The sequence below is a fragment of the Folsomia candida genome, unplaced genomic scaffold, assembly GCF_002217175.1.
Source record: "Folsomia candida strain VU population unplaced genomic scaffold, ASM221717v1 Fcan01_Sc017, whole genome shotgun sequence".
In the NCBI taxonomy this organism is placed as follows: domain Eukaryota; kingdom Metazoa; phylum Arthropoda; class Collembola; order Entomobryomorpha; family Isotomidae; genus Folsomia; species Folsomia candida.
Genome location: NW_019091209.1, coordinates 2,706,656 through 2,980,549, shown reverse-complemented (window position 1 = coordinate 2,980,549; position 273,894 = coordinate 2,706,656). Strand labels below are relative to the sequence as shown.

At 39.9% G+C, this 273,894-nt stretch overlaps 36 protein-coding genes and 5 long non-coding RNA genes across 78 annotated transcripts in view; 21 read left to right on the top strand and 20 right to left on the bottom strand.

Annotated features, from left to right (window-relative positions):
* Positions 1–2,436, bottom strand: part of LOC110856693 (coatomer subunit alpha) — a 5,786-nt gene extending 3,350 nt beyond the window's left edge. The window contains exons 1-9 of the mRNA XM_022105197.2: positions 2,092–2,436; positions 1,847–1,994; positions 1,496–1,763; positions 1,200–1,426; positions 829–1,068; positions 557–702; positions 293–491; positions 74–213; positions 1–12 (exon numbers count right to left, since the gene is read on the bottom strand). The exon at positions 1–12 is cut by the window's left edge and continues 213 nt beyond it. Of these exons, the coding sequence (XP_021960889.1) occupies positions 1–12; positions 74–213; positions 293–491; positions 557–702; positions 829–1,068; positions 1,200–1,426; positions 1,496–1,763; positions 1,847–1,994; positions 2,092–2,171 (1,460 nt within the window). The 5' untranslated portion in view covers positions 2,172–2,436. The remainder of the gene's footprint in view (positions 13–73; positions 214–292; positions 492–556; positions 703–828; positions 1,069–1,199; positions 1,427–1,495; positions 1,764–1,846; positions 1,995–2,091) is intronic.
* Positions 2,437–2,479: 43 nt separating this feature from the next.
* On the top strand, positions 2,480–4,628 carry LOC110856769 (ubiquitin carboxyl-terminal hydrolase BAP1). 2 transcript variants are annotated; one of them, XM_022105313.2, is made up of 7 exons: positions 2,480–2,648; positions 2,753–2,967; positions 3,047–3,386; positions 3,458–3,650; positions 3,738–4,005; positions 4,098–4,240; positions 4,347–4,628. In XM_022105313.2, the coding sequence occupies exons 1-7, from the start codon at positions 2,591–2,593 to the stop codon at positions 4,501–4,503; spliced, it is 1,374 nt and encodes a 457-aa protein (XP_021961005.1). In that variant the 5' UTR covers positions 2,480–2,590; the 3' UTR covers positions 4,504–4,628. The 2 variants fall into 2 exon arrangements, with proteins under 2 accessions (XP_021961005.1, XP_021961006.1); XM_022105314.2 differs by having other exon boundaries at positions 2,484–2,648; positions 4,330–4,554.
* Positions 4,629–4,711: 83 nt separating this feature from the next.
* Positions 4,712–9,590, top strand: LOC110856842 (YTH domain-containing protein 1). Of its 3 annotated transcripts, none has more exons than XM_022105415.2 (13): positions 4,712–4,899; positions 5,610–5,754; positions 5,818–6,114; positions 6,173–6,208; positions 6,298–6,330; positions 6,401–6,722; positions 6,799–6,883; positions 6,979–7,244; positions 8,269–8,330; positions 8,420–8,526; positions 8,593–8,670; positions 8,748–8,849; positions 8,942–9,590. In XM_022105415.2, exons 2-13 carry the CDS (start codon positions 5,727–5,729, stop codon positions 9,062–9,064), a joined length of 1,539 nt encoding a protein of 512 aa, XP_021961107.1. In that variant the 5' UTR covers positions 4,712–4,899; positions 5,610–5,726; the 3' UTR covers positions 9,065–9,590. The 3 variants fall into 3 exon arrangements, with proteins under 3 accessions (XP_021961107.1, XP_021961105.1, XP_021961106.1); XM_022105413.2 differs by having other exon boundaries at positions 4,713–4,899; positions 8,417–8,526; positions 8,942–9,466; XM_022105414.2 differs by having other exon boundaries at positions 4,713–4,904; positions 8,417–8,526; positions 8,942–9,466.
* Positions 9,408–10,633, bottom strand: LOC110856844. 2 transcript variants are annotated; one of them, XR_002548608.2, is made up of 3 exons: positions 10,484–10,633; positions 9,992–10,237; positions 9,408–9,909 (listed from the first exon to the last, which is right to left on the bottom strand). XR_002548608.2 is itself a non-coding variant. In XM_022105416.2 (2 exons), exons 1-2 carry the CDS (start codon positions 10,231–10,233, stop codon positions 9,744–9,746), a joined length of 408 nt encoding a protein of 135 aa, XP_021961108.1. In that variant the 5' UTR covers positions 10,234–10,439; the 3' UTR covers positions 9,408–9,743. The 2 variants fall into 2 exon arrangements, 1 of the variants encoding a protein (XP_021961108.1); XM_022105416.2 differs by lacking the exon at positions 10,484–10,633 and having other exon boundaries at positions 9,992–10,439.
* A 79-nt stretch (positions 10,634–10,712) lies between these two features.
* LOC110856979 (endosome/lysosome-associated apoptosis and autophagy regulator family member 2) lies at positions 10,713–16,029 on the top strand. Its single transcript, XM_035857281.1, has 20 exons — positions 10,713–11,134; positions 11,217–11,343; positions 11,410–11,611; positions 11,688–11,731; positions 11,790–11,893; positions 11,967–12,159; positions 12,233–12,268; positions 12,338–12,540; positions 12,605–12,887; positions 12,961–13,059; positions 13,126–13,244; positions 13,327–13,433; positions 13,530–13,790; positions 13,863–14,090; positions 14,194–14,296; positions 14,390–14,925; positions 15,009–15,147; positions 15,242–15,488; positions 15,558–15,682; positions 15,757–16,029. The coding sequence occupies exons 1-20, from the start codon at positions 11,036–11,038 to the stop codon at positions 15,814–15,816; spliced, it is 3,315 nt and encodes a 1,104-aa protein (XP_035713174.1). The 5' UTR covers positions 10,713–11,035; the 3' UTR covers positions 15,817–16,029.
* On the bottom strand, positions 15,852–18,358 carry LOC110856719 (U4/U6 small nuclear ribonucleoprotein Prp4). Its single transcript, XM_022105244.2, has 9 exons — positions 18,145–18,358; positions 17,860–18,064; positions 17,623–17,753; positions 17,337–17,541; positions 17,072–17,257; positions 16,760–16,972; positions 16,579–16,686; positions 16,314–16,482; positions 15,852–16,249 (listed from the first exon to the last, which is right to left on the bottom strand). Exons 1-9 carry the CDS (start codon positions 18,209–18,211, stop codon positions 16,103–16,105), a joined length of 1,431 nt encoding a protein of 476 aa, XP_021960936.1. The 5' UTR covers positions 18,212–18,358; the 3' UTR covers positions 15,852–16,102.
* Positions 18,349–19,800, top strand: LOC110856816 (UDP-N-acetylglucosamine transferase subunit ALG14 homolog). 2 transcript variants are annotated; one of them, XM_022105375.2, is made up of 5 exons: positions 18,349–18,485; positions 18,564–18,747; positions 18,840–19,102; positions 19,183–19,242; positions 19,322–19,800. In XM_022105375.2, exons 1-5 carry the CDS (start codon positions 18,372–18,374, stop codon positions 19,487–19,489), a joined length of 789 nt encoding a protein of 262 aa, XP_021961067.2. In that variant the 5' UTR covers positions 18,349–18,371; the 3' UTR covers positions 19,490–19,800. The 2 variants fall into 2 exon arrangements, with proteins under 2 accessions (XP_021961067.2, XP_021961066.1); XM_022105374.2 differs by having other exon boundaries at positions 18,426–18,747.
* Positions 19,801–19,928: 128 nt separating this feature from the next.
* On the top strand, positions 19,929–31,679 carry LOC110856659 (phosphatidylinositol 4-kinase alpha). 2 transcript variants are annotated; one of them, XM_035857280.1, is made up of 29 exons: positions 19,929–20,977; positions 21,880–21,968; positions 22,035–22,242; positions 22,336–22,515; positions 22,594–22,852; positions 22,933–23,172; positions 23,244–23,412; positions 23,510–23,621; positions 24,086–24,186; positions 24,265–24,394; positions 24,458–24,632; positions 24,707–24,926; positions 25,015–25,272; positions 25,352–25,657; positions 25,770–26,002; positions 26,082–26,255; positions 26,315–26,480; positions 26,539–26,742; positions 26,834–27,089; positions 27,187–27,881; positions 28,052–28,240; positions 28,328–28,639; positions 28,755–28,934; positions 29,004–29,124; positions 29,910–30,183; positions 30,247–30,523; positions 30,613–30,859; positions 30,932–31,091; positions 31,181–31,679. In XM_035857280.1, the coding sequence occupies exons 2-29, from the start codon at positions 21,882–21,884 to the stop codon at positions 31,404–31,406; spliced, it is 6,159 nt and encodes a 2,052-aa protein (XP_035713173.1). In that variant the 5' UTR covers positions 19,929–20,977; positions 21,880–21,881; the 3' UTR covers positions 31,407–31,679. The 2 variants fall into 2 exon arrangements, with proteins under 2 accessions (XP_035713173.1, XP_021960845.1); XM_022105153.2 differs by lacking the exon at positions 19,929–20,977 and adding an exon at positions 21,391–21,545.
* A 3-nt stretch (positions 31,680–31,682) lies between these two features.
* On the bottom strand, positions 31,683–39,016 carry LOC110856978. The gene is made up of 14 exons (XM_022105566.2): positions 38,724–39,016; positions 38,481–38,633; positions 38,097–38,382; positions 37,563–38,032; positions 37,285–37,489; positions 36,542–37,218; positions 36,060–36,442; positions 35,682–35,993; positions 35,148–35,583; positions 34,674–35,065; positions 33,628–34,605; positions 33,027–33,560; positions 32,245–32,937; positions 31,683–32,137 (listed from the first exon to the last, which is right to left on the bottom strand). Exons 1-14 carry the CDS (start codon positions 38,977–38,979, stop codon positions 31,778–31,780), a joined length of 6,135 nt encoding a protein of 2,044 aa, XP_021961258.1. The 5' UTR covers positions 38,980–39,016; the 3' UTR covers positions 31,683–31,777.
* On the top strand, positions 38,273–39,354 carry LOC118437874. Of its 2 annotated transcripts, none has more exons than XR_004836440.1 (3): positions 38,273–38,389; positions 38,539–38,621; positions 38,745–39,354. It is a non-coding gene; the product is annotated as an uncharacterized LOC118437874 (long non-coding RNA). The 2 variants fall into 2 exon arrangements; XR_004836439.1 differs by having other exon boundaries at positions 38,322–38,450.
* LOC110856768 (transcription initiation factor TFIID subunit 12) lies at positions 39,273–40,545 on the bottom strand. Its single transcript, XM_022105311.2, has 3 exons — positions 40,255–40,545; positions 39,874–40,066; positions 39,273–39,795 (listed from the first exon to the last, which is right to left on the bottom strand). The coding sequence occupies exons 1-3, from the start codon at positions 40,330–40,332 to the stop codon at positions 39,668–39,670; spliced, it is 399 nt and encodes a 132-aa protein (XP_021961003.1). The 5' UTR covers positions 40,333–40,545; the 3' UTR covers positions 39,273–39,667.
* A 199-nt stretch (positions 40,546–40,744) lies between these two features.
* On the bottom strand, positions 40,745–50,409 carry LOC110856694 (protein draper). 5 transcript variants are annotated; one of them, XM_035857285.1, is made up of 23 exons: positions 49,423–50,405; positions 47,653–47,905; positions 47,452–47,578; positions 47,222–47,387; positions 47,016–47,096; positions 46,763–46,928; positions 46,568–46,688; positions 46,338–46,475; positions 46,055–46,266; positions 45,957–45,979; positions 45,701–45,844; positions 45,513–45,620; positions 45,401–45,421; positions 45,017–45,289; positions 44,582–44,938; positions 44,330–44,506; positions 43,934–44,041; positions 43,775–43,864; positions 43,468–43,638; positions 43,199–43,336; positions 43,005–43,034; positions 42,625–42,801; positions 40,745–42,537 (listed from the first exon to the last, which is right to left on the bottom strand). In XM_035857285.1, the coding sequence occupies exons 2-23, from the start codon at positions 47,772–47,774 to the stop codon at positions 42,239–42,241; spliced, it is 3,249 nt and encodes a 1,082-aa protein (XP_035713178.1). In that variant the 5' UTR covers positions 47,775–47,905; positions 49,423–50,405; the 3' UTR covers positions 40,745–42,238. The 5 variants fall into 5 exon arrangements, with proteins under 5 accessions (XP_035713178.1, XP_035713175.1, XP_035713177.1 ...); XM_035857282.1 differs by having other exon boundaries at positions 43,423–43,638; positions 49,423–50,403; XM_035857284.1 differs by having other exon boundaries at positions 43,199–43,378; positions 49,423–50,396.
* LOC118437875 lies at positions 47,814–48,092 on the top strand. Its single transcript, XR_004836441.1, has 2 exons — positions 47,814–47,915; positions 47,976–48,092. It is a non-coding gene; the product is annotated as an uncharacterized LOC118437875 (long non-coding RNA).
* Positions 50,410–53,889: 3,480 nt separating the features above from the next.
* Positions 53,890–57,002, top strand: LOC110856846 (tRNA-specific adenosine deaminase 2). Of its 2 annotated transcripts, XM_022105421.2 has the most exons (6): positions 53,890–54,368; positions 54,458–54,818; positions 54,903–55,497; positions 55,599–55,693; positions 55,780–56,152; positions 56,263–57,002. In XM_022105421.2, the coding sequence occupies exons 2-3, from the start codon at positions 54,521–54,523 to the stop codon at positions 55,124–55,126; spliced, it is 522 nt and encodes a 173-aa protein (XP_021961113.1). In that variant the 5' UTR covers positions 53,890–54,368; positions 54,458–54,520; the 3' UTR covers positions 55,127–55,497; positions 55,599–55,693; positions 55,780–56,152; positions 56,263–57,002. The 2 variants fall into 2 exon arrangements, with proteins under 2 accessions (XP_021961113.1, XP_021961112.1); XM_022105420.2 differs by lacking the exons at positions 53,890–54,368; positions 54,458–54,818 and having other exon boundaries at positions 55,124–55,497; positions 56,263–56,996.
* Positions 56,956–58,181, bottom strand: LOC110856847 (nuclear pore glycoprotein p62). Of its 2 annotated transcripts, none has more exons than XM_022105422.2 (5): positions 58,050–58,181; positions 57,760–57,958; positions 57,523–57,689; positions 57,327–57,438; positions 56,956–57,240 (listed from the first exon to the last, which is right to left on the bottom strand). In XM_022105422.2, exons 2-5 carry the CDS (start codon positions 57,895–57,897, stop codon positions 57,079–57,081), a joined length of 579 nt encoding a protein of 192 aa, XP_021961114.1. In that variant the 5' UTR covers positions 57,898–57,958; positions 58,050–58,181; the 3' UTR covers positions 56,956–57,078. The 2 variants fall into 2 exon arrangements, with proteins under 2 accessions (XP_021961114.1, XP_021961115.1); XM_022105423.2 differs by having other exon boundaries at positions 57,760–57,953; positions 58,050–58,158.
* Positions 58,182–58,521: 340 nt separating this feature from the next.
* Positions 58,522–63,494, bottom strand: LOC110856745. The gene is made up of 6 exons (XM_022105278.2): positions 63,335–63,494; positions 60,689–60,795; positions 60,358–60,621; positions 59,969–60,161; positions 59,520–59,682; positions 58,522–59,328 (listed from the first exon to the last, which is right to left on the bottom strand). The coding sequence occupies exons 2-6, from the start codon at positions 60,782–60,784 to the stop codon at positions 59,208–59,210; spliced, it is 837 nt and encodes a 278-aa protein (XP_021960970.1). The 5' UTR covers positions 60,785–60,795; positions 63,335–63,494; the 3' UTR covers positions 58,522–59,207.
* A 1,204-nt stretch (positions 63,495–64,698) lies between these two features.
* LOC110856854 lies at positions 64,699–67,750 on the top strand. The gene is made up of 3 exons (XM_022105433.2): positions 64,699–64,842; positions 65,892–66,133; positions 66,624–67,750. The coding sequence occupies exons 2-3, from the start codon at positions 65,900–65,902 to the stop codon at positions 66,924–66,926; spliced, it is 537 nt and encodes a 178-aa protein (XP_021961125.1). The 5' UTR covers positions 64,699–64,842; positions 65,892–65,899; the 3' UTR covers positions 66,927–67,750.
* LOC110856977 lies at positions 67,083–71,138 on the bottom strand. Its single transcript, XM_022105565.2, has 3 exons — positions 70,155–71,138; positions 69,935–70,068; positions 67,083–67,810 (listed from the first exon to the last, which is right to left on the bottom strand). The coding sequence occupies exons 1-3, from the start codon at positions 70,980–70,982 to the stop codon at positions 67,699–67,701; spliced, it is 1,074 nt and encodes a 357-aa protein (XP_021961257.1). The 5' UTR covers positions 70,983–71,138; the 3' UTR covers positions 67,083–67,698.
* On the top strand, positions 67,820–72,003 carry LOC118437928. The gene is made up of 3 exons (XR_004836483.1): positions 67,820–68,855; positions 71,120–71,252; positions 71,338–72,003. It is a non-coding gene; the product is annotated as an uncharacterized LOC118437928 (long non-coding RNA).
* A 2,426-nt stretch (positions 72,004–74,429) lies between these two features.
* LOC110856869 (alkaline phosphatase) lies at positions 74,430–89,341 on the top strand. Of its 3 annotated transcripts, none has more exons than XM_022105453.2 (14): positions 74,430–74,736; positions 78,097–78,197; positions 78,442–78,662; positions 79,064–79,256; positions 84,652–84,791; positions 85,755–85,784; positions 86,156–86,351; positions 87,422–87,546; positions 87,623–87,631; positions 87,868–87,881; positions 88,108–88,292; positions 88,374–88,585; positions 88,670–88,709; positions 88,816–89,341. In XM_022105453.2, exons 2-14 carry the CDS (start codon positions 78,122–78,124, stop codon positions 89,076–89,078), a joined length of 1,704 nt encoding a protein of 567 aa, XP_021961145.1. In that variant the 5' UTR covers positions 74,430–74,736; positions 78,097–78,121; the 3' UTR covers positions 89,079–89,341. The 3 variants fall into 3 exon arrangements, with proteins under 3 accessions (XP_021961145.1, XP_035713309.1, XP_021961144.1); XM_035857416.1 differs by having other exon boundaries at positions 74,430–75,737; positions 78,100–78,197; XM_022105452.2 differs by having other exon boundaries at positions 74,430–75,737.
* On the bottom strand, positions 75,769–77,018 carry LOC118437904. The gene is made up of 3 exons (XR_004836475.1): positions 76,337–77,018; positions 76,012–76,069; positions 75,769–75,920 (listed from the first exon to the last, which is right to left on the bottom strand). It is a non-coding gene; the product is annotated as an uncharacterized LOC118437904 (long non-coding RNA).
* On the bottom strand, positions 81,744–83,640 carry LOC118437903 (interferon-induced, double-stranded RNA-activated protein kinase-like). Its single transcript, XM_035857418.1, has 5 exons — positions 83,289–83,640; positions 82,893–83,214; positions 82,572–82,828; positions 82,296–82,509; positions 81,744–82,234 (listed from the first exon to the last, which is right to left on the bottom strand). The coding sequence occupies exons 1-5, from the start codon at positions 83,560–83,562 to the stop codon at positions 81,937–81,939; spliced, it is 1,365 nt and encodes a 454-aa protein (XP_035713311.1). The 5' UTR covers positions 83,563–83,640; the 3' UTR covers positions 81,744–81,936.
* LOC118437905 lies at positions 86,358–87,122 on the top strand. The gene is made up of 2 exons (XR_004836476.1): positions 86,358–86,709; positions 86,797–87,122. It is a non-coding gene; the product is annotated as an uncharacterized LOC118437905 (long non-coding RNA).
* Positions 89,342–95,716: 6,375 nt separating the features above from the next.
* LOC110856890 (synaptotagmin-7) lies at positions 95,717–149,581 on the top strand. Of its 6 annotated transcripts, none has more exons than XM_035857352.1 (12): positions 95,717–97,652; positions 108,007–108,245; positions 130,962–131,091; positions 131,327–131,467; positions 132,431–132,578; positions 133,375–133,484; positions 141,161–141,329; positions 141,544–141,630; positions 142,294–142,419; positions 142,951–143,082; positions 143,360–143,534; positions 145,512–149,581. In XM_035857352.1, the coding sequence occupies exons 2-10, from the start codon at positions 108,013–108,015 to the stop codon at positions 143,052–143,054; spliced, it is 1,248 nt and encodes a 415-aa protein (XP_035713245.1). In that variant the 5' UTR covers positions 95,717–97,652; positions 108,007–108,012; the 3' UTR covers positions 143,055–143,082; positions 143,360–143,534; positions 145,512–149,581. The 6 variants fall into 6 exon arrangements, with proteins under 6 accessions (XP_035713245.1, XP_035713244.1, XP_035713246.1 ...); XM_035857351.1 differs by lacking the exon at positions 95,717–97,652 and adding an exon at positions 100,110–100,363; XM_035857353.1 differs by lacking the exons at positions 95,717–97,652; positions 108,007–108,245 and adding exons at positions 119,587–120,489; positions 123,662–123,673.
* A 997-nt stretch (positions 149,582–150,578) lies between these two features.
* Positions 150,579–154,139, top strand: LOC110856699 (arfaptin-2). Of its 3 annotated transcripts, XM_022105209.2 has the most exons (8): positions 151,374–151,784; positions 151,870–152,139; positions 152,220–152,411; positions 152,525–152,634; positions 152,741–152,952; positions 153,037–153,211; positions 153,296–153,403; positions 153,490–154,139. In XM_022105209.2, exons 1-8 carry the CDS (start codon positions 151,715–151,717, stop codon positions 153,502–153,504), a joined length of 1,152 nt encoding a protein of 383 aa, XP_021960901.1. In that variant the 5' UTR covers positions 151,374–151,714; the 3' UTR covers positions 153,505–154,139. The 3 variants fall into 3 exon arrangements, with proteins under 3 accessions (XP_021960902.1, XP_021960901.1, XP_021960899.1); XM_022105210.2 differs by lacking the exon at positions 151,374–151,784 and adding an exon at positions 150,579–150,952 and having other exon boundaries at positions 153,296–154,139; XM_022105207.2 differs by having other exon boundaries at positions 151,375–151,784; positions 153,296–154,139.
* Positions 154,140–154,141: 2 nt separating this feature from the next.
* On the bottom strand, positions 154,142–155,469 carry LOC110856698 (peroxisomal biogenesis factor 3-like). Its single transcript, XM_022105206.2, has one exon. It carries the CDS (start codon positions 155,432–155,434, stop codon positions 154,184–154,186), a length of 1,251 nt encoding a protein of 416 aa, XP_021960898.1. The 5' UTR covers positions 155,435–155,469; the 3' UTR covers positions 154,142–154,183.
* On the bottom strand, positions 155,466–156,495 carry LOC110856700 (mitochondrial import inner membrane translocase subunit Tim8 A-like). Its single transcript, XM_022105211.2, has 4 exons — positions 156,336–156,495; positions 155,966–156,089; positions 155,773–155,879; positions 155,466–155,695 (listed from the first exon to the last, which is right to left on the bottom strand). Exons 2-4 carry the CDS (start codon positions 156,041–156,043, stop codon positions 155,602–155,604), a joined length of 279 nt encoding a protein of 92 aa, XP_021960903.1. The 5' UTR covers positions 156,044–156,089; positions 156,336–156,495; the 3' UTR covers positions 155,466–155,601.
* A 123-nt stretch (positions 156,496–156,618) lies between these two features.
* LOC110856848 (major facilitator superfamily domain-containing protein 1) lies at positions 156,619–161,435 on the bottom strand. 4 transcript variants are annotated; one of them, XM_022105424.2, is made up of 12 exons: positions 160,998–161,434; positions 160,779–160,904; positions 160,232–160,497; positions 159,997–160,147; positions 159,797–159,922; positions 159,490–159,695; positions 159,195–159,405; positions 158,823–159,134; positions 158,600–158,712; positions 158,095–158,200; positions 157,589–157,712; positions 156,628–156,980 (listed from the first exon to the last, which is right to left on the bottom strand). In XM_022105424.2, the coding sequence occupies exons 3-12, from the start codon at positions 160,425–160,427 to the stop codon at positions 156,921–156,923; spliced, it is 1,605 nt and encodes a 534-aa protein (XP_021961116.1). In that variant the 5' UTR covers positions 160,428–160,497; positions 160,779–160,904; positions 160,998–161,434; the 3' UTR covers positions 156,628–156,920. The 4 variants fall into 4 exon arrangements, with proteins under 4 accessions (XP_021961118.1, XP_021961116.1, XP_021961117.1 ...); XM_022105426.2 differs by lacking the exons at positions 157,589–157,712; positions 158,095–158,200 and adding an exon at positions 158,243–158,415 and having other exon boundaries at positions 156,619–156,980; XM_022105425.2 differs by lacking the exon at positions 157,589–157,712 and having other exon boundaries at positions 160,998–161,435.
* A 627-nt stretch (positions 161,436–162,062) lies between these two features.
* LOC110856845 (AP-1 complex subunit beta-1) lies at positions 162,063–167,374 on the top strand. Its single transcript, XM_022105417.2, has 14 exons — positions 162,063–162,386; positions 162,469–162,639; positions 162,700–162,945; positions 163,030–163,223; positions 164,228–164,399; positions 164,488–164,802; positions 164,890–165,017; positions 165,100–165,301; positions 165,381–165,821; positions 165,916–166,100; positions 166,186–166,402; positions 166,504–166,675; positions 166,752–166,906; positions 167,001–167,374. Exons 1-14 carry the CDS (start codon positions 162,279–162,281, stop codon positions 167,073–167,075), a joined length of 2,781 nt encoding a protein of 926 aa, XP_021961109.1. The 5' UTR covers positions 162,063–162,278; the 3' UTR covers positions 167,076–167,374.
* A 333-nt stretch (positions 167,375–167,707) lies between these two features.
* On the top strand, positions 167,708–171,601 carry LOC110857039 (phosphatidylinositol transfer protein alpha isoform). Its single transcript, XM_022105652.2, has 7 exons — positions 167,708–168,407; positions 168,567–168,761; positions 168,852–168,951; positions 169,036–169,278; positions 169,397–169,518; positions 169,600–169,690; positions 169,810–171,601. Exons 1-7 carry the CDS (start codon positions 168,391–168,393, stop codon positions 169,855–169,857), a joined length of 816 nt encoding a protein of 271 aa, XP_021961344.1. The 5' UTR covers positions 167,708–168,390; the 3' UTR covers positions 169,858–171,601.
* Positions 171,602–171,719: 118 nt separating this feature from the next.
* Positions 171,720–175,101, top strand: LOC110857038 (heparan-sulfate 6-O-sulfotransferase 2). The gene is made up of 8 exons (XM_022105651.2): positions 171,720–171,854; positions 171,948–172,713; positions 172,796–172,882; positions 173,011–173,080; positions 173,149–173,275; positions 173,372–173,508; positions 173,585–173,684; positions 173,755–175,101. The coding sequence occupies exons 2-8, from the start codon at positions 172,281–172,283 to the stop codon at positions 174,046–174,048; spliced, it is 1,248 nt and encodes a 415-aa protein (XP_021961343.1). The 5' UTR covers positions 171,720–171,854; positions 171,948–172,280; the 3' UTR covers positions 174,049–175,101.
* Positions 175,050–179,740, bottom strand: LOC110857037 (RNA exonuclease 1 homolog). Of its 2 annotated transcripts, none has more exons than XM_022105649.2 (13): positions 179,237–179,740; positions 178,979–179,044; positions 178,666–178,901; positions 177,749–178,593; positions 177,391–177,634; positions 177,036–177,309; positions 176,925–176,963; positions 176,523–176,639; positions 176,281–176,448; positions 175,994–176,182; positions 175,823–175,898; positions 175,545–175,759; positions 175,050–175,462 (listed from the first exon to the last, which is right to left on the bottom strand). In XM_022105649.2, exons 1-13 carry the CDS (start codon positions 179,334–179,336, stop codon positions 175,281–175,283), a joined length of 2,751 nt encoding a protein of 916 aa, XP_021961341.1. In that variant the 5' UTR covers positions 179,337–179,740; the 3' UTR covers positions 175,050–175,280. The 2 variants fall into 2 exon arrangements, with proteins under 2 accessions (XP_021961341.1, XP_021961342.1); XM_022105650.2 differs by having other exon boundaries at positions 178,666–178,898.
* A 139-nt stretch (positions 179,741–179,879) lies between these two features.
* Positions 179,880–191,716, bottom strand: LOC110856644 (rho-related BTB domain-containing protein 1). Of its 7 annotated transcripts, none has more exons than XM_035857390.1 (16): positions 190,765–191,716; positions 190,301–190,576; positions 184,968–185,032; positions 184,798–184,882; positions 184,641–184,724; positions 184,424–184,557; positions 184,085–184,345; positions 183,559–183,634; positions 183,367–183,487; positions 183,189–183,304; positions 182,801–183,112; positions 182,598–182,711; positions 182,290–182,457; positions 181,975–182,217; positions 181,753–181,901; positions 179,880–181,680 (listed from the first exon to the last, which is right to left on the bottom strand). In XM_035857390.1, exons 3-16 carry the CDS (start codon positions 185,015–185,017, stop codon positions 181,476–181,478), a joined length of 2,118 nt encoding a protein of 705 aa, XP_035713283.1. In that variant the 5' UTR covers positions 185,018–185,032; positions 190,301–190,576; positions 190,765–191,716; the 3' UTR covers positions 179,880–181,475. The 7 variants fall into 7 exon arrangements, with proteins under 7 accessions (XP_035713283.1, XP_035713284.1, XP_035713285.1 ...); XM_035857391.1 differs by having other exon boundaries at positions 190,301–191,036; positions 191,250–191,716; XM_035857392.1 differs by having other exon boundaries at positions 190,301–190,918; positions 191,250–191,716.
* A 508-nt stretch (positions 191,717–192,224) lies between these two features.
* Positions 192,225–197,773, bottom strand: LOC110856645 (uncharacterized protein T19C3.4). 3 transcript variants are annotated; one of them, XM_035857406.1, is made up of 11 exons: positions 197,235–197,773; positions 196,228–196,450; positions 196,089–196,158; positions 195,921–196,003; positions 195,722–195,842; positions 195,521–195,634; positions 195,275–195,407; positions 195,131–195,191; positions 194,892–195,051; positions 193,846–194,659; positions 192,225–193,389 (listed from the first exon to the last, which is right to left on the bottom strand). In XM_035857406.1, exons 2-10 carry the CDS (start codon positions 196,257–196,259, stop codon positions 193,919–193,921), a joined length of 1,515 nt encoding a protein of 504 aa, XP_035713299.1. In that variant the 5' UTR covers positions 196,260–196,450; positions 197,235–197,773; the 3' UTR covers positions 192,225–193,389; positions 193,846–193,918. The 3 variants fall into 3 exon arrangements, with proteins under 3 accessions (XP_035713299.1, XP_035713300.1, XP_021960823.1); XM_035857407.1 differs by lacking the exon at positions 197,235–197,773 and adding an exon at positions 196,866–197,199; XM_022105131.2 differs by lacking the exon at positions 193,846–194,659 and having other exon boundaries at positions 197,235–197,732.
* Positions 197,774–198,949: 1,176 nt separating this feature from the next.
* Positions 198,950–203,325, top strand: LOC110857011. 2 transcript variants are annotated; one of them, XM_022105610.2, is made up of 10 exons: positions 198,950–199,229; positions 199,957–200,111; positions 200,175–200,276; positions 200,343–200,467; positions 200,646–200,802; positions 200,889–200,992; positions 201,224–201,337; positions 201,427–201,545; positions 201,655–202,395; positions 202,460–203,325. In XM_022105610.2, the coding sequence occupies exons 1-10, from the start codon at positions 199,166–199,168 to the stop codon at positions 202,579–202,581; spliced, it is 1,803 nt and encodes a 600-aa protein (XP_021961302.1). In that variant the 5' UTR covers positions 198,950–199,165; the 3' UTR covers positions 202,582–203,325. The 2 variants fall into 2 exon arrangements, with proteins under 2 accessions (XP_021961302.1, XP_021961301.1); XM_022105609.2 differs by having other exon boundaries at positions 198,951–199,229; positions 201,652–202,395.
* A 267-nt stretch (positions 203,326–203,592) lies between these two features.
* LOC110856770 (RAD50-interacting protein 1) lies at positions 203,593–208,997 on the bottom strand. Of its 3 annotated transcripts, none has more exons than XR_004836453.1 (10): positions 208,729–208,997; positions 208,149–208,419; positions 207,916–208,063; positions 207,632–207,827; positions 207,461–207,556; positions 207,049–207,379; positions 206,614–206,945; positions 206,083–206,538; positions 205,487–206,008; positions 203,593–203,814 (listed from the first exon to the last, which is right to left on the bottom strand). XR_004836453.1 is itself a non-coding variant. In XM_022105315.2 (9 exons), the coding sequence occupies exons 1-9, from the start codon at positions 208,858–208,860 to the stop codon at positions 205,697–205,699; spliced, it is 2,274 nt and encodes a 757-aa protein (XP_021961007.1). In that variant the 5' UTR covers positions 208,861–208,997; the 3' UTR covers positions 205,484–205,696. The 3 variants fall into 3 exon arrangements, 1 of the variants encoding a protein (XP_021961007.1); XR_004836454.1 differs by having other exon boundaries at positions 203,593–203,808; XM_022105315.2 differs by lacking the exon at positions 203,593–203,814 and having other exon boundaries at positions 205,484–206,008.
* Positions 208,998–209,025: 28 nt separating this feature from the next.
* LOC110856771 (O-phosphoseryl-tRNA(Sec) selenium transferase) lies at positions 209,026–211,730 on the top strand. The gene is made up of 10 exons (XM_022105316.2): positions 209,026–209,182; positions 209,284–209,408; positions 209,480–209,609; positions 209,687–209,830; positions 209,927–210,085; positions 210,166–210,430; positions 210,546–210,667; positions 210,749–210,934; positions 211,020–211,181; positions 211,268–211,730. Exons 2-10 carry the CDS (start codon positions 209,286–209,288, stop codon positions 211,408–211,410), a joined length of 1,434 nt encoding a protein of 477 aa, XP_021961008.1. The 5' UTR covers positions 209,026–209,182; positions 209,284–209,285; the 3' UTR covers positions 211,411–211,730.
* Positions 211,731–215,913: 4,183 nt separating this feature from the next.
* On the top strand, positions 215,914–228,659 carry LOC110856901 (spondin-2). Its single transcript, XM_022105490.2, has 9 exons — positions 215,914–216,500; positions 222,441–222,554; positions 222,825–222,922; positions 224,443–224,547; positions 225,272–225,302; positions 225,628–225,776; positions 226,781–227,036; positions 227,305–227,447; positions 227,751–228,659. Exons 1-9 carry the CDS (start codon positions 216,305–216,307, stop codon positions 227,817–227,819), a joined length of 1,161 nt encoding a protein of 386 aa, XP_021961182.1. The 5' UTR covers positions 215,914–216,304; the 3' UTR covers positions 227,820–228,659.
* A 1,174-nt stretch (positions 228,660–229,833) lies between these two features.
* On the bottom strand, positions 229,834–234,679 carry LOC110856976 (spondin-2). The gene is made up of 9 exons (XM_022105564.2): positions 232,457–234,679; positions 232,233–232,289; positions 232,021–232,169; positions 231,768–231,872; positions 231,660–231,691; positions 231,572–231,596; positions 231,243–231,365; positions 230,934–231,156; positions 229,834–230,745 (listed from the first exon to the last, which is right to left on the bottom strand). Exons 1-9 carry the CDS (start codon positions 232,665–232,667, stop codon positions 230,546–230,548), a joined length of 1,125 nt encoding a protein of 374 aa, XP_021961256.1. The 5' UTR covers positions 232,668–234,679; the 3' UTR covers positions 229,834–230,545.
* Positions 234,680–234,810: 131 nt separating this feature from the next.
* On the bottom strand, positions 234,811–238,073 carry LOC110856790. Its single transcript, XM_022105341.2, has 3 exons — positions 237,661–238,073; positions 235,489–236,271; positions 234,811–235,237 (listed from the first exon to the last, which is right to left on the bottom strand). Exons 1-3 carry the CDS (start codon positions 237,911–237,913, stop codon positions 235,140–235,142), a joined length of 1,134 nt encoding a protein of 377 aa, XP_021961033.1. The 5' UTR covers positions 237,914–238,073; the 3' UTR covers positions 234,811–235,139.
* Positions 238,074–239,540: 1,467 nt separating this feature from the next.
* LOC110856872 lies at positions 239,541–246,964 on the top strand. Its single transcript, XM_022105456.2, has 3 exons — positions 239,541–239,814; positions 243,124–243,273; positions 244,600–246,964. The coding sequence occupies exons 2-3, from the start codon at positions 243,241–243,243 to the stop codon at positions 245,473–245,475; spliced, it is 909 nt and encodes a 302-aa protein (XP_021961148.1). The 5' UTR covers positions 239,541–239,814; positions 243,124–243,240; the 3' UTR covers positions 245,476–246,964.
* Positions 246,965–273,894: the final 26,930 nt, after the last annotated feature.

Genomic DNA, 273,894 nt, shown 5'->3' with positions numbered 1-273,894 from the left:
TCAGCTAAAACCCTGCAAATATGGACAGTTGTAAAACAAGCACTCTAATTTATTGATCAAGTTATGTGCATACCGTTTCTGCTGAACATCAAATAGGGTCAATGATTCAGGTTCTCTCAAGAGTAGCATTCCTGTTCCGGCGAAAAATATTTCGTCACAGTTGGGAGCCTGAATTTTCTTGCTCACTTCATTTTTCAAATTTTTGATTGCCAACTACAATAATAAATTTACACAATATGAACTGAGCCCTTTAAACTGTTATATGTTTTGGAATAAAAACTTCAGAACCAACCGTTTGATTACGATCTAAAACAGCAAACCGATTTCTTGCCACCCAAATTGCCGTCATACCGGAAGACTTTTTACAGTCGGGAGCATCTGGATTTTGCGGATCAGTCTCAGTTGGGACCATGTAAAGTTCATAAGTACTGTTGTCCATCGTTGTTCGAGTAGTCAAAAGCACAGAATTCTCCGCAGGATTGTAAGACATGCTATTTATACATGAAATTCTTATTAGTTTTCTCGTACACCTCTTTTTTGTAATTAGTTCTTATACCTGTACACTGGTGCACGAGTACCACCTCTCAACTGCATAATTGCACAATCCTTAGCTGTAGTAAGATCTAAACGTCGCAAGTACCGCTCCTTGACGTAGTAAATCAGATTTCCATGAACTGCGTATGCAGGCCGTTCCCTTTCCAACTGAAAAATGATGACGCAAGTTGGTAAAGTATTAAGTCACAGATTGAACATTCAACAATCACAACAGGTAAGCAACAAATTAAAGTAAGACGAGCAAATTAGTAATAATTCGTTGTGCGCGAATACCTTGAAAATTATCATCCCGGAATCGTGGCCAGCAGCAAATAAATTCAATGAGGGGTGAGCACAGAGGACCCAAAATCTGTCGTGCTCTCGGCGGAATGTATGTAAACAGGTTCGCTTCGACATGTCCCACACTCGAATGGATTTATCTTCCGAGTTGGACAGGATATACTCCTGACGTGGATGAAAGAGTACGCAAGACACATTGTTGTAGTGGCCTCTGCAAGTGTCTACTTCCCAGGCCTGCAAAGTAAAGATGTCTACTGTTTAAATCCAAGTTGCGTATTAGCAACACAATCATCACTTATTATTACATCATCTAACATATAAACAAATACATACAAGTACACGTCAGCATATTAAAATCTGGTTACCTTCGACTCATTCATTCTCCACAACTTTACAAGACGATCATCAGCCCCAGAAACGATGAGGGGGAGGGCTGGATGGAAATATGCCCAATTCACACCTCGATCATGCCCCTCTAAAACATGACGAACAACTGCGTCCGCCTGACCAAACAAATCAGCACTTCCGGGATGTCGCATGTGATCATCCATACTACTCGCCGAGCTGGGAGCAGAATGCTTCTTGCGCAACCCTGCAGATACAACATTTTTTTGTTATCAACATTGTCAATAAAATAATTACAAATGTTCCTCCTACATACCAGAAATGTCCCAAACTCGCACAGTCTGATCCAGAGATGCAGAAACGACCAGATCTTCCGAGAGGTGAAATTGAGCAGACATCACGTAATGATTGTGCCCAGTCAGAATGCAAATACAGTTTCGGCTCTGCCAATTCCATATTCGAATAGTTTGATCATCCGACGCACTCAGGATCCAAGGGTACTTGTTGTGGAAGAAGGTGGATCGAATGTAATCCAGATGACCCAGCAGGGTGAATAGACATCGACGCTGCTTGTAGTTCCAAACCTGCATCAAATAAAATATGATATTTAAGCACTTATTCTCTCACTTTATCCCCCACTAGTTAACTACTATTGCTAACCACTCACCTTAATTTTGTAATCATCCCCACCCGAAACAAAAATGGGTTGCTGGCTATGAAAGCAAATCCCTCTCACAGGACCGTCATGCTCGTCAAACTTGTCCAACAAAGTACACATCCTATAATCCCACAGCTGGACCACGCCATTGTGCAAGCTGCAAAGTTAATAGAAAATTTAATTTCAACTATTACTCACGGCATCATTATCATCATCATCACACATCATGATTTTTTCCCTATTATTTGACATACCTCGCCAAAATCCAAGGTCTCTTCGGATGGAATGAGAGACCCTTGACACGGGCCGACTTGCTCTCAAACTTGGTCAACATTTCGACCCACTCGTCGCCTAATTTTGACAGCCGGTCGAAGAAATGACACCTGTCAAGTCAACGTGTCACACACAATCAACCCAAAACTTTGTCAAGGATTTATTATCCAACTTTTTCCAAAATATTCCTCCTTTTCCACTTGATGGGTGGGGACGTTCGTAAAACAACTAATCTGTTGGCAATATTTCTGAAAAAAAACTACAATTTTTTAAACTGCCAGAGACGAGAAGAGTGCTGAGCAAGTTGGATGACTGAGCAACTTTATGACGTGGTGGACGGGGTTTTGTGGAAAGTGGACCCGCAAAATCCAAATCTCCAGCCCTACAAGTTTTACTATTGGGTTATTTTTTAACTATTTCCTGATTGTCCTGAATCAGGAAATTAATTTTTTGCTAGCATCTAAGGACAAAGGGTTAAGGATGCCAGCCGATATTAAGGCCTTGACCGAAGGGTGGTTGGAATTGGAAAGTGATCCAGGTAAAATATTTCCATTCAAGTTGTAATTAATATTTATATTTGTTTGTAGAAATCTTTGTTTAAAGTATTTTTTATAATTTTCGTGTGATTAATTATGCCAACAGGTCTGTTCACCCTTCTCCTGGAAGACTTTGGTGCAGTGGGGGTGCAAGTTAAAGAAATTTATGAAGTCCAAAAACCAATAGAAGGTCCCGTTTATGGATTTATTTTTCTATTCCGTTGGAGCGAGGAGAGACGTTCGAGACGAAAGATAATCGAGGATAGTGATTCCTGTGTGCGAGATGATAATGTAGTCAATAGTATGTTCTTTGCACAGCAGGTGAGTAAATGAGCTCATTTAAATAGTTTATGCAGGTTGGACTAATATTGAAGTGGTATTGTTTTAAAAATGTTTTAAGATGGTGCCCAATAGTTGCGCGACCCATGCATTGGTTTCCGTTCTTTTAAATCTCAACTGTCCTGATCTCAACCTTGGAGAAACATTAACCCGTTTGAAGGAGTATACGCAGGGAATGAGCCCAGAAAATAAGGGGTGGGCCATTGGTAACACTCCTCGTCTCGCGTTGGCACATAATTCTCACGCAACGCCAGAAGCAGCAAAGCCAAAGAATGAAAATAAGTCGGCCGGAATTCCTACTGGAAGATTTACTGGGGAAGCGTATCATTTCGTCAGTTATGTGCCTATTAATGGGAGACTGATTGAATTGGATGGATTAAAACCGTATCCTATTGATCATGGTAAATAAATATTGTTTGTTTTAGTTACGTATGTTTAATTAGGAACTAACTAAATTGAGAACATTTTAAAGGTCCATGGGGTGAAAAGGAGGAATGGACGGAACAGTTTCGAAGAGTAATTACTGAGCGTCTTGGTAGTGCTACGGGTGGGAATTCAAATGCACCTCAAGACATCATGTTTAATCTGATGGCAGTTGTTCCAGACAAGATAAAAACTGGGAAGCATCCTTTATATGGAAAAATTAAATTGTTAACACTTAATAGGTATTTAAGTATTGTGGATTGAATTACATTCATATATTCATGACTGTACGCTCAATGAAATAACTAATTGCATATTTCGTCTTACAGAAACTGTGTTCTCCAGTCCTTAACTAACTTTATAGAACAATGCAAAGACAAGCCAGAAATGTCAAACGCAACTTGTGACATTGATTCAGACAACAAAGATTTGGACGATAGTTGGCTTGAAAAATATCCAGAAATATATAAAAACCGGGCCCTACTTCCAAAAGACATGCTCGCATTGTTGAGAAATGTTGATGTTGAACGTGCCCAAGTCGAAGCTAATCTCCAAAGCCAGTCTAATGAAGAAAAAGAGAAGCTGAGACAATACAAAGTAATAATCGTAACATTGCCTATGCTTCTTTTTAATGATAATTTAATTATAACGTTATTAAATTACTACCCATGCTATCATTTCCTACGTAGGTCGAGGACTGTCGAAGAACGCATGACTACAACGACTTTATATGCAAATTCCTCACCATGCTTGCCGAGACAGGAAAACTGGCAGAACTAGTAGAGCAAAACATGGCCTCGGAAAAACGCTTAACCTCTGGAAAAACGGCAAGGTAGTCTTCTAACCTTGATATTTAATGCTCAAATTAAATACGATTATAAACTATTAACCCATAATATCTAACATATTTCTCTAATTCAGAGTCTCACTCCCTTCAGAATCTTCTGCCCCTGCAAAGAAACCACGAATGCGTCCAGGACGAAAGAAAAAGAATGCTTGACATTTCGATATTGCACCCTTCTTGTATTATGTACATTCATCTTAATGTATGTAGTAGTAGTAGGTAATTCAAGTAATAATTTTAGCTATTTTTGATAAAACTCGTGATATTTTGATACTAATAAGTATATGCACTACACAACTCGAGAGCGATGATCCCATGAATTTGTTGACATAATATGTTAAAAAGCAATAAAAAAGGTATACTTATGCATATTAAATGATCACATCAATCATGTAATCCAGTCCACGGTGAAGAAGTAACACACACCGGCGCACTCAAAAAGCCACCACCAAACCATCATCATTTTATGTTGTGGAGAGTCTTCACTCTTCACTCGCACTTCATTCTGCAACACAACATTTTTTTTGTTCGGAAAATAAGCAATTTCTTATCTTGAAGACAGACTTATGGTAACGACTTATCTCAAATGACAGGTTTTGGTGTACCTGCTGTACTGCTGCTGTTGGCTGGGACTGCTCAAAGTTAAAGTACGGTTAGTTTTAATAATTGTAATTTGATATTTTAGAATATTTCTTTCATCTAATCTAGAAGAATTTCAATTTCCACATTAAAATCAATGGCTACCCTGGCCATTCTCTAGTAGAATGGTTTATAGTCTAGGTTTAATTTGTTGATGAATTGGTCGGTTTATTGCTTATGTTCGTCGGACATTGGGGATAAGTAAAAAAGTAAGAAATTAAGTTATCTTATTTAGTTAATCCCTACTATTCCCTACGACGAGATAATCTAACACTACTGAATTACTGATTTGTTAGTCTAGTCCAAATCTAAATGTCTTCAAGAAAGAACTATCTTGCTCTCCATCAATTTTGCCACTTTATTATTGCTAATTTAGTTTTCATTGTTCATTTGGTTCTGTTATCATTCTAATGGTGAATCACTTCCATCATCATCCATCATCATGCCTCAACAGTGTTCGCATTATTTAAATGTTGGATTTTTCATGTGCATTGTTGTTTTATATCTTCTTTCAGTATTTCAGTCGAAAATTGAACTTGAATTTTTACGTTCAAAGTGTACCCTTGAATCACGACATCAATACATCAATAATAATAACGATGTTGAATTTTTGGTCAAACTAACTATAGTTCTTGCTGTATGTATGGGTTCGGCGATTGTGCGTCGCCGTAGATTGGGACATTAGGAATAAAAAAAGTTTCTATTTTTATATTATCAGAAATACTCCACAATTGAAGAAAGTGCGGGACCAAAGAAGTGAATACAAATATTAACTTGACGCTCCTATATCATCCCGACTCCCGAGTCGTCAACGCCATCGGAAATTAGATACAGAATGAGTAGTAATACGGAGTCAGGAAAGGGTAAGCTTTCATTTTTTGGTTTTACGAGTTGACTTGGATTCATTGGTTATGAAATGTCGACAGACTCCGTGGTTAACATCCTTGACGAAATATTGCAAGAAAATTTGGAAGACATAGGAGGAATCGGCAATAAGGCTCAAGACAAGAGTAGAAGTAAGCAACCGAATAAAATCGAGGGGTCATCAGGTGAACGCAATATGGCAGGCAATGGTGGAGAGGATGAAGACATGTCTTCCTCCTTATCGAAAGATAAGGAGGAGGATCACTACGATACGAGGAGTGAAGTTAGTTCCTCCGATGACGATCAGGAACAGATATCCAACCCATCGCTTAGCTCTGCAAGTTTCAGGACCGACAGTGGTAGGAGACGAATATAGTAATGAAATATGTTCTAAATTAAATTCGTAAAATTTTTAAGATCTAGATACCGATGACGAGAAGAAAAAGACTTCTGGTAAAAGGATGTTATTTAAATCGATTGAAATTAGTTGCGAGTAATGATTTAAACAAAAAGATAAGACACATTATTTTGTAATTTTTTAGGCGACGAGGCTCTTCAAAGGCAGCAAAAGAAAGGTACGTATCAAGTGTAATGAGCACAACATATCTGTGCTTGATATATTTATCTTTGAATTTTATTTTGCAGAGTATGCATCAAAACTGAGTTACATTCTGAGAGATGCCCGATTTTATCTGATGAAGAGCAATAATTTGGAAAATGTTGCACTATCCAAAATGAAAGGGGTTTGGTCAACACTTCCAGCAAATGAGAATAAAATTAATCAGGCGTTTCGAGAATCGCGAAATGTTGTTCTCATATTTTCTGTCAAAGAAAGTGGAAAATTCTCCGGTTTTGCTAGACTTTCAACTGAATCGCAGCGTAATGGTACACAAATTAATTGGATTCTGCCGGCCGGATTAAGCCAGCGAGCCTTAGGTGGAGTCTTCAACATTGAATGGATTGCAAAGTGAGGTTCACATTTGTATTTGCTTTGTAATATCATGATTGTCACAAGTAACATATCTTACTGTATTGTGCAATAGGAACGAACTGTCCTTCACCAAAACTCAACATCTTTTCAATCCATGGAATGAAGGAAAACCTGTCAAGATTGGACGCGATGGACAGGTCAGGGTTATTTTCAGTTTATTACCACTTAATTAGTAATGTTTTGAGTCGTTTTATAAATGCAAAATGTCGAAATATCTATTATCTGTACACAGGAAGTTGAACCTCACGTGGCTTCTGAACTCTGTCGCTTGTTTCCTTCGGACACTAAAGTGAATTGGAGCTCGATTTTGAAGAATAGCAAGGAGGCAGCTAAGCGAGTTGGACCAGTGAAGGTTAACGGTCCGATCGGAGCCCCTGGAGGAATGGCAATGGGGCGAGGAGGAGGAGGTGGAATGCGTGATCGAAGAGATATGATGAGAGGAAGACCCAACAACAACAACACATCCTTTCGTAATACAAGACCCTTCGACTATGGGAGGTATTATAACAGTGGACTATTATTTCAAATGGGTTCAGCAGTGAGTGTTGTTGTTAATGAACTATGTGGACTTGCACTTACTTTTCTTATTTCTTTCGTACCAAATTCAACCTCCATGAGTAATCCACACACAAAAATAGTTACATTGTGATAAATGTGAACTCTCTCTCTCTCTCGCCTTATACTACCAAACACATTTGATGTCAAATACATCCACTGTGTTGCACCCGACAGGATGGGACATTGCTAATAATTACAAATTGAAATGTGCACCCGTTGCAACGGCAAGATATGAACTCACTCGTCCATCAGTGTGCTCTATCTATCAGGACGGTATTCAATTTCCAAGCCATCCATATAGGTTCACAAAAAAGTGCATGAGCGTCCTCCACCTTTGTCCTCAACTATATAGTGATGTGTTTTTGTTCTTAGGATTTCATCATGCAAGAATGTTGTGTTTATAGGCGGTGTGTAATGGTGAGGGCATTCAAAAAGAAAGAACATTTTGTATCTGTTATTAAGAACATATCTAGTGACACTCCTCAACAAAGGTTTTCATCCGTTAGTGCTATTATAAACAAAGAATCACACACAGGCACGTGATGGGTGGGTGGCATGAAAATTACGCCAAGTACGTAGTACCACAAAGAAGTTTGTTGTGCAATACAATAGGTTAGTGGCTTCACGTATTTTTTTTTACTCCGCACGCGAAATCTGACCAAAGGGAGTGAATTAATTATTTTCCACATACATATTATTGTTTATATCTACCATTCACCTTTAATTACCTTAATATTTTGTTATGATAAGATTTTTTTACCTATCCTAAATTATTATTACAAATTATGTAAATCGTAAGCTGAGAGATGACGGTAAGTACAATAACTGCGATATGATATCGGCATTTTCTTCGATCCTGTACTTTACAATGTAAAACTTCAAACATTTAGAAGACACCGGTTCAGTGGAACAGACACACTTTTATAGTTTGGTTTTAAATGTTTGCTTTAACTATGCCATTTAGAGCCCCAATGCGACGACGATTCCCAATGGAAGATGAATATTCTCGTCCAAAGCGACCCCGAGGTACCTACATTAATCCTAATAGCTAGCTAAGAAAGCTAAAAATGCTAGTTTGCAATGAATATATCAATTTATTTAATTTTCTGCAGCAGGACCTTACGAATACTATAATAAGGGACCCATGGGTGGTGGGATGTCCTACATGAGTCGGGATGTGGATCTCCCTCCTGCTGCCCGCTATGCTCGTGAAAGAAGCTACGTAAGATCGAATTGAATATCGAAATAAATATAAATACACGCCAATCTTTAAATTTTGGACTGATAGGGCTCACCTCATGGATATGAAGACTATCGGGATTACCACCGACCACCACCAATGGCACCATTACCATATCCTCCACCGGTACATATACAAATATCCATACTTTTATGAATGCGTGCAAAATTACATCACCCAATTTTGAATTCGTTAATTCATAGCCTCCATTCGATGCATTGCCACCACCACCGCGGTATTATGACGGTCCACCATTACCAGAATTTCCGTCGTCGTCTAGGTCCGCTGTTCGTGCATCTAGCCCGGTAAGTGTATGCATAATATATGCGTATCATTAAATTTACAAGATTCTTGCCAAGTATTTTAGTTTATTTATGAACAATTTTCACTATTTCAGTACGAGAAATCTGTCTCTGACTTTCTGAGGCGTACTGGTGATGGTCGTCGAGATCGAGAAAGGGAGCGAGATCGTGAGAGGGACCTGCGTGATCGCGAAAGGAAGTATAGAGATAGGAGATAAATTATTACTACAAGTTAGACAAGTCCGTTTTCACATGACTGCTGCGTGCAATCTTTTCGTCGGTATTATTAATACTTTTTTTTGTTCAAGTAATTGAAATTGGAATTAATTCAATTCTTCCTAGAGTCTCAGCAATGTCTAATTATTATTATTTTTTGTATAAGCAGTCCGCTAGGGATGAATCCCATTTACTATTTGATAGAATAACCCCTATTTATACTGACGTCCCGCATAATACCAGCCACAAAAGTGCATTTATAAGACCCAATGTATGACGTTAAGTAATAATCCAATTTTGATCTACAAATTCGATTTAGTTTGTCATTAATGAAATAAGTATGCATTACAAATACTACAATGTAATATTAATTGTAGTGAGTTTTTTTTGCCTAGCTATAGTATCCAACCCATAAAATAATATTTAAATCTTTAGTCTTTTCTTGAATTGTAAACCATTCTTTGTTCTTTATGTATTGCATACCTTGCAAGAAATAATACAAACGAATAAAATTTATTACATGAACTATACACACACGATAAATATTATGCCTTGGGCATTATTAAGAAGTGTCATCAGGAATAGAATACAAAAGTACACAAAATGTAGGGTGCAATATTTTTCTAAACTGTACATATACTTTCTACGAGAGCGATACATGTGTCAATCTCAACATCATCATCAATTTCCCCTCCGCCCATATCCTCTCTGCGTGGACGGCAAGTGATGCGAGGTCAAGCTGACTGCGGCATGGTTGATATTATTTCGAAATCTTTCTTGGTAAATGATGGGTGGAATGAGGATGACGGTGGGCTGTTCTTCCTCCTTGTCCTCTCCCAGCTTCCTCCTTACAGAAAAATGTATCAAATTTACCCCTTTGAAGTTAATCCACCCCACAAAATCATCCTGCGTGCACAGACTCAACTCACCATTTGCACCAAGGTCTTGATCTGACCTCGTCTGCCGGTTGTCTAATCATGTCTGGCCTGTCAACCAGCCAACACGTGTGGTGGTCATATTTGGAAGAAAGCACTAAATCCAAGTGATTCACGGGAAGCGTTGTCTTTCCAAATCTCAAAGCAGAACTCACCGTGGGTTTGGATGCCAAAGTTATGCAAGGGTCGGAAGGAAGATGTGGACGAGGTTTAGGCTTCATTACCACCTTTGACATTTAGCTGGATGGAAATATGAAAAGTTTGAAAACTCTCTTTCAACTTTGTTCGACAGGGTCGATAAGTTGGCCGAATTGCAATCAAATGCGAAACATTTGTGTTCAAAGACAAAATCAGAGGAGCAGAAAATGATGAAAGTGAAACCAGCTCCCAATCTCTTCATACAGCCGATTAGTGGGGAAAGTGGTTGGTGAAAATGATGATGTTTGATCAAACAAAAACGGGGAAAGTACATAAGTCCATACATACCTACGTAGTGGAACTGCATGCAGCACTATGCAGCCAAACCGAGAGAAGTAACAGGTATGAAATTATGTTCTCTGTTCTTTTGTTGGCGCAGGACAACGAGACCCCATGCTTTTACCAGGTCTACTACTACTGCTGCTACCCGGTCGATAAAACTTGGTGGAGGACATAATATTCCTAAAACTGGGGAATCACCATATGCTATTTTCCATTCGTGCTATGTCACTGATGGAGATAGGATAGGATAGCCGTGACCAAAAGGAAGTATGGTTTTCCGGTGGTCGAAATAAGGTGCTATTATGTAATACTCGAGTAAAAAAAAGTGCACGCAACTAAACCACTAAGCACGACGTCTCGATCAGAGACGCACCATCAGTCAGTCAACATGGAACAAGTATTATCAGCTTTATTGTAGTTCAATGGATACAAATTGAGTGGAGATTATTCCTAAAAAAAGTTAGAGCAGTGAGAAATGAGAGTACTTATCGACACGTTTTTGGTCTAGATTTTAGAGCAGATTTCAAAGAGAGATATTCGACAAGAAAAAAAAACAGAATGAAAATTTTTCTACGTCTCGTAGTTCTACTGAGCTTTTGGTGCTTTGTTCATTCCAAACGGAGTCGAAAGTTGGAAACTCTCAGTAGTTGTTCTCCAGTGAGTTTTGCAATCTATTTAATCGTTACATGGTTTTTACGAATTTTCATATATATGAAATTAATATGATTTTGAACTGTAGGATGATTATCGTTACGAGTTTACGGACTGTGACGCTGCTGGGGGTCGATGGAGAGTGGCCGTTCCGGAGAACCAGCTTTGTGAAGATGTCCTTCCCCCCATTCCTCCCCGACGGCTGAACGAGTGCTGTAAGGATAACTCTCAATTTATCCGATTAATGCCTTAAAAATTCGACATTTTTTTTAATCCTCCAGATAAATCATGTGACGCTGGCCAGTTTTTGAACTTGACGTCCTTGGAGTGTGAGGACTGTTCCGCTGGGACGTACTCGTTGGGAGGAGGGATCGTTTTCGACGAGTATGAACATCTCCCCCCAGGGTTTAAAGTCCAAGTGGAAAAGTTCAGGAGCATGTTCTCATCCATTGGGAGGCAATACTCGAACGTGAATTGTAGCAAGTGAGTGGCCAATGATAAAGTACGGATAAGTTAACAAATTAGGAATATGTACATGTACATAAAATAATATTTGCAGGTATGGTTGGAAGACGCGCAAGGACATGGTTGTGAGCCAAGGAGGTGATCAATTTACACGTTGAAATTGCAGACTGGAATTTTAAAACTTTGCTCTTTTTAGGTCCATGTGTCGCAATTTTAGTCTACACTGCACAATTAGTCAAACCAGGCAGACTCAAGTTCACGTATCAATATGCTGATGACAGTGTGCTCTTTCAGTTCCAAGTTAGTCAGCCAACTCCTGTGCATATTTTTTGAAGTGATGCAAATTTATTGACCACTAATTCATCCTTTTTAGGCGAATAGCGATCAATGCGAGAGTCTGAGAGAGGCTGAGGGCAGCAGGTGGCCCGTTTTAACGGGCGATGGGGTTTGGCGAACTGAGGAAATCATGCTGCACACCGGTCTCAATATTTTCCAGTGGAAAACGATGGGAATCGAGGCGTCCCATCGACCGAAACCCGTAATGATTAAGAGGATTGAGATTGAAGGTGAGACGAAATTAAAACACAACAATGATCTCAAATTAACATCTAAATATGTATGGATACCATTAAATTTTAGGCGTTGGATACACCAGCTCATGCAACCCTTGTCCCGGTAAGTATTGGACATTGAACTTTACACTACCAGAAAGTTCATACACTAAAGTTTCGATTTACATTTCAGCTGGCACGTACAATAATCAAGAAGCTTCGAAGATGTGCCTGCCTTGTGCAAAGGATACATTTTCCCTCCACCAATCCACTAATTGCATCCCCTGCGACAGGTCGACCTACTACTCGGAGCCGGGGTCTGACTCATGCACGCCCAGACCCGCCTGCTCAGAGACAGATTACTACCAAATCCACCAACCTTGCAGAAATAATCGGGTATGCGAAAATATATTAATTTGCATGCCAAGTAGTCATTTGACTTTTCTGTTTTGCTCCACAGACTCAGATAACGTATGAGTGGGTGCGCCCCAAGATTTGCTTGGAGACGAAACTTGGAGCCGTGAGTCTTCCCCCACCTGGAGAATACATAAAGTGTCCCCCGTGCAATGCGGGGACCGAGTATCGCGATGGGAGTTGCAAACCGTGTAAAAGTAGGGAATTCTCGGACGGGGTGACACCCTGCATGACCTGTCCTCGTGACACGGAACCCAGTCGAGGTCACCACTTGACGCAGTGGTACTCCTGGCCAGAGAGCCTTCACATTACCTGCATCAGCCCCGAAGGTGAGCAGCTTATCGAACTAATTATTAAGGTTTTGGAAAATTTCTAATCGTTCCGTAATTGTGAAATGTGCAGATACCGGGTGCAGCAATTCGCCATCGTGGGAACTGCATGGCAATTACACTCAGACTGGGAAAGGCCATGCGAAATGGGTGTACCTCGTCATGACTTTGAGTAAATTGCACATATTTACTTTATAATTGTTTCAAGTTATCAGGGAGAATAATATTTACGTTCTAGGCGTGGGAGGTTTTCGAGGAATTGGACGAATAATAAATGGAGAACTGCATGAAGTTGGCCGTGTCACTTTTCAGTTCGAAATGAGCTGTGCAAACGACTGTGAACTCTTATTTATGCAGGTTTGCTTATTTTCAACGAATTAATATTTGTGGTTTCGTCAAGTTCTAAAATGATGCATTTTTTAAACTTTTTTTTATGTAGGGCACCAGCAGCAAAAATGCAACCGTCATTCAACGCTGGATTGGATCGCATGCTTTTGAAGAGTTTTCTCATCCAATATATCGCAACAGTACCTACGACTTTAGCTGGTAAGTAATACCCATAAATAAATAAAAGTACTGACGAAGCACATTGTATGATAAGCTGACCCTCTGTATTTTGTACCATGATAATTTCGTATGCAGGGCATTTCAAAAACTGGCTTGGGATTCCGCAATTCTTCCTGAAGATGGAATGAACACAAATTCAATCAATTACCAACCAGTCGTTGATCGAGATGAGGAAAACTATGTCAAAATTTATCAAATTAATGTAAAAAACAGTATCGATGGAGGAGCATCTTCATGCATTCCATGCCACGAGGCAGCTACGTTAGGACATAATATTGACACTTGTACCGTTTGCGATCCAAAAATAACGCCTCCAAGTAATGATAACGATGCTGGGTAAGCTCCATTCTTGCTTGAAATTTTCTCCCATTCAAGGAATATAAATATTGCTTATTTTGTGACCTGCAGATCTCATCCTCCCACCGGAAGTGAAAGTGAGTCCACCTCGTCTTCTTGGCCTTCCAGTCCTTGCCTCCCCTGTCCCATCGGTCATGTCAGAGTAGACCCTTTTTCTACAGACTCTAAAAGCTGTCGACCCTGTGGTCCAGGGTTGATCACCATGAACGGAGTTGACTGCGTCACTGATTGCACCATCAAAAGGGACAGTTTCATCTTTGACCTTCGGCCTTTGAAAGGGTAACTACCTACATGTACCTACCAGCACTCTGAATGAGTATACAGTGTGATATTCACACGTATAATATGTAAAATACATTCAGCAACTAATTTTTCAATTTAGAACGTACACTGTGCGAGGAAGCAGTTTATTCACAGCGAGTGGAACTCAATACTTCCACGTCTTTAACATTAGTTTATGCTCGGATAGCTATGCGACTTGCGAGGTAAACAACATTTTTCGAAATGGAAACAAATTGTTATAAAAATTCTCAATAATTAAATATTTACTTATTTACATGTGAAATAACAATACTCAGAAAAATGTATCTGCCCAACATGGCATCGACCCCTCGTCCCGAGTGGAAGCTCTGATATGCCAAAGCACCATTTTTCCTCCGGCCTTGTCCAGTGGCTCGTCGATGGAGCCAGATTCTAGCAGCTCGGGCTATTCGGACGGATATTCTGAAATGATTATGAAACCCTTGTCGACACACGCGTCTTCGCTAGGTGACCACTTAATGGGGATCAGTCCGGCTCCTTCTATTCTCGGAATCCCAATTGCAGACGATATTCGAAACCAAATCCTCAACACGAGTCGCCACCAGCTTCACTTTTTCTACTCAACCCCTGAAAGAACGATCGCGTGTCCGACGGGGAGAAGCACGACAATCACGTTTCGGTGCAAAGTACCCACCGCCACGTGGAATTTCCTCATCAATAGCACCTCAATTTCGGACCTTGGCGTTCTAAAAACTTTAGAGGGCTGTTCGGATGGGACGTGCGATGGGTGTAACTTCCACTTCATTTGGGAGACGCCCTTTGCATGTCATGTGTGCTCGGAAGATGAGCTTACGTAAGTTTCGGCTTACAATCCTAAAAAAAAAACTATAAACTTTTATATATATCTTGATTTTTACGATTCTATGAAATGATTAGGATTGTCAAAGGCGAGTGCAAGAGTGGAATGCAGGACGTGCACTATCTCCCCTCCACAAACTCGGAATGCCTCCCCAGAATCAATTCGACTTGGCCAACGCTGCAGAAGTGTGTGACTCATCTGCCATTCTTATGGGAGGTGAGTAATCATTGACCAAATTCCTCAAATTTTCAATCGCTCCAATTTACCTTCTTTACATAGATATTCACAATATCAAAAAACGTTTTTTTAGGTAGCAGTCCAGATAGCTGGTGGCATGGCTGGCGTCCTGCTCATCGTCATCATCTGCTTTTGGCGACGACATCGGAAGCTTGAATACAAATACATGAAATTAGTCGCATCCGGAAGCTCGAGAGGAAATCATTCACCGAACACGGAACGAGTGAAGGATGTCCTGATTTCGGAGCGTGATATGATGCCCGTTGCAGAGAGTTGTGCACTCGACCCAAATGATGACGACGACGATGAGGAAATTTATGGCGAGTTTATAATATTTATAAATTAGTAGGAGATATTGAGTTTCAATTTACTTATGTTACTTAATTCAGACCGGGGACATACCTCCTCTGGGCACAGGCAGTTGGAGGAAGTGAGTTTTCACTCGGATGGTGCCATACGAAATTTGGTTTCTAAAATTTCTATTTTAGATAAACTCAAGTCGTTAACGAGAAAGGTGATAAGAAGATTATTTTATTTACAATATGTATATACATTTATATTTATTATTAAATATTATTTAATTTATAGGGAGAAACTGGATCGAGTTTGGAAATTATGAACTTAACTGACAAAGAAGCCTGCTCATAGGCGGAGAAACTTTACCAACATACATATATTATCTACTCGGTGTCAAAAAAGCTATTTATTTAGTTCCACAATGTATGTCGTCATTTTATGTACACTCCTAGTGGTCGAATCGTATATTTTTTGATTAATTAAATGTTGAAATATTATGTAACAGAAGAAGAAAGAACACGTGCATAAACTCAGAAATTAATGTATGAACTATGAACATAAAAATATTTGTGTAACTTAAAAGATGCAATTTTCGTGATACAAATTATTTACATATTAACAATGAAAAATTATTACTTTACAAATCCGGAGACCATAATTTAAACGTCCGGTCAAACGACGAAGTCGCAATATATTGAGAATCCGGTGAAATATCGACGCACATTACTCGACCGTCATGTCCACTTAATGTCTTCAAGGGCTGCCAGGTAGAACTCAGCCATAACTATAGAACAAGACGATTTATTATTATCAGATGGTTATTATTAGGATCCTAATTTTGATAATACCTTAGCAGTTTTGTCATACGACGAAGTTACGATAAAATTTCCGTCGACTGGCTGAAATTTGCATGTCGACACTAAATTCGTATGGGCTGGAATGGTGTATAAGGACAAGCGTTGCCGAATGTCCCAAATTCTAGTAGAGTGATCTTCACTGGCAGTAGCAATATGAAATCTGAGAAAAATGGAAATATAATACGTAATATTAGGATGGGGCACAAAAAAGTTAACTTATACACACGTATTATAACATGCAATTATGTGAGCATACCCATTAGGGGAGAAATCAATCCCGTATATTGATTTCAGATGACCATCTAGAAACATTACGCATCTCCCAGTCCTTAAATCCCAGAGTCGTCCAAATGAGTCCAACCCTCTGCAAAAACAAAACTCAAAATGTTATGATACAAGTTTCGATCAGATTTTACTAATTAATGCCAGTCGCTTACCCCGTGACTGCGAGTGACCCATCAACTTGGAAGGACATACAATGCACTGCCTTGCTGTGACCCTCCTGATGCAAAACTTCCTCTTCTTGCTCCAAATCCCACAATCTCCATGAAGAATCGTAGCAGCAGGTGCCCAGAAAGCGTCCCGAGGGATGATAGGCTATCCTCGATACTCGATGATTGTGTCCAGGAACATCCGCCTTTGGCTCATCACTAGAATAATTAGTTCGATTAGCTACAATCACAGTAATGAAACCAAAATAAGGATAAAAGGCGAAAGCAACGTATAAGTATTTCGTTTTTTTTCAATACCTCACCAAATTCCACAACTTTACTGAACCATCCGCACCACACGACGCCAAGCAGCAAGCCTCGTCTTCCATGAGTGACGTTGTAGCGTGAGGATGGAACACTACAGCGCCAACGTTATTCATATGACCTTTCAGAGTCCTTATTAATGTGCAATCCGGAACAGACCACAACTTGATAAGGCTGCTCCTGCAAATTTATAAATGAAATCAGACTCAGATTACAGCATATTTGTACGAAGGCATTAATTAATTGTTATTTATCTTACCATGAAGCAGTTGCCAACATTTGAGAGTTTGGACTAAATTGAATATAAGAAATCGGTCGAGAATCCCCTACCTGGCTGCACTGATTCGTAAGCACTTGCATTTTCTTTTGTAAATCTTGCCGTTGTGCTATTTTTATCTTATCAGGAATATTTCGTTTTTGTCTAGCTTCATCCAATCTAGCTCTACATCGTGGGATTGAATATCCTAAAATAAATAAGAATATCTCATTGATATCGTATAGGTTGGATAATCTGCATCAAAATCAAAACTATATTATTCACCAACCTGCGATCCATTCTCTCGCTATTCTTAAACTCTCAGGGCCTTCATGGTACCACGTAACGCCTTGATATTTGTCCTGTGACGGCTTCTCCACCGCCTCGTAGACATCCCTTCGTAAAACCTCTGGCCCTAACCTGTCCCCCAAAAAAGCAACACACGCAAAAACAATTCAGTGAAAACACTCAACTCAAATTTCAATTCTAGAACGCATTATAAAAACTACTTCCTTATCCTCATTACCTCGAGAGCAACTCCTTCAAACGCTGTCGCCTGTCTGCCGGACCTTCGCCAAAGTAACAAATGGGCTCGCCTAGTGTTCTTAAATCTTTTTTTACTTCTGCATCGTCAGTACTTACATTCATTAACCGGACACGTTTTCTCCTTTCAAGTTCGTCTAAACTTGCTTGTTTCTCTTTATCGAGGTGGTCCTCTATAGACATGTATTCTATAAAAAAAATAAATATAAAAATTCGTTATAAATAATTTCACAATCAACATTTTACAAGATAAGTCAACTTAACTTACCCGTAGAAATATTAATGTTTCCGGACTTAATGGCCGTCGCAATGGCTGTATTATCGTCGAAATTCATTTTGATTTATTTGACTAAAATTTTATCTTAATTTTGAAACTATTTTACGTAAAATTTTGAAATTATAGTCCAATTCAGGGCCCAAGCCGGTCAGTAATTCTGACTAAAAATTAACAAAGTGTGACGAGTGTGACGTGAGAGAGCCGACGTTGGGCTGGGAATGCGGACAATTTTTGGCGGCAATGAGGGCAGCTCGCATGGAAGTGAAGTGAAAAAACAGAAAAAATCACATCTGTCTGTCACCTCGCAAGGAAAACCGGTCATCAGAAGAATAGTTAATATTTTTTGGAGTAATTAATTGCCCAATTAAAACTTTAATTGCTTTACCTCTTCGTCTTCATCGTCAATTTAGGAAAGCTGCTATAAAATGGGTTATCACCTTGCTATCGGAGGGTTCGAATTGGATGTTGGAATCCTTGAGGTCATCGGAGGTATTTTTGGTTTGACTGTCCTTGTTTTCTGGATTCGGGCACTGACGAGCAGAAGGGAGGTCCGATGTAATCTACCCTTCGGGACGCTGATAGTGCTCGGTTCTGGTGAGTATTAAAAAATATTAAAAAATTGAATTGGTATGTTTATGTTAAAAATGTGCAAGGGGTCGTTAAACTTGACTTGTTATACGTTGCAGGAGGCCATACTATGGAAATGATGACAATCGTGAAAAGTCTGAATAGGAAACTGTACTCCCCAAGGACCTACGTGATAGCAGAGTCGGACACCCTGAGCTTTCAGAAGGTGCAAGAGTACGAACAAGGTCGCGAAGATTGTCATATTGATTATGTTCATCGGGTCAGGGAAGTGGGGCAAGACTGGGTCACAACGTTACTATGGTCAATGCCCATTGCCCTCTTCCAGTGCCACGACATCATGAAGTATAATAAGCCGGCTTTGGTGAGTGTTCAATTAAATGTGTATGTATGAATATATGGCGCATGCAATATATAGCTTTATTTATTTTATTCATTTTATAGATCTTATGTAATGGTCCCGGAATCTGTGTCCCCATCTGCTTAATGGCTAAGTTATATCAGGTTCGATTTGCTGTCTGTTTAATTGTTGAGGGAGAGAGATAGATTGCATTACATTGACAATTTTTCGTCTCTTTTACAGTACCTCTTCCGATGCAAGTGCACCATCGTCTACATCGAAAGTGTGTGTCGTGTGACAAGTTTGTCCTTCACGGGAAAAATCCTACAATATTGTGTAGATCACTTCGTGGTCCAGTGGCGTGAAGTTCAACGCAGAAACGGATTTTTGTTTTTTGGACGTCTCAGTTAGATTCGTTATAGTACATCTGCTCAATAGAGAGATAAGGCTGAGTCGTATCCACTAAACTTATTTTATACCAAATCAAGACAATCATTGTTATTTATTTTGTTACTATCTCCTATCCTGTTATAATGTATGCTTCCAAAGAAGCTCAAACCTATCTTTTATTATGAATGTACATTTTTAATCAAAATCCCAAATTCTAGTGATAACCAACAGTTCTAGTAATTGTCTAAGATAACATAAGTCAAACAATTATTTTATAATGAGTCAAAGCAATCCTCACCAAATAAAGTGTGGTTTATGTTACTTTTTAAAAACCATGTGCCTTTACTCTGAGACCAAATCATCATTTTACATCATGAATGCAGCTAGAAAAAACCCAAACTCTGCTTTCAAAGCATGGGAAAGTGAGACTATGTATATCGTCTCACTTACTTTCTTCCTTTTACATTGCAAGCAAAAACCTAAAAACAGGGAATTTCTATCTATGTTGTACGTGTCCAGTCCACTCCTCTAAAAGGAGCAGGTTTACGAATGCATTCAGTATGAGAGTAGTGTGTGTTTATGTGTGTATTAAAAAAAGGGTTGAAAACAATAAAACGGACTTCCCGTCAAAATACGAAACACAATTAAATACTTAGTTTGTGAATGTATTTTTCATTTAGTATGTACAATAACTGATATAAGCATACAGTTAAGGAAGGTTACTTCTGTTGAAGCAATTGGCATTGATAACATAACGAACGACTGAATATAATAATACGGCGCAAAAAGAGCATAGACATTAAGTGGGCAAATCATCAGCGAATGAGTTCTGTAATAAAACTTGACGGACGGGCGGATTGCTCCCATTATTAAATAAACTGGTTCATATTTTAATATGCCTATTGCCTCCTGATGATGATCGTCGGTCGACTATCCATCACCTCATCTCATAAATAACTAACTCGGCTGCCCTGCTAACGATAAGTCGTCGTACCGGGTTGATATTTATGGCTATTATTAAAATACAATACAATACAATTCCAAAAGTCATTAATGAAAAGGTTTGACATGTTTAACACACTTAATGATAATATGTTAACGTATCAATGGATAACATGTCAGTAATTGTGTTACTACTAAATAAAACTACTTTAAATAACAGTGCTGCTGATGGGAATCAAAGTGCAAAGTGGAGAAAGTCCATATGCAGTAATAATATTTGACTCGTGATTGATGGTTAACGAACAACGTGTACATAACTCATTTGTTGACTTAATTTTGCACCAGATGAAATTTAACAAGAAGAAATTTGCACTTTCAAGTATAAATTTACACAAATCTGTGTACTAAACTACCATTTGTTGTGCAAAATAGTTCATATTCTGTCTAACTAAATGACGACGATGTGATGGTGAATAACTGAATTTGAAATTGGTTTTTGACGAAAGTATGACGAATTTCTTCAATTTGACGAAATCTGAAGATTCATCTTCCACCGGAAATTGACAGGTATGTCGAAATCACTAGTTCAGTACTAAACTAATAGCAAGATTACTACATAGCTGGTTAACCAATCTAAATACTCATCATCTGTTCAGTTTATCCATCCATGATCTATCTATCCCATAATATATTCCATCCATCTCTAATATCCGTCCGGAGACGAGAGCTTAACTTGATTTTCTCTCGACGGGAATGAATTCTAGGCAGGGTGTTGCATATGCTAATTAGGAAATTTAAATACAATCGATTAATATGACTTGATGATTACAGCAGCGGTCTTGAGCTCTCTTCCTTGAGCTCCTTGTTTTTATGGGGCATGATTTACTCATAATATTTTAATTTGCTGCACACAGCATGCTTCTCAACCATGGCATTATTATATCGGCTCCTCAGTTCGGTCTTGGTTCCTCTTCTGCAAATATGTCGGTTAATAGGATCTCGTTATCTTTACTGAGGATAAGGTCAAGTTATTGACGACTGTAGAATGTTTTTAGAAATTTGTCTACGTTTCTTAAAATTCAAGCAATGGATTCCCATCACACTTTCAGTTTTCATAAATATGCAATTTACCATGGTAATCAAAAATAAATTGAGTCATGTACCAGTCCAGATGATATTATTTCTTTTTGCAATTCACATTTCACACAAATACAAAACAGGCTATTTTATATTCGAAAAAACACTCAAAATTTTCAAAATGAAAGACGTTATCTATAAAAAACCAAACTCTGTTCTAAGACTTGCAAGAGATTTCTCAGATATTCTTAGAAAGAAGACTGCTAAACGCTACTTGCAGCGAACTGTGTTCACACCTGGTTATCTTGCCCTCATGCGATTTATAGACCTCTCCATTCTCCCTTGTACTACTAAAAAGGTTGAAATGACTACACTTTTTGACTTAATTCTAGACATGTTGGACAAGCGGAGCTTTTTCGCCAAAACGGTGGAACACTTGGCAAGATGTCTGGCAGCCCTCAAGCCAACCCCGTGGGAAAAGGTATGTATGCCAAAAATCTTGAATGGATGAACAATTTCTGAAATGTTAATAATGCTTGTTCAACAGGTCCAGCGATTGTTTGACCTTTGTCCTCATCAAAGTGCGAATGGGGTGTTCCGTTTGGACGATCGGGCTCAACATGCAGTTGTAGCGCTTGGGATATATTTCCTGGAATCTGGTGTCCAACACAAGAATCAGATTTTGCCATATTTGATCCTTCTCTTCAAGTCGCTCACAAAGTCACAGTGGGTTTATCCTGGAAATAATCATGAGCGTACGTTATAGTTAATTATACTGATTAACAACATAAGAAAAATTATAAGGCTTCAGTGAGTTAAAGATAAATGAAATGGGACAATTATTGTAGGAATGCCGATGCCCGAGAAACTTTCCTTCCTCTTGACAACGCTCCTTTGCGACGTTGCAGTACTTTTGGATGAAAATGACAGAACTCAAATTATCACTGTACAGCTGGAAGTCCTTCAACGGTTATCTGAAAGTGTTACGGAAGCCATTAAAATTTCTCATGTGGAACAGCACAAGAAAGGTGGGCTTTATTTACGGGTCGTAAATTACGACATGTTATAATAAGATTTTGTTTCATTGTGGAAAATTATTATTTTAGAATTCATTACTGATATTCACCTTCCTATACTTTTGGGAATTGGGAGAGCTTTTGGACGATTTGTCGACACTGAGAGTGGGAATCCTTCCCTGTTTTCTCTAATATTTCCAAAACCTTCGCCCCCGTTGTTGGAAAAAGATTTCAATCGAAAGCAGCACATGCGATCCATTCCCAATTTTCGATCCGTTATTCCACGTTCATTATCGTCAAACTTTGGAGTTCCTGTCATTCCCGAGTACGACCCGGATGACCCTGCAAAGTAATTAATTATGAAATGATTGATTTAATGGCTAAAATTATGCATATTTTTATGTAACTTTTTGATCGCGACTTTGACAGGTTTGCAGTTTTAGCTTTACCAAAGTCGATGGTGGACTATTCTACAATTTTCTTCCGAAAAGCTGGTTCCTCCTATGCATCTTATAAAGGGGAACGTCCGCTCGTGAAATTCACTGTGGCTCAACTTCAAATAATATTATCTTCTGCCAAAATCCTGCTGAATCAAACTGTTTTAAGCTCACTGGACGCTTGGACGATGGAAGTTCGATCTTTGCAAGGAGAAAAAGGGCTTTTATACAAGTATGTATTAATTGTATTATTGCAAAGATATCAACGTGACATTTATACCACTATTTATATTTACTTTGTAGGAGTGTCAGTGAAATTCTAAACCTTGTTATGGTTTCGCTGCTCAAGGAATGCTTGTACAGACATCAAGAGCTCCCCATACCGTTTACAAAAGAAGTTCAAGAATTTGTGAAAGGTTTATTTCTCTCAGGACAAACTGAACTGATGCGATATTCAAAGAGAACGACGGAGGTGATGGACGGAACTAATAAATACCTTTAGTTTCAATTAAGCGAAGGACTTGTAGATTGGGATTACTAAAAAGTATCGCTTTTTTATTTCCTGCTAGGAATTGGATGCTGCCGATCATAACAATAAACGGTGTGGAAAGTTTCGCATGAACGTACAAACCAACGCCAACTGTGTCGAACTCTTGGTGTGGGCTATCGGAGATGAAACAGGTAACTGCAAATATGCGTGCATCTATTAATCGATAATAATAATAAATATTACCCACTATTTACATACATATTTATAGACAATACAAAGTAAATGTAGTTGAAACACAAATATTTAGTTGAAACTTGAAAGTATCTCTGTTATTTAAATCATCGTCATTATTATAAATAGTTGCAATTGAACATTCCTTTATCAACGATATTTTGGTCGGATTCTGTGGAGGATTGGAAATCCAGTCGAATGTTGCAAGTAAATAAAAAGTCGTGTTTGGAGTGATATGTAATATAGTGATCATATAGATGATGTTGCTGTATTTCTGTGAAAAGTATTGGCTAACTTTTGACTTTTAACTCACTTTCTAACGAATATGTTAAGGCGTGACATTATATTAATGATTTGTTATTAATGTGAAGTAATTATCGCGTAAAGTTAAAATACTAAGTTATAATTTGGTACTGTTTTACAGGTGCTGACAGCTTGTGTAGCAGACTCAATGAGAAGATTAATGATTATCATGCCAATAAAATGGCCCTGGCGCACATGCCCCTACTCGTAGTTTGTCTCCAGGTATGCAATATAATTTTACAACAGAAATAATTAAGGTAAATTGTAAATCTGGTTAAATTGTTTAACGCATTTTCACAGGGCTTAGGAGATCTCGCCATAAAGTTCCCAGCTATTGCATCCTCCAGTATTCAATATCTTAAAGAGTTTTTAGTCAACCCTTCACCCATCCTGTCACGACTTTATAATAGAGAAGCTGCCAAAGCGAACAGTAAATTTTTAGAAAATGTTATACTGTTGTATTACATAAAATAAACGTACTTTTTTTGCACAGAATTATCCGAAGTCTTCAAAAAGGAGGACGCAGCAATGGACGCATTTCAAAGGTTACGTGACGTGGCCATTGAGAATCTATGCAGTTCCTTGAAGGCTGGATTGACAATGGATCCAAATTCCGTACAAGCATTTCTGGCATCAGTTTCTAACCGAGTGTTCATGGCTGAAAAAGAGTAAGTGGTTTTTGTTCCTGTCCAAGTTATTTGCCCAAAATTGCACAGTAAATTTATTATCAAACTATATTTAGAATGGGAGGAAAGATCGAAGAAGTGACGAACGTAAATTCCATTTTGGTCTTGACCAACGCAATCGTAATGTTGGGCCATGTAGCGATTGAATTGAAAGAAACTCACAAAACAACTGAATCAATTCTCCACTTTTTACAACAACGTGTCGGAAAAATGCCTCCTGTGTTGGACATTTTAATCGTTGATCAGCTATCCTGTATTGTCATTGCTAAATGCGAAGTAAGCCCTTAGTGGTCGATTTATTCTCATACTTATTATCGCATAGGCACGATTATACTAGTGATGACTTTTTATTTTAATATTATAGACGCAAGTTTACGAAGAAGTGATGAAAATGTTCACCATGTTCACTATCGAAGCAAGTTCGACAGCCTACTCTCAAGTTGTGGAGGACAGAAAATATCGTCATATTAGTGGCGCAGCAATGAACGCGTTGGCAAATGTGGCATTAAATCTTGAAGGCGAAGCTCGTATGACTGACTTGCTCGGTCGTTTACTGGAATTGTTCGTCCAGTTGGGACTGGAAGGGAAGCGAGCGGCTGACAAATCTCCAGCAACTATTAAAGTATGACCTACATTATAGTTATATTTTCATTGCAAGTCCATCTAATTATTATATTATTCACGTATTTGCTTCCTTACAGGCGTCAACTTCTGCTGGAAATTTAGGAACGTTAATCCCCGTGATCGCCCTTCTGCTTCGTAGAATGCCTCCAATAGTGGACGTGAAACCGAGATTGCACAAGTTATTTCGCGATTTTTGGCTGTACTGCATTCTTATGGGATTCGTAACACCAGTGGAGCAGGCCGGTTTGTGGCCGCATGAATGGTACGACGGTGTCAAAGACATTGCGTTCAAAAGCCCACTGCTCGTATGTAAAACCAGCTTAAGATCAGAATTAAGGGAATTACAATACACCTCAGCTCTCCGTTCCGACGCTGTTTCAAGTGTAAGGAGGAGATTATTTTAATTTTTGGATTAGAGTTTAAGATGACAATACATTAATATACATAATATTAACTTTTGCTCTTAATAATATATTTAATTGTTCAAAATTTAAGACCGAACTGCAAGATTTTAAGACAAAGATTTCCGCAATGCTGGAGAATCCTGATGTCACAGCTATAATCAAGAACTTACCATTCCCGCAATGTGCTTACGTCCTGTCCGTATACTGGTTAGAAATCTTGAGGATTCAAACCGTACCTCACCCAAGTTTCAAAGACGTGTTTGAATATATTTGTGAACCTTCAATCATGAAAGACAAATTGGGATTGTGGCAGTGTATCAACTGGTAATGAGGCTACTTTGAAGATTTAAATTTACAAAAATTAACTAAACGAATTCACTAATTTGATATCTTATTTTTATAGCGTCGCCGAAAAAGTATTTGCAAAGTTTTTAGAAGTTATGACCCAACGAGACAAAGTTCTTCAGAGGGAGATTGAATTGGAAGAACACGCGCAGTTCCTCTTCGTCCGATTTAATCATACACATCGTCAAGTACGAAAAGTCGCGGATAAATTCTTGTCTGGCCTTGTGGAAAAGTACGTTTTATACAAGACCGTGCTAACAATTATGCAGCTTCATCTTTTAACTCTTTTAGATTTCCTCACTTGCTGTGGAGCCGAGCTGTATTGCACACCATGTTGGATGTCTTGGAAGTCTTGTCGTACAGCTTGACTACGAATCCAATTGTTGATAATCCTCCACTTTCGATTCCCAACACTCCGTACGAACTTCAATGCATGGACACTATGGATGCACGAGAGGTATTGTACTTAATGTCATGGATTTATGATAGGAATTAACCTTTGATACATAATTAAGGCAACCGTCCGGGATTATGCGGAACGTTGTATTGGATTCCTTCAAGAAGCAATGAAGTGGGCTCCACAAACCACCCGATCTCACTTAGAAGAGTATTTAAACATTCATAGTTTCGATGGACTCAAACACCACTCCGGACTTGCCATGGCCGCCGAAAGTTTACTAAAATACTCGGGATTGAATGTTACTGCGGAAACATTGCCAGTTAGTTTGCCATAACATAAGATACAAGAGCGGTTAATTATGTATGTATGTATTATACTCATTTATTCCGATTATTTCTACCGTATTGCAGCATGTCGCATTGTCGAGAAGACCGGATTGTACTAAATCATCACTGCCCAAATTCTTATCTTCCTTATCTCTCCGGAGCAAATATTTGGGTCTAGTGAAAGGAATGCTAATGATGGAAAGTGTAGAAACTGTGTCGCTTCAACTGCTTAGAGTTGTGTCTGCTCAAACCGAGGACGAACCTGATTATACTCCTCCCACCAAAGAAGAATTCGTTGATGCTCTTTGGACACTGGCAGCCCTATTGATTAGCACAGAAGGTAGTTAACCCCCACCCTACAAAAAATGAGGAATTTTTTGACATAAATGATAAGGTAATATAGTCTGACGTCGTTGTTTGTTCTTATCAACTTCCAGGATTAAATCGAACCCTGGTGCACGCCGTGTGTTGGGGACCCATTGAAATGTTCACTGAGGATATGATCCGAAGTGCCATCGAGTTGTGGCAGTGGATCCTCTCTGCCAGGCGAGACCTGACATTACCATTCATCCAAGAAATGTTGGGCTCTTGGCAGTGCACCGTCGAACGTCGGATGGGAATGTTCACTCCGGATGAAGAACCGACAAGTCCACTTGCTGCACATGAAGGATGTCAACTGGACATTCCAGCTCCACTCATCGCCCCGCACGACCTCTGGATAACCTTCATTTGTGAACTAGTCGAGAACAGCAAGAGTTGTAATGACGACGTGATTGAAATGTTCATTTACATGATTCATCGCACTTTACCAATGGAGGTGGGTGACCGTACCTACATGACGAGAAATGTCGCAGCACTCCGGCCAAGATTCAGACTCCTCAGTTGTGCTCTCACCCTTCTCCAAGATGACACATCGAGACATTCAATGTTGAAGAAGGCCGTCATCCGGGAAAGAGTTTATTGCGCGTGCTTTGACTATTTTTGTCAAGGGTATGCCTGGCCAACGGAAGGGGCATCAGCGTTGAGGAAGGATCTTCTCGTAGTGCTTAAATTTTGGCAGATTCTACATAACGATAAAAAGTATATTCGACCCATTGCGGAGAGGCAGGTCAAACCTGGTAAAGCATTGCCAGTGAGTCTTACTCCTTTCTTTTTTGGCATTAATTGGCATTAACATCTGCAGTTGTTTCTCACGGTATCTCCTGATATTAGATGTAGATGTTTTACAAAGCTGGCAGGGTCGTCATTATGTTTTCAATGTTTTTATAGCTCCATAAATCGTCAATATTTTTAATTTTACAGGAAAAAGAGAGCTGGACAACCATGTCGGGCGGAGATATACGGTTCGGAGATGGCTGGCTAAACACGATGTACCGACACAAGGACAACCCTCTCCCATTGTTTAAGAAGCGGAAAGATAACTTTGACAAGGACAACGTCAAGGAGTACATTCGTAAACGGAATTTGATTTTAGAATTGTTGGCACAAGAGGTGAATATCAATTAATATTTCATGATAATTAAATATTGGGCTCAATTCTATAAACGTGGACTGTAATTATTCCTTAATTTATCCCAGGTCGATGTCCTCATGACGTGGAATAATCCGTTAAACTCGACTGAACTAGTCCTCTCGGGAGAAGCCACCATCAACACGTGGAGGTTGATGAAGTCATCTGACAAGATGTGGAGAGAATCGGTCCGACTGGCTTGGGAAATTAGTCCACTGCTCGCTATTCATCTTCCATGCCGCTTAAAGTCAACCGAGAAGAGTGTTGTTTCAGAAGAAGTTGCACGGTTAGCAAGATACTGGCCTGAAACTATTATGCACATTCCAGAAGGGCTGACCTACCTCGTCACATCCGACATGGTCCTCAATGATGCTCCAGAGGTATGCACTAACAGCAACGAGCATCACAGTTTAAAATTAAATGCTGTGCAATTCAGCATGCAAATTTTCCATGTATTTATAATTCCATGTTTCATGTGTGCTATTTTACTCGCAGCTCTCCTGTATCTTGACCTGGGCGCCTTGTACTCCGATCAGAGCATTGGCATTCTTCAGCCGACAGTTTCCTCCTCATCCCTTGACGGCGCAGTATGCTGTTCGAACTTTAAACACGTATCCGGCCGATGCAGTGTTGTTCTATATTCCTCAACTTGTTCAAGCTTTGCGTCATGACACCGTAAGATAACGATTATTTGCCCAATAAAAGTAAATGACGAGTGGAATAATTGGTGAATGGATGTTTTAGATGGGCTATACCGCGGAACTCGTGAAAACTTTGGCGAAAAAGTCACAACTCGTAGCTCACCAACTGATTTGGAACATGCAAACCAATATATTTTTGGATGAAGAAGGCCACAATCGAGATCGTACGTCTCCTAAATGGTTTTGTTATTACTATGCAGTATTTGGCGGATATAATATAAACTTACATCCCTCACGATATGAACTTAAATATGTACTTAAAAAAGTCCAATATATGCTCACAAATCCAACATATGCTTATAAAAGGATCCAAAAGATGTTCATAAAAAATGATTTTTAAAAAGACGTTCCCTGCTGCATTTATGTTCTTTTTAGTAATATTCAAAATCTTAACACCTTTATAAATTAATTATATCACCATTACATTTTAATCTTCATTTAATGACTTATAGTGCGACACTAGTTTGAGATTTTCTGGAGTAATTTCTTTCTTGGCCTGGGGAACTTATAAAATGGGTCAAGCTGAATTTGTCATTCGTTCACACGAATTGAACAAGAGTATCATGCAAACACAATTTTGAGAGAACGTTCAATTATGAATGAAGAAAGATATTTCTATATAAAAATCTCGAAATATGTATTAAAATATTTATATATTTTAAAAAACCTCTAAATATATAGCAAAATATTTAATATCTACAAAAAAGCTTCAAAATATGTATGAAAATATGTTTATGTACAAAAACCCCAAAATATGCAAAATATTGGAGATTATGTTTGAATTTTTGAGATCATGGTTACATGGGATTTTAGTGTACGAAGTTTTAGTGCGATCTGGTTTGGTTTGTAAAAGTTATAAATACATACATATCCGACGTCTGATAATTACCATACAATTTACAAAATTATATTTAATTATATTTATTAAAACGTGTGATTTATTATACAGCCGCCATTGCGGATACCCTCGAAGCCCTTATCTCATCGATTGTATCATCCTTATCTGGAAATGCGAAAGAATTTTACGAAAAGGAATTTTCATTCTTTGACAAAGTTACGGCAATTTCTGGAGAAATTAGAAAATACCCCAAGGGACCGGAGAGAAAGGACGCTTGTTTGGAAGAATTAGCCAAGATTGAAGTTGAACAAGGCTGCTATTTGCCCTCCAATCCAGAAGCACTTGTCTTAGATATTGATGCCAAAAGTGGAACTCCGATGCAAAGGTGATATCAATATACGTAAAGGTCATGAGAGTATGTACTTACATAACAATCCTATATTACTAGTGCTGCTAAGGCCCCCTTCTTAGCAAGATTCAGAGTTCGTCGAACGGGCATTGCTCTCGTTGAAACGTCTGGTCTAGGACATAATTCTGGTCAAGAAGGGCAAAAATCTCTAAGCATGCATCCTGAGGTTTGGCAAGCTGCAATATTCAAAGTTGGAGATGACGTCCGACAAGACATGCTAGCATTGCAAGTGATCTCCCTTTTCAAAAATATCTTCCAACAAGTAAACCTGGATTTATACTTGTTTCCGTATCGGGTTGTTGCTACTGCACCCGGCGTAAGTCTCTTACATATTTCAAGACTATATAAAAACAATATGCACATTTGCATCAATATATTATATTAAAATTTATTATCTGTTTGCAGTGTGGAGTTATTGAATGTGTTCCCAATGCGAAATCTCGAGATCAGCTAGGACGTCAGACGGACGTGACGTTGTACGACTATTTCAAAAAGCAATTTGGAGATGAAGAAACTCCAGGGTTTCAAGAAGCAAGGAAGAATTTTATCAAGTCTATGGCAGCCTACAGCGTGGTCGGCTTCTTACTCCAAATCAAGGATCGACACAATGGAAACATCATGTTGGACCAAGAAGGGAATCTTATTCATATCGGTAAGCATATTATATGTCAACTTATTGTTCACTTAACACTAATATTGATCAAGTGTGATTACTCCTCCTCAGATTTCGGATTCATGTTTGAGAGCTCACCAGGTGGAAATTTGGGATTTGAACCTGATATTAAATTAACGGAAGAGATGGTGATGATTATGGGTGGAAAAATGGAGGCACCCCCATTCCGTTGGTTTGTTCATCTCTGTGTGCACGCCTTCTTGGCCGTGAGGTAAAAATCCAACTCATTTCAACCACAGAAAAAAACGCATTAAAAAATAGTGACTAATTAAAAACAAACATGTTAACTTTGTATTTCAGACCGTACTGCGAGTCTGTCATTTCGCTGGTGACTCTCATGCTTGATACTGGGCTTCCATGTTTTAGAGGACAAACTATTAAATTACTACGGGAAAGATTTTCAACGACAAAGAGTGAAAGAGATGCCGCCTTGTTTATGATTGACGTTATAAACAAGTCGTTCTTGTCGATTCGAACAAAAACTTATGACATTCTACAATTTTACCAGAATCAGATTCCATACTAGTTCAAACTCATACTACAACACTCCCAGAATCCCTGAGTTATCAATACATTGACAGAGAGAATGACATTTTAGACAATTATAATGTATGAAAACTGTATATCTGATGGTGCTGATGGAAACCTCACGTGATGGCGCTGTAATAAGTGAACGTGTATTATTATTATTGTCTCAAAATATGATTAATCTTGTCATCAGTAGTAGTACATGAAAAATAGCTCAAAATATTAAGTGCATTATTATACAAAAAAAGAAGTAAACTTCAATTAAGCATAACGATTTTTGCAGTTCGTTGTCTTTTTATTGTACTTTAAAGTGAGTATATATGTACTCTCAACAACACACTAATCAACAATTAATTATTTATTTACCTATTATTTTATCCTACACATATTTTGAGATGTATAATCTAATGAATCACCGTACACATTGCTGTGAAATATTTCCACCGTCGTTCTCGTGAGGATAGCAATAAAGGGCCGGGGTGCACTAAAGTCCCAGGCTTGCACATCAAAATTAGCAATTGCGATACCATTAAAAATTTTGATAGGATTTGCATTCAGACGCTGGAGACCAGCGAGTGCTGCGAACTTGTAGATGTTCAGCCCAAACGTTTTGGACAGGATGGCGAGGAAGGTTTGGTGCGAAAAGGTGATGGCCGTCGTGAGGTACGAGTCACCCAGTGGGAGTGGTTGCAGCTTGGAAAGATGCCCACCTTCAACTAGACTGAACAGCTAGACAAAAACAAAGTCGTTAGAAATTAGCCGTTTCACAGTAAGAATATTTAGTAGAGAAGAGACATTGTATATGTGTGTGTAGTTAGTTAGAACGTCGTAATTACCTGAATTGTAGAAAACGTAGACGTTGAGAACGGTGAACTTTTTCCCAAAACTAGAGCATAGAGCGAACCAAAATTGTCAAAGAGGATTGGACTCTTGTTGCTAGCGTCAAAGTTAGTCTTGGCAAGAAACGACAAGTCATGATGTTTCCAGTTAAAGTGTAAAATTGCGATTTCGGACGGAGCAGTGAGCAGAATTGAGACTCCGGAGAGATGTAGTGCTACGTCCATCCCGTCGTGGTGGGTCACCCCAAGCTTTTTTGATACATGGAAGAATTTCCCGTTGTAGCTGTTCCACGTAAATATTTCAAGGGTGTCATTTTTAATGGCAAAAACTGCAGTATGTTGATTCGTCAGGTCGCTTATCACGCGGAAAGTTTTGATATGTCCATGATCGAGGGTGTGGACGGGGGAGAATGTCCCAGTAGCATCCATAACAGTGTAATGCAGCCCTCTAGCCAGGCCAGAACATGGAGATGGTTCTGTTGTGAAAATCATGAGTCCGTCGCTCTCGTGCATGGTAGACTGCCAATCTCTCACTTTTCCGAAATTCGACATATTGTAGGCCAAAGTAGCGAGTACATCTTGGTGAAATAATTCTGTTCTATTGTTCCAGTCATATCTGATAATTCCACATCCAAGAGCTGTCAACATGACCAATTTTCCAGAGGACTGGACAATTATCATTTTTTCGGCCTGTGTGTATTTTAAAAAATGAAAGAAATAATCGTTTAGTATTCATAGCATTTTTAAACATCATTACTTATTAAATGTCGCTTAATTACCTGTTGGGTCAGAGGAATAGTTTGATGTTTATCAAATGCATCCAGTTTCATCGGATTGTACACAAGATCGTAAGTCATGTCATGCACGGCCTGACATTCTTGTCTGAAGGTGTGTTTCTGACTTTCGATTTTCTCTTCGGCAGCCCTTACTTTGTACTCGGTTTCTGTGATGAGACTCTGAAGATCGAAATTCTTCAGTTCACCAGGTCCGACGACATCTGCGGTGAAGGTGAGTCCATTGGTGAACTCCCATTCACCACTTATAACTTGTTCCTCTCCACTTTCTCCGTTGGTGAGAGCATCAGCCATGATTTCGTCTATGGTCGTATTTTGCACGGTCTGTGACACACTGAGACCATTCTCTATAACAATCGGGTTAGCAAACTCCACAGAGTTGGAAATGGTGAATGGTTGCGTAATATCAATCACGTTGTCTTGGAAGGTGGGTCCGAAGCAGGTCACGTCTCCTTCTACAGTCAGAGTTCCAAGGAAGGTCTTGTTCCCAGTGAATTCAAACTTGTCCGCATCCCCAGCCTGTTGCGCATATATAAATTAATTTTATAAATTAATACATGTACGGAACAGAAAATATGCGACATACCATTATCGTCCGATCAAATTCATCCTCAAGTTTCACCCCATTAATCAATCCTCCCACTTGAACATTTGGTCCTATAATTTTAATTTTGCGAACCGTAACATCTCCTAGATTTTGATCCGTAGAATCGAGCCGGATAAAATCTTCGAATCTGTGACCTTGAAATGTTTTCGTGGTCAGGTTGCCACCCACAACGACACTGTCAAAGACCAGGTACCTCAAGTGGTGCGGGTCAATATTCTCCCCAAGTGGGATCGAGTTAGTCAGAATGTCATCCCATTTAAAACCATTTACAATTTCTGCAATGATATCTCCATCGTTTGATTGCACGATTTTAGAATTCACATTCCCATGAAACATGCACGGACTCGTGACAACAATGTCGTCGTCTAGCGTTTGAAACTGTAATGATTCAACTGCCAAACCGTTGTAGGACGTTACTGTGGAGTCCTTTGCAATGGTGACGAGAGATGTAAATGTTTTGACTCCGGTGAATCTCAGACCAGCATCGCTAACTTTGATGAGATGTTGGGTGTGGGCCGTGTTGGAAAAGTCCTTCCCTTGAATTGTTCCTCGAACTATGAGTTTCTCCATGGTTAAATTGTGGTTGAATTTGTACTCTTCAGCGGAAATCGTGTGAACATTGTTAGGTCCGTGGGAATACGTTTTGGAAAGTACTTCTGTCGAAACACCGTTGATGTGACCGTCCGTAATAAGATTTCCGGTAACTTTGACATTCTTCTTGGCCTCAAAGTTACAATCGATTGTTTGATTTGTATTCGTGGTCATGAGATCTTCAGTATCCTTCCCGTTGATACTTCTAACTTTCAGGAGTTTCTCTACTGTCACATCACGGAAATTGGTTGGCGACGAGATTTGGATATCTAGAGCATCTTTTCTAACCGTAGTGGACGCTAACTCTTTCAAGTCTACGCCACACGTTTCTCCTTCCACGTCCAATTTGTTAGTCACCACGATACTCTGCAATGTAGTTGTAATTTAAAACAAGTTCCGTTAAATAACATTAATGAACAAAATATCAATTAAACCTCGAAGTGCCATAGACCATGCAGTTCCAAGACTTCTCTAGAATTGAGAGGGAAAGCATTTTCGTGAATGTGTTTCAGATCGTAGCCGGAGACGGTACTGTCAAAATCGACATTTCCGTACGAGACCTCGAGACCATTTTGAAACGTGACATGTTTGGAGAAAGTCTGATTCAAAACGTTTGTACGGAAAGCGGAATGAGAAAGTGTTTCTACCGAGACGTTGTTGATTGTGGGAGTGTAAATGTCGTGTAGCCCTGTCACTGATCCATCAATTAATACGGGTGACGTGATGAATTCTCGTCCTGACAGACTCAACCTTCTCGAAAACCATTGTCTAATGTCCAGCGTTCCAACTTTCTGGCCATCCGTAATATTGAAATCACGCTCGATAACTGTTATGCATCAAACAAAAAAATTATTCGAAACTTTAATTATCTTGTCATTATTTGCGGGTTGAGATAATCAATGGATCACCTGCGGAATTGAAATCGACAGCTTCAAACTCAATTGGGCTAATAAACTTTTGCGAAGGTCGCCCACTCGTAACGGCAACATTGCTGCCAAAGTCAGAGAAGCCATTTATTGTGCCTCCAATCACCATGCCCTCACCGCCACAAATTATATGTTCAAATTCAGCTTTCCAACCAATTTTATTGGTGCCTGTGAGTCGCACCGCATCATCCAAGAGGGTAGCCAAGCTCACGCCGTCGTAAGTTTTAAGGGCGGTGAGTGAGGCAAAGTTGCTGTCTTCTGAAATGGTGATATCCTCTGTGATGTTTTGATTTCCATTGACGAGGAGGAATTTGGACAATGGTTGACCGTTAATGTTGTCATCGTCTACTTGTACGCTGTCAAGGACTATGTCGGAGAGCACGGTGGTCACTCCAGGGATATGACAATTAGTTCCATTCTGAAATAAATAACCGTTGTTATATAATTATGCATACCAATACAAACCAGTTCAATTTGTTGGATAGTAAAGATTATTATATATACATTTCTACTTACAAATTGTAGAAAATCGTTAAATATATCCTCTAAATTTTTCCCATTCACATCATTCTTCACTTGCAGTGTGTCCACGATAATGTCGCGTTCGAAAACGACGTCAGCATAGATGTGAACATCCTTCAAGTCGTTCAAAGTGGCCTTGTTTCCCAGTTCGCGCATGTCGACGCCATCCACAAGACCTGAAACAGCGATGTCCCTGTTTACAGTGACTGGGCCGATGAACGTCCAACTGGTGGATAAATCTTGTCTGGTATTCCGAGTCACTAAATCGTTGATGTTAACGTTATTGATGGTTCCTCCCAAAATTACCTAAGCAAAAAATGTATCACGATTACAAATATAATTTCAATCAGCTTATTGCAGTTAAAGATCAACCTTTTTGACAGTGAGAAAGTTGAGACTTGTTGGCAAATTGAGGACGACTCGGTTTTGATTATTGCGAACAAAGCCATTCGGAAACGAGACATTATTCCAAGTCGAGCCAATATTTAGAGATTTTGCATGAACCGAGTCTATCACAGATTTCTTGCCGGCTATCAACCCTGAATAATCACTCGTAACGACTGATGAGAGAAAGCTATTGACATCATAGTTGTCGATATTTGTCACATTCAATGGTGAAGTTATGACGAGGTGGTCAAAGTGAATTTGAGACTCTACGATTTGACTTGTCGATTTTAGCAAGACTTTCTCAACGCTGTACTCCCCTTTGGAATTGGTGTTGTTCGAGATTACAAAACCGTCGATAAAGTTCACTCCTAAAAAACAATAATTGCCAAAAATTAGTCATTGATGCAAAATTTACTAATCAAAACTAATAGGAAGGTATTTTTAGGTTAGTTCAATTGTCCTCGTACCAGAAATACTTGAAACTAGCATCAATTCATCTGGAACTGAAACTCCATTAATTGTTGGGGATAAAACATTTCCATTTGCATGAATCCCATTCGTAAATTGGACCGGACACTCGAAAACGTTGTCTTGAGAATATCGAGCAATATGTGAGACAGGAACACCATTAATTGTAGACGCGTTCAAAGTTGAAACCTTGACCGGATTAAGAAAAACTAATCCCCCAGAAACACGAACATCGTTAGATTTTAAGACAAAGGAATTTAAAAATTCGGCTGGTTCAATGTCTCCACGCAAACTTGCAGTAACAATTTTTTGAGTTGTAAGAGTTTGGGTGTTAAATTTTCCTGTGACTTGTTGAGCTGCCGTGACATGTTGGACAGTGCCGTTGTCGGCCATGATGGCATATGCTAATTCGGACTGTGCAATAGATACGTTTCTCCGCAGATAATTAAGTTCATCATAAATTTGCTTCATGTCTGTTTCGAAATCTTCATCAGTCCATGGAGATCCGACGAATTGAAGATTTTTCACTGCCCCCAGTTGAGATTTCTTGCCGTCTCCTAATAAATTCGTGGCGTTTATTCTGTCCACATCCCACGACCCTGTTACAACGTTGGGCTGATCAACTTTGATACTGCTGTTGAGTACTTTTCCAATTCCAGCGATAGCCTGTTCCCATCTAGCATATGCAATTTGAATTATGGATTTTTGTTATAATTAATATGAATCTTAGTTTATATATTACATTTGGAATCGTTTGGAGAGTTCATTATAATTGTTGTAAAGCTGACGGGATTCGTCCAACAAAGGAGATCGAGTATCCAGAATTTCTTTAGTGATCAGCCACACGATGGAATTCCCTCCTTGATCTCCACTCGGAAAGATAAATGCAGAGTAGTCCCTGTTTCGAAACCCGACTCCTTTGGAAAGATCCGAGACACTTGGGCATGCTGAAAATGTATAAATTAATATATGTTCATAATCAACAAAATAAAAAATGAAATGATTATTACGCAGACTTACTACTGTTAGTACAATTATACTCCATTTCAAATCCAGCCTCTCGTCCATGGTAAACCATAATTCGCGTATCGCCATCCACATTCCGAATCAGAATGAAATACTGGTCAGTGTAGTCAGGTACTGCGACGGGGTACACACTGGTAGTCTTGGTGTCCTTGAAATTGTTATCCTCATCCTCCAAAACGTACTCGTTTGAATTATAATTGAAAGACACAAATCTAACGGTGAGGTCAGGATCCAAGGGAACACATCCAATGTAATGTTGATATGCGACGGTGAATGAAAACAAGGTACTACATGCGTTCGGTAAGGAAACGTCTTGTGAAACGGCAAACATTCCAGCTTTGGGGTCAAAGGTGTGAATAAACAGATGAGTTCCGCCCGATACGGCGATAACTGATTCTAACATGTCGGAATCATAAACCACGACGTTGGTGTTGTCATCTCTAGCAGATATCCGTTGGAAAAACCTATTACAAATTAATTAACTTGAGCATTGCAACATTTTATTAATTGCTTTTTTCAGATTCTTACCAAACTTGTGTACTATTGTGAACTTCAACATTGTAAATGTCAATATCTGTTTTGGCATCCTTTGGGATTAAAACAACTTTTGATGAATGTCCAACATGACAAAACTCAATCGCCTTGACGGGATAATGCAACGGAAACGATGTTATCGATATGATGTTATCATTCTCAAATAAATGAAGATACAGTCGTGGTTCTGAAGATACTGTGAGGATAACCATTTCTGCATGGTTTTTAGCCTCGTTCCATTTCGTAAAAACAGTAATAGCGTCCAAATCTTGTGCCACATCTGCAAGGTAAAAAACAATTACAGCACTTCGTTAGTGATCCATTCTTTTTAAATCGCTTATACGCAAGGTAAAAATAATTAAACTGATTTACACCTACCCATTGAATCAACTGGTTGAAAATCTAATCCTCGAACAGTTATCTGTCTTTGTTTCAGTCCAATCAGATAATGTTTCAGTCCCAATCTGGCGTATTTCCATTGAATATAGTCCCCCTCAACCTCAACCTGTTCCACATTTCGTACGTGCAATACTAGAAATATTTAAAACAGATAAATTACACAAATAAAAGGGACAATTTACAATTTCACATTTCACTAATCTTCATCAACAAACAACTCACTTTCTCTGTTCTGATTCCCAGTGCCGAAAACGTACGAGTGCCAAAAATCTGCCGGGTCGAACGTTCCATACTTATCTTCCAAGTCTTGAATGATTTCATCCAACGTGTCCTGAACCTTATCGTCAATTTCAGTCGGCAAGGAGTCAAACGCTTTCTCAGTCACTCTTGAACCTCTGACCGTTAAACTCGTGAATACAATAAAAAACAATATGATAACCGCGATTCTCCACGATAAGTTCATTCTTGTTCTTGACATCGTAAACTTTATGTTTTGTTTATTTCGATTCACGAAGGGAGGGTTGCACCGTGAAATGTGAACCAGCAGTCAGCAGTCAACTTCACACCGCTGAGGATGCTACTAATCCAACTCGATGTACTCAAGTTAAGAGATGTGTGATGAATAATGATGACTGGATTTTTCAGTCAGTACTTCTAATGAATACGCCCATTATTAGTGCTGATTACAAAATTCTACCAAAAAATTTATTAGTTATTATTGGAAATGAGAACTGATGAATGAAATGAATATGTACACCCATTAAAACATTATTATTCTTTGAAATGATTATATTTATTCATGGTGTGATGTGTATCATTTCATTAACGTATTCACTGATATCTTTAATCGTAACAATACTAAGAAACACACGTATCAATCTTTAATACATTAAAACTATATATTAATATTATTACACTATGGAATTAAATGAGTCCATTGTCGTCTATACATTAAATTGAGGTCTAATGGTAAAAATTTAAAGAAGATCAGGTATATCGCCATAAATATGAGCCAAAAACACGAAAATGGACAATTCTCCTGTACAATTAACTGATTTAAGGTCGCTTATGCAAAACCTACGAGTATATAAAAATGAAATCACATGGGTGAAATAAAATCTGCTATCAGGAGGACACCTTCGACTTGCACATCAATCTTGATCCCTTCAATATTTCTTTAATGACTTTTTGATCAACGCCACCCTCTGCTTGTGAGCCTCCATGACGGGGACTCGTTTATAAGGTTTGAGTTCATCCGAACCAAACCCAGGTATCCAGCCTTGTCCGGTTCGTTCTGTACCCAAGCAAATTTAAAATTAATTATTACTCATGGCTCTTAAACCGAATATCAAAAACCAATAAATAAACTGACCTAAATGCGTATGAATGTCTTTAATCTCGACCACATTTGACTTTCGGTGTGACGCTAAAACGGCCGCACCCTCCATGACGCTCTCCATATATTCGTCCGCATAACTGAGAAGGAGGTCTTCCACGTCCTCGTCCAATTGTTCATTGGGGTCCACATTCTTCACCAACTCTTGCAAACCCTTCCTTGTGAGAACCTAATAAAACCAGTTCACAGTTAGGACAATCGTAATCAAAATAGTTAATATTAATAAGCACTGTAATTGTAAATAAACTAGCCAATTATTTACAAACATGCGAGTTCATTCGCTAATTCATTGTAACATTTGCGGTATAAAATAACGTGTTTCTTTTAACCCTGCGTATTTATTTGTTATTATCTCACCTTGACGGCGGGTGGTGGTGTGGAGGTGGTGGCGGTTGGGTTCGTCGTGCCAGGGGGTGTGGTCGTTTGTGTCGACATTCTTCTCTCACAAATTCTGAATTCACTCGAAATTTCGAGTCAAAATTCGAGACAGTGAAGTGCACACGAAAATCTACCACCAAAACAAAATGAACGATGGTGATGATGATGATGGTGCCGCTTACAATTTGAGACTCACAAAATGGTCGCTCACACAAAGCATTAAGCAACAATGAAATCTTTAAGATTTCACGTAATATGTGTTGAAAAGTGAAGAATTTAAATAGTGAATTTAAAGGTGTCTTTATGAGTGAAAAATGCTGCCCTGATAAAAATTGCTGTGAATCAACAGTGCTGTGCTGTGCTACTTTGAAGATGAATGCAGGAAATCAGAGTATGTATGTAAATTTCCAGACTAGCTAATATGCTAATTGTATTTTAGTTTAATAATGATGAGGGTTTATAGAATTCATAAGATACTGAATAAATTATTCAAGCTTTTATTAGTTCCCGTCATTGCTTGAGGATATACAATTGTATATGTTGGAAGCGATTAATTTCATGGAATTTCATACATTTTGGATATGTTTATCCCGATAATGATGATAGTAAATCTCGTCTTTGTATTCTAGTACAGGGTACGAATAATTAGTGACATCATGATTTTGTAAGCTATATATTTGTAAACTAGATATCATCGCGTTCAGCAGCAGCAGCAACGAGCTTATGAATAATAATACTTTACAAAATGCTAGGTTATATTATCAATTTTTAAATTATTTAATTAATTATATTTAGGCACTGGCTACGCACTCTCTAGTCCTCTAAAGATTATGGACATTTAAATAGCAATATAATATAGTATACGCAAAAAAGCTTGTGGGAGTAATTAATAAATTCTCTTAAAAAAATCAGTATTTTCACCATCACTTTTTGATTGACTGACTCAAACTACATGCTTAATTAAAAGTAGTCCTTCCTTTTTGTGTTTTTCTAAAAAAGTCTTCCATGTTCAAAATTTTGAGAAAAATGTTTAAAATTTTACGTAAGTAACACGAAGAGTTATTAAAATAAGAGATCAGTCTACACATATAGCATTACAAACAACATGTATATCTTGGAACTGGATAAGCTAAAATATTTACATATATAAAAAGAATTATGAATGTAAACTCATTGTTGAGAGACTAATAAAACTCGTAAGTTAAAAGAGCTGTTAGGAGTTGGAGACATGTTCATGAGTTTCAAGCAAAAAATAAAAATACGGTATTACATAATAAAAATGTTACAAAGTAAAAAGTAAAAGTTGTTGATTTTCATGAAACATTTTTCATCTCAGTCGTGTCCATTAATAAGTCAGTCAATGAACTATTCTTCTCTTCATAATTCAATTTCTTAATTTTCTTTCTTGAAGGACGTTTTCATATATATTGTACGAAATGTTGTTGCTGTTGTTGGATGAGCAGTTATGTAGTTTAAGTATTTTCGATGTGTTTTGGTAAAACTGTATCATTATATTATTATAGCTATTACTAGTGTATATTAAAAGTATGTAGGTTGACTTGCTTGATTCGTGGGGCGGACACGATTAGAAGTTTCTTAATACGCTTGTTCGTTCACTTATGTCGTCAAACTGATTTAAATGTTGAAATAGTTAAAGTTAATCACTTTTTCCAGTTATTGTAGGGATTTATAAATTAAGTTAAAACTAGACAACGCTCCGATTAATATTATTCTCTTTTGTGTGCAACTATTTGTATTGACTCGAGGTATTAGTTTTTTAGGCGAAGACTTTTTACAATTAATACGATATAATGTAGAACATTAAATACACATTACACGAGTCGAAAACGAAGACGAGGAAGTGGAAGAAGGTCATTGTGTGATTGATTATCCAAAGTTTGAGAAGGTGAGTGATGAAGCTTGTTAGCATGTAATAACTTGTGTTTTGCTATGCATAAATAGTTTAGTCGTCATTCTCTTCTGAACTACTGAATAAAGCTAATTTCTGATTGTGATCTTTCGATCGTATTGTATCACTATTGATATTGTTGCTATCATGCAAAATGGATGATGACGCTCCTCCATGACCTCCAATAATTCCATTCGGGGTTGGGATGTTAGGAACGTTGGTGTTGGAACTAATTGTGGATGCGATACTCCGAATACTGCGATCACTCCGCGGAATGGTTTGCATTCGGGTATAGTTTGGATTTGGGACAGAATTGGCTCGCGTGTGGTCGAGGTGGTCGTACTCCTCCTCAGCTATACGTTAAAAATATATTTTAAAAAATTAATCAAGTAGCAACAATTAAGTAAAGTGTTGGATATTGAACTGAATAGTAACCGTACCCAGTAGATTATTTGCCTTTTGTTGATTAATCTCATCGTAGAGGTGCTCATTATCAGGTCTGTTTAAATCCTCAATGCTGTGGTAGATATTATTTGCGACCAAATTTGGGTTGGTTAAATCTGCTTCTCGATTCTTGGCAGCGAGTGCAGCAGGATGGTCGTAAGAACTGCTCGCTCCTATGCATAATCAGAATATTTTGTGATTAAATAAAGTCACATTATTTGTTTGTTGGTACTATGATCTGCGTTATAAAAGGAGTGGGAGTAGATTAATTTAAGGATAAGCAACAATTTAAGTTGTATATATTTTTAGGCTCAATAGAAAAACCAAAGACGGGTGAGTGAGTTAGTGTATACAGATAGATACATAGATAAGGTACCTCCTTTGCCATAATACCAGTCGGCGAAAGCTGAAGAGGGCAAGAAAAAGGAAATAAAGCAATGTCAATACATATGTAAATATTTAGTTTACACAATATGCAGTCAATATATTGCATAAAATACTATACAACATATGCAGTAAACCCAATACCGTTAACAAAGAATCACATATAAATTCACATCTATTTATTACCTTGATTAGAAAAATCGTCATCCTCGCTGGGATAATAGTTCCAATTTTGCGGCTTTTTCTTTGCAGTCAACCCATTCAAGTTATTAATCTGGCCATTATTTAGTGGCACTCCGGCCTGGTCAGACATCCGAGGAACACCTTGATAAGAATAGACGGGGTTATCGAAGTGGTGTCGGTTTCCTATAAAAATTAACATGTCTGTCTCTGTGAATATATACACCTACTTGGAATGAATGGAAATGGTTCTCTGATTGGGTGGAGAAGGTTACCTTGCGGGTCGTCAGGGTTGGCCATATAATGCACGTTGTGCTCGTGATGTTTAAGCTTGGCTATGCGGCGACGATAGTAAACGACAATGGCAAGCACACTTATGAGCAGTATTAGCACAGTCATTGTTATAATTAGTATATTCCCCATGTGACCCTCCTCCGATTGTTTAGCTGCGCAATAAAATAGAATATTTGCAATTATAGCTACAACAGACCAGCAACAAACAATGTAGTACATATACATATACATAAATATATATATATGTTAACGAGTTAGTTAGTATAGGTATAGTGGAACACTAATTACGCATGTGAATCGTGTCGGGAAGTGAAGATCCGGATGCCTTGTAGCACGTAATGTCCATCCCGTGATGGGAGAGGATTTCATTGGTGAATTCTGTAAAGAGTTTCAAGATGGGGTTCCCTCAGGTTGTAGCGTAATAATTAATTACAGTCTCCTACTTACCTTGATGAGAACCTAGAATGTTGCATCCAATAACAGGATCGCATACTTGACCCTTCTCACACAGACAGGTATGAACGCAATGTTCGCCGTAGTACCCTTCGGGACAACCTGATAAAATCGCAGAATTGATGATAGTGCATTTAACCAAGAGCATTATTAAATTAAATTATTAAATTATTAATTTGTTGGTAGAAGTATTGGCTTAGAGAGGATGTAAACTGACGAAACTAGGCAAGTAAGTTACTTTAATTTGTTAAAATGTTTAATTTAGAGCCTCCTTCTCTAGTGTTAAGCATAAAATTTTGTATTTCTTGTACTAATAAGCCAGTATAATAAAGCGTTCATTCATTCAAGAGCATCAATTATCTTAAGTATACATTCAGACAGAAAACTCACTTTCTTCACAACGTGGACCCATTGATCCCGGCTTGCAGTGACAATGACCATCATGCGCTCGACATTTTTCACCATTAGCACACTGGCAGGATTGAGTACAATTGAAACCATATTTTCCAGGAGGGCAAGGTTTGGAACAATCTTCGCCTGTCCAACCCGGCAAACATCGGCAAACACCTATAATAAGTAAATAGATGCACATACATAGACATTAAGAAAATCACAATTAATCGTTAATTTCTTAGAACATACCTGAAATGGGATTACAGTCACCATCATTTCGGCAGTTGCACCTACTTCTACACTTGGGTCCAAACATATCTTTGGGGCAGGGAGACGAGCAAAACCACCCCGTGTAATAGTCGTCACATACACATTGGCCTGAGAAAACGTCACAAGTTGTCCCATGTTTGCAGTCGGGACATTTTTGAGCGCAATTTAATCCAAATGACCCAGGAGGACAGGTTTGTTCGCAATTATTTCCTGTCTTCCCCAACGGACAGTGACACGTTCCAGTTGTCGGCTCACAACTGGCACCATTACAGCGACACGGTTGATCACAATTTTCGCCCCATGTTTCCGGCTCGCAAGTGGTGTCGCACTCGGCACCTAATCAAACAATGACGTACTTCTTGCTAGTAGCTGAATTATTGTATTCATGCATTAAAATTCAAATATTTAACTTACCACTCCAAGAACTTTTGCAGTTGCAGGTTCCATTGGTAGCGTCACATTTTAAAGTATTTTCCCGAACGCAAGAACAGTTTTGTTGACAGTCTAAACCAAATTGCATTGCAGAACAGGTCCTCTCACAATTTGTTCCGTGAGTGCCTGGGCGGCAGGAGCATTTTCCATTTTGTGGGTCACAAACCCCATCATTTTTACATTCGCACTTGTTAATACATCCCGGACCCCAGAGACCTGCCGTGCATTGTTTGTCGCAATAAAGTCCGTGCCACCCTAATAAAATTACAAGAATGATTCATAATTAGTTCATAGTTTTTCAGAAGTGAATAATATTCACCATGTGTTAAATATCTAACGCATGAATGTTGTAATTTATTTATTTACCCGGTTCGCAATTACATTTCCCTATACGAAAAAATAAGTTAAATGATTAAATTTTAAACAATAAATATGTATCGAGGCTAAATTAAATAAGCCAAGTGAATCCAGCGCCTACCGTTAGTTGCATCACAATGTGTCGCCTTGTAACATTTACAGTCATGTTCACAATCAATCCCGTATTTCCCATCGGGACAAGAATTTTCGCAATATTGTCCAATGAATCCTATAATTAGTTACATTTTACTCATAAATTAAATGATATACTGTATTAAATATATAGAAGTAAAGCATGTGTATGCATACCGGAAGTACATGTACATTTCCCATTCACAGGGTCACAGAATGCACCATTTTGACAATCGCAAGTTTTGCTACATTCTAGCCCCCACGTGTTTAGTGAACAGGGTCTCGAACAATCAATCCCTTTCCATCCAGCTTTACAAATGCCTATTATAATAAATTATGCATTAATATATTTCAATTTTTTATATAAATATGTGCATATTGTCATCATCTGCAACATGTATAAATTAATTTAAGTATAAATTTATAGACTTACATCGTCCATCATTGGAGTGACACCTAAACAACAAGAAGCGTTTCAAATTATTAACTTTATAAACCTTGGTCTTCTACTATAAAAATGTTGTTACTTACGCTAACGTATTCGTCTGGTTACAGTTGCATCGACACTGACAACCAGGTCCGTACGTGCTTGCTGGACATGATCCTTCCTCGCAGTTTTTTCCCGTCCATCCCGGAGGACAAGAGCAGGATCCATTTACATTGCTACACTGACCATCATTTTTACAGGTGCACGTAAACGAGCAATTGGTCCCCCATGTGTTTGAAGGACATTCCGTTTGACACTGAAATTTGTATTTTTAACAATTGATATTTATTTATATGTGTAAATACTGTTATCCAGAGAACAACTTACAAATTCTCCCTGATATCCTGGCGTGCAAGTACACTTTCCAGTAATGTGGTCACACAATGCGCCATTGTAACACTCGCAGTTCTCCTTGCATTGAAGACCATACTTTCCATTTTGACACGGACTAGCGCACACATCGCCCTGTTTACGATAAAAAGTACCCTCATTTTACATATGCACATGCAGTGTCAGTAATATGGCTTGTGCAAATAAATGTATTTTGCTTAACCCACCCTCCATCCCTTTTTGCAGTAACATTGTCCCGTTCTACTTTCACACGTGCCATTATTCTGACACTTGCAATTGCTAGAGCATTCCTTTCCGTGTGTTCCAGGAGGACAAGGAATTTCACATCTGGCAAAAATCCACATATTTGTCACTCGAAATCCAATATATAAAATAATGTAATAAGTATTCCTAGTTCGTACAGTGGTCCTTTCCATCCAGAGGTGCAATTACATTTTCCACTGACCGGGTCACATGATCCGCCATGCATACAGCGACATTGCTCCTTGCATTCTGGACCGTAGAAATCTGCAGGACATGGCATATCACAATGCTCTCCCTTCCATCCTGGTTCGCAAGCACAAATCCCTGCAAAAAATGTATTAATTTAATACTTGCAGCAGCAGATTTCAATCCAATATTATTATTTTTGACTTCTGGTGACTTAGTTCTTACCCGTCTGCACATCACACTTTGAGCCATGATCACACTGACATTTGTTCTCACAATGGTTTCCCCATGTCTGAGGAGGACATTCTATTAATAAAGAAAAAATGTGGATTAGCAACAGGTGCATGCACCTGGATGAATGGATTATTCTCCAATAATTTACATAGGCGCTTGTGGTGCATAAATAAATTAATCCGAAATATATCTCTTACTCAAACTGCAATCAAGGCCACCATAGTCGTCCTCGCACTCGCACTTGTTGGGCGCAGTACACACGCCGTGGACACATTCTTGCTGACAGCTCGGGTAACATTTGTCGTCCTTCCCGACCTGATATCCTGGACAGCAGACTGACTCTTGTCTGGTCTTTTGTATCGTCTAAAATAGGACAAGAACATTAAGTTACATGGGAATTGGTGGAATTTTGATTGCAAACTTTTACCTCATTCTTTGTAATTGTCCGTATCTCCGTGACATATTTGCTGCATTTGAACTGCAAACTGAAACACCAATCAAACTTTTGTACCCGGACTGGCTTCTGTTCTGACGTCGTCACCGTCATGTTGTACCTGGAATTGACCATATAAAATAAATACATTTCGATTCTTCATCTTGTACGACTTTAATCGATCGTTGTACTCACTTGGTACTTGTTGAACACAGTTTTGGCTGTCCTTTGACGACCGTGGTGGTGGAGGTGGTGGTGATGAGGTGGATGGCGAGGATTACCACCACGACAGAAAAGTGGGTGGGGTTGAAATGCATCTTGATTTCCGACTTTTGTTCTATTTTTTTGTCTTTTAGGATGTTGGCATTTCGTGACGACGGCGACCACTATTCCACAAACGTATCTATTTGCCGGATGAGAATTTGTCGAAATGAAAGGCTTTATCCGGCTGAAAAAGGGTAAAAAATAACAAGATGTTGTCTAAATTTGCAAAACTCTGTTTTTTTACGTCTTTGCAGCTTTTTAACCCCTCACCCCTCACTTTCATGGTTTCTAAACTTTGATGTGTGCAAATTCTTTCTCTAATATGCATATGGTACCAAAATGTAAATAAATACATTCGCAATTTTTGGCAAGCTTTTTAGTTTTCGTATGCATATGCGCATACTTACTACTACTCCTAAGTCGAAACAAGCTGTTTTTATTATTTTACATAGTTTGTGGACATGATTCACGCTTCGTCACTAGACCGGAAGCCCTGTTCGGTTGTTCACATTGCGTTTAGCATTTTGTGTCGTGTGGCAAAGTTAGTTTTTATTTAGCAACATGCCAATTTCTTCTATATTTGCGGATATTGCAGTGTAAATGTTTATATTTGGGTTTATGCCCTCTCCTGCATAGCCAGATGTCGGTGATTGCTTGCGGAGGAGGAGGAAATTGTTAAAGATTGTTACGAAAAGTTTTTTTTAACACCGTTGACTAAATATTACTTTAATGTAATTAATTCTTAGATTGCTTACATAGTTGGAAAAATTGTCCCATAATCATTATCTTTTGGCAACAGCTACATTTTTCAAAACTGCAGAATTTTCAATTTTAGGAGATTCCAAACACACAATTAAGACACTAATTTATATGATTTACGAAAGAACCGGATGTGCTCCAAGATACTATTTTTTGAAACTCTTGTGTATCATAAACTATTTATTTAAAGTTTTACAAGTTGGTTAATGAATAATTTTGCCAATTTGGGTCATAAATTCACAATATAAAATGTGAGACTTTTCCATCCAGGATTCACACAAGCTCATAAAAATTCTATTTCCTAGAATTATGTACGTACCTACATATAAGCAAAAATTCTGATCTTCCTGTACGAATTTTATGCTGATTCCAGCACCTTTTCACTAAATTGATTTCCAGACAAATAGTTAAATTCGATCACATTTTGCATTACACTTTCTGTGACCCTGTAATTTACTTTAAGAACATTCTGAGCTGCTACAACAATGAAATATGCAGTTAATAAAAGAAACAAACAGTAATTTTACAGCCGATTAGTCCCTGAAAGAAAGTTATGCCTTATGAGCACAATTTACTTCCCAAAATAAACTGCCACTAATCACTGACGACGGAGGAATGGATGACAAATTGCATTGTTCAGTCATGTTGAAAATGTGTCAATGTTTTTTTTAGTTTTTTGGATGCATCTTAATCTTAGGAAAAAATTCATTTTGTTTCGTCTGTTGTTAAAAATAGTGTGAGCATATCTTAAATGTTATTGGAATGAATATGAATGTGAATCCCAAGAAGATGTGATATCAATTTGATGCGTATAATATAATATTTATAAAAACGAGTCTAACATGCTGAATTGTAATATTTTTTTCGTCCACAGAAAATGCCAGAATTAGTGTTTCTATTTCTTAATGGTGCAAAAATTTTTAGAAATCTAAAGTAAATTACCGATAATTCGTAATAGTCCTCCTCTCTCTGGTATCCACTTTTCTTTAATAATACTTTGAACAATATTCAATATTCACTTTTTCAGTTTGAGCCCAGTTCAATTACGTTCTTAAACCAAGTAAAAATAGCAAAATCAAGATCGTTTGGTTAAACTTTTCTTTTAAAAAATCCAACTTGAGCTGTTATTGATGGCACTTTTACGCAGATCCGTTATTCGCATATCATATCCAGCCTACGGAATTCTTCCTTAACCGAGGGCACGTACATTGGCAAAAATAATTGCAAAAACGTATTTAATCACAATTCAGTCCCAATCCCAGCTTATTAGTTAAATTATGGCTTCCTCACTTCAAATTTAACTACACAATTTCTTCCTTAGTAAAGTAAAACACATTGATAAAATAATATCACACTTTTCCCTCATCCAAAGTTATATTGGATCACTAAATAATATACGATATGGCTTATCCCTCCAGCCCGTTGTACTTTTCACAATATTCTTTACACCCACCACAATTAAATTAAATGACAGGACAACTGGTGGACATTAATAATAAATAAATACTACAAACTGTCCTGTATTTCAGTTCATCTCTCGTTCTCCGTTTACATTCTGGTGATAAAAGTCGTGTCCATCGAAAAAATCCTAATACGTCGAGAACAGGACGGAGACAAGAACAAGAACAGAATATTCCTTTAAAAAACAGGGCAACAACATATATGAGGACGTTAAAGTTGCACAGATTTGTTTTCCTGCTCACAATTTGCTGCTGCAATTTTACTTCTTCTTAAACGGACTTTTACACGCTTTTCTCACTGCTGCGAGTGAGTAACGAATAAAATAAGAGCTTTAACCAAGTCCACAAAATGTAATGCCTTTGTGGATGGGTGAAGGGGATGGAATAACCGTGCATGTATGTAAAAGTAAATAGCAGCAAGAGCAGCATTAAGTGATAGAGGAATTGGAACTAGAGAATTGTATTATCAAAGCCAACCTACTATTATAAATGCACTGTGAAATGTATACAAGTAAGTAATGTAATGGCACAACCACCAGCCATGAATGAGTGAGAATGGTGATGACGATATCTTTCTGACGTGATGATTCAGAGGCGTTTAGTATTATTGCCAGAATATGAATCAGTCAGACACACTTGATCACATTTTAATAAGAAGTTTTATATAGTAGCTAAATATTTGGTTGGATCAAGTCTTTATTATTTCATTTCTTTCTTGTCTTTTAGTACGTGCGAGATGTTCTCAGGACGGATATGGGCTTCTGTTCTGTTATGTCACCATATCTTCTAATAACGGAATTATAATGTTGCTGAGCTGTCTCACTTTGTTTTTCTGCATGGTCATCATCACCACCACCACAAAATAGCATAACCATCATCATCATCTTTGTAAAATCTAAACTCAGTATATAATAATACTGTTGGTTAGTTAGTGGTTGTTTTAGTTGACGTTGACGTACTTACGAGGAGTGGTACGAATACGAACACGAACGAGCAGTGACTTTTGGCGTGGGTGAAGTCACGCCAATTAGAAGTGAATTCATCCAGGTCAACCATGAATAAAAAAAGTATGGACAGTTGGGATTGACGATTTGATTCGCGATTAAGCCTTGTATGCAAAGTTGTGTGGATGCATGTTTATAGCAAATATTGTGCAATGATAAGTATTCGATGGTTTGGTCCAGTCCAGTAATTCTTGTAAAACTTAAACTTAAAACCGTGCAATATTATATCTTTGATGGATAATAATGATGATGTCTTGTCATGTCTCGTGGTAATTAGTCGCTCTACCCGTCATAATTACGACCAGGAATTAAATTACAGTCATCGTAATTATGAGACTTTTTGAGTCTGGTTGAGATTTTAAATGGCATGATGCATGAGAACTAACCGACAAGAAGTACATAAGTTCGAGTACCACATAACAACCCATGTTATTTATTATAATAGTACAAAGTAAATAAGAGCTGTCTGACTGAATATAAATCTGAAAAAAACTGACTCCTTCGCAATTTATTTGTGAGATGAGCGTGTGTGTATCCTACTTATTCTCTGACTCGAGATTCAGTTTGGACCATTATTTATCACCATTCTTTAGTGCATTGTCAACATCTGCACCACGTACTATTTCTTGCCCTCTGAAGTAAAACGCGTGTAATGAATCTGAATGACTTAATGACAAGGAGGGAGTAAACTTGAACTTTGTTGTCTTTTTTTTCAGTAAGTAAGTGGTACATGCTCCGACTTTTGTTCTTTTTGTATTGTACTTTTTACTCTGGGTGACTGACTCTACATTTTGATTTAAATAAAATAAGGCATCAAATCAATCATCCGATTTTCTTTATGTTGGGATCCTTGTTTATATTTTAAAGTGTTTAACTTTGTATTTAGTTGTTCGAATTTTGTATGGATTATCGTGCATATATTATTTACTACACTACTTATTATTGTCTGGTCATAAGATAATGGATGAAAACAAGTTGAACTGAACAAAAATATGTACCACGTCGAAACCACTGCCATATAAAGATAGGATTTTTACTTTATCAAAATAGTCTAGATGATGACAACCAAGTTCCAAAGTCTGGATGACTCATTCTCGATGATACGAGATTAGTAAGAAAGAATCCCGACCGATTTCCTTCATTTTTCGTGAATGAAGCACGTATGTAAATAACAAAGGGGATCAAAGCAAAATAAATGGGACATTTCCACGCATTAAGTCTCACTACTTGATAACGTCGTCATCTTGACCACCCACCCCACACAAACTGATTTGTCTACAGTATTATTGTTCTGATTAGAAATATGCCTTATCGAAATGGTTTAAACAACCAGGTTCACAGTCCTTGATTTCATTTTTACAACTCATGACTAAATCCACCCCAAGATATTTATGTCAAAACAAACAATTCCATTGAAACTGAAATAGTATACCATTTAGAAAGAAGGCACACTATACATAATAAATATGAGGCGTACTAAACTAAAAATAAGAGATGAACGATTCCTACAATATGTCCCACACTAACCGAAAATCATCTCGCCATAATCACCAACCATCTATAAATTGCTATCTGATCGGATTTTTACACATAAAAAAGTGTCTCAGGTTACATTTCTCCATTACTTACGCAGCAACCCGTGTCATGTCGTCGTCCCGGCTGGATGGGCATTAATTTAGAGCGTGTGTAATTAAATCGGATTGAATAGAGCATATGCAAATATGTTTTATCGCCATGCATATATTTTCTTGACAAGACGCAGTAATAAAATATTTAGGGATACGTGACATTGAACGTGAGATAAACTCTTCCAACCAACTACTGATTGAGTGAGTACGTATTATGTTTCAAAAAGAGGCAACTCGAGATTCTGTGTAGGCTGGTCGAACAGAAAGATTAAGAAAAATGATGCTCAACCATTTACTTAAGGGTCTGACCCTTATTTACTGTCCAGGGTTTTGTAAAGATGTTGTTGTTGCAAGGCACCTTTTCCCGTTACATTTACATCCTTCGCACATTTATACCTTCGCAGGGACATAAAATGAACCTCAAATCAGGGCCAAGGAATGAGGACCTATCCATAAGGACTTCAAAGTACAACCATGAACCTCATTTGTAAGTATGTTACACACCTTTCTTGACTGGAATATGAATTCGGAATCCACACCATAATAACGGATTTCTTATTTCTCCACAACAATTCGCTTTGAGATGAACAACTGTTCATGTTTAAACATTTTAAACCAAGAGAGTAATATCTCACAGACTCGTAACCTTCGGAAAAATGCGTCCCATATTCTTCCAGGTTACATGTAGGTCAGGTGGGAAACTTTGTTATGTCAATCGGCCGCGGAAGCAGTGGGGACATTAAAATTGTAGGATAGGCGATTTATTAAGATGATGAACAACCGTGGGAACATTGTCCCCACATTTCCACCGCCACTGATGTCAATAGCTTCAACAAATGTTCTGATACTTGCATCAGTAATAGCGTATACCTTGCCCTCCCTGCCAATTATTTACGTGCATGCTAAAAAAACTCGAGTTGGTAAAATCCAACCAATTTATTAATCATGAAAGACTGGAGTTTGCCGACTAAAATTCTCACGCTTCAATAAAATTTATGACGTAAAAAAGACAGACATTTCTGTTCGTGGTGGACCGCAGAAGATACAACTCTAAAAAATTCATCAGTATTATTAAACTACAAAATTTATCAAAAAATTGGTTGTAGAGATGCGAGTGAGATTCTTATAGCTCGCCCCATCCTGATTCCGTCTCAAATACTACTAAAATTCTGATCCAACTATGGTTTGTATTTCTAACTTAGACTCCTTTTTGTACGCATTTGTTATGAAGGAAAGGCTTCAATTATAAAATACAAACCATAATACGAGTCATCATCATCTCTTGTATTATGATGAAGCCACATAAATATTTGCTCGTCGAGTTGGCCGAGAGCTATAAGAAATCGCCTCCTCGCCCTCTCTGCTGCTGCCAGCCTAGCTTTCCCCCAGCATAATTTAACCCAGATTGCAATGCAATTCTGCTCTCTGCTGCTGATTCCTAACAGGACTCGACACATTGCATTGATCTGATCTGATCACGATTTTTGTGACAAAATCCTATTACCAATTAGTTATTACCAAGTAAGGAGACAAGTTATTAGTAAAGGTCCGTTTTAGGTATGTTTCTTTTGGGCAGCTCAAATTTTTAGGTTCAAAATACAGATTTTTTTAGGGAGGAGACAGGGTTGTACTTTTTTTTGAAAAAGAATTGAATAAATCAATGTGGTTGTGGTCAGAGTTTGACCGTCAGCAGAGCCTCGAAGGAATGATTGTAATTTCGAAAATTCAGTATTAATTCGTGTATTGCTGGTGAAATTTGGAGACTTATTGAGTAATTGATTTGGTAACTTCTGTTGGTGAGTAGAAAAGATTGAAATTGTAAATTTGACATTGTTTATTAGATGTTAACGTTTATTTAAAGTGTACTTTTTTTGTGATTTCACAGAAATCCCAAAATCTTCCGCCAGCCTGGGAGGAGGATGAAGGGGGTCGAGTTGCCTTGTCTGTGATGTGCACCCCTTCGATCGGCAATCAGTTTATGGATGCTGCCTTTACTTATGCTCAAGAAGCCCTGCGGGCAGGCGAAGTCCCCATTGGGTGCGTTTTTGTCCTCGACTCTCAAGTAATTGGTGGAGGACGAAATATTGTGAATGAGAGGAAGAATGCAACACGCCACGCCGAGCTAGTCGCTGTCGACCAGGTTTTGGAGTGGTCCCTGGCCAACAACGGTGAAGGTGGTGGTGGTTCCGTTCAAGAAATATTTTCAAAGTGTCACCTCTACGTCACGGTGGAACCATGTATCATGTGTGAGAAAATCAACAATCGAATTTTACTCGTGAAGGTCTGACCTTGATGTGAAATGGCTAAGAACTATAGTTTTTTATCCTCAGGTGCGTCCGCCCTTGAGCAGCTCAAAGTCCCTCTCATCGTGTATGGAGCTGACAATGAACGTTTCGGCGGTTGTAAATCTGTCCTCAACGTATTCAATTTAGAAGGTGCTTTCACGCCCACGGTCGTGTCCGGAGTAAGAGCTGAGGAAGCTATCGATCTTTTGAAACAATTTTATCAGGGTGAAAACCCAAATGTGCCTCTTCCCAGGCAAACAAATAACTAACCCTCCTTATTGTCCTGTGTCGTCAACAATATGAATTATTATGCTGCACTCTTCTCGCCAGCAGATAACTCCTTCACGACAGAGTTCAAGTAAAATATTCTCACCCACTACGCCCACCACCGTCACAACGCCCATCCACAAAATAGAATCTCTGACGACGACGATAACGGCGACAACCAAATCCCCCCATAATGATGCCTTAGTAAGGGTGGTACACCCAAATTGTGATCAATCCTCGACTCCAGGAAGTAGTACTTCATCTGGGGTCGGTAATTCCACTGGTGGTCGGGGTAGGACGAAAGAACATTATTCCAGGGATAGTAAAAGTGCCTCCAAAAATTTGTCCACGGACTTCCAGTCATTAAAACTTGGTGAGTAAATAACGACTAGCACAATTTTAATTACTTATTATTAGTTTTAGGATTAGCGACCCGTATAATTTATCGGTTTCTTATTTATTTTGTGCTTACAGAGTCAATGTCAACGGCTGAGGGTTATGGTGCTGCTTCGAAAACACTTGCCTCAACCTTACAACAGAATATTTTGTACGGAAAACAGTACGCAAATGTAAGTTTAACTCTACTGTAACTGTTAAATTTTAAAAAAAAACATGCTCGATAAGTACGTATGTATACGACATAAATATCTTTCAGAATTCGAGTGGTTCATTGGTCGACTACAATGACTCCGACTCTGAATCAACGTCGTCGTCTGGAGATGAGAGGGAGTTGACTCATACGATATTTCAAGAACAAGTCAAATTTTTTTGCCAAATGAAAGACTTTTTACTGTCTCAACAAATGGCTTTACGGCAGCAACTAGAAGCATTAAATTTTAAGATGGCGAAGAAAAGGAGACCACAAACTCGTCGACAACGTCAGATGGCTTCCTCCTCAAACACATTGCATATTCCAAACGTATCATCCCCTCATCACAAACCAGAAGTTGTGCCTGACTCTTCCGAGCCGGATATTCCTCAAGATAACGTTCCACATTTCTTTAGCTGCTCCTCCACTGACAGAAGTGGTAATAATTATATTAATTACTTAAAAACCTTAACTAGACTGGGATGAGTTAGAAAAGTTAAGTAGTATAAAGTATAAATACTAAGCTTTTTATCGTCTCGTTACTTTCAGGTTTCAACTTCCAAGCGTGTCCAATATGTGGAATAGAATTTGATACTCAAGAAAATGCAGACGCCTTGGAGGAACACGTCGTTACTGGACATTGGTGTTAATTAGTTCATTAATATAGTGATTATTATTATGATTATATACAGATTTGACTGCACACTACACAGTCGGTCACGTTTGCTGTAAAGCAGGGAACTTTGTCCATTGTTTTTTTTAAAGAATATACAACTGAATGTCCTTGGATTCAGAATTATCAAAGAATAGAAAGAATGATAAGAATTATCATTAGCAAAATTAATTCAAATTATTCCAGTTTTACAGGAAATTGTGTGGCCAATGACTATTCCAGATTGGATAATTGCTGTGATATTATCAAATATACATACATAGATGTACTATTATATAGAATTGTTATGTAATTGCACGGAAAAGACTCATATTTTCTACAATTTAATTTTTATCAACAAGATAATGATGCAGTATAAGTGACAATAAGTTTTGCACTTATTTCAAATCTATTATTGTAACTAAAACAAACCAACAATTTCTGCAAAGAAAAAACCATTCCGATCTATCCTTTCATTCATTGTTAATATTTAATAAGCAAATATTTTTATTTGTTTTAAAATCACTTATGTAATCTTTAAAACTATGATGCAAACAAATCAAATGTCCATCTTTCATTCTGGACTGAAATAGTAATGAAAATAAACAAAATAAGAACACGTTTTTATTAATTTACAGAAAGAAAGTATAAAAAAGTAGCATAATTATTCAATTGCATCACACAAAAAGTAAACAATCAATCATAATGAACCCTCAATTTTGAAACATTTTGCTAAGTGAACGTGCTTGATCTTTTTTAAAAAGTTGATGCATTCTCGTCACATTCTCCAACTCCTTTTGTACATCATTCGAAATATCCTCCACCCATTGGAGAGCATCAGTATGTTCGTTCAAAATGGTCAAAATTTGGTAAATCTATCATCAAAAAATACAAAAAAAAACTTTATATTTTTTCTTCTTTCTATATTGTGAAATATATAAAAAAGAGCATAACGATGTACCGGATCACTCTTATCCATCGTCTTATTTGCTTCATTAATATGTCGAATAATTTCCTTCATATCCTCCGCAACCTGTTGCAACTCCATATCTACATTTTCCGCAAGCGTAAACCTATGCACATATTAATGACAAGCAGTCAAATCAATGCCTCCCCAATTAATCATTTACAGCCACAAGTTAATTAACTCATCCTACAATTGTTCTCTCTCCGGCTCGGCAGCAATATTGACTGGAAGAGAGTCCTCAATTGGTTTAAGAAACGATTCAAAATCCTTCTGCTGCGACTTGAGATACTCCAAAGTGTTGCAGAGACGGGTGTCCTCCACCTTCACTTTGGCCAGGGTAGCATCCAACTCGGCGATCTGAACCAAAAAATGAAAAACTATGAACAATAAAATAAAGTCAATTAGTACTTGACCAATTCGTACGTACCTTTTCTCCATTCGCCATCACAGTTTTATCCCACGCATTGACCTTAGTTGCCTGCTCGATGAACTGCTTTTCTTGCTCGCCCAAGTCTATTGTCCACTTGTTCATGAGCTCTTGCAACTCGCGAAAGTTCATTTCCATTGTTAACGCTTATAATAAATTATGATATCGCTTTAATAAATGTATAACGTCCACGGCTGAACTAAATTAAACAACAAAACAACCAAAGGATGGATCAGCAACGATTCTAATAAATTGACTTAACTGTGATGTTTAATATTAGTTATACTTACCGGCAAGTAAATTATTCTTATCTGAGTTGAATGAATAACTTTAGTAAAGTTACTTTACACAGAAATGAAAATGAACGATCATAAAGAGTTGGCTTTTTTGAACGGGATTTTTCTCCCCACATGGAAATTTCTATGACTCGCTCTAAGACTGCTCTGGAGGCAGGTTGAGAATCTCAACTTGCCTCCAGTCCAGTGTGACACTAATAGTGACCAAATCTCAACCTGCCTCCAGTCGCACTAATAATAGTGACCAGTGGTCAGTATTAATTAGCCGACGGGACTGTACAGGCGTAAAATTTAGTAAATTGTAATGATGCAAAATTCTGCAATCCAATTTTATTTATTAATTGTGATTATTGCACGATGATGATTTCCAAAAATGATTTCCAATTTTTTGAGGCTTGATTTCGAACTCGTATGCAAATATTTAAGTTGATGCCGTTTAATAAAATGAAAACGCAACAAAACCAAATTTTTTTCGTCTTTACATTTAATCACGTCATTTGTCATATAAATGTCGTCACCACTCATAATTCAGTAAAGCTAGGTAGCAATCTGGTGTGTCGTTGTAATAATAATAATAATTATAATTATCATTATATTTTGGAAATCATGTACTAGAAAAGTCGTTCCAATAATAATATTTGAAGCAGTTGTAGTACAATCGGTAGCTAAATTCTGCTGCTGAGCTTGTTATGTAAAATTAACTGCAACTATGTATTTTTATTCCTCCAGTTTTCTCCCCTTTCCCGTTTATGTAAAAAAAAACTATTAAATTAATTTATGTATGATCACCTTTAATTGAGTATTAATTAGATAATTAATTTAAATAATAATTATAAAGCTGGGCTGTTTCTATCGTACGTACGCGTGCCATCAAAATTTTTATGATTAAATACACCGGATTTTGTAAACGCGTCATTACAAAAAGATTGCCCTTCTTCCTAATTATTTCTGGTCGTTGTGTTAATCATACATAAAAAAGAGCAGTATCAGCATTATAATTTTGATACAAAAAGTCAGTTAGTCGTTAAAATATTTCCTCATTTACTTAGCTTTTTAAGCAGCTAATGAGTCAAGTATGTAGTCCCCCGTCAGTGTTATTTTAAATTAAATTAACTACAGCCTATATAAATTTGCATATATTAAGTACAACGTCTACAACTTCTTCTTCTTTCCACAAGTCGTATTTTTGCACTCTTCTACAGGCTTCTTCATGGCGGTTCGGAGTTTCTTGATGTTTCCGGAGACCGAGACGGGTGCAAAGTCTTCCATTAGTCTGGCACAAAAAAGAAAAAAATGATTGATAACATGTCATCATAAAGTAGACTCTCGATTTCGAAAATTATCCTCCGAAAGAGAGAAACTTATAATAAATAATTAGTAATTCATTATTCTGGTCATTCATCGACCGACCGATCACTCATCGAATAATCATAATCAAGGAAACTCACGAATTTGCCCCCTCACCTCAAAAATGTGTCGGCCTTTTTAACTTTCTTAACCAGTTTGCCAGCATCGCACATCATCTTCTCGATACAATCCTCACCCTCAATCGCGGCTAAAACAAGGCTGGTGAGAGTCCGATAATCCTCTTTGCTCAATCCTAACAAACTCGAGGAAGGAGATGAACCTGCAAAAAGTATTTCATTGTTGTTGTTAATAATCATGCATACACACAAATTTGTAAACCAGGACTTTGTGTCATGATTAATACACATATATCATTTTCACATCATGAGAAATGCGAGACGAAGAGAGAGAAAAAAATCAAAATCGAAAGTGGTCTCATGAATTACTAATTGGATTGAATTGAATTTGCCCATTTCCCATTCTCTTAATTAGCACGAATATGTACCATAAAATAATATGATTATCATGTTTTGCATGTATTATTTTTTGAGTATGTAAATATGTACCATCATTGCTTCTGTAGTAGACATGCTCGTCGCTCTTTACGTACGCCCAGCCTGGGAAGAGGAGTGCCAATCCGGCAATCACGAGGCCGGCGATGGCGAGGACGGCAATGATTCCAAAGGGGTCGATCCCATACGAGTCGGTGGCTGTGTAAGCTGCCTCTTTGTTCTGGGGATGAAAGTCGGCTTTGGACTCCTACACAGAAAGATATCCTTGTAAAATGTCATTTCTTATCCAAAGTGGCCGCGGAAGCTTGAGGGGACAGAGGGACAATGTCCCCATCATCTTATATAAACCCGTCCCTCACCCCCAATGTTAATGTCCCCACATGTCCCCACAGCTTCCGCGGCCACTGCTTATCCACCCTACTTATCAAGTGCTCCTCACTCACCTGTACTGGATAGTAGTAGTAGTAATATCCATTATTTCCATTGGGTTGGCCACCATATCCTCCCTGTTGTTGACCTCCCGCGGGGGCACCATACGCTGCCTGGGGAGGAGCCCCGTACGCCCCGGAGGGCGCCGCCGCCGCCGCACCGCCCCCATAACCTCCCGTCGTTCCCCCCGAAGCATACCCACCCGAATACCCGCCATCCGACGGATACACGGAGGCGTCCCTACTCTGCGCGACCTGTTGACTCGCCGCAACTTGTGGCTATTTGATTTTAAGAGAATTCTTACAATATTATCGCCCAATTTCAAATACTCCTCATAATACTGACCTGTTGTGCAGTAGAGATTTGCTGCTGGCTTTGAGGGGCTCCTATCGTGGCCACCGCCATGCTGATGGTTAACAAGGTCAGCTTTTGCCAATGCATATTTGCCAAGTCTACCCCAAAAAAACAAGAAGAAAAGTGATGAGCAAGTTTAGTTTTAAAGAAATTAGAGGCAATTAAGCTTTTAATCAACGAGTCACAATTTGAAAAGTCTTATTGTTCATGAAAGCAGCATCTTTCATACATAAATAAATAACCGTCTGCCTGCTGCATCGTACTTTTTTAAACTGACATCACTCACTGCACGTAGACGTGTATGTATGCACCTATGTACACATTTGTATATGTACATACGATCTGATTGTTGTAATCTGATGGAAAATTTTTAACAAATATTTAGTGCGAAAATGAGTGAAAACAAAGCATGTGTACCAAGAGAAGAGAAGATTTATTTAGTTTTACTGCAGTTAAAATGTTTCATCGCCTGTGCATGCATGAAAAAGAAGTGAAACAATGCGTTACATTACAGAAACAAGGTAAAAGCCATCCCTGATGCGGAAAAGATTCTTCAAGACATGAAGTATGCAGTAAAATTTACGGTGTTGGCAATTTATTTATGCGTATATGTATATTATTATGAAGAAAAATAAGAATTTTTTAAGACAGGACGTATGAATAATACTACCACCACCACCACCACCACCGGTAATAATTATTATGCAGTTGATTATTATCATTGAATGCCCTACTTTCGGGTTTTCTGCTTTACGAGACGACTCTCAACAACTTTTCGACTAAAAAGTACATACGTACCACTCGTTCCTTGTGAATGGGAAGCTAACTTTTAAAAAATGCCTAAATGCACACCACCACCATTTTATGAAGAATATGAACTATTTGTGAGTAATTAAGCCGTTTTCAACATCAAATTATAATTGCTCAGAAATCGAAATATTCTTCTCCTCCTCCTCCTATTCTGCATTCATGTCGGGTGAGAGACGCAGCATCACCCAAGTTACATCATTATACCCAAGAAAAAACAGGTATTTCAGGTGAATCATGCCAAAAAGATGGGACAAACGAATAGATTAAAAGACCAATTCTTTCCTGGTTTCTCTCCTGTTGTGGTGAATGCATGAGTATTAAATCGCATAAATCGGTACAATACACACGGATTGTGTAGGCAGCCGGGGCCGTTAAATATTTGGTTTGGCAACCTGTCAGACAGGTAGTAAGAGAGATGGTACGACTAACGGGATTTCGGCCTTCACACTGACCTGCAACATTTACCTTCCGTCGTCCCGGACGGTGAACTCCATGCTAATAAACTATGCAATACGTATGTAATGTAATGTGCTGCATCTTATTCGTCCATCCATCCATCCCCTTGATTTTTCTTTCACCAACAACTTTAATACGCGTCAACAAGACAAAAAATCCTAATCTTCCCCACTTGACCGACTCTGCTTACTTACAGATTTTTCCTAATCTCTCACCACCACACCACGACTACCTTAGAAATCCTATAAAAACTTGGAATCCCTCATCTCTTTAACCCGTATAGAATTTCAAGTAAAAAAAGAAGAATCGGCACAGTAAATCACACATGGCAATGTAGGGAAGGACATGCATAAATCTGATTCAAATCTAGGTTAGTCTGACCAATGGATTATTATTTCACTAATCCGAAGAAGATTAGGGACACGTATTTTTTTCGGATAATACATCAACTTTCCCCATCATCCAGTGTTAATGGTCATATCGTCTAAAAAGATGGGATGCAATAACATGGCGTCGTCAAGTATTTTCCTTGCCAGCATTTCTCCCAAATGCCCCTCGGCAAGTTTCTATTCTTGAGATGATCTCTCTCAAATCGTGTTACTTACTTCTTCCCGTGAGACTTGGTTTAAAAAGAAGCCCTACACTTTTTACAAGAAGGGGAACAAAGGTCGTGGTGTGTACCACCAACCAATTCATCCCAGAACTAAGTAAAACCAAGTCATGAAAGGATGGCTGACTGCCTCAACAAGGATTACAGAGGAAGGAGCACATGAAAATTTTTAAGAAACTTGTGTGCTAAGGATTTCTCTACCAAGAGGTGCATTTTGACATTCCAGATTACATCGGATAATGAAATGACGTTGTCCTTGAGAAAATAAAAATACCGTTCCGTATTATTCCACACAAAGGTTTCTTTACTTGTGCTCCTTCTTTGAGAAGATTTTCAAAGAGGAAGAAGGTAGTCAAGGCAGGTACTTAAGTACGTGGAGAAATTGGTTCCTTGCTACCCTTCTCACCAACCCAGTATTATTGTTATTGCTTTCAAATGCAGTTTTTTTGAGACCCTGTTCATGCCTGCACACTTATCCATCTTTCCTCCAGACTGGATAATAAACACCAGTCTCTCTCTATCTCTAGGCACCTGCCTCTGCCTCAAAGTTTTAATGCACTTTTCATCCATCCATCCACACGATGAACTTCTTCTTCCTCGTAAAATAAAATTCTAGCCTGCCGAAAATTGATTTGAGAACCCCAACTGGTCCTTTGCGTCACATAAACAAACTCATTCCAGTCCCAATTTCTGACGTGGAACGAAATCGAGGACAAGGTTGACAGCAAGAAAAAACGTCACTGGAAGAAGAAAAAAATTACCTGATTTTTAGCGATGTCAAAACTATTACAAAATCCTTCAGGATCACCAGACACTCAAAACTTGGAACCACACACTCAAAACTTTTAAAACAATAATGAATGAACAAGCACTCCTACTACCATAGCGTTTGCAGAATTTAAGTAAACTGACCAGGTTTTGGGGCCTCAATGAGATTTTATACCTGGCGATTTTTCCGCAAGTTTCAACAATGTTACATTATTCCGAGGTGCGCATCATTGTGTTAATTCGTGGATGTGCATGCATATATATTGAATCCACACACATCATCATCATGCATCCTTTAGCTACGTTCTGTGGGGGTGAGCAAAATTGTTGAATAGTTGGCAATGAAATTCACAATGCGGGATATGTATGCGCCAGGGAGAAGCGTCGGTGGCACCCATTTCTTGAAATCCACAACTTTAACGTTTCCCTACTCTTGGCAGTTTAGTTTATCGAGATGGATGTAGGTAAGTTACTTGGTGAGTAGTGCAGATTATGTACCAGAGCTGGTTTAACCCTCTAACCTAACGTTGCAAATAATGAGAACGCACACAAACATTCCTTCAACTCGTCTTTCTTCTTGAGATGTATTTTTTAAACGTAAAGCGTATCAGAGATTTCGTTCACCTCCTCGATGCTGCATAAATATTCGTGCTATATCATTATTCTTCTTATTATTCGCATTCTTTCATTCATAAAATTCAATCCAAAACTTGTACTATCCGAGAGGAATCTGCTCCACCAACAGGCCAAACCAAGTGTGTAGTTATGTTATTCGTAAAACAAAAGCGTAAACAGTAATAAAAAAACGAGGCATCATTCTGATTGTTTTCTCTCCCCGTGATGATGATTCTAATTGTAATAAGGTTTATTTTATTGGATGATGATGATGGTTTCTTAATTGCATTGCACACAATTAAATAAATAAATGCATGCATATGTGCAGTGAAGATTGGATATTTTTAAAGGCCAAAGTTTCTTGGGGGTAAGTACCTACATGTTTCGAGGCTTGTTGTGGCAGGGCCCTGGAAGGGATCATCTATCTCAATCTCGACGCCATGAGAAAAAAAAGAATGTTGTTTAGGGAAGTGATTTCTTGAGGGAAACGTTGCGAAGGTCAGCTTTACTTAATGGGACGACGATCCCCATCCCCATCCGCCCTTGACTTTGACTCAAGGAATCTCAAGTCCGCCCTGAGAAGACCTTGAAACCGTGTCTGAACCAATTGCGTGGCTTGTTGGGCTTTTTGTCCAGGTGGACGTGTCGGGTGGGTCATGTTTTAAGGGCACCTGTCCCTTTTTTGGAAGATTGGGGAAAACCGGAGACTCAGCCTCAGATCCCTGATGGCTTTTTCCTCCAGGTAAAAGGTACTCCCTATTTAAGTCTGCTACGTATCCTACGCAATTTCAGTCGGTGTATTGTGCGTGACTTGGTTGGATTCACATTTTTTCTTCTCGATCCATTTTTTCCCTTCGTGTGGACGTTAAGGAATCCTTCTTCTCGGGTGAGTATATTCTGAGATTTTGGGAAACTTGAGAACTTTTTCTGCACAATTTCCTGTCACACAAAATACTAGTAAATTCATTGCATGAGTAAAAATTCGCCAAAAGCGAGAAAGTAGCATGAATTGCCCTGGGAATAGTTGGCGAGGGTGAATAAATTGGGTTAGTAGTGGTTTCAGTTTTAACAGCACCAACTAAACCAAACTCTCTTATACCGTTTCGTCTTTTACTTGAACAACACTCTCATCATCATGCAGCAGCACTTACTTATTTTACTCGCACAACACTTCTCAGTCAGTCTGACCATTTAGCAAAGCCGGAAGTGCATAATTTAGCAAATAGCCGTCTTGATCTTGATACACTTGTGAGTGCGTGGTGGTTGGTGTATGTAGCATGTAGTCGTATTGTGGGGGCAAAGCCTGCATTGTCGAAAAGTATCACTCCTCCTCCTCCTAATAAATGAGTTAATTCGTTCATTTGCATTCATCCCTGTGATGCGATGAGCCATGCCCGACGACGAATCGTCATTATCCGCTCAGCGTCATCATCAATCCTACGTACGTAGCTCAGGTGTCATGTCACTCAGAATTTGTCCCGCTTTTGCTGAAGAAGATTCATGACACACGACAAAACAATGAGACGAAGCACAAGCCTTCATATTTATGTAGGAGTAATAGGAGTGCAATGAGGTTAGGCAGTACTTTAGGGCAGTTTTTAATAATGCTCGGTGGCAATGGCCCCACAAATGGAATGTGATATCACGAGCCAGCGGATAAAAGTACCAAATAATAGTAATAATAAATAATAAAGCAAACCAAGTAAGTCAGCCGAATCGCCTTATTATTTCATCCTCTTGATTTTAGTTTCATTCACAAAGGGGGAAAGTTACTTGTGATGGTCAATTACTCGCCCTCTTCTTCGTCGTACAAATTTTAAGCAGACTAATTGAGACCACCGTCTCATGGTTTGCATGCATATGTATTATTATTCTTTGAATTCGTCCACCCATTCGAAATATTGGATTAAATAAAATGCTGTTTCTACTCCTCAGGATATAGAATGAGGTCGATTTGTGTAGCCCTGTTCCTCTTCATTGGGTGCAGTCAAGCCCTGCAGCTTCGGTCACCGGTGTACTCGGCCAAAAATGGGGGCGGTTCGACCCCAGCGAAACAAGCCGAATTGCCACTCGCCTCCCCCGCCATGCCGGCCCCGCAACAGGCACAAGCTCGAGAGGGAACCGTTCCAGTGACCGGGGACGCCGCGGCGGTCAACACCTCGCCCAACAATGCGCAGGTATGTCTTATCTTATCGGCCAGATAAGCTCTTACCGAGCAGAATTTATTATTAAATATCTCAATTATCCTTTATCTCCATTATTTTGTATTATTACTCAACCCCAATGATCATCTCCTGCTTTCCCTTTCCTTCCCCTATTAAGCTCGATTTCGCAAATTATTATGACGTCAATTCAATTCACTTATCCCATAAACATTTTCAAACATGCCTTGTGGTTAATGACCGTATGTTGCCTTACAAATCACCTAAAACTCACACAGTTCTGTTTCTTTGGCTCGGCACAATCTCAAATTGCTCTCGTGCCCATCTTTACTTTTTTATCGATGTGATGAAAAATGAATCTCTGTCTGTCTGCGTGAAAGTGTGTGAGACTGAGACGGACGAAAGAAAAGCGTGTCTTGACCACGTTCTGATACAGAAGACTAACTTTATCGTTATTATTATTATTATTGTTATTAATTGTCTTAATTTCTCTCTCTTTCTGCAGAACTACATGGTCTACTACTACCCCGAATATCGTGCTGGACAGACCCCCGCGACTGCAGTCCCGTACGACTCCTCCCCCTCGGTCTTCTCCCGAATTCCGTGGGTGGACGTCGGCTACGTGGTCGTTTCCTTGGGCTTGATCATTGCCGGCGGAACCGTCGTGTACAACGGGGTCGGCTCCCAGGTCAAAACCAGGGCGATGCGGGAACTTGCCGGAATCGACTTTGACGACGCGTCCAACGTCGCCAGAAGAGTTCTCAGGGCCATCGAGAAGTTCCAAAATATGAATGTGGAGACTCAGTAAGAAAGAGGAGAAAGTGACGAGATTTTCATCATTTTGGAATTTGCCGTGCATACTAATGTACATTTTATGATTAATCAAATAAACAAAAAAGACTGAGCATTACATTACAATCAGAAGAAGAGTCGTACTCAAGGAGAAAAAAGACTTGTATTAAAATTATTGTAGAATAATTTATTTGTGAGTTGGTTACTACTGATGTTTCGAATTTTGTAGGATTATTAGTTGTTACTACAATTATGTTAGTGCTCGTGTAACCCGTTTCACACACCTCTCTACCTGCATGCCTCTCATACATTCATCTCTTTCGTGTCATGATATCTTCACTTTCCAACAACAACGGCATTTTCATTGTGACGTCATTTGGTCACTCTTTTTCAAAAAGTGTTCACAAATTTTGTAGGTTTTTAATATAGTAAATAAGTATATTCTAGGAATTTCAGCAATAAATACAAGTGTTAAACTTATTTAGAAATAAATCGGTTATTAATTAATTAATTAATACTTTCTCTTCGACCTATTTCTTCATACCTTGTAATCAAATTTGAATTTTATTAAATAAAAATTTAATAAATAAATAAATAGTTTCTTTCCATTTTTTAACGCATATGAAAATTATCTATGATTATTTCATTACCAAATTTTCAATAAACAGATAAGTGAGACAGGCATTAAATCAAGATACTCAAATTCTATCGCATTCCTTCAAATTAATTACAATAATTTATTAATAACTAACTAACTAACCACTTATTAAACGTTCCTTTAACTACTGTTAGAGACGAATGCAACTGTTGATGGAGCAGTTTCCACTATTTTTCGTCATAGAATCGAACACTGCTCGCATCCTCCTTTTGTACGGGTGAGGCATGAATGGTTCCATTGTCCTGAAAATAAATATAAAAATTGAAATTTATGGAACATACATAACACACCCAGGAGGGTGAATACGAATAAGTAAATAAATGAATTTTAAAAAAGTGTATAAAAAGAGCTCTTTGTCATGCTTATTAAGTCCTTTCATGTCAAATAAATACGTAAATTTTCGGTGGTAAGATTGCGAATCTAGTCGTATTAAATATAACAGTGGATCGCACCCAGTGACCGCGGAAGCTTGAGAGGGACAATGTCCCCACGGTTGTTCGATGTCGGCATCATCTCCCATCTTATATAAACCCGGCCCTTCCCTGTTAATGTCCCCACGGCTTCCGCGGCCACTGATGTAATTGTTGCGAGGTCATTCATGTCGTTCTCTCGGAAGTCAAATATTTGTACGAAATGTGATAAGGTGAATCAGAAAAGAAATGAGTATGGCTCATTAATCCCGGCAGTTGTGCTGGGCTGGTTCATTGTCATGAAGAGTGTAATAATCGCACATAAAAAAACTGTACAGCGTCTCACTTGGCAATAATTGTATGTATGTGACATAAAATGCAAATGTTTTGAAAACTGCCCAATAAGTTGGACCAGACGGTGCATACAAACTTCATAATTTTCATACAGGGTACTAGCAGCATTTCATAGGTTTTTACTGTTATGGGGAAAATAACTGGTAAGCAAAAGCAAGATCGGCTTGTTTCTTCTTTAAGTAAAACTTGCTGCATTGACCTGATCAAGTTCCGTGCATGTGATTTAAGAAGGAAGAAATCTTGAGTCGGATTATATCTACAGGCTTTTATTTTTATTAGGAATTGTCACTAGCTAATAAGTTGGGTCTAGTATTAATTAGGACGCGCTATTTTTCTACTATTTTTTTTTAATCTAGGAAAAGTTCAGATTATTTAACGGAAAGTTCAAAATTCAGTTTTTTTCAATTGGGAATAATACTGCATGGCATTCAAATGCAAAGAAACCAAGAGGGTTCAATAGGGGTTCAAATATGTAGAATAAAATTTTGGGAAATCAATGAAGGAATTGCACCAAAACTCACGGGTATTAAAAAAATTGTTATACTTAATTTACTTATAAATGCAAGTTTCATTAAAATGATGGATATTTCTTTACAGCAAAAACTCTACTAAACAGATATCGGATATAATGGGGGTATTCATAACGAGTTTGCATGTTCACAAAATAATTTTGAACAAATTTCCAAATTTCACAGTATTTGAAAAACAAATTTCCGAACTAAATTTGTTTTATACTAGTCTTGGAGATCCGCAAGTTATCAAATGAATTTTAAACCAATTTTTCATTTGCAAACTACTTGCGAACTTTGATTTTTTGCTCACGATGCGGACTCGTAATGAATACCCCCAATATTTAATAAAATGCCGAGTTAGGTTGGGTTACATAGGTTAATAGGCACGCTATATCTGGCAAACCACACTACTCTCCCGATTAAAACAAGTCTGTCTCATCCTCCTCCCGAGTGATTCATTTTAATTAAATGTTTAGAATTTACGCCACAAACTGCAGCAGCAGCAGAAAGTTGGATGAAGTAACGGTAATGGAGGCTCAATAACGTCTCGCATTCCAATCATGGTTTCTCAATGTGTATCAAGGTGGTCGAATCAGTTTTTTTCTACAAGGAATTCGTAAAACCCACCCCGTGACTCATTTTTATACAGGGCGAATTCGATTTTTGATTCATTCATTGTTCTAGAATTGATCTAAATGGGATGGATTCGTGCGTCAATAAGGACTCGTTACAGACAAGACATGTTTACATTAGTCTAGCCACTTGAGGAAAAAAAGTCACAAATTTCATCCAAAAATAGGCCAAGGACTCATCTTTCTGCTCGTGTTCAGACAAGTTCTAAAATGGCAAAATTGACATAATCTTTCTCCATTGGATAACTAAACAGAGTTAAAAACCCTCTCTGACAAAAACCACTTTAGCCCAAGACACCGCTGTCATACTTTTAAGTGGTAGATCCGACATGTTAACCTCATTAGTAAAAATCTACGTGGTGTAAAAAATTATGAGTTAAATCCGGATTTGTTATTTGCATGTCCTTCGTCACGTCCACGTCCGAGGGTCTGAATCTGCTCAATTTTTTCAGACTTACTTTTGTATTGTTGGGAACGTGTCGGTGTAGCCGAGACGGTTGCAAAATGATCCAAATTGACAGGCTGCATAGTCCAGACATTTCTCCGTGTCTAATGCTCGTCTCACGGATGACATCACATTTTCTAAATACGGCTGAGAAAAATCCCCATCAGTTTTTTCCCTAGGTTTTCCTAGCACTCAAATAATTCTCTTCGACTGAAATCTTGTTGTGACATTACCTTATACGCGTCGAGTCCATCCATCTTCAAAGATCTCGAAATTGGACTAATCTTTGCCTCAAATGCGCCCAAAATCACGTAAAGAACGACAAAAATCGGCCCCGCGATTCCAATGAGGACCAAAGGAATCAGAATGTAGTCGACCGACCCTTTAATGCTGGTTGGTGGGGGTGGCAGCGGATCGAACGGGGCCGGACCGATGAATCCCGGACCGGAGACGGGAAATCCGAGCGATTGTCGCGTTTCTGGGGGCTGTTCCTCCCTGGTTTTTGGCTCCTCTAAATACTGATGGTCGTCTTCATACCGAATTCCGGAGTTAGAGTGGTGCTCAATTTCATGTCGGCCGTGATAATACCCGTCTCTCTCCGGTTCGTAGATATCGTCCTCGTTGTAGGCTTCGGAATCGTCGTCAGCCACGTGGAAGTCGACCCTCCGTTGCGCATTTGTGGTGGGAGGAGGAGGAACTGAATTTTGCTCCTGGTTTGGTTTTTTGAACCCCATGAAGTGCGAAGGGACGAAGGAATTTGGTTGACTGCCGTAATGTGATGAAGATGGGGCTACAACATTTCTTTGAGGCGAGGCAGCAGCAATCACTGCTTGTGATCTGTTTGACGCAGCACCTCTGCTGTTATCACTGACACCCTGAATTCCAAAGGACTGACCAACTTTAACTGTTTTACTGTCAACCTCTGGAGATAAGTACACTGGGAACTGTTGAGTAGAGTCATTCCGAGACGGGGTCGTTCCTCCTCCAACACTTTGTTCAGTGGTGCTTATCAAGCCAAAAATCACGAGACAGGTCCACCTCCTAATTCCACCGGGTGGCATTTTGATTGTTTTTTTTTATTGTTTCACTCTCTACTAAAATGATAACTCACTTGGAAAACAACTCGTGCATGCTTGTCACACTTTTAACTAGAGTTCAAGGGTCAAGATAATTATGTATACTGCACTTTTTTTGCTAGACTAACCGCATCAACTGTATACATACGCAGAATGATGGAAGACGAGACGATGTGCTGTCCGCTGTGAGCTATGTGGACCTATGTACATACGTAGTCCAGATAGGAAAAGAAGGACACGTTCATTAAGACACAAGTAAGGTTTTGAATACACGACTTCATACATATTCCATGAATCATGTAAACACAAACATGGTTTAAATTGACACCTTAATTTACAGTTTGGTCAAGTTCAGGGTGAACCCGTTACAATTGTGGTGATCCGTCCAAACCACGCTATTTACGATTCTATTAATACGATATGTATCTATGCACCCTGTCAATTTTTTGGTGTCTGAAGCCCTAATTTTTACTTATTTTTGACTGAATTATATAAAATAAGTCAGTACAAAACGTATCAAAAATTTGAAACAGGATTGCAAATCAAGATCGAAAACCTTACCTTATTTGGAACCTTTTATCCGTTTTTTTTCAACACTTTGAGGCCCACCAAGTCGAAGAGGTTGATGAACAAAATGCCGTCGTGTAAAAATTAGCCCAGCTTTTAAAGACTTTGTCTAATGTGGAGCTTTTTGCTCATTAACCTGGAATAGGTGAGAACGCTGGCTGGCACATTTTCCTTGCCATTCGCTCTTTGTGTACTCGACGCCAGTTTGAAATCCTAATGATGATTTTAACAACTTTTTTTCTTTTTACTCAGCTACAAACCTTTGCTTTCAATTCTATTTATGCAAATATTTTCATACATTTCTCTCAACTCGGACGCATTATAATTGTCCTCAGCCAATAATGATCATTTAGTCCCCTACATTTTTCGCGATAATGCAAGTGATACAAATTTATGTGTGTGTAGCATCCAAATAAAAATTTCGAATTAAGTAAACGCCTAATTCTTATTTATGCAACGACATCAACCGTATACTTATTTAATTCAACGAGACGCCGTAGCCAGTCAGTGATGAAAAAGTGTGTCTCGCCAAAATAAAATGTGCCAGAACCATGACTTCTTGGTATGATAAGTGCAAAAACGTCATTCCGTCTCGTATTCTGTTTCTCATCAAATTGTCATCTAATCTCCTTCCAGATAGATTGTGTAACTTCTTTGACTTGACGGGAACAAATTGCGTTGCACTGCTCTTGAAAATTTTTCGAAATGATTTACATATCTAGTGAATGGCCTAACCTTAATTGCAAAGTTGGGTTGTTAATACTGCAAACTTTTCCTCTTTCTTGGCCATGTTTGTAAAAATTAAGCCTGTTAAAAGTGTGAAAGTTTTTATAGCAATTAATTAGCTTATAAGTAAAGGCACATTTTGCCCTAAAGCTCGAGAGTCATGGGTCTGAAAATTAGCGTAGATCTGGTACCACCACAGGTTGGAAAACTTTCCTGATTTGGCTCCTGGGATTCGTATCGGATCGAGGAGCAAAATGTGAAAAAATGCGCTTGAAAGGCGAAAAACTGACAAAGTCATTTTGGTCATCCATAAAATTTGTAATATTTTGCACCCATTTATTTTGTACTTAATGTACAGCATATACGTTCATACGTACATATCTGCACAGTGGCCGCGGAAGCTGTGGGGACATCGGAGGACATTAAGATGGGGAGATGATGGGACATTGAACAACCGTGGGGAAATTGTCCCTCGCTTCCGCGGTCACTGTATATGCATACGTATGGAATGTACATGTCGTTCCATCATCTCACCAGCCTTATTGTGCTAACTTGTGCAAGCATATAAATTTAGCAACTAACTAACTTAACTAAATACAAAATGGCACAATTCGTGAGACGTGCGACTGTATAATGTAATGCGAAATGAGTGCTGTCAATTCTTTCGGGTTTGACATGAAATTCAATATGGATAAGCAATCAACTTATATATTTTGTCTGTCACTGGAGAATGGCGTGTAAGATTTCAGCTATTTTTTTTATTCTACGGAACAATCAAACTTTTATAATCGACTTGGTTTAGTGAGTAGTGAAAAATTTATTCAAAGTCGATTTCAATTTCAGGATAAGAATTACCTACTGAATTCTGGAGGCATACATTTATTCGCGAATCAGCAAAGTCATAAACGAGAACAATTCTCCGTGTAACAAAACGACTCATTCATATAACTTATAGTCTGACGGAAGTGTGAGCAGTGGCCGCGGAAGGACAGAGGGACAATGTCCCCACGGTTGTTCGATGTCGGCATCATCTCCCCATCTTATATAAACCCGGGCCTCCCCCTATCCTACATTGTTAATGTCCCCAATTGTCCCCACACCTTCCGCGGCCACTGAGTATGAATGCCATGAATTTGTAGTCATCATCATCATCATGCAATTACTCACTTATATGTTTTGATAAACATGCATATTAAATAACTCCCTTTCATGACGATGCTTTAACAAATCTGTTTAAACTAATCGGATCATAATTCCACCAGAAATTTGATGACTTTATAAAATCAAGACCAAAACTAGAACCTTAAAATACAACGTATTGACCTAGACCGAGAATAATGATGAATACGTAATGAAACTAAATTTAATCGAGATGGGAAATGACTGTGTGTTAAATACCATTTTTTCAATTATACAAATCACATGCAGACACATTTTGATTTATACTGGATTCAAAGTCAAAAGTCAAACCGATTAACCATGCAAACAACGGAAGTCGTATTAACGTGGTGATATTTTGCCACCTACTTTAATCACCTGCATATCTCGGCTTATGCCCATACGTGTTTAAGAATAGATGCGGATACGCAGAATTTTGCATTGTACACACACCAACAATAATAATAGGTACCAGTGGCCGCGGAAGCCGTGGGGACGGAGGACAGAGGGACAATGTCCCCACGGTTATTTGATGTCTCCGTCATCTCCCCATCTTCCTACAATATTGATGTCCCCACACTTCCGCGGCCCCTGATAATAGCTATGCCTCCTCATCCCCAACAATTGGTGGTGGTTGGCCGATCAGCGTGTGTGACGTCTCTCTCGTTGTTTCACGTTATAATTGAAATGCATATTTAGATGAGGTCCAAAAACTAATACGACAATGTTCATAGATTTACATTGCATTGGTCCATCATTGGTCGTGCAGAGTGACGATGATGCTATCGGCTCCCTACATATTTATTGTGTTCTCTCTCTCTCAATACAAGGGCTGCCTATTTGAAATACATGTGCTTGCCACTTCTGCCTGCCTACCTGGCGAATTTAATAATACAGACTTGCACGTATTATTAGATTTGAATATGCCAAATATCACAAATGAATAGGGGCCATGTCCCATCACCATTTACTTATTTGCACCAGTGGTGATTCTCTCCTGCGTGTCGTATATATCATCTATTTTAAAATATTGGAATATTTCTCTACTTTATGATTAAAACATTTAAAGCACGACGATCTGGCCACGCCACGTACGTAAATATTTTTTTTCTCGAGAGAGAAATCAAATCCTCTCTCAAACTGGATCTGTACACAAGTTTTCAACAATACAACAAGTTAATATTGCAAATAAATCAAACAAATTCGACAAGCAGACGACCCATGGTGAACTGAACACACCAACCAAACCAATAATAAGGCACCATCATACATATAATCAGAAATAAGAGTGAGTGAACGTGTAATTTATCCATTAACGTTAACGTTATTCCTGCCTGAATGGTTATTGAGCTTGTGGACGTGAAGTTGGAAGTAGCAGATCACATCACATACATACTTTTTTTAGGCCTTGAACATTTTTATTACTTATTATTCTTTACTGCATTTTAGTCGAGTCTTAAGTAATCGAGGGTTTATTCAGACATCAACTGTCACAGGGATCTGATCACCTCTCGCGTGGTTAAGCAAAGCAAATTCTCTCCAGCAGCAGCAGCTCAGAAAAAGCTATTAACAAGTCAGGCAGCAGTGAACGACCTGTGTGATTGTGTGGTCCAGAAGAATTTTTATCAATTTTAGTATCAGCACGATTATTATTATTACCGAGCCAGTAACAACTTGATTTTACTTCTTCTTAATCAGAATACGGGTTAAAACTGGTGGTAACTTTCCCTTGACCACACAGTTTTATTTATTAATAGATCGAGAACAATAAATTTATTCATTCGTATTTTTGAACCGTAAACATAATTTCCAGGAAAACTTGTAACACTTCCAGAGTTAGTCAACCTCTGGAAAAATTTCCATACACAAACGCACTCTCTCTATGCAGCTGTAACAAATCGTGTTTTCGCCATTCAGATATGTTAAACAAGTGAAAAATATGCATAAATAAATTTATTCGTTTAACGAGACAGAAAAACAAGTTAGTAAAGATTTAACGACTGTTGTAACAATTAGCTGGGTTGAGGTAAAGGTGGCTATTTTACAGTTTTTTTTTCTTCCTTTTGAAGTTCAAGTACCTTCGATTTCTGCATAAAATTAGTGTCCTTGCCCTTTTGCAAGGTTAGTTGGGAGGCGAGAACAAGTGTGTGAGAACTGGAGGAAGAGTACAATTACGAAGTTTTTAATATCGTGTTTTAAAAACTGATAAGTAGTTTTATTCGGTGGAAATAAGTAAAAAAAAGAGTGCAGAAATTTATCCGAGAAATTTCTTTGCAACCTGTAAAAAAGGTAGGTATTTTAACTTGATTCCTTATTTTTTCCAGGTTATTTTTTTCAGAAAACCATTAGTTCAAGATAAGCTCAATAATACAAATACTTTTTGACGCATCGGCCTCAATCATGCATTGCACTCCGATTTGAGATTAGATTTCATGTAAACCGAGCCTCCAAAACTCACACAGGAATCCGATTCTGTAAAATACACAGCACATCATTACCTGCCTACCAGACCACAGAGTGGCAGCAAATAAACTAAACTCAATTTTTGCCATGAGACGAAAACCTGTTGTTGTTGTTGCACATCATTTTCCCAGATACGATTTTTGACCTAGATTTTTCACCTGTAAAGTGAGTCAAATGAGCAGAAGAATCTCAGTGTGTGACACCTGGCTGCCAAATTGTCTCTCTCAATGTATGAAAATCTCTCCACTGCATACACATTTAGGAATCATTAGCAAATGCAGTAGAAGCATGGTTTTCAGTGGCCGCGGAAGCCGTGGGGACATTAACATTGTAGGATGGGGGGAGGGACGGGTTTATATAAGATGAACAGATGATGCGGACATTGTCCCCACACTTCCGCGGCCACTGATATCCGTTTTACTCACGGTGACGAGAATTGGAAAGCGCACGTATTGAAGAACTTAATTCCAATTTCCAGTAAATGCATGCCTGCCTGGCTGCTTTCTTCTCTTCTCTTTAGATGAAAATTAGATTGAGATGCTTTTAAAGGATCTTCCAAATTGTGTTCTTTTTATATTTTACTTTATCCGGATGTGCTTTGTTTTTAGTTGAAGGTGAGTTGACTGTGGTTATATAGAAAGGACAGCCTGTGGCTAAAAAAAGGTACAAAAAAACGACCAAAGTTTGCATTCCGTGTGTGTGTACAAAGTAAACTAGACTGGAAAATCCTTTAATGTTCAAGAGTTTTTAACCGATTTGGGTTCTTTTTTTTCTGCCAGAGTATTCTCGTTAAACAAATTCAGATTGCTAATAGTCAAGTTATGCACGGCAGGCAAAGCAAAGCAAACTACATACTAGACGGACAAAGGGAATATGTATTCTGGAACGATAAAGGAATTTTGTTTGGTAACCAGAACCACCATGCACACCGCTTAAATCCGTGCTTATCCACGGTAGTCGGCCAGCAGTAGTGTTTCGTACAATTACCTTTGTATGTGATCATCAAGTACTAGCCAACAAAAACATCAGTCAAGACCTGACTTTGGCGTATTCATGCATGAAAATTCAATTCACCTTGTGTGGTGGAAATCTGACGAAATTGTGTAATCTCTGGTAATTTGTTTTCCCCTTGACTTCCACGAAATGTTTGGGAGAGGAAAACGGAATCTGGAAAATGTTGAGGTTTTTAGTTACGGATGAATCTATTTTCTCCGTTTTCCCACAAATTTTGTGAACTTTTTTGAATTTGCTGGTCTTTATAATTAACTAATTTTATTGGTTCTACTTAATAGAAGAAGTATGTACTCGTCTTTTTAGCAGAGAAATTAACTAGATGCTATTTTTAGGCTTGGTTTAATGTCGAAATTTGGTCCTTACTCGTTGTTTTTACGTACATACGTGGGTTATAATAATGGTTGTTGGAATTGGACCCAGTGCATTCGCCAGGTTCACGAGAAAGAGCAAAGATTACGTATGCAAGCAAAGCAAACAAAGCGAGGAAAATTGGGAAGGAGGGCAGACAGACGGTGATGAGGCGATATTTTATAGAAGCTAAAATTTAAATGCTTCTAAATGACACCTCGCGGCACTTTGTACGCTTTGGATAATTTAGACGCAAGTTTTCGAATCTCCATTCAAAATATGGTTTGTTGTTTTCTACACGTGTGAGCTTGCAAAATGGCTTGTGCAATTTGCAAGCAAGTTTTCTCGTTTTAAGTTGAGCTTTGAGCTACTGTTACATCCATTAGATAGACAATGGAGGTTTCCCAGCGGATGCTCCCAGATTTTGGCAAAGTAGTCTCAATCGATTGCAAATTTAATTAGGATGAAGTTTGCGAAAGACACGATCTCCCAATGGGCACGTTTGGCCGAAATATTTGCAACCGACGAGGAGAAAACGAGCAGTAAATTTGAAAAGTGTCAAATCGACTTTTAGGCGCGTTTTTTCCTCTTCGGATGCAAATATCTCGGCCAAACGTGCCCATTGGGAAATCATGTCTTTCGCAAATTTCATACTAATTAAATTAGCAATCGATTGAGACTAGTTTGCTCAAAATCGGATCGCATCCGCTGAGAGACCTCCATTGTGCGTTCACTTACATCTGTATTAATGGAATTATGCCCATGCCTCCAAGGATTTATACCTTGCAATCACTTCAAATTTGTATCTTCTCCTCTTTTCCAGCAGCCGGATCAGCTAGAGAAGCAGAATGTTGATGATATTCTCGTCCTCCTCCCTCCTCCTGATAAGCTCCATCGCCATCCTTCCCATCCTCTCGATTGAAGGTAATCAAAAATAAACGTATGTGTTTCATTCAAGCAAAATGATTCTCTCTGCCGTGGCAGAGATTTGCAAAAAAATCATGGAATTCGAAGAAGAAAAGGAAAATGTCAAAGTGTTGTTCTGTTTGATTTTCTTTTCGATGTATTCGATGTATATATTCATGCATAGTATGTACATCGTCGTGTTGGATGTCAAGTCCAATTTTCCATGGAAAAATAAACACACCATTTCCATGAATTTCCACAGATGCCGAGTTCTGGAGAAAGCTGGGAGCCGAGAGTATCGAGGCGTCCTTGAATGTGAAGAAGAACGAGGGGATGGCTAAGAACGGGATTATATTTATTGGTGACGGCATGGGAATGGCGACCATCACGGCTGGACGGATATTCAAAGGTCAAAGTGAAGGTCGTACGGGAGAAGAGGGCTACCTCACGTTCGAAAAGTTCCCCAACGTGGGTCTCCTCAAGGTAAGTTAAGTTTTGTCCCCAATTATTATTTCCTCTGGGGTGCAGTGGCCGCGGAAGCGATGTCCCCATCATCTCCCCATCTTATATAAACCCGTCCCTCCCCTCCCCTACAATATTAATGTCCCCACGGCTTCCTCCGCGGCCACTGCCTGACTAACGACGATGCAACAAGGCGGATATCTTGTCGCTGTTAATTTCAACGTCCGGAGATTTGTGCAGAGTGCAGGCACCCATGACTCGTCTCACTTTCAAGACAAAGTGTATTTGTCGTCGGTCTACTGCTGCTGGTGGTCTCTCATTGTTGTTTTTGTTTTGTATGTGTACCACCAATGACGCCAATGGCTCGTGGCGTCATGACTATTTCATGGTGTTCATGAGGTGAGAGAAATAATTCATTGCAGACGTACAACGTGGACCGTCAAGTTCCCGACAGTGCCGCCACGGCCACGGCCCTTTTCAGCGGGGTGAAAGCCAACTACTACACGATGGGACTGGACGGCACGGCCCAGTTCAATGTTTGCAGAACGGACGTGGAAGCAAAGGCAAAAGTCTCATCAATTATAGACTGGGCCATTGCTGCTGGGAAATCTACAGGCAAGTTGCGAAGTGAAATCACGGCATGTCATCATTTACTCTCTGCTCCCTCGACCTTTTCCCCATGTCCTCACGACGACTTTCACTCTGTGTACTTTACTCCGGACTTTCTCTCTCTGACACTACAGCATGGTTGTGAACGTACAAATGCCATATTTTGTCATGTGATGTCGTACATACACGGACGGATGGAAGAAGAGATGGATAAACTGTCAGCACTAATTTTATGCCCGATAATTTGAACGTTACACGTTTTCAGGGTCAGAATCATACAGAAAACTAATCAGCAAAGTTGGCCATGAAGTGGAGTTATTCGTAGGTAGTTCACTTATTACTTGGCTTATTCCATCAAAATGGGATTACATACCTTAAAATTTATTGGTAGCCAACTGTCACCTGTTTATAAGGACAAGAGTTGTCTGTCTAGTTGTTCTTGGTGAGTGAGGTGGTTGGTAGACAAATACATGGTTTACTGGTTTGGTCGGTTGATTGGTTTGCTAATATCCAATTAATTGCCTTTCGTCGCATTCATGTTTAATTATCTTTGGTTGGGTTTGAGGATTTTTCTGGGCGAATAATCAATCACTGGTCGTAAAGCGAAAGGCACGCGATGCAAAAATAAACGTAATAAATGACCAAACTAAGTAACCTTTTTCTTCTTAGTTGGTGACGTGAGGACAAATTTTTTGACCAACTTGACATAATTAACTCACTATTAATTTACTTGAAGTTTTGTGCACAAATTCTTTGAAATCGAGTCTCAAATTTTGCAATATAAATAACAAACCAATTTAGTATTGGTAAAAGTGAAAGGTATTACAAAAATTTTATGGACATTTGTTAGATTGAAAATTGGCATCGGTGTTAATTAATTAATTAATTAATTAATTAAATTTTTAGGCAAGTGACAATAAATCAATACATGTTAATAGCTCTAAAGTTTACACATACGTGGTAATGGCGATCCACATTGTCTAAAATGGCCAGATTTGAGGAAAAAAGTCCCCGAGCACTTTTCTCCTAATATTTTTGCATATTCTGAGCCCTAGGTGGCCTAGGATGTGTTCATAAAAAATTCGACGAGCCACACCTACTTTGGGTGAGGTTCTTTCCTTGTGGGTTTATGGCCAATCGCCCAAACGAAATTTGTAGCCCAAGCAATTATACACTTTCAGTAAAAATTTCAACCAAATCGGTCCATAAACCAAAAAGTTATTAAGGGTAAAACTTTGGCGAAAGGCACAAAAGGCCTACTTTGGGGGCCCGGTTCTCTGAGAGGGGCAAGTAAAGAACTCCAGAAAGCATTGCAAATTGTGATCCCCAGGTAGATCTTCTGAATCCAAAAAGAACTGAGTTTCCATATCTGCCCCTTTCCAAGATATAAGGCCGGGAACATTGAAAAAAATCTTGGCGAAATTGTCCAAAACGGGCGAAATCAAACATGACGTAGAGCGATAAAATTTAATATCTAGCTTCAGCTGGTCCTAAAAAGTACGTCGCAGGTGAAATTGAGCCATGTCGTCATGGAACGCCATCGACATGTCGAAATTTCGACATGACTGTATAGCGCTCAAATTCGAAACGAAGTCAATTTTTTCTAAAATTGGATGTCGACATGAAAAAAAATTTGTATGCGTTTGTGGAGAGGTAGGGGAGTATTTGTTTTGAATTTGAGCGCTATACAGTCATGTCGAAATTTCGACATGTCGATGTCGTTCCATGACGACATGGCTCAATTTCACCTGTGACGTACTTTTTAGGACCAGCTGAAGCTAGATATTAAATTTTATCGCTCTACGTCATGTTTGATTTCGCCCGTTTTGGACAATTTCGCCAAGATTTTTTTCAATGTTCCCGGCCTTATATCTTGGAAAGGGGCAGATATGGAAACTCAGTTCTTTTTGGTTTGAGAAGATCTACCTGGGGATCACAATTTGCAATGCTTTCTGCACTTCTTTACTTGCCCAACTCAGAGAACCGGGCCCCCAAAGTAGGCCTTTTGTGCCTTTCGCCAAAGTTTTACCCTTAATAACTTTTTGGTTTATGGACCGATTTGGTTGAAATTTTTACTGAAAGTGTATAATCGCTTGGGCTACAAATTTCGTTTGGGCGATTGGCCATAAACCCACAAGGAAAGAACCTCACCCAAAGTGGGTGTGGCTCGTCGAATTTTTTATGAACACATCCTAGGCCACCTAGGGCTCAGAATATGCAAAAATATTAGGAGAAAAGTGCTCGGGGACTTTTTTCCTCAAATCTGGCCATTTTGGACAATGTGCGATCATTTCTGCTTTTATTACCGAGTATGTATGTAGAGTTCGTTCCATGTAGTTATTCCAGTCTCACTTTTCCCATTCATTTCTCCACCAGTAAAGGCCTTGTTATCTTGTTACTCCAACATGAATGCATGCAGTCAGCATTTCTAGGAGTCGATTCGATTCCTCAGATATTTTACTCTTCTACTGGCCAAAATGTTCGATTTTCTTGTTGATTTTAAGAAATTTTATTTTTCACCCAAAATCCTATACATTGGGCCAAAATCACTGCAAATAGCCATTGAGTTTGACAATTTGTTGCATTTGGTAAAATAATTCTAGTTTCCGCATTAGTTTTAATTTTAACACAAAATTTGAATGTTTTAAATAAACCCATCCTTTTATCAAGGATGTATTAACGCAAATTACTTCGGCTCCAGCCAACTTAGAGCTTCTTCAGCATTTGGACGATCACCCGAATTTCGTTTCAACATTGATTTCAATAAGTCAAAAGCAACGTTTTCATAATTCTTTTCAAGCAATTTGAAAAGTTCGTTTTTTGATTTTTCTTCATTTGCACGCAAGTTGTCAAACATTCTTTGAGCTTTTGTCGTATCTTTTTCAAAATCATAAAGTAAAGATAGATAAATCAATCCTAATGAGAAAATGTCCGTCTTGGGGTCATATTTGTCGCCACGATGCATCTCTGGACTTTGAAATTCTCTAAAAATAGGAAATATGAATGCCCATTTAAAAATCTTCACACTTTTATTTGTTGTCTCACCGATTGAGCCCTTTCAGGTTTGAGTACATCGTGTCGTTCCCTATGTATTCTCGGGCAAGTCCAAAGTCCCCAATTTTCACGACTAACTGCGTCTTGACAAGATTAATCAAAATATTGCGTGGCTTCATATCTCGGTGTATGTAATTCATCGAGTGGATGTAAGACAGCCCTTGCAGAATTTGGGTCACAATGTTATCCGAAATTTTTATCGATCCTGTATTTATTTTTGAAAATTTAGGCTTTACACATTTTGCCTGATTTTGTGTGTGGTCATACTTGTTTGTGGAGGATTGGCTCCCATCCATGTATCCAAATTCATGTCACACAACTCCATTTTAATACAGAGAAACGTCTCCATGTCTGCCTGATGGATTAAAAGTTGTCCATTTTTGTTCCTCTCCCAGAGTTCTTCGTCAAAACGGTTATTAAGGAAGAGAGGTTGAAAGTCTTTCTCTCGGGACCCTTCAAACCATGCATCGTGATAAACCACGATATTCGGACACTTTTTACATTTTCCCATTGCTTTTACCTCTCTAAAATTGCATAATATGCAATTCAATCAATTAAAGATGTTTCATTTCCACATATCTGACTTACCGTAAAAGTTTCTCAAAGTAGAGCGTCCCACTGTTGTGGGTTTTTGTGTCAATTATATTAACAAAATTCCCGACCGAGATGCGTTTAATGGCGTACTCCACCTGGTCAAACCCTGACCTCGCTTTATACACGACACTGAAGAACCCTTGGTCGAGAAAGTGACCCATTTCTAAGTTTCTCGATGTTAGTGACCACGGTGCAGATGGTTTCGAATGGAAAGAAGAAGAGTAGTCAGACAAAGACGTCATGGAATTCGAACTTGACCTACGATTTGAAAACGAAATCTGGTTTATGGACACGTCCCCTCTATCTTGCAATAAATCTGAAATATTGAAAAGTTGTTACACGCAATTTTATTAGCTTTTAATATGTAAAATAATTATAGTCTCCTTTTACCTGCAGCAGCATGTAATGTTAATTGTTGGCATTTTACAATTAGATTTTGAAGATTGGCATCCTTTCCCTTGGAACTTCGCCACTCATAAAGCATCATTTTGTTCAAGTCGTACGTTTGGAGTTCACCTCTTTGAAATCGCATGTCCCAGTTTGAATAAAGACTGTGACTAATGTCCAGACAGTCATAAAGTTGGGACCGTTTATGGTAGGGTATTAGCGAATCTTGTTGAACGAGGAGGAGAGAAATGTGATTGATTTCCGCGTCCTCCAGCATCGTAGAAGATCAGAAATTGAGTTGTCGGGTTCCAGGATTGAAATTTCAATAATGGCAATAATATATTCAGTACGCCCAATGAAGGGGAATCATTTTAGCACATATGTTTATATATGGCAGACATGTATCTACCTGATAAATGATGGAATATAGGCAGAGGATGATAATGCTTATCTGCGTAGGATGATAATGATTATCTTCTGAGGATGATAATAATTAACTGCGAACGATGAACTCTACGCGGTGGAATTATGAAATTATACGGAATTCAGAAATATATATGCATTTAACGTGTAAATAAAAATAGAAATACTAACAATAAATCCATACTTGTAGTCGTTTCGTACCAACGATACGATGTCAACATGGTCAAAAATGTTATCAACAAAAAAGAAACTAAATTTATGTAGTCTGGTTTGGATAACAGCCACACACATATTTCTTCCTCGTGCCTTAAACGATCCATATTTTGGCAATGCTCCACAAAATATTTTCGTATGTAGTTTGTTATTGGAGAAATTTTACCCTTTAAGTTTTCCCTTTCAATCAGACTGTTTTGGTCAGCATGGAATTCATTGATTTCGTAAATAGCACTCCATAAATAAACTATTAAAAAATGTGTAGGTGCATAAATACGTGTATGCCACACATATGTACGGATTCGTACATAAGACTTTCATTCAAGTTTAAGAGATGAATGTTGCATTCATACCCATGAATTTCTATCCTAACGGATATGAAGTGCAATTTATTTACGACTGGACAACTTAATACCCACATTTTTCCATATTTGTCGTAAATACTCACACATCAACAATTCCTCTCCTCTCATTCTGACGGGTGTGCGAACCTAGTTTGTAACGTGCCACCTGTTGTAGTTGTCAAAACCTTAAGGCTTTCATGAAAGAAAATGCCATTTCTTTTTTCCCTTTCACTCGTTTTTATGCATTTGTTCTGTTGTGTTCGTTTTTTACTGCCTACAAAAAAAAAGAACATTTTCCCTCTTTTTTCCGCTTAACAAGAGTATAGAGGAAGAGTATTAGATGAAAATGATGAGATTTTTTTATGACGTTGCCATTTTTTACGCAGGGATTGTGACTACAACGCGGATAACGCATGCCACTCCGGCCGCCGCTTATGGACATTGTGCTCATCGGGACTGGGAATGTGATACCAAAATCCCAGAATCAGAGAGAGCTTTCGGCTGCAAGGATCTAGCTCGACAACTTGTGAGTTTTTAAGTTAATCGTAAAAATTATATGGACAATTATTGCATGTTAAAGTATGCATTTTAAAGAAGACTGGGTAAATATGTATGCATCTCATGTCGACAGCCAGGACAATAATGTCCTCAGAATTGTTGGTTTAGAGTACATATTTCTAAAAGTTGGGCTCGGGTTACTAAAAGATGAGGGGAACTCATGCCTTGTACTTAGAAATTTAGACGCGTGGGCGTCTAATCTTCTTCGCGTATCTACCTATACATACTTTTCGACCAAGTCCTGAATTTCTAAGAGTTGGGAATATTATTTTAACTCTTTTGTTATTTGGTTCAGATGCTGTAGTAAAATGAAATAGCTGTGATTAGTATGAATTGTGTACAGATTTGAATTCATCCTCCCAGTTTTGCTACCATTTAAACGAGCGAGTCATTATTCTTTGAGGTACCTAATACCACCACTGAATCGTATGAATGGAGAAAGCCTAATAGAGAAAGCATAATAAAGACTTGTATTTGCTGATTGGGAAATTTTAGACTGATTAAAGTCCCATACATTCTTGGTGAAAGCAGACTTTGTATATACACCATCGCACATTATCAACTCTATCGGACCGATAGAGTTGATAAACGACCGATATTATCAGTCCTTTATCAATGTTCCGTTCCTGGTAATGTTTCCGGCTCAATTTCCAGTGGTGGTTTTTGTTGTTTTAATAGCCATGTTGATTACGACTGACCTTGACCAACCTAAATATCGCTTTAATGCCATCCTAAAACATTAATTACTTACTACATATGTATTAGTGAATGAAACTGCTTATCCAAAGTGAAAAAGTTATGTATTCCTCAAACTATGAAAAAAATGCACGATTATTACATAAAAACCCAGCAACCAGTAGTGGAAATTGAAAAAACAGCATCAAACAAACAATGTCATTGACGCGCTTGCATTCATTTTTTTTATTTGCAGGTGGAAGATGAGCCTGGCAGAAACATCAATGTACGTATTCTCCCCTTCTCCGTCAGCCTCCTCTTGAAGAGAGTGAAATTTAAGATTTGTCCCCGTTTTTGAGCTCTTTCTTCTCCTCCTTTCACCAATCCGATTGCGGAATAGCTGCTCTTAAATTTCTTGACTTTCCAAACTTCGTGTTTATCTAAGAAGCCCATTCGTCGCCTCTTTTCCTTGTTGATTCACATCGTCGCGTTGTAAAATGACCCATTTGCCAGATTATTTTCCGTCCTTCAGACCCACTCGGGCTAGAACTTGTACATATACAGTGACCCAAATATGCCATTTTGTTACATAACTACATCCATTCATTCCCTTGAGCTCAAGTCCAGGCTACATATTTAGTTGATCTCACTGCACAGGTAATTCTTGGCGGAGGCGAGCAAGTCTTGCGGGCCAAGATGAACGAAAGCAAAGCCTGCGTTCGAGGGGATGGTCAAGACTTGGTGTGGAACTGGATGCAGTATCAACGAGCCCAGAAACGCAAGTATCGCTACGTTCGAACGAGAGAGCAATTGCTGGATGAAGGAGTTCATCCTTCCACCGACTTCTTGCTGGGTAAGTGACTCCAGAGGAGGAACACAAGAAGGTTAGCAGCTTTTCACTTTCGGCACAGCACGAGCCGAGAGAGAAATGCTTCCTGTGGGCGAAGAAGCCATAATTTGAACTGTGCAATTATCCCATTACTTTCCCCGGTTGGAGGAGAGAGAGAGAAAGCAGAGAAAGAAGAAACACGGTGCCGCTGCTGCCGAGGGATGTTATTAATACTTATTATTACTTTCTCCCTGTTTCATTAAATTCAATCTCGTCCAGCTCACTCATCGTCCACCCTGAGCTACCGGCTACGAATGTAGACACCAAAAGTCGTGGTGGATGATGATACGATACAGATGAGGGATCCATTTCCTTGTTAATTGTAATTTCAAAATATGAAACGCCATCGTGGATAAAGATAACAATGAGAGTAATGGACCTGCATTTGAAACTGTCAATTTATGCACAGACAGAAAAATCTGTTTGTGTAATATGCAGATTTTGCATCATGTAACAGTTGCATCCGTAACAAGGGGTTTCTCACAACTGGATCCTATTTCAACAATTTCGTCCCTTTTTTCTTTGAACTTGTCACCGACCATGTGATGCCGGCCGACTACGTAACACTGCTCACGAACGACACTCCTGTAGTCTTACGTATATACAATTAGATTTGGATTCTGAAACGAAACTCTCCCCTTGATCCTGTATTGATCATTATTTGTGCAACAGCAGTATGACGTTCGTTCGTTCTTATTAGTCTTGACTGTGTTCTTGCCTCAGAGACCAATTTGTGCATAATTTCGTTACTCCCTTGTCCACTCCATGGAACGAACTGACCTTGTGCCGTGGTATGGTTTTTGTTGCGTAATTTTGTGCACGTGTGTCCGAAAATCTGTTTTCTTTTCTCTTGGAGGGAGAGACATTCATAGGAAAATAGAGACCAACCACAAGTATGTAACAACTAACTCTCTCTCTTTGCCGTGGTGGAGAAAAGTTCAACATACAAATTCAATTTCACCACGAATCTCTCTCCGTCCCGACTTTCTCTCCTCTCGTCCATGACCCTAACCTTTAATTATTGTTTCATGTAGGCCTATTCGCCCCAAATCACATCCCATACGACAAGGAGCGGAGTTTGGGACCATATGGTCAACCCAGTCTGGAGGAGATGACACATCAAGCCATAAATATTCTGAGTCGAAACCCCAACGGATTTGTAAGTGGGACAATTTGTTTTCGTTTTTTGGATTTCTTTATGATGGCGATGACTATATTGAAAGTTTTTTTTTCAGGTTCTGATTGTACGTTTCTTCCCTTTTTGTGCCTGCTTCTTCAGGCGTGGAACGCGAAGCTGTTGACCACAGCAGATAATAATTTTGAGTTTTCCTCGACACGAAGCAGAATTTAATTTCATAGTGAACTCGGATTTAGTGAAATGCATCGAAAGGGGGAATGAATGTGTGGTCAACAGGTCTCACCAACCACGCGTGAAGAAGGAGGCATACATTATGTACGTACAATCATAACTTTTCCGTAGGTAGAGGGAGGACGGTAAGTAGATGGGTTGACACTGCTGCTACATTTCTTAATTTAAAAGTACTTACGAGAAAGTGGGGAAGAGAGGAATTTGAAAAAAACTTAGATTTTTTCCCCAACCTTTCAAATTCTGTGGGTGTGTGTGTCCTTATTATGTCATGAAATGTAGCAGCTTTGTGTGTAACAACTTTGCAATGAATGGACTAGAATGCTGACATATTATTATGAAATATTTCCCCAGAATTGATCACGCCCATCATGACAACCTTGCCAAAATAGCGCTGGAGGAGGTCGTAGCGTTCGACAAAGCGATCCAGAAGGGTTTGGCTATGACGAATCTGGACGACACGATGATCGTCGTTACGGCCGATCACTCGCACGCCTTCTCGATGAATGGATATCCCAAACGTGGAAATCCTATTGAAGGTGAACAAAACTGTTGTGGAATACTGATAGCCCAGAGTGAAGGAGGCATTTATTTATTTTTTTTGGATCATGGTTTTGCAGGAGTCGGGGACAAAACTCCGGAAGGGTTTGCCTACCAGACCCTCTCGTACATCAACGGTCCTGGCTACACGATTCATCGAACCACGAACAATATGCCGGGGACGAATTCCACTCTGCAGACGAGAAACACTTGGAAAGATTTGTCACATTTGGGAGTAAATGTGACATCTGATCGGACTCAAGTTCATTTAGCCGGCTTCTGGATGGACTCGGTATAAAGTCAAAAATCATAACATGTCGTGGTCGGTCGTGACGTTAGTAAATGTGTTAAAAAATACAAACAATTTTTTTTACAGGAGACTCACGGCGGTGAGGACGTTCCAGTATTTTCCACCGGTGAGACTTTCTCCTTCTTGTGATTTATCATGCTCGTCCCACTTTCCCCATTTTGAGCAAGTGTGATGTATTATACCCATAAAATATTTTTCCCATGTATTCATAGGACCCATGGGTCACTTATTGCACGGAGTTCACGAACAGACTCACGTCCCTTTCGCAATGGCTTACTCGCTCTGCATCGGACCATACGAGACCAAGTGTCGCAAGGGTGGTGGTGGTGGTGGTGACCACCATTCCAAGGGTCATGGTCATCCTGCTGGAAAAACGAATGGCGGATCGACCCCTTCCATCGCCCGGAATAATAATAATCTCTGGCTACTCACCACCACGACAGTATTTCTACTCGCGATTTCTCACACCTGCTAAACCCAAGGAATAACTTCTAGTCTTAATAATAACAAGTAGTATCTTGCCAAATCAATCCTTGTTTTTTTTTCGTTTTAACACTTTCTCAAGTTTTATTTAATCTGAAGCAAAAAAAATGTCAATTCTAGAGAATTCCAATACCGTATGTGTACCACCTTTTTGAATGCGTAGGTGGTAGTAGAAGGCGGATTATGTAGCAAAGGCCTGCTGACTATTGAATGGTCGTTACAATAAAAGAGAGTCAATTAAAAGTTTGAACTGGACAAGGGCCCTGAATGCCTGGTTGGTGGGTCGTGTTTCTCTGTATAGCACATACTTCTGCATTGCTCTGTTGTGATATGTGCCATGCCAGCGAGATTCGGCGGAGCTAATTGAAAATTCTTTTCAGAACAGTCCCAATTACTGCCACATGCGGAATTTGCAATGCGAGAGAGAAACTCGACATATGCACTTTACATTAGGTTTTTGTCTCCTCGGTCGAGTTCACTAGGAGAGAATTGTTCTCTGGTAAAAATGTGCTTTCTATCCAAAGCTACTGAAATATGCATGGCTGATTCGAGACTTGGGACGAGCTACATGTGCGACTCGTGTATGTTGAGTCTCACTTTCCCTAAACTCGTGCATGTACGGTTTAACCATCCCAGATATTTACCTAATTCAGGAGTAAATGCTCAATTATGATTATTATAATTATTATTACTGAGCAGTACAGATTGTGCGAGTGTAGTGGAGGAAAAGCGTAATTAAAAGAGCACGTGGTGCTTATATCTGTCCTACAAATGCCCTCCCCTCGGTGCATTAACTAGTTATAAACTTTGTGTCAATATCGCCTTTTGAATAATCCGACTCCACCAAAGTAAAAAGTTGGGGTGTTAAAAGTTTCAAGTTTGTTGGAATTGTCGCTGCGTCATTTATTGAAGAAAGTAATACTTCATTTTTGTCCTCGTACATATCTGCCGAGGGGAATTTAATGGAAAATGAGTTTTTTTGAAGAGTCAAACGCTGTTGCGACGTCATTTGAAACTTGTTTTTGAACAGACAGGAAAGTATTCTCAAGTGCACAATGTGGTGAGAGACGGATTATGGGGCAAAAAGTCGTTAACGGTTTGAGCTCTTTAATGGCTATAGATTTTAGGTGGGACGGACCCAGAGAATGCGATTCTGAAAATTTTTGGGGTCACGTCCCTTCTTTTGAGTTAGTTCCATAGTGGGAGTGGCCCGGAACTTCTTATATTTTCCGAATCAGCAACTAATGCTGATCTTAATTATCATTAATTGAGGAAAAAGATCAAAATTTTCATAATTTCGAAAATCGTGCTTCCTTCGAAGTTTTCAAGGCTTTCTGTATTTTTCTTACCAAATAGCCGTTTATTTAAGAAACATCTCTCCTCCACACCAAGTAAATCGTCCATAAAAGAATTTACCCAAAAACTCGAGAACCACACGATTTTCGAAAGTTTGGAAACTGCTGAACTTGCGAAAAGCTTCCCCAGGGGCAGATTACACATTTACAATTAGTTTTTATTATTGAGCAGCAGTACACCTGCATGGCTGTCAGAAACAGTAAAGAACTTGGCTGGATAACTGCCCCCACGTTTTAGAACCACCCCTAAGCAAAGTAGCCTGAAAACGCACGTTTTTGGGTACATCCATGCCTGTAGCTTAACTCTTAAATCCACCAAACTTGGGAATTAAGCTTGGCATTAATTGCTGATTCGGAAAATATAAAAAGTTCCAGACCACTCCCACTAGGGGGTTAACTCCCCCAAAAGGGGGTGTGGCCCAACAAAATTTCAGAACCACATTCTCTATGCCTCTCCAACCTTAAACATATATTCTTTAAAGGTCCCAGCCCTTCACCCACTTTTGGCCCCCTCTCCCCTCTCTCACCACATAGTGAAGTACCTCTCCCATTGACGCATTACACTTCGGTCCATCTTTACTACCAAAAATTGGACGAATCGACCCAGAGTGTTGTTGAGTATGCATTTGCAAATGGGACTCGAGGGAAGAAATGTAACATTTTTACTAAAACCACGTCTGCCACGGGTAAAAAGACCAACCGACAATTTTTTTCGAGTTGGACACCAACCACACTTTTAAAGTCCGGTTGCATGTCGACTTTCACTTTCTTACCCGTTCTCAGATGTTTCTCGTACAACTTATGGCTTCGAAATAAATAATGCGCTTTGGAGATTGGCAACAGTTGCGTAACACTGTCACGACACGATTTGTCTTACAAAGTGGATAACATTTTACGCTGAAAAATGCTGCTACCGTAAAAATGCGTGGTTTTAAATTTACAAAAGTTTCGACCCGACCGACTTCAATTTATACTTCATTCCTAAAATATATTCTCAAATTCAGTGACCGCGGAAGCCGTGGGGACATTAAAATTGTAGGATGAGGGGAGCGACGGGTTTATATAAGATGGGGAGATGATGCGGACATCGAACAACCGTGGGGACATTGTCCCTCTGTCCCCACGCTTCCGTGGCCACTGCCAAATTAACTGGACGTTCCTCTCCAAACATCGACCCCCACACAAAGACATGCACAAATTTTCTCTCCGCCGACGTAGGAGCCGCAGCAGTTGGTGAGAGTTGGGAGAAAGCCAGCCAGCCAGGCCTCGTTGCCTGATTTGTTTCGCTATTCTTGTGTTGTGTAATATAATAAATGCACATTAAGCGAGATAAGAAACAACCACGAGCTTATTACCACCTGCGCATAAACTGGTAAATATTTCCCTCTTTATATATACCTCTTGCGGTGCGGTGTTTACAAACGTGCCCCAATTTCGATTAAGCATATTAAAGTCCGAAAAAAAACTTTTATAGGGTTAAATTTGATACATAATAACAATAAATTGTTATATAAGGCATTAATTATCATTGTATTTTCCTATATATTGAGAGGCATCACTTTATTTATTAGGCCCGATTTTTTATTACGCGTTCAATCATAAATTATCCTTCTCGTTATATAACACACAGAAAATGAAAGTATGACGACAACTTTTTGAGCAATTAAGAGCAGTACTTTGCACAAAAATGTTTTCCACATTTTATTCCCCACGAAGTCACGCATATTGGAAATCAGTGGCCGCGGAAGGGTGAGGGGACAATGTCCCCACGGTTGTTCGATGTCCCCATCTTATATAAATAAACCCGTCCCTCCCCAATCCTACAATGTTAATGTCCCCACATGTCCCCACGCAGCTTCCGCCGCCTCTGTTGGAAATGGGTTGTGAGAACGGCAGCCTACTTACGTATCCATCATCATTGTTTCAAGACAACTAATTTTCTTCCTACTTTTTCGACACAAATTGTGAGTGGCGTGTGTCAAACGGTTTAATCCCATTACGCAGCAGGTTGAATGAAGTTAAGAAGATTAATATTTCTTTCGCCGCGATATACATACAAAATTCCGCCTATGGAACACAAAATCTTTACTTTAAATAAGTTTCTGGATAGAAAAAGTTATAAAACAGGTCGAAAATCAATTTTGTTTACCTCTCGCTTCGTGGATTTAGCTTACGTACGTATCAACGGAAGTGTAGTGTCTTGTAGCTGTTTGCATAAAGTGCGGAGGAGGAGGCGATTGAGCTGGACGGACAAAGATAATAATGTTACCTAGAAGTATAGCAAATTTCGTGTTGCCTTTCCATTTCGCACAGACACCAAGAAGCAAACTGTGTTTGACTTCTTTTCAATTAAAGTCGAATTTCCTTGATTGCTTCATCAAAAACAACAAACTTTTTCATTACGGCTCAGTAAACATTTCATTTCTCTCGACTAACTCGGAGGGCAGGGGAAAAGAAGCTGGGATCATGCACTTGTATATATTTTACCAGTGGCCGCGGAAGCTGTGGGGACATCTGGAGGCATTAACATTGTAGGATAGAGGAGGGCCGGGTTTGTATAAGGTGGAGAGATGATGCCGACATCGAATAACCTTGGGGACATTGTCCCTCTCCCTTCCGCGGCCACTGGCTTTCACTCCCGTCCCGTCTTGGACTCGTTTTGCATAAAGTTAAGAATCACAACTACTCAAGTATTTGAAGAATGAAATACTTGAATGGAACAAAGAGTATTTAACAAACATGTCACAAAACAAACGAACAGTTCATTTTATTGCTGAGTGAAAGTCTGTCGTTATAAAACTTGTATTTTTTGCGAGTTTTTTCTTCTTTTTCGATTACTGAAATGCATCGAGGAAACACCCACATTCCTGTTTGACGGATCGAATAAAAAGCCAACTTACTATTTGATCTGTATCCTCAATCGTATTGTAAAATTTGGTCTGGCTTTAAGCCGTTGATCTTTTTTTCTGTCGTCTAGATGAATGTGCACATTTTATTTACCGGTCTGAAAATGGAAACGGATTGGAATTCGATATAATCCGTTTTGGTGGGAACATTATTTGTGAAATTTTGAGCGAAATAAAAAAAACTGTGGGATGCATCATCATCTAATCGTACCGTACCCTGTGATCATCAAAGGTCTAATAAATATTAGTTCCTTCCTTCCCCTCGTACTTTTGCCGGTCTAAAACTTCTAGTCTGACACAAAACGAGGATAAAATTCTGACTGTAACTTTCTCTCAGCAGTAAAATGAGACTTGTGTTGTTCATGTTTACGCCACAATACAGCTACGTACGTATATCCATACTACGTATTTTACGTACCCTTTTTCATACCGGGGAATTGTTTCTTTGATCATGACGATGCAGGTGCACAATCAGATGAAACAGCTCGTAGTGGAGATCAGAATTCAATTCCAAATATTAAAACTAAGATTTTCATCATCATCATCATCATCATCTTTTTGTTCCCATCTGGTCCCATTGTGTGGTAAGAAATAGGGACCGGATTGAATAAAATGGAGCGGATGGGTGGGTCGTGGGTCGTGGGTGGGAGGAAGAGATTGGAAAAATTTATCAATTCCAACCAACAACAAAAGCAGATTTTCGTCAGTCTAGGGGGTAGCATTATACCTAAAAAATTTAACAATGTATGTGTGTCACAAGTATCTATCTCCGCTTCCGAAATGCGGATGCAAAAGTGGCCTTGTAGAATTTAATCTGGAATTTCCCGTTAGAAAAAACTTTTCACAAATTGACTTGTCAAAAGATCACATGAATGTCAAACGAGACCTTTTTTCTTGTAATTCAAATATGAAAACGTGCCACCTGTTCGCCTCTGATAAATTCCTTGGCTCAGATCTGGAATGATATTTTCCTTCAAGTTCTTCACCTCAGACACGACCTCATCTCATATATTTCGGCATTAGCATCGGATTTGCAGACTTGGTGGAAGTGGAAGTTTGTGTGGTGAATATTTTGGGAAGATGTGACACCAGGCAGATAGAGGAGATTGAGGAAGGGATGAATGAAATAGACTGCAGAGCATATAAATACAGTCAAAATTCAAATATTCTTGTAATTTTGAATTTTACTTTGGCAGGGAAAACTTCTTTATTTGGTGTTGAAGGAAACGAGTATTTTTTTATTTGTGAGAGTATCAAATTTGAATTATTATAGAGACCTGGAAAAGGAAGATTTGCAGGAGTAAAAAAAGAGACAGAATACTGCAGTGGTTATCTAGCTCGATGATAAGCCTCGATCACACTATACGTTTTGATATATGTTTTATTATTTTCATTCTTATCCGCAGCGAAATTTCAAAACGTAAATGTTGAAGGTCATGTCCAATACACATATAAAATTCAATTTAGAAATTTACTTTCAAATTTATTTTCAATTTTTTTGACTCATTCGACATCCTGCTTGACCCCTTATAGAATCTTTCCTAAATTATTTAAAAGTCAGTTTTTCACGTTTTTAAAAATTTTCTCATAAGCGAAATGCTAAATTAACCCTTTTAATTTTTCTATAATTATAAAAATCTCAATTCTGGCTCGTTCCCTAATTTCTCCATTTCTTGTCAAACTCGACACTTGTTGACGATTTGCTGAACGACTAGAATTGAACATTTTTCGAAACGATACTCCCCAGAATCGAGGGAATTGAATTCACAAACTGCATGCATAACCATCTCCAACTTTATCTTCTTTCCATCCTGGTAAATAATGGTGATTTTTTCTGCAGTGAGGGAAAGGTGCCATCATTAAGATGCATTACAAATCCAGCCTTTCAAGAAAGAAAAAAACGAGCCGAAAACCAACTTGTCTCCCGAATTTCTCCAAACTTCTCTCCTTCCCCGAATTGAACTACTTCCCATCAATTTCCACCCTTTTTTATTTACACACGTGAAGTCACAATGTGGAGCATGAAATTATAATGATGACGAACATGACTACCTTGGGAGAAAGAAAAAGTACAGATTTTACATAGCATCTCTGTTCTCTTCCATCCATCCATCCATCCATCCATCCAGCCAGCTTACACCAAAAACCAGGCCAAACCTCGTCGGGACGAGCAAGCGGAGAAAGTACGGCACAGCTTTCACCTTTCTCTCTTTTTCTCTCGCTCTCAGTCTGAAGTGGAACTTTGGTGGAGAAACCTTGCGCGGTGATGGCTCTCTCGTCACACTTTTTGCAGACCGAGAAATGTGAAATGTTGCAGATTTAATTGCAGTGAGTGCAGTTAGTCCGGTGGTGCTAGTCGGGTGCATTATTCTCGAGATACTTACATGAAAAGGGCAGAAAATAATTTCCAGGTGGAGAAAGTGTAACGAGTTTTTAATTACCAGTTCACATTTTAAAGAGAGGGCTTAAAAGAAGGGAGTCAGATTGCATACTCGTGGTGGTGGTGGTGGTGTCTTAGTTTCTCTCTACTCTAACAAATTGATACTGAACCGTAAACCGTCAGTCAGTCTCACCTCAACCCGAATAACCTGTAGAACACTAAAACTCAATACGTACGTACTTTCTCATTCCAAGTAATAACTTGTTTTTAGCAAAAAAAGAACTTGAGATTCATAAGACTTTCGGTGTTCTGAGATAACTACATATCTTGTTTCACTTGAAAAAAATATACACGTCACGACCAGAAATATACTCTCAACTTCACTTAAAAGCTACGGGTAACGAAGTAAATTATATAAAAAAGAACTGTGTCCCCCAACAATTTGAATTAATCGCTGTTTACTTTTCACGATTTAATCGACTCCAGACCTTCTTGTCACGGTGCAGATGGTTTAATTTATTGCATCCACCTAAGTACATACGTGGCACGGATATTTTGCTACTGCGATAAAACAAAGTAATTTAATTGATGAATTTTTTCCCTATCTACGTAAGTAAAAATACATCCATTTTCCACCAAGTGTTAAATTTGATAAGAAACGAATTCATTTAATTGAATCAGTTCTTTTCTGCGTTGCGTGTCTCGATTTCGTTGCCTGTGAGTGATCAGAATTTTATCTCTGGGACGAAAAGTAAGTAGTGCTTACGTACGTATACACACCCACCAGTTTGAGAGTAAATACTTTCTTATACCAGACTTTCAGTGTCGACATATTCCGTTCTAAGTAATCGAGTCAATCACATGAACTTTGTCTTACGTGCGTGACACAGAGTTGAGACGAAGAGCGTGTGTACCAAGCAGGGTTGATAAACTAGACCGAGACGAATTGTGGTGGTGGTGGTGGTCGTGGTAATGATGACCACGGTGGCGGTCGTGGTTCTGGTGTCATGAACACTGCTACTGCAGAAGCATCATTATCGAACAATAATAATATCGATAAGTGAGGAAAGAGCGGACAAAACCGAGGAAAATGAGATGTGACGCGAGACTTATCGAAATCTCAAACCCGTCAAGAGAAGAAGAAAAAAGCGGAAAATAGATTGCCCACAATCAACACCGAACCATTGACAAGTTTCATGTTAAATTATTGAGTTATATTATCAGAAAAAAAAGTGTAGTAGCTTTCATCTCAAGAAAAAGATATCTTTCCAGAGAACAAGCCTCGTCTACTCTACAACTTCTCCGTGTTCTTGTCAAATTATACTTTTCTCCAGTGAATTGTTCCCTTCATCTTTTCACAATCCGTACCCAAACTTTGGGGCTTTTAAAATTTCAAAGTGCACTGTTTACTCCGTGAGAGCGAGTCAATCTTCTCTCTTGAGCAGAAACTCGTCCTCAGTCAGTAGCATCCCTCCCTCGGAGGCAAATCTGAACAAATTTTACTCCTTGACAAGTACAGTAAAGTGGACTATACACATACACACGACAAAAAACGACACGTCATTCGCATCCATACACACCTGCCTTGCTAAGTCGCATCGCTCGGTGGTCACCCATGGGACCAACTTCAATGGAGATTCTCTTCAAAGGAATAATAATACTGGGAACGACTGATTTTGATTTCCCCGACAGGAAATAAAATCCAATCCACACGTTTGATCCAAAACCGAATGAAATAAAAAAAAAGTTGCGTATAGAAAAGAAAACGGCATAAAAAATCGGTCAGTAAAACGCCCTCGCAAACTCTCGATTCACCTTTCTTTGTTGGGGAACATAACGATCTCGACGGCCAAGGCTACACTTTGGTGGTATCGTGTCGTGAAAACGTGCATTTCTCTAAACATAATAATCATACCTGCGTCAAGGTAAGAAGTTTTTCTCCGTCTTTTCATTTCTCTCTTGTATATTGTATTTTGAATTTGTACAAATAAACACTCGGTCCATTGGTCCAATCCCAATGGGCAGTGCGGTAACCGCCGCCGTGCTGGCTGCTGCCTGGTGATAAATTACATAAAAGAGAATACATATCCATACATACACCCCAAGTTTGAAGAGTTTCCGTGCGGTTCGTTTCCTGAGACCCGTGTTACTGACCACAAAACGTGGTGAAGGTATGTACGTACATCTCGATTGGCTTGGGTTCTCTCTCTCTCGAGAAGGAAAGGAAAGGGAGACCTGAATTTTACAGATGAAAGCGGACTAGCAGGTACACACCGGTTGCTGGGTGGCAATGTGAATTTGGGGTTGATTGTACGTGCCCACTGTAAAATCGATGTGGCAAGAAAAAGCTTACCAAGAAGGAGAAGAAGAAGACTTGCCAAAAAGCAGTAAGTTAGGCAATTCCCTTCGCCAAAAGTCCGTATATAACTGGAAAGAAGAAACTACATATTCCATCCTCTTGCGACGAGTAAACATGCATTTTGCATACTCCCATTACTACGCGGTCCATGGGAAGAAGAGTGCTTCTCGTGAGTATGAGTGACTGCTGGGACATGTACTTCTCGGAAAGGTCGTCCTTGCTACTGCTTTAATCGAGCCATCTCATCATACTTGAGAGAGATAGGATTGGCTCCTATGCTTTCACCGGAAAGGGGAGAAGGTAAATCATAAGGTTTTGATAAGAAAGTACTCGTCTTTCGTATAAGTGAATCGAGAGTATTTCATGAACCAAGAGAAGAAGGGAGATTTGCGAATCAGTGGCCGCGGAAGGTGTGGGGACATTAACATTGTGTATAAAATAGGGGAGGGAGGGGTTTGTATAAGATGATGGGGACATCGAACAACCCTTCGGACATTGTTCCTCTGTCCCCTGAAGCTTCCGCGGCCACTGCACAAGAGAGAGGACATAACCACGTTACCCTGAGGACCAGTGGCCGCGGAAGAAGCTGTGGGGACATTAACATGGGGGAGGACTAGGTTGATATAAGATGGGGAGATGATGCCGACATCGAACAACCGTGGGGACATTGTACCTCTGTCCTTCCGCGGCCACTGTCCTGCGAATATGTACCTTCCAAACTGGGAACACATACTATCCGTATAAATCTCTGGACCAAAACTGCTCCCACACATGCAAACAAGTCCAAAAGGAAGAAGAAGACAGAGTTTAGTTTGATTGGTACGGGCGGCTGTTTCACGAAGGTAGGTAATTAACTAAAGAATCCCCTTGTCGCTGGAGGGAGACGAATTTAATAAGGAAGAAGAAAGACCCAGGTGGACTGCGAAACACACAATATGGCAGCCGCCCAGGATAAAATGAGATACTTCAAAAATGAAAACGGTAATAGAGAGAGAAAGAGAAGAGAAGAGAAAAGCAGGCCAGTCGAGATTTAGCTGGAGAAACGTCTCTCGTCTCGTTTTAAGACGCTCCTCACTCCAGGAATGTGTAGAACATCATGAATAATAAAATAAATCCCAGTGCATTGAATTATATTCTGAAAAGGATATATATTCTCCTTCTCCTCAAAAGACTCTCTTCTCCTCCTCCTGCCTGCCACGAGTTTAGACTTCTTATTCCAAATCAATCATGCACCAACATCGTCCTCTCAGCCCTCCTTTTAATCTTCTCCATTGTCTAGAACCTCGCTCAAATTGGAACAGTCAGACCTCGCGAACATGTTGTTTTCCCATCGTTCACTACTCGTTTCCTATTCCTTTTTCTTCCTTTCTTTCCTTTTATTCACCGACAAATCGACCCAGGAGTCGTGTTCCCGGTTGAAAAACAGGTACACGTACGTAGAGCAATCAAGACTTTCAATACTTTATCCGGCCCACGCACACCTTTAAAAAAACACTTTCTTTCCATTTCCTTCAACACGACGGGGACGACTTCAATTGGGGTCAAAGTGCTGGATGTGAGACGTGCCGCGGTCACGGGCAGCATGTAACGAGTGGCGTATTTAGTATGGGAAAATGGGGAAGTAAACCATGTTCAGGCCGGATTATTTTGCGATCAGGTTAGTTAAAAAGAGCAACTCTTCAGAAATAACATTTAATGCGAAGATTCGGCAGATACGCAAATTTCAGCAAGTTTTGGTCCCTGCAAGTTCGCGAAAAAGCTCGGTTTTCCAACGGAATATGTGCTTCCAGCAGAGCGTACGCGTTTTCGCGAATTTGCTGATTTTCCCAAAACTTGCTGATTTTTTCGCAACAAGTTCCGCACTAAATGTTGTTTCTAAAGAGTTGGCCTTTCGGACTGGGATTGTCAAAAAATAATCTGGGTTGAACATAGTTTGCACCCCAATTCTAAGTACTATTTCATCCTTGTAGAAATCCATACCCAGATATTTGCCGTGGTGAAGCAACAGTTTTGCAATGAATACGATCAGGGATAAGTTGACTCAACTCATCATCCGTGATGTGTACGAGTAACGTGCCGTTTATCGGCATCATCATGTACACATCGGTGGTTGGGTTTTGGTTTAGGTTACTTGAGCCAAGAATTGATTACCATCTTTGTTCTCGTCTCTCTCTCTCTCTCAATTCCGACCACCACCCATCACATCCAGACGGCACAGTCACGCTTCAAATCCTACATCTGATTTTATCAGGGGAGAAAGTGACCTCAACAGCAGTGGTGGGTTTCATGTGTGTATGTCTACCAACCAGTGACCGCGGAAGCCTGAGGGGACAATGCCCCCACGGTTGTTCGATGTCGGCATCATCTCCCCATCTTATACAAACCCAGCCCTCCCCTATCCTACAATGTTAATGCCCGACAGCTTCCGCGGCCAGTGTCCCCACCAACGGCAACCATCATCACATTATAGATAATACAATGCCATGTTCAATCGTCGACTTTCACCAATTCAGTCACCACCACGACCACTTTCTCCACGTCACCGCAAAACCGGTCGTCCTTCACACATTATTCGACAAGTTACTGACGACTGGAGAAAGTGGCTGAATAATTTTCTATCCCAAGAAGAAAAAAAAAAGAATTTATAAATCAGTGGCTCGCAGTGTCTCGTTTCGTTTCATTCCATTCCACTTTCACCACAGGCTCAGGGATATGTTCAAGTCTCTAGAGAAATCCCCCCGGCGTCTCGTGGGTTTTCGTGTATTTGAGAGAAACCATTTCCCTTGTAGTTGTATCATGCCTGTCATGCTTACCTGAAAAAAGTCGACACACGCACGACTGCCACCAGTGGGACAAGGAGGCAATTTAGGACACATACATACAGGTTTCTCCCACTTAAAATAATATTCTTCTCTGCATTATGCACCAGAGGAGAAAGGCCCCCGAAAAAAAAACCTTTTATCCAGAACATCCTGTTGTCTCTGTCATTTTACCTGAATTCCGTTTGATGTTTTGTGGCGTGGCGTGGCGCCGTGTTTTTTTCGCGATATTGCAAAATGCACAACTAACCAGATAACAAAAAAGCTAAATTTCATTATTGCCTCGTACAATATAATGACGAGATGATAAAATCAACCAAGCAAGCAAGCAATTTATGTATGGGGCATGCTAGATTCCGGCTGGATTAGTTGGTTGATTCGCATTGTTTGTTGACGAATCGTCTCAAAAGTCGTCCCTGCTAACTAAAACATTCATGCCTTCACCATGTGTGACTTGCAATTGTGCTTGTTTGCCGAGCTCTCAAACACAATGAGGAATGCATTGTTGACAGAATAATGAAACATTTCCTCGCTTCTTTCTCTCCACAAGTTGTACGTACAATGGACGAGTACTTCATACATAAGTCTTCCACATAAATTCCACGAGCCCATATATTCACCAAGTATTGTGATAAAGTCTCGTACATGGAGTGTATGTGACAGGAAGAATTGTTCTTAAGTTGGCGGACGCGGACCGACGTGAAGGATGCATTTGCTTGCGTCGAGCATATTACGTACAAACAACTCAACTTCCTTCCTTCCTTCCTTCTTTATTATCCGCCTGGAGACAAATTTGTGCCAATTTTTTAAAACCGCACAAAATGCAAAATCACTTTGAACCATGTTTTCGCAGCATAAATATTTGCAAATATGGTACGAAGCAAAATATGTAGGCGAGTTTGCTTTTGTTGTCTCAACTACTAATCTATTACAGCATTGTCATGCAACCATATGTACGTGTCACCTTTAATGCAAATGACGTATGTAAATGGACGCTTATATTGACCCGCGTCCCATTCGACCTTGAATTTCGGGTTAAATTTGTTCACACAATTAGTCGACAACTTTTCTGCACCACGACCCAAACCCGCATCACCCGTATTGTTTTTTATCAAGTGCCATGCAAATTTAATGATGAGATTTAAACATAGCGTCACAAAATATTTGCGCATTAAATTAATTGAAGGTTGCATTCATTAAATATTTGTTCTCTTCTAACAAATTTGCGCCTTTACATTTTATTGACGTGAAACGAAACGGGGGCGAGAAACCCACCCAACCAGGCATAATTTGCCATGCAACATTTGTGCAAACATTAACACACGTAAAGTGAAATAGATTTATGAGACAAAGTGAAGTGAATCATTGTTCTGCGGCTTGATTGTACTGCAGGCAGTCGGCATTCGAGTTGTATGTACGTGCATTTACATAACAATTGTAATGAGTCTCCAGGCTGCTTTTCACTTTTCCCCCAATCAAACTTAAACCGGAGATGGGATGCAGTAGTGGTTTATTCGGGGCGTAATCTACCTCAGAAATGGCTCGTAGTAAATATGAGTACAGAGGACAAACCTTTAGTCGTATGGGTTGTAGGTTGCTTGACGATGTCATTCCGAATTTTCGACCGAGGAGGAGGAGGCACACACATAAGTACGTAGGTCGTACGTACATAGGTTCAAGCAGGGTGCGGTACCCGAGGTTTTTGTGGGAAGGGGTTTTTCGGGGTTTTGTAGATTTTTGAGGGGTTTTTGCAAGATTTTGGGGTAGATTGAAGCAATAAACTTCAAGGTACATCAACGCTAATTAACTTTTCGGATTCGGCATGAAATTGTGAGCATTTTAATGTGCGACTCGAGTTTGCAAGTATCATTAACATGTAAATCCTAGTTTCCTTTTTGGTTTAGATACATGTAAATAATGAACTTTTGACTTAAAAGTCTAAGTCACATATGAAAATACGTAAAATTTCATGCGGAATTTGAATACTAAATTAGTTTTTAATATGATATGTATTTTGAAGAAATTTTTTCCAACCCACCCAGGATCTTACAAAACCCCACAAAAACCCCCTGAGCTGGTTTTTCTACAAAATCCCATATTTTTCCGAACCCTGTTTTCAACTTGATCGTCACGACCCGCTCGTATATATATAAACCTTAAAGGAACAGTCAATCTAAAAGGAAGAAGCAGTAGCATAATGGACCGACATTAAATATTTTATTAGCCGCTTCAATTCTCCTCCGACAAATTACTCGTACCTTTACCGACCGACCTAAGTATGTATGTGCAGTTAAATGTGTACGTACCTACCTACGTCCGTAATATGCATGGCGTGAGTGTGTTGTATATACTGTAGCAAAATAAATAGAAAACTGCAAGTGAGATTTATTTTATTCTTTCCACATAAATACACACACGCCCTAAAGATCCTTAAGAACTAAGGGCCCCATTATTCCCAAAGTTCAAAGAGCTTTGAAATAAAAATTGTAACGGTTTTGCAACTTTTCTGCTTTTGTTTGGGTGGAAAAAAAGTAAACTTTTCTTGGTGACAAAGCAGTATTTAGGATTTATTTAGGTACGCATCAGCAGAAATGTAACACATGGAATATGAAATGATATCATGGTTGGTGCGTGTTCTTAGGGTGGTGACGAATAGATAACAATTGTCTATGTTGGGATTGTACATGTTTATTTATAAAGTAAGAAAATTGTGAACAAAATCATACAAGAAAAACCTTCATTGTCCTTAAATTAGACAAGTTCGGCATATTCATTCAGCAGAAAGACAAGTACTTCTTTAATGGAAAAAGAATTACGGAAAAGTTTTACGAAAATTTACAATGCAGATTTAGTCACTTTTAACAAACTCGACTTATTTTAAGCCGAGAGAAGAATCAATTTCAAAGATTGATCTTTAAAAATTTGACTATGACTGATGTCCTCGAAATGAAATAAGAAGTAGTAAATGCAGATAAAAGTACTTAAAAGGGAGAATATATCGGAATAAATCTTCCTCACTAATTTTCGCGTCACTTGTTTTTAATGCAGATTGGACTAAACCCAGTTTGATTGAGATTTCACTATTTTTTATGCTTTCTCTTGCCACACCTGCCTCGTAAGGACGCATGTTATGAAGTAGCTCGCGAGAGCAGATGCTAAGTCATGAATGCAACCGGTGAAAGCATTAAGGGGTGAAAGCCCTTTATAAGATCATTTTGTCCATCCATCCATCCGTCGGTCTGATAACTTTTGAACGAAAAGACATACAGACTTGACATTTTAAAGGTGAACTCTTAACACCAATTGGCAGGGTGAGTTCGAAGACGGAAACTGTAGGTCATACCCGTCAGGTCGAAATGGTAAAAAACGGTTAAATTGCATATGTATATCAATTTGAACGGAAATTTAAACCCAAACTCTGGTGACCTCTATTTTGACCTCAAAGGTCACGAAAAGGTCAGTAAATGTTAAACACATGTCGCATATATTTGTTAAACACATACACAATTGTGACATTGCATAAGCAACACATGTCACAAATATCAATGAGTGAGGCGTGTCAATTTTATCAGATTTTCAACAAGCAAAAACAATATGACATGCATTTTAATGACACACTGCTTTCACCATTTGGTTGCATGCGTTGTAACGGATTCTTTTTGTACATATTATGCAAGGTTCATAGAGTACGTAACGCTTTACATACTTATCACACATTTAACATTGTGGAATAAGCGTAACGCGTAGATTATCTATATTATAAGCTGGAAATGTTTGTCTGCAACAGAAGTGAAAGTAATTTTCCGTGACGGAAGCGGAAGTGGAGAGAGTTTCACTTCCCTTGCCAACAGACTTTTCAGTTAATAATATAGATAAAATAAAAACAAAATTCGGTGGAATTATGAACAATCCCACTTAATTTTCATGAAAATCAAATAAGCCCGTCGCCCGGTGGGAGACGGGCTTATACGCTAGTATCTAAATATTTAAGTACTAATTTATAAAGTTATCATATCCACGGTTGAGCAATCTTGTCCAATTATCAAGAAATCACTGAAGGATTTTCCACGTTTTTTCTTACCCCAATTCTAAACACAATTTTAAATGTCTTGATCAAAAATGCATCAGGATTTTAACTTCAAAAAATAAAAAAAAACTTACGTCATTCCTGAAAAAGAAATAGCTCTCGTAAAAGCTTGAGAGGAGTTCTTATGTACCACGTATAAAAACACGAAGTGAGATTTACTGATATCTCAACTGCACTACATTCCCAACATTTTCATGAATAATGGATCCATTTTCTTTTCTTAACGTGATGCCGTGATTTTCCAGAGTGGAGAACAAGTAAAGCTACTTTGAGTAGTACTGACGCGACAAATTGAAAAAATTCGTCGCGTATTCAATCGCCAAAAAATCGAAGCTTAAAATTCATAATGGATTATAAAGTCTAATGTAAATATGACGAATTCACATGCAAAATGTGACACTTTTCGTGCCCCACGATTTTGCAAGATTCATGAATCGAATGAGATATGTAAAAAGGACGACGACTCCAGTAAATATTGACCTAATTTAAAAATTCCTATTTTTAACAATCACATATATTTCCCATTTCGGCCAAACATTTTAATGCGGGTATGCCTCGCGTGGTGGTTTGATAAGCAAGTGGTGTGGAAACAGTGGCCGCAGAAGCTTGAGGGAACAGAGGGACAATGTCCCCACGGTTATTCGATGTCCGCATCATGTGCACATCTTATACAAACCCGACCCTCCCATATCCTGCAATGTTAATGTCTCCAGATGCCCCCCACGGCTTCCGCGGCCACTGATAACCAGGCTGAGGATGGATAAATACAGACAGTGACCGCGGAAGCGTGAGGACAGAGGGGTAATGTCACCATTGTTCGATCTCCCCATCTTATATAAACCCGTCCGTCCCCTATCCTACAATGTTAATGTCCCCACAGCTTCCGCGGCCACTGTGTGGAAACATAATAGAACAAGTTCTTCCCTATGTGTGCAACTTCCAGATAGAGGAAAGAATTGCACATTTATTTTGTGAACATTTGTCATCATCCACTTATTTGCCAGGGTAGGGTTTCGCAAAATAATAAAAGAAATCATGGTTGTGGAACGTGGAGGAACGATTCGGCTGCTGCTGCTGGTCTGTAAAAACAGGGCAAGTTCCTCCCTAAACAACAAAGGCTTTCACTCTCCAGTGCCCCTTGGATTGCTGGAGGAATTCTGGTCTCAAGTTTCGGCCTGCTTTGCTTCGCCATGCACTAAACGATTTCAAAGTAAGCAGCAGAGAATGAAAACAAGGTTGCTCAAGTGAGAGAGAGAGTCCCTTTGAAATAAAGCAAAATTTACAAGGCCTCCTTCTTCCACTCCCACTCACTCTTCAGCGTAATTACTTGTTACCTTTGTAGATAAGGGGGGGAAAGTACAAGGTAAAAATAACATTTTGGTGGAATGGTGATAGCTAGAATTTCAGGGGGATGCACTTGAGCAGTTTATTGGCAGTCACTGTCACGACCTTCGGGTATGTGCATAGCTGGAAAATTTGGTATATATCTATGTAACTTGGCCGGTTTTTGTGAAATTTTAGAGGTTTTGCAAAATTCTTTTTTGGAAAACTATGAGATTTTTGTTTTTCATAATTTATCAAATTGAGTTGTTTTTAGTTTGCAAGATTATTTCATAAATTTTGTACAGTGGGAAATAATACGGTGTCAAGCAAAAGTGAGTACACCTATTATCCAGTTTTAATATGTGGGTGATAAAAATAATTTTGATAAATAAAAACCTTAAGGTGACATAATCGAGATAATATGTCGGATGACTTGGATGACATAATTCAAGCTTCAACTACTCACGTCAATAACATTATGAATGCTAATGATAATCAGAAAATAATAAATAAATCCAAACCAATTTTAAATAAATAATAGCATTTCGCCGTGCAAAAAGAAGAATACAGATAATACTACATAATATAATGAAAATTCAAACTATTTGTTAATTATTAAGTAGCAATGGCTAAAGGGGATGTTTGTCCGTGCGGGTATTCATTACTTCTCAACTCAACGCAACACGATTTTTAAAAAAATCTGCGAATTTTTCAAGTCAAATTTTTTTTCAAACTTTGTTTTGCTAAAGCGTTTGTTTTGCGTATTTTGCTAAAATTTTTAACGATGCGAACTCATAATGAATACCCCCAATCCGCCCTTCTGCGAGCATGAGAACTCTCGAAAGAAGCACTTTTCACTTCTGTTTTTGACGGATATCGACAACAGAATTCCAATTACTTGCAAAGTAGAGTTCGACCCTCTTGAGCACCACCACCTTCAAGATAAGAATATGTTCACCTTGCAACATGGTGGGCTCACGTGAAATAAGTAAAACATATTGAGTGGGTAACTTATGTAACTAGGTTTCCAAATTGGTGCCAGCATATGCACTTATTACAAAGTTTGGAATACCTATATGTACTTTTTGCTAAATATACCCAACAGTCACGACTGAATTTCCCTTTTGGAGGGACAGCTATACTCATAAAATCATGAACTTAACCTGCTTAACTCAATTTCTCATCATTTCATCACCAATTTACGTAATTAACTGGGCAATAATTGCATCCACACTTGCTTAAACTTCGTACTTCGACTATTTATCGATTATTTTTTTTCCTCACGTGAACGACAAATTTTTTAACACCTAGCACTCTTTACTGTGGATAATGTGCATCGAAAAAAAAACAGGTCACAAGACATTGTAAACAGGTGAAAGTAGTCTAGACAAAAAAATTGTAGGTTCTACCGGACAAAAATAGTTGCACATACGAATATATCGTTTTCTCCCAACAAGTGTGCCACTCGTGGAAATTATGTTTTCCCTTTGTCCCCGCCAGTGGCCGCGGAAGCCATCTGGGGACATTAACATTGTAGGATAGGGGAGGGCCGGGTTTATATAAGATGGGGAGATGATGGGGACATCGAACAACCGTGGGGACATTGTCCCCTCACGCTTCCGCGGCCACTGGTCCCTGCCAAATCAACCAGGCAGGTAATCTATTAATGTTTTCTCTTATTGTCATTGCAGTGTCCAATGGAGTACAAAGGAGCAACCTTCACCCTCACATTGATTCTTCTCGGCGTCGTGTCAGCCATGGGGCTCGCTTATATAATTTATTATTGTTGTCGCAAACGGAACAAAGCGACCGGAGGAGACGAGGAAAGCTTACAAGGAATTCTGATTGATGGGACCAGCAGCATCAGAGAGACACCTGCAAAAAGGCAAAACGGCTTCCTCAAAATTACCGCACCACTTCTTAAGTCCAGGTTTGTCATGGCACCACACTGCCACCACTCACGCCGTTTTTAATCTACTTTCCTCAAAGTTTTGCTTGCCAGGATTCTATGTTTGTATGATACACATTCTTCTGATTTATTGACACACAGTGGCCGCGGAAGGGCGAGGGGACAGAGGGACAATGTCCCCATGGTTATTCGATGTTGGCATCATCTGCCCATCTGATATAAACCTCGCCCCTCCCCCCATCCTACAATTTTAATGTCCCCCGATGTCCCCACCGCTTCCGCGACCACTGTTTACACACACACAACATTTCACACCTTTCAGCACATACAATTCAGGGAAAAAGTGTCACAAAAGCAAAGATTCTGGTTGCAACAGTTCCGGTCTGAATCAATATTTTCAAAAAATTACCTCAAATTTGTAACCACTACTTACTTTTGAGGCCGGTTTTTTTAATGCTTCTCTTAACAAGGTCATATTTTCTCGAGCATGAAACTACCAGGAACGACGTCTACCTTTTCAAAATGGATTAACCAGCGGTACACACACACACACCTCACCGAACTAACTTGCTTGGAGCTTTTTGACTCTTCGAGATAACCGTATGCGGTCTATCGACCCTTCATTTGAGCCTGTTCCCTCTTCCCCACTCTGGACCAAAGCTTATGAATATTTAAATGCTTTACTTTCTCCCGACATAATACCATTGATCGAAAATACGTCATCTTTGCTCTCTTCTGTCTACTTGGCGAAAAAATACGGGACTTTTACCCACCTGCATATTTCATGACGACCGAGCTGCAGGGATGGATGGCTGAGATTGTGTTGATTACATGGACGACGTGCGTCAAATGCAAGGCTTGCATTATTATTATTATTTTCCTTCTTTCCTTCGCTATCGTTTTCAATCAAAATCAGTTTTCGAAATGATTACGTGATGATACAAATTCGCAATCTGGCTGCACAACGGGAGTGCATAATATTTTGTCTGATCATCATCACTCGCCGCGGAAGCGTGGTCCCCACGGTTGTTCGATGTCGGCATCATCTCCCCATCTTATAAACCTTAACGTCCCCCGATGTCCCCACACCTTCCGTGGCCACTGCTCACCATCAATCCACTAAAATTGGGCACGTCGTAGTCCTCATCATTGCCCAACTTTCTCCCCAACAAAGATTAATTTCAAACATTTCAATTAATTCGTGGTGAAAGTTTCTGGCATGAAGTTCATTATTGTTTTTACTTCTTCTTATCACCGTTTGTATGAGTGACGTCAAGCGAGATTGCGGCATGCATGCTCATTTCACATTTGAACTTGTTCTGAAAGTGTTGACTCAACAATGCATGCCACGCCACGCCATGGGCGCCCGAAATACGTACGTACGTATGGACACATGGGAAATAAATTAAGCCGGGAACTTAATTCTTCTCTGGGCAGTATTTGTACGTATGTACGTACGCAGTGGATAAATAGGGCTCAAAATAAAATTGGTTGAGCGAGTTGACACAGTGTGCTGGGCATAGATAAGCGAGCAGGTGGGGAAGATTGGATTAGTTAATTTACTGCGAGATGCACTCAACATCAAAGTTGGCACTCCATTGGCAAATATTTGAGAAATATGATGGAAAACGAACGCAGGGTAAACAGATGGTTGGCTGGTAGGCTGGGCTGGATTTCATCACACCGTGAATGCAGATGTATGTACACATCCAAGCAAAATATCTAACGTAATCTTCCACACTTTCCATTTCTTTCCGATCGGACCAGGAGGACGAGGGGCTAATTAATCAGACGAAGATGATGATGAAAATTAAATCAGGGCAGGCACCATTAATCTCCAGACAAGGTTTTACTTCGACTTCATTATCAAAGTCAAACAGTAATTATGCATGGGGCGACATGGCGTGGGAAGATGCCCGAGTGAAAATTTGAACGGGTTTTGTGCAGAAATTTGGCCCAATTTTCGGCAGAAAAGCTTTATGTAGAGCGATTTCTGAAGAAACATGCAGAATTATGCACATACATGTTACAAATTTTTTGCAGGATTATGCAAAAAAAATACAATATACATAGAATTTTTTGACGATTTCTGCAGAATTCGACACAATAACTTCTGCTCGGGTGGGTTATCATAATTTTCAAATTTATCGACTTCTTCTCATGATGGGTACTTGTTAGTTTTTGAGTGTGTGCACATATGCACGTCCGTAAAGCTAGTGTCTTTCCTGGCCTGGTAAATTATTCCTGCGACATCATGTGCCGGCCGGTATGAATAATTTGATACGAACGTGTCTGCAAGACATACGATTTTTAATATTGATGTGATTTCCCCAATTTGGCTTGAATGATTTACCAACTGGAGGAAAATATAGGGCACAAATTTACATTTCAATGTGTATGTAACATAAAAAGTGAAAGTGTTCCTAGAAAAATAATCTAATTGAATCCTCCTCCCCATGAATCGAAACGATACGTATCAGGATCAATAATGTCTTATTTTTCGACTAGTGTACGTAACCAGTTCCCTTTTTTAATGTCAGACTGAACTTTAAATTCCCCCCGAGAATTTATTTCCATCACGCCACGCCACGCCACTTTTTCTCTATCCGCTTCACAAAAGATTTTACAAGTCACGCCACCCGTACATACGTAATTTTCTTTAATGAAATACATACACAGACTTGATCCGAAACCCGTAAGTCTTATCTTCCTTTGAGAGATTTTTCCTCAAGTAAATTAGACAAATTTTGGAAATTGGGAGTGACAGCTATCTATTGGGGGAAAATGCTACGGACGTCACTACCAACTCCCCAGCGTACAAAACGTCGTAAAACTGCGGGTGAAGAAAGAAAGTTGCCAAACTTTCCCCCAGACTTGAACGCCATCCTGAAGGAAAACTGGGTTTCACCGAGTTCCGCAGAACAGCGGGAGGAGGAATGGTCTGTCTGCGGGAGAAATTTTGCCCTCCTATTTTCCAGCCAAGTTTTGGCATGGCTGGGCCGCATTCCGTCTCTTTCTCGGAGAAGAAGGAGACCAAACGCTTGTCCCAGAGGCCCAGTTGCAATTTCTTGAACTTGGACAGAACATTGATTTTCCGTCTCAGCCTGCTCCTTCCTTCGCAGAGTGAAAGCCACTGCTTCGCTTTCTCCACAAAATGATTAGATACAGCATACATGCATCTATATGTAAGCATGCATAGAAATAAGGAGAACTTTTTGATATACATACATTTTCCATTGCCACCACCACCATCGCCACCAGTTCGTCGTCGTCCAACACTAAAAACGTATGCACGCAACACTATTGCGTTTCATAAAGTGAAAACATGCATATGCAAATACATATTTTTTTCTCTCTCTCCTTTTCCCATCGAGGGAAAGAACCTTTCTTGTTATTGTTGTTGAACTGGATGGCTAAAAAGAAAGAGTTGATTATATTTGTGTTCTGTTCTGTTCTTTATTTACAAACTGTGTCATATCACATTACGAAAAAAAGGGCGTCATGATCCAAAGGACGAGGCCAACATTGACAAAGTCGTAATGATGCATGCTCGTACGTAGGTAAGGACACGTAGGTAGGTGGGTGGGTGCTGTATGTATAAGTATGCGGCACGGCTGCCTACCACGTGGGGGAGGGAGGGATGGATGGAGGGGAAGCACACTGGCCTAGATTTAACTGACTTCTAGGCCTGCTCGACATGTCGCGCTCTGTGACATGGTTACACATGACGAAAAAAGGAATGGACCCAGCGCAGAAAGGTTTGTACAAGTCCCAGTGGAAATAACTTATTCACTTTCAGAGGTTGTCCGAATACAAAACATGTTCCCCATGAACTTGCTGCTGCCTGTTTCTCTCTTCCAGCTCAAAAACTTGACTCCCTTCTTCTTCAAGAAGAAGATTCGTTCGATGCAACTGACTGCAATCCTGCTCCTGCTGCCGATTCCAGCCATACTTTTCTCTACCCACTACTGCAATACCAATCTCATTCCTGCCTCACTTTCTCCACTGCTGTCCGTCTCCGATTACATATTATTCCTCCCATCCCTTCATCTACACGGGGAGCCTGCATGAGAAAAAGCCACGTTGCTCTAAACTTGAGAGAGCACATTCCTTATTCGAGATGCACGTTAAAGTGTTTACTTAACGACATTCGAGTCACCACTTTTCTGCCACTGGCAAACAACATTGCGGACCGTGAAGGACATCGGTCGGTGGAGGAAGAGAAAGCCCAGAGTCCAGTGAGAGAGGAAAATTGGCTTCCATTACGGCGACCAGACCAGAGAAAGTGAGAGAGAAAGCGAACGAGCGAGTAGTCGTGTTACTAGATTGGAAAGAGTGGGAAGAAGCAAGATGGAAATGGCATAAGGACACGTTTTTCCTTTTTGAACAAATTATGCGACTTGCCCTCACGGACTTAGATCATGGCCGGTGAAAGTCTTCTTTTTAGTTATGACTAGTGCATCAAGCAAGCAACTAGCTCAGAGAAGAAATGTGATGCCCGTGTCGTCGCACACCATTTCACACGTTCTTCCACCTCAGCTGCTATCATCCGGCCGAATCAACCACCTCTGTTTCAAACGGCGTCGTAAATGTTCATAATAGTTATGATGCAAATAAAAACCACGAAATGAACCTGGCGAAATTTTAGTTCAACTCCCTCCTCGAAGGCCATCCGACCACTACTACCTGTCTAAACCTCCTCGTACTCTCTAAATTCTCGACATCCTCGTCCCCATCTCCTCCTGCTGTGTGATCATCGTCGTAAGTGTTATCCTTTAATGGGGAAGAAGATGGGAGAAAATTTCCCATTCCCGTTAGAAAATTGGTCATCCATCCATTAGTTGGTCGAGAGAGGGGGATGGAAAAGGCAACAAATTCTGTGTACATTCAAGATTATGGCATTTTCCTATGATTGGTAATTCCCTCAGGTTCCACTTGTGTGGCAAATGGTCAACCCTGCCTGCTTGGCACCACTCGGCGTGTCTTCTTCTTCTTGGGCCGTATAGCATCACTTACGGAGAAAGTCTCCCCCACTACTTCTGGATGACATCAGGGAAACGGATTTATCCTGCGGCGGCCACTCGGAAAGTTATAAAAATCGCAACAGAGCTGTACGTACGCGGCCTTGCCAACACTCGTCAATATTTGCTCCTTGTCGGTCGGAGAAAGTTGCTTTTTCTCCGAAGAAAAAGAAGGACTCAATATAAATATATCTCTCAACTTTTTTATCTTCCCTCTCAAACCGACGAGGACAATTTTCTTGCAGAGTTTGCTCGCGAATAACACTTACTTTCTTGCAAAATTGGGGCCAGATTCCAGAAGAAAAAGAAGAAAGAAAAAGATGCTCCTTTTCCTACTTCCTGAAATCAAATACAATCTCGTTTTCTTAATTTTTAATGAAAAAAGTAAACCAAAAAGAGTAATAAAATTCTTCAAAGGATGATTACAGCCAAGCCACGCCACGAAAAGGAGGGGAGCAGGATGAACAAAATTCCTTAATGCCGAGTATGCATGTTATTTCGATATAAACGTAGCGTCTCTAAACCATGGCTGGCGTGGCTTGGGTTGGTGAAAGTTGATTTGTTTGATGTTGTGTCTTTGACGCGGAGGAAGATTATCTTCAACACGGAATGCAAGTCGTGCTTGAAAGATTTTATTCAAATTGAGATTCCTCCGGATTGCGTGGAGATAGGGCAACTAGCTGTTTATGGAAATTAGGAAACAAATGTGATGGCAGATATACATCCTCTTTTAACCCAGAATCAGTTGAGCGAAGCCTTGAGAATGAGCTAATAAAGTAAATTGAGCCTGTTAGATAAAGACATGCAATCTAATCCACCTGATCCCCTGGTGCCCTGCCCATCCATACCTCGCTAGTAGCCCTCCGTCCACTACTCCTCCTCCTCCCAGTAAACCATGCTTTCCCCTCGCAGAAAGAAATTGCTCTTGTGTTGCTATATTATCATTATAGCCGAAAAAAGAGCAGTTGTTGGTCTCCCGTCGTCCTTCTCGGTTTAGTTTCTTCTTCTTTGAAAGCCTCAGGAATTTTACCTGATTACTCCGCAGAAAAACAAGAAGAAGACCATGATTGTGGAGGCAGAAGGAGAAAGCAAACACTGAAATCAAAGCATTTTTGTTGGACAACTTGGAGCGAAAGCTGGAGTCATTTACGTCTGTCTTTCAGTCCATCCATCTCGTCTCCTGTCTTACTTTCTCCTTCCTCATTCCTTGTCGTTTGATCATCCATCCTTCTCCGCATCTTTGTTTGAAGTAGGAGAGAAAGCTGATGATGGTGGTGGTCGTGGCCGTGGAATTTTTTATTCGCCTTGCTTATCAATGATCGTGGTCGTCCTCCTCACACATCACAATTATTTCGATTACACTGACCGTCACACACACACGGAGATGATGTCGACCTGCTGATTGCAGCGGCACCGTGTCCCCTCCGCTTGAATGGTTTCTTATCAACAAAGCGAAACCTAGTCCAGTCTCACTTGGTTCAGCATTTTCCTCCTTCTCGCAATCCTCCCGAGGATGAAAAGCTATTTATTGCTGCATGTGTATTTCATGAGGGGAAAAGAAGATAACTTTCCCTCTATATGATTATTATATGGAGTGAAAGCACCACCATCATCATCTTCACGAGGGCAACCATTCTATTTACTTTCTCCATATATATCGCCTCCTCGACGACTTTATGTTGTTCTCTTGTTCGCCATTCGGCATTCATTTAGTGGAGAAAGTTTTCTCTCTCTCTTCTTAAAGAAGAAGATGTTCTCCTCAAATGGGGACACGTTCATCCTCCCACTTCCATTCAGCCTCAACTTGCTGCTCCTTGCTACTCCTACGCTGTGTGTACGAGTGTGTGTGTGCATCAAAGCAATTCTGACATCCGAGACAAATTGTCAAATTGTGTCCGTCTACGTATATGGAAAAACCTAGACCACACACACAAAACTATCTTGAAGGGTAGCCTGCTTGACGAGGAGAAAGTCAACCTTGCCGTTAGATTAGTTGCGCAGTTCGTAGAGAGAGAGGAGAGAATAACGCTATTTGAATTATTGAATGGAACCATTTCGTCAGACTTTAGCAAATCAATTCTCATTTGATTGACTTTCCAAATATTTGCACACGAAACGACTTCTGGATTCTGGATGGGAAAGACGACAGAAAGAGGACGACTACTATTCCCCCATTTGGCCCCGGAATGTCACAGCTTTCTCGAATATTTTCCAAGACGAAGCAAGCGACGCTCAATTTGCACCTCATTTGTCTCACCACTAATTTCTGGGATGGTTTGTCTTTCCTTTCTCTGCATACTTGTGCTGAGGAGAAAGCAGGCCTACATTCATTCTCTTGATGGATGACGGCTTATGCCACACTTTGTTTGTTTGTTAGCGGATATCGCTTCATTACTGACATCATGGATGAGATAAAGTTTGGCTAAACGGCACTCAACTTTGATTGCCGTGGACTGCTTTCAGTCAAACGTGGTAGTGGTAACTGGTCTGGTCGTGTACCGGAAATATGCGGGTGGAATTTGGAGAGAGAGAGTGCTGCTCGGTCATAAATTCTTGCAGGTCTATATGTATGTTATGTATGGATGTATGTAAGTATGTATCCGGGTGGCTTGGTTGGTGGTTGAAGTTTGCTCAGAATTCAATTCCTTTTGGAAGCATATTCTGAGCAGAATGCGAAATGAAGAGGAGAGATTCTGTCCTTTTTCATAGCCACTTCTTGCCTGCGTGCGAATGTTGTGGTTTGCCCACCACCCAGAATAAGCAAACCGAGACGTCGTCCTCGGCGACGGCGACGTCGACGTATCCATATTCTATCCGCCTGCCTATCTACGTCTTTTGCCCTTAAATATTTATCCGGTAGAGAATCTCTGTTCTCTGTTACCTGTTTTGATTTTATTGCCAGCTTTCCTAATCAATGACACTCCTCTCCACAAGTGAAGTCCGGCACTAATGGGAATATTCGGGGGGTGGTGAGCATACAAATTTCCACGTCGAGATTTATGCTCATGGATAAAAAAAGAGAAGAAGCCAGTCCTGCAGCAGGAGTCGAGATTGGGTGACTTTACTTCACTTGGTCCAGTATTAACCCTCTCAAACCGTGGAATATGGATGGATGGATGGATGTAGGGATTGAGATTTGGCTGAGCAAGTAGGTGAGGTTTGGAGAGAGCACATTCTCCCGCACATCTTTTTCCCAGAAGAGATCCAGATAGGCAAAGATAAGAGGATTAAATATCCCAGAGTCGATTTGAGTAAGAGAAGCCGCAAGGAAGTTACAACTGGATTTTTCACCTCTCTCTCTCTCTAAATGCTAAGCAGGCGGACATATGACCCTGGCTGGATGGATATATTCGGGTCAAATGTCCCACTACTTGATAAACCCTTCCGCTTTCTCTTCCCACTTATGCCACCTCATGGGAAATAATTTCGACCCATTCCCCCGTATAATTTTATTTAAACGAGTTTCGCAAATTTTTAATTAAAATGGACTCGCTAAGCTTATCCGGTCGGGAAATATATGACGCAATTCTTTAACAAGATTCATGTTCGTCAATGGGAAATTCACATTATTCTCTCTCTCTAAAAAAAAGTAGGGGGGTGACAAGCGAATTAAAAAACTTTCCCATTGTCCTCACCCAACTATGCGGGACGACGACGACGATCTATTTTTCTTCGATATGACATAAGCCCATTGTTCATGTCGGATACACATGGCCGTTATAAGTGCTCGTTTAAGCTGTTGCGGTTGGTCGGACGTTCTGATAAGAAGAAGGAGGAAGGAAGAAGCATGGAAGCAATAATTCTGTTCATTTAACGTCGCAAAAAAGAAAAAAATTGCAATAAACAAGGCAACTAATGCGAAAAAATACGTAATATGCAACTGTATTTTTCACGGGTTGTTGCACACTCTGTTATTGTTTTCCTCTTCTTCTTCACAGTTCATGATTTCTCTTCTTCTCTCTCGAAAACAACAATTTTATTTACAAGCGTATTTCGAAATAATTAGGTAGCAACATATTTTCCCGACGTTTTCACCCCGTTGCATCCTTTCCCCAGCGTTATTCACACTTTAATGAGCATCTGCAGAGCTTAAAAACTCGGGTAATAATGATTTCATAGTCGAATAGGTGATCCTCTGTGCGGTTGGCTCACGCCCTCCACTCCTCGACTAGAGTGGAGTATATGATATGCATGCCTGGTGAGTGGGCAAAAGTGGAGGCTTAACTTTACAGGGACATTGACTTTTACCCTTCTTATGTATATTCGCCAAATAAATTAGCGCACTACTTATTCTCGCGCAGTGAAGCGAGTCGAGGACAAATAGGATTATTGTAGTGGTTCGAGATCGCTCTTATCAGTGACGACGAGTGGAATTTAACCACCAACATGCACTCTCTCAGGGAAAAAGAAATCTCCACCCACGCCAGCCAGCCAGCCAAAATTGTGCCTACAACAAATATTTCACTCATTCCTAGCTGTTTACCTTTAATTACTCAAAGTTTCCCCGGCTCGTCGTCGTCATCAGTGACGAGGAGACAATGGAAGGTTGTGGATGACGCCCTGAGTCGCAACTTGACGGAGTGAGAGAGATATGCATGCCTGGCCTGGCAGACGGAAGAAAGCATTCAAATATAATCATTTATCGCTTCGCAGCTCAAGAAGAAAGGAGAAGAAGAAGCATTAGAATGAGACAAATGACAAGTTCCTCCTCTTTTGCATGCATACATTCCACGAGGAGGAGGAGGAGGAGTAGTCTGCCACTTATCCAGCGGTGGTGGTGGTGGTGGTGGTCGTGATGGTGGCAGTATTGGTGCTACGGGGATACCGATGAAGTAATATCTATCCACAGAGGAAAATCAATACGACTCTTTTGGTATCATCCACTAACCACAAATTTATTAGAAAGCATGTACATACATACAATCCCAGTCCGGAATAATGCTGCGGCAGGGTTTTGTAGCACATAGTTGCAGAGCAGGAGAGCTCCATCGCTTTCCTTTACATGCATGCATTATCTCACATTGCATATTTCGGAGAAAGCAGGCAAGGAAAATGTATGGTGAGAGAGGAGGAAGAAGAAGAAAAGTGGCGGTTGCATGTGCAGATATGTAGCGGTACAAAGTTTATGGAGGTGTGGCAAGGAAATTTTTGCGATAAAATTATGGCACAAATTTATCCCGGCGCTACATATTGGCTGGATGTGTACATATGCAGATTTGCTGGTGGTGGTAGACCTTGACAGCTCGGAAATGGTGGTGGTGTTGGGAATATATGTGCACATCTCATCTCATACAACAACCTGCAATATCATATTGGACGGATGGTTGGAGCTGGAGCATAATAGCATTGTCAACAATAGGACACCACTCGGCCGGACGGGTGGACGGGTGGACTGGACAAGCAGGAGGCTCAAGATTAGACTTGTTTTGATAAGAGCAGAGGTCAAGCAAAGAAATACTTCACGGTCCATCTGTCCACTTAGTGGTTATCACCTCGATTGAGAACCCCATGTGAGGCGGAGAGAGAGGATTCTGTCCAGTCAACTGTGCACTGCCTGATTCTCGTCACTTTTACGACTACTTTCCCTGTCAGGCTTCCTCCTCCACGATGGAAACCAGCTCCACCACAATAATATCGTCCGTCCGTCTTTCGAGGAGCGGATTTAGCCAAAAGATTTGAGACTCGTGGTCGTTACTTATTATTGTTGTCGTCCAAAAGAGTGGGCAGGTTTTTGGGAATGACATATGTTTCATGTCAGGGAGGAGGAGGACGTCCAGTTTTTTTATCTTCATCCGGCCACCTCGCCGTAATTGGAGTCGTTGATATTTGACAACATTACTAATGAAGCAATAATAGAGTGCAGTAATGATGACGGGAAGGGAACCCGTGGTGGTGGCGACTGAGGAAATAGAGACACCTGAGCATGATGTGGGTCTTGATTGGGATGTGTGTGAGTGAGCTGATTAATAGCGGACCCTAAATGGCAGCGGCATCAGGGCATATGACAGGTCGGGTTTGCTGGCTGCTTGCTTTCTCCAGAAGGAAACAGTGGAGAAGAAAGCTTGCATGGCAGGGCGACATGAGTGATAGAGCCGCCGCCACCACTACGTTGTTGTTGACGGTGGCGTGGTGGTGGCGGTTGGTGCTTGGGCCGCGTATAAGATTAGGTCGGATAAGAGGGATAAGACCACCGAGGAAAAGTTGATATCCCTCTCCCGCTGCTTCTTCTTGGTCGTTTTCTTCTTCTTCTTCTTCTGGTCGGTGGGTCGGAATGGCTGGGAGTTCTGGTCTGGTAGCAGGAGAGGCAGGTAGTCCGGTCAAAGTGAGCACGGGGAGGGAGAGAAAGCAAGTACGTACGATAACGTTGCAGGAACTGGCTGCGAGATTGTTGGCAATTTGGAGGAAGATATCCACCCGTGGAGGCAGCTGGTTGGCGATAGGGCAGCCGTGCTATCTCTCAGTTCGGAGTGAGCAGAGTGTGGGGAAAGTTCTCTCTCTTCTGGCATTCTCAACCAAACCAAACCAACACACATAACCTTCCTCTTATTGATTTTGGGCCCAGTGAGTCCTACATCGCTCCCAAGACTAACTGAGTAACTGAGTGAGTGAGTAAGAGAAAGCGAGAGAGAGAAAGCACGCTGCCGAACTGAACTGCTCTCTATCTCGCATTTCCCCTCCTCTTTGTCATTGCCAACAAGTAGCATGACACTCCTGGAACGTAGCCTTTCTCCAGCCAGTCGCCAGCTAACATGTCTACAGACCACTCCTCTCGCCCTGCAGTGTAGCCCAGTCCCAACAGTGTGCGTGTCTCCCCGCAGCAGCAGCAGCCACCACCCCCACTGACCGACCGACCGAGATCTCTCCTCACTCACGGCGACTAAACGTGTTCTTGTGTGTCACCCAGCTCGTCTGAATTTTGCCCTCATCCCCTCATCCCTTCCACCCTTGACCTTGTTTTCCCCCTTGACCCCTAGAAAGTAAAGTAAAAACACAAAGTGCGCGTTGACTACCCGAATATCTAACCATATACAAAGTTCCCTCTCGCCATGTGCTGCTCTCACGATTCCTCTGCCTCCAAGTAACCTTGAGCGAGTCGTCGTTGTCGTCTTTGTTTGTGAGTGTGAGGAAAATCCAACCCGTGACCGTACCATCATCATCACCACCACGGCCATCGTCATGTTTGGAGGCCTTAAAAGTCACAGTTTATCAAAGCTTGCCCTCTCCAAATTCCTTTCTCAAAGCATGTAAGCATTCTTCCACTCTATCATTCTGCAAATTACTTCCTCGCCGCGTGAGACAAGAAAAGTTGCCCAATTGCTACGTACAAATTGTAGGGTGTGTGTGTACCCATACAGTTAGGGTGCGGCAATACACACTAGCCCGAGTCGCAGTATCGTCATCTCCCTCCCTCCCTCCCTCTCCTCTCGCAGATAAAGAGAGTGAGAGAGAGAGAGGGCACAAAATCTACGTATAATACGAGAAGAACTACGTTACAAAAACAAATTACGAGGCAACCAAGTCTAAAAGCAATTCAGGGCTCTGTTCTGTTCTGTTCTCTGTTCTCTGTTCTCTCTCTCTCAGAATTCTCATAGTGAGGATGCAGCACGGTGTGAAAAGCGATTCTCTCACTCTCTCTCTCTCTCGAGAAATGAAAATAAATGTATCGCCGCGTCTAAAATTTATCCACACAGCATCACATCATCATCATCATACATGTAGCAGTACGTATTACAATGTAGTAGTAGCGATCATGGTCTAATTACTCACTCACTCGCTTTGTCCTTTCATTAGGAAAGTAAGTTGAGCGTACAATCCACTCACTCACTCACATTTCCAGTCAAATCCACTCCTCGGCTTGTGCAAATTTGGAGTGCCATCTCCAAGTGATCTTGAACGAATTCATTATACCAAATGATTCATTGGGTGGGTATATATGGGATTCGACCAAGATGAATTATTCAGCCTGCATCTGCCTCCCTTCGGATTATACCCCATTCATACAAACTTGCTTACGTTACCTACTTCACCTTGATCTCTCAATTAGCAAGGGTCACGGGAGAAATGTTTTCTAAAACAAGGTGACACACTCCTCGAGATTGTGTCGCCGTCGAGTGTTGTAAAAAAAAGTGTTGCTGGTGAGCAAGAGTTTAATTGAGTGCCACAGGACAGGACAGGTTTTCCGTCTCGCACCCACTCTGTCAGATCACCTTCTCCGTCCAAGTTTCATGAGACTTGTCAAAAGTTTACGACGACGAGGAGGAGAGAGACCTTGTCTGTCGTCTTTTTCCACTTTCTCTCTCCCAGCGAGATCTCATCTCATCTCATCTCACCCACCACCAACACGAATGTCACTTTCATTGCTCACTTCACCTTCTTCACGTAGTGAAGGCAAATAATGAATTAGCTTTGGCACAACTGCTCAAATTAGTGTTCACTGGGGTGGAAGTTGAAATAAAAACATGTATGTAGCCATCCATCCATCCATCCATCGCTCCCTCCACGCAGTCAGGCGGAGAGTGAATGAAAGCATAATTTCGTGATAATTCAAGCGGCGAGAATTTGCTAGATTTGATCTGAACTGGTAAACATGGATTTTATCGGGGGATGTTCGTAATAAGCTGCCATTCGCTGAATGGGATGGATGTTGGTGGTGGTGGTTTGGGAGCATAATAGATCAATCAAGAGACGCCAGAGATGATGAGGGAAACGAGATAGACGTGTGCTCATTCATGTGCAGGAGAACCATTCACGGGGCGACGGTCAAGGTAAAGCGATTAACAAAGAGGATTACCTGTGAGCCTGTGAGCATTTCCTCGTCAGCAGCAGGACAGAAATAGACCAAGCACCACATGAGGTGCGGCATTAATACCATTTGCAATAGATTTGGCACGATATTGACACTCCGGATATTTGGATTGAGCAAATAACATCTCTCGGAGAGGAGAATCATGCCCCCACATAAATGAAATGGTCTTATGAATAAATTGCATATAAGTAGCAGGATCGTATGGTACCATATTCAGGCCTGATGCATCCCATCATAATCGTGTCACATCAATTGTCTAGAGATAAACTCATTCTGGGACATTAGCCGTAATAAAATGTCGTCGTTTGCAGGGAGGGGAAAAGTCACATGCATTTGGCACTGATGTGATTCTTACCCCGCTAAATCCTTTGGTAGGTCGTCTTTCTACGAATAATGAGGCTTACGTAACTATAAATGCCAACCGGGCGGGCGGGCGGACGGGCAGAATTTATTTATCAAACTGTGCAAGGAATACAGTTTTATTACGAGTTCACAATCTGTGTGGTGTGGTTTGGGATGGATGATGATGCATGGTTTGCCTCCATGCAGAGAGGGAGAGAGAGAGAGAAATTGTGTGACACCGAGTTAACAGCTTGTTGTTCTCGTCTTTCACATATGAATATAATAAACTTCAAAGAGAGGAGAGAGAGTCGTCGTGTAGAGTTTATGTCAACATTTTGGTCAACCTTTCACTCCTCATCACCATGAAAATCTTTGTCAAGACGAACATCAATTTTGCCAACGAACTAAACAACCAACCAGCCAGAGAGATATACTAACCAAACCACGAGGCGACACGTAGCTTTAGACTTGTGTACATATCTACGTATATAAAACCATGTCTGACTGAACTCTCTATCTATCTTTCTACCAGTGGCCGCGGAAGCTGTGGGGACATTAATATTGTAGGATAGGGGGGGGGTTTATATAAGATGGGGAGATGACGGGGACATTGTCCTGCTGTCCCCTCACCCTTCCGCGGCCACTGCTTTCTCCTACATGGTGGTGTGACATATTATGTGCATTTATATGGCCTACGTACGTATCCCATTATTGTAGATATATTTAGTGCTTTCTCTTTGTTCTTCTCTTGGTAGCACTGTGTAAAACTGTAATTGGGGGAAAAACCCCTTTGGTCCTCGTGTGTCGTGTGGTATCGTAGTTTACTTCCTCCAAAAGAGGAAAAAAAAGCTGGAAGACATCTGCTCTTCCGTGACTGCATGGTGTACATTCTAACCAGATTTTGCGGTGGTGGAAAGAGACGCGTCACGACGTCGTCGTCGTCGTCGTCATCGTGCTATTTCCACTCCAAAAAACTTGGTTGGTAACTTTTTAGCCCAAGTACCTACAAATGTACATAGTTGCAAAGAGTATATATTTTATTAACCAGTCCACCCACCCAAAACGGAGGAAATTGCGGTCTTGCCCAAATATAAAAATGTATTACTTTACTTATCATCATCATCTTCCATCCTCTGTGATTTTTTCCTCTAACAACGAGAAGACATAAATCTTTGGTAAAAATCACAGAGTTTTAAAACATCAATGTGTGATTTATATTCATTCTGCTGCATTTGACGGGATCGATTTGTGGGCATACACATACGTAGGGCCCAGTTGGAGTAAGAACTGTTCTGTGTTTTATGTGAACGTTGTTATATATTTCATAGATCGTTATTGTGTATGTGTCCATAATAATACTTAATAACGTTTAGTTGTGTGTAACGTTCTTCATTCGTGTGTCCTCTTCTTCAGTGTGTTTTTGTACTCTATTTTTCTCTCCGTGTAGATTGATTGTTGTTTTTGGGCTGCTATATAATGATGTATTTTTACGTATAAGTGTTCGATGTCGTTCGTATTTAGTAGATGTTCGTGTGTATCTAAAAAGCAGTAGTGGTTGTGGTTGTTGTTGTGTACCTCTTGTGGGACCCCGTGTCCCATTGTCTCATTCCAATTTCCGCTATATCGGTGTTCCCTTGTTCTTGTTTTCCCCAGCCAGCGCTCTTATTGTCCCCGCTCTCTCTCTTTCTCTTTTTATTATCCGCTACACATCTCAGCCTCAGTCAAATTTCTGACTTTTCTTCTTTACCAGAGTCAGTTACGAGTTACTCTCTTTGAGAGAAAGAGACAAAGCAGGAGTCGACGGATGTGGGGATCCAATAGGTTTTGGGGCATCACAGTACTTCACTTTCACTCGGGAGAAAGTAATGATGTTGCACAATGCATTTGTTGTTTTGTCGAGTTGTTTCAAGCCATGGCAAGATCGTCACCGTGATGGTCGCGGAATTGGGTGCAAGCAAACTCCGTCTCCCTTCAGCCTGTCTCTCCTGATTCTTTAATGTACTCGTCCCCTGAGGAATTACGGTCCCTTCACGTTGCTCCATTTACCCCGACGCGGCTGCCACGGCTGCTGCTGCTGCCAGTTACAGGAAATGGCACAAATCATACAAAGTCCATAGAATAGAATTCAGGCGGAGAAAGGATCAATTTGATCCCTGACTCCATTTCACCACCATTCATTGTCCTGTATTGTGAAGAGTCGCTTTATCATCCATCCTCTCTCTCTCCACTACCACTTCTCTGGCTTCATCTCACAGATTATACGGACTCCACCTCGCCCAATGTTTCATTTTCATGCCATCATCCTTCAATCCCCGATTCCTTCCCGACTTCAGCTCTCCTTCCACACGAGAAGAATCTCCTACTTAAAGTGGAGTAGAGAGAGTCTTCTTCTTCGCCCCGATTTTCAATTCATACGCTTTTTTTCCCATGCGGTTATTAGATTCATACTTTCTCTGGCCAGAAGAGGAGTGAGATTTTGCGACAAAGGGAAAAGGAAAAAGATGATGGGCTGGGGAGAAAAGTGGAGTTTTTTTCGGGGATCATTTGATGAAATCATGCCAACACAAAGAATACCGCCGGACGGATAAACGGACGGATGGGTGGGTGGATGGGAAAGAAACTAATGGCGTGTGTGTTGGGAGGATGCGGTATGCAGGCAGTCTCCAAGGTGGGATTGACCATCAGGAAATAATCATTGGTTTGAGATTTGAGACCCACGTTTAAATTTCACTTGGCAACTCGCTCATCTTGGCGGAGTTGAACTTGGCAAAGTTTGCACTCCCAGATGATGATGATGCAGAGGGAATAATGTGAAAAGGGGACGTAGGAAAAGTGAAGAGGGGAACGAGACCAGGCTCGCTATAAGGAGCGCGTGATAATTGAGAGAATGCTTTCTCCTCCATCCAGCAATGGGGTGGTGGTGGTGGTGGTGGAATGGTTGTGGGTGGGAGAAGTGAGGTCGAGCTCTAGTCGGTTGCCCAGCCTAGATAACAACAAAGAAGTACGTTGGTCGGGTTGTGCGGTCGGACGGTGACTACTGTGAATGGTCCCAAATTAGAGTAAATGAGAAAGTCAAAGAAGGAAGGTAGATAACGGCGGAGAGAGAGAAAGAGTTTTGGGCATATCAAAACCAGCTCGAACTAAGAAAATTTCTAGGCGAGCCCCATCACCATCATTTCATTCCTACACCACCACCACCACCACGGCAAGTAGAACCTCCACCACCAAAGAAAGAAGTGAAAGGCCCAAACGAAGCAGACCAGGCAAGGGAAAGCAAATGAGAGAAAGGATGGATGCCACCACCACCACGGCCACCATTGCCACCAGAAGAACCAGAAACAGTAGTTGCCCCACTTGGCGTTTTTACGTCGCCTGCCTGGCCTGCTCCTCTTGCCTGATTCTGCGTACAATAGCCATTATATACGGGATAAAATTCTGCAGAGTATGTAACCCTGCTGAAACAACGGAGGTCCACACACTGGTCGGTCGGTCGGCTGGCTAGCTGTGGGTCTTGGCCATCCGTTTGGTGCTGGTTTGGTGCCCCCGCATTCCATTAGAGAGGAGGAGAGAGAAGAACAATAACAATAATGCTCAACTTGCTCGCGTCTTCCTCTCTCCTTTGTTTATGGGCTGATCTGCCAGGCAACAACCATCATCGCCTCGTATTCATGAGAGTCTCCAATTATTGAATGCATCTCGCACGGGCCGTCCCATCTCGAATAAATCCACGAAACTTCCGAGGTATCTGGCAGTGTGTCTCATTTAGCAATAACCCATTTGCCAGCAGCACAGGACCCACGGGGGGAGAGACCGTGCCCAGTTATGTACCAAATACCATGCCTGCCTGCATCATCATCCTCTCTCATTCCCTCGTCGTCCTCTCTGCTTTTGTCTCCGCTCCAGAATTAGAATTAGTATGCTGAGCCACATGCCTGCGAACTTTCTCTGTTTCCTCCCAGTCCAAATTAATACAACTGCTCATCCCATTGAGGCAGAGGCAGGTAGCAGAAGCAACCAAGCAACGTGAGCAGGATGAATGCCGTCGACTAATGTGTGCCTCCTTTCTCTTCTTGGTGGTGGTGGTGGTCCTGGCGGATGGCTCAGCACTTTCCCCAGCCAGCACCTTCTTCATAGCTCGTTATTTCCTTGGCATAGGTCTTCTTCTTCTCCCCGAAGAACGTACGTGGTTGGTTACGTTGCTCCTTTCTCTTTCTCTGCATAAAATTATTCAATTCCAGAAGAACCCGGCGAGTCAGCCAGCCAGGTGGGTGAAAGTAAGTGCAAGTGTCACTTTCTTTCTTCCTTTCCCCCCGTATCCAGCACCAAATTGACAACCGCAGAAACCTTCTTGGGCACCGTGCCATTCCATTTTCTGTGGAAAATGGATTCTCAAAGTTTTGCCAACCAACCGACGCGACACAATTTCTCTCTCCAATCAATAAAACTTTCAATCACATTTCTGTAACTTATTTAATAAAAAATGCAGCTCATCGTCGTTTTCCTACTTTCTTTTTCGGAGGAATTGAGAGAGGAATTGAGAGGATGGCAGTTTGGTCGTTGGTGCTTTCTTTCCTTCCTTCCGGCAGCAGCGGCGGCGAACGACTTGGATGGAGCAGGTAGTAACGCACCACTACATTCCCATCCCGTTCGGAATCTGGCAGTTAAGTGGGGACAAATGAGGATGGCAAGTGGAATGAGATGGATTCCAAGAGCACTTGAGAACTCGAGTTAGTTAGTGAAGTAAATTCTATCGCCCGAAATGGCTTGTTGACTTCAAAAAATGCTTACTCGTACAGAGAAGAAGAAGAGATGGTTGTTGGTTGTTGTATTATGAAGTCCGCCTGCTCTTGCTTCTCATCCGCCTCACAAATTGGAATGCCTCTGACGGAAATGTTTTCTGGGGAAAATTAGTAGTGAAATAGAATTTTAAATTCATCTTAAGAGCTGTAGAGGAACCGGAAAAATCATTTGCTCTTTTATTGTCAAGAGACCCAGCACTCAAAATTTACTGCCGCTCCCTGTCGACTAATTACGAACAGAAGCTTATTTCCAGAACTGAGAGATTCTTCTCGAGGCAGCTACGTCATGCTATCTTCTTAAGACCAGTGGCCGCGGAAGGTGTGGGGACATGAGGAACATTATCATTGGGGAGATGATGGGGACATCGAATAACCGTGGGGCCATTGTCCCTCTGTCCCCACGCTTCCGCGACCACTGCTCATGACCCACTCTCCTCTGGGTTGTGGGGTGAGTTTCGAAGAATAAAATTAGATTAACCTCTCTCTCTCTCTCTTTACTTCTTCCTCCTCCTACTTCTCGTCCTCCGGGGACTTCGGACCGGGTGGAGTGTGTCAAGTTATCATCCGCTCCGCCCCTTAGTGTGGACGGTTTTATTGCGAGCACCATGAATTTAAATAATGGACTTCTTTCCCTATACACTGGGAATATAACGATGTCCATGCAGCTATTCAAGAACAAAGGAATGTCAACCTTTTGCTCTCTCCTCATCAAGCAGCAGAGTTCCTCTCAGAACGACCTGTAATTGCTCAACTCTCGCACTCAAAGCGCAGTAATGACCGTTATGGAACGAGGCTGGCTGTAGGATGATGACCACTCACCCATAAATTCGCATCTCGGCAAGTCACTCACTCCCCGACCCACCCACCTTCTCCGAGATGTTGGGCATAAAGGCACGTCGTCGGTATTTGAAGTACAAGTTCAAGCCGCGTGGTTTAGGGCCAAAAAGTGCCAAAAAGCTCAATAAAAGTTTATGCAGCAACCTATTAATATTTACGAATCAAGACTTCCAACCTCAACCCTTTCTCCTTGCTGCTCATTTAATTTTAACAATTTCCTACCCACAGTTTCTTAACTTTCCGCTGGGACAGGTCCGCCTTTCAGAAGGTAGGACAACCAAGTAGGGAAATTATGTTTGGAAACTGGGAGTGGAACGGAATAATGGCGTCCTTCGTAATGAGGTTTAAATAAACGATATGATGAACCTACATGGGAAAACTCGCTTTTCGGTAGAACAATAGACCACCAAGATGTAATAGAGCAGAGGTCGTCAAAATTCAAATCTGTCTATCCATCCATTATCTACGGAGTTAGAGAGGCCTCTGATTGAACTGACATTTGTATTACGTACGTACGTAATACAACCAGGCAGCAAAACCGCAGATAATTAAAAGACAACTAAACACAAGGGTTTCATGAAAAGCTTCCACTTTTCACAAGTCTTTGAAGAGGAGAGAGAGAGAGGATTGTTTGTAAAAGTGGGTTTTCATGAGACACAGGACAACGACGACGACGACGAATACGATGACGGTGGAACAATGGGAGGTTGAGTGGATAAATGTGGGACTGATGGGTTTGTTTGATGAAAGTGGAAATCAATAGGTTTCTGATATGAGGCAGACAGATGATGTTGGATTGGAATTTTGGAATGTATATTGTACAATACACCCGTTATAATAAAGGCCTGTCGTCGTATTTAGGGAGGGAGGGCAGGTGGGCTTTAAATATTTTAAGGACATGCCGTCTCTCGAGGACATAATATATCATGAAATGTCCTCTACATTCTCGACGTGTAAATGTACTTGTGATTGACTTTCTCTCTCTTCTTGTGGTTAATGTCCATTGTTCTTTTTTCTGTTCGCATTGCTTTCTCCTCCTCCGACGCTCACCAAACCATCACACAAACACATGTCCAGGCAAAAAAAGAGTCGCAGCGACCTAACCCCCGCTCCACGACATTAACTTCTTCTTCTTCTTCCCCACCCCTCCTCCTCCCCTTTTAGAAAGAAATGATGTCTCTACTCTCGTCCATTAGGTAAACCTTTATATTTCTTCTTCTTCTTCTCACCAATTCGCTCTCTGCTGCTCCACCCACAATTAGAAAAAAAGTCTGCTCAAGTAAAATAGCGAGGACTCTGGTAGAAAAAAAATTACTTGTAGTTCCTTCCGCACCTCGAGTAAAAAATACTTGTTTGTTCTTCTTCTTCTTCACTTATTCTTGGTCTTGGCTACCTGAAATTAATACGTAATCAACTAACCATCACCACCCACCACCCACCCACCGTCCTCGATAGTTCTGCCCCCACTATGCAATCGTAGTCTTGATTAACATAACTCTACCACAATAATTAATGATAAGCGTAACAATGATAACATTCGAGTTGATAAGTGTATGCGTCTTTTGTAGTTATTTTGCACTGTTGTTGTTCCGATTGTTGTGCGCCGCCGCTTCACGTAATGATATATGTATGTAGCTACGCGGAATATGTAATTAAATATGTACGTATTTACTACTTATCACACACATTAACACATTAACATGGACATTTGTAGGTTGAAACTGAGTTGCTAAATAACTTATACTCACATAGTTAGTTAGTCACTGCATAGATATTAGTGTATTTACTAAGTACATACTTACATAGTCACTAACTCGTAATAATCGCAGCAGTCAACACTTACTTACTTAGCATAATGTGTAATAACATATTGTTAGCGTATTTACTACTTATTATTACTATTATGCTACTACTATCTCTGTTTATGTATATGCGCAACACTGACTAACCAAACTGTCTCTCTACTTACATACACGAATACTACTCTCGCCTTGTAATTGTTCCTCTAATTTTTGAGTACTGTTACTTACTCTTTTTGTTGTCTGGATTTTTTTGTGACACGGACAACTTGGAGTTCTTCAAATGTAGGGAGGAGGATTTTAGTAATGGTTTGGGAAAAGTGGGTTGGGAGGTGTTTTGGACCAAATTGTGGTCATTTTAAGAAGAGAAAGTTGTGATGTTTTAGAGGTAGATTCGTTAAAAACTGGGTTTTCGGTGAATTTGAGAATGACACCTCGAAAAAACTGAAAAAATTTTATAAATTTTTAAAAATAACGATTTTATTTCGTGCTTTCTACCAATTTTTTTTACCTTGACTTTAGTTTTCAAATATCTGGGCAAATAATTGTCGAGGGTTTAGACTGAGCTATTTTGTCACTTTTTAACAATACAGTTTTTAACAATGGACTTATGGTCGTATGACCTTTAAGCGCAAGACCTGAGACAAGTCTGCCCCACGGATTGACTCCATTGCTACAAAAACCCTGAGAAACATCGATTCCTAATTTGAAAATCATACATTTTTTCCTTCCAGATTTATACTTTGAGCATTCACTCCGAACTCAGTTTTTGACAGATCGACCCACAAAACATGCCAAATATGTTCCAACTTTATTAAAATTCTTTTCCAAAAGCATTGCCCAACCAGCATTTTGAAAACTATTATTAAAACGCCCTCGTTCCTATCTAGCTCGCTCAGCCTTGGTTGACGTGTCACAATAACAAGCACGCATGAATGAGCTCGCAATATATCGTAACAACGGTGTTTCTTAATGCCGCAAAGTGTTATTTTTTCCTTTCGTTTTTTATTCCGTTCGTTCGTATTTACTTATCCACTTTCTCCCACCTCCTCTTCTCCGAGGGGTGAGAGAAACGTTGCTTTACGTGCCGTGGGCTCACTGAATTTTCTAAATTATGCATGATGCTGATACAGGACGGCTGGTACGAGCAAAGGGCCCGCTGGAAGTCCTGGAAGTTCCACTGGAAATGCGACCCCAGAGTCGAAAACCCCTCCCGTGCAGAACAAGACCCTCGGAGGTGTCAAGTCCGACCAACACCCCGCGGTACGTACAGCTCATTTAATTCCCTTAAAAAAAGTGCACAGGCCTCACATTCAGTGGCCGCGGAATAATGTCCTCACGGTTATTCGATGTCCGTATCACCTCCCCATCTTATAGAAACCCCGCCCTCCCCTATCCTACAATGTTAATGTCCCCACAGTTTCCGCGGCCACTGTCTACCTCACATTTATTTATTTATTTTTGCGTATGACAACATTTATTTATTTCTTTTTTTCAGATGGCGTTCTGGCAAAACCGATCAATATCTTTGGTGGATATGTACATCGATAACTCGGAGGCGGCTGACTCTGTAGGCCAAATCAACTTTAGTCTCGAGTACGACTTTGAGAGCACAACACTTATCTTGAAAATAATTCAGGTAAGAATTCCTCACAGACATATTTTCCTCCTCCTTTTGTCATGCCCACGACCCGTGGCGCTTTATCTCGACGAGGAAAAGGAAGGAAAGAAGGAAGGAAAGAGAGAGAGGATAAAGCATATTTATTGTGAAGGGAGCAGCAGCAAATCGCCCGAGACGCGGCTGCTGCTGCTGCTGCCGTAATATTCCTTCATTCTCTCCTCAATTCCCGAGACAATTGCTTCTCAAACTCCATCCATTCCATACACACCACTTTCTTCTCTTACGGAATAAAATCAGTGGCCGCGGAAGAAGCCGTGGGGACATGTGGGGACGTTAAGATTCTGGGATAGGGGAGGGAGGGCCGGGTTTATATAAGATGGGGAGATGATGCCGACATTGTCCCTCTGTCCCCTCAAGCTTCCGCGGCCACTGAATAAAATGTCCTCTATCCAACGTATCGTGCAGGCCCGTTGTGTTACGCTAGTTCACAACAAGTAGCAAGCAGGTTGTCCGGATTACAATCCAGGCCTTTCTTCTCTCTGGAAATATTATGAGTTTGATCTTTTCGATTGTGCTAGAGAAATGAAGAAATTGCTTTCATTGTTACTAATCGAAATCGTTCAAATTCAAAGAGAAAGTTCAAAGAAAGCTGCTACCGTTTACTTGGTGGCAGTAGTAGCAGCACAACAACAATAAATAAGTAGTAGCAAGCAATCGTAATGAATATCATTGACACAAATTTTCTCTTCTCGAATGAAATGCGACCAACTTTCAGTCCAGAAACGACTTAACTTTGACAATTGGTTAATTTACTTGAGTGGAGAAGGAAAGAGAGTTTCTCGTGTTGGTAAATATATAACTAACTACTTAACTACTTAACTACCTACCCACGCACATCCTGTTCCCCCAAAATTTGTGCCTCCACGAGTTCCATCCAGGTTTCTCAATGTCATGTTTTTCTCGTTCTGTTTCTCCCCACAGGGAAAAGATCTTCCAGCGAAAGATATATCGGGAACATCCGACCCTTACGTGCGAGTGACACTGCTTCCAGACAAAAAGCATCGGTTGGAAACCAAGATCAAGAGACGAACCTTAAATCCAAAGTGGAATGAGACTCTATACTTTGAAGGTAATTTTCCATCAGGGTGCACCCTCACTGATGAGGATGACGATGATAATACAATAATAAACTTGTTGACAAAGTTGAAGTGGACCAAGAGAGAGAGATGAGTCGTAGTCTTGTTCATATGCATACAGAGAAGCCTCCTCGTCAACCCTTTTATCGCTGACAGGAGCCAGTCACATTCAGTCACAAAGCGAGTTTAATTCCACTGTGCGGGGTGAATTCTAATGAACGACTACTTTCACCAGCACTTTCACCCAGTGGCCGCGGAAGCTGTGGGAACATTAGCGTTGAAGGATGGGGGAGGGATGGGGTTATATAAGATAATGCGAACAACCGTTGAGGACATTGTCCCTCTGTCCCTACCCACGCTTCCGCGGCCACTGCTTTCACCACCACCACCGAGACAAGACGAAATGGTTCATCATTACATGCATCCCATTCGATCAGGCGTAATAATAAGTACATAATAATATTCCGCTCCTTTCTCCTCGTCCTTGTTGTCTGTCTCTGTGGTGGTGCTGGTGGTGGTACTTTGCTGGTCGTGGCTTCATGTCAAAATGTGGTTGGTTGGTTGGTTTGTTTCTTGATTATTGTGTGGTGGAATATTCCCTGCAACAAATTGGTTTACATTTATATGTCAATTTACACATAGGAAACAAACCCACCAACTGTGGCCACTGTGGTGAAAAGCGTGTTGATCCACAAACCCACGGTGGCATTATTACTTATATTCTGTTATAAATTGGTGTAAATAGAGAGCCGGATGGATGGATGGATGTACATTATTTGTTCTTTGCAGGTTTTCCCATCCAAAAACTTCAAAGCCGAGTTTTACATCTCCATGTGTTCGACTATGACCGCTTTTCTCGAGATGACTCGATTGGGGAAATATTCCTTCCACTGTGTCAGGTAGGCAGAAAATTTAATCCGTTTAGTGTATGCACAACTGGTGAAATACACCCGAGGGGCAGGCCTAATTTTCCATGTGGTGGTTGGTCCGCCGATGTTTTTTTAATCTCACAAATTGGTAAATTCTTCTTTCCCCTCTCTCCATCGTCGTGGTCGTATCGTACGCATTATTTCTTTCCCGTTATTGTTGCTCTCCTCCTCTCCACCAAACTTGTTGTGCATTCAATTCATTCCTGTGATAGTTATTACGCCCTTTGTCTACTCGTCTGTATGCAGATACGGGGAAAAAGGGCCTCCCAGACATTATCCGTATTACGTATTTACTACCTACGTATTAACATATATACATTCGTTCCCAGTGGCCGCGGAACAATGTCCCCACGGTTGTTCGATGTCCTTATCATCTTATATAAACCCGTCCCTTCCCCTCCCCTGTTAATGTCCCCACTACCCCTTCCGCGGCCCCTGTTCGTTGCTACGTGTCTCTCTCCTGCCCAGATACGAACTACGGGTACAATGGCAACAAAACATTTTACAAACATATACACAAACACATCGGGCTCACACAAAATTGGTTTGCCCAGAGAATTGGCCACTTTTCCTGCGTCACAGAGAGCGAACGAGCGAGAGCATAAGCACACTCTTCGCGAAGTTGTTCATCACATAACCCTAATCCTTTCAAGTCTTTGAAAGACGGTGAAATTGGAATAAGATAAGATTTCGAATCTCATGTGATATCATGTGCTCGACTTGTGACACATTGCATTCCCTCCGAACGAATGACAACCACCCAACACAAAATTCCATTTCGATTCCCTTCCTTTTATTTCTCGAGAGTTTTCTCCAGCGTTGTGCTTTCTCTCCCTGGTCTGATCTTACATAGTCGGGCAATGAAGTTTGCTCCAGAATTGAATTACGGCGAGGCTGGCTGCTCGTCTACCGACGACACATTCAATTTTGCCACTACTATTTACTACCAAAGCGAAATTTCATAAGTAATGGGGACTGGTGGAGATTTCCACCCGAGAAAACCACGTGCCCATAAGATTAGTATTGGACCGCGGCAGAAACTCGGGCCCAACAGGAGTGAAATGGGTTATAGCATATTTGCGATAAGTTTACGCAATAATGCTTATAAGCAAAGATAAATCGTTGGGAAATCTAATCAGAATTAATCAACACTGCATTGCATTTGGTTACAAATTCTGCCTTGAATGTGTGCCAGCCTGCCTGCCTGCCAGCTTAGGAAATGGCATGATCGTCGTTCAGTCCCTTTATAACAATCCGGGAGAGAGAAAGGAAAGAGAGAAAGCTATTCATTTGCATATGGAAAAACGGCAGCTCCATCCACTCCGTATTTAACTCTGACGTTGGTTGGTCCCCCAATTCAATTAATCAAACGTTGTAATACAATTAGCTCGTGAAATAATTCAGATTACCTCTCAAAACCTTCGCAAAGTTTAATTTTCCGTGGAGCATCCAGTCATATTTTATGTGACAAATGTGACAATACTTTGTGCGAGGAGGTTGTGAAATTTTTAGCACAAACATAACCTTTCACCACGCTCCTTTCACAACCCCGTAATGACGGACGTGAACAAATAAAGGAGTAATAAAATAATGAAATAAACCCGACGTGCTGCTGAAAACGGTGGGTCAAATCACATTAGAAAAATATCCGGGACGATTCACTAAGTTGTGATAATTATGATAACATTTTCCACCCTTCATGAACCAACCAACCACGCCTTCAATTAAGAATAACGCAGCTACATTATGTGGATTGGGTCAAATTACGGGAAAATTATGCCTCGTGCTGTACTCAGGCATCCCTTATTTTATTTTTCTCCACTGGAAATTACATACTTCACACAAATGAAATTTATTCGGGTCGAGGACAAACATTTATTACACGTGTTTTTAATCCGCACTTATTATTATTTAGCAGAGAAATTTCTCCCCCTTAACTAAAACTTTCATCCATTTTTTATCAGAATCAATGCATAACTAACTTTTCTCTCGTCCAGTGGCCGCGGAAGCCGTGTGGGGATATTAACAGGGGAGGGCCGGGTTTATAGTTTATATAAGATGGGCCGATGATGCCGACCTCGAACAACCGTGGGGACATTGTCCCCCCTCTGCCCCTTCCGCGGCGACTGTTTGCCTCATGCAAATTTGTTTGGAGGTCGTGCTGCGAGCTGTTGTGGATGATCGTCGTCGTCGCAAGGTGGGAAGAGAAAGGTTGCGAGAATTATCTCGTAAATTTCTTAGCAGATGGCCTTTAAGATTTATTTTGCTCATGTATGAAGACAAATGAATAAACTTTCACCATTAAAGAACAACTTTTATGCCGTGAACTTGCACAAATAATTCGCCATGCTTGGTTTAACGGTGGTGTGGTGGGCAAGGAGTAAGTAAGTCAGTAATCTGCATCACATTGTGTGAAACTCCTACACCAAAGTCGGAATTTTGGATGTGGGATTCGAGAATAATCATACGTATGCAGACTACGTAGGATTGTTCTTTCTTCCATCGCTAAATATAATACGGATCCCAGGATCCGCCTGGGCGAAATAATAATACATAATAACGAGGACATAGGAGTGGTGGAGGAAAATCCAGTAAAAAGAAGGAGAGAAAACATGCACGTAGCAGTACAAAATTCGGCGATTTCATATGTATGTATGCATATGAATATAGGCAGTAGCCGCGGAAGGACAGAGGGACAATGTCCCCACGGTTGTTCGATTTTCATAAACCGTCCCTCCCCTCTATCCTACAATGTTAATGTCCCCAAGGCTTCACTGTACGCAGATATTTAGGTAGGTAGACGGTTCCCAGACAGAGAAAAGTACTACCGACAGAGTGTCATAATGTTTGACAAAATGGGCGAATTGCAAAGCTACAGATAAAATTGGAACATTTACTCTGGCGTAAAAGTAAGATGGTTCTCTGGATTTTGTGTCTCTTTTAATGTACACATATGCATGTTTGACTTTCTAATATTGAGTTGGCCCCAGGCGGAAGCGTATAATAATATTCATCTCTCTCACTCACTCACTCTCTCTCTCTCTCCTGTTCTCCGTATGTACATAGAAGTGAAAGTGGAAAAAGTATGGAAAACGAGACGACGACCATGCCATGTTCTTTCCAACTTAGAAACGAGAATGCTCCATGGTGTGCTTGAATTTGAATGAATGAAAGATAAAACTTTGAGAATGGACCGACTTGCCTTTTATCTGACTGAATAACACAGCTATTCATTTTAAGTTGGGACAAGAATACGTAATTTTACTCGTTTTTCGAGTAAGTACTTAGTTTGCAAATAGGAAGAGAGACAGAGAAATGTACTCCTACATACTATGCATAGCCACCTACTTATTTAGTCCGGCAGGAATAAATCCACGGCACATACATACAAATATGCAATACCACCACCACCACCACCGTATTATTACATTAGACATGTTCATCTCCCTTCATCCTTGTCGTCGTGGTGGGGAGAAAGTTACGCGCAAAATGGAATAAATAAAACTTTCCTGGTGGCGCTGGTTTTTGGAGCATAATCAAACTTTCCCAAATGCTCCAGAGTACACATTAGTGGCATTCAGTGAGCATACAAATCTTTATCATGAAGAGTGTGTTGCCCTGTATTTTTTTTATGTCGGGTGGTGGTTTTCATAATGTGTAATCTCTAACCAAACCGACGACCCGGAGAGAGAAAGCAGTCCGATTATATTATTCTGCCTGCTGCCGAATAACTTATTATATTTAACCATTTAGAATGGCTAAATACTAAAATATATCTTCCACAAATTCCCATTCTTGCATCTATCTAATCGCAAAACCCAACTTTTACCAATGAAATGAACAGCAGCCCACACACACAGAGAAAATATTCGTCCAAACCAGAATACATAATCGATTTATCGCATCTCATTATACGACAACGACGACCAGAACGATTCACCTGAACTGAACTGAACTTGGTGGAATAAATAGGCTGGCAAGAATCCAAGAATATCTGGCCCGTGTCCGTCCATCCACCACACATTTTCCTTTTGTGCACGTATTATGACAAATTTTTTTGCGCTTTATTTATCCAGCCAAAAGTTTAAGTGTCACTGCATGGTTAGCTCGTTCTCTTTTTGGGAAGTGGAACAAGTGGGCCAGGAATTTTATTATGCCTTCCAAAAAATTTTCAAGTTTTAATATGAAACAGCACCAGACCACCAGAAACAAGAGGATTAGTCCAGCAGATATATAAAAAAAATAGAGAAAGAGAGAGAAAAAAAGCAGAATAAAACTTTTTTTTAGGGAGAAAAGAAAAAAAAAGAGAGAGGAAAAGTTCAAATGGGCAAAATTGTAACGTATTCGAGTAGTTCTCGAGCAAGCGAGTATCTCTCAATTGGATCGGCATCAAAGTAAAGCGAAGTAAAAAAAAAAAAAAAAAGTAAAAAAAAAAATAAAGTAGAAACACGGCAGCACACAAAACAGTTGGTCGGTCGTCGGTCGGTGAAGGGTAAAGAGAAAGCCGTGATCATAACATTGTTTTAAGCATTCTACAATTTACGCTAAGCCCCAGCTTACTAAAATACCTGGTTTTTGGGTGTTTGGTTACCGTTCCCTGGTCGAATCAGGAAAAAGTTTTCCTTTATTTGCTGAAAATGCTCGAACGTATCATTTTCTATCGGGTTTGACCATTCGCCGCATGTGTTCAAAGTCTTCGATAATAACATGCGAGATCCGTATCGGTCTGATTAAAACCAAGTTTTCCAAGTAATTAATTCCCAATTCGTAATCTGATCCTGGCATAAATTTCGAACAAGTGAGGTAAACAAGTTGTATGGACACTGTTGCTGTGTTCGCATACATTATCTACATATGTAAATAAATAACTAGGCAAACTTATTTTGGGGGGTATTGTTTCCACTGAAATGGAGGAGGCCCGATCAGTGGCCGTGGAAGCTTGAGGGGACAATGTCCCCACCGATATTCGATGTCCGCATCATCTCCGCATCTTGTAAAAACCCGTCCCTCCCCTGTTAATATCCCCACAGCCTCCGCGGCCCCTGTGTACCACACACGTTTGCCTGGAAGGGAGTAAAATATCGGAGAAAGCGGGACAATATTGAAACGAACAAGTTTTACCGTCTTTTTACTTTACATGCAAATCCGATACGGACAAAGTAACACGAGAGCCCGCCGTATGAGAGTTTGATGTACGTAACATTACACTTTTTTTGTCGGATGAAGACGTTTTATTCATGGGCGATGATATGGACGGGGAAAAGTGAGTGAAAGTGGATCGAGCAATAAGCTTTGCATTTTTCTCACACCATTTTGCCATTAATAGGAGCGATATGTAATCCTCCTTCATTTCTTGTGACTAGTTTTCTATTCCGGTTAAGTGACAGAGGGAATGAAGCAGAGCGTTCCTTCTTCCTTCTTCGATCCTTGGTGTCTGGGGACATCTCGGAATGCATAATCTTTTTTTTTCTTATCCGATTCCCCATCCACTTTTTTCTCTTCTTCTGCTGCTGCTGCTTCCTTCCTCTCTTTTCTTTCCTCTTGTAGTCAATACAGTTTACGATTGAGTAGTAGCGAAATCCGGTGGTCGACACACTTTCAGAATTCGCGAATACATACGCCACATACGTTCCTTCTCTTTCACAGTGGCGGCGGAGGAAGGTGTTGGGGGGACATTAATATTGTAGGATAGGAGGGGGAAGGGATGGGTTTGTATATATAAGATAGGGAGATGATCGAACAACCGTGGGGACATTGTCCCCCTATGTCCCCTCCGCGGCCACTGGCGTTCTCTCCCAAAGAGGAGGAAGGAGAAAGTGGAAATGAGACTGGGAATCGGGAACTTTGCGCATTTGGATGGATGAGAAGTGCTAATGTTGCAATGTTATTACACAGGCGAGAGTTTTAGTTTAGTTTAGCTACTCACGGTCTTATTATGCTTGTCCTCTTCTCTCTGCCTGCTTTATCGTAGTAGGGAGGAAATAACAAGCAAGTTTCGTGCTGCAGGCTCACTCACGAGTTAAAAGTGTTTGTACAAAAGATCAGCCCCCACTTTTGGGTTGGAAGAATTTGAAGAAAGTTCCAACGAGGGACTCGACACAATAATATGAAACTCCTCGTTTTGTAGAAAAAGCACTCGTGCTTCTGCTGCTGCCACTGGCTACAAAAGTCATTTGTATTTGAAACGATGTCCACCAAGGCAAGGCGGGGAAAAGTTTGGAGAGAGAAACAAGTTTTTCAGAAACTTACTTGTCAACTTTTCCCTGTTATCCAACAAGCAAAACGAGTAGTAGATCAAGTATGTATACGACGGGCGCGGGGACGGGGGGAGCTAAATACGTACATAGCTATGTATGGAAAGTAGACGGTTATTAGCATGTCTCGTCAATCCCAATGGTTCAAGTTTCACTTATTATTATGACATCAAAATAACGGAAAATAGGAATGAGTAAGAATCACGACAGGCCGACCTGACTCTTTGTTGGCATGCACGCGGCGACAGCGGCGGCGGCGGCAGCTTGATTTGTTTTCCCCTCTAATTTCAGCTTATGTATGTGTGTATGGATACATCCAGTCGCCGCGGAAGCTTGGGGGACAGAGGGACAATATCCCCATTATCTGCCCATCTTATATAAACCCCTCCCTCCCCTATCCTACAATGTTAACGTCCCCAGATGTCCCCACACCTTCCGCGGCCCCTGCTTCCCTCCAGACTTTGAGCCCCATAGGATATTCCGAGACTAATTTGCAGTCAATCTGGTTGTCCAAGGTTTCCTTCTTCTTCTTCTCCCTCGCCTCGTACTCGTGGGGGTGCATGCGAGGAAATTATATGGGCCGCTATATACCTCCAAAGATATGCTCGTGGCGGTGTCGGAGTAGATTAGGAGCTTGATCTTGTTAGCTCAGGACTTTAATGGGATGAACATAAAACGTCACGAGAAGATGAGCAATGTAAACTTGGGTGGAATAATTTGATACAGTCACACAACTTATGAAGCGTGTCTGAAACAAAGATTTTCACGATGTGTCACATCCACCAAGCTTCCTCGTTATATTTCCGTCCTCAAACTACTCGATCTCTTTCTTTCCTCCGTAATGAATCAGACTGGGAAAAAGAAGACGCGAACAAATGTTGCACAATCTCACGACAAACTTTTTCTCTTTATGTTGAACCATTTTGGTCATCAACTCATCCCACGGCAAGCACGTCAAGCAGGCAAAAATATATCGCCGTACGGCATGGCATAGCTCCGTGGACGGAGAAATGTGGAGGAAGTGTTAACAGAAATTCCTCCTGCCTGTCCTCAAGACTTAAAAAATGTTTCCCTTCTTCTCGTCTTACCTTTTGAGATGGCATTCGGGCATGAAGCGTAGTAATGCCTGTGGATTTAGGAGACCACGGCATGTCAAGATAAGAAAAATAGGAATTTCACAGGAGAAAAAAAACTTGCCCAAGTGGAGCCTTGTTTGTCTTTAGAGTTTCTTCTTCTTCTTTGAGGCGGAAGAGAAAGTTGGTTACATGAGACATTTTGGATAAGAAGAAAAAGTAGACAAAAAGTGGACCACCACCACCACCACCCCGATAAGTGTGTTAGTCAAGTGTTTGTGCGGTGTAATAATGAGACAAAAAATTACTTAATGTGCAGGTGGATTTTTCGGAAAAGCCCACATTTTGGAAGGCGTTGAAGCCGCCAGCAAAGGACAAGTGTGGCGAGCTCCTCGTGTCCCTCTGCTACCATCCCACCAACAGCACTCTCACCCTCACCCTCCTCAAGGCCAGGAGTTTGAAAGCCAAAGACATCAATGGGAAGTCAGGTACGTGGCAAAACGACGACGCATATCGCGCTGGACGATGTGTGTTTGTGCGTCCGGTTTCTTGTTGTTATTAGAAAGAGATTGATTGGTCCTGTTCCCTGTGGTTCTTTTTTTCTTCCGCTACTTTTCCATCCACTTTCTCTCGGTGAAAGTAGGAGGTATAAAGTGGGATAAAAAAAGAAACTTATTTTTTTTCTACGAATTTTCCATACAGATCCGTACGTCAAAGTTTGGCTCCAGTTTGGTGAAAAACGAATCGAGAAACGAAAGACACCCGTTTACAAGTGCACTTTGAATCCAGGTAAATTTTTGCGATATTGTGTATCGAGGCATTCACAAAGTCCTTGGCGGTGTACATAAATTTTGGAAAATTAGGTTACAAACTTGTGCAAAATACTTAAAAAGAGATGGCTTTAAAGGTTGTGAGCTGATTTTCTGTGGATTATTTTTTGAAAATTATGTAACCATTTGTACCATGATGATTTTACGGTGTTTACGGCAAAGAGTTTGTGAATTGCCTCATTATATAACTTAATGGCCTCATACATTAAGCAACGATTCTAAATATGACTCCAACCACCACGACCACCGCCAGAAGTGCCGAGCTTATGCAGTTTTTTCTTACCCGAGTCATTTCAAAGTCATTCGTGTGATCAATTTTGTCATTAAAATTGGAAAGCATATATAGCACTTTAGTGATCGTGGTTGGTTGTTAATATAGAGCAGTCATTATTCCCAGTGGCGGCGGAAGTGGGGGGACATGGGGGCATTAGCATTGCGAGATAAGATACAATCTAACTGAATTTCTGGGGGTCAATGCCCCCCTGTCCCCCCTGCCTCCGCGGCCACTGATCATTCCGGCTGTCGGAAACAGACTGCGTGTGTGCCGATAAGTAGCACACATGTTCATACACATGTAACAATTAATGTCTAATTGAATTTTTAATTGACTCCGTGTGCCCAGTTTTCAATGAAACCTTCACTTTCAACGTGCCCTGGGAGAAGATCAGAGAATGTTCTTTGGACGTTTTAGTAATGGATTTTGATAATATTGGTCGTAACGAACTCATTGGACGGATTATGTTGGCAGGTAAGCAAAGGAAAATTGTGTCCTTCTTTCATCTGCCTAAACCATCCAGCACTAAACTAAACTACACGCATAAACTTGTTCATCGATAAATCGATTCCAACAAAAACTCAATGATTACGTGCTTACTCTTCTTCTGCTTCTTCTTCTTAAGTACAATGGAGGTGTTTCAGCGGATGCTCTCAGATTTGGGGTAAACTAGTGTCAACCGATAATAAACTTCATTATTATGAAATTTGCATAAGATGGTCACGTTTGGCAGAGATATTTGCATCCAAAACGGAGAAAACGCGCTTTAAACTCGACAAATTTCACACTTTCCAAATTTACTGTGCGTTTTTTTCCTCTTCGGATGCAAATATCTCGGCCAAACGTGCCCATTGGGAGATCGCGTCTTTCGCAAATTTCATCCTAACTAAATTTGTCCTCGATTGGCACTAATTTGCCCAAAATCTGCGAGCATCCGCTCGTCTACCTCCCCTCTTAGGAACTTCGAAATAATAATGTTTTCTCCTTTCTGCTTCTGAAACGCAGGGAAGAATGGAACTGGAGCATCGGAAACGAAACATTGGCAAGACATGATCACGAAACCGAGACAAACCGTGGTTCAGTGGCATAGGCTGAAGCCGATGGATTGAGAGAAGAAAACGCTTGAGAACTTGATGGGTACGTACGTTGAATAATATCCTTATTCCTATCACCTTGGCAGGCATGCACGCTGGCCTGCCTGCCAGTTTTACATCGTCTTATTTAACAAGTACTTATCCAGGATCCAAAAAGTAGAACAACATGTCATTGTCATGATGATGATGATGATACCTTATTTCATTTCTCTTCTTCTTCCTGAACAAAAAACACTTTGAACAACACGCGTCCCGAACAAAACACACCGAACAAAATAAACGGGGAGGAATTGATGTCAATATTGTTTTCTTTTTTTCAGGTGACAGGCTCAAACCGGAGTAGTTGCTGTCTAGAAGAATGAGAGAAAAAAAATTGTATATTTTTGTGCGTATTCTACTACTACTAACCTATCTTTAAAAAAAGAACAAAAAACTCTTCTGTAGTATTCTCTTCATCTCGAATATTTTCATCAGAAATGAAGTGGCGTGAAATCGGTAAGTTTAACCCGGAAATCTGAGAATTAGTAGCATAACAGACAAATGAACAATACGGCAACAAAAAAAAACTCATCTCCTGCTTCTTGGCACTTGCACACGCACCCTTGACATCCGGACACATGTCTCCCACCCAACAATGCCTTCTCACTGCTGCCTTTTAATCTGGCCAGCAGCTTAAGAGCATGTAGGACCGTCCGTCAGGATCCATAACAGGCAGGCAGTAGAATTTCGTTCATAATGCATGCTTACAAATGGGCTGTGACGTTCCGAACAAAAAGCAGAAAGGGGAAAGTTGAAGAGCCATTAGAGAAGTACACAAAGCGTGAACAAATTGTTTTGCCTGCTCCCCCACAACCCATCCATCCATACTTTTTATGTGTGTATGTATCTTCCTCCCAACTGGTTTTTTTTCGAACGGATTTTTATGTAAAATGTCAAGGCTGTGAGACGCTTAGGGCACAAAACGTACGGACGAAGAGCATGCATAGAGAAGAAGGAGGAGGAGGAGGAGTAGAAGATCAGAGTAATAACATCGCGCCAGAAAATCTTTACAGTTTCGTACACGAATCAATACACAATTCGAGCCTAAAGTTTAGACTAGAAGAAGACGAAGAGGAACCTTTAGGAATGATTGATGAGTCTTGATGATGGATGACACTTGCATCTACTTCGACACACGACATAGATAACACACACTCGCTGGCTGGCTCCACTCACTCACGAGGCCTGTCCCTTCGTCGGAGGAGGAGGAGGCAGGCTTTGTTTTAGAAAAGCTTCTACTTTCACTCACTCACTTATAATGGAGGTTTCCCAACGTATACTATCAGATTTTGAGGAAACTAGCCTCAATCGATCACAAATTTAATTAGGTTGAAATTTGCGAAAGACAGGATCCCCAAATGGGCACGTTTGGCAGAGATGGTTGCATCCGAAGAGGAGAAAGTGAGCTCAAAAATCGACAAATTTTACACCTTCCAAAGTTACTGCGCGCTTTCTCCTCTTTTTATGCAAATATCTCCCCCAAATTTCATCCTAATTTAGTTTGTGACACTAGTTTGATCTAAGTCTGTAAACATACCTTGGGAGACCTCTATTTTGAGTTCGTTAGCGAGTAACTTGGTGCGTCGAGAGTAAAATGACTGTACGGAATTGCTTAGTTTGGCTGATTAAATGGCGAAGGTTACATAATTGTTGTAGGTTGTGGTGGTTGGCTGGAGGCAGGCAAACTCTCTGCGCCCACATACTTATTGTGTACACAAGCAAGAGTGGTGGATATATGTGTTTCTAATCGGCATCATATCTCGACTTGATATACTGCGGTTGTTGCTGGAAGAGCACATTCCACGTCTGATGAAAGACTCATCCCGGTTAAAATGATGACGCTTTTATTTCATGGATACTTATTTGCTTAGAAGGAGCCACTAGAGAGACACTTGGCACAAGAAGAACCATTTCTTAGGGTGAAATTGGTTCATAAATTGTGCAGATAACTGGTAAATCTAATATCAAAAAGGGTGGTTTCATTTCATTCTCTCCCCAATTTCCTCTCCATCAGAATATACATACATAGGAGTAAATATGTATACATGTAGCAGTAGTGGTGACGCATAAAGCGGAGAAAGCAGTAGCTCCCAGGCCACAGAGTAGTAGAATTAGAGTGAGATTGAATATCTCATTAACATCATGGCACTGTTTGTGCCACTGCTCTCGACTCACATCCACAGTGGCCGCGGAAGCCGTGGGGACATTAACACTGTAGGAGAGGACCGGGTTTACATAAGATGATGCCTACCACATCCAACAACCGTTGTCCCCTCACGCTTTCTCCGCGGCCACTGCACCACATCCCCACACATCTCAAGCTGTTGCTTCTTGCCTTCATTTAACTTTCACTAGAAATAATTTATGTATATGCTCATTTTCCCCGTATTCAAAGTCAAGTTTCATCATCATCTTGCTTTTCTTTCTGTGCAGACTTTCCCTTCGTGATGGCTTCCAATTTCTGAGTGACAACACATCCACCACCCTACATGCCCCGCCAATGAGATCGATGTCAAAGTCAAAGGTACCATTAAAATGAGATCGCGACAGAGATGTAGTTATTATATGCTGACGGACGGAAATTCTGAGAGCAGTCTTTATGTCGTCGTCCTCTCCTCCTCGTCCTCTCGTTGTCCTCGTCGTCGTCAGTGATTTTCATTACTAAAAGTTTATTGCGACCACTTTATTAGGAGTCTCCTCCCCCCAACATAGTCCACTCATACATACATTCAACGTATCGTAAATGCGATGTGGCGACGAAAGATGCATGACTTTTAAGCGTTGTACATAAAAGAGCAGCAGCACCAGCAGAAGATACCGACCACGACGACGATGTACATACAACAAGCAGGCTTGTGAAACAATCAAAGTTACATTTATTACCGTAATGTAACTACCCATCTGATACCCGCATATAGATAGATAAGTACATACCTGTGTGTGTAATAAGATAGCTAACTACACAATATCTAGTCACATAGAATACGAGATTTTACGACGAGTCACAACTTTATATAGCCCATCTAGCTTTATATCTGCATCCTAAGTAGTAGTGTTAAGGAGAGGTAATGTATTATTGCTATTATTACTACGTAACCAATAGCCATTCAGTCAACCCCACGTCAAAAAACATCATCATTTCCAGGAAGAAGGAAAAGAATTCCGGCTTAATTTTCTCTCTCTGCGAAAAAAAATCTAAGCTTTCACCAAATGCGTACGCGAATTATGTAGGTAATAAAATAAGTTTTTACCTATCGATACATACAAAAAACGTAGGTACATACATCTGCATCATATTTACCTACAATAAAATACAGGCACACAAATCTCTCGAGAAATTTATTGTTCTCCTTCTCTTCTGGAAATGATTCGTTTAATTGGACTCGTACACGTTGTGGTGTACACAAATTTGCTATATATATCTGTTAGTAGAATGGTAACTTATAATGATAACTTGTATAATGATAACATTATCTCAACCAACCTATACAATCCTCTACAGGCAATCAACCAAACCACCAACACGTAAATAAGTACATACGTCAGTCAGACTTTTTAATCTATAGCGACTACTCATATGTACATACATACATGACCCGAAGGGCTCATTTGATGATCAACTACCGTGACAATCATAGATATCTATTTATTAAAGTCGTTTCAATTAAGTTACTAATTCGTCAAAACAAAGAAGAAAATACTTACTTATAAAAGCGAGGGGAGAGAAAACTAATTAAACTTTAGGCTACATAAGTACAGTATATACGGACGTATGTATGTAGGTATTTCTAAATAAGATAAGTACAATATCTTCTATCTTAACATTATTTGCTACGTACTACGACCACAAAAATGAAGATGCTGTTTAATTTAATATTTCAGACTTTATCCAGCTATTGCATTACTGTTAGGACGACGTTGTTGTTGTAATGAAGATGGATTGAATTGAAACGAACGAATGTTATTATCTTAAGAGAAATTCGTCTTTATAAGCAGAACACATTACTAATTCATGTCACCGTCATTTCGACATATTACTGTCATGTCAGTTATCTAAATGTCACACACACACTAACCACTTTCTCCTCGTGCATGTATACCTACTGCCTGCCTGCCAGTCTACGTATACATATATACATACCTACCTTACCTACTCACTTTTACTTGGTGGAGATGTGGGGAACGTTTTCGAGGAGGAAATTGTCCCGATATGTATAATATTCTCTCAATTCATTAAATTTGAATCCGCCACTGGGCGAGAGAGGAATGACAGTTTTATTTCGGTAACATATTGTCCCAGTGTGGAAGAAAGGTGCAAAAAGTATTATTTATGTCGTCTTGTTCCAGATTCCATCTCTTTTTCTAGGCATGCATACACATTCGTCGACGGCGTCCTCCTGCTCCTGCTCCTCGTTCGTTCGCATGAACTAGTTTTTGACTCCGGATGCTTTCTGACATTTCAAATTGACAATGTTGCAAGCCGAGACAGACTTTTTTATCCTCTCACTCACCACCAAAGATCGATACATTTATACACATACGTACATAAGTAAAGATGAAAAAAAAGAAGAAAAAAGACGACAGATTTTCATGTTTCCCAAAATCCAATACAGTTTGAAAGCAACAACACAGTGCACTAAATATTATCCAGAGAAGAGAGAGAGATAAGAAGGTTTTCTTTCACCACCAGAATCACATTCACCTGCCAGAACACCACACCGTTTTTGGAGGAATGTTCTCAGAGATTTTTAGGGATCATACGTATATTAGATAAACGTTATATGCGATGAGATATCATACTTATCCGTAGATTGTCATCGGCACGATACAACACACGTAAAATATATTGAGTAAGTAACTCTATAGTGCAGCACGTTATGTAACACATCGTGATTATTATTATTATTATTATTATGGATGATCAAAGCATCCATTCATTCATTAAATAGTTGAATAGAGTTCGTTCCACCTTAACGACGACTTTCCTCCACTCCAAGGCTACATACATATTTACATATTATACAAAGAAAGCTAGGCTAGCATATTTCTTAGAAAATGCGTACTTTTTATTAAATACGTAATCATGGCTTGATTATTGATTCATGATGATGATGAAACCAATTCCGAATTGGATCTTACCTATTGTACATATTATATTTAACTAGTTAATTGTTACATGCATACATACATAATCGTCGTCGTTACGTAAATGATGCCAGTTTGCCGTACCTGTTCGTCGCTATTATCTATTATAACTTTTATTTTATACCCTTGAAGAAAAAAAAAGCTCTTATACATAAATTGCTGCCGACTGTCTAAAAAAATGAAAACAACATTTGACCAATGCACGAATCAAAAGGCCTCTATTTAATCTATTACATAACAAAAAAATGCAGAAGATACATAATTATTAATTTGTGAAGAAAGTTTTATTTTATCTGGGGAAGAAAAAAAAAGTCCTGTTATCCTGTCACCCAAAAAAATATACTGTCCTCCTCTATTTAATACCTAATTAGCTAAATACCTACTAAACCTATCTACCTGGTCTCTGGTTCTACATACTTCACAAGAAAAAAATATAACACTTTCTACACTAACTAACTAACTAGCAAAAAAAGAGAAAGTCTTTACATGTGATAGATGTATTGTGTCCGTTTTTTTCTTCAAAAAGAAACGGTGTACGTACCATATTTTACGTCATGTGCCAATCATCATATTAAAAAAAACTGTTAATGATCATCATTCTTTACCAAAAATTGCACACACCAGCAAAAACGACGAGTCCTATATTACCTAAAGAAACTACGTAGTCTCCAATGTTCCAACTTTCTCGTTGGCTCATTAGTAGTTAGCCAAACCACCAAATCATACCACGCAGAATAACGGGTAAAAGGCCAAATTCGCAAATTCAATTTTAAAGAAAACCAAATGAAAATTTCTGCTTTTTCGTTGTTATTAAATAAGGTACATACATAAGTCCTACAAGAATTGTGTAACATACGTACGCAAAAAAAAACACCAAAAACTGTTTGTGTTACTATAAATATATTATATTTATGACGATTATTATTCTTATGATGATTACTTCTTATCAATCGACGACGACAATGTACTTGTTCTTGTTCTTATACAATGTTATATCGTCTGCCAGGAATACGTGTTGAAGTATGCAAAAAAAATTTGGCTTGAGTTATTCGCTGTCATATTTTTCGGAGACATGGCATTTTGTTCAAAGTAAGTAAATTTTTAATCACTGCTATATATTCAAAGAGAAGAAGAAGAAAAAGAAGTGAAAGCAGTGGCACAAATCATAAAAATGAGACTTGGTCTGTCACAACATAACGCAACAGTAACAACTATTTTGAGTCAAGAGTAATTTATTCAAGAGTTAAATATTGTTCGGCTCTTTATCATATGTAACAAATTATTACATAATTATGTGATAAGTAAGTAACTCAATGAAGAAAATGAACGGTATATAAAATAAATTTGTTTAATACGTACACTTCTCTGTAGCTGGTCTGACATTTATTACGCGAAATGAATGAATGAATGAATGAATTATTCCACTTTCACCGTACAAAATGTACTTTACCTGCATATGGTCATGCAGTCATTACTGTTTACGACCAGGACGACAAGGACGACGACGATTAACAATCTAATCGGAAACGAGTCATACATAGGAAACCATTGATTTCATCAAGAAATTCAATATTCCCATCATCAACCACAAACCGCAAAACAGAGCAGCAAGCAGAGAAATGAAACCGACAGGGAGACACAAAATGACTACATTTTCATTTCATCCGACCAACCAGTCGCCGCGGAAGGTGTGGGGACATCGGGGGACATTAACATTGTAGGATAGGGGAGGACCGGGTTTATACAAGATGGGCAGATGATGGGGACATTGTCCTGCTGTCCCCTCACCCTTCCGCGGCCACTGCACACACACACACACACCGGAGAAAGCACCTTGGAGAGAAAGCAGCAACGACGACATTATTATCATTATCAGTCCACCAAACCAAACCAAACCAACTATGCACACCAAGCACTCCACATTATGAAAATTTACTGGATAATAAGAGTCCCCATGCACAATTATTGGCAGAAAGTGAGAGAAAGCGAACAACTCAATGAAATGAAGCCATCGGTTGATTTTCTCCTCTGATGACGCCTCACTCATGTCCTTTCACGAAAGCAAGGCCAACAAAATGTCACACCTAATCTGCATTAAAATCTCTTAATTACTTTTAAACTGACGGTGCCAAAGTATAAGTAAATATGATTCAGCAACATTTTCACCTCGTTTCATTTCGCACTAATATTATTGCAAATTGCCAACAGAGTTTGCCAGGCATGTGAAATACCTACATGAATAAAATAACGAGGCAAAATGTGTACATGTAAGCAAATTCAGGGAGCTCTCCGACACTCCGATCCCCGGTTTTCGGGACTCTCTCCCGACAAATCTCCGAAACTGGGTAACTCTGTATTTCTATTGACAGGACCATAGATGGGTGGTTTTTCACCCGTGTTTCGTACCGTACATTAAATTCAGGCACCAAATAATCATCATCATCATTCCCAATATTGAAGGGAGAGAAGGAAAGAAAGGAAGAATTATTAAATAATCACATTTATTTTATTGCGACATGATTTCTATGATTAAACATTAATATACTGTTTGGTGACACGCATACATATTTTAATCAGTTTTGAAGCCTGTGTATAGCCTTGATTACGCATTAATATTTAGTTTTGGAGACGCCACACATTCCACAGGGCTGTTTATCATCATCACTTGAAGATACTTGCCAAAGAAGTATAATGCTTTGAGCAGTGACAATTACTACACACCAAATCAGGTAATATGTTATCTTAATATTGAACATACCGTTTGTCCCTGACATTGCACGCGTCTGGGTTTCAGTTGTGTCAAAATGTGTGTGATACATAATTGTCACATTTATTAAACCCGTCTCACCACCATCACCTCACATCCTGCATAATTATTCCTCTAAATAAGAAGGCGACGAGAGCAATTAATCCGAAAATTAATTCTGCCGTTCATTCCTTTATGAACAAATGCCATCCATTTAACTACGTACTACTGGATTGATAACATGTATAATGGATGCGGATGGATTTATTGGATACCTAAATATAATCCATCCTCGTGTTCTTCAAGTGGAAGCCGAATTGTATTGTGGAATCCATGTCCACGTATTGTACCAAAAGACCAAAAGAACTAATTGCATTGCAAGTATAGCACCGTCTTAAAATATACGTGGCAATTGTACCGTGTGACAGGACAGCAGCCGGTGTAGTATTATTTACCTAAATATGGTGGTTCTTCTGGCATCCATGTATGTTTAGCTGTGTAGCTTAATAATTTTTACAATAATTGTCATAAATTCTCATCACTTTTTTTGTTGTACATCTGCACATTTTGTCTGCGATTGCTCCTGTCGGTTGATTTGATGGGTTTTATTTTATCTCTCGAGACACGAGTTGGAAAGGATTTTCATCAAAGCGATTGTTGATTATTTGTGTTTCGTTGTATTACTAAATTGGAAATATTTAATAGTTAGGAAGAGGTGAAATAGGAGTATTTATTTAGAGACAAGATGATGGAAGATAGCAAGCAGGAAACGGGTGGACAAGGGGACACTGTCGTGTCTACTTTGAGTGGTGAAAGTATATAGCATATAAATTTGTTTAATAATTAATTCGAGATTAATAAGTAATCAACATAATTTATTGAGTTTTGTTTGTTTTCCAGTTTCAGAAATGTCCATGTCATCAATGAATCAAAATTCTGGCAGCCTTCCGGTGAGTTCTTCCTTTTCTGAACGGCTCTCCTCCTCCTCCCACCAACAGCAGCAACAACATGACGACGGAGGGTCGAAATCTGCCGCAATGTTGGTAACTTCCAACCCGACGAGTATCTCTGCCATGTCAGGCTCAATTCCACCTCCATTCCGATCTAACATTCCGCCAAATCGACAATATCCGGTGCCCAACTCTCTTCCCGCAGTACTCCCAAATTCCGGTAAGTTCTAAAGTTATATTGAAGTGATTTAACCCGAAGATGGATTTTGGAAATGATTTTGATTTATATTTTGTCGACAGTTTCTGCGCCTTCAATCCCATCAGCGTTGGACGCCACAAGCCCCCAGAATGGGGAACATCGCGCAATGAGGGCCTTGCAATCTCCATCATCGAAGATTGAAACGATAAAAAATTGGAGCATCTCGACTTACAAGTGCACGAAGCAAATGATGTTTGAAAGGATGGGGAAAAGTTCTCGGACAGTTGATTCGGGTGAGTGATGGATGGATGGATATGACAATAAAATATTTAGTATGACTGAAGGATATGGTGACATGACATGATTTTCACGATGATTGAATTGAACGTCGCTTATTTTTTTACAGAGCTAGAATCAAGAATTGAACACTTACGGGATATTAAGCGCCGTTATCTCCAAGTTTTGGGTCTTAGTCGAGCTTTCACTAGCCACTTTTATCACGTCATTCAGACACAGGTATGTATTATGTCAAAAAACTTCCTTCTAGAGTTGCTTACTTCGTTGTTACGATGAACAAATGATTGGTATACTTTTTAGCTGATAAAGTATTATTATCTTGCAGCAAGCTCTGGCAGAGGCATTTGCTGATCTTGCACAGAAATCTCCAGAACTTCAGCAAGAGTTTTTGTATAATGCGGATACACAGCGGAATCTGCACAAAAATGGAGAAATTTTATTGAGTGCTTTGAACTTCTTTTTGTCCTCGGTTAATACGTTATGCAACAAAACTATTGAGGATACAATCTCAACGATAAGGCAGTATGAAAGCTCTCGGTAACGTCAAAGTTAATTTAATGTTTTACTCTGCTAGTAGTAAATGAATAACCTTTGTTGATTAACTATATGGTATTATCGTAGACTTGAATATGACGCCTACCGATCGGATCTTGAGCTAATGCTGCAAATGCCAAAAACAGAAGCAACTTCGGTCAAAATTGAAGAAGCTCAAAAGAATTTCAACGTTTATAAAATCAGCTACGAAAAACTACGTGATGATGTCAATATTAAATTACAATTCCTTGATGAAAACAGGGTAAGGGTATTTCTTATCTTTAAACTATTATGCAATGTCGGAAAAAGGTTTCATAAAATAATTGCTTAAATATGTTACTTCCAGATAAAAGTGATGCACAAGCAGTTGCTACTTTTCCACAATGCAATCTCAGCATATTTTTCTGGAAATCAACAAGCGTTGGAATCAACTCTAAAGCAATTTAGCATCAAGGTTAGAAGTCCGAATTCATCCGAAGCCTCGTGGTTGGAACAATAACTAACTAACTAACTAATTAAAACACTTTCAACTCTTTCTAGCCGTACTCTGAATAATTTCTACAAACAGGCTAAACAAGCATTATATTGTAATGTACCAAATTAACGTTAACGTTCTAGTCGACCTGATCTAGCTTAGAACAAAATTTCTCAACAACAACAACACGGAACAGTATATATCACTTTCTTACATGAAGTAATTGATTAGCTAATTAATGTATTTGTTGTACACACTCAATTAAGTATTAATTGTTCACATAAGTTGCAAACAAAAAAGTTCCAGTATATTGTACACCTTGGTAAATTTTTAAGAAATGTTTAGATAATAATTTTTAAGTATTATCATGGACTCATAATCAGAAACTGTCACACAACACCTACAACTCCATACGTAACTAACTACGTAACTAGAGTAGAGCTGATCTTACTCTATCATCATCATACATAAATAATACCTCAAAATTAAAGATCACCAGATTCCAATATAATTCTATGAAAACCTGATTCCAAATTTCAACATGTATCAAATGCAGGTAAATAACTCACTATTAATAGAAACTGATGAAAGTTTGAACGTACATAAAAAGTTATTGGTGACAAAAGCATGTATTTTTGAGACGACGACGGACGTATGTAAACTTTTTCATCCAGTGAATAAAAAGAAACATTAGATTTAGTTGATTCAACAAACACATTTTTCTGGATGATTACAAAAAACTTTGCTTTATTTTCATTATTAACAAAATGCTTCATAAATGTTTGCACTCATAATTCTTACATTATCGGCACTAGTGAGTAAATGAATCCAGGGATCATCTAATACATCAATCAAGTGGAGGGATGTCATTGTTGGAATAAGTTTCGCAACAGCAACTCGAGGCTCGTTAAACGTTGGCGTGGTGTCTTCGGTTGACGTAGCAGATGTCGATGAAGTAGCAACATGTTCATTCATTGAATCTGAAATTCGGTCAATAAAGTAGCTGACTCCTTGACTTTCAAAGAAGCGGAGAATATCTCTCGTGTCGTCGGATTCTAAGAGGTCGAACGTTTCACAGACTAGCTTCCGGTACAAGTTTGAAGTTTCGATAGGGTCGGCGTCAACATTTTCATTGAAAAATTCAGGATTGAGGACAACTTCTGGTGGAAAGACGTACTTCCAAGGAGACTTCATGGGGTTATCTATTAGTTGTGGAGCTGTTGCTTGAGCTGCAGTACTGTCATTACGACTACCGACATCATTATCGTAATCCTCATTTTCTGATGGATTATCCGTCTTTCTAATTATTGTCCAAAACAGTTGTTCCAAATCACTCGCACTAATCGCTTGTTTCAAGGAGACCGAATCAATCACGTTTTTCACTTTTGCTTGAACATACTCGCAGATCTTGACAATTCCATAGGACACAAAGTAGTGGGATAAGTCGAGGTATTTCCTTTGCGCTTCTTCGTCCATTATTCTAGTCGAGGAATGATGATTATTAAGATTGCTGGCCCCTCTAGAAGAAGAGTGTGAGGAATCAAAGGAAGATGATCCATTATTATCAGAAGATCCAGACCCTTTAATTAAATAGCCTCCAATCATGCTCAGTTGAATACGAAGGAAAACGTAGAGAATTGAAGAACCATAAATTGTGACGAGCACTCTGGTAAACGCAATGACTTTGAGCTCATCCCATGCCTTTAATTTATTTTGGATTTGATTAGACTTTAACTGGTCTTGAATGTCTTCGGCATTAAGTACTTCGCCAATTTTGGATTTCATGACTTGGAATAGTTGTCGAAATGTTGTGATGCAATTTTGATCTACATTTTCAAAGTATTGTTGTTTCTTCACTTTGTGCCAATATTGTACTGCCTGTTCTTCTTGATAACAAAGGAATTTTTCAGAAGCGTATCGAACTCCGTAAGCAGCCACTTGAACGGCAATCCCTCCTATGACGGCTTTCTTCCAGTGGTTGCGAACGAAGGTTTTTGCTCGTTGAAACATTTTTTTAATTTCTTAACCGAGTTGAGTAATGTTCTATTTCTAGCAGACTACGAAAGTTGAAGGTGCTATTAATTATCAATTTTTTATAAAAAGTTATTGGGTTAGCCTTGAGTGGACTAGGTTTTCTATAATTGAAAGTAGGTTCGTGACTGATCTTGAGGAATATTCTATGAGGCTAGGAATTCCGAGTCTCCAGAATCCACTTTGAGTCCCGGTTGTTTCTCCAGTCGATTGATGACGTAATTAGTAGTGTCAATGAATCTAGAAAATACAATTATCTACTTATTAGTATAAGTCAATTATAATTGATCAAACTAAAATGAATTTGATTAACCAACCTTTCAACACAATTTACCAAACACGATTCCGTCTTTCCGTCTAATCGCGTAGATGGTTTATCCACACAAATTTCCCAGCACTGTTCCGTCAGGCCATGAACCAAATGCTGCGTAATAAATAATTAATTATGTTTTGTAACTGATACCTTAGTTTAATGCATAGAATTCATAGATATTATGCAATTAAAATTACCTGGAATCGTTGCTTTTGTGTTTCAACTTCAATAAAATTTTGAAGATGAGGGTCTTTCCCGATATCATCCAGGCTCATAATGTCGTGAAATTCGCTCACAGCAAAGGTGGCTTTATCTCAAAACCTGTCCATAAAAAACAAAATATTACAAATTCAAAAACTAATGTCTCAATGTCAAAATTTTAAAAGCAATTGCTAACAATAGGAAAAAATGATCCCAAATTTAATTTTCGATTCTAATTCTAAGCCATAATTTCTAAATGAAGTGTTAAATAGACTCAATCACTCAATCATAAAGTCTGATGCAATAAATTACGCCAATTTTACAAACTACGACGACGAATTTCATAATTTCTGAGTGAACCATTACCTGCACAACTCTTCTCTCGTCGTAGTCAATTAATCCAACTTAATCCAAATGCACTTCTTCTTATACAGCAATTATTTATAACTAATCTGAGAATGATTAGCCAAATTGTGAAAAACCTCTCATCGCCGCTGTATTAGAAAAGAAGATGAATACTGAAAAAGAAACCCGGTTCCATTCCTATCTCAACTGGCCCACGGGAGGTGGCAGAGACTCCAACTTTTCCAGATGCCGAGCCGATAACCAATAAATTTTATAAGCTTTCTCAAAAAATGCATGTATCGAATTTTGTTTCTCAACTTTCGCATAAAAATATTTATTAAAAGTTATTAGTACATCATCCCACAATACAATATTTAATACACGAAAAATTTTTATAAATAAAATTAAAAACATGAGCAGCCATTCATGATACAATTATTTCTTTCATGATAAGTATTACGCGTCATTCAAAATATATTTATGAAAATAATCCATTAATACAAAAAAGCTAAACCGCACCTTGTTTTAAAAAAACTTTGAAATCATATTGATCAATAAATAAGAAGAGTGTACGAAACGAGAGCATCAAATCAGTCGTGTCGTCAGTCACCTGATCATAGGTCGGTGAAGTAGTCGTCCGATGGTAGGGTCGTAAGAGGAAGGTAGCTGAAATATGACCAATTTCACGTTATTTTAAAATCCAACAGAGAATAACAATGTTGTGTACATAAAGTGCAAAAGGAAACTGGACAGTGAAAGTGAAAAACAAGTTCATAAATATATACATATCATGCAGGAGGAAATTGTAGTTAGTAAGAAAATAATTGACAATTAGTAATGTTTCATTGGCTTGATAAAGTCATGCAAAGCGATTATTTCACAAAACCATATTTAAGAAATTGATATTCACAACAACTTCATTTCAACGTCTCATCTCAATTACGCATGTATTAAGTAACTTAACAAGTCTCAGATAAGTTAAGACTTTTGACCCTATGAAAGAGGTGTGCAGAAGTACGTACATACTTGACTGCTTTTATGTATTTGTATTAAGCTAATAATAAACTACATGGACTACAACGTGCTAATTACATAGCGTGTTGGGATCGCAATATTATGTACAGCTCTAGTAATTATAATAATTTAATAACAAAGTGAGCAAAAACTACAAGAATATAATACAAGAACATCACCACAAAAGGGAAAGTGCAGAGACCATAACTCCCAAAACAAAAAAGTTGAATTGGAACAGTGTCTGAGAAAATTGTTCTTACAGGGGCTCCTATCCTGGATAGATAACGATTTCTAGTGAGAAAGTCTGATTTAATTGCAGTCGTAGCAGAAGTAGTCGGAATTGCTACTCTGTACAACTCGTCCCTTTCCAAAGATTCGGCGAGCCTATGTAAAGAAACTTCAAATTTCTGATCCATCATCAGCATCTCACTCACAAAAAATACCAATTTCTAGGTAAAAAGATACGAGTTGCACTATTTCATAAAACAAAATAACGAACTACTGGTATTAACGTTGATAATCACGGAATTTTAAAAAAACGTAATGTAATGCACCAGCAGCTTAAAAAGCAGCTTAAAAAGAAAAGTTTAGGTAGATTGGCATCATTGTAATCATTAAATACAATAGTTATAAGGCGATACGATTAAAAAAAATTAAACCAAAAAAGAGGGTGCGTTCCTAACAGAAAAAATTCACTACAGTACAACATCTAAAAATACTTATTGGAATATTATGGTAAGTGTATTAGAGATTGAATATTACGAACATTTTGTCGTGTTCCCACCGATCACGATCATCGATGGACATATTTAGTAGACCCGCAGAGTGGGAGGAATCGTGTAGCCACAACAAAACAGTGCAAGCCAATGACACTAAAGCATAAATTGAATAAAAATTATGTTAATAAGAATCACCTGAACTTTATACATGAGAATCCTACTCTCTCAATCGTCATCTTGAACTATATTTTCATCAGAGTCAATATTTTGACTTTCCAAGTGTTCAAGCAATTGTCTACGAGCCGGGCCCATATTAAGCCGTCCCTCGGAGTCCCATAACCAAAGGAGCAGTATCATCACTAATGACACTATTTATCCGAAATAGTAGTCGAAAATTATTCATAAAGAAATTATAAACGGAAATTAACAAAATTATTTGATTTAGTTTTAAAATATCTCCTGACGAGACTCTTACATCACCATTATAAAACGGTATTTATAATTTAACATGTATGATGAATAGGAGGAATGAATGAGTGGGAAAGTACTTACGGCACAGCCACGCTATAAAAAAGACCTCAAGTAAAAGATAGCCTCCAGTGTCAACAATTTCTCCTGCCACGCTCGTTATCACAGCCAGACCAAAATTTTGAACAGCTTGCATTCTGAAAAATTCAGTAACAGTTCAGTTAATTTAGGATTATAATTCATGACAAGGATTCTGCATAATTTATTTACAGATGAACCAAAATTTAAATAGAACTATCAAACTTACATTCCGTACGCCGTACCAAGCTGATGTTCAGGAATGACTAAGGCAACCATCGGCCACAAGGCACTAGCAAGCATCGAGTAGGACAGACCCATGATGCACATTCCGACGTAAGGATTTAGGAACGTAAACGCCAAAATACCATGCGCTCCAATGGTGACTAGAATGGAAATGAAGACATAAAACACGTTTCTTCCTGTTCGATCTACTAAAAGTCCGAATAATGGTGATGCCACGGCGGAAACAATGTACAAGATACTGTTTACAGCGTTTGCTCCCTCAGGTGTGAAGTCAAACTTTCTTATAAAGAACACCCTACAAGTAAATTAAGTTTAGTAAACTTCCACATGTTCTTGTTTAATGGATATAACTTACTTTCCAAGACCAATGAAAGGAAAAATGGCTACATAGTACGCAACGCATGATCCACACATCAACCAAAATGATACAGGAAAATATCTGACATCCGACAATCGAATTTTCTCTCCAGACCCAAGAGTTTGTTTCTTTAGAATTTTTTCTGCTCGAAAGTCAAATATGGCAAGTGCAGCAGCACAAAACAAGGACAGGATACAAGTAGCTCCAGCTAAAAAATTGTTCCAACATTGTTTTTTTAAGTAATCAGTATGACTTATGATTTATCTTATCTACCCATAAACTAACTAATTACCAATCATTAGCACGATTCCTGTACAAGTGTGTCCCTTGTAGGAAGTATTCATCCATTTATATAGAGGTTCCATCAGATTAAAATTCACGGTGGATCCCACCCTTGCGAAACTTAGCTGAAGTCCAAACACCATGTTCAGTTCTTTCCCTTTGAACCAACTCACGGCATACGCGTTTTGAGCAACGGCTAAAGATTCACCTCCAATTCTAGACAAAAGATTCAAAAGTTATTCCACAACATATTCCTTAAAATTATTGTACATTTGTTTACAAAATATTTGTATTTCGTTAGCAATTAAGAAACTCACCCAAAAATGAAGCGACCCAATAACATCAACCAAAACATATCAAAAATACCCCCCAAGGCAAACACGATTTGTCCTATGACCAAGAATATGCAGAATATCACGGTTCCAAGACGAATTCCAAAGACACTATTTTTTAGTTAAGAGCATTTTAACCTCGTCAATAATTAAACATAATAAATATACATATATAAATCTCTAACCTATCCAGCAGAAATCCTCCCACAAAGCAAAGCACCACGTTGGGCCACGAGTAAAAGGAGTACAGGTATGTAAATTGAGCAGTTGTAATGTCCATATCTTTCATAAAATTGTCCTGCAAAGCTCCCGGATTGTCGTAGCAAAAGTATGAACCTTTAAATAGAAAAAAAGATTATTAATTGACACCATGTCAAAAAACTCATGTATTTATAATTCAATTACATATTTACCACATACCAAACCCTAGGAAGCACATGAAGAGTAGAACGATAAACCTATGAAGGCTACTTCTGGGGTCACAGCATGAAAACCAACAGCCCCCTTGACCACCAGATCTTGTTTCCACCGACGATTCTCCATAGTCACGCGTGTCGGTACTTCCTCCTCCCGTGAGAACGTCTGTATCCCCACCATCGTCCAAGATCCTAGCCATCTTCTCGTCCCTTAAAGGTCACAGGTGTCAATGTGTTGGTCGTCGTTACTCATACGCTGCTCCGTCACTCCTATAAATGTTCAATACTTAATTAAAAACCAAATCCACTCAAAATTAAACTCGCTTATCCTAACTAACAAAAAAATATAATGACTTTGTCTTATCTTGCAACAACAACCAACCAAACCTCTCAACTGTCAACGTTTACCAAGAAAACACCTTCTTTGTATCAAAGAAAAAAGAAACTTTAAACAAATACAACTCATGCACGAATACGGTTCGTGTTCTCTTTCATCCTTATCAACTTCAAACACTCATCTGATTCAGTCAGCTGTTTTGTTGTTAACTTACCCTTCTCTAATTTAAAAAACCGTTACAAAAAGAGATCCATGATTGATTGACAACTTCTTGGATGGATGGATGGATTGAAAACGTTGAGTTACTTATTGTCCGCACAGACTAAGGTACACAAAGTTCCTGTAAATAGATAAAACAGATAACAGCGTGACTAATTTTAACAAACCATGAAAATAAATATTGATTTTGTTGACGTCACGTGAAATCTATTACCTTAATGTACTTGCCCACATTAGCTTTACTTCCTGATTATTATTACAAAAACAACTGCTGACCGATGAAGAAAAATAGCTTTTGAAACTGTCACAGCAGGACGGACGGACTCAAATTCGTTCACGAAATCAGATCAATGAGGAGAGAATACGCCTACTCGACTTACTTAACGTAATAATAAACAATAAATACGGACGAATAAATTAAAATGACTTAACCAACCACCACCAACCATTAATTTTTCCCATCTATTATATTATTCTCTGCCCATTACCCGTTTAAAACGAGCAGTCTCATTTTACGTAGTTGGATGAATGAATGACTAATCACAAAAGTCGAGGCGAGTTAAAAACTATTTTAAAAATTTAGAAAAATACGAAAATCAGCTCAGCAGCAACTTTTGAGGCGGAGATGATGAGTCAGTCAGTAAGTCAAAATATGTATGTGTTAGCCAAAAAGTGAGTGAACTTTTTACTTCGTGTGTGTATGGGGCGAATTTTTACATGCGAATTATGTGCAAAAAGATCGCAGTAAAGAAAGTCCAGGACGTGATGGAACAATTATGCACATGAATTTTATGAGTTTCTTTTATGAAATGATTCGGTTGCAAATATTATGAGAATTTAAATATGAAACATTTATGAAATAAAATTAATGAATAAACTGCCGAGTTGAACTTGCAAACTGGAAGAATTATTCGAGAAAAAGTTTTTGTTGCGAATTGTTTATTATTTATTTGCAATATTTCCTTCAAAATTTTTTAAAATTTCGTAATTCAAATGCTTCCTTTATAAATAATAGATACAAATTGAGACATTTTTGGGAAGAGATGTTTTGTAGCTTCGTCTCATCTTGGTTTAGGATGAAACTATTCTCAATTCATTTACACTACCTTATAATTTCACAAGATAATGTACAGATTCTCATTAAAATGTTATAACAATGTAGAATTTTAGATAAGCTACAAAATTGAGACAAGTTGAACTAGCAAGTCTCATCTCTCTCATCGGTTAGCTTAATTTTGCATTCGGGTGATTCGGCTCGCCAAACTCGTGGCCACACAACCGATCCCAGTCAGTCAGTCGGAGTAGGAGTTTCTTCTCGTCTGTCATTCATCATTCCAGAAGTTATTAAATTTACGAATTAATTTATTTGGGAGTTTTTTGACGAACCAAGTAAAACCTGAAGTGACACCCTGCTGCCGTGCAAGTTGAAAAAGTGTAAGGTTTCCTGAAACCCTTCATCCGGCAAAATCTGAGTCACCAAAAACAAATTGCCAAAATGACGGACGCGAAATACTTTACGACGACCAAGAAGGGGGAGATTTTCGAGCTCAAGTCGGAGCTAAATAGTGATAAAAAGGAGAAGAAACGGGAAGCAGTTAAAAAGGTAAGTTAGTTTATGGGGGAGTGGTAATAATTACTGTTCAATTTGATAGATAAGTGATTATTGTTTTGTTTTTGTTTGACAGGTAATTGCATCCATGACGGTTGGAAAAGATGTTTCTGCCCTGTTTCCCGATGTCGTCAACTGTATGCAAACAGATAACCTCGAGTTGAAGAAATTGGTGTATTTGTATCTCATGAATTACGCCAAGAGTCAACCAGACATGGCAATTATGGCTGTCAACACGTTTGTCAAGGTAAGGTTTATAAGTTAAGTAGTAAATTATATATTAACTAATTGACTATTGTAATTGTAGGATTGTGAAGATCCAAATCCTTTAATTCGAGCTCTGGCTGTTAGAACGATGGGTTGCATTCGGGTGGATAAAATTACCGAGTATTTGTGTGAACCATTGAGAAAATGTTTGAAAGATGAGGATCCCTACGTTCGGAAGACAGCTGCCGTCTGCGTCGCCAAGTTGTATGACATCAATGCCCAACTTGTGGAGGATCAAGGGTTTTTAGAACAGCTCAAAGATTTACTTAGCGATTCGAATCCAATGGTAAAAGTGACTTTTTGTATTAAATATAGTATGTATTCGTGCTAGTAAAATTGATAGCAATGTTAATTATTATATAACCTTTAGGTGGTCGCGAATGCAGTTGCAGCATTATCTGAAATTAATGATTCTAGCCCCTCCGGGGTTCCATTGGTGGAAATGAACGCTCCCACAATCAATAAACTTCTCACCGCCTTGAACGAGTGCACGGAATGGGGTCAAATATTCATTTTGGACTCGTTGTCAAACTATAATCCAAAAGATGAGCGAGAGGCACAGAGGTAGAATTTTATTAAGATTATTAGCAGAGCTGGCCAAATTACTTGGAAGTCAAATTACAAATTACAATTACAATCACAACATTGCTTCAATTACAATTACAAATTACAATTACTCAAGAAAACTCAATTACTAATTACAAATTACAATTACATCTCTAAAAAAATTCGCTTCAATTACAATTACAAATTACGTAATTGAATTACATCACAAATTACAATTACATTTGAGATTTTTTAATGAAAATTCATCATTTAATAGTCAAATAATTTCAATACTTGTTCGCTTTTAACAATGTAAATGCCTTTACATCAAAATTTCCACCTAGAAAAACTAATTTGCAAAGGTAAATTTTGCAAGTAAAAGTATTTATCAGTATGTACATTGTTCGAAGTGAACAAGTATCGAAATTATTTGAATATTAAATGATGAATGTTCATTAAAAAATCTCAATTATAATTAATAATTTGTCTTATAATTCAATTGAGTAATTAGTAGCATTTACTTATTTTCATGCATAAGGCCCCTATGCATGAAAATACACCCTACCCTAGTAGTAATGAATTCTTATGTATGGTAACTAAAAAATTTGCGAATGTGAAAGAATGATTATTTAATCCAAAAAGTGAAAGGCAGTGAAATGTTCACGTATGAAATACGACAAATTTAACAAAAACGTTGAATTTTGATGTGTTCTACTCACGATAGATGGTGGTTTAGTAATTGTAATTGAAGAAGTAATTGAATTACAATTACACCATGTTGAAATGTGCAATTACAAATTACAAATTATCAATTACATTTAGTTCAATTGCAAATTACAATTACAATTACATTTCTTTAATGAAGTAATTGAAATTACAATTACTAATTTGTAATTTGTAATTGTAATTGTCAATTACTAATTTGGCCAGGTCTGATTATTAGATTATACTGACCATCTATGTTAACTATTTAATTTATAATATATCCGAACGACTTATTTTTGATTGCCTGTTTGTTTCAGCATCTGTGAACGAATAACTCCACGACTGGCTCACGCGAATGCTGCGGTGGTGTTGTCTGCAGTTAAAGTGCTAATGAAGTACATGGAAATGATCAACGACACTGAGTTTGTGACCGTTCTTACCAGGAAACTTGCACCACCTTTGGTTACATTGTTGTCTTCAGAACCAGAGGTATGTGTTTTGGGCTAGTTGTGAAAGAATTGTGTTGTATTACATACAAAGGCAACATATTAAATTATTCATTTCGAATTATTTTTAGGTGCAATATGTGGCTCTGAGAAACATCAATTTGATTGTGCAAAAGCGACCCGACATCTTGAAACATGAAATGAAAGTGTTCTTTGTCAAGTACAATGATCCCATCTACGTAAAATTGGAAAAACTCGACATCATGATCCGGCTCGCATCTCAAGCAAACATTGCACAAGTTTTATCTGAATTAAAGGAATATGCGACCGAGGTGGACGTCGATTTTGTGAGGAAGGCAGTCCGAGCAATTGGACGCTGTGCTATAAAAGTAGAACAATCTGCTGAGCGATGCGTTGCGACATTACTGGATTTGATTCAAACTAAAGTAACTTATACAAAACAATGTGCAACTTACTATTTTATATTAAGTACTAAAACTTAATTAACGGAACTTTTGTTTTGTGTGTTATAGGTGAACTATGTGGTTCAAGAAGCTATTGTGGTGATCAAGGACATATTTCGAAAATATCCCAATAAATATGAAAGCATCATCTCGACCCTATGCGAAAATCTCGACACTTTGGACGAACCCGAAGCTAGGTTGGTGGAAAATAGTTTTAATTCTATTCATAAAGTACACAAGTTACACATATTCTAACTATTTTTAAAATACTTTGTGCAGGGCCTCGATGATTTGGATTATTGGAGAGTATGCCGAAAGAATTGACAATGCTGACGAATTGTTGGAAAGTTTTCTTGAAGGATTTGCTGATGAAAACAGTCAAGTTCAGCTTCAACTATTGACTGCAATTGTGAAATTATTTCTCAAGCGTCCAGCAGACACGCAAGAGTTAGTGCAGCAAGTCCTATCTTTGGCAACACAGGTACGTAAATCTCAGCCTTTATTAATTAATTGCATTATTTCGTATTGTCTAACGAATGTCATCTCTTACTTATTTTTAGGATTCTGACAACCCTGATTTGAGGGATCGAGGTTACATTTACTGGAGGCTTTTATCCACCGACCCTGCAGCAGCTAAAGAAGTTGTCTTGGCAGAGAAGCCTTTGATTTCAGAAGAGACAGATCTGTTGGAGCCGACCTTGTTAGATGAGTTGATTTGCCATATTGCCAGCCTGGCGTCCGTGTATCACAAACCTCCCAGTGCATTCGTCGAAGGGAGAGCTGGGCTAAGGAAAGCACTGCCGGCAAGGGGCGAAGGTGGTGTAGCGTCTTCTTCTGTGGAGACAACGAGTGCTCACCCATCCGTCATTCCGTCACACGACACACTAATTGGTGATCTTTTGAGCATGGACTTGAACCCTGTAGTCCAAACAGCAGCTCAACCTGCTTCAGGATTTGGTGGGGGTCATGTTGACTTGCTGGGCGGTGGTTTGGATGCATTGGTAAAAATTATATTTTACTATTAATGCAAATTTGAATCCCTCAAAAGTTATTTCATTTGCATTGAGTTTATGTATTTAATTTGATGTATTCAAGTTGGATGTTGGCGGAGGTGGTGGGATGTCACAAGCTGCACCTCCTCCTGGAGGTGGTGGTCTGCTGGGCGACATATTTGGACTTGGAGGAGGAGACCAATCGGGAGCAACGGTTATGCCAAAAGTACTCTGGCTGCCAGCAGTTAAGGGGAAAGGACTCGAGATTAGTGGGACATTTAGTCGCAGGTACTTTGCACATAGTTAATTGTATATATATATCTGGAGATTGTGAGAAGAAAAGATTTTAACTCATTTGGCACGTTTATTTCAGAAATGGACAAATATACATGGACATGACATTCACAAACCGAGCAATGCAAACAATGTCTGGATTTGCGGTTCAATTTAACAAGAATAGCTTTGGACTACTTCCTGCACAACCGCTCCAAGTTCCAGCCCCACTCACGCCAAATCAATCCTGTGAAGCGTCTTTGCCCCTGAATACTACTGGTCCCGTGCAGAAAATGGACCCATTAAACAACCTTCAGGTATTTTTTTAAATCAGTTCTCTCAACTCAAATCTGCTTTATTAAAACAATCTTGTCGTCCGATTACTCTAATACTAATTTTATATATTACTAATTTTTAGGTGGCAGTCAAGAACAATGTCGACGTACTTTACTACGCGTGCTTGGTTCCGATGCACGTGTACTTTGTTGAAGATGGTCAAATGGACAAGAGAGTCTTTTTGCAAACATGGAAAGACATTCCAACCCAAAACGAAGTTCAGTACACGTTGACAAATATGTCTCATAGTTCTGGTAAAAATACAATCTTGAAGCTCATTACTTAATGTTATAATTGCGTGGGTCTCTAATTTTAAAATCTCTTTTTTAGATTCTGTCGTTCAGAAGATGCAACAAAACAACGTCTTCACAATAGCAAAGAGAAACGTGGAAGGCCAAGACATGCTTTACCAATCATTGAAACTCACCAATGGAGTTTGGGTGCTTGTGGAAATTAAAATCCCACCCGGTGGAAGTGTCTACACTGTAAGGAATTGCTAACTATTTGCACAAATATGTATTTATTTCCGTAATGATTATAAAAACTCCATTTCATTCAAACGATCCTAAATATTTGCAGCTAAGCATTAAATCCGTGACCGTGGACGTGGCAGCCGGTGTCTACCAAGCTTACGAAAACATTCTCCGGTCATAATTCCGACCTGTGCCGACAACGTTCCCATCATGAATTTACTAGATTATTAGTTTAACCTAGATTTAACTATATATCTCTAAATAATCTACAATTATTTTGAACTGAACCACACAAATCATGTTTCCTTTTCACATAATTCCAGACATTTGTTATTACGTAATCATAGCATTATATAATGATATCCTACACCGGCCGTCGTCGCCACCCCCATCATCATCAAGAACACCAATGATTAACTTATTTTATCTCTAAATTAAGTATAAATTTCTGAAATAAATGTAGTGAATCAGACTCAAAAAGTACTCTATATTTTCCTCTGTTTACAACTAAACTGTATAATTCCACGTATTCTAACCACTATAATTTTACTGAAATTAGGTTATCAGCGTTTCATGGGAAATGCTGGACTGGAGAAAGTGAGCCGCCCCTCCCCTGCTGGTCAGCCGAGGAAGAGGGGGGCGAGTTAGTAGGTGTTGATCTCCACCAGAGGATGCTCGAGATGACATGCGGCTTCAACGGGTAGGCGTTGAATCCTCCTATTTCTGATACGAGAGTGAGATGATGATGATGATGATGGTGAATCTAGCCTGCTTCCTCAACTCCTCGTATTTCTTTTGTAGGTAAGTAGACTCGAGGTGGTTGGTTTTATTAGTGTGAGGGCAAGGTGAGTGGACGACACTCACTCACTTTCATTCACTTTAGTCACTCACTCGTCCAGAGAGCGAGGAGAGGAAGGAAACGTCGTCCGGGCTGAGATCATAATTAATTTAGTCGATTGATTCATCATTACGGAACATACATAACTCGATTGTGTGTGTGTGTCCACTTTCTGGGTCACCTTTCCTTCTGCACGTCACTTCCTCGGCCTCCTCCTCCTCCTCCTCGTCATCTTGTCCTCAACACCTCTCTTGATCGTTCCTCCTCGTCCGTCGGTCTGTGTGCACTGGGCGGAGGAATTAAGAAGATACTCCACCACCCGTATTGGGAGCCATTCAAGATAAGCACACACTCATCATCAGCCAGCCACCACTTAAAATTACACTTCAGAGTCAACCATCATCATCATTGATCATCATTTACCATTAGCAGATCACCCATCACCTGCTGCCCTTGATTTGCTTTGGTTATATACACATCATCATCTCCACGACAATTAAGTACATTCTCTACCTCTTCGTCACGTAGTGACACGTGTGGTGTGTGGAAATCATAATTCTTCCAGTTTCGACATTGTCACGACCAATTGGAAATTCAAATCGAGATCTATTTCTCTCTATTTCTATCTCTCTTTTCTGGAGTTTGGCAGCTATTCAAAATGCTCATCAAAGAATTGTGAGTTCATTTTATGTATAAGATAGTTTTATAAAATAATAGTTTAATAGTGAGTGAGTTATGATGGATAAAATTAGGAAGTGAAATGGGGGTGGGAGTTTTCTGCAGTGTTTATTATTGGTGGTTAAAAATAATTTGATAATAACTTGTTTTTTTCAGCCGCGTTGTGATGCCTTTGACGGTCGAGGAGTACCAAATTGGTCAGCTGTACTCTGTGGCCGAGGCCAGCATGAATGAAACGGGTGGGGGTGAAGGCATCGAAGTAGTCAAAAATGAACCCTTTGAGGGCGTTCCACTCCTCGGAGGAAAGTACTGTAAGGGGCAGTACACGTATAAAAAGTATCATCTAGCTAGGTAAGGAAATAATCCAGCTCGTAAACCTATATATTATTTTGCATATTGTTCTTCATAATGTAATACATTATGTTCTTTTGTGTCCTTTAGTAAAGTTCCGACTTTTATACGAATGCTGGCTCCTAAGGGCTCAATGGAAATTCATGAGGAGGCTTGGAATGCTTATCCATACTGCCGCACAGTCATTACTGTGAGTTGTTCATTATGGCCGGCTTAATTACCTTGGTGTAAATTTAAAAACTATGCTGAATGTTGTTTTTTATATGTTTTGTAGAATCCAGGCTATATGAAGGATAACTTCATAATTGTGATTGAATCTTTACATTTACCGGACAAAGGAAACCAATATAATGTACATGAACTAGGCAACGACAAGTTGAAGATGCGGGAGGTGGTCATGATTGACATTGCTGCAGACTCTGTTGCGCCTAGCGATTACAAAGCTCTGGAAGATCCTGGCAAATTTCGTTCACAAAAGTCTGGACGAGGTCCACTGGTAGGAGAATGGCAGGGAATGGTAAGCACAAAAAGCATGCATGCAACACGTCATAATATAGGTTATAAAGTTCACATATAGTTGGTTTAGAAGGATTAGCATGGATTATGGATTTATTCAAATTATCTCATCCTTTCAGGTGGATCCCGTAATGACGTGCTACAAGCTGGTCACTGTTGAATTCAAGTGGTTTGGATTGCAAAACAGAGTTGAGAATTTCATTCAAAGGGCTGAGCGAAGACTTTTTACAAACTTTCACAGGTATTTAAAATATGTATTGATTTTTGATCGATTATGTAAATTATGTAAATATTTTTTTTGACATTTGCTTTTATTCTTTAGACAAGTTTTTTGTTGGATTGATAAATGGTATGGCATGACGATGCTGGATATACGAGCGCTGGAGGATAAAGTTCGTGAGGAGTTAGACAGGGTAAGATACAATTTTATTTAATGCATATCCCTGAAAATGTGCGTAAATAATTGATGAGAAATAAAATAAGTGGGTGAGAAATTCCTAACAAATTTTCCATTTTTTTTTGTCCCATGCAGCAAAGAAGAACAGGCGAGGTTCGTGGCATGAAAGCCGAGAGCGACTAATTCATCAGCCAATGCAAGTTTCCAAGCAATCTAAATCACTATTACTTAAACTACCATTTAATATAAAGCTCGTCAACAGTGCGTGCATCTGTTTGTTAATTTTATAAACCTGATGCATTCTTCTAAACTACGTCTGTTTAATTTTGTACAAACAACGTGATATTCTGTTACTGGTCTTGATTACTGTTACAAATTATTACCTTGTTTTATACAGTTATTTACACCCCCCTGAAAATGAATGTAAATTTTTGCTACCATCATCACCTCCATGTAATACATATTCTGTAGTAGAAGAGTTCCAATGTTTTTATAGCCTCGCTCATGATATATGTAGTTCTTTATAAAATCCTCTTTTCCATAATTATTATGATTATTACAAAAATAATTTAAAATCTCAATCTGGGTTTTGTAGTCGTTGTACATTCCATTTCACAAAGTCAAGTTGTATTTATTATTATAAATAATTATTGTTTCGTGTACTACCCACTCTTCCCATTTCTATAATTTGAGTAAAATCAATGAATGTAACAATAATAATTTATCGTCATTATTTTTTGAAACTAATATGAAAACAACGGATTCAATAAGGTTGCTTTAGATAATGTGGCTGTTAATAATGGATTACTTATATAACAATATATATTACCAACAAATTTGATCGATTGATTCGATTCGATGTTTCTCTGGCCGGCCGGCAAATTGTTCGTCATCGTCGTCGACATCATCGCGGCGTCGTCGTCGATATAGAAAAAAGGAATTTTAGGAAAGTTTAAAAAACGTGTAGTAGTATATATATATCCGCAAAAAACGCAACATCATCATCTGAAAACCATAAATACAAACATACTGTGGACGTAGCTCTGGTTTAAATGGATTCTATTCTATCTAGCAAATAATTACTTTAGCCTAAACGAAGAAGGAGAGATATATTACCTGTTTTAGCATAAAAAATATTATAAAAAGAAAAAATATTACGGATTCTGATTATTGTATAAAAAAGAATCAAATCAAAAAGGAAGTATTAATCTAGTCACCACAGCCCAAAAAACTAAAAAGAGAAAAGGAAAACCAAACCGACTAATTTTTTCGTTAAATTAACACATTAATCAAGATTTAAAAGTTACTAACAAAAAATGTAAAAATTGTATCTTGAGTTTACAACATTTGGACTTGTCTCCTCTTATTAATTTTAGTCAGTCATTTTTAATATTATTGTAATTATTTCAAGTTTGCATATATAAAATGGCAACATTTCGCCATTGTTGAAAAACACCAAATTATGATTACATTACAGCGTCTCAACAAGTAATATTTACATAATTCATAAAAAACATAGTCTACGAACCTTATATATTTTTCGTCTCTAAAAAATACTGTCTATAAAACGATAGAGTTTTATTAGTCGATAGTCTCACGAGTCATGACTGATGACTGTAGAGAAGATAACCCAAATGAAATGTCATAATGATAATAACGGTTCGTCGTATAATAATTTTGTCGCCTCGCCATTTGAGGAGATGGCAGGAGGCACACTGATAAGAATAATTATAAAAATGAATACTTATTTACCTTATTATTAATTAGTTTAGTTATAAAATTGACTGAGTTTGAGAAGCTAAAAGCTTTGTCTGAATTTTGATTTATTATTATTGTCATTTTCAGCAGTATCTTCTTACCTTATGTGTTACAAACTACTGAATAGTTCCAATTTCAATAAATGGAAAAGAAAAAAGTTCATAACCCAGAATTTGTCTGTGAGTCAAATTTATAAATGTTTTTCATAAAAATTGGCAAATTTGCAAAAATTACAATTCCATGAGCATTTTTCATACAATATTTGAGTGCGGATTCACGTCACCCCGTTCACCGGGTCGTATGAATCGTCTCACTTTAGCTGAAATTTCAGTCTTTCATACGGAGCAATTAAAATTAATCGTCCTTAATTACTATAAGTTGACATTTGATAAAGGGACGAATTAAAGTAACTTTGGTCCAAGGTGAGTGCATTTAGAGCTTAGTTTGTAATTTAGGTTGGCTGTGAGAGGAAAAGCTATAGTAGAAGTACTCAAAGTTGAAATGTTTTATTTTAGGTGGAAACTCCAATCTATTTATCTTTGAATTGTTATCATCATCACTTATCATCATCGCAGTAGTAGTGATCAGTAACTGGGCAGGATATTACCTCATTAATCATCAACAATTTGATGATTCAAGAAGTATTACGAGCTGAGGATGAGTACAATGGGAACATTACGCTGTAAACGTTGATTACGAACACGAGTGGATTATTTTCTAAGTAAGGATGGACGGTTTAGTATTCTCGATAAGGAAGAAGGATACGAAACTGATTGCAAAGTGACCAAATGAGTGGTGGTTAGGACGTATGGGGGAGAGCCCTGTGTGTGGGGTGACTAGTAAAAAATATGGGGGTCAGATTCCCATCCGTCGTGGTTATCTTGGTGGGAGGGATGTTTTTTCTTCTCTATCTTCTCCCCTGGCAGAGCTTGCCCAGCGTCCCTTTTCCCTCCCCCTCGTCTTTTCCACGCAGTAGAGTTGTCGTCAATAGTAATGTGTCGTTAATGACATTGGAGTATCCCCTCCTTGACGTTGACCCACTTGCTGAGTCTCCTCCCCTACAACAGTATCAACCTCATGGCCTTGTGACTTACCGGGCCATGGTGGAGTCGGGTGTAACCTTCAACGTTACCGGGTCCGACGTTCTTGTCATTCTTCACATACAAAAAACGGGGGGAACATCCTTCGAAAAACATATTGTTCAAGATCTCGTGATAGATAAGCCTTGTGTTTGCTGGAAAAAGAGGAAACGGTGTAAATGCCCGAGACCCCCGAGTAGAGGTAATGCAATAAATTTATAATTAATTAATCATTAAACACCCGAAGGATAATTTTATAGTAGTTAACTAATCTATTTTCATAGACCAAAGTAAACCAGAAGAGCAGCGATCTGCAGATTCCTGGCTCTTCAGTCGATTCTCCACAGGCTGGATCTGTGGACTTCACGCAGGTAAGTGAAATTCAGAGATTTTGATTATTAATTTGCAATATGTATTGAACAACTGTCGAAGATGTAACAAAAATGATTCAGTAAATAAATACTGACAAAGATACTATAGTATGTTTTCATTCATTCAGATTGGACGGAATTGACGGCATGCGTTGACAGTGAATTGGACAGGGCGTATGGGACACCAGTTCAAAGACGGTATGATTTTGTTAAAGGTTTAGTCAAAACACTTCATATGTGGGGATGACATGAAGTGAACTATTTAGGTATTTTTACGTGACAATGATTCGCGATCCGATTCATCGCTTTCTCTCCGAATTTCGTCACGTCCAACGAGGTGCGACATGGAAAGCGTCAAGACATATTTGTAATGGACGCTATGCAAGTCCAGAGGTAGACCTTGCATTATTATCATCATCTCCTATTTAGCAAATATTGTGTTTAATTTAAATGAAAGTACTTATAGCATTGTTGATTTGTATCTTGTAGGAATTAGGAAAATGTTATTCTGGGCGGAGTTGGGCTGAAGTTAGCCTTAGCGACTTTGTCAATTGTTCCCATAACCTTGCCTTCAATAGGCAAACGCGAATGTTAGCCAATCTTTCCATGATTGGATGCTATAACAAGTATGAAATTTAATGTAGTTTATACTATATATATATTAGGATTTTATTAATGTTTGATCAATTAAATCTATGTTAGGAGTTACATGAGTCCTCAACAACGTGATAAAATGATGCTAGCTTCTGCTAAACAAAATTTGGCGTCAATGGCTTTTGTCGGCTTAACTGAAAACCAAAAGGTATTTATCTAATAGTATGATTTCCCTTTTCAAAACCAAGTCAAATAATACGTGTTTTTCCATTATTCAGATATCGCAATACATATTTGAAGAGACATTCAAACTACGATTTAAGATTCCATTTACTCAGAATGAAGACACATATTCTAAATCAACGTTAGATAAGACGACTCCTAGTGAATTGAAGGCCGTGCGTCAAGCAAACGCGTTGGATTTGGAGCTATATGCTTTTGCGGAACAACTCCTCCACAATAGATTTAACGAGCTGAAAGTTCGAGACCCTTACTTTCGAGAACATTACAATTCTCTGGGAGAACAGAATGGGTACCACTTTTCTTGGGATGACATTGAAAACGAAGACTAGACGAAATCGCCTCAGTAACTAACAATGTAGTAGTATTATACATCCTCTCTTTTTGATCTGTATGCCAGAGTATTATTATTAATTGCGTTGTTTGACTTATAGACTTATCATATACTTATATATTTATGTGAAATCGCAGCTATCACATTATCGTCCACAAGAAACATGAACACTTTATCATTTGTATTGTCGCATCTTTTTCTATGTAACAACTTTTAGTTAAGTCAGTTCTTTCTACTTAATGTTATCTTTTCTTATCTAAAATTATGCACGACCACGAGCACTCGCTCGCTCGACATATCACGGAAACTGAATACCGTTTTTTTGACCTTACTACTACGAGAATACTTTATATGTACTCCGCGCGCATTAGTTATAATTTTCTAACTCCCGTCTAATTAACTCACGCATTTCTAGAACTGACTCGCACCTCGTTGTGTTTAAATTTATCCACTCTCTATCACAGTAAAAAATCTTGTAAAACTATCCTCGTAGGAGTAGAATGAAATGATGGACGAAGGAGCAATAGGCATCGTTTACTACTTTCTCTCGCATGCAGCATGTCAACCTTAAATTAGGGTAAATTCAATGTAACTAACTAACTAAATAGTTCCATACCTCTGTCGCATCCTGGTTGAAACAAAAGAATAAGATACATATCGTCTCCTTAAATGTTGTTGAAGACTGGGTATTCGAATTGAATTGTATTAACCAATAAAGTTATCGTAGTGGTGGGAGAGAACTTTAGAATGGTAGTCGTAGACCCCTCCTTCCCCTAATTCTCGGTATAAAGGTATAAAAACATGTACAACTGGCAATCATTAAAAAAAGTTTACAAGTTTTAATAAATTGTTATTAACCCGCAGATTGTGCCTTGCGGTTTCTTACAATTAGTTGTATTAGAAAGAGAGAGAGTGAGATTTCGTATTAAATTCACGTGATCTTTTATTTCAATACTTTATGAAGTTAATACATAAAAAACGTGATGTGAACAACAATACTTATTATGATGACGACACATTGTTTATTTCAATAAAGGTTTGGTTATAAAAATCAAGTAGTTGACCTGAACTATTATTACTAAATAATACTGAACTCTTTTGAATCATCCTAATATAATCAAGGCCAATTCACAAAGCTATTTAGTTAGTATTCAGTCTTTTAGTTCTTTAAGAGTATTCATAATTGGGTGTTCTGTAACTCGAATTACATATTTGTAATATTGCGTAATACTAATGGCACTGTGTGTTCTGCTGAACATAAAGAACAGCAAGATCCAATGCCGCGCGAGCGTCCTCGGCACTGTCGTGACCATCTACAGACTCTTGGATCAATTTTCGTAAATGCTCTTGGGATAACATTTTCAGAGCTTTCTTGTAAGGTAGGCCTCGTCGGTGTGGATATAAAAGCGACGCTAAAACACAAATTTATAATATTTAGTTTTTAAACTATATACAAATTAGCATATTTACCAGTATTCTGTTTTAATAACTTACTGTCGACTACATAATCATGTTTCACTCGCAGGGCAATCAGATCGGACTCCAAACTATGCCCGATTAAAATGGAGTTAGGCTTCAACTGGGTCAATAAGACGGCTTGAACTGAGTTCAGTGTGTTGGTAACGCCCTCCATTATGGACTCAGTAAGGCCACTGTACTTGGTGTTATAATCTAATACTGGATGTTGAGGTTTTACTAATTCGTCATAGCTGAAATAATGTTTAAAAAATATTAATCATTCAAATACAAAAAAAAGACAAAATTTCATTTACATGACTTCGCCGTCCTTGTCCAAGAAGGTGGCTCGGGCCAGTTCGCTACCTCCAGTAGTGTAGACCATTTCACAGTCTACACAGCGTACAAGAAACCGAGTGTGTTATGAACGAGCAAGTATTTTAAAGATTGGCCACAAAAAATGTGCACCATAATATTTATTTCTTTACCTATCGCAACAACGTCCCACCGATTGGTTCCCATCGTCTCGTCGGATCCCATGGATTGGACCGCAGAGACGAATCCTCTTGTTGAAGCGACCGGATGTGACTTTGGAACGTGAAAGGTTGCCGTGGAGCAGCCTGAAGACCCTCTTTCATCACCACAACATGAGAAGATCACCTTCCAGGCTCGGTTTACTAAAACGTCAAAATAATAATGAGAAGTAAGTCTAAGATAAAGCTTAAAGTCAAAGGGAATAAGACAAACAAGTTTTAAAAATAGGTAGATAACGTACCCTGTTGTGATGTCTTTTTTCCTGAATGATAAACGCACGAACCTTCATTGGCTGCTTGAATGCCAGTTTCATCGACGTTAAAAACCTTGTGACATCGATCACAGGTCCGTCGCGTTTGTTCTGAAACATACTCCGTATTCCAAAGCCCTAACGTGGCTACAGCACAACCTATAAGAAATTGTAAATTTTTGCTTATTAAAGCATGTACATACTGGCTGGTTGTCATCATCATAAAAAATTACCAGGTTCCCCATTAGGATGAGATCTAGGGAAGCCATTGGCCACAAGGTCCTCTTCTTTTAGAACGACATTTTTCAGCCCTTGGTAAAGGGACTGTCCAGTGGGTCGGATGGAGGGATCTAAATGAAATACAACAAGAACTGGAATATTAAAAACGAGTCTACTTCGTTTAGAAGAGAAGCATTTTTATGAGTAGTTATACATGAAGGAGATAGATATGATTGGGGGACATATGCATGTTCAAAAGTTTGGGCAATTGGACTGGTTCCATAATAAACATATTGAACAGGAACTATCATAGGTTGGTAAACCGTTAGACAAGGTATCATGGGAACTCCTTTCTCAGAGTACACAAAAGTTCCTAATCCATCCATTATCCTATCTAATTCGTAATAACTACGAACCTTTGTCACGCTTAGCACCAGGGGATGTTGAAGATTGACCTGGACAGGATTTCAAAAATATTATCAAGTTTATCCTTAAAAATTATTTATGCTTTTACTAATTAATCTTACCCTCTTGATTTAGCTGGTTATGTTGATCTTCTGCCTCCTTTCTAATAGTCCTAACTTTACTGACAGCAAGACTTGTGTAGACTGCTTTTGTTTTAGACCTAACTTGAATGGTAGCCTCCTCGTCAATGGCTCGCTGAAACGCGTCCGACTGATTGTCGTGGACGAGCATTGCGGCTTCAAAAAGCTGATCCAGCACCTTCTGCCGTGACAGGACGGGAATTTTACCAATTCCCTTTGCAGGAGCGTCAATGTTAACCAGAGGGCCTTTGTTTTTCTGTGTGAAGAAACAATTTGTCTTAATAATCTAGACATTCTAGGAATGTACTTTTATCATGTTTCTCTACTTAGTACTTACATTAGTTGCATAAATTATCGTGGAGTGCGCAACACGGGGGACTCCTTTGTCGGAGGTACGCGAGAGAGTTATACTGGCTGTTGAATATGATGAGCTCGTGGATGTACTACCACTAGATTTTAAAGGGGTCTTGTTATCCACCGGGATTGATGGCGACTTCAGTAATCCAGAGACATTTGGCACATGCGCTATTCGCTTTTTATTACCAACTGTACTTGGACCCGACGATAGAGATTGAGTCCCACTGTAAATAACAAACAAACAAACAAACAAGATCATTAATAATTTACGACAATTCAGCAGTTATTCGTTCACTACGGCGGACGATATTAGGTAAATTGGATAAAATATGAAATACCTCATGGTCTGATGTGTTGCCTTTTGTACAAAAGATGAACTAGGGATAATCTTCTTGGTTTCTTCAATTCGACTGTTAACAACCTTCTTCTGAGATTCAAGTCTCCTCGCAATTTGTTCATGCAAGTTGAAAGTAGATTTCCTGACTGAAGGGGGTAATGTCGCTTTCTTTTCGGACGCTCCTGGATGTGCTTGCCTCTTCCTACCAGGGTCACTTTGCAGAGCTAATGCTGGATTTCCTACTACTATTTTTTTCTCTGGTGATTTAGCCTCTGGCTGATAGTCTTGAAAAAGTCTTAGGCATTCCAGCTCAATATCATCTGGGTCGTCTTCAGAGTCACTAATTTGTGGCAAATTAAAGTTCTCTTCGTCTTCGTAAATTGCGTTCGATGATAATTCTAAATCCTCAGCTTTACTTGAATCAAGGATCCTTACATCATCATCATCATCAGGTACTGTAGTGACAGACGAGCTTTCTTTCTTAATTATAGTGTCATTCGAATCAGACTTTCTAGACCGGGACTCACTCAAGGTTTTGCTCTTTGATTTGTCTTTGCTGCTGCTGCTACTACTCCGACTAGATTTATGAGATGAAGATGACTTATTATTGTTACTGTTGGATTTTGACGAGCTGGACTTATGCGATTTATCTGAAGACTTTGATTTTGACGATGAAGAGTGCGACCGATGATGATTATTCGAGTCCTCCTTATCCCGTGATGAGCTTGAACTTTTCTTATCTTGAACTTTGCTATTATCCGAGCTGCTTTTAGACGACCTTTTGCTACTGCTACTGCTGCTACTACTACTTTTGTGCCTGTGGTCCCTAGAAGACGACTTTGATGACTGTTACAAAACATTAAAACAATTAAAACAAATTGACACTATCAAAATCCGTACATCAAAATAAAACCTCACCTCCTTCCCTTCCCTCCCACTACTACTACGACTCTTGTTCTCAGCAGTCTTATCAGGAAGATGAATAGATTTCCCTACACCACCAGCTTCACCCTTTATCCAAATTACCTCCCCGCAATGAGATTTCCCCTCGTTCTCGTTTATCGCTTGATCCTCCGCCTTCCTTTTTACTCCTCTCGATACTTGTACAAGCTTATCTCGGCCGCCTCCTTGTTGATTGATAGTCTCTCGCGCTGCTTGACCATAGATAAGACAATAAGATAAGCACACCATGAATTGAATTTATAAGAATTAAATTATCCAAATTCCTCACCGGGTTCAGCTTCTTCTTCTCCGTCACTCGTCGCACAAATATCTGCCTGCCTGGCGAGGAGCACGTCTGAAAAGTGAAAAAAACGTAATTACCGCAGCTCAAGAAAAGCGTCAAGTCTCAGGCTTTTGCAACGTGGTCGAGACCACCCACCGATAATGTGGCGACGTTAAGAGTAATTAGTCCTTATCGGCCTAATCTTAATGAATGTTATCTCCTAATATGTGCATAGCCCTTAAGTTTCCAGAAACTTAAACTTACCCGATTTAGTGTGCCGAAAAAGACAGTGGGGGCGTTCACATAGGCCCGAGACGTAGTAAGGGCAGGGAATTGAGCGAAATAAGCCGTGTGTAGGAAGCATTTTTAACAGAATTTTATGCCAGCAAGAAAATGAAAAATCTTCAACGACCGCTAATCGGTCATTGCTAAATTTTCACAGGTCAAATCCCTCTCCAGCACAAATTTTCACTTCATCTTCACCAATTTTAAGACCTACTTTTAATTAATGATCAAAAAAATGACGAAATTCTTAGTTATTCAACTTAAAATAAAATGAAACAAAACTATTATTCCTTCCTGCACGGCTCTCTTTCTTCTTCTTGTCTAATTACGTTAAGAGATGAAGCTGTCTTGAATGTTTTACATTGCACCCAATTTTTTTTTAAAAAACGACTATTTTTGACGGGTTTCCGAATATAATTTGTCGTCAATTTTTCGTCAAAGTTGTTCCGGTTTTGTACAGTTGAATGACATTTGTCTCCCTTTAATAAAATGATTTAGCTTGGTTCGCAAAGGGTGAGTGAGACGAGAGGCGAAATGAGATCAGCTCCAATATTGTTATTTCGTCGAGAAAACGCAAATCGGCCTCAAAGTTTGACAAAAATGGGGAAATCGAGTAACATAATTGCTGGTTTTAGACTTTATTTTCAATTTTGTTTTATTCAACAGCGTGCAAAAGCAGTAGTATAACAATTGAAATTTGGTTACAAATAAGTAACTTTTTTTATATTATAATTATCACATTTTTTACTTGTTTTCTTTCTCCTCCAGTTTTATGTTTTTTGAATGAAAATTCGTAATTTTCATGGCTTGAATTATTATTGTAGATTTATTACAATTTGTAACACTAATTATTTAGCCAAGGCATTTGTTCAATCGTTTATCTATCTCGATAAGAAAGAATTCTGATGATATTCGTGAATGACAACATACATTTCATACGTACCATTATCATCATCAATATTGAAATTTCACTTTTTCTCGAATATATAGGAACATGAATATTTTCATTTGTTGGTTTTTTGATCATCACATATTATATTTCATAGTTATTTAGCATTTACTAAGAAATTAATGAGATTTGAAACATTTATAAGTAAATAAGAGTCACTTCCAATGAGCGAATTCATGATGTTCACGACTCGTATAACCCGTAAAAGGTGGTTATCGTATCGGTACTAAATATGATAACAACAACTTATCATTTGCATAATTATTACACTCTCTTTTACAAAATTCGATCCAAGAAAGGAAAGACAAAGAGATCATCTTATCATATTAATTACGTACATATTATTTTTTAAGATGCTACAATTTTACCGTGATAATTACTCAGTATTAATTATTATTAATTATTAGACTCTGTTCTCATTATTGAATGAACCTTAATTGTGCTATCTGCTACTTGTCCTGTTTCTGTTTCTCTTGTGCATTAAAAATTAATGATTGCAACGGATCAATTGACAAGTTTGCATACTTAATTTTCTTTCAGGCAGGAGGTCAGTAAGTGATTTCATTATTTGATTCGTATTGATTGGCACACGGTATAAAAAAGTGTGATTTTGGGTACATTTAATTATAAAATTTAACACAATTCTAAAAACAGTCTACTAATTGTAAATTTAGTCTTGAAATTGAAAGTCATAAAGATTGAAAAAATAAGCATGTAAGCTCATTTACAAAAATTTGTTCGAAAACTTTGTCACAAGTAGAATTATACTGTCACATAGTGTATGGAATTAATATGTGCAAATTTTAACGAAAATCACTCATAAGCCGTGACAACTAAGTATTTAACACAACAATTAAATAACATAACGTTTGTGAGTGCGATCAGAACAAGCAGAACTAGAAAACGTGGTGGGTACAAAATACCCTTGAGTTTTTATACAGTCTTTCGTTTATACATTGTACTTGAATAAAAACGATGCAAGATAACCATAAATATTTAAATTTAGTCGCAATCATTAAAGGAACAGTTAACGATTACAAATTACAAATTGCTGCAAGATAAGTATATTTATCAAGGCTAAAAAATAATAACTTGCACTGAATACAAATCGCAGCAGTGTCAGATCCTATTTAGATTTACGTAATTAATTAATTGTTTTACTCTTTTTTAAACTCCTTCTTCTTGGACCAGAGAGTTGTGAATGATTGGAATGCTGCAGCAGAATGATGACAAATTAAAACTGTCGCCCAAATTAAATCTGTCGCCCAGTCAAAAGCACAAGCTGCCTGCGGACACTAGCATTTTCCGAACCTCACTTTGTTCATCGGACGAGGATGCGACTACGTTTTTTCGGGATTTTCCAGGAAAACAAAGGCACCCAGAATTATTTCGTTTACGACTCTTCTTCTCCGGATGGTCTAATTTGTACCGTTCGGTCACTGCTTTCTGATAGTAGTCATAGTCCTTGACGTACCTGAAGGAAGAAAAAGACGAGAAAAAACAATTAATTTTTCTATGGAGGAGAGTATCACCCTAATTTTTGTACCAAATAGGAGGCCATCTGTACTGTGAGATCCATTGACGATTTTCACAGCTTAATTCCTTAAATGACTTTCCATGCTTGCGACACACGAGATCGTAATTCGTTGCGAGTTGGATTAAACACCATTGAGCCAATTGTTCAATGTTGTGCAGCTGTAGAAATGTGAGACAATTTTATATGCAAATTGATATGCAAATTTATACCCTGATTAAATCAGTACACCACCTGAGCAGGTTCCAGCAAACTTATGCAACACTCCATGACATCAATGCCGTGACTTTGCTTCTCCGTGAAATCCGTGATCATCGCATTTTCCATGAAATTCATAAGGCGAGTTAGACAAAGTCGGTTTGCAAGTTCTAACACTTGCATTCCCACGTCTGAAGGCACTGGAGAGGTAATTGAGTCCGTGTACAAGAATTCTAGAAAATAGACGAAAACTTCCTGATTTACGTCGGGAATGGATACCTGCAGAAAAAAAATTACTTGTTAAATCAGAAATATTGGAAATTATATCACATTTCGAAAGATTCTACGAACCATTTGACTTCGGCGTTCCATAAAATCCCGTGAAAACATTGCTCTCATTACTTCACTTCGTGAAATTAGTAATGCTCGGTGAGCAGGAACTTGACCATCCTCAAGTTGGAATTCTACATCGGTGCAGTATCCGGCCAAGCATTTCGTCCAAATTCCAGCCCTCAGATTCTAAACATCAAAATTATTTTTGGTAATTTCAAAAAAATCGACCAATTATTTGGTCGACAAAAATTAAACCAATTTCAACATCGACAACAACAATGTCACAATTACTCCAAAACCCACTACCTATTTATACATGTAGATACCTGTTTGTGCGTTTTACGTAGTTCCTCCATCGACTTTACATCTCTTTGAAACCATGCATCTAAATATTGGTTCAGAGTCGAATTTTCAAAAATTTCAGCCGCAGTCTTCATTGCCTATGGATTCATGAATAATTCAAACGGATGCACATTTCCTGAACTCGATACAATTTGGTATCTTTATAATACAATATTTCTTCACCTACCTCATACGAGCAGGGCACATGCACTGTGAAATCTCCAGTATAAATGAAATGCAAAATAGCACGAATAGCATCACAAGAAATTCTGTCATTCAGCTTGAGAACGACTTGCATAATTTTGACGTCATCGTACGCCGCCCGTGTCCACGAGTGTTCAATCAGTCGGCTGCAACTGTTCCGTTCAAAGTTCAATTTCCAGTCGGATTCCAGCGAGTCGGAGAACACGGAGTTGATATGTCCTTCCGATTTGGACGAGTAGTGGTTTCGCGACGATCTGATGAGACATTCCGTGTCGTCAACGGTACTTTCGCTCGTCTGCGTAATAAATAATTTCGTACATTGTCATAACTTTCTCCGCTACATTTTGATTTACATAAATAAATACACTCACGGTACTACTTTCACTGTTTCGTCTCCCCAAAAAATCTGCCTCTGGTTCTAAAATCCCTGCAAGAATGGGTGCCACAGCAGCAACTATGAAGCGATGAGCTCTTACTTCAGATGTTCCTGTAAAATTGTATTAATCACAATTAATTACACATTTATCACCCACCATTAATTTAATTTACCCATTGCAAAGACCAAGTCGGGGTAATGCTTTGAAGCCACGAGATCCTTCATATCTCCAGAAAACGTTCCAGGAAAAACTTCTATTACGTTGAGGTCCTTCTTCGGGGGACAGTAGGGCGCCTGTAAATTTTTATGTACGTGTTGCGGTACTTTAAACTGTTTTCGTAAAATTTGTTCTATGTCTCACTCACTTGTAGCAAGGGTTGTTGAACATGTTTCAAATTGGTCATCCAAAATCGTTGATTCCGGCGAGAAATTAAGGCACACCTGACAAGAAATGAATGATTACACATATTACGGGGAATGTTTAAGTGATCATAATTTAATACTATTCCATGATAAGTGTTTTTTTTACAGAAATACTTCTTTTACTCTTAGTAAAATATTTCGTTGTTCATAAGTACTCGATTTTGTCAGGAGTGATAATACACGTTAAGATCGCTTCAAAATTTTAAATTTTACAAATTTTTTACAAATTTTATCTATTCTTAGCCAATCACAAATGCCTTTGGAAATTGCGTTTCTCTCAAGACAAAATTTTTTCTGTTATGGTCAAGTTGGATTTCATTATGATGAGAAGAAGTATTAGAGAAAAAAACATTAATTATGGTCGTAAAAAGTATTAAATTATGATCAGTTAAGTAGGATCCCATACATTTATCGGCATTACAATTAGAGGAGAAATTTTGTCATAAATCATGTCAGTCGTAATCTCACCTGATGGCATTTTCGAAAACCTGTGTGACCCCGTAATATGTGAAAACGGACGTTTCGTAGTACGGAACTCCAAACTCTTTCGCCAACGCTCTCGCCTGTTCCGGCATGACGACATCGCATTCACGCGTTGGGCGGACGCAAGGGCTTCGATCACGACAATATGCAAGATATGTGGAATCCTTGCACAAAAATCTCAAATCATTCTTACAACCAACGAGCACAATCGGTGTGTCTGGACAGAATCGTCGAATTTCGGGGAACCTGAAAAATTAATTTTCAATTTAAATTTTTTAACTCCATATTTTACTAATTTTTTTAAAATAATGTGCTCTTATTTACCATACTGTTTTACAATGCAGGAGAGAATTCTTATTGCCAATTGAGTAACAGAGGAGGATTACGTCAGATCTTCCGTACGCGAAACGCCGATCTTTTTCATGATCTCCAAATGTGTCCCACAATCGGAGAGATACCTTTCAACGGATTGAGTACCATTTTCAGAAACATTCTATTTTTCCAGGAAATTTATCCTTTAATTTTTAAGTATTTAATATACCTGGACGCCATCCACCATCGTCATGGACCGTTCCAGTACCTCCTTGTACATTCGATATTGATCGATCGCCCACACCGTGGGAACCTACATACATTTGATAAGATCACTTGATAAGAACAAATGCATTTAAAAATTTTAATAAAAGTTCAAATCGTACATGTTGTCGAAGCAGTTGTCGCAGAGAGACGCGAGCATTTAAAGCTCTGGCACAAACAAGTCTCGTCTTTCCGGTCGCAGTGTCTCTGTAAACAAAAAATTAAAACAACCTTTCAAAATTTTGAACACATTTCATTCCCAAAAATTATCAAATTTATAAAATCATTTTACCCGACAAGAACACATTTCACCAATTCCTGTCCGATCGTTTCATGGTCCATAATATTATTAGTCAACTAAAAAAGTTATATAAACACAAGTGTCACTTATGTATCCACTTAATTGATCACACACAATTAAACGTTTCTACTTATGCATTTCAGCTACGTATTTTCAGGACACGAAATTTGCAAAAAAAAACACTACAAAATGACCAATAACTTATTGTGTGATGGATGTGCCTGACTTGTATCTATGCAGATGGACACACACTTGTTGTCTGAAAAAAATCTTGGTCTTGTGACTGCCAATAAGTAGTCAAAATCTCATGCAAATCTTTTAAGTTGAACAATTCACACTCATCGCCATGAGCCGTGTGGTGTGGTGTGTGACTGAACGTTAAATTGGATTCAAATTAGCACGACTAAAGATAGATTACGAGTGATGTGAATGACTTCATAATTCAGTAAATATTTATTGCCAATAACCTTCAAATCTGAGCTGAAGTACATAAATTACTTATTGCACATCTACACCATACGATCCATAATCCGCGATACATGCAAAAAACATTGGTTCTTCTCTGTCTGTGCGCATTATTATTTGCACTGCACGATACTATCTCGAACTGCAAATATATCGGAGGGTTGAATCAAACTATAAGTTAATCTAACCAATGTACAGGGTGGTTTAAATGTCAGGTTACAATGGAAAATTTTTTAATGGGAAAAATTTTTAAATTTCCATTAGTTACTGATTTGGGATTGAGATTTTTATTAATTTTTATTAAAACTTATGACAAAATTCTTAAAATATTGAATTTCAGAGGCAAAATTTAGGTAACTAATGGATATTTGCGAATTTTTCCCATTGCAAAATTTTACATTGTAACCTGACATTTAAACCACCCTGTACTTAAATACGTAATGCAACTATAACTGCACCTCCTCCCTCACGAGCAAATAAATCTGTGCTGAACGAGGTACATACATACATATGCACTCTGATAAATAAGTGCAAATTTAATGAATGCCATGATGTGCAAAATCTGCACATGTAGTTGGTTAGTTGTTGACTTATGATCACAGCAACAACACTGGTATAGGTCGTTACTGTAATAATCGCACTATTTTGCATCATAAACTGTGTGCTTTCAGGATAAAATTCGCAAAACGTTACTAATTAATTAATAGAAATGATGATGATGCTTGTTATCTATTTCCTCCCTCTCAGCATACTTACCATGAAACGAAAAAGTCGTAAAACGGCCACCAGGCAAGGCAAGGATCAAGAAATTTCACAAAATCATAAGAAATAAAACAACGTTAATTTCTACGACAAGGTATTTTATTACGAGATGAGAATACTTATTAAAGGAGAAGAAAGAAGGAAGGAGCAATTCAGTAATTAAGACTGGGATAATATTTCATTATTTCGTGGTGTATGTATTTATCGACAAAATTGCGTAAGGTGGTAGAAGCAGAAGAAGAGTGGCGATGACTGTGGATTTATTTTTATTACAAACCCTCCAACTCTATATTTATGAAACAATGGATTAATTGATTTTGACAAAGTTGACTCTTTAAATTAGAAATCAGCCCAAAGAAAACGAACCACGACGCGGAGAAGGGGCTACATATTGATTTCTATGACCCGATTCGGATTAATTATGCATGTGCAATTTTTCGAGTGGCCAACCAAACCTGTCGTGTTTCATTTTGTCCATTTCCTAAATTTCGCATAACTATACAGTTATGTACATGTGTATGTATGGGTATAAGGAAAAGTGCACAATTTCAGGCTGGGACACAATAGTGGGCACTTTTTTTGCCAAATAATACATACTTTCTTATTTTCCTGTTTGTCAAAGAACTGACATGAACGACCGACATTTAAATCGTATTTTTGGCCAAATTGCAAAAAAAAAGTCTATCACCAAAATATTGTGCAATCTGAAAAGAAAGACACAATCAGGGTGCAAATTATCAAATTATCTATCTCCCAACATGCCCACAACAAATACGCATTTAATAACATTCTCCATACAAGTAAAGTGTTTATTTTCCGAATTAAGTTAAATGAGCAGCAGTTTGATGAAACCATTTCTGCGTGCGAATTTCACTCTTCTATTGTGAAACAAGGAGCAGAAATGCGAAATTAAATTTCATAACGACTTTTTAGCAACAGAAGGTTCTCTCTCTCATGTTTGTAAACCATTATTTTAGCATCTTCTCTCCATTCATGTATCTCATCCATCCCAATCCCACAACATTCTGCCATGTGCACGGGGTCGGTGGATAAATGGCGTCGTACGATAGCTTTTAATAGCGTTTGTGCAGTAAATATAAACAAGTATACTGCGTACACTCCCACCACTAATACCAGAACGCAGCACGGCTATACAGACATACATCGGCACCCAGAGATATTTACGAATACGAGACGCAATTAGCAAATATTTGTCTCAAAAACCAGATTTCAACAGCACAATATTTTTTAAATCCGTTGGTCGCCCTACAGAAAATTACCACGATTTAACAGTGATTCCTACCACCCACCCACGCTACCAAACCACCAAAAACGAAATATTATCAAAAAAGCAGGAAAGAAAATTTGAAAATATTTTGAAATTAAATATATTAATAATTCGCACTTGTCTCCGTTTGAATTTCATCGCATTACACGGATCCCGATGGAGGTTAGAATTTTAAAAAAATATCACTTCCTGACAAGATTGAAAATCACGTCACATAGTAAAATTCACAAGTCCAGGTCTTTTAACCACACACCACAACAACGCTACCACAAGAAGATGAGACGGTATTAGTAGTAGAACTTGTCTCATCATGAATGAATGACTGACAAAACAAAGGAGTAACGATTAACGATATATCTATTGTTATTATTTATTATGTAAAACTTTGGCGCAGTAACCGTATTGCAATGTCACTTGTGCACTCCGTAATTATTCATGAATCAATGAATGAAATATTATGTAAGAAACTCCTTTTGATACAAAATTTTAAAAAAATTCGGTATAAAATAATAGGCAATAATTTTTTATTTCGTCACCACAATCACAATTGAAGAATGTGTATTATTATGTAACGTCTTTATAAGTTAAAACTTAACCTTTCACCCTCTCACTTCCTCCAACTACCGAGATGATCTCTGCTATAAATAAGTTTGATAAAACGAAACGCCGACCCACCATGCACTCTGTATTTACAATATCATCATCGGTTGTCGGTAGTACAGAAGGGGGAAAAAAACGAGAGGAAAATCCAGCACATACGCGAATATAAGAAAACTGTTTACTTCTTCTCAATCTCGTCTTGGTCTTATAATAATAATTTCACACCTAAGTAAGTTCCTAACTTGACGACGATGATTATACTGAATGTACGGTTAAAAATGGAGGAGGAAGATAGTACAAAAAATTAGACTGGATGTATTAAAACGTCGTGGTCGTATCCGTCCCTGGTCTCAGTCGTGGTCGTGGTAATGTCCTGAACATGTTTGATCATCAACAATGGATGATCAGAACAACAACGCAATGCAGCAGCAATATTGCACTCTCTGCTGTATTGTAATCTGCTTCATTTAATGTGTGTAGCTTTGTACAACACTCAACTTTTTGTGTAGATACTCGTGGTTCTCCAAGTTAGTTTAACAAATTAGATTGTGTAACGAATGAGAGAGAGAGAGAATGCAAAATGTGCATCATTCTGTGATGATGCGTACTGCTAAATATGTTGTACGTAAATACGTATATGTACATATGCACCTTCTGGATGTGGCTTGTTTTACGTAATTTTTAGTAGCTTAAGCAAAAATGTATAGATTTTTCCCTATTTTAGAAAATTCTTATGCACTTTGTGAAAATCAGGAGTCAAAGCTCTCTAAAGTGACGACAACTACTGTTTAATGAGTCTCACTTGACACTTGTTCCCCTGCTGCATCCGTCCATTCATATTCGTACATAAATACATACACGACAAAATAAAATAGAGATATCTCTCTTTCCTGCTGCTATTTACAAGCTCCAGTTTGTACCAGCTTCTTCAAGCTCCAACTATACTTTTTATCCTTTATATCACACTTCATTAGTGCATATGCATATGTGGTCCTGCTATGTGTCTAATGTTCTCCTGCTGGAAATGGGTCCTGACATTCTCGAAAGATAGCGACACGGCTTTGTCATTAGTCTGATGGGGAAATATACCCAAAAACACTTAAATATTCCAACTGAGCTGGGCTAGCTGAAAGTCATGAAAAAATAAGTGCATTTGATTCTTCTATGTCAATTCAACGCTCTGCTTAATATCACAAATTTATCAGGAATGAATATGTATGTATGTATGTACATACACTGGCTGTAACTGCATTGCATTGGTGGTGCATGATAAGTATGATATGATAAGTCAAGTTCAAACAGATCGAGATGATTCATTTCCTTCATGTATGACTCGAGAAATCTGGACTTTTATTTGTGCATTTGTGCACAGAAAAAATGTGAACTTTTACTTCTTCTTCTTGAGTAAAGACATGATTCTAATGTGTGATAGATAACGGTATTTATTATTATTGCTCCAGATTTATATTTGGACAGATGGGAGTGGATCGAACCAAGATGGTTGTATATAGAATCAAGAATGTAAAGATATTTATGGAATTGGTGATGATTACACAGTTTACTTAAAGACTAACGATCGATAATGGTCAGTCAGCAATGCATAAAAACAGATTTTTTATATGTATCTATTTATTTATGTCTACATTGGGTGTGTGCTTTAAAAGTAAAAAAGTGTCATCATAAGTGTGTAGACATGCATGATGTGAGCGTGTGTAGATTAAACCAACAACAAATTTTCCTGTTTTTTTCGATATCTATGTACTTAAATGTATTTAGACGTGCAGGTATTTTAATTGTAGAGGAAATTGTGGTTAAAGTAATTAAATACGTATCAGTATGCCCCACAAGCTTATTAATCATTTATTTATGCCGATCTATTGTCCACTTTCATAACATACAGAGGTTCAAGTCTATGCATGCAAAACCACAGAATTCGATATGTTATGTGCAAAACTATGTATGTACATAAAATGTTTTATTCAACACCTCATCCCAAAAGTGTGGCATAAAAGTGCGACTTGCTCTCAACAATGAATTTCACGTGCACCAATGTACATAAAATTTAATGAATGTCATTACCGTTTCAAATGAATCGTAAAAATTTTAAGCGTGGAACATTAAAAACCCTAAAGATTCCCATACATAATTAAGTTTAAACTAAAAAAAATTCTACTTAACTCCATCAACTTAAATAAGTAACTTAACTCACCTCTTAATTAATCCTTTCGACTTTTGCAATCTGCCTGCAGATTTTTTTCATCCTGGAGCACCTTCCAAACTCTTATCAGCAGCATTGGTAAAGGAAAACGACCTCATTCTTATGACGATGATGATGGTGAATTAATAATAACTTGCACTTATTTAACACTAGCACAATCTGCATGGCACCATTCTGAATATTATTGATTGATCCGAGTCAGTAAAGTTGGCTAGCTTGTACACAAAAGTAAGTAGCCTTCTGTAAGTTTAGGTTCTTCTTCTCGAGCTATAAGAAAATCACACAAGGGAAATTACTTACAATTTTATTTCACACGGTCCAAATTTTACTGGAGAAAGAAAGTATGTCCACTAAAAAAAAACAACGCCGATTCTTTGTTCCTTCCCCGCATGTAGCGTGTGATTGATTGTTTATTACAGAAAAAAGAGAAAAAAACACCCGGGTTTCATACATACGTGAGGGGGTCCGTTCGTTCGCCTCCTCTTGTATTTTTAATCGCCCAGCCAGCACCACTCTCCGCGGAAAAAAAAGTAGTCAGTAATAAAATAAGGAAATACAGGCCAAAATTTGTTATGTCGAATACGTGTGTACCGTACCTCCTGCAATGCCCTTCGCCCAAAAACCAAACACGGTAACTATTTATACATGCACATCATCATCCCATTTACATATTTCCTTTTCGGCCTGACCTCAACCGACCGAGGCATGATGGTTCGATACCTTTCAACTAGATGACAAATATCGATTTGATAAAACCATCCGCTTTTCTTTATTCCTCTTGAGCGAGGCTTAACGAAGAAAAATGAAATTAAAAACTGTCCCATCAAACAAAACTAGTAATGAAATGAAACAAACTACTGCGGAATCAAAAATATAATGTCTGGAAAAAATTGGTACGCTAATTTGCCTATAGCTTATATCTTATACAGATATTACTTACCCTGCAATTTTCCCCCGTGTGTACGTGCGCCTTAAAAATGCAAACTTTCTTTTTTTGCGTATCGTGCAAAAAGTTGGGTATGTATGTATTAATCTCACTACGTGTCTGGTGCCCACCACCACTGTTTTAAAACCGAAAACAAAGAGTTTTTTTACTAGCTGGCTGTTACAGATGAATTTCTTCTTAAATGGTGAATGAATCGTTATTTTTTTGTTATTATGTATTGTTGTGGACCGAAAAAGTTGGTTATGTATGTCGGGATGGAGTCAGTCACGAGTAGTGGGAGAAAGCTGCTGATGGGCAGAGAGTGGTGGTGAAAGTGGTGCGGATTACGTCACCATGCTCGTCGTATGTACGTAGCATTTCTGCATTTGGCAATGCACGTCTTCGTCCTACTGCTTGTCGTGAAGGCGAAAAAGGATGCATGCAGGACGCGAACTTCTCTTTTGCAGTTCAAGTTCAAAACCTGTGTGTGTACTGTGTGTGAGAGAGAGAGAAGTGCCAATATTTTTGGTAATTTTTGCATAAGCGGATATGTACGATATCATCTATCTGAGAGGATGTATGTAGAATCTGTAATGTGCATGTCCTACCATAATAATGGCAATCTCGCCATAATATTTTTGCACATAAGTAAATAAAATCTGCTCGCTGGCTCCGTACATAAACATTATTTTGTGCCCGAGTGACGATGATGATCACACTTTTTCTCCGCACTTCTTCCTTGCGAAAAATTAACTGCCAAAACATAACCAATAACTTTGTCTGCACGTAGATGCAGATTGTATGTATGTCATACGAGGAATGTATTTCAGTTTTTGGCACGTGGGAGAATTAGGTCTAGTTCTAGGTTGGGAGATGGTATGCTTTACATGGTAGAAATATCTATCATCGTTGAAGATGCAAAAACCGTAATATTGTTTGAGACTTATCGTGCCAGGTTATCGATAATATAAAAGTGATAAGAATTGCACATTTTTTCTGTTTGCATTGCACCTTTTATTATTTCGCTTATTTATCTATTTAAAATCACCTAACGTAACAATTCAATCTTTATTAAGTGACTGCGATAAAAATAAGTATGTAGATACACATTGTTTCCATTACCAAGTCACAAACGGTAGTAATGTAACGTGGAATAAATGGAAAAGAAGGAGGTGATTGATATATATTTAGCATGTCATTTACTTTACGCACTTGGATAAATTTATGTCATAAGTATTCATATGCATACATCCAGTAAACTAGAGATACATGTTTGTAATAAAAAACGCAAGACAAATATATAGTGCATTTACAGAACAGGGGAAAAATGGAAGTGGAAAAATAGTTTAAACTTGTACCTAGCATAAATTATTTATAAATTACAACTTATTGCGAATAGTATCACTATTTCTATCCAAACTCTAAAAATAGAGGAGGAGGAGGATCAAATCATTTTGCATGAAAATTATTGTCAACCCTTAAACCTAAGAGACCCTACGTTATCAGTCACAACTATATATTGACAAGGATGGATAGGTAGCTCGTATTGAGAATTACGGTAAAGAGATATCATTATGATGATGCATCATCATCATCGATTGTTGCTTGCTATACTTTCTGCTAGTCTGGCATTGCCTAATTTTTTTGTACTACGATAAGAAATCGCGATCTGCTTGGTATTCATTTATGACAGATGAGATTCTGCAAAAAAATCAAGCACGCATTGACTAATCCTATGAACAGTTCTTTCTTTAAAAAGCTAACTTGACGAATCGCCTTTTATTGATATACATAAAAATTTGTTATCGCTTTATCGTGGGTACAAATGGTATTAGAAATCGGTGCGGGTTGAACGATGTTAGCATCAGTATTGTATAAGTAATATCACATATCACAACAGTCGAGAGTTGCGTATAACAATTTTGGACTGTGTATCTATCTACACTCAAATAAATAATTGAGAAATTAGTGAGAATCAACAAGGCACTTGAAGGACGGTTCTTAACACTTATTGTGCTAGTTTTTTTTGTTGCTTTGTGTATGTAATGGATCGGACGGAGTATTTATAAAGAGGATGGAGAAATAAGTCTTATTGCTGCTTAGTAGTTCGTCGATTGGTTCGCTTGGTTCGAGGAAGGGTTCCGTACAAGTTTTCCTGAAAGCAAATTAATAGGCAAATTTTAGGGTAAAGTCCAAACAACAATTAGAACAGGGAGGTTGTCATCATGACACACGGGTTAGAGAGATGCATACATAAATGCATACATACATACACATTATAATAAATAGTACGTACTATTTGTATCGCATACATATTATGCGGTCCCATGCAAATTGACAAACGTTATTATAAAAAAGAAAATAATGAATAATTATCATTTTATATACCGCAACAAAAGCTAAAACCATTCATACATTTTTTAGGGTTGTTTTTTTCATTTACGACCAGCCAACACATAAGCCAATGACTATCTATGGCTCATAGATAAGAGGTCAGTGAGCAATATAATACCAGTTTCAGGTTGTCAGTAGTTAGAGAGAAAAAAAACATGACGTTTCCAAAAACAGAGTAAGTCTTATCGTACTTGCCTTCATACTTTTCTCAACTTACTTGAATTGCGTAATACGTAATAATTAATTGCATCAGCACCCACGCTAACATTGACTCTGACTCTGATTGAAAACTAGTATTCCTTCGAGTTTCGATTGCTACTACTTGGAGTTGGACTGCTCCCTTTTTTCACAGTGGGTGAAAAGGGGCTAAAAACTCGACTGAATGAGGACGATGATAAAATGGGAGCTTTCACAAATTTCGGTTCATGTTGGCTCAAACTTTTTTTTACTTTAGGTTTAGCACTAGCAGTACCACCACTACTGTCAAGACTGTCTAAGGAGGACGCCGAGTTTCGTTTTTGAAATGTACCACTATTACTAGGAGTAAGGCCCTGCTGCTGCTGCTGGGGATCCGCTGACCTCTTTTTCCTCAATGGCACAGCGGAAGAAGAGGAGGAGGGCTCACTACCAACAAATTCTTTAAGTACGGTTTTAGAAACAACATGAACTTTAGGTGTTACGGATGAACGTCCATCGCTACCACTGCTACTTCCGATCTTATCCTTTTTAGAATGGTTGTCACTGTCACAATCAAAAAAACTCTCACTGCTACTGTCACTTTCGCTTTCATCCTCGTCGTCAGTTATATGAGTTAAAGTTTCTTGAAAATGTTGGAAGCCTGTTTGTTGCTTTTTCATTAGTGCTGGAGCGCATAAAATTTGGTTTCCTCCATGAAATTGGAAAGGTATGCGTGAAAACTCTTGAGGAGAAAATGGTGTAGACATTATTGGACTGGTCATGTCAGGATGACCCCAGAACACAACGGGCATTCCACCCATCTCCGGTCCAGCTATGACCGAAAACTTCCCAAACTTGATGTGGATAATTGGAGAAGAAGAAAACAAACAGTAAGATCAGTGAGTCAGTATGTACTGCTAAACAATTCAAGAACTAAGTATGCACATACTTATATTCATATCTATAGTATCCCTGCTGCCTAATTTTTTAAGAATATTTACATCTCAATAATATCTCTATACAATTTCTATACTCGATGCGTCTGAAATTCCGATTAGTATAAAAAATAATCTATTTTCCCAGTACCTCTTTCTTCTTTCGTGAGCCGGAGCGAACTTTGGGTGGAGGCATGGGCTCATCGTCTTGTTCAGTCAAATCCATCATGGAGTAGGGCTTTGAAATTTCGGCCATTCTTCCAAGCTGCTCATCTACAGAGCCGTAGAAATTGGTAGAGGTGTACAAATTGCTGAAAATAATTATAAACTCAACTAAATATAATGTAGATTACGCAAATCCAAACATTCATGTGTATTAATTTAGCTTACCGTTGGCGTGGGGCTGGTCGCTCACGGGTAAATGCAGTGTCCATATCGGAAGGCAGTTCAACTACAACCAATAAGGAGAGTAGTACTCAAATCTTGCACCATATACATGCAAACAACAATCTCGCCTTTGTAAAAAAAACATACCTCGACCATTATCAAGCTCATCCATAGGAGGAAGAATAGGGTAATTGTTCCGATTCATGTCGGCTGACGCACCGAAATTTTCATAGCTGTAACTTTTGGTTACTGTCATCATGGTTTGGTCAGTAAGTCCACCCTGTAATTAAAACAAATCAAAGTTATAATGATACTTCAGATTATTTATAAATGTCATTTGCAAGTGCTACATAAAAACTATATAAGTGTTTGAAATTAAATTTGTATTCATACCCTGAGCACCTGTGTCGTAATGAAATTGGTAGCGTACGAAAATGCTTTTGTACCCCATTGTACAATCAGACTGGATGTTCGGAGCTTGAACTCGGTAAGATATCCATCAATTTCCTACATATGAGAAAACAAATTAGTACTTTGTCTAACCTTTTTTGTCACTTGATAAAATTAGCCTTCATAAATACACATATAACTTACAGGTTCATGTTTGGTGAAGAATGGGTGAACAAACCGCCGATACAAAGTACTACCTCCCCGCGTGGTCGGAGAAAGTAGCCAGATCATGAACAGGATCTTGATTTCGTAGTAAAACGGAAACCTAGATAAGAAAATAATATTATTCACATCATTCTCTGTCTGTTAAAAAATTCCATTTTCTTCTTCAAATCTCACTCACCACAAGCCTACAAACGTATCAGCAAAAACTTCAAAGACGCTGAAGATTGAAAACACGATCCAGTACATCATCCAATGAACATACTGATAAAAAACAAGACATTTCTCTTTATTTTTATACCCGTCATCGTCCCGGAACATTTTCTCTTCCCTTTCAATTTTTTATTACCTCTTTGACATCTTTGGTCTTCACAGCTTTGTACGAACAGTACGCAGGGTAGAGCATGCCGTAGAAAATCCTACATACCAGTTAAAAAGATAAAGATAAACGACGAGAAATGGCAAAAAACTGCACCAAAAATACTTACATGATGAGCTTTGAGAGGAAGTAGGCAATCATGGCTGCTCTTGATGATTTCCTGTTATCCTTGTAAGAAAAACCCCCCCGAGAAAGGGTAGAAGTGGGAACCACTCGACGCTGAATAACTCGAAATTTGAAGGTTAGTTAGTTAGTTAATTATGCCAATTAAAAAAGTCGTCGTCGTCTCTCTGGTTGTGCGATCCAATCCTCTCCGACTGTGGCAAGACGAACTGAAAATGGAAAAAAAATATCCAGAAATGAACTTCTTTTCTTTTACGGGCAGGCCGTTCACCCGAGATTCCGCAATCGTGTTGAGTGCAAAATATGATGATCGCCGCATGGCAACTAACTAAAGTGCTTGAAAAATTGCAATAATATTGGCCAGACCAAGATGACTTTGCAAATTCTAAATGTGTGATAAATTATTGATGCACGGCCTTCACTTATTTCTTCGTCTTTGAATAATATGTCACGATTAGCAATAAATTAGCAAATCGGAACGAATTCAGATCAGTTTATGTACTGCTTGGGATCATGAGATGAGACGTTGTTAGACTGCTAAATATGTACGTTATTAATTATTACGAGTGAAGTGAATGCAATGCAACTAACGAATAATACAGCGTATTAATTATTTACACTTACAATTTCTTCCGAGTTATTGGAGCATGTATTGTATATTTACAATGCAAAATGTGAAATGCTACGAATCTGATAATTTATTGTAATTGTTTACAATTTACACGATAATTTATATCTATGATTGAAATCTTGAGCACTCTTTTCTACTCGTAATTTGTACTAACTAATAGCCAAAAACCTCCCTTTTCTTGGCTGCCCAAGTTTAAACTTTAAACTGTATAGAATATTAGAATTAGATATTTTTTTAAATTCAAAAATCACTAATGGCTTTTTACTTTTACAAAAATCAACTGTTACATGTAACTAACCGACGTTCAACCAGTTCAAAACCTTAAAATGTACTGAAACAAAAAATAATTCATAAAAACTCACCTTTACGTTGAAAAGTGGGTCCCTTGGGTCCTTTTTCTCGTTCGTTCGGTTGTGTGACTAGAAGGACAGGGAGCCTCGGATAGTGATTTCTTCCACTATTTTGTTATTATTAAGGTTCCTTTTTTTTTTACTAAACCTAGGGCTCTCTCGTCCTCTATTCACAAAAGTCCATGTTTTGTCTCCGTCTCACAAATAAAAATAAAAATATCAATAATTCTACGTGTCTCTCACAACCATGCACCTCCTCCGTGCAAAAGAAGACGAAGAGATGCAAAATGCAAAACTAAACGTATTTAGCAAACCGACGACGACGAAGAACAACGGACACACACCATAATAATAATATACACAAGTAACTAACTAACTAACAGGAAAATTGCGAGGGTTTGCATCCAACTATTTTTATTTGCATCTCTTCTCTCTATTTACCTATCTCGTACACACAAATGTACGAAGCTCAACTACCATTTGCTGCTGCTGGTTTAAACGACTAAACCACAATGCTCAGCAGCAGAGTAAATAGGATGAGATTTGTATAAAGGCCATGATCCAGGTCTAATAACGGACTGCACTCCTTGTTTGATTTCATGATGACTAGTCTTCTACCCCTTTCTTTCGGCATAATAATAATAACAACACGGCACAAAAAACGTACATCATCATCATCATGTAATGCAAGTTCTCGGTTAAACATTAAACGGGATCTTGTTGACGACGAACGTTGAGTGCCAACCACCCACGCAAATATTGCATCTTATAAAAGTCTATAAAACAGCAGTAATATCAATTTATTTAGATTTGTGTCTCATTGCAAATTTAGTAGAGTAATAACCATATTTGATTCAATTTAGCTGGAAGGTCACATAAAACTACGTAATAACACTTCTCTCTTATGAATTATACGACGATGATCCTTCCTGATTTGTGTCTTAATCAGGCATGATGCATTTTCCTTTATTGTCCAAGAAAGGAATTGGTGGAGTGGAATCATGCAACCTCTCTCATCTCGTTTTTGGCAATATATATAGATATATACGGCTAAAAACTTGGATTGTATGCATGTAAGTACACAATAGAAGCCAATTTAGTACTTATGCAAATCCATTCATGCCTTTAACCTCTCCTTTGTCACCATGCTAAGGATGGAGTGATGTGATGAGACAATATTCAGTCCTCAATGTCACGTCAATGTCATTTCAGGAGAGAGATATGAATTTAATAATGACATTATTCATATAATTTTTTATTTTATTGCTGCAACTAAATAAAAAGTACTCAGCACTCTTAGAATAGAATGCAGGTTATCCGATGATAATTTTATAATCATGCCGCTTGACTGTGAATGAGTCATCTTTTAAGTCTTTTTAGCCTTAAAAATGAAGAAATGCTACAGAAGAGAAATGAAAAAACAAATAAATGCTTAATTAAATTATATGTAATTTACATAATGTAAATCAAATACAAATTGTGGAGCTAAGAAATACGCTTATCTATGAAGAAATAATACTAATCTCATAAAAAATCAGGTTATCTTATCACTTCCATAAATCAATTAAATATTAACTATATTTAGTTAATTAACTGTCCGGTCATTTTGAGAAAGTCGAGATTTTGCATAAAGTAGGCAGCGAGTGAGAAATCCAATGGGAATGAGGCCCAAACGAGTCGGCGGGGTTGGCTTCAAAGTTGGCCGTTAATTTTCCTCCCTCGCTTCTTCACTCGGCCCGATCCCTCGCTTTCCTACTCCGCATCACTTCTCCACTTCTTCTGCTCGCTCTCATTCCACGAGAGCTCCAGGAAATATTCTTCGGAATTTTTGAAAATTTAATTTCTTATCGTATTTGAATTTGAAATAAGCCCACCCCCCAGCGGTGCAGTAGGAGGAGGACAAAAGTCTACGAGTAGTAGCTTTTGAAAGACTGATTTTCGAAATGGGAGAGGAAAATTCTGCAATTGAACTGATGCAGGGACGTCGGTCGTATTCGTCGGAGGAAGGTAAGTTGTATTTCTTATCAACATTTAATCTATTTGTGTGGTTGGTATTATTCGTGTATTTTTTCTGAGGGGGGGGGGGGGGGAGAGATATTTTAGTTTTGACTTTTGGGGTTTATTATTTTCTATTGAAAGAGTGAGGTAGATTTTCTTAAGAAGTTTTGATCCCTACTCGGCTAGTGTGACCTATATTCTTCATGTTATAATTAGCATGGAATGATTTTATTGGATGCTTGCCGCATAATCCCCGTCAAATCGATAACATCCTTTTTGCACGGTATCTACATTACACCAACTTTGTTTTACATAATGAAATTTTCAGAGTTATCCTGTAAATAGTTAAGCTGGTATAAAATTAAACAAACATTAGCACTTCCTCCCTCATTGGGTCTCGTAGCTTATCGAGGTCAGCAATTTTCGCATTGATGAATCAATGTGAAGGGTTGGTGAATCAATGTGAAGAATGCTCTGGTTGTGTTGGAATGTACCAAACAATGAATAAGAAAAATTCCAAAGTCCCCAACAAAGAGAGCTTATGTGCAGGACGGAATTTTATCAAAATTGAAATTAATTTAATAAGTATCAAACTCATCCCATGATTAGGTTATCTTAAATACTTTGTGCTTGGCTAGCAAAACATTGAAGGGAAATGGCGGATTGGCGAACTTCAATTCCATATCTTTAGTATATAATAAATAAACATAAAATAATACATATGACTCATTTGCAGACGGGATTCAGATACCGGAGTTAACGTTGGTGAAAATGATCACGGATAAGGACAACAAACTTGTCTGTATCTTCTGCAAGTCACCAGAACTGAATGAAGTCAGCTATGGACCACTCTACGATTTGAATGGGCTTGTTTGCCATTACTTCTGCATGGTTAGTTTAGTTAGTGGATATTTTATTTTATAAAATTATTCATTATTTATTGCCTTCTTGCAGTTGTTTTCGTCAGGGTTGACGCAATCAGGAACTGATGCGGAGGGTATTCTTGGATTTATGCCGGAAGATATTATGAAGGAAGTGCGAAGGGGAGGCCGTTTGGTAAGAAGGATTTAAGTTAAATTAATAAAGTAATAAATATAATATTAATATACCTTATTTTTTCAGAAATGTACATTTTGTGGGAAAACTGGTGCATCTATTGGATGTTGTACGAAAGCTTGCCGAACTACGTATCATTTCCCGTGTGGTCTGGCCAATGATATCCAATACCAATTCTTACGAAATTTTGAGTAAGTGAATGACAGACTTTCGAGTGTTAAGATTGATTGGTATATTGATTGATTTTCGATAACGATGTAAGTTCTAAACTTTCACACAATCAAATCATTTTCTGTGAAAATATACTATGTTAACATTGCATTGAGAATAATGAGCAAACTAATATAATATTCGCTTCATTTTTTCTAGGACGTACTGCCCCAAGCACTACGACCATCAGAACATTTGTCTTCCTGATAATGAAGAACTGAGTTGTCCCTTGTGTATGTCTGGCATTTCAAAAGATGAAGACGTAATCAAAGGGGGATGCTGCAATGGATCTATATTCCATAAGGATTGTGCTAAGGTTAGTTATTTTTACACATAGTAATTACTATGTGGATTGTCAGAGTTTTACATTTCTCATAAACTGATTTCTCTGTCTTATATCAGCAAATGGCATTAAATGCTGGATACTTTTTGAAATGCCCATTATGCAATGAAACAACCAAATTTATTGAGGAATTACGAACCCATGGAGTCTTTGTCCCAGAACAGTAAGTTCTAATGTATATAAATATACACGCAAATATATTTCCTATGTTTATAGTTGGATATTTTGTCGTTAGAAATCCATATATGGATTATTGAATATTTATGTTCTTGAACGACTCTTTTCATTCAAATTATTATCAATTGAAATATCTTTCTATACCTATCTGCTTGCTATGTAGTATGCAATTCATTCACGACTCACTCACATCATTCCTTGATGTATTCATTTCCAGGGACGCATCTTGGGAACGAGGGACGACTTTTAATGATTTGCTCTTTCAATATTCATTGTGCGATGCAAAAGTTTGCTTATGTCCAAAGGGAAATGATTTCAATGCAGAATTTGGGTATAGTTCTTTGATTTTTGTATTCTCGAACCTATACTTTCAACATTTGAACATTTAGTTTATTAGTATACCTGTTGTAATCATGATAGATCTTATGAGCTGGCTCGCTGCTCACTTTGTGGTGCTTCCGCGATTCACAAGAAGTGTGGAAAATTGAAGTCTGTTGAAGATTGGGAATGCAATGCTTGTGTCGCTATCACCAAGAAAGGTAAGTTATTAAGTTAACAAGGAAAGAATATTTAGCTATCCGTGTCTGTTACACATGATGATAATAATAATAACAAATGTTAATATTCTACTTCGACTCACCCCAGAAGCTTCGACATCAGAGAGCAGCAGCATCCCAGCTATTTCCATTTCTGGGACCCAAGTACACATGCTCAGGTCAAAAGGGACGAACCGAAAGTATTTCAACATGTCAAAAGTCAAGCTGTTAAAGGTTGCTAAGCGATTCTTCCCGTACAATAAAGATGCCTTGGCTAATTTTCGACATCAGCGCGTACACGAGCTTCCTGATTGGCGTGGACATGTCCTTCGAGTTAATCTGTTTAATTGGTTTGGAAAGGTCAATGATATGTTGAGCCTTCAAATAGGCCAAGATGCGGCTGCTCCACTTGCTCCACCCAACAATGTTGGAAATGGACTCGTACCCACTATTCCCGCAATGTTTCGGCGATCTGCTGCATCAAACCCCTCTCAAGACCCAGCTGGTACGATTGCCACGAGTGCTTCAACAGTTAAACCGGTGACCGTACTTCAATCTTCCATCACTAAAAAGTCTGCCGCTTCCGTCGTCAAGAAACGGAAAGCACCCCGAAAGAGTACCAAATGGTGTCGCGGTGTTGCTAAACGAAATACAAATAAAAATAAACAAATTAAACAAAGAACTTTGGACTCATATGGCTTTAGCCCGGTTTCTGATGGGAGCAATAATTCTCCCGTTCAAGATGGAAAAAGAATTGATCTGAACTCTACACCGGTTTCCTCACCGGCGAAGCGACCAAAACTGACTGATATTGATGACATCCAAAATGAGTCATCATTGGATCAAAACAATGGTACTATTTCGATTTATTTCACATTTTCATGACACCTTTGTACAGTATGTTATACTATTTTTAGGTGGTCCGATCTCTCCTTTACCTTGCACATCTCCGACTGGTACTGACGCCGAGGGAGTTGACACAGGTTCAACTGAAGCTCCTCGCGAATTAGAAATTAGTGACGGGGTGAGTGCTTCCTAGCTAATTTTTTCTATGAAAATATAATATTAAACATTATCTAGTTAGTTGGTTAATTAGTTATGTCATTCTCGCATTTAACTCATACCAATGCCAAAAAAATTTGAGGTGAACATTTTCCTACTAACTGAGATATTATGTATAATAAGATGAATAAAGTATTTATCTTTGGATGAAAAATATTTGTCTTTATTTTTAAAGCTATATGAAAGTAACTAATGCAATCGTTCCTAACACAAAATACAAAAAAACTACAATATATATATAATATGTTTATAATCTTCGAATATTCATTCCGCTAGTGAGCTGGTACTATTAAATGCAGTCGATATGCTTAGTAGTCTGGCTAGCTCTAGTTTTAAATAAATGCTTGATAAGTTCATACCGTTGAGTAGTATAATTTGGTAGCAAAAGCGTATATTTTTTTATATTGAGATTTTGATTATTCTTAATTTTCTAATCCTTTTGTTATAATTGGAATAAAGTATTAATAGATTATATAAATTTTGTGATTCTAAATTCCAGTAAACTCCTAGCTTTTACATAAAGACCAATGATACTGATAATTACTAAAGTTATAAATATGATGAATTAATTAATAGTATATGTGGCATATATGTTATACGAATCGTTTTAAAAAATAGATAACTGACAAATACAGATTACCATATATTAAAACGATATGTAACCATGTATAAGACTACGAAATGGGTTGAATAAAATCAATAAAAGGCGAATGAAAAAAAATGCATTGTTTCTTGTGTTTTATTTCTTTGTATGTATACTTTTACTTCATATGCAAGTACGTATGAAAATCTTTGTTTTCGGGAGCATTCAAATAGTCCTTGAGATGTAGGGTACCCATGATTATTATTTTATTTGGAAGGGGGGAGCTGAATGACTTTTTTCTAAAAAAAGATACAGAAAATTTGAAATTTCTACAATTGGCAATTGTTTCTGATGTTATTATTTTTATCAAATGAATCGTTTCAAAATTGCAAGTTGCATATTTTGTTCTGTTTGTTATCTTATTTATTTCTTGATTTATTCAAACAATTTTTTGGTCACTCGCCTTTGGAACTTTCAGTTTATAATTGTTAGCCGATTTGTATTTATGCAGATTTTCTTATTATTATGTCGATGCAATTTGTTCATTACTTGTACGAGAATTGATTTATGAATATCTTACTTATTTTTTTCTTTACTCAAAATCTTACTAACAAGACAAGACTGATGCTAACATCATTTTTACACAAGTACAGTCAATGGAACAAGTATAGGCACCACCCACGCAAGCTACCTAAAATTGCCTATAACTTTGGAATGCATTATCAAATTAGCATGAAACTTTGTACACATTTAGTAAATCTAATGTAGTGTTCGATTATAATCATGTTCCCGACTGAAATTATATAACCGTAACGTTATTCTGATTTTGACACGAACACGTCAGGTTGGAACCTGCAAAAAGTATTGGCACCTTATGTCTTACTTATTTGAGCGAAATTTTTATAACGATAAACCTCTGCCTTTTGTCACGGTAAGTTAATCAGATCACAAAATATAACTTTATCTGCTTCGTAAGTCCAGATTGGTATTGTCTACAGCCAAAATTGCGACACCAAACGAGCTATTTTTGGCAGAGCGAGAAATAATCTTGCCTCCTTCTCAAACAAGCTTGGATATCGAAAACTCAGACAGGACACATGCTCCGTGATATTTACTATTCGAAATGTAGCCAAAGGACATGAAGCAATCATTTTAGTTCCTGCTTTCTTATGATCCGGCTAAAAAAGCCGCCTAATCCTAAAATCAACGGATTAATCAAGCAAACTATCACTCGAGATCGGAATATTTCAACCTCCAAAATCATGTTGAATTTGAGTACGAACTGAGGGGTCAACAGATCATGCAATATGGTGATCAATAAAAAATCATGCCATGGGGTTTCAGGGTCCAGTTGCCCGACAAACGCGAGGGTCCTCAAAACGAAGAAGCTCAATAAATTGGAATAGGGTCAATATCACCCTAAATAGACTTTCATTGAGTAAAGAAGGGTCTGCTGCTTCGACGTAAGCCAGTATTAGTTATTCGGAGCCAATTGAATGGTCCAAGTCTGGCGGATGTGATAAAAGGCTCACAAAAACGAATATGTGCATATGGCAGTTAAACACAGCGTAGGATCGATTGTGGTTTGGGGTTAAATGACTAGGTCGCGGCATAGTTATCTGGTAATTATCGACAAAATCATGACCAGGGAGGTCTAAGTAATCATTATAAGCGATAATTTGAAACATTTGACAAAAACCTAACCTAGAAAGGAATTTCATATTCCAAAAATGCAGTGGCCCCAAAACATGCATCCAAATTATCGATGCACATTTTTGGAAACCGAAAAGGTTAAGGTTCTTTCGTTGGCCGCACAGTCTCCCGATGTGATTCTGATTGTCCGGGTTGAGAAAAGAGGGACTGATGGGAAACCACTCGTCGAAAAACGAGCTTGTCGAAAGTTCGAAAGAAGTTTTGGCAGACATATAGAAAAGCGTTATAAAGAAACTTGTCGAATCAATTCAACGGTCTATTTATGCTCTTATTGCGTCGAGGGGAGGTGCCACATAACATTAGAAGCAGTGTGACGTAATAAAATTGGCGATTCTTTGATTTATGATTTTATAAGTTATAGGGTGCCAATACTTTTTGCGGGTTAATTTTATATATTTTCCAACAAATTATTTAAAAACTATGTTTATCCAATTTTAATCAATAAAACATGATTATAATCGAACACTACATTAGATTTGCTAAATGTGTACAAAGTTTCATGCTAATTTGATAATGCATTCCAAAGTTATAGGCAATTTTAGGTAGCTTGCGTGGGTGGTGCCTATACTTGTTCCATTGACTGTACCTTGAATGAAACTTGATTACTTTATTCCAAAAAAATACTTTTACATACATTTACCGTTGCATAAAAATGGTACAAATCTAAATAATTACAATAAGGAGAGCTAATCTAAATAATTCGTAAATGTATAGTGACTTTGTGGTAGCACAACTCTTTAAATTAGTCAAATTAAGGCTTGTTATTTTTGTATATATGAAAACAAAGTTTAAGTAATTAAATGCGAAGATCACAACGACTTTTTATTACTTTAATCACTTCCGACTGACAAATGGTGACGTCCAACTCAGTTAAGGCAAGCTCACGGTCTTCAAAATTTTCACTCTGCAACGTGTCATAAAGCAGCATTGCTTCCCCCGTGCTCAGTTGCAGTATTATCAACGCGGAGGAGACGCTGCCAAAGAAAATTTTACAGTTGACACCGTTGTCGCTAAATATTGGTAAGATTCCAGTGGTGCAGTCAAACTCTAGCTGAGATACACCAGCACGAGAAAATTGGTTTGGCAGTATGACCACGTCCATTAAAACCTGGAACGTTAAATTTGTATCAGTAATCTAGTAATCAGGTAGTATTTTTTTAATAGGTTCAATCATGTACTCGCCTCATCGACCTTAACAGCCAGCTTTTTCATCCATTTATCCGCATTCTTAGGATCCATGCTATTAAAGAGAGTTTTCCATGTGTCTTTGAGCGTCTGCAGAGCGGGGAAAAGCTGATCTGTTAAACGTTCAGGCGTCGTTGTACAATCAAACGATTGCCATTTTATCTGAGCATATTTATGGATATCTTCTTTGACTCGACGGATTACTTGGGTGCACCATTTTGTTTGAATTTCATTTGCCAAACACCAGTATAATCCGCACGCATTTTCGAAAAGGTTTCCGGGCTGAAAATCAGGAGATTCTGGTGCGGAATCGCTTCCGTATGAAATCATGGGTACAAAGTTGGTGCTGCTTGAAGATTGGCGACGTGGTGAAAGGTCCATGGCAGTAGCATATATAGCGGCATTCGAAATAATATCCTCGTTAGGATTTCTGACGGACATTGACGCAAAGAACTACAAATCAATATTTTTTGCTTAGACTTTTGACTGCATCAAAATCAAAAAAATAATCAAAATAATAAATCTTACAGGTAAATACTCCCATTCCTGAAGAGTGTCATGAATACTGTACAACGCATCAGCGATAACATAGTCGATTGGAGTATCGTTTGGCAAATATTCGTTAATATCCGACTTGCACTTCCATGTTTGAAGCGAGCGTACATGAAATTCGTCTAGTAAATCGTTCAACAAGTGAAGAAATTTTAAACGCTGTGCACGATGCTGGAGATGTGCGAATCGATCGGTTAAACTACGAATCACAGCTACAAACAAATCTACAATTTCCGGTGGTCCCGCAGCAATGGGCTTGCTCCAAGCAGATTCTGAGCTAAACATGTCATCCAGTTTTTCCAGGGAAGCTACAGAATAATAGAAAGTCAAAGTTGAATTAGTATTAGTAGTTGAAGTTTAACTAAATAATACTAACAATAATAATAACGTTCTAGCGGCTCTTTTATATACCTAACTTTTCAGCTTGCACCCAGCGTTGCAACGTTTCTGGTCGGGAAAAGACAGCATTGACAAAAGCGGGCAGATAACTCTTAGATTGTGAGTCAACACATTCAGCAACAAAATCCCCAATTTCATTTTCGAATGCAATCGACTCTTCAAGTATTTTGACAAATACGCCGTCTCGAAAATCATCTTGGAGATGAGCGTCAACCTTAAGGATAAGCATGTCTGATACACATCGAACGAATTCAATGATGCACGAGATTCCCATTTCTGAGACGGTGATTTGTTCTAGATGTGTTTTCACGAAAGGCACAAGGTCGAATACCCACTGTTTAACCTGTTATATTGCAAATAATGTTTGTCAATTCAATACCATTTTTCTGTATATTAAACTATTGAACATGTATGTTTTTCGTACTTGAGAGAAATACCACTCAGGCTTTGACGATTCACTAGTTGGCTTATCGCTTAGAAAATGGAAACGAAATCTACGTTTCAAAGGCGCCATCAGGACCTATAGATAACATATAGATAACCAGGTAGGTAAACAAGCAAACAATCCTGTAATATATTTATAATTTCTTTGAACCTGAACTGGTAGGATCGGATCAAATTTCGAATTAGGCGTCTCTTCCAATTCATTTGTACTGTCTCTTACGGGTTTGGCGTTTACTCTTGCAAAGCTTGTAATAGCTCGACGTAGTTTTTCATGCGTTTCCAACGTGGGAATTGCCGTTTTAAGTCTCAGTGGCCAACCAAACGCTTCGAATAATTGCTCAAAGTCCCTGTGAAGCAATAATCATTACAAAAAGTTCAAATTTAGCATAGACATAACAGTAATTAACAGTAATTATGAACGTATGCGATTTATACCGGCCCAATTTCTGTGCAAACTTGGCCGACCAATACGACACAATTCCAGCCCCAAGTGTTCGCAGATGCTCGCAGTCGCCAACTCCAACATAGACATTTTCAATCTCCTTCACTCTGTGAAACAACTCGATAGCATCCATTTCGAGATCTGAAATTTTTTACAACAAGCATTATTTTAATTTCTACAAACTGAATTAGTAAATTAAAAACCTATTATATTATCCATTAATTACCGGACTCCATATTATCGCCAATCTTCTCTGACGTTGTAGTATAGAAATCCAACACCATCATGTATCTCTTGCACTTTTCCAATTCCTCAACTTTTGCAACATTTTGATAAAATTCCAAGTTCTCCCAACGATTCGGCAACTTTTCCTTTGCCATTCGAGTGACTAGGACTTTTACTTTGTTGAAGGAACTCTGCAAATATTCGACCTCTTCTTGTAGATCGCAGTTCCCTTCCATCTTTAATCTAGCGGCTTCCTTCTCTGCAGCTATTTTCTGTCAGGATAATAAAAACACAAGTCGTTTAATTAACAAGTTCCATTTAAAAAATACGAAGGTCCATAAAACGAAATATTTCACTCAGACACTTGCTCGGCACAAATTTTGCTTTACAATTTGTGGTTAAATTGAAAATTAATATCGCCGTCACAAGTTTTAGAAACAATTGATATATTGTTCGAAAAAATAACCTGTTTGTGCATCTACACATTTTTTTTTACACTTTTGGACCTTTAAGCCTTATCAAAATAAAAATCCTACCCAATACGCTTATCATTTTCCCCGTAACGACTACTTTTCCCTTACCAATTCTTGTAGCTTATCTCGTCTCCCAACTTCTTGTGCCAGAAGGTCTGCCAGCTCTTCAGATTTCCAGACTGATTTGGTGACCAAGGTGGCCAAAATGTTGGGCGTCGTGGAAGGCTTTGTCGACGCCATAATGTGACACCTTCCTCAGTACTCGTTTTTCATCAAAAATTCAAAATTCAATTCGTCTTCTTACAGGTGGTGGTAGATTTTTTTTACCAGCCGGGCTCTCAGCTGGCTCGAGGAAAGTGCGACATTTTTTATGTGAAGCCGGGAACGAACTACAAAGATTACGACGGAAAGTGAAATGACGAAATTAACGTGCCGCACGAGTTGCACGGCGTGACATGACAAAAATTCGCCAGTAATAATCGCCAGATAAGTGACCTAATCTTACCGCTCCAGTATTACCCTAGTTTTAACCGAATTATAGTCAAAACTCGTCAGTTTTCAGGTACGGAAAGTTTCATTTATTTATAAGTTGAAAAAGTGATAAAAAGTTAGTTCTGAACATAGATAAGAAAGACTTAACTTGAAATACTTATCTCCCCGCAGGGATGGCGTATAGTGAAGCCTTTGCCAAAGCGGCCGAGAGGGGCCTTGTTCCCCCAAACTATGTAAATATGGGGCTTCAAACGGCTAAAACTAGACAGAAAATGTTTCGCCATTTGATGGACCAGGTAATAAATAATGAGATGATTGTAGTAATTGTCGAATGGAATGGAATGATAATGGTTGTTTCCTTTAATAGAGAAAATGGCCACAAGAAGGATGGGATGATCAGACCATTGAAATTCTTGTGAACGAAATAGCTTCAATGGATAGCAATAACTTTATTTCAAAAGGAGGCGTTGGGGAACGAGAGGGTCGCATATATTCAAGTACGTGTAGAAAATGTATTGAAGGAGTTTAATTGAGTACGTTTTGGTGTAAGAATTAATTGTAAATTTTGTTATAGATATTGTTTCTCGTCGTCACTTCGGCATGGCTCATGGGATGGGCAGATCTGGCGATTTGGCCGAGGCACAACCAAAAGCGGCCGGTTCCAGTTTGCTTTGTACTCTCACAAATGCACTAGTACTTGATTTGATGCACACCTTCGGTAAGTTTTGGTTTTTAAAAACTTTTACATATTGTCTCATGTGTAAGGAATCAAGTTATATTTTTTGTGAAATTGTTTTCAATGACTCGTTTTCAGTTTGTGGTAAGGTTGTGGATGCAATGGTTGTCCCAATGGCTACTGGGATGACGATCAGTTTGTGCTTGCAGACGATGAAGGAGGCCAGACCCAACGCAAAATGGGTCATATGGCTTAGAATTGATCAAAAATCGTGTCTTAAAGCTATCCAATCTGCGGGTTCGGGGCAATTTCTTTATACATAATTAAGCTAAAACTAAAAATAGCTAATAATAAATCTGTGTTGTGCATACTTTCAGGCCTAAGTCCAATAGTTGTTGAGCCTAAACTCGTCGAAACCTCACTAGTAACTGATCTTGAAATGATTGACAGTGTTATCAAAGAAAGGGGAACTGAATCAATTCTCTGCGTAATTTCCACTACAAGCTGTTTCGCTCCCCGTGATTGCGACGACGTTGGAGGAGTTGCTCAACTACTAAAAAATACGCCCATTTTCCACTTGGTTAACAACGCTTATGGAATCCAAAGCTTAGCCTGTGTAAGGGCAATTGATCGAGGTTGTCGGTAATAAGCTTATAATTAATAGAATAGGAGTGCCAAGTGTCTGTCTAGTAGTAATTAAGTACTACAATATATTTTTGTGCCTCTTGTCTAATTATTTCTATCTGAATTATATCAGAATGGGTCGAATGGATATTGTTGTGATGAGTACCGACAAAAATTTAATGGTTCCTGTTGGAGGTGCAATTGTTGCCGGATACTCGAAAGAGATTATCTCTCAGATACAAAAATCATACCCAGGTGTGTTTGAGCAGAGCAATAACTTAATGTTAATCCATTGTGTTTTTGTGTGAGCAAAGCTAAATTTATATTTTGTTGTAGGTCGTGCCTCCTCTAGTCAGAGCTTGGATGTGTTTATTACCATGCTAAGCATGGGGGTTAAAGGGTACAAAGCATTGATCACTAAACGAGCAGAAAACTTTCTGTACTTGCAATTGAAATTGAAAAGTATTTGTATGGCCCACAAACTGCAAATGCTACTATCAAAAAACAACGATCTTTCGACAGGTGATTTTATTAAATGCTATATCAATATTATATGTACATCCTTAACTCAGTCAGTCAGTCTTGCTCAATTTTATAATGAACACAGCGATATCCCTTGGAGATCTAACTCGGGCCGTAGGTGTTACAGAGGCTGAAATGCCAACATTTTTCACCAAGCTGGGATCACTGCTATTTTTTCGAAATGTTCAAGGGGCTCGAGTAATAATTCCATCCCAAACTCAAACAATTGGTCAGGTTGAACTTGAAGGTAATAATATTCTTCTAGTCAGAGACTTGAAATGCCCTACTGTAAAACTGAGGATTGTGCAATTTTTAATTCGACTACTTCTCTAGGATGGGGATGTCATAGTCCATTGTACAAACTTCCATACTTGACTGCTGCATCTACACTAGGAATGGAAAAAGCGGATGTGGATTTCTTCATTAAAAAGCTTGACGAATGTCTAAAAATGTTAAAGAAACCGAGGACAGACTAGCAGTATTTCAACTATGAAAAAAATTTAAAAAAAAAACAGTTTTATGAAGACATAATATGCACTCGCCTACCTCATGCAACGCCATCAAATGTCCACGTTGAAACTTTTATACTCTTGCATCTATTCTGTTACTTAATACTTTATGATATTTATTTGCATTGTTACAAACCACAGTACAAACTCACTTGTATGTATCACATTATCCTTAAATATTAGTCCACATATACGTTGCGGTCAGATTAGTACCTTAAAATTTTTTAATCCATCACACAGGGTGACATTTGTTGTATTTTTTTGTACAATAAAATGTTTTTTTTTAATTTTATGTGTTTTTGTCTTTAATTTGTATTACGTACTGTAATAAATTTCAGGCCACACGTATTCCGAAGTGATCATAATTTTTTTTAAAAAACTAAAACCTATCCACCCAACTTACCTTAGGATCTGGTAGCTTCTCATTGCGTTCCACTAGTTCGAAGATATTCATCCCATACGACAAACCTCGTCATCGTAAATCGACCAGGAACGCATTTTTTTTTCTTGGAGGTTAGTTCAGGTTAAAATTTGAAAATTGTCAATTTTATTTCCCAATTTTACACTCGCCTTGCTCCTTCTTCTTCCATTGTGTTATTATGTGCGATATGATGTGCGATTGAATTCCGGACCTGAAAATCGAGAATCAATGCAATGCAGCCGAGAACGAATATGTCAGCCACGTTTCACTCAACTGGAACATTTCAATCTATGAGAATTTTCCTCCTGTTTTTTTTGGCATGCTTTCCTTCCTCCTTTCTTGTCCCGAGAACAAGATCCCGGCTCTCCATTGTGTCCTCTGCTCGCTTTCTCTCCAATTTTACATCGGCCAAGAGCTTTTTTCTGCTTGAAATACTGTAAAGCAAAGATCATGGTAATGCAATATCCTTGAAATCACAGTGTCCTTTCTTCCTTCTGTTGTCTCTCATGTTTTCATCACGCGATAAAAAAATGTCACATACGTACATAGTGGATACAATTTTTTTTTCAAAGAATACGAGATCAGATCGATGACCAAGCAAAAAAAAACACACAAGTATTTATTTCTTTGAAAAAAAATCTCTCTGACCAAACCAAAGAATCAATTTTATATTCATTGCATTCACATTTTATTTTATTCAATCAAGTGGCAAATCTTGTAATAACAACAATAATAATATTGGATCAGAACACAATCTCGATCGCAATCTCGATCTCCTTTGTACACATGTTCACAGTGGCCGCGGAAGCCGTGGGGACATGGGGGACATTAACATTGTAGGATGGGGGGAGAGCCGGGTTTATATAAGATGGGGAGATGATGCCGACATCGAACAACCGTGGGGACATTGTCCCTCTGTCCTTCCGCGGCCACTGTCTTTGTCGGAAAGGGTTGTTGTTGTCGTTGTTCTGCAACACAAAGATTAAGTCTGTTGCATGGTTGCATTCGTAATAAAGAGTGACTTCAAGACCCTGAAATTATGACCAAAACAGTTTTTCCTCCATATTTGGAATACTCTTCATTGTTACGCGTGATGCATCTCTGCACCTTGATGGAGCTAGCTAATAGTTGTCAATGAATTGAAATGAATGAATAGTGCAGCCTGGCATGAATGAATGGAATGGAATTAATAACCAAGTACCAACCAAGCCTTAAGCGTATGTGTCCACTCCTTTAAATTAATCGTGCATGCAGTGTCACCAATTAATTATTCGTGCGATCAAATCTCTACATTTTGCTCGGAATAATCATTATAATTTATCCTTGTCACATGAAATTCTTAGCGAATAACGTCCGGTCGTGGAGGAAGTAGTGAAGTAGCCTTTTTTCCCCCTTCTTTCAATCCAACAACTAAATAATGACAGTCTGAAAGTGACAGGGGCACGTATTTTGCCTATATTTATGTATGTACCACTTACTGGCAAGTAATGCATGTCAAATAAGCGCATTACTTATGTAGACTTGTTACATTTCGGGCATATGCATGAATGACTCACCTTTCTTTTCGACTCATTTTTTAACGCGTGGGTGGCTGCTTGGTCTGTCTGACAACTTTGATCCATATCGGTTAACGTGAAATATTTTAATGCTTCTGCTGCTGGCTGCTGCTGCCAGTGATCACAGGGCATAAAGTTGTTGATGAGTGTTATTGTAAGATTGCGACAGAATAATGTTATGATTATTATTGCACTGCCAACCACATTGGCGGCGGAAGGAGGGGGACATTCCCCCCAGAAAGTCAGCAATATCTTGCCCAAGTCCCCACAATACTAATGTCCCCACATGTCCCCCCAACTTCCGCGACCACTGGGCAACGACATCCCATCGAAGCGATCCATTTTAACCTGTTTTCCCCAGTCGTCGATCCCACGCGACTGATCGCATCACTCTCTTTCTCGCCACGATTTATTATTATGGCAAATTTTGGCTATTTTTATGATCTACATATCCGTGTGATATCACATTATACGTGACCACGATTCGTATCATGAAATTAATAAAATTCTCCTCGGAACGACGACGGACAGGAAAAAAAAACAAAGTTTCTCGTTAAATATTACCCATAAATATTATTATTATTATTCTGCTAGTGGGTGGATTGGATTGGTGGGTCGAGTTGAATAATTTCCTTGCCTTTTGGTGTGACACATGACGCTTTGAAATATTATTTATCAATATCCTCTCAAGTCAGGAGGGAAGGGTTTTGGATTTTTGGCCCAGGTGCGTCGTGTACACGCAGTAGCGGCGGAAGCTTGAGGGGACAATGTCCCCACGGTTATTCGATGTCCGCATCATCTGCTATACAAACCCCTACCTCCCCCATCCTACGATCTTAATGCCCTCACACCTTCTTCCGCGGCCCCTGTATACATGACTTATGCGACTATTACATCAGCAAGTTTTGGCCATTCTTGCCCATACAACAGGGAATTTTATCCCGTCTCAGGGATTTCTGTGAGAATATCATCGCTTATATTTCTTGTGTCGTGTATGTATCTCTTTTGGAATTTCTTACGTGTGTGTTGTTGAGATTGACCGATTCCTTTTCTAAAAGGGCAACGACGAAGAAGGGAAAAAGCACGTGCTAGGAAAAAAAGAAAGAATCGCCTCCTTGTTGTCTGGCCAAAATGAAGTGATAAATGCATTCATTGCAAACACTTTATTATCTCCGTAGCCCGTAGCCTCACAACAATAACAAGATCCAATTGTGATGCAGGTAGTAGACGCTTAAATGTGCATGTTGCGTGTTTTGTCTGTCTGCCTGGGAGAAGAGTGTGGCCTTATTTGGACACAAATATGTCTTATCATGGGCACAATACTTACGTCTACGTCTTCAATTACTAAACACAACTTTTGGGCGAGAGAGAGAGAGACTGCCGAATATCTAGCTTGAGTCATGTCTATGACCTAATTTGCTCACGACTTATGACAATTAATGATTTGATGCTTATCTTTGATAATGATATTGATAACGATGACCACGACTAACAGTACAGTAGCAACAGGACTATTAAATTAGACATTAAATAGTTGGCTCACTTTCACGGGCGGTTATTTATTATTTATTTGCTCCTTATGTCTCAATAAGTATTGCTACACGACAACATTTAATTGCCTCCTTCATCCATTTCATAATAATAATAATCAAATTAATAATAATCGTCCCAAATTCGTGCCTTATTCTCTGTATGCATTATTATGGATGCCAACTTTTAATCAATACTGTACAGCTTGTTTGATTAAAGGATTTTCCATTTCCTTCATCGGATTACGATGGGAAATTGAGACAAGCCTGGTGACGCTGACTGAGATAAGATCCTCCACTGAGAGATGCATTCGTACATAAATTGATGTAATTCAACTCGAATTTAATGACCACAGTTAAGTCGAAGAGACAACTTGGTGCGATACTTGTCCCTGGATGGAGATTGATTGGGAGAAAAGTTGCATAAAATAGATATTGACTCTGGCATCTCTTCTCTTCTCCACCTTAGACAACTATTTTCGAACGAGCAAGTGTTCAATAACTTTACCACTACAAATATTATACTACACTTGTCTCCCATCCATCTCGCCCTGAGACTCGAGTGCATATCGTCGTTGTCGTCCAAACAAATCAATCCCTTTGGATTGGAGCCACGCCAAAAAAAAATAATTGAACCATAGCGTGTGATGAGCAGTCCAACTTTTACTATCGAGACAAGTCGAGAGAGTGAGAGAGACCCACATAATAAATGCATGCAAGCCAACCAACCAGCCAGATAAGATGCCAACTAACTAACCAATGAACCAACCAACCAAGAGGATTTATATATTGCATTGTGCATGATCCAATACCTAGCACCACCACACTTTTACTTAAAGTGTTCTGCGTTGCATGCATTTTTGTGTACACTTGTCCTGTCAGCATTATTGGAGGATGATGATGATGATGATGATGATCACCTAAAGATTTTGAGACGTATCATTGAAGCAGACAAACAGTCTCGCGAGACTTTTAGTCGTCGTCGACGTCGTCGTCCTCCTCCTCCTCCTTCTCGTCGTTTTGGTGGTTGTTGTTGTTCGTCCAGTCCAGAGCAGTACTCGTAGTCGTACTTACATTAATTGCTCGCAGGTATCAGTGCTGTTTGCATCAGTCAGTGAGACCAAGCCGTAAAAAATCTTCCTCCCCAGTCAGATCTCTGATCTCTCGAGAAGACAAAGAATTTGCCATTTTCATCCTCCTTTAATCACTCAGATATAAGATCAAACGGGAGAAAACGATCTCCCTTTTCATGGTTTGGAACCAGATTTCCACCACTTTCTTCTCTGTGACCGTGGTGTTGGTGTTCGTTCGTTAGTCGTCACGACGGTGGTGGTGGTGCTGGAACGACCGTGGGAATGCTGCCCTACTTGTTCGGGACACTCGTCCTAATCCTTACTTGCACGCCGCTGGCCAACTCCAAGTACTCGGAACCATGTGTTGCGGATCGGTTGACGGTTTATCGCGTCGTTATGAACACCTACTGGTCCAAGAAGGACTTTCCAAAACATTATCCAATGTTTCGACCAAGTGCCCAGTTCTCCAAGCTGATTGGTAAGTTGTTTTCAAAGTAATGACGATGATGATCATGCCTAATTTCCAGTTGTGCTCGCCTTCATTTTATTAACTGCTTCTTCTCCGAAAACTTTGTTATTATGCAAGAAGGTGCGAGAAGAAGGGAGGGTGGTGGTGGTGGGTGCAGAAGTGCAGAATTGCATAATGTGCAAATATATCTTGTCCACAGAGTCCGAAAGCATTGTATATAAAAATGATAAAGTAGTGCAATTTCTCGCTCAGCAGAACTTTCCTTTGTCTCATTAGTCTCATTAGAGTTCCGTAATGAGAGGCATGTGTAAGTAACTAAAAGTAACTAAAGCAGCATCACAGAGCGAAATCCTATGGTTCACCTTAAGCAGAGAAAGTAGAGAGAGAGAGTGAAATCATCCAAATTTATCACTCTGCCCCGCGCGTCCTCGTTAGTGAGAGACACAGACTGACTTTTCTTCCTTGGTTTTGCTATGTAGTAGTTGAGATTATGAGACGTGAGATTTCCTCCTCAGCGAGATGAGATGGTCAGTGGCCGCGGAAGCTTGAGGGGACAATGTCCCCACGGTTGTTCGATGTCGGCATCATCTTGTATAAACCCGGCCCTTCCCCCCTCTTAATGTCCCCACGACTTCTTCCGCGGCCACTGTGCTTTGCTGGGTGAGAAAAGACGGAAGCATTTTATTTTATAGCGAGGAAGAATAAGTAGGTAGATTTTTTTTTCCACGTTACATTATGACTCTCTCACACCACGTATGAACTGAAGCAACAGGCAATGTTTCACACGCCGTAGAAGATATTTCGTGAAAATGGCGAGTTTAATGATTTGGCCGGTGATAGGGAAGAAGGAACCTGAGCGGATTTTTCAGAAATGCGGAAGGAAATTGTGCTGGTGTGATTAGTCCTCTTCCACTGCAGAAAAGAAGTAAGGATGGCACACGACACACACACGGTCGACTCGAGTCTTAAGGAAAGTGGGTTAACGCCAGCCACGGGGAAATTGATGAGTCTCCGATAACATAATAAATGGCTCAATGAGTGAAATACGAGGAGGGAAATCACACCAACCGCAAGAATGGTGACACAACGTCTCAATATGTTTTGATGGCGTTAAAAGTGTCAAAAATAAACGATCCTGCTGGCGTCTATTTTGAGAGGATCCCGTCCTCTCAAAACCATCAAGAGATGTGATTCTCTCTTAAAGAAGTGGGGGTGCGGAGAGGCAGAGGCAGAGGAAATTGATCGGCTGCCTGGTCTGGCCGTATCAGGGGGGCCTTTTGACAGGCGACCCTTCCACCACCATCCCCTCCTTACTGACAAGACGAGGACCCATCTGTGACACATAAATCCTACCCGCAGTCTCATCCGACCTCATTAATTGCTCCGTGGATTGAATCGAATGGCACTTTACAATTTCATTTCACCAACCAACCAGCCAGCCATAGCCAACTGGGTAATCGTTACGGCATGCAGTAAATACAATATGCAAATTCGACGAGAGATAGATTGGCAAGTAGAAAGAGATGCAATTCACCACCACCACCACGACGATCCAGAAACACCACAGCCCAACCACGACATCATCATGGCATTGGACCAGAAGCGTTGCAGTAAGCAAAGGTGATGGACGTGGAGAAACTGCATCTCTTGTTTTGCATGCACGTAGGTAGACCCTGACTGAGTGACGGATTGATGCCCGAGTTGACGTCTATCTTGCAGATCACGCCAAATAAATCCCTTCCAACTCCTCGATCTGGTTGCAATAATACAATTTTATGGGAAGAAAAAAACGGCCAATAATAACCAAACTCTGCCCACCACACCACCCCCACTTTCAACTCTCTCTCTCTTTGTTCCATTTAGTACTTGTTTAATTTACTTAGCTTTCATTGCACACACCCTCCACGCGTTTGCAATTTCCTGGCCAGTATCCTTTCCTTTATCATCATCAACTAGCTACAGCCAGAAAACACATTTTTGCCGTTTTCTACAAAACCATGCACCACCAAAATTCGGTCCGAAGAAACCAAACCAACCATTCATCCCACCGCGTTGGACTGGAGGGTAAAAGGTTTTCTTTGTACATGGACAAGCCTCCGCTGATGTTCAAGTGATATAAAGTGGTGCAATATATTAGCTCCAACAATCTCACACCACACCAACAAACAAACAAACAAACAAGGAGCGAACCAAGTCAAGTCGGATAATATATCGCAGCAGCAGAGCGCCCGACGTCACACATACGCCGAAGGACAGTGGCCGCGGAAGAAGCCGTGGGGACATGTGGGGACAGTAAAATTGTAGGACAAGGGAGGGACGGGTTTATACTTATAAGATGGGGAGATGATGGGGACATCGAACCACCGTGCGGACGTTGTTCCTCTGTCCCCTCAAGCTTCCGCGGCCACTGCACAAGAGAGAGGACATAACCACGTTACCCTGAGGACCAGTGGCCGCGGAAGAAGCTGTGGGGACGCTAACATTGTAGGATAGGGGAGGCCCGGGTTTATATAAGATGATCTCGACATCGAACAACCGTGAGACATTGTCCGGGACAATTTGTCCCTCTGTCCTTCCGCGGCCCCTGACCGGGAACGCTTCTCCTCTGGCAATGAGCAACATCGGAACCCAGAAAGAGAAGAAGAATGCTACTAATAAACTATTAGTGTCGAAAGAAAAATCTCCCAGAAAAAAATTTTGTTGCATCGAAATCTGGGATTCTTATATCCTCCTCCTCCCGCACCACGACCACGACCACGACGACGTTGTATTCGACTCTAATAAGTGTTCCGTTCGATTAAACTGCCAGCAATAAATGTGACTCGGGATCTTAACCCAAAACCAAAGTCGGCTTTATTTGGCCACATTTTAGATCCTGTACTTGATACGACGTAGCATTCGGCTCACTCTCATTGATCAATACACAAAGTCTCAAGGATTTCCCTGAAAGGGAAACCCACCACGATCCAAACTTGAGCCCATATTCTGACAAATTTTTAATTTCCTGGCAAACTACGCGTTGGACATATTGGTTCCAACGATACACATCCGACACGGCGCGTTCATCATTGCCAAACTGACTATTTATCACAATCTTAACTCAATTTTCCGACACGAAATTGGATCGAGTCAAGTCGAAACAGAGGCCAACAAGAAAATACATTACACACTAATGATTTGCTAACAAGATTGTAAATGACATAATTTCTTTGCATATTTGTATACGCTCGACTGAAAATTATCATGTCCATTCATGAAACATGATCAGGGTTGTTGTGCAAATTGCTTCAACGAATTAATCCATGTTGAAGAACAACTCCTATCTTTTTGCATATTTATCGAACAATGTGTAACACTTGGTCAACCATTAAATAGGATTTGTCTTGTTCCCTACAAGTAAAAGAAAAAATACTAAATTAAATTGCAGCAAGAACTAGTTGACTGATTATGGGCGACCGACCAGCCGTACGCCGAAAGAGTATCATATTTCACCCAAATTTGCTAATTGTCACACAAGTGCGAGTATCCATAATGCAATGTGAATTGAGAGTGTTAATTATCACATCAAGAACAAGCAACGTGTCGTAAAAAAAAGAATGACTCGAGGCTGCCTTCCACCCACCCACCCAAAGAAAAAAAGGACGCCCACGCCTCTTGTAAATTGCACGATCTTCTTCTTCTTCTACTTAACCTCCTTGTCATCTCTCATTCATACATTTTTTGGTGGATTGGATATTTGCATATACCTTATCCAATCCACTTACTTATTAAATTACTCGCCTATTAGGGAGGAGATCGTTTAGCAGGCACGGCAGCAGCAGCAGACTTTGAGTCGAGCAGAGTTCAAATATTGTAGAAAATATGTAATAACGCACCTTGTTTTTTTAGGTATTGCCTTTTATTGCAATTGTCCAAAGAGAGAGAGAGAGAGAGAGGTTGCAGGTGCAGGTGCTTGTGTCCACGTCCACATCCACGCATAGTCCATCAAATTTCCCAAGTTTGTTCATATTTCATCTTTTTTTCAGACCAACAAGATGTGAGGTAGACAGCGTTGTTAGGAATGTTAACATGCGAGTCACACGTTGCACATCACCTTTAAAAGAACATTTTTTCCCCTGCTCCTCCTCACCAAATTGGATTAATTCTTCTTTTCGTCTAGTTTATTATAGCTCCTGCTGCCCTGCATGATGTAGTACGACCGTGGCAGAAATGTCACAGGATGACAGCAATATAATAATCGTTTACCATACAAAACCAAATCAGCCCGGGATGTGTGTGTGGACTGGCGTGGGTGTGTTCCTCCAGTGGCCGCGGACAGAGAACAGGGGGGACAATGTCCCACGGTTGTCCACACCATCTCCTCATCTTAATAAACCCGGCCCTCCCCTGTTAATGTCCCCACACGGCTTCCGCGGCCACTGTTTACCTCCATCCACATTCGTCATCACGAAGAAAGGACGCGTTTGCTTTCCCCTGTGTCCCTTTTTTTGTCAATCCATCCGTCAACTTATTTATCATCGGCTGGTATTAATTCTGCCTCTGCCCCTGCTTTCTCATCTCTCTCTCTCTCCATCCACCAATTTATATTTCCAACCCGACCGAGGTGGACATACATTTGTTTAAACATATTTCTTCCCGAGTGGGCGGATAGGTCGGGTGTGAGTGTGTTACTAATATGTGGAAAAAAGAAGGTTTCCAGTTTCATCCTTTTCCCTTCATCATTTCATAAATAAATGAACAATTTGTAAAGATGATGATTGGCTATAAATTGGATACCATTTATGAAGAGAATAGTCTCGTTAATAAAATTATACCGTGTGTGACGTGATCTAATCTGGTCCAATAAGACATTAAATTCCTCGAGCAAAAATAAATTTCTGATCCCACCCATCCAATAATAATACGAACAAGTCGTCCTCGTGGCACTGGAGAAAAAACTAGCAGAGAGAACACAGCACACAGCGTTATTTCTTCTCGGAACGTGAATTGATCCAGCAGAAGCAGCTCTTCTTCTCAGAAAAGTGGTACCAGGACGGCGTTCCCTTCTTTGAGGAGAAGAATGAGAGAATATGAGAGATCAATATTGATATCAGTAGCGAGTAATCGTATATGGATTTGTTCATGTAACATCAATAGTTGTTGCAGAAGAGGAGCAGAGAGGCAGCGAGAGAGCAATACTATTACGGTTTAGCCGGCGTTTACCAGCAAATATTGAAACATAAAAACCTGTGCTGCATTCCGAATTTTGGTCGTGCCATGCAGTCTGTCTACACATTTTGCTGAAATATTGATTCCATTCTCCATCCGACATGATTTGAACAAAGCTTTTCTCTCTCCACACACACAACAACTAGCCAACCAGCTTAAAGCTCAACGATTACACGGCATGCTCAAAAAGTCTTAGAGAATTTTGCAGGGATAAAAAGCGAAGGATTTGCATTATTTACTTGGCTGGTTGCTTATAACTGTTTGGCGTCCTCGGAGTAGGAGCAGTGGCCGCGGAAGGGTGAGGGGACAGAACAGAGGGACAATGTCCCCACGATAATTTGATGTCCCCATCATCTCCCCATCTTATATAAACCCTCCCCTATTAATGTCCCCCTATGTCCCCCCACACCTTCCGCGGCCACTCCTCCTCCTCCTCCTCCTAAGTACATGTCGGACTGTTGTGTATGTCCGTATGTGTGCATGGAATGGATGGAAATGGTTGTGAGAAGGGAATGAAATTGCTCAAATTAAGTTTGTGGAAAGCAAGAGTAAGTTAATTCGAGTAGATTTGGATCTTGTCAGACTGTTGTCTCAGATTGAGTCAGTCTACTTCCTGTCCCCGATTTATAGCCTTGAGGGATACGACAAGAAGAGAAAAAAAGATGTTTTCGGGGGCTCAACTTTTCTCCCCTATCTCGTCGTTCAAGAAGAATTGACTGGTTATTTTGTACATTTCTCTAGGTCGCTCCCACGACGAGTCTTTCCTCCTCTTTGAACTTAACCGAACTGCGTCGGAGGGTGTCAGGATCTTTGCAGAAACCGGAGCGTCCGACGTGCTGGACCAACTTTCTCAAGGTTAGAATTAATGGGTTAGATTGGAAGAGAGAGATCAGTTCCTTTGATTGAGTCAAACTAATTCAAAGTGTTGCGATAATTTCACGAAATGCAGATTGACACACTTTCCGATCGAGTTTGTGATCTAATTTACGGTCTGGGAATGGATTCCAGATGAGATTTTATTAATTAGTGGAGTACAATTAGCATATAAAACTGATCTGTCTCCACTTCCCCCAGAAGATTTTAGTTTATCACACTCATCCATATTCTTGTATGTGTATTCTTAAGGAGAGGGAGGGATTTATGATGAATTTATTGCCCCGTCAGTCCTACACGGAGTTGGAAGCACTCATGCCGAGTTCTTCGTGGACGGAAATCACTCAAGGGTAAGGCCATGCACCATACGATACGAGTATATCAGCTCTCAGCACTATTAATAAATGGACGAGGCCGTTTTAGTCAGAATCTCCACACTAATATCTCCTCCTCCTCTCCATATCATACCACCCATCGCAGTAACCTCGCAAAACTTTCTCCACACTTTCACCACTCGGCATATGTGACTTTGTATCCAGAGAAAGTCGTATTGACCTAGCCATCAAGTAACCAACCATGGAGCGATATTGCACACAAAAGCCTCCTCATAATGCGGACTAGAAGAGCAGTAGTCGTCGTCATCTCCTTATGAGATGACCAGTGGCGGCGGAAGGTGGGGGACAGGAGGAGGGGAACCTTTTTACAAGCTAGACAGGGATTTTCTAGCGAGTTATATCAAAAAATTTAGCTAAAAATTAGGAATGACATGACCCTTATCCTTCCGTTACAGGGGCCCTTCGAAGAAAAATATTGGGGGCAAAGTTCAAGTTTCGAGTTAATTTTATCTCGCTTGAAAATCAATAAGGCAGGCACGTGACTTTACCCCCCAATATATTTCTTCAAGGGGTCATTCAACGGAAATTTGAGTGTCACGTGATTCCTAATTTTTGGCTTGATTTTTTGACATAACTCTCTAGAAAATACGCATTGTTAGTAGATATGATTTTGCTGGGGACAATGTACCCCGGTCCCCCCGCTTCCGCCGCCCATGTCGATGACCATACCATATCCCTCCCTACACAACTTTTTTGGCTTTCTCAACCCTACCGAATGGGAGAAGAAAGGAATGATAAGTTGTGATTTTTTGCTCAAACTCTTTTATTTCTTTCATCTCCGAAATTGGTTTCTCTTTTACCTGCTGCTTCTGGCCCGTTACTACCCGAGGCGGACAAATGAGAGTGTCCCAGTTGTAGATAATCAAGGACCGCGGTGGTGCTGGCCGCTACGACGACGACGATCGACGCTACCAGCAGCCGTTTTCTGAACGAAACACTCCCACCATGTCGTAGATTAGATGGTTTTTCTCTCTCTCATCATCATCGGCCGGGTGGGTGGTCTGGTCTTCCAGTGACCATCAGATATATTACACGGCCGGAATAATTTTCCTCCCCGACAACCTTTGTCATTTCACTCAAGTGAGTGGAGATAAGAAGAAGCATTAAAATAGATGAGAGAGAGAGAGGAGAAAAGGTATCAAAGATTAGAGAGACAACTCTCCTCTCTCCACACCAAGTACTCGACAACCTGTCAACAAATAAAGGCCGCAACACTCTCATAGACGAATGAATGACATCATCCCATTTTTTCCCGAGACAAACTTTCTCCCATTACTTTTATCCAGTTCTTCTCCTCCTGTTTAGCTCGGCAGTGGCCGCGGAACAATGTCCCCAGGATGTCGGCATCATCTCATATAAACCCGGCCCTCCTTTTATTAATGTCCCCACGGCTTCCGCGGCCACTGCTGCATCGCGCTAACGTTGCGCTAAGTGTTTCATGCTCCTCAGCAAATTTTCTTCTTTTCTCCTCACAGGTCTCGTTGATCTCCCGGATTGTGCCATCACCCGACTGGTTCGTGGGAATCAGTAGTTACGACCTATGCTCGAATGGACGCTGGGTGGACAGTGTCATGATTGAGGTAACACCCGTCATCCACATTTACTTTGGTGTGCATGCATGGAACGATTATTTGCCCAATCTTAACTACGATTGACATGGGGGTTTGCTTGCTTAAGCTGAAAAGTGTTCAAAGACTACGACGCCGTCTTTATACGTGTATCTACCCCGCCACAAAGTTTGGCTTTGTTTTCATTTCCTGTCTTGGTTGTGGTTTCGACACAAAAATTAGAAAGCAGTGCACCCAGTAGAAAATAAATGCCGAATGGTGGTTGAGGTTTCGCTTTTAGCTTTTTGCCTGCCTCTCTCTCGGGTTGGAATGTTGCTGCTGCTTTCACCAGGCAGGCATCCATCCATCCATCCATCCATCCATCCATCCATCCATCCATCCATCCATCCATCCATGCAATGTGGAAATAGGTGGACGTGGCCGTGGACGCGGAGGAGGGCGACGGTTCAAGAATTTATTTGTTGGGAAACACCACCGCATCGCAGAGAGAGAGAGAAAGGAGATTGAATTGAAAAGGGGTAAACAGTTGCTGGTTGGTTTTGCTGCTGCTTTTCATAGCTTTACTTATTACTCGCTAGCTCCTTAATAGGAAGCAATAACCATGCATTTTCCTTCCCCCTTCCGCCAAGCACATTTATGGTGAAAGGGATTCATGTGAGGAAATCAATCTGAGTTTGTGTTGGGAATAAATCGATAGTTTTTTGGAGCCAATAAATTAATTAGTTTATTTGGACAGGTTGATCCATTAGATGCTGGAAGCGACAACGGTAAGTTGTTTGGAGGAGTGGGAGTTGGATTTCTTCATCCTCTTTCGCTTTCTCTCCCTCCGTCTAAATAGTTTTCCTTCTGGTGGTGCATGTGGTTTGGTTGGTGGGTATAATTTATCCAATTTTGAGCCTCTGAAAAAAATGTGCGTTTAAAGAAAAAGAAAAAGCTATAAATGAAAGTGACAAATTCGTTCGATATTCTGTATTTTACATAGTAAAATTGGCAGTAAGAGATTGCAAAACAAGTACCGACCAATTAAAAGAATTAGATATGTTTATATACCACAGGTTAATTTTAATATTAACTATTAATTATTAATGAAAGGGTTAACATTCACGAGTCCAAACTGGCCGACGGATCCCCGTGTCCCGGTACGAAGACTGACTCCAAGACATCCCAACCACCAAGCGAGCTCCTTCTTCTACCCTGACAGAGAAACATTGCCACCCATCGCAACTTTCCAGTTTCACAAGGTACTGCTACCAACACCAGGGGCCGCGGAAGGGTGAGGGGACAATGTTCCCAGGGTTGTTCGGTGTCGGCATCATCTCCCCATCTTATGTAAACCCGACCCTCCCCTATTATCCTACAATGTTAACGTCCCCACATGTCCCCCACGGCTTCCGCGGCCACTAAGGATGCATACGTAAAGGGAGGATTCACAGTGGCCGCGGAGGAAGCTTGAGGGAACAGAGGGACAATGTCCCCATTCTTATTCGATGTCGGCATCATCTGCCCATCTTATATGAACCCGGCCCTCCCCATGTTAATGTCCCCACACCTTCTTCCGCGGCCACTGACCACCACCACGACGAACGGCGTCCCATTTTTATGTGTAACTTGGTCGTGTCGCCTGCTGCCTTCACGCCTTGCTTACTTACCCAGCACTATTTACATTTCCACCAGCCGCTTCCATAAATTCTTTTTAAATCTCTAGTTTGCAACAGGGACAGATTACATTGCACTTAACCTTATTACCAATCTCGCCCGCTATCTCTCTTACCCAATCCGACTCCAAGCCACAAAAATATTGCGTTCGGATTTACGCTTTGACAGCACGAACCGTTTGGGGAATAAATTCCACGTTGAGAACAAATTAGCACAGCCTCCTTTGGATTCCGACTCGAAAAAGTAGGACCAAACCTGCATTGACTACTTTCGACAGCAGGGGAAACAGTGGCCGCGGAAGCCGTGGGGACATCGGGGGGGGGGAGGCCCGGGTTTATATAAGATGGGCCGATTATGACGACATCGAACAACCGTGGGGACATTGTCCTTCCGTCCGCAGCCACTGAGTCGAGGAACCCGCACAACTAAGCGAGTCTGACTCCGCGCCCATTATGCATGCCTGGCTTGTCCTGGAATTGTTCCTGTCTCCATTTTTATTTTTATCGTCGTGGTTGGTGATGGGGCCCCCAGTGGACACGGTGATGTGCTGGGTACTCTCTCCGTACTAAGACTTTCTCTCTCTCCGTAGGTGAAGGAGTACGCTCTGAGTGAGGTTTTCCATCACCCCGAATCAGAGATTTTGAACAATGATGTGACCGATCCGGAGAGCCGTCCGAGAGAAACCAATTTAAAAAGTGCTTCAGCCTCTTCATCATTGTCAAATGGGGCAAAAAAAGAAGAGTCCAACAGCATCATAGACTATGTCCCGTTCCCAGAAAACAGAAAGAGCAGCAGCTCCAGCTCCACCAGCTCTCGAGATAAGAAACGTAAACTAAAGAAGTTCCGTAAGTTCACTTCACTTACTTCTACAGACGGCTAAGTAGTGGCGCACAGTTTACCAGAGTGATAGATGGTGTCAGCCCCTCCGGCTGGTTCAAATGCTTGCCCTTCATATATACGTATCAAATCGTTCTTATGAGCTCCAAACTTCCTGTCCCCACATCCATTTCACACACACAAACACACAATTTAGTCCGGGACGAGGAGGATGATGAACAATGGCGTAATCTCCAAAAACTGCCTCCTCATTGTCTACTTTATTTTCTCTCTCAGGCCCTCCAAAAGACTGCCAAGTTACGGAGTGGTCTTCATGGACGCCTTGCAGCAAAGTTTGCGGTCTCGGCGAAATGACCCGATCCAGAGGAATTCTGACTCATGCGAGACGCGGTGGGAATGTGTGCCCTCCTCTCAAACAGGTAACGTTATGCTGCTTTCACAATAAGAAGTAATGGCACATAAAATCTGCATAATGCTTGACAATTCTGGCCCCTACGGCGACCATTATGCAGATAAAGTTGACCAAAAAAACGAAATATGTATACAGACGAAAAAACTTTTGACACGGCTTTTGCCAAGGTTAATCTCACTCCATGCCCTTCACTTCATTGAACAACAAGCAACAAATAGTGGAGGAGGAGGAGGAGTAGTAGTTCTAAAAAAAGAGAAAATCAACTCTTCTTCTGACCATGATCACGCAATCTTGTCTTCTTTTTTTTCAGGCCAAATGGTGCGGCTCGGCGAGATCATGCTCTTCTCGGAACTACTTCAACTGGGCTAATCGGTGGTAGGCAGGCCCCCCTCGTGCATGGACTGGATGGATGGATGGCAACCTTTCCTGGGTCAGAGTCAACTACGGGCGATTCTAGTATTTATCATTTCGACAACACCACCACCACCACCACCATCGTCCACTCCACACCACGCCACCATTTATACGCACGGATGAATAGAATATTATTAAATATATTATAATACATTATAAATTTTATGTGTGATTTCCAAAAAAAAACGCTCAAGAGGCTTTCTTTTCTGTCTCGGTGCCTCCTTTCATTCGTGGAGGGAAAGAATGGACCGAGACGGTGACGATCAGTGGCTGCGGAAGGTGTGGGGACATTATTAATAACATTGTAGGATAGGGGAGGGCAATAGCATGGACAGATAATGGGGACATTGTCCCTCTGTCCCCCCACTTCCGCGGCCACTGATGACAATTACGATGATAGGACACAATATATACGAGTCAATTTACATTACACAGCCGCCACTACCAACCAACCACCAAACGGTGTTGAATCCATAATTATTAAACAATCCATAAATAACAAACACAAGTATTATGAAATATCTATTTACCAGTCGAAAAATAACTGCCCCACAAACAATTCCACCCTAAATTACACACTGCCGATGATAAATACGAGTAAATTACCGCACGTGGAATAATCTTTATATGCAAATTTATACTATTATGTATACCCACTAACCCCATCCTCCTTTCCCTTTTCAAGGAGATGATGAATGAATGCATGAGTGCCGCCTTGTTTGGAAAGAATGAAATATGTTGCTACCGATAAAACTAATTGAAAAATAATAAAGATAAATTCAAAAAGATTTATTGTCTCAAAATACATGTATCTAGAACCAAGTTATGTATGTATGCACGGACGCGTGCCTCTTATTTGACCCCATGTATTTCACTCACCGTTTTACACATAAATTACCCCACTTCATGGTCAAGCCTCCTTCCTCGCTCGGCGAGGAGATAAATGAATGCATGCATGGCGTCGGTTCGGTGTGGAGGGAGATATTAGTCGAGAGAAGAAGAAGAAATCCAGTGTAATTTGCTGCTCTTATTCTGCCCGAGAAGAAAGTAGGTGTCTTGAACAGTGGCCGCGGAATCGGGGGGACAGAAGAGGAACAATGTCCCCACCCTTATATAAACCCCTCCCATCCTACAATGTTAATGCCCCCACACCTACCGCGGCCACTGGTCCTGAACATACATTCTACTTGTGCAGAATTTCTCTCTCCTTTTCACCCAGTCCTGCCTTTGTCAGAACTTGCTGGATAAGAGTTTGGTTAGGTTTTGTCCATTCATTCTTCTTCACAAGAACGGCGTTCGTTCGTTCATACAAACAAACAAGGCTCGTTCGTCGGCTGTGTCTCAGTCGAATTGTGTATTTCCATCGAGTCTCTCTCTCTTTCTCTCTCCCTTTTATGTCGACTTATTACAATACAGCTTCAACTTGGGACCAGACAAGTTTGTTTGACTGGACTGGACCAGACCAGACCACCACCACCACCTAGGCTTGTTCTCTCCGTATGTTATTAGGCTTCCGGGTCATTCTTTGAGCAAAATGTTGATGAAACATTGTACATAGGAAAGCAATCAAAGGATGGAGAAAATGATACTAAAAACAGTCTCGAACATTAATATTCCACGGGATTATCCAGCAGTAGTGACATTAATTTTAATATGTCCCCTTTGATGTGGTATCAAACAACATTCCACCATTTTATATTATCCGGCGCATATTTATTATTATTGAATACGCCAAAAATCAAGAACAACAACAACAGCGTCGTTGAGATTCCTAAAACCAAGGCAAAGAGGAAACCTTGTTGGATAACACAACAGGAATGGCATTAGGGAGGAGATGAGCCCGTAATAATAATAACTTGTCTCTCGCTCAAAGTAAAGTATCAATCCGAGATCAAAAACAAAGGCGAAAAATCTTCTCTGCCAAATTTATCGCAACAATAATGATTTGGCTGGCAGAAAAGCTCGCGAAATTCATAAAGTTGGGAATTTTCATATTTATATAGACGTTTTTATTCCGTGATATACATACACGCTCTCGTTACCCCCGCAATAAATATGTAGTATGCATGCATACGTGGTTATATAAGTATGTTCGATACAATAATGTGGCATCATCATTATTATCATTAAAGTTTGGCTGGATAAGCGCAAGCATAATAATAATAATAATAAGAGAAGAAGAAGAATGTAGATTCTTCACTTTTGACTTTGCAACGGTTTTCTGGCTGAATTGATGGCAAAGACAACAGAGAGAAAATTCTTCTGGAGGATAAACTAACAACAACAACTGGAGGATGAGGAGGAGGAAGAAAAGAAAAGAAAGTTGAGTTCAGAACAATGAAACCGAAACCAAAACCAAACCACAAAAATTGTTCCGATGATTTCCTTCCTTTCCGAAGCACTCTCTCTCTGCCTCTCAACTTTTATCCTCTCATCGTCCTCGTCGTCGTCCTCGTCGTCGGACAAGAAATAATAGTAAACTAATAATATCTGTGAAGGACAGATCGGACAGGACTTTTTCTCTCCCTCCTCTCCTCTCTCGCCGACAATGATAATTTCTATTAATACAATAAAATAGTCTTCAGTTGCTCCGAAGTTATTGTGACTCTAACTCCGAGATCAGTGAGTGGTTGGTTGGTTATACGTATATTTAGGAGGAGACGTCGTCATGATCATCGCCAAGCTCTCGGTTTACCAGTCAAAATAGTTGTCGCGACACTCCCTCGCCGAGTTGCACAGTCTTGTCTCTGACAGCGACGGGCAAGTCTGACCTCCGCGGGGATGATTGGTAATATAGCGATTTCGTCGCTGTTCCCCAAAACCACAAAGGGCGCTGCACTCGGACCATTCGGACCACTCACTGACAGCACAGTCACGGGCAGACCGACTCCCTGGAAGAGGAATGAGTCGAACATAAGCATCCATCCATTTTTCAGTGGCTGCGGAAGCTTGAGGACAATGTCCCCACGGTTATAATTTGCTGCCCCCATCATGTTATATAAACCCGGCCCTCCCCTGTTAATGTCCCCACGGCTTCCGCGGCCATTGTCCATGTTTACTTTGTTACGTAACTAAATACCTCTCATTCGACGGGATCGCTTTCTCTTGGCCGCTCGAGGCGTCATGTTTTGTTCGTCTCGAAAGTCACCAAATTCCATCAGCTCGTTCGCAATGTCGGCTTGGTCCAGTTCGTCGAAAAGGTGGACGTGGTGGTGGTTCAGGTTATGCTTGTGGTGGTGGAACGAGGTTGGGATGTTGTCCGGGTTGCTGGCACGGAGTGACGAGAGCGAGTATTCTTTCAGCTGAAAAAAGAAACCATTAATTATTTAATGGTGTGATTAAATCCAAATTGGAAACAAATTTATTATATAACTGCTGCACTGCCAACTTTTAGGAGGGTGATGGTCGCAAAGGGTTTCGGTTTCTCGGAGCGGTCATCCCGGTAGAAAGAGTGGGCTGGATGCAGTTTGACGGAGTTGATGGGGTAAATCGCTTCAGGGGGCATGGTCGCCTAAATCAGTGGGATAAATCCATCGCCACGTTAAAGTATCATTTTTTAGGAGAAACAGTGGCGGCGGAAAGAGGGGGACATTGTCCCCCAGAAATTCATAAAAATCCTGTTCATCTGATAATGCTAATGCTAATGTCCCCATTTGTCCCCCAACTTCCGCCGCCACTGAGTCACAAATACTGAATCTCATAGTGAATAAACCATACCCAATTTGGCGCACTGAAAGTGTACCTGAAATTCAGTAATAATTAGTCTCCCACCTATTTACCCAAGCAGGTGGTTAATTACACATACCCATTGTCCGTCCCAGCATCAATAGGATCCACCTGCCACCACGATATTATAGATAATCATAGATTATTAAATCTCACATCTAAAAGCCCACTTTATTATCCGACTTACATCAAACGTGAGAGAGTCAACCCATTCCCCATTGAGACAGAGATCAACCCCATCCACTCCACAAAACCAGTCGGGTGACGGGACGATTCGAGAGATCAGAGAGACCTGAGACAGAAAAGCACATCATCATTGTTTTTTTTTTGCATAAGTACAAGTACATATTTGCACATGAGTGGGTGTTGGATTGGAATTTACACCGTATTTATTTACAGTTTTTTTATAAGTATTATCGTAACGGTTTCCGTTCACCAACCTGCGAATGGTTCCCATCCAGGAAGAATTGACTCTGCGTTTGACCCTCACCCGACGCGATTGGTGGCGCATTGAAAGCATCGAACACGCCGGTGCTATCCATCTCATCCAAACTGTCGGAGGACGACGTTTCCGCAAATTTCTTGAGACCTATGCGTTACAAACAAATGTTACATGCCTCCAATAATCCCAAACTTCGATTATTGCTGCAACCTGCAGAAGCCATTTCGCCAACCCGATACAACGCGTAGGATGAGTTGTGCGTTCTTCCTGTGAGAGAGAGAAAAAAGGCAATAATTGGACACCGACGGATCGGTCCCCCCCCCCCCAAAAAAAATAACACATATGTTGCGTTATAACAACCCAACACATCGTTAGTGTTGGGTTGTTATTTCTGGGAAATCATGGCAATAAAAAATCTATCTCCCTCTTCTTACCGATCAGCCGAGACCACTGGGCACTGGGCCGGTATCCTGCCAGCCGTCCGGGAAAGTGGCGTGGAAAGGTTTCTTGGCTCCAGTGCGCTTTCATGATCAAATGATAAAGGACCAAAGAGTCCGGACCACATTGGAGATGTCCTTGCGGCAGGGCGGACAGTAAACTGACCACCACCCAAAAACCCAAGAGGCACGCGGCCTGGTGCGACATTTTTCTCTAAGAAGAAGAACAAGGACACAAAACAACAGCCACAACTGCTCACCAAACTCAGCGTACTGAGAGCAACTGTTGGGGACATTCGGCTTCTTATATGAGACACGAAATCTCATTTTACGACAGCGTAGGATCCAAATGGACAATTGTGGGCGAGATGAGATTTCAATGCGATTCATCAATTCCTTCTCGATACATTCGCAAATATGCATGCACACATTATTATGCTTCACATTACACAGATTTGAGTGAGATTTGAGTGTGTGTGAGTACACTGTTTTTGCATGCAGGCTATCATATCGCATAATCGTGTCACATGAATTGATGATCTTGTTCTTCCTTCCACTATTAACTTGGACCACGACGGAATTCCTCCTTCTGCACACCATCCCGTACACAATTCAGCAACGATCATGAGAATCAATGCACCCAATAATATATATCCAATCAATGTGTATATCCCATCTTTTTATCCATCTATCTATACTCTCAGGAGGCGAATTAAGAGTTCATATCGCACCAAAATGCAGCATACCACACAATTTGACAAGCATTAGCTAGGTCCAATCCACACACTAACCAACCCAACCATTAAACGTCTGAGATTATCACGTTCATCAGAATAAGTGCATCGAGACATAATTATTATCGCTTCTACCACCACGACCACCACCACCACTGATTCTTCTAAAGAGGAGGAAAGAGACGTCAAGGACTGGGCAGGAGAAGAATACGTAATGGTCATCATCATCATCATCATCTCGTCTTTTATCCTGTCTGCTCAAATCACTCATCAATCAAGCATCGGTTCTTGACCTTCACAAGTTAGTTGGTTGAGTCTTAAATAAATTCATAAATCATCCGTGACTACCTACTTCGGATAGAAAATAAATCCATCCACCCACCCACACGTCTCAATTGATTGACCAGGGAAGTCAAGTGTGTGTACATACACCATAAGGCAGGCAGGCGTCTTCCGAGTCTACTGTCTCGATTTATGGAAATCCTACCACGCACAATATAACACCGACCCGTAAATAAATAAAAAAACACCAAATACATAATGCACTCCTGATGGAGTTTACTGATTACTTTCCATGCATGCAACCATGCAACCACTACCGCATGCATTTCTTACTTACTACTCTTTCGCGATTAATGACTTCCCCGTGAATAAAAGTCTTGTGACTTTCTCATAATACGGCTTTTTCCATGTTCTCTCGCCCATTTAGAGCTGCAACTCCACTCCACTCTGCAGCATCTGGAAGAAAGAGAGAATTAGGGAACCGTCAGTAGTGGTTGGTGAAAGCAAACTAGTTAGACCTTCCTTTCACCCAGTCAAGTCTGCCTGTTGAGCTAGACCTCAGGTATTTGGCTCATACTCCGTACGGCCAGCATAAGGGGAGTAGATTTGAAGAAAGATGATGATCCAAGACAGAGCATAATTCGTTCCAATTTCTCTTTCTTTGCGTCTCAATTGAGCACGATGATGATATAATAAATTGAGTGAAAGAGATGTCTGATCAGAAAGCATTTATTATTACCCCCACCGGCATCATGATATAATGACACAAGATGAGAAAAAAAACTCTTTTCTTCCTACACTCATACTGCTCTCCTTCTTCTGCGAGTAAATACTTACTACGTACGTACGTTTGGCAGTGAAAAGGCCACCACGCCACATTTTTTCCCCTGCAATTTCCACTCAAATAAAAATTCTGCTCCTCGTGGGACGCAGCCACTTTTTGTGAGCATATAAACTTATCATCTTCTTCTTCTCCAATGGAAATATTATATCGCCCCGACTTCTTTTTTTCTTTCCTACTTCCTACTTCGTCGTCAGTCATTCATCCATCGACATTCCTTTTGCTTTTCACGACTGCACTGAATTGTGGATAAATGACTCTAATGGTGTGTGACGACGATGTGTGGGTCTCCTCCTCTTCAGGTGCAGGCAGACAGAGCCAGATTTTAGACGAACGGATCAATCACCCATTATGGCGATTACGCAGAGGAGAAAATATCTCGACATGAAATGTTGTAATCATCGCCCTAGATCTACATTTATCTCGAAAATATGCAGAGTAAGTAGGAGGAGGTAAGAAGTGGCGATGGCATAATCCGGATAACAACGACGATATATGACAAAATGGGTGATAATTTATTACTCATTCGAATCAGAGGAATTCGTACAAGCTTGCTCTTAAAGGAAATCATCATCAAAAACAATAGGTGGCATGAATCCTCTCCACCGTCGCCGCTGTCCACCAACTCGATCCAGTCTCGTAAAGGGAGGGAGAGAAATAAAATATTATACGATACGTATAAAAGTAGGCAAAAAGGAGGACAAGTAGAAGAAGAACAATTAGGTCAAGTGCTGTGTTAGGCGTCCGTCGTCTCTAAAAAATGAGGTGGCCAATTTAGGAGAGGAATTTATTTTAAAATGGGCCACGTCTCCTCGTCAATTCGTTAATCCAAGTGGACCGTGAGTTTGACTGCGATCCTATCATTCCAGATGTAGTCCGGCGTCTGAATCACATCATGTGGGAAGCCTAGCCCGACGCATTCTGTGGAATGAAATGAAAAATAACCGTGAGATTTATGTTGGGTGACAAGGTGGGAAATCAGAGTGAGACATATTGTGGCGTCATAAAAGTTTCTCCGCAACTGTCCAGCCCCATCCATTATGCATCCTTTTCCCTCCGCCTCTCGCAGAATCATTTGCCACTTGGACAGTCAGTGGACGACAAAGTTGGGAGAGGTAAAGGTGGAGTAGGTAGGAATTTTTTGGAGGAGGTGGACATAAATGTGGATATACCGTCGTTATCCGCGCTCAGAGGTTTGCGCCAGTTTGTGGCTGAACACAACTCCTTTGGGTCCCATATTCTTGATTTCAAATCCTGAGCTCTTGATTTAGATTCATTCTGGTCGAGCACTTGAACTCTCATCTTGTAGGAGAATGGCCATTCCAAAGTCTCATCATAGTCTCCCCGCGTGATCCCGACGTGGATGTACATCGTGCTGGTGGAGTAGCGTGGAATGATCTTGAGGTACATACGGTAGCCGCGGGGGAATATGTAAAAGCTATTGGATCGGAGGACCCGCTTCTGACCCCAACTACTCAGCTTGTACGTCATCCCTGGAACGACCCAGTAGTAGGAGAAGACTCGCCGCCCATTCTCAATGTGGACGGTCGAGTTGTACTTGATCATTTCATCGGAACGGGGTCCACCGTAAGGATTGGTGGGGAGAATGCTCTTTGTTCTGTCGGTGGTGGTGGTGGTACTCGTGGTGGTGGAAGAGGAAGTGGATCCCGTCACCACCACCTCGGAGCCGGATGAACTGTTGATACTCTCCTCTCCCTCTCCGATCACTTCCTCCGCTCTGTACTCTGAATTATCAGAGGATGAGCTACCTCTTCCTCCTTCAACTTCTGATTTCTTCATTCCGCCCAAAACACTCATCATGCGGCGATGGTTTCGCTTAATCTCCTGCTCTTGTTCCACCAACTTGGCCTCGACGCTTACCAAAAGGTTTGTCAAAGATGTGAGGCGAGTTCCCAAGTCGCGTTCCAGGTCTTCAAAACGATTCGCCATCTCCTCTGCGGACCAGACCAAGATGATTAAAAGGGGGGGATTATTTACTATAAAAGCAGTAATTACAAACTAAATTAATAACTAAAGTAACAACGCTGGCCTCATATTTTTCTAAGAAACCCAATGAACCCAAAACCTCTCTGGAATCTCAAAGTCTGCCTTTTTTAATCGGACCCCTCCTTATCCACTCATCCATCAATATGATCCACCACCAGTGTCGCAACGCAATGATGATGATCATCTCATCGGAACAGTGTATGTCGTCGTCGAAGATAATTAAGCCGGACTCTGGGGGAAGTGGGGGACGTGACCATTTCACCCCACGCTGCTCACCCGACCTTCACTCTCTCACTCTGTCTCATCAAGTTATTAGCAATTCCGCACCAGGCAGTTCAATGAGCCAGCGATCTATCTGAGACATGTCACTCCCATGATCACCCATTCCTATAGCATGTGCATGAAAAGCATAACAATTTTCCCCATCATGTCCCAAAAGCAGCAGGCTCCCAATATTGCCAAAACTTTCATTGCCAGCAGTTTCATTGCCTCGCTACGTGATCTTATCAGGCTACTAATTTCTTAAATGGTGCATGGTGGATGACTGACTGCTCACTCACTCCCCTTTTCAGTCCAATCTCTCTCTCTCTCCATAAAATGGACAACAACAGGAGAGAGAGAGAGACCAAACAAACGAGTCTTTCGACTAGACGACGACTACGACGATTGCCATTTTTCCTCAAAAGGCAGCAGAGTGTCAATTGTCAATTGCGAACTTGTCTGTCTGTCTCCATTCTCGTATTATTTGCAGGCCTACCAGTGGCCGCGGAAACAGAGGGACATGTCCCCACGGACATCCTCACCATCTCCCCATCTTATACAAACCCATCCCTCCCCCATCCTACAATATTAATGCCCCCCCATGTCCCCACAGCTTCCGCGGCCACTGATCAAGTGAGATGGATCAACTAGTACAAGAACAACTCGACTCTGGATCTCTCTTTCTCAATATAGCTTCATAATAATAATAACAATTATTATTATTATGATTACATCCCAGCCACCCACCCACTGAATGGAAACACGATAAATATATATCATAAGTATTTATATTAATAATCACAAAATAATAATGATATCCAACCTTATGAATCGACATGCAACCAACCAACCAACCAACTAGCCATGACACACATATCTCCATCCATTCATCATTCCATTTCATCCCAAACTTTCAATTAGGACAAAACTGATAACTTTTCCTTTACATAACTCTCTCGCCAAACCTTCTATTCTCTCCTCTCTCTCTCCAAAAAGGAAACTTTAAAATTACACAGAGCACGACGACGACGACGACAGATCAAACAAAGCACAGAACAAAATTACAGTACACTTACGCGGATTGCATACTCCTTTCAACACCCTGGCAGCTGTCGCTTGCGCCGTGGCGACGAGCTGCTGACTCGATATTTTACACGTTGACACTTGAATGTCCGTCGCCTCATCGTTGTTTTGAGCGTTTCGTAAAAATTCGTCGATTGTGTCCTCAAACCATTGACTATTTCGGGCTTGTTGACTCTCCGTGTGGGGGACGAGGAGGGATAAATAGATTGGTAAACAGATAAACTTGCACCACAATTTCGAGACCATTTTATTTAATAGTTTTTAGGTGAAAAAATGTGTACACCGATGAACTTGTTACTCTGTTTGGAACGAAATGTAGAATAGATTAATAAATGGTGAAGAAAGAAAGAAAAATTGTCTGGTGGTGGTTTGGTTTGCGACTATATTCGCAAATCTGAACTTGAGATTGAGATGAATAATAAATAATGACATCGCATTGAATTGACATATTATGTAGTGGAAAAAAAGGTCACCAGTCATATCATCTGCAGTCATATCAATATCAGCTTCCTTCCCTCCCCCGTCTGCTTGGTCAAGCTTAAAAGACAGAATTTGGGTGATATACATAGTGCAAAAATTAATGTGGAATTCATTACCAGCATTATCAATCAGTGGCCGCGGAAGCCGTGGGGACAATTGGGGACAGTAACATTGTAGGATAAGGTTTGTATAACATGGTCAGATGAAGTGGACATCAAATATCCGTGGGGACATTGTCCCTCTGTCCCCTCAAGCTTCCGCGGCCACTGAGCATCACCATCTCCTCGATTCATCATCTTACTTATCCTATTCTTATTCTCATCCCAATAATAAATCCACCACCTCCTTTTTTAATCCATGCAAACAATTCGCACTCAAAATGAATGATGCCCATTAACATTATTCTCAACTAAAAAAAATCTCAAATGTTCAACCTAATCACCCCCACGAGTCTTCTGATTACCAAAAAAATGGTGACGAATATTGGTGCTAAATTACGACTTCATACTTAAATAAGTAGTTAATCCACCCTGGCGAACTTATGTCGGTCGAACTGCAATTCATACATACGTCAATCATCATCTCCTCCACTGTGTACAGAACCGAATGTAATTACATTTTTACTGCCGACCAACCAACTCATACTTTTTTTAGGCCCAGTTTATAAATTTTCATGGTCCTCTCCTCTCATGAATTACATACTCGTGGCTGAAACTACATACACACGCCGACCATCCATCCATCCATCCATCCATTCCATGCTGCATGCATTTCATTGATATGAGGATGAGAGATCGAGCCAGGGCTGAAATCATGGTTATTTTATTTCCCTCTTAGCTCCCAAATAGCGCAATAATAACGATGTAATAAGAGGAAGGGCATTATAACGACCATTACATTATTATCCCGCAGCAGTACTTGCGAACAGAAGAGGAACCATTGACCTCAACCAACAATTCCCACTCGTCGCGATGACAGATCTGCGGGCATTTATTTAAACCAACATAAATTTAAACTTAGTCACCCTTCGCTGGAGGCAGATCCCGTCTTTGGGTCGGACCTGCAGGAGGAATAATTTTTTTTAAAGTCAGGCATCATTTTTCCCGTCCTCTGATTATGTTGGGTCGTAAAACATGGGATGATAATAATATTATCGTCATTTACGACATTAAAATTTGGTGGGGTTCGAATCCTGGAGAGGTATCGAGATACATACTTTTGGTGGCCGTGGTGGTGGTGGTGGGAGGAATGGAGGAGGAGAGGAGAGGGTATGGACAGACCTTTTTCGGCGGGTGATGGTGAAATGAAGGTGAAAGCAGCAGCCGTGGTGGTGGTGGTGGTGGTGGCAGCGGGCAGGAGAAAGTCACTGGAGCTATCGATCTCCCCGATGCGCGGACAGGCGGAGAGGGCACGAGAGCCATTGACGGGGTGCTCGCATCGCAAACACCGAACATTTCTCCGCTCCTCTCAATTAACAACATTATTGCCAACATCGCCTGTTTACTTACCAACTCTTCCAAAATTTTGATTGAATTCATTCATATCCATATTTGAGAAGACGACGAGTGATTTCTGCAGGAAAAGGACTTCTTAAGTGCCGTCATGTGTAGCAGGCCTGTTGTGCAAGGACAAGTCTGCATCCGACAAACTGCTTTCTTCTTGTCATGGTAAGATTTTATATCTTGGCAATTTTCCACCTAGTTTTTCCTCCCTTTCTTTCTCTTTTTATACCCAATTACGAAGCGGTAGTAGTGTATGTACGTAGCTCCCCCAATAAAACCGATATCTTCCCCGGCGCATCCTAATAATTTACTGGGAACCAATTTGCTCTCTGCATATGGTAGTAATCAATCAGTCCATGTGTACATCCAGGCCGGAAATAATACTCTTTTTTTATGACGAGATTAAGATTCAGAATTATACCATTCCTTCTTCTTCCGCCGCCGCCGCCGCCCACGTAAAAGTTGATCACCGGCTGTCCAGGTGGAATTAATTTGCGAAAAAAATCAATACGGTATAGCGAGTAGGGCATGATATTGGATTTTCTGGCGTATGATGATTGTTGAGATTAACTGGAAAACTTTGATAAAAAGATTTCTTTAACAACAACCTGCGCCTGGAAAACCGCACGTTTTATTAACAAAGCCCTCGGAGCAGCAGCAGGTGTTGTAAAAGTGTGGTTTTGCGCTGGGTGGGTGGAGGTGGAGGTTTGGTTCAACAGGAGGTTCAAAAAGTACCCGTGAAACTATTGTCTTTCATCTCACGTGGTGAAAAAGATCAATGAAATTTTAGATATAGAAATCTAATCCGGAGATATTTCGATGCATTGCATACTTTCGCATCAAAGGGTTTGAGGGGAGGAATGTCCCTTTTCAAATTACACACCGCGTTAATTAATGGATATTTGGGAATTAATCTGCTCCACTGACTTAGGGAAATTAAACCTATTTTTGCCCCAAATTAAGTCCAATTTGCTGATTCTCCTTCTCCAAAATCTGGTTTCCATCATGATTACAACTGTGCGCAATTAAATTAGTTAGTACACTACACCCCAGTACTTACGACTCGGGTTAAATTATATACGCATCATCATCACCATTCACCATCTTGTCAACAGCCTTATAAAGATGTACAAAGTGATACCCCATGTAACCGACAAGTTGCCAAACAGCCAGATAATAAAACTTTATGTGGGTTCATAATAATCACGAAATTGCAAACTCTCTGATTTCATTTCATTCCATTCCATTCGTCGTCTCAGAATTATGTCGCATCTACACAACAATAATAAACCATGATGACAAGCGAGATGATGAGACCCCGGCAATAAAAGCGATGTTCATTACCCCCACAAATTTACAATCTTGTGTGCCTCTCAATTAATACGTTATTACTACATTACCCTTATCAAGTGTACTTATCTACATACCTATAAACTCGCTCCAGAACCAGGTGCCTTTGCCAAATGGTACGGGATCTCTTGGTTGTTTTTTTTGCACCACATCACAAAATAAGGTCAACTTTAATCCGAATTTTAATGACGCCATGCACGGTCTCAAATCATCATCATGAAGCCACCATGCCACCCACTCCATTGTTCTTCCTCGTCGTCTCATTAGAATCATCGCTATTGTCATCCAATCCATCCATCCTGCGTGGTAATAAAACCCGCTTCTTCGTGCCCACGAGTCAAGCCCGTGCTGTTAAAAATGAATAAAACCTTATGTACCATGAGGAGCATGGTCTTGTCTTGAAAAGCAATAACGATTATGCCGAATGGGGTTGAAAGTTTCGGCAGAAGAGCTGTCGTCGTTTTAGTCGGTGTTGTTGTTGCGGTGGTTGTGGTGTAAAAAGCCAGGCAAAAAAAAATGGGAGGAAATTTCACGTCAACATACATACTGTACGCAGTGACGTTAAAAAGGATCACTAGTGCTGACTTAACCTTAAATTTATTTACCTTATATGTACATACATATTATTTCGCGGAGAGATGAAACTGGATACTTATTTTCGCAATAGTTGCGAATATATGCAGGGATATAGATAAGTACATACGTACGTAGGTAGGACTAGTGGCCGCGGAAGGTGGGGGGACATCTGGGGGCATTAACACTGGGGAGTGCCGGGTTTATGTACGATGGCAGATGATGCCGACATCGAACAACCGTGGGGACATTGTCCCGCGGCGCCTGGTGGGCCTGCATGACGGCCAACATTTTGTGATCCCCATACAAGAAAACGTCTCCATTTCAACCCAATTATTCCCAGGACCGAGTCGTCCTTTACAAAAATGATCCACCTCCTTTCCCCTCTGCCTCTCTGTTATTTTCCCTCTCTGACGCAATCTTGCATGATCACTCGTGATATTTGAAACTCAAGTATTTTATGATCCAGAAAAGGAAATGCGAACCTATTTGAAACATTTAAATGTTCTCAATCCAGCCGCGGATACGTGAAGTGAAACCATTCTTCTCTCAAATAAAAGCAATTGAAGGAAAACTTGCAAAGATTTATTACACCGAGGGCAAAATAATTCGCTCACGTTTTTTTTCTTCTTTACTCTACATTTTCTCTTGGCTACTTTTCCCCCATAGTTTGTACGGGGAGCATATTTTTGTGCGGGGTGTGGTACGAGGAGAAGAATAAAACCGTTTTGTTGAAAGATTCCAGATTATTATTATTCAGGTGCAGAAAAATTGGGGAGCGTGCAGTGCAAGTGAAATATGTGGAAGGTTTTGTGTAACTGCATCGTTTACGAGGGAGGTGGACGAGCGGATGCGATCAGATTTTGCGCAAAATAATATAAATTTATGACAAACTTGATTAGTATGAAATTTGCGAAAGACACGATTTCCCAATGGGCATGTTTGGCAGAGATATTTGCATCCGAAGAGGAGAAAGTGTGCAGTAAAGTCGATAAATTTTACACTTTCTAAATTTACTGCGCGTTTTCTCCTCTTCGGATGCAAATATCTCGGCCAAATGTGCCCATTGGGAGATCGTGTCTGTCGCAAATTTCATCTTAATTAAATTTCTGACACTAATTGAGTCAAAATTTCTGAACATACCTTGGGAGACCTCCATCATTTAGAACCTACTTGAATTTCTCATAATAATTGTTTTCTCCGCCGTCTCAATTTTAATGTTCCCATCCTGCAAGGAGTGGAACAATCGGTCCGAGAAAGAAAATTCAATGCTGCCTGCCTGCGCTTTAGGTTAGAGTAAAATGTAGAGTAAAAAGCGTCTCAGTTTTGATTGGACCCATTCATCAGTATCCAATCGACTCGTTGATTGCTTTCCTTTGTCACCATCACGGCACTCTGGAAAACCACGGAAATCTCTGATGTGAAGCTGCATGGCAATCAAGAAGCCGAGAGAGAGAGACGATTTTGAGAGACTTTTAAAATCAGAATTCCTTCCTTCCACCGAGTTGAAAGGTAGCGGAGAGCTAAATTCATTCGTAATTTGACTTTCAGATGGAGAAACGGATGGGGAACGGGTAGTAACGTGCAACCAACCAACGTGCGATTGTGGCTGGTGGCTTGGCTGATGCTGCTGCTGCTCCTCCTGTCATTCATTACTGCTCGAGAAACATGTCACAAGAAAAACCACTGATACACATCCAGGTAGGTGGACGTAGTATGGTTTATGTAGGATGCAGTGGCCGCGGAAAGGGGGGGGGGGTGGGGACAGAGGGACAATGTCCCCACGGTTGTTTGATGTCGGCATCTTATACTTAAAAACCTGGCCCTCCCCTTTCCTAAAATGTTAATGTCCCCACGGCTTCTGCGGCCACTGCTTATATATATGCATCCGTCTTATATTCAGTGGCCACGGACGCTTGAGTGGACAGAGGGCCAATGTCCCCCACGGTTATTCGATGTCCATATCATCTTCCCATCTTATATAAGCCCCTTATCCTACAATGTTAACGTCCCCAGATGTCCCCACAGCTTCCGCGGCCACTGCATCTACACAAATGAGATGCCAGGATCGCATCCCTGCGTATTTTGGGGAGATTTGCACTCAACACATTTCCAAAAATGTTTCCCATTCATTCATTCCCGGCACAATGGTGCCCTCAGACTTTGGAGGACAATAAGTTCCATGCATGAAGAAGATGGTATTATTATATTTATCCCGATTCTCTGAGCGGATTTTTTTAGACGATTTTTTACCCGATTTTCTTCTTCTCTGAGCCGATTTTCTCTTAGGTAATGTACTTATGCATGTATGTAGGAGCTCTGCTGGGTTGGGTGTGTGGGAGTGGGGGAGAAAGTAAGAGCGGTTATGAGTAACGGTAAACTTGTGACTGGATAAACACGGCTAAATACGGCAACTTTCTCTGATCGGGAGAGAAGAAAAAAGTTGCGAGGCATGCAAAAAGGGTGGAAATAGAGAGACGGGATTTTTTCACGGTAAATCGAGCAACTTATATTAATACTACTTTCTCCTAAGTGATTCATTCGGGCACCCTTTTCTTCTTCTAATGCATGCCCATTAAGGTCAAGGTGTGATGTGATGTGGGACCCTTCTAGTTCTCATAAATGTGCATGATAACTCTGGACTTATTGTTACTAAATCTCAAGGTTTTCGAACTGGGGAGGCAAAGGGGGGGGGGGTTGCTTGGGGATTAATTCGATGGTAATACAAGTTGTGTTCAGCTTTGACGAATTTTTTTTAAATTAAAAAACTCCGGACTTTCTCCCGACCGTCCGGAGAAATCGTAAAATCACTCTATTTTTAATTTGTAACTCTTGATAACGTCAAGAATATAGCGTAAATTTTGCGATTTCTCCGGACGGTCGGGAGAAAGTTTGGAGTTTTTTAATTTTTTAAAAATTCGTATAAACTGACACAACCTGTGTCAAATTAACCCCCAAACAACCCCCCCTCCAAAAACCTTACCTAAACCTCTACTCTCCCCCACTTTCTCTCTTATCTCTTTTCAGAATGCCTCCAACCGCATCCTCCGCTCGCCCAGTCATGAATCCATCTCCACCGAAATCTCTCTCCTCTCCCTCTCCAGCCTGGGCCCTTTTATGCGAATCCCCTCCCCCATCCCCGACGGGCGGCACCGACTCACCGTCCCCAATCCCGGCGAGTCTCTCAAATCCCAAGACCTATGGGGCGAAGAGGAAAACGATCTCATCAAAAACTTTGGCGCCCTGTTTAAATTCCTCGGTCTGCCAAAATCCTTCTCCACAACCGACATAAGTTCCACCCTGCCCCCGGACCCTGACCAAGTTGCCGCTGTTCGAAAATCAAGCTCAGAAATGGACTTGTCCTCCGTACGATGTAGCGACGCCATATTTCGCACCCATTTCGGCCCCACGTCGCGCTCCTGCTCGACCTGGGTGGCGGTCGGGGACGTTTCTTCCACCTCCCAGCTACCCTCCCCCCAAGGTCGCATGGCCCGACCGAACGGCGGCTCCTTCACGCCGGCCGACCTCATCCGCTCCGTGAACAAGAAAATTCGCCAACTCTACATCCGAAAACGACTCCTCGTCGCGTACCGCGCCCTGGAACGGATGGCCCAGAGCAACTTTGACCTCGAAAAACTACCCGTCGTCGTTTCCATGAATTCGCTAAGTCTCGCCGGGGGCCCGGGTGGGGGTGGGAATATTCCTCCCATTCAAGTCGCAAAGGCTGAATTGGACGCTCTCAAGCTCCCCACGAAGAAAAAACCTGCCAAGGAACTCCCACTTTCGTTGAAAGACGTCGAGCGAGAGAGGGGTCGCCCCCTCTCCAAGTTTGAACGGAATATGATGATCTTCAACTGGCTGCATAACCTGGACGAGGAGTCGTACGAGTCGATAGATCAGTGAAAGTAGGAAAAAAATCGAGGTTACTACTAAAACGGACTCATTACCATCAAAGAACCAACAAAAAAGAAGAAAAGATACCACACAAAAACCAACCTGTTGTTGGTTTCTGCTGCTCTGCTTAATTTGAAGGCAGATAAAATTATGAGTCTCGTTATTTTTTTATTACGTGGTTTCTTCAACGAATGGAATGTGCGCTCTCTCAAAAAAAAGAAGAAAGCCTCCTCAACTCTTCCAATGTATCATTCCCTCTTTTTCCCGACGACCAAATGACTCACGGAAAAAAAGTACTCGAAAAAAAACTTGCTCTCTTCTTCTTCTCCTCAGCCAATTGACCCCACAATGACGCGACGATTCAGGCTTGGCATTTATTTTATTGGATTAATCGCCAGCAGGATTCCTCTCCACTCCATTTGCAGTTCATCACTCGTGAGAAGGCATTTAGTAGACTTAGACGTAGAGCGCCCTGCAACTGGTCGTTGTCATACTTTTCTCTGATACTTTCACCCCATCAACTTTCTCCCTGGGTAGAATTACCATGTTTAAAATGCACAAAGACCTATCTCTTTTGCACGAACCATGTGTTCTTATCTTACCCCGAAAGAAAATGTAGCTCTCTATATACATACATGGATTTAGTAGATTATTCCGAGGACCACAAAAATATGGATCATTATTATTCTTAATATTGGTCAACTGACTGCACCACCCACCCTTTCGTGTTACGTAAGTCTCTAATAAGGCGTACTTAAAACTACAAAAAATAATAATAAATAATCCACCACCAAACTTTCTCCCTTCTCCGTGTCCCAAAACTGAATTACACACACCGAAAATGCGGAATAGGATCGAGAAAATATCGGAATGGAGAAAGTTGTCAGGCAAAAGTACGTATGCAAATCTTGTCACGTGTGTATTTACATATATCACAAAGTGTGTATTGTAGCCACTAGAATTTGAACGAATTAAGGGGAAAAAGCATGTCAAAAATATTTAGTGTATTTATGATTAATTAATTTCTCTCACTTAAAAGGCACCACATTATATTCCATAATAAAATATACTCTCTTCTATATATGCATATGTAAAACAAGACAAGAAATTTACCCTTGATCTACTTCCATACTATATTTCGTCAAATATCTATGTACATAAATATATCGTGTCACGTAGAAAATGAGTATCGCCATCGTAAATACATAAATATTTCCTGGAATCACGTTGAACTACCACATGCCACGGCCACGTGAGCTTTATGATGCTATGCACTCCTTACTTACTTACATACACATAAATACAAATTGACTATATAAATTCATACATACATACACATGTACACACACCGTTATTTCTTCTCCAAGCAGTATTGAAATACAACTGAAAACGATGCTAAACTATGCCAAATATTATATTGTTAAAGTTTATATTTATTGTTAATTATTAATTATGTTGAGAAATAAATCATATGAAAATATTATTAACTGGAAACAAACGTGCAAATTTTTGGTAGTAATTCATTGAGTTCATTACGCTTATTACTTCATGAAACGAGTGGTTTAAGAAAATTCGAATTTTTAAATGGATTTTATTTTTTAACTTGAAAACCGTAAAAAATTTTGGTAGCAAAATTAGTACTTATTTACGTCATGTAAACCAAGTGATTTAAGAAAATTTGAATTTTTAAATGGATTTTAAACGGTAAATATTTTTAATTTGCAAATTTTTGAAGCATTTCATTCATTTTCTTACGCTTCTTGCGTCATGAACCTCATGGTCCAAGAAAATTCCAATTTTTAACTCCATTTTAAACGGTTCGAAACGCCCAAACTTTGTGGATCAGTCTCTCTCTCAGATTAGGTACATACGTACGTCTATACGTACGTACGGGACAAAAAGTGGGGGATGGTAACAGCTTGTAGAGTTGCGAGGAATTTACACTCATTAGTTATCCCACCAGACTATTTGATGAAGTTTGGTTACTCCGCTGGTTGGTTGCCGGGTTGGTGGGCGACTTGATTGATAAGCAGAAGTAGAAGTGCTCTGGCGGTTGTTGGTTGGTTGGTGAGAGTTATTTTTTTGGGAGAAAGTTGGTCCGACCAGGAGAGAGAGCCGAGAGATTGACAGACACTTTGCTGCCGGGCGAGTACGTACGTAGTTAGTAAGACAGTTTTTGAGAACAAGTGGTGACTGGGAGAGTTTAAACAAATAGTTGCACCACCACCCTGCCTGCTTCCTGCTGCTTTCTCTCCCGGCTGGTGGCTGGTGGACGAGCGAGAGAGACCGTTCATTTTAGGCAAATCGATGTTCCGGGTAATTTAGTTTGGAGAATTTGAAATTTGGAAAGGACTCTGAAACTCGAGTAATTGGTTCCGGAGTTGGAGAGATGTGACGAACTGTGTAAGAGGACGGGAGAGATGGAGGTGATGTTGCTGCTCGTCCTCGTCCTCGAAAATAAACTGATGCATGGAAATACAAGCCGGAAAGTGATGAATCAAAGGATGTCAAGTCTGGCTACGGGTAATTTCCGGTAATTCATCTTGCCCCTCCAACGGCACCAATAGGACCAACCAACCACCACTATTTACATATGCATGCATCTAGGTCCTTCTTGACAATAATGTGACCATCTTCTCCCACCCACCGACCAGGATGAGCCTACTTCCGATTTTCTCCCAGGTCTCTCGTCCCCACCCCGGCCTCCTCCTTCTCAGCCAGCCAGCCTGAGTTAGTGACGAGGGATCAAGTGAAGGTTAGCAGTAGTAAAAAAAATCGAGGTATGGGTCCTCTCCAGATTTTACAATCTCGCAGCCCCGTATTTCTCCCGAAATGTGACAAGGTAACAGACGGGAGAACTGTTGAACAGCCAGCCAGCCAGCCAGGCAAAGAGCAGGGTTGGTCCGTTGGCTGGTCGCATATTAAGACTCCCTTGTTCATATTTCAGGTTGACCAAACAGATTTGGAGGACTGAATGAGCAAACCAGGCAGAGAAAGAGAAAGTTTGATGGTGGGAGCAGAGAGAAAGTAGGCAGCGAAGGATCCCATTTGGGAATTCGTAACTCTGCACTAGCAGATATGCATTGGAAAGGAGACGTCCAAATTCTTCAGATTGGATTTTATAGTCACATCAGAAGGACTACTTTGACTGGCATTTTGCTGCCACTCCTGCTGCCACCGGTTCTTATTCTTATTTACTTTCTCTTCAAAAGGTAAAGGACAAGAGAGAGAAAGCGAGGCAATATTATTCAGTTTCTCATCTAGTTATAGAATTGATCCAAAACTTCCCGTCCGACCTGGGCCGAATGTTTTCTCAGAAATTGAGTGTTCCTCCCACCCCTGATTTCCTGGCTTGTTTAAAAAAATATACTGTCAAACTCCAATCCATTGTATCACCACATCCACAATTCCTCTCTCTCTCTTTTCCATGTATGCATACCTATAAAACGCTAGGCAGATAAGCACCCATCGTCCCCATCACCACCACGATCATCTCCTCACCTCACTCTGCCAAATCGTCCCTCCACGGATGGACATCTCTTCTCCCGTATTATGACAAGGAGCAGGAAAAAGAGGAGCCAAAAAGAAGAAGAGAAAGCTGAGACGACTTTCTCCTCGCTCAGGGGATTCAATAATAATAGACAACAGTAAAGAAAACAAGGTAACTTTCCCCACATACTTTTCTCCACTCGTTCGTTCTGCCACCAGTTTTCTCTGCCTGCTATCTCTTCCACACCATTCACCACTTGTTATAGGAATGGTGCTTCAGAAATTCAATCAACTACATCTTTTAAACTTTCCTCTCTTTCCTGGTCTGGTCGGACGTGCTCCCCTCGCTCGCTTTCTCTTCACGCTGTCGATAAATAAATACAAACATGACCGTTCGCATCGCATCGTCTTTTTCTTCGTGCTACTCAAAGCATAACTTTCTCTTTCTCTCGTCGACGGTGGTGGTGAGGTGCTCGTGAATTATTCATGTTCACGGGAGAGGAGGAAGAGGAAGAAGGATGTCTAATTCATCTCCGCCTCCTTGAACTGCTTCCCCCTAGACCTACCAATATCATCATTTTTTATATCGTGGTGGTCAATAATTTCGCAAAATACTCGGACGGTCCGAATTTTTTAGAGGAGTGGAATAATACTTACCTGTTGCTATGTATGTATGTTATCTGACATGTGCTGCATCGATAAGGTTAAGATAAGCAGGAGAGGTTGGTTGGTTAGATATATAAGAAAAACCAGTCCAACTTTCTCGCTCCCAAATAGGAAACCACGCTCCCGATAGTTTCACTTTCCTGATAATTGTTGGTGAAATAGTTGCTCCAATTTGGATAAGAAGAAGTTCCGCATTGCCACAATTTCACCACAAAATCTTCTCTCTCTAAGAAGTCGGATTGCCGGGAAATGAACAAAGCGATAAAAATAAAGCGAGCTTATCAGAAGAAGAGAGAGAGAGTTGCACAACAGTGAGTCGTACATAGTTCGCTTTCTCTCTCTCTCCGTTATGTGGAGGAAGAAGCGAATGAATCCACTCAAGTCAAGCTGGCAGTTGTGCGGAATGTTTCTTTCTCCGAATCTGAGAAAAAGAGAAAGCGAATGAATCAGACACAAAACGCTCTGCTTCTGCTGTTTGTAATAGTCGGTCGGTCGGCCAGAGAATATAGCCATGTAAGTAAAGTAAAGTAACAACCCAGATTCTTGCTCAGTCATAAAGATGCATATTAAGAAGCCCCATATAAAGTGATTAATCCAAGCCCTGTTGTTTCTGGCGAGCCATAACTAAAGTGAAACGAGGGGAATGTAATACCACCACCACCACCACCACCACGACTACTACTACTTTCTCTTTGCATACCAGGACCAACAGCCCCACAGAGATGTGTGTAATGTGCTCTACGAGAGAGAGAAAGCCAGGCTAAACCGGGAGCAAGAAGAAGAACAACAACTACTTTCACTACTCACCGTGGATTGCATAACAGCCGCCCTGAAAAGCAGAGATAGAGTAGGATTCCCATTTTCTTCTCGGTCCGTCCATCCATGGGCTTAGGAGAGGAAAGGCTTAGGTTTGCTGATGATGTTGCACAACAACTGCATGCTTTGGGCCGTCGTCTCTCAAAATAAGTAAGCTATAGGTTGGTTGTTCCTGCCTGGTAGTAAAGTTGGTTAGGTGTAAATTAGCATAGATTCATGAGGAGAGGGAAGCATATGCTGGCGTCCCAACAGATCGTTTTTCACGGCTCAGGAAGAGAGGAGCAGTATTTAATAGTTAATTTTCTGAACTCATCCCATCCATCAAGACTACGGGTCAAACTGAAGCACAAACAAAGAGATTTCTCCACTACTCACTCACTCAACTGGGTAAGTTGGAGCTGCATGGGTCTCTATTCAGCAAAAACCAGGTCGCTTTCTCTCCGGCCCGCACAACTAACTTGGTTCTTCTTCTTCTTCTTCTCGTGCCTCTTCATCCATCCACCCATTACTTTCACCATATGCTCAGCCAGTGGCCGCGGAATGGACAGAGGGACAATGTCTACATGGTTGTTCGATGTCGGCATCATCTTATATAAACCCGGGCCTCCCCTATCCTACAATGTTAATGTCCTCAGATGCCTACACGGCTTCCGCGGCCACTGCTTATATGTATGCGTCCGTCTTATATTCAGTGGCCGCGGAAGCTTGAGGGGACAGAGGGACAATGTCCCCAAGGTTGATCAATTCCCCATCGTCTCCCCATCTTATATAAACCCGTCCCTCCCCTATCCTACAATGTTAATGTCTCCAGAACCCTTTCCGCGGTCATTGTGTTCCTCACCCCTCACTAGCAGCGTGATGGTAGGATCATGCCTCACCCACCCGGCTGCGTGCAACTATTTATATGAAGAATATGTATGTATGTACATACGTCCGTGGACATAAATGCGTCACTTTCTCCTTTCAGAACTGATAAAAATTCTGGCCTGACTTCAAAGGAAAAGATGCAGATGTGATTTACAAGATCATCCAACGGAATAATTGGAGCGGAAAATCAATCACGTCTTACGAAATACGACACACACATGCACCCACGTCCACATGGGAAACTGGAAGAATGGGGACCTGGTTGGTGGGTGGGTGGACTTGAATGAGAAACCTCGGCCGGGTGAAAGTAGAAAACGGACCCCTTTCTAAATAGATATACACATATTCCATTACAAACAACGTCTCTCAGCCAAGCCAGAAGAAACTTCTTCTTTTTTGCTTTGTTTTGTTGTCGTCTAAAAGAGAAAATCCTGACTCGCTTTTACTTTAGTGGTTGTTGTATGTAACACAAAACTGCATGGATGCATGCATGTGTGTTTTTTTACGATTTTTGTGGCCTTGTCTTGCTTTTTTTATGGCAAGGCAAGAATGTCCAACGGGTCCTCCTCCTTACTCTTTAAACTTTTCCTAAAACAGTCATCCGACTAAATTGCTGGTGAAGGTAATGCAATCAACGTCTCGCCGACATACGCCCTGCTTTCTCCCAGTCTGGGAGACAGCATTGATTAAACGGGCGGCGGAGAAGAAAAATGTGTGTGCTGGGAGAGAATAAAATTTGCAAGTCATCGCCATACAGGAATATTCCCAAACAGGTTCCCGGCCCGTCAAGGGAGTCTGTTTGGGAGAAGACAAGAACTTTTTTTTTGAGCAGCAGCAGCATGTTTGCATGATTAATAAAATTGCAAAGAATTTAAGGAGGAGAGGGCCGTTGGAGAATTGTGATGTAACTTGGCAGGATTATTGGCTCGTGGTGGAGACAAAGCCGGGCCACGAGCCTCAAGAAGCTTGCTTTCTTCTTCGTCGTTGGTGGATAGATACTTCTTCTTCCATGTGACAGGAGTAAGCAAAATATGGATTTATTAATGCCAGTCCAATATTTCGTGGAGGACCCGCGACGACGACGACCGTCCCAGACAGTCAGTGGTGGTGGTGCTGGTGCTGCTGTGGGATAAATTCATCCATGATGATTCCAAGAACTTGCGTCACTGCCTGAGAACGATGTATTCGTACGTACCAACTCAAAACATCCGGCGGCGGGGAGGACTAATATGTATGACGACGAGGATATGATTTCTTCCTCCGAGTAGGTTACTGTGCTGGCAGGGGACGCGGAAGGTGGGGGGATATCGGGGGACATTAGCATTTTAGGATGGGGGAGGGCCGGGTTTATATAAGATGGGGAGTTGATAAGGACCTCGAATTACTGTGGGGACATTGTCCCTCTGTCCGCACCTTCCGCGGCCACTGTGAGGGAGAAAGTCGACTTTGTTTAGGGATCAATGGCCCCGGAAACCGGGGTTTTAACATCTGGGGACGTTAAAATTGTAGGAGAGATAGGGGAGGCCTGGGTTTATATAGGATGATGCCGACATCGAACAATCCTGGGGACATTGTCCCTCTGTCCCCTCACCCTTCCGCGGTCACTGTGTCCTTCTATTCGCTTATATTTTACTACGTCCCTCGCAGACGAGTTGTTGTTGGGTGTGCATAGTACGTAGGTTACATTCGTAGTGAAGGAAGCCCTTCCTTCCGTATCTTGCGAGACCATGGGACGGATCGTGAAAAGGGACACATGACACAGAAATACCAAAACCAAGTAGCTAAACCAACAGAGCAATGGTGCTGCTACTTTTGCTACGGTGGGAGTACAAATACAAATAGAGGAGAGAGAGCCATGGATGGTCTGATCTGGGCTGGTCGTTGGCAGGGCATTATTTCTGCCAGAGCTGTGGCCGGCTTGTCAGAAGCTCTCGGGACCTTTTCTCTCATTTGACTTATTTCACTTGTTCAGCACAGAATTGTCGCTCCGAGCTCTGGCGTTGATCCTACTTTCAACTAATATTAATGACTTTGATCGTGGGCTTGATATCATATGCGGAGGGACGCGATGGCAGGCGGGTACATGCGTTGTTGTGCTGGTTTAATTTAAATTTTCTATATAAATGAAACTTCATATGAACGAAAGTAGCAAGTATAAAAATGAATGGGGAATGGAAAAGGTGACGAAATGATTATGGGGTTTAGTAGTCACTTAATTTTTATAAAAATGTCTTATCTGCACGTATCAGCAAAGATGATCAGGTGGTAATGTGACCATGGAGTAAATGTTCCTGCATACAGATCTAGTGACATAAAACCGCTGGAAATGTAGAGTTTTAGACATTTCACTTCGAAAATTAGCAATAATTAATGTTTTTTATTAATGATATTCAATTTATTATTGTAGAAAGAGAAAAACAAATTTTAAGGAGGGTTATATTTCTTCAAATTTTTCTTCTCGAACAGAGGAATGTTCCTACGTCTAGTTAAAACACCTCTAGGAATGTTGTTTTTCCTACTTTCACTTCGAACATTATCAATTAATTTAATTTTCTATTAACGAAATTTCAATTTATTATTATCTAAGACAAATTTTAAAAAGCTTTATTTTTCTTCATTTTTCTTCCCTCAAAGGTCACTGACCCCTTCCACCCCTCCATTCACGTACAGAACCTAGCGTTTGCCAGTGTACCAAGATTGTGAATAATACCACCACCGTTCGTTGTATTAATGACTTTTCGAATTTGACATCCTTCTCTGTTCTCCCAGTCTGTCGAGCATATGTCAGTCGGGAGAGAGAGATTTAAAACCAAGTAATGTGGGTGATGAGCCTATAGGCAAAAATCTGGCGGTTGGTGGGACGAGATATGACGCAGAGAGAGAAAGTAATTGAAGGAATTACTCCTCTCCTGCCCCTCGTCGCCTCCGATTATGACATCCTTCCATGCAAAACAGCGCGGAGAAAGCACAGGTCGTCCTGGTGAAAGCCAGCCCAAACCAACGTCAAGATTCACCACCACCACTTATTTTCTTCCCGTTGGACCACCTTTCTTTTTTGATGAATTTCTCCTCCATCACAAAAGCGATAACCCCCGTCGTCGCCACACCACCGTCCCCTCTTCCTCAATAATCCTCCCATGATAGTCACCTCGTGTCATAATCCGGGAGAAAAGGTGTCAAAAATACGTTCCTCTTACTCCGCCATGAATCCAATCTTCCCAGCAATGTGACAGTTTCCTTTCATCTCAATATGCCCGTTACCACCACGAACCCAGCTTAAGCTCAGATTGCACCCGGAATGTCTGCGGTCACCTCGTGAAATTGGAGCACAATGAAAAAAAAGAGACGAATAAAGCGTATAGAGACTTTGTTGCAATCATCAAGTTGCCCCACCCACCCGAATGGCAGGAGAAAGGTGAAAGTGAGCAGAAGAGAAAAGACAAACTTTTTCCTTGGCGTATGTATTGTTCGCCGAATTGTATTGGCTCTTTCTTTCTCTCTGAGAGAAGAGAATGTTTGCGGGTGAAATGCTGCTGCTCCTGCTCGTCGTCGTCCCCCTCATTTCCATGTATGTATGAGACAAGGAAGAGAGAGAGGACACTTAGCAAAACAATAAAAACAACAACGTGCTCTTGAAAAGAAGTGCCTTTTTACTTTACATTCATTGAGGAATCAAAACTCAGTGTGGTCTCGGAACAAAAAAAAAGTAGACAGGAAAAAAAAACAGCGTTTTCTTCTCTTTTTTTGCATGGAATGTTGTTTTTTCCAACTATCATGCATCCAGGTATACGTATGTACGTGCCATCCATGGGTCTACTTTCCCCCGTAAAAGGTGGACCAGGCCAGAAATTTACTCTCTCTTGTTCTTTCACCGCTTCACTTGCTGCCAACCAATCATTAAAAGTAGTTCTACCGTGAAAAAACAAACTTGGTTTGGATCGAGAGCGTATATACGTATGTAATATTGCTGCATGGTCGGAGAAGTAGTAGTAATCTCGTAGTTGAGGAGGTGCTGGCTGGCTGTCCTCATTGTGTCCGGATGTACCCATTTCCATCGTCTTGATTTGCAATCAGGTTTTAAACCACTCATTCCAAATTTCTCGGAAATCAACAAAACGGTCGTCGTTCACTACTACTACTCTCCCATGAATTTATTCTTATCCGGCCAGATGCCACTTTCTCCTCGTATATATGTATACTGATCAGTCCTCCTTCTCCTCCGCCTTGTTGTCGCATCGGGTTGAACAAGACTAAAGCCAAAAAGATGGATGGAGGAGGAATAAGACGACTTTCTCTCTCCAAGAAGTTGCCAATTTACGTGGCGCGTCTTCATATTTTGTTATCTTTCTCCTCTCCTCCAATCTACCAGGCGACATGCACCACAGGTTAAGTTAGGAAGAGAAAGCAAGAAAATGACTGGCTGGCCGTATAGATTGGAGCCTCAAATCTGGCAAGGAGACGACGACAACGACGAGACCCAGAACCTAATCCGTAGGGAAGGTGGGGAAGTGTTTTAGAATAGATGAGACGTTTAATTAAATCAGTTTTGTTCGGTGGTGTGCGTCAAGAAATGAGCAGGATTTGATTCCAGATTCGGAACGGCGGCTCCGTGAAAAAGAAGAAGAAGAGGATTTTCACAAGCCAGGAGGAATAGATGACCTTTATGATACAGGCGGAGAGAAAAGTGTTTCCTTTCTATCAGCTTTCTCCTCTCCTTCCTCCTCCTCATCTCATGAAATCTCCTAAATTGTTATTTGATAGGAGGTTCTGAAATGATTTTGTGTTACATCCAAGAAGTTTTTTTATTCCACCACCACCACCACCACTTTCTCCTCAGAGCGAGGTGGCTTTAAATGAATTAGACCTCGACAGGGCTGGAGAAAGTGGGCGGGTGGGTGACTTAGAAAGAAGAGAGAGAGAGACATGTCACATGTGGCGTTTTTTCGATCCAGAAAAATCACACTACGTGATTTTCCTCTCTCCTACAAGTTCCTACTCCTCGAAAAGTTGAGAAGATGGAGATCGCATAGGGAAAATCGATGGCGACTGTGAAATTCATGTTGGTCGGTTGGTTGGTTGCTTGGTAGGCCATTTGTCCCATTACACCGCCGCTGTCAGTTATTCTGTACTTTTGTTCCTTACTGTCAAGTCAACAGTCTGCCACTTTACTTTGGCGACGACGACGACACTTTAACAAAATCTGGGAAAATTGCGGACGAAGAGGATCAATTCCGCCTTCAATCTCTGATTCATTACTGCCCATTTACTTTATCGCTCCCACACAATTTGAATATTTCACTGACAAATGGAGGAGTAGGTGAGGTGACATCGCCTACCGCAAATTCTCAACTTTCCCAGGAGGATTCGCTTTCTCTTGTCCTACATGGTCGTCAAAATCCTGTCCACACACCCGGCTTTCTCCACTCCACTCATCCGGTCAACTTTTTACGTCACCACAAAACCACCACCACTAGTAGTTTACATACCACAAACAAACAAACAAACAGCCCGTATCGTCATCATCATCATAACCATCATCCTCCCCAAGATTTATATAAGTACATTCATCCTTCGCAGGCAGACTGGATGCTCTTTTATGCTCAATTTTATAGAAAATATCTGAGCGAGCAGATGAATCCGGGGATAAAGAAAGTCTTGAATGATGTCGGAGACAAAAGTTGAAAAATCATGGGATCCCCGACTATAGAAGAGAAGAGAAGGGCATATGCAGCCTGGTGATGATGGATGTTGGCGCGTATATAGGAAAATTATGGGAGGTTGAAGTGGATCACTTTTACAAACAATTGTTCTTGTCTGTTCAATAGTTCAAAGCTGCGCGACGACGAGGACGACGACGACGACGAACAAGAGGAGAGGAGATGAGGGTCTAGTCCATAAAGTTGGGAAAAGTCGAGGAGTCGACGAAGGAGAAAAACAAACAGAAAAGTTGGCCTTGGTTCATCAACAAAATGTTAGTCGTACAATTCCAAATGGGGATAAAAAAAGACAATCTACAGGTATCAAAGGAGCCAGGATTTTTTGACAAGAGAGATTTTTTTATTATAAAAAATCTCTCCCCTCTCTCGCTCTTTTTTATTTCAGGGAAATGTATGTGCGTCTGAAAAAATTGTTAAATTTAGATCAACCGACCGACGTATGTAGCCAGTTTGACGGGTAGAATAATAATAGACGAGCCGTGATATGTATTATGACAAGTTTTATTTTCACAGGAGTTTCACTTCTCTCTAACAAAGCAGAAAGGTAGAAAGGTTGTTCATTATGTGTTTTGTGCTTTTGGCTTGGCCCATGCACATACATTGATGGCGTCGAGTGACCATGCATGAAGACAAAGGCATGTGTTCAGCGTCGTCGGAAAGAGTTGTTTTTGAAAGTAGGGTTTGTACTTTTCTCCATAGGTTTGGTTGAAATATGTATCTACGTCTTCCGCTGTTTGTTATCCGCATCAGTGCTGCTGCTGCTGCTCCTGGTTATTAAGGGGTGGAAGGTCTTTATGAGATCGTTATGTCTGTCCGTTGGTCCCAAAAGGCATTAACGAAAAGACATAGAAAGTTGAAATTATGAAGGTGAACTCTTAACGTCAATGGACCAGGCGAGTTCGAAGATGGGCACTTTAGGTCAGGCCCGTCAAGGTCAAAAGGTCAAAAACGGCCGAGAAGGTCGAAAATTAAAAAAAACGTTATATTGCTTACTTGTATCAATTTGAACAGAAATTTAACCCCGAATTCAATACGGACCTACTTTTCGACCTCAAATGTCACAAAAAGGTCACAAAATGCTTAATTACATACATACCCCACAAATGCCAAAATCACTTCAGACGTCTAAATTTAACCATATATTCGACCTATAAACACAATATGATATTCATTTCGAATATGTATGACACACTGCTTTCACCCCTTGTTTACTCGCGTTGTTCCCGTTTATCCCACGTATATCCGACATACCTATGCACATACGTACACGTGCAGGCTACCTACCTACATCCATACATGCTTTACTTTATACCCATACTTTTTCTAAAATGTTTCCCTCTCTCTCTCTTGTTCTTGTTCAAAAACAAGAACACACACAACCCACTGAACCCACCATGAAAACAAACTTGCTTTCGAACAACAATTGCGAAAGAAAGTATACAACAAAGTCTGACTTTTGTGTAACGGAATGGAAAACAAAATCGTCGTCCCGTCCTGCCTCCACTCCAATCCCGAGACTTGAGAGAGATTTTGTCCTGGTGGTCGTGTGGTTTGGTTTTTGCATGACTGACTTGTCGCAAATCTGATCCTGTAACCTGGCTTTTACTCAAGAACGGATTATTTACGCTTATCACCTCAAATTAATTAGACTTGTGTGAGGACGACAATATTTTTTGGTGACAGAAGTGAATTTCTTCCCCCCGAGGGGATGGTAGTCTGGTTGAGGGGTGAAAAACTTGCTTTATCAACCAACCATTCAAGTCAACAACTCACTCACTCAGACCACCACCAAGAAAAGAAGAGTAAGAAAAGTGTTCCTTAGGTTAAGCGAAGGACAAAAGAAGAAACTTGTTTTCGTGGAAATTGCTAAGCTTCCCAAGATCTGCCACCAACCAACCAAGCAAACGTAACGATGCAATACTACTATTTCCTCACACATACAGTCCGAAAAACGGGTAGGAAGATACCCCAAAACTGGTGGAGAAAGCGAACGAAAACGAGAGAGAGACTACGCTGAACTGAAGTTGTGTTTGCATTGCCCATTTGCGTCACTCCATCACGGAATCTGTTTCACTGACTGTGGAATTTATTGTCGATTTCTGAGAATTTATTTTGGATTTTATTTTTCTAACGACCTTCTGCATATGATAATTTAGCACGGCGTCGGAGAATTGAGAGCATTTTATCGAAATTGCCATCAATTCTGAGGGCCTCGTTGTATGATTAGGTTGCTGCTGCTACTCGAAGAATATATCCTTGTGAACTTTGATTTCCACAAATGTCTGAATATTTTATTACACCGCTCTTACATAATTCAATGGAAGCTGCATGTATGTATCCCTCGGAAATAATAATGCCCCCATTTGGCCTATGTACGTACTTTCTCCTAGATATTTACGTACTGCACCCAGTGGAGCTGGACGTGGCCGTGGCGAGATAATCAGAAATCGGCCCAAGTTATTTCAAAGTGGTTGTCATTGCACCTGACGATAACTTTTGAAGACCTTCGAACTCTTACTCTTGCTCTTGCTCCTCCGTGGGGGAGATGATGCATGAAAAGAAGAAATAGAGTCCCGGAGAAGAGAAAACAGGGGAAAGGATGCTCTCTTACTGCCTGCCTGAAGCCATGTCCATTAGCTCCTTCACCAGGAAAATCAGATCGACAGCAAGCCTTTCTCATTGTAGTGTGTAGTGATTTACGCTTGATACACAGGATAAGAAGGAGAAGAAGAGGATGGCCGCGGAAGGGTGAGGGGACAATGTCCCAGGGTTGTTCAAGGCCGGCATCGTGTCCCCATCTTAGATTAACCCGGAACTCCCCCAATCCTACAATTTTAATGTCCCCAGATGTCCCAAAACGGCTTCTTCCGCGGCCACTGCATGACGTTGTTAGTCCATCCATGCAAAAAAGACCGACTAGGCGCTGTTCATAAACTTCGTAACGCTGCCTAACTATGGGAAGATAGGAATTTTCCCTATCCTGCCCATACTGGCCAGCGTTACGAAGTTTACGAACAGCGCCCTACTCACCGGCACAAGGTCCATGGTGTATATTTTCTCGGTAAAAAAGGCCAATTTTAGGTGGTTAAAGGAGCCGAGAAAGATGGGGAGAGGGGGACTGGCTGACCACGCCAATTTGCTCCACATGTCTCTTTTATGGACGCCAAGGGTCCCACTGCCCCAAATCAGAGGCGTCGACATGGCCGAACGTGACTTGACATTGACTCACTTACTTATTATGTAAGGTATGTTCCTTCTTCCAAATGTGGAATAAAAAGCTATTTAACCTGAGTGAAACGGCGACTTGGTGGTGGTCAAGTAGCCCATTTTATTTATTTTATACGACTCCCACCAACTTCACTCGGCGGGATGGATATCCATGTGTACTGTAACGCTCCCTATTCTATTATGGGATTGCGTGTCGTGATTCACATCCACTTTCGCGGATGCCCCTTTTCTTTGTGATGTTGCAAGAAATTTGTAGTAGAAACTCACTTTTTTATAAGAATTATGATTAAATTTATTTACATCAATACCGACTGAAAAATATTGACTTTACAGAAATGCTCGTATTATGAATACGTGGGAGAGCTAATGCTATTATTTTAATTTTAACTAATTATCTAGACAGGAACTTATTATTAAGTTTCCGAAGATTTAAACCTTGAACTTGATCTTGATGATCACTAAATCTAACCTGCTGATCCTGAATCTAAAACTACACTTTCCTTCTCTTCTCTCTCTGCTTAGTCTATATATACGTGATCACATAAGCCACGCCTACTTGATCACTACCTTTACTTACGCTACATATGCACAAACTACGCCCTCATGATCATGATGATCATGATGACATACATCATCATTCTGTGCTCCTCACTCCTATCTTCTCTTCCCCTTCATGATCTCCTCCTGCACACAATATGGTTTGGACACACATGAGAGGCGAGATACCTATGAAAACTACATCTATGTATTTTGAATCCATTGACCTTTGAAATGCTGATGTCACATTTGCATCAGCGTTCCAAAGGTTGCACTCCCCTCCCCGAACGTTACGTAACAATGGAACCTGTCCACCATGAAGTAACGTAAAGAGAGTTGGACGCAGGGCCAAAGTTAAACTAACTAATCTTATAGCTAGATATATTAATAAAAATTATTTTGATAACCTACTTAATTTTGTACTTCTTAATATTATGTGTAAAAACTATGACACCGCATTTTATATCCTGGAATCTGATATCACTAAAGTACTATTTATCCTACTTGTAACATGTACTATGTATACTACCAGTGTGACGTCATGATGACTACTGTGTGTTACATATATATGTATTGAAGTAATACACAAATCAAAATTTCATGAATTTGTATCTAGAGAACTAACCTTGACCGATTGTTTTTTTCTTCTAAATATTAATGTACGACTGTAGACTTATCCTAAATAAATTTTTCAGAAAGTTCTAATGAAAATTTTTGTTCCAAAATTCCTGAATTTTAACATTGGAAAATGGAAATTTCAAAATTTCCCTACAATTGAACCTTGCCATACGAAATTGTAAGACCACTATATTATCCTATGATTAATTATAGCTAGAATTCATACTTATTGGCTTAACCCAAGATCGATAACCACTATTTTATAACCTTTTACAAAGCTGTACCATGTATACATATGTATATATATGTAATGTATTAGCATACAAAATCAAAATTTTAGGAATTTTTATCTCTAAAACTATTGGAGCCTTTTGTAATTTTATGGTGAAATATTATCATACAACTAATCATCTATCATATATAATTTTCATAACTTATATTTCCGAAAAATTTTCCCACAAAATTCCTAAGTTCTACATTGGAAAATGGGAACTTTCAAAATTTCGAAGAATCTAATGGGGCCTTTTCCAAATTTATTTTTATTCCTAGGGTACTAACTTATTATCTATTACTTGTGTAAATTTGAAGAATTTTTCCCGAACAATTATTGAGAAACAATTTTTTGAAATCTACGAGTCACCATCACACCATGTTAATCAAGTTACTCTTACTCAAAGCTTATATTAAATGGAAAAATCACTGTAAACATGTTCAACAAATCCAACCAACCAAGATTTTTGCGACTTACGAAGATTGTTGAGGGACTCAGAGGACTGCACGATGTGAAATCTACTCATTTTTTGTGCAATTTCTCTGGATTTGACCTTGGCTAGTTCGTCACGTCGCCAAGACGCACCCTATTGCGTGGCCACTAGTTAATACCACATTAGAACTACGTTAGCTTTGACCTTGAAGGGCTCATCACCCCTCAAGACGCCACCGAACTTCATTCTTTCGAAGATGAGAGAAATTCACCATCAAACATCCTAAGAGTTACACTCATTACCGAGGACACTTGTGACCACCGGCTATATTATTATGTCGATCTTTTAAGTAGCCTACGACTACGTCTTGGAGGTGGTGGAGGAGATTGTGAACTATTTCTAGGGTTTACTACATTTTGAAAATTTGAAATTGGACTAAGAATTGGCATTTCTCGAGAAATTACTTCTTGATTATCAGGTTGATGTGACTCATTGGTTCTAATTGGACTTAATTTAGGAATACTATGTCTACGATTACTACGACTATTTTTAGGTAAATTAGCATTATTAATTGGTACATCATCACCATATACAGCATCATCATTATTATTAATTGTATCAAGAGTATCCTTATCTGGACAAGAAGATGATGCGTCGACATTGGATTGTTGAGTTGGGGTCGACGTAATTTGTGATGGTTGTGTCAATTGTGGCGATGTCTGAGGCTGACGCGGATGGTATCGTCGTAAAAACTGGATATGGAGTGGAGATTTAACGACGCCATCAGGAAATGTGACTTCATACGTCAGCTCGCCGACACTTTTAGAGATGACTCCCACTCCTGGACGAAAGAGAAGGCAAAGACCAGCCGTTATCCCTTTGTCCTTCTCAGAGAGAGTGGTGTCTCGGATGACTACATGGTCTCCAACTTGGAAATGGCCATCTCTATGGCTTTGGTCATAGTACTTCTTTTGTTTCTCTTTGGCTCGGGTCAGGTTCTGAGTGACAAGAGAAAGAATTTTAAGATACTGATTATGCCTGTCAAATATAATTTCTTGAAATGTTTTTGGAATTGACTTCTTTAAAACTTTTAGTTCAGAGTCAGTGAGGCCGACATTAATATCGAAAGGTAATTTTGGGTCATTATTCAAAAGAATTGAGGCAGGAGTAAAACCTGTAGACTCTTGAGTTGACGTGTTAATGGCTAATTGTAGAAAAGAAATCTGTTTTGACCATTTATTATGAGCCTGGTCATCAAGATAAGCTCTAATCATAGTTTTAACTGTTCGATTGGCTCTTTCTGTCAGATTGGATTGTGGGTGATAAATACTAGTAAATTTTTGGGTAACCTTCCATTGATTACACAAAAATTTTAAAATTGTAGACGTAAAATTGGTACCATTGTCACTCACAATCGTCTCTGGCATACCAAATCTACAAAATACCTGTTCTTCCAATATTTTACCAATTACCGCGGCGGAAGTGCTTCGCAGAGGAAACAATTCCACCCACTTACTGAACCCATCAATGATGACTAAAAGATGGGTAAATCCTCCAGGAGAAGACTTAATGTAGGGGCCCATGAGATCCATATAAAGGGTGGCCCACGGGTTTTGGACTGGCGACGATTGAATCAAAACCAGAAGGTTTCCGATTGTCGAATTTCACGCGCTGACAGATGTCACAGGTGGCGATGTAGTCCACAATCTGTTGACGCATGTTTCGGAAAAATGCGCTCTTCTTGAGTCTGTCCATTGTTTTGTCAACGCCCAAGTGACCACTATAGACAGCGTCATGGAAAGTGGCGAGGACCTCAGGTACCAGAGAAGATGGAATGACCGGAACGATGGTGGGAGTTTTGGTATAATAGACCACCCCATTGATCGTCTCAAAGTCAGGGGATGAGTAATGTGCAGTCATCTCCTCTGGACATCGTTTTTGGTGACGCTGGATGACTTCACGGGTCAGTTTACACGCCAGCTGGAGGGAACATGCCTGAATTGGTGGGTACATGTACTCCTCATCTTTGTCAACTTCTGTGGAATCTGTACCTGGATTACGTGATAAAAAATCTGCGACACAGTTATCACGACCTTTTATATGTTGAATATATGGGGACCATTCTTGCAACTTCCAAGACCATCTCATCAACCTGGCGTTAGTATTTTTCATACTTTCGAGGTATGTGAGGGCTTGGTTGTCCGTCTGAAGAATAAATTCGTGACCATCAAGGTACTCACGAAATTTCTCCACACCGAAGAGAATTCCGTAACACTCTTGCTCTGCTGTTGAGTAATTACGTTCCTCTGAGGAGAAAGTTTTGCTTGCAAAACTAATGACTTTCTCCTCCCCATATTCGTCTAATTGAGAGATGTACGCTCCTACTCCGATATTACTGGCGTCTGTTCTCAAAATGAAAGGCTTTCCAGTGATCGGGTGGGCTAATACTACTTCTTTAAGAAATGCGGCTTTGAGTGCATGAAAGGCCCGTTTTGCGGCGGGTGTTTCGTGATAAGCACTTTTGTTTGAGGTCAACTTATAAAGTGGTTCTGCTAAAATGGCCATATGGTCAATAAATCCATGATATCATTGAATCATCCCAAGAAAAGTCTTTAAAAGTTTTCTTGTGGATGGAAATTCAAAATTTTGAATGGCCCTTACTTTTCCTGGGTCCATTTCTATGCCTTTGGAGGACACAATGTGACCTAGGAAGGTTGCGCGATTCTTCCCAAAATGGCATTTTGATTTCTTAAGTGTCAGGCCAGCTTTTCGAAACCGTTCTAAGACGGTCTCAAGATGCCTTTTGTGATCACTAAAGTTTTCACTAAATACGAGGACATCATCTTGATAGATTAACACAAATTCATCGAGACCCGCAAGAAGCTCGTTCATCATCCTCTGATAGGACGCCACAGCATTCTTGAGTCCGAAGCACATCATGTTAAACTCAAAAAGGCCCCTTTGGGTACAGAATGAGGTGTATTTGCGGCTCTTACGATCCATAGGGATCTGCCAGTACCCTTTCTCTGCATCCATTGTACTGATATACTTTACGTTGGCCAACTTACGGAGAAGGTCATGAACGCGTGGAATGGGAAAACTGTCATTCTCGGTATATCTATTGATGTGTCTCAAATCAACACAAAATCGCCAAGTCCCATCCGTTTTCTCTTTCAAAAGAACAGGACTTGCGTATGGGGAATCTGATGGACGGATCACCCCTAACTTTAGCATTTCGTCAACTTGCCGGTTGATCTCTGCGTGTTTGTGGGGTGCCGTTGGATACGGACGCTGTCTCTTTGGATGCTCCTCCATCATTTTTATTGTGTGTTTGACACCTCTTATTCTCCCTAATGGGGCATCGACTACGTCGGGAAACTTTTTGATAATCTCCTTCAGTTGGTCGGATTCAAATTCACTCACTAATTGTAAATTGCAATTGGAGACGTGAACTTTACTAACTGTGAGCGGGGACTTTTGACTTGGAAAGGAGTCTGACAAACCCCATTCAAGTGACCCTATGTCCAACACTAACCCACAATTATGAAGAAAGTCCATGCCCAAGAGCATTTCATTTGAACTGTTCATGACAGCAAATGTGTGAGTGTATTCACGATCATTTAAATTAAATTTTAAGGTAACCATACCAGTAGGAAGAGACTCAGTACCATCTAGCATGATAACTGGTCCTTCTACCCATTTATTTACAGAAAATCCTTTCCCTAATACTTTCCTAAGCGATTTTAAAGTTACAATTGAAATCGTAGAACCAGTATCTGCTAAGGCATTTAATTTACAGGAGGGGAAAGTAATAGGAAGGATAGGAATTAGTCGATTTGGATTTTGAATTAGAGGATGAGTAACCACAAATCCGTGGATGGTTACTCCCTCCTCCCGTTTCCCGTCGCATCTTGTGACGATTGTTGACGCTGAGAGTGTTGATCACTCCCTTGACCACAATTCACTTGAGGTTGTTGACGACGACGACAATTCTGGGTGGTATGGTTGCTTAAATGTGGACAAAATGTACACACTTTCGGTCGTCCTTGTTGCCGGAAAGGTGCCACTTGTTGTTGTTGCTGTTGTAGTTGTTGTTGTTGTTGTTGTCTATTATTTGAGGGTGGTGGAGACTTCCTTCCAGAATTTTCAGAATTTGTTTGATGAGATTCCACTTTCTTCTCACCTTTTTGCCAGGATTTGTACTTGTTGTGGGACTTCTCTTGTACAGGACGCTCAATTTTTGACGCATAGTTGATGAGATCCACAACTGTTGCAGCACGACTCGCAAGAAGATTTGCTTTCAAGTACGGGAGGGCTCTTTCTGCAATGAAGGTGACAATTTCTGCTTCTTTGTTATTTGTTGTCATCCTGTTCACTTTCCGGTACTGAAGGTCCATCTCGAAGGCGAACTTCTGGAACGGTTCATTGTCATTCTGCCTACGTAAAAGTAATTTCTCTAGTGCAGCATGAAGATCAGAATCCGATGCATACATGGTGATAAAATGTTTCTTAAAATCGTCCCATGTACGAGCAAAAAGCTTTGTTCGTTGCCACCATAATGATTGCTTGGGGTCTTGATTGAAGACTGCAGGCAGTGATAGTATCCAATCTTTCCGAAGAAAGCGCTTCCGTTCCATGTGATTCTCCAATTCCATGATGAAATTTTCAGCAGAATCAATGTTCGGGTTAAATTTTGGTGGAGGGATATTGCCTACTGAATGAAATAAAACGGGTCCTGATGAGGAAGAACGAGTTTGCATGATTGCGTCCGTAGGATTTACGGGGATTTCTTCCTCTTTCCGTTCCATGATTCTGGGACCAGAGATGCACCACGCCGGAATCTCATCTTTTTTGTTCTCACTTAGAGGGTTAGTGACTTGTGGTGGAGAATGCGCCAAGAATTGCGGTGGTGGAGGACATGACAAGAATTGTGGTGGTGGAGGGACGCCAAGAAGTTCCACGCAAGATGAGGGGTCATCTTGAGTTGGTAGCGTGGGCTTCATCTCCTTGGAAGGAGCTTGAACCCTTGAATTTGCATGGATGAACTCATGGATGATGCTGGACTGAGCTTGAATAGTTTGGTCTTGCTTATCTATGGTAGTTTGCATCCTCGTCAATTGTTCATGAATCCATGTGACCTCGTCTTCAAATAATGACTTCATGGAATCTTGAAAACTTCCCATTTCCTTTTCCACAATAGCATAATTGCTTTTTATGCAAGATGCTAAATGGTTCCTGTATCGCCCTATTTGTTCACCAAGGTGCCTAATCTTCTCATCTACATATTCCTGGAAGGGCAGATTTGACTGTTGAGGGTACGGGTAGTCATAACCAATAAGGCCGGTAAGGATAGGATCAGGAGAGGGAGAATTATGCAAAGCTGCCTGTTGCGATACCAATTGTCCTACTGCTTCGTGCCTATTGTCACAACGAATATCAAACTCTGATAAGAGTTGTTTGACCCTAACTTCTAGGCTATTCACCCGACGCCACAATACATCGGTTTGCTCACCAAGTTGGGAATTTTGATGATTACTCGTTAGAATGAAAATTTGAGCAATTTCAGAGGTTAACGAATCAAAAATGCGTTTAACTGGTTACCTACTTTTTTACGACGACGATCCGCATTCACAAATTCAAAACGTGGAATCATCCAACAAGGTAAGTGAGGCAAAATATACTTTGTTACCAGACTGTTCACCAGGACACCGAGCAAGAGGAGAACCGCAGCAATTCCAAACACTTCCATCATGAAGAGAAATCCCCCATACCACCATGATGACGATACGAGGGGCGCTGTTGCCTCTGAGGTCACGTTTCCCTTGAGGTTGGTGAGTCCGGTCATGTCGACGAAACCGAAGAGTTGAGTCAGCATTCCCATGATGTCGGATGTCGTTGCACCATGCAGGAAGTGAAGGATTATGTAATTTAATACGTAAAACACACTTTCCACTGCCAACGACTCGAAACTGTTCACCAACTTCTCCAAACTCACTGTTTATGCCCTTCGCACTTTTTATCGCGAAGGATTTCCAAGTTTACTATTGCACTTTTTGACACTAAGGGTTTCGAAGCACCAATTTGTAACGCTCCCTATTCTATTATGGGATTGCGTGTCCTGATTCACATCCACTTTCGCGGATGCCCCTTTTCTTTGTGATGTTGTGCAAGAAATTTGTAGTAGAAACTCACTTTTTTATAAGAATTATGATTAAATTTATTTACATCAATACCGACTGAAAAATATTGACTTTACAGAAATGCTCGTATTGTGAATACGTGGGAGAGCTAATGCTATTATTTTAATTTTAACTAATTATCTAGACAGGAACTTATTATTAAGTTTCCGAAGATTTAAACCTTGAACTTGATCTTGATGATCACTAAATCTAACCTGCTGATCCTGAATCTAAAACTACACTTTCCTTCTCTTCTCTCTCTGCTTACTCTATATATACGTGATCACATAAGCCACGCCTACTTGATCACTACCTTTACTTACGCTACATATGCACAAACTACGCCCTCATGATCATGATGATCATGATGACGTAGGCATCATTCTGTGCTCCTCATTCCTATCCTCTCTTCCCCTTCGTGATCTCCTCCTGCACACAATATGGTTTGGACACACATGAGAGGCGAGATACATATGAAAACTACATCTATGTATTTTGAATCCCTTGACCTTTGAAATGCTGATGTCACATTTGCATCAGCGTTCCAAAGGTTGCAGTACATGATGCCATCAATTCTCTCCTCTCCTGCTCGTGGAATTCTCATCTCTTTCTCGAAGCCATTTCGTCTCATCTCATCTCGACACAAAAAAACTACCACCAGTGGCCGCGGAACCCGTGGGGACATTAACACTGGGAGGGACGGGTTTATATAACATGGGGAGATGATGCCGACACCGAACAAACCTGGGGACATTGTCCCTCTGTCCCTACCCACCCTTCCGCGGCCACTGCCACCACCACCACCACCCAACTACACACATCCATACACGACTATGTATGTCGAACGGATTTGTACAATCAATCGGCGCCGAGAGTGATTGAATGGAGGTAGTTTGGCGAAATTGGTGGCGGTGCAGGTGTTCCTGTCGCACAGATTTATCGAGAAGGGGACGAAGATCAAGTGGAACGAGGTGGTGGTGGTGGTGGCGGGTAATTGAGAGAAATCGACAGAAACCCTCGATGCAAAAAGTTGGAGAAAGTGGAGAAAGCAGGATTAAAATAAATAAGCATGACCATACCAGCAAGCAGCTCCTACTTCATACGTGCATCCTAAAAATGAGCACCACAATTCTACATGCATATCCCGAACGAAGCTTCCAAGGAGGAGAGCCCAATTTCATCAGTTTTTATTATCCTTGCCCAAGTCAGATTTATTTGGGCAGATCGGTGTGTGAGATGAGCATCACGGAATTGGATTTCTATAGTGCATCCTCCAATCTAGCCGAAAAAGAGACAGGCAAGCAACTCAACCGACCTGTACGAGAACCCTTCTGTATTGAATGGCCATAAATTTTTTGAATGGGTAATGTATCTGCATTATTCGGGCACTTGAGTGAAGAGCCTCATAAACCAAAAACTTGGACCAAATGAAGACCACGAGAGGAGAGAAGGAATCCTGTTGACGGGACTTTTAATTTGTATGCCTCACTCGCACTCGGTCTGCCAATCTCCAATTTATTCCTTCATGTCCTTTCACCACCACGACACACAAGCCGTACTTTCACCACCACCAGATCTGCTCCTATGGTGTCCTTGTAAATCAAATAATTTACATTTCCACCACCAGGCCACAAACGGACCCAATTCACATGAGGCGAGGAGGAGGAGGAGGAGGAGTTAATAAATAAAGCGACTCTAGAGCAGCAGCAGAGAATCCAATTCCAATAAATGTGTCGAGATTATTATCGTCACCGCGACCGACGCAGCCAAAACTACATCATTTCGAACCTCGAGAGAGACAATCCCATCCACTCCGACCAAGAAAAGTTTTGAACAATGACAATCATTCGACAACAAGAAGTTTGAATTTAATCAATTTAATCATCCGGACACACCTGACGCCTAAATTCATGTACATACATGTACATACGTGTATGTACATGTGTGTGTAGACCCATGTATGTAGGTACCCCTGTGAATTGTGGTATCCATAAATGTGTTCCCACCACCACCATCCCTCGACAAATTCTGCTCGGTCCATCAAGATTCAAACCACGAAGTACAAATAACGAGAATGTGAAATATACACACAGACAAACACACTTTCTCCCATGGCACAACAGTTAGCGGATTCAGAGCAGAATGCAAAATCTATCCGGGACCAATCCAAGGAGCAGTAATATTGGAAACTCTCAACTCTGCGGTGGGGTGTATATTCGATTTTGAAAGTGGTCATTATGAGGCGATGAGTGGTGAAGAGAGGAGTCCTACCAAGCAAACAATGAAGAGGCAGGAGGAGGAGGAGGAGAAAGATATTGTTGATAGCGAGGTGGTGGTAGGATATTCAGTGGCCGCGGAAGGTGTGGGGACGTTAATATTGTAGGGATAACTGTTCAAATATTTAGTTTTCATTCAAAAGTCAGTCATTTTTGACGGAAGATTTTCATTCAAATTTAGTCATTTTTGTTCAAATTCATTTCATTTCACTTCACTTCATCTGACTCTTCAGTTCTTACTTCGCCCCATGTGTTAAGCATAGGGTGAAAAAAATGAAGAGTGAAAAATACTTTCATTCACATTCATTATTTGAAATGACGGAATCCTTCAGTCATTTTCATTCCAATGACAAAGGAATTTCATTTTCATTCACTATCATAATCAATCAAATGAATGAAAGTGAACAGGTATGATTGTAGGATAAGGGGAGGCCCGGGTTTATATAAGATGGGCAGATAATTCAGAACCGTGGGGACATTGTCCCTCTCTCCTTCCGCGGCGCCTGCTGGTGGTGGTCTGATCTCGTCCCAGTCACGACTTGCTTTTTCTCTCTGAGAGTGAGTGCTCTGTTGAAACTCATATAAAACGGCAGATCATTAAGCGAGATCAATACAAGTGGCCAGATTATTGTTGCTTGAGAGTCTACTTCCACGCGGAGCAATAAGTTGGTCGTGGTCGTGGTGGTGGATTGAAGGTAGTGTAGTTTCATGTTGGGGATGAAATTAAATTATGAACTTATTAACGGACAATGGCTAAAAGCGTCATGGAGAAGGGAAGAAAAACGCAATTAGGAGTTACGACGAAACGTGGTTAGAATGTGTTAGTTATCTCGGGACGACTTTCACCAACCAGGATCGTTTACATACCAACCATGCAGCGGCACAAGGAAGGAGCGCAGCGTTATTCGTGAGCCTCCAAAAGTGAGGACCAAAAACCACCAAAAAGATTTCGCCCAGGTTCCACTCACTCAGCCCGAAAATCTCGGAGCTTTAAATTACACCGAGAGCATCATGGTCTAAAAACTCTTTCTTCTTATTAAGGAAATCATATCGTTCATTACACCAGCCGCCAGCAGTGGCCGCGGAAGGACAGAGGGACAATGTCCCCACGGTTGTTCGATGTCGGCATCATCTCCCCATCTTATCCTAATTTGCTCATCTTATCCGCCCTGCCCCCTATCCTACAATGTTAATGTCCCCGATGTCCCCACGCTTCCGCGGCCACTGTCCGCCAGTGTAATGTTCCGTGGTGGTGGTGGTGGTGGGATCATGATTTTCTTCTTTCAAAAAACCATTCCCAACTCATTTTAGGGAAATTGCCTCTTTTTTATTGATTGGGTGCCGAGTGATGAGTCGTCCTCGTCTAATATTTCATACACCGTACATATTGTCCAACGCACCCACCCACCACAATACAGCTCATCAGATAAATGGGCCAGAAATTTATGAGTAATTTGAAACCAACTTTATGTGCGTAATATTTTTTCTCCTCTTCCCTCCGTGTGCTGAGCTGAGCTGAGTCAGTATTTACTGCCAAAATTATTTCCCTCCCCAAAAACTTGATGCGGCTGTGTTCACATGATAAATATATACACACACACACAGTGGCCGCGGAAGGTGTGGGGACATGTGGGGACGTTACCATTGTAGGATAGGGGAGGCCCGGGTTTATCTAAGATGGGCAGATGATACCGACATCCAACAACCGTGGGGACATTGGGTCATATGCATAAAAATAAGTAAATGCTTTTACTTCAAAATTTTCGGCGTAAAAAAATAATTTACCAAGGAAATTTTGGAGTAAAAGCATTTCCTTATTTTTATGCATATCACCCATTGTCCCTCTTTCTTCCGCGGCCACTGCAGAAAAGAGAAGACATAACCACGTTACAGTGAGGACCAGTGGCCGCGGAAGCTGTGGGGACATTAGCATTGTAGGATAGAGGGGAGGCCCGGGTTTATATAAGATGATGCCGACATCTCACAACCGTGGGGACATTTTCCTCCTTCCGCGGCCACTGGTCCACATTCAAAGCAGATAATGTCCCACTTTACAGCAGAATAACCAACAGATCAGGGCCAGGCAGCAGTTGATGGATGATGGATCATAGGATGTGAACATGACAATCGCTTATCACATGACAAGGGAAACAAGTTGGGCGACTCTAATGATGATTCCTTCTTGAAGAGAAGAAAGCAATTGCCGAAAAAGTCGCTCTCTTTGTGTATGTAATCACAGCCCCCAATTTTTTTTGCCGACACTGACATGACACCCCCATTCATAAATATGATGCAGCTTACTTACTTACTTACCCGGTGAAAGCAGCCGTCGTGGTGGTGGTGGCACAGATATTCCTGCGGGCAACGAAGCATGCAAAGTGTGATCTCATCGGTTCCTTTGCATCTTTTTACTCGATTTGTCTCAGCCTAAAACATTTAGGCATCTGCACTCTTCGAGCCTGCCGGCTTGTAAAAGTGGGATTTTTACGTGCTGCAAGTACTACTCGGCACACTAATAATATAATATGCGAAGGTCACACGGTGGTGGTGGATACAAGGGGCCGCGGAAGCCGTTCTGGGGACAGCTGGGGACATTAACATTGTAGGACAGGGTTATATAAGATGTGGAGATGATGATGATTATGACGTCCCTCTGTCCCCTCACCCTTCCGCGGCGCCTGCCCATGCACGACTCGCTCATCCATGCCGAGAAAGAGAAAGTGCATAAAAGACAAGCTTCTTCTTCTTCTTCTCCCGATGGTTGGGCAGTTTTTTGCCATGTCAGAACCCAGAAGACTATAAAATATTGGGTGGTTTGGTGTTATGGCCGTATGAGAAGAATGATGTACGAGCGGAGAGGGCGCGGCGGCTGATGCGAGCCAATCTGGGATTTCAAGAAAGAAACACAAGGCTGGTGCTGCTCCTCCTCTGTGTACAGGATTTAAATGAAGGAGGACAATGCAAAGGAAACAAAGGGAAAGGCGGCGGAAGATGAAGGGATAAGTTTTTCCTCATCCGCTCCTCATCCCAAAGGGTGATGAGACTAATGAATTTCAGTTTCAAGAGAGAGAGAGAAACTTCATATCTCATAAATATTTTGGCCATGGGTTGCTCGGAAATAGCGAAATACACTAGAGTTTGGTTGGTTGGTTGGTTGGTTGGTTGGTATTCCAGAGTGCGGGGGCTCTCTCAATAGGCAGATCGCATACCGGAAGCTTTGTGGCATGAATTTGAGTTCAGGAACTCAATTCACTCCCCATCCCTCAAGAATTTTAGCAACTCACAAACATGCCTGGGCTAATATGCGTTATGAATCGAGCGTCAATTGTGG

Excerpts from the sequence above, each read along its gene's own strand:
- LOC110856769 (XM_022105313.2), top strand. The coding sequence starts at position 2,591 with ATGCCAGCCGATATTAAGGCCTTGACCGAAGGGTGGTTGGAATTGGAA. Across the intron at positions 3,651-3,737 it reads AAATTGTTAACACTTAATAG|AAACTGTGTTCTCCAGTCCT; the intron begins GTATTTAAGTAT and ends TTCGTCTTACAG. Across the intron at positions 4,006-4,097 it reads AGAAGCTGAGACAATACAAA|GTCGAGGACTGTCGAAGAAC; the intron begins GTAATAATCGTA and ends TTTCCTACGTAG.
- LOC110856842 (XM_022105413.2), top strand. The coding sequence starts at position 5,727 with ATGAGTAGTAATACGGAGTCAGGAAAGG. Across the intron at positions 5,755-5,817 it reads TAATACGGAGTCAGGAAAGG|ACTCCGTGGTTAACATCCTT; the intron begins GTAAGCTTTCAT and ends AAATGTCGACAG. Across the intron at positions 8,671-8,747 it reads CATTACCATATCCTCCACCG|CCTCCATTCGATGCATTGCC; the intron begins GTACATATACAA and ends GTTAATTCATAG.
- LOC110856844 (XM_022105416.2), bottom strand. The coding sequence starts at position 10,233 with ATGTCAAAGGTGGTAATGAAGCCTAAACCTCGTCCACATCTTCCTTCC. Across the intron at positions 9,910-9,991 it reads TCAAGACCTTGGTGCAAATG|GAGGAAGCTGGGAGAGGACA; the intron begins GTGAGTTGAGTC and ends TTTTTCTGTAAG.
- LOC110856979 (XM_035857281.1), top strand. The coding sequence starts at position 11,036 with ATGAAAATTTTTCTACGTCTCGTAGTTCTACTGAGCTTTTGGTGCTTT. Across the intron at positions 12,269-12,337 it reads CTCATGCAACCCTTGTCCCG|CTGGCACGTACAATAATCAA; the intron begins GTAAGTATTGGA and ends TTTACATTTCAG. Across the intron at positions 15,489-15,557 it reads CGACGATGAGGAAATTTATG|ACCGGGGACATACCTCCTCT; the intron begins GCGAGTTTATAA and ends TACTTAATTCAG.
- LOC110856719 (XM_022105244.2), bottom strand. The coding sequence starts at position 18,211 with ATGAATTTCGACGATAATACAGCCATTGCGACGGCCATTAAGTCCGGA. Across the intron at positions 18,065-18,144 it reads AAACATTAATATTTCTACGG|AATACATGTCTATAGAGGAC; the intron begins GTAAGTTAAGTT and ends TTTTTTTTATAG. Across the intron at positions 17,754-17,859 it reads TTGAAGGAGTTGCTCTCGAG|GTTAGGGCCAGAGGTTTTAC; the intron begins GTAATGAGGATA and ends TTTGGGGGACAG.
- LOC110856816 (XM_022105375.2), top strand. The coding sequence starts at position 18,372 with ATGCGGACAATTTTTGGCGGCAATGAGGGCAGCTCGCATGGAAGTGAA. Across the intron at positions 18,486-18,563 it reads AACCGGTCATCAGAAGAATA|GAAAGCTGCTATAAAATGGG; the intron begins GTTAATATTTTT and ends TCGTCAATTTAG. Across the intron at positions 19,243-19,321 it reads TAATGGCTAAGTTATATCAG|TACCTCTTCCGATGCAAGTG; the intron begins GTTCGATTTGCT and ends TCTCTTTTACAG.
- LOC110856659 (XM_022105153.2), top strand. The coding sequence starts at position 21,497 with ATGGATTCCCATCACACTTTCAGTTTTCATAAATATGCAATTTACCAT. Across the intron at positions 23,413-23,509 it reads ATTCAAAGAGAACGACGGAG|GAATTGGATGCTGCCGATCA; the intron begins GTGATGGACGGA and ends ATTTCCTGCTAG. Across the intron at positions 31,092-31,180 it reads CACGCCTTCTTGGCCGTGAG|ACCGTACTGCGAGTCTGTCA; the intron begins GTAAAAATCCAA and ends TTTGTATTTCAG.
- LOC110856978 (XM_022105566.2), bottom strand. The coding sequence starts at position 38,979 with ATGTCAAGAACAAGAATGAACTTATCGTGGAGAATCGCGGTTATCATA. Across the intron at positions 36,443-36,541 it reads GCTAGTTTCAAGTATTTCTG|GAGTGAACTTTATCGACGGT; the intron begins GTACGAGGACAA and ends ATTGTTTTTTAG. Across the intron at positions 35,066-35,147 it reads TGTCGATTTCAATTCCGCAG|TTATCGAGCGTGATTTCAAT; the intron begins GTGATCCATTGA and ends GATGCATAACAG.
- LOC110856768 (XM_022105311.2), bottom strand. The coding sequence starts at position 40,332 with ATGTCGACACAAACGACCACACCCCCTGGCACGACGAACCCAACCGCC. Across the intron at positions 40,067-40,254 it reads CACCACCACCCGCCGTCAAG|GTTCTCACAAGGAAGGGTTT; the intron begins GTGAGATAATAA and ends TGGTTTTATTAG. Across the intron at positions 39,796-39,873 it reads AGACATTCATACGCATTTAG|AACGAACCGGACAAGGCTGG; the intron begins GTCAGTTTATTT and ends GCTTGGGTACAG.
- LOC110856694 (XM_035857282.1), bottom strand. The coding sequence starts at position 47,774 with ATGCATTTCAACCCCACCCACTTTTCTGTCGTGGTGGTAATCCTCGCC. Across the intron at positions 46,267-46,337 it reads CAGGATATCAGGGAGAATTT|TGTCAAACGGAATGTCCTTC; the intron begins GTAAGTTGTTCT and ends TACAAATTTCAG. Across the intron at positions 45,290-45,400 it reads GAAATGTAATTGCGAACCGG|GGTGGCACGGACTTTATTGC; the intron begins GTAAATAAATAA and ends TAATTTTATTAG.
- LOC110856846 (XM_022105420.2), top strand. The coding sequence starts at position 55,167 with ATGCTGCACTCTTCTCGCCAGCAGATAACTCCTTCACGACAGAGTTCA. Across the intron at positions 55,694-55,779 it reads ACGGAAAACAGTACGCAAAT|AATTCGAGTGGTTCATTGGT; the intron begins GTAAGTTTAACT and ends AATATCTTTCAG. Across the intron at positions 56,153-56,262 it reads CTCCTCCACTGACAGAAGTG|GTTTCAACTTCCAAGCGTGT; the intron begins GTAATAATTATA and ends CGTTACTTTCAG.
- LOC110856847 (XM_022105422.2), bottom strand. The coding sequence starts at position 57,897 with ATGGAAATGAACTTTCGCGAGTTGCAAGAGCTCATGAACAAGTGGACA. Across the intron at positions 57,690-57,759 it reads TGATGGCGAATGGAGAAAAG|ATCGCCGAGTTGGATGCTAC; the intron begins GTACGTACGAAT and ends TTTTTGGTTCAG. Across the intron at positions 57,439-57,522 it reads GAGCCGGAGAGAGAACAATT|GTTTACGCTTGCGGAAAATG; the intron begins GTAGGATGAGTT and ends ATATGTGCATAG.
- LOC110856745 (XM_022105278.2), bottom strand. The coding sequence starts at position 60,784 with ATGCATTGGCAAAAGCTGACCTTGTTAACCATCAGCATGGCGGTGGCC. Across the intron at positions 60,162-60,357 it reads ACTACTACTATCCAGTACAG|GAGTCCAAAGCCGACTTTCA; the intron begins GTGAGTGAGGAG and ends CTTTCTGTGTAG. Across the intron at positions 59,329-59,519 it reads AAGGCCGACACATTTTTGAG|ACTAATGGAAGACTTTGCAC; the intron begins GTGAGGGGGCAA and ends TTTTTGTGCCAG.
- LOC110856854 (XM_022105433.2), top strand. The coding sequence starts at position 65,900 with ATGAGGTCGATTTGTGTAGCCCTGTTCCTCTTCATTGGGTGCAGTCAA. Across the intron at positions 66,134-66,623 it reads CCTCGCCCAACAATGCGCAG|AACTACATGGTCTACTACTA; the intron begins GTATGTCTTATC and ends CTCTTTCTGCAG.
- LOC110856977 (XM_022105565.2), bottom strand. The coding sequence starts at position 70,982 with ATGCCACCCGGTGGAATTAGGAGGTGGACCTGTCTCGTGATTTTTGGC. Across the intron at positions 70,069-70,154 it reads ATGGACTCGACGCGTATAAG|CCGTATTTAGAAAATGTGAT; the intron begins GTAATGTCACAA and ends GATTTTTCTCAG. Across the intron at positions 67,811-69,934 it reads ACGTTCCCAACAATACAAAA|GACAATGGAACCATTCATGC; the intron begins GTAAGTCTGAAA and ends ATTTATTTTCAG.
- LOC110856869 (XM_022105453.2), top strand. The coding sequence starts at position 78,122 with ATGTTGATGATATTCTCGTCCTCCTCCCTCCTCCTGATAAGCTCCATC. Across the intron at positions 78,198-78,441 it reads TCCCATCCTCTCGATTGAAG|ATGCCGAGTTCTGGAGAAAG; the intron begins GTAATCAAAAAT and ends GAATTTCCACAG. Across the intron at positions 88,586-88,669 it reads CCGGCTTCTGGATGGACTCG|GAGACTCACGGCGGTGAGGA; the intron begins GTATAAAGTCAA and ends TTTTTTTTACAG.
- LOC118437903 (XM_035857418.1), bottom strand. The coding sequence starts at position 83,562 with ATGCTGGAGGACGCGGAAATCAATCACATTTCTCTCCTCCTCGTTCAA. Across the intron at positions 82,510-82,571 it reads AGCCAATCCTCCACAAACAA|GATCGATAAAAATTTCGGAT; the intron begins GTATGACCACAC and ends AAATAAATACAG. Across the intron at positions 82,235-82,295 it reads AACCTGAAAGGGCTCAATCG|AGAATTTCAAAGTCCAGAGA; the intron begins GTGAGACAACAA and ends TCCTATTTTTAG.
- LOC110856890 (XM_035857351.1), top strand. The coding sequence starts at position 100,145 with ATGTGTACGAGTAACGTGCCGTTTATCGGCATCATCATGTACACATCG. Across the intron at positions 100,364-108,006 it reads AAGTGACCTCAACAGCAGTG|TGTCCAATGGAGTACAAAGG; the intron begins GTGGGTTTCATG and ends TTGTCATTGCAG. Across the intron at positions 141,330-141,543 it reads AGACATCAATGGGAAGTCAG|ATCCGTACGTCAAAGTTTGG; the intron begins GTACGTGGCAAA and ends TTTTCCATACAG.
- LOC110856699 (XM_022105207.2), top strand. The coding sequence starts at position 151,715 with ATGATGGAAGATAGCAAGCAGGAAACGGGTGGACAAGGGGACACTGTC. Across the intron at positions 151,785-151,869 it reads GTCTACTTTGAGTGGTGAAA|TTTCAGAAATGTCCATGTCA; the intron begins GTATATAGCATA and ends TTTGTTTTCCAG. Across the intron at positions 152,412-152,524 it reads TTCTCGGACAGTTGATTCGG|AGCTAGAATCAAGAATTGAA; the intron begins GTGAGTGATGGA and ends ATTTTTTTACAG.
- LOC110856698 (XM_022105206.2), bottom strand. The coding sequence starts at position 155,434 with ATGTTTCAACGAGCAAAAACCTTCGTTCGCAACCACTGGAAGAAAGCC.
- LOC110856700 (XM_022105211.2), bottom strand. The coding sequence starts at position 156,043 with ATGAGCCTGGATGATATCGGGAAAGACCCTCATCTTCAAAATTTTATT. Across the intron at positions 155,880-155,965 it reads CACAAAAGCAACGATTCCAG|CATTTGGTTCATGGCCTGAC; the intron begins GTAATTTTAATT and ends TTTATTACGCAG. Across the intron at positions 155,696-155,772 it reads TTGGTAAATTGTGTTGAAAG|ATTCATTGACACTACTAATT; the intron begins GTTGGTTAATCA and ends TGTATTTTCTAG.
- LOC110856848 (XM_022105424.2), bottom strand. The coding sequence starts at position 160,427 with ATGGCTAGGATCTTGGACGATGGTGGGGATACAGACGTTCTCACGGGA. Across the intron at positions 160,148-160,231 it reads CATGTGCTTCCTAGGGTTTG|GTTCATACTTTTGCTACGAC; the intron begins GTATGTGGTAAA and ends TTCTATTTAAAG. Across the intron at positions 159,923-159,996 it reads GGAGGATTTCTGCTGGATAG|TGTCTTTGGAATTCGTCTTG; the intron begins GTTAGAGATTTA and ends ACTAAAAAATAG.
- LOC110856845 (XM_022105417.2), top strand. The coding sequence starts at position 162,279 with ATGACGGACGCGAAATACTTTACGACGACCAAGAAGGGGGAGATTTTC. Across the intron at positions 162,640-162,699 it reads CTGTCAACACGTTTGTCAAG|GATTGTGAAGATCCAAATCC; the intron begins GTAAGGTTTATA and ends TTGTAATTGTAG. Across the intron at positions 165,822-165,915 it reads GCGGTGGTTTGGATGCATTG|TTGGATGTTGGCGGAGGTGG; the intron begins GTAAAAATTATA and ends GATGTATTCAAG.
- LOC110857039 (XM_022105652.2), top strand. Across the intron at positions 169,519-169,599 it reads CTTTTTACAAACTTTCACAG|ACAAGTTTTTTGTTGGATTG; the intron begins GTATTTAAAATA and ends TTTATTCTTTAG. Across the intron at positions 169,691-169,809 it reads TTCGTGAGGAGTTAGACAGG|CAAAGAAGAACAGGCGAGGT; the intron begins GTAAGATACAAT and ends TGTCCCATGCAG.
- LOC110857038 (XM_022105651.2), top strand. The coding sequence starts at position 172,281 with ATGGGGGTCAGATTCCCATCCGTCGTGGTTATCTTGGTGGGAGGGATG. Across the intron at positions 172,714-172,795 it reads CCCGAGACCCCCGAGTAGAG|ACCAAAGTAAACCAGAAGAG; the intron begins GTAATGCAATAA and ends CTATTTTCATAG. Across the intron at positions 173,276-173,371 it reads GACGCTATGCAAGTCCAGAG|GAATTAGGAAAATGTTATTC; the intron begins GTAGACCTTGCA and ends TGTATCTTGTAG.
- LOC110857037 (XM_022105649.2), bottom strand. The coding sequence starts at position 179,336 with ATGCTTCCTACACACGGCTTATTTCGCTCAATTCCCTGCCCTTACTAC. Across the intron at positions 177,310-177,390 it reads CGATAATTTATGCAACTAAT|AAAAACAAAGGCCCTCTGGT; the intron begins GTAAGTACTAAG and ends TTCTTCACACAG. Across the intron at positions 176,449-176,522 it reads TCATCCTAATGGGGAACCTG|GTTGTGCTGTAGCCACGTTA; the intron begins GTAATTTTTTAT and ends AATTTCTTATAG.
- LOC110856644 (XM_035857388.1), bottom strand. The coding sequence starts at position 187,629 with ATGAAATTCAAACGGAGACAA. Across the intron at positions 183,635-184,084 it reads GTTTTCGAAAATGCCATCAG|GTGTGCCTTAATTTCTCGCC; the intron begins GTGAGATTACGA and ends ATTTCTTGTCAG. Across the intron at positions 183,113-183,188 it reads GAAACAGTGAAAGTAGTACC|ACGAGCGAAAGTACCGTTGA; the intron begins GTGAGTGTATTT and ends TTTATTACGCAG.
- LOC110856645 (XM_035857406.1), bottom strand. The coding sequence starts at position 196,259 with ATGATTGCCTACTTCCTCTCAAAGCTCATCAT. Across the intron at positions 196,004-196,088 it reads AGACCAAAGATGTCAAAGAG|TATGTTCATTGGATGATGTA; the intron begins GTAATAAAAAAT and ends GTTTTTTATCAG. Across the intron at positions 195,635-195,721 it reads TCTTCACCAAACATGAACCT|GAAATTGATGGATATCTTAC; the intron begins GTAAGTTATATG and ends TCTCATATGTAG.
- LOC110857011 (XM_022105609.2), top strand. The coding sequence starts at position 199,166 with ATGGGAGAGGAAAATTCTGCAATTGAACTGATGCAGGGACGTCGGTCG. Across the intron at positions 200,993-201,223 it reads GGAGTCTTTGTCCCAGAACA|GGACGCATCTTGGGAACGAG; the intron begins GTAAGTTCTAAT and ends ATTCATTTCCAG. Across the intron at positions 202,396-202,459 it reads ATCATTGGATCAAAACAATG|GTGGTCCGATCTCTCCTTTA; the intron begins GTACTATTTCGA and ends TACTATTTTTAG.
- LOC110856770 (XM_022105315.2), bottom strand. The coding sequence starts at position 208,860 with ATGGCGTCGACAAAGCCTTCCACGACGCCCAACATTTTGGCCACCTTG. Across the intron at positions 207,828-207,915 it reads TTTGCACAGAAATTGGGCCG|GGACTTTGAGCAATTATTCG; the intron begins GTATAAATCGCA and ends ATTGCTTCACAG. Across the intron at positions 207,380-207,460 it reads CTGAGTGGTATTTCTCTCAA|GTTAAACAGTGGGTATTCGA; the intron begins GTACGAAAAACA and ends GCAATATAACAG.
- LOC110856771 (XM_022105316.2), top strand. The coding sequence starts at position 209,286 with ATGGCGTATAGTGAAGCCTTTGCCAAAGCGGCCGAGAGGGGCCTTGTT. Across the intron at positions 210,431-210,545 it reads GCAATTGATCGAGGTTGTCG|AATGGGTCGAATGGATATTG; the intron begins GTAATAAGCTTA and ends GAATTATATCAG. Across the intron at positions 210,668-210,748 it reads GATACAAAAATCATACCCAG|GTCGTGCCTCCTCTAGTCAG; the intron begins GTGTGTTTGAGC and ends ATTTTGTTGTAG.
- LOC110856901 (XM_022105490.2), top strand. The coding sequence starts at position 216,305 with ATGCTGCCCTACTTGTTCGGGACACTCGTCCTAATCCTTACTTGCACG. Across the intron at positions 225,303-225,627 it reads AGATGCTGGAAGCGACAACG|GGTTAACATTCACGAGTCCA; the intron begins GTAAGTTGTTTG and ends TATTAATGAAAG. Across the intron at positions 227,037-227,304 it reads ACGTAAACTAAAGAAGTTCC|GCCCTCCAAAAGACTGCCAA; the intron begins GTAAGTTCACTT and ends TTTCTCTCTCAG.
- LOC110856976 (XM_022105564.2), bottom strand. The coding sequence starts at position 232,667 with ATGTCGCACCAGGCCGCGTGCCTCTTGGGTTTTTGGGTGGTGGTCAGT. Across the intron at positions 231,366-231,571 it reads CTTTCAGTGCGCCAAATTGG|GCGACCATGCCCCCTGAAGC; the intron begins GTATGGTTTATT and ends CCACTGATTTAG. Across the intron at positions 231,157-231,242 it reads CGACCATCACCCTCCTAAAA|CTGAAAGAATACTCGCTCTC; the intron begins GTTGGCAGTGCA and ends TTCTTTTTTCAG.
- LOC110856790 (XM_022105341.2), bottom strand. The coding sequence starts at position 237,913 with ATGGTCTCGAAATTGTGGTGCAAGTTTATCTGTTTACCAATCTATTTA. Across the intron at positions 236,272-237,660 it reads GAAAGGAGTATGCAATCCGC|AGGAGATGGCGAATCGTTTT; the intron begins GTAAGTGTACTG and ends TCTGGTCCGCAG. Across the intron at positions 235,238-235,488 it reads TCTGAGCGCGGATAACGACG|AATGCGTCGGGCTAGGCTTC; the intron begins GTATATCCACAT and ends TTCATTCCACAG.
- LOC110856872 (XM_022105456.2), top strand. The coding sequence starts at position 243,241 with ATGTCACAAGAAAAACCACTGATACACATCCAG. Across the intron at positions 243,274-244,599 it reads AACCACTGATACACATCCAG|AATGCCTCCAACCGCATCCT; the intron begins GTAGGTGGACGT and ends ATCTCTTTTCAG.